Here is a 288,358-nt window from a genome sequence, read left to right on the forward strand (position 1 = left end):
ATCATGTGTTTGTTTCAAGTGATAAAAACAGGCTAAGTTCAATAAAAACAATATTCTGGGGCCTGGGTAGCTCAGCGAGTAAAGGAGTCACGAGTTCAAATCCAGGGTGTGCTGAGTGACTCCAGCCAGGTATCCTAACCAACCAAATTGGCCGGTTGCTAGGGAGGGTAGTGTCACATGGGGTAACTTCCTTGTGGTCTCTATAATGTTCTCGCTCTTGGTGGGGCACGTGGTGAGTTGTGCGTGGATGCAGCTGAGAATAGTGTAAAGCCTCCATACGTGCTATATCTCTGCGGTAACAGGCTAACAAGCCACGTGATAAAATGCGCAGATTGACAGTCTCAGACACGGAGGCAACTGAGATTCATCCTCCGCAACCTGGATTGAGGTGAGTCACTACCCACCACGAGGACTTGGAGCGCATTGGGAATTGGGCATTCCAAATTGGGAAGAAAGGGAGAAAAAAAATTTAATTAAAAAAAATTCTAATGCATCTTATATGACCTAGATGTCCCTCTCAAAATTCTCCTTAAAATTTTAGAAATGGAAAACATGTTGAATCATCAAGCATCTTTGTTCTGAGATCAGCCTATGAAGACTGTGACACATTGCCCTTGTCTTTATAAAGGGACCAGAATCTATAGTCCTGTATTAAAGAGGCAGGGAGAATTATTGAATGTAGCCTGATGCTCTTTCAACACCTCTGTCCTGGACTTCCTCTGCATTCCTGTGACTCGTGACCTTGAGAACATATTTAAATCAAGAAAGAGAAGAGAAGAGCCAGATTTGGTATGCTTTCAACCATAAGCCAGAGAGATAAATATCTCAAAACAACACTGAGCTTGGACAAGATTGCAAATATGACAGGTATTATCAAACCTGTCAGACCTTGAAAAGGAAGATGGGATTTTCTCTCTTTTAAACTAAAATGAAAGGAGGAAAGTTATTGATCTTAGGATAGCTTAAAAGTAGTACATAGGATTTAGTGCTGCAGAACTAATTAAATTAGTCTATAAATATATGAATGAATGAATGAATGAAAGAATAAGTGTATTGTGCCAGAGTAGGGTAAGACCGAAAGGTGTTAAATTGATTAATTGTATTGCTTAGAAATGAAAAAAAAAAAAAAATAAATAAATATGGCTGAATCAAATCCTCAAGCTGTTTAAAAGCTGGACATGTCCTAAAAGGATATGACCAGATAAAAAAAAATATTATACAATTAAATAAGCTTAAGAAAAAATGGAAGCAAAAAGTAACATAATTGTAATAATAATAATTATTATAATTATTATAATAGTAATAATAATAAACGATTAGGCTGTTCTTTTTTCTATTGCTTCTTTAAGTTATGTATTTGCTATTTCCTGTTTGTTTTACAGCAGTTTTAACATGACATGACAATTTGCTAAGCTCATGCCATCTGACAGATATTGCGCAGGGGAACTGCGTCAAGCGTTAATGGGGGTCGTTCTGTGTGCATCCCATAACTCTTCTGTAAGGAGAAGCAGTTTCATCATTTTCATTATGTAAATGAGAAACAGCCTACATAGCAAGCTTGTAGAAGCACAAAGAAATGCATATTTAACTGCATATGAAAAATGTTTGCCTTTCATTTAAATCTTTTTTTTTCCAAGACGAAACGATTCAACTTACACACGCACCATTTAAAAGGCACAGATAATGAGGCATTATGAATGAATGAATATCACATTTACATAGCACTTTTCTGACACACAGAGCACTTTACACAGTTAAGAGGGGACTCTCCTCAACCACCACCAGTGTGCAGCATCCATCTAGATGATGCAACTGCAGCCATAGTGCACCAGTACATTCACCGGCTGTTGGTGGAGATGACAGAGAGTTATACAGCCAATTAATGGAAGGGGTTAATAAGAGGACACGACTGATGAGGGTCAACGTTACACCCCTACTCTTTTTGAGAAGTGCCCTGGTATTATTATTGACCACAGAGAGTTAGAACCTCAATTAAACGTCTCATCCGAAAGACAAGTGCCTTTTTAGTGTCCCCGTCACTATACTGGGGCATTAGGACCCACTCAGACCACAGGGTGAGCACCCTCTGCTGGCTTCTCTAATACCTCTTATACAAGGTCTCCCGTTCAGTTACTGACCAGACTTAATCCTGCTTAGCTTCAGTGGCAACCTGTCTTGAGCTACAGGGTGAAATGGCTGCTGAACAATGTAATTATGTAACTCGTACACGGTGCTTCTATGGTGCCATGATTTTAAAAACCTACTATTTGTCTCAATGTGTCGGCGCAGTGGCCAGTGTGAAAACAAAGCACTGTAATGACTCGTTTGTAAGACAATTACAGAATTTCACTTAGGCCTATTAATAAATCACTAAAAACCACTCTTGTTGGTTTAAATTATTTAGTTCCACATTTACAGCATGCCAGTTTACATACTGAGGGCATTATACGGTTTACAGAGGGGACTGACACAGAGCGAAGTGGTCAAGGACAGTGTTCGACATCCTCAGAATGGTAAACACGTTATTAAATGACTTCAGCTCAGCGTTGAGGCGGCTGCTGAGCGCGCGAGTGAATGCGCGCGAGAGAGTGAACCGGTTTGATTGGATTAAGACGCAGAGCCCGCGTGGGAACTACACAGATTAGTTTAGACCGGGGAACTCCGCTCGCGCTGAGTTCTTAATTTTGTAGTGACATTGGACAGCATTTATCCGCACGCGCGCAAATTCTGAACGGCTATTCATTTTGTCAGCGCGCAGTGACGCCTCCTCCGTCATGTGGGGCGCAAACAGAGGGTCACACAGGAACGCGAGGAGGAGCCGCCGTGTTTACAATTAACGAATAATTTTTGGACGCGAGAAAAAACGAATTCTGGTCAGGCGCAACGTGCTTGGCTACTCTCGGAAAAGTTCCAGCAGCTGGAAAACATGTAGAAACGCTTCTCATATCTAACAGGGGCCACCGACTGAGTGTTAAACGCGACGGGAATCGTGTCTTTTGGGCAACAGAGACTGAACAAACACATCCATTTACACCTACCACCGAGGACATAACAGAAAGGCGACAGAAGAATATTTTTCGAGACGGATTAAATGTGCGGCCGAATCTCAAATTAAGGAAATATTGCCTGTATCAATTGATTAAAATGAAGCAGCGCTTCAAACGCATAAGGAATTTACTGTGACACCAGTTCATTTCACTTGTAAATGCTGCACTGACCAAACATTGGGGTGCATATCTTTTGTTTTTCATAGCAGAGGTCTGTCACCCCGGATCGGAGCATCCGGACAGCTGCATCTGGAGCAAAGGAGCGCTGTGCTGTTTGAAGGTTTCTACAGGGGGAAAAAGCACTGGAGCAATGAGTCGCATCCTTCATCCACAGGTACGACTACTAACTAACAATATAAAAGCGCATTGTGCTGAAGCTTCACAACATGTCATTCAATCAGCCAATCATATAAAAAATTAAAAAAAAAAAAAAAACACGTGCGATTAATTTACACAATAAATCCTTTTTCCTCCCTAGCCTAGTATTATTATCTCTTGTTTGTCTAACGGTAAATAAATAACATTTGAAAGCCGCTCAAACTTTTCTAAACTAGTCGCACCGATTTGTTTAATCGGAAGCTATGGAGCTCATTTATTCCTGTCACGAGAGAGCTGTCAGTTAATGTGCCGTTAATTAAATTGCGATCTGTCGATCACGTTTGCGCCTATAAAAACAGCACATTTTATTATCTAATTTATTATTATGTTTTCAGACAATTAGGTGCACGAAATAGGCATAGGACATACAATTGACAATGTGGGCTACTTTATAAAAGTATCCAGTATCTTAAATGTTGGCAACTGGATTTTTTTTAAGCACATTTATGTCGCTTTACGACACACGAGAACACTAAACAGGCTGTGGTGACATTTCATATTTTTATGTTGGAAAACTTTTTGGTTAAAATACCTATAATTAGAATAGCAGGTAATGCGGGGCGTTATTTGACACTGAGATTATGAGGGAAACTGTGGAGGTAATTAACCTTCGACGGGGGAGATCAATGCCAATGTGACTCAGCAGCGTGTGGGTGTGCTATTGAATTTTGCAGACGGTAAATAGAAGCAGGGACCGGACCCAGTCCCTTGCCATTCCCCAGATGAGCATAAAGACCTTTTTAAAGAATGTGAATTCCACTGCATCAAAAGCTATTTTAATAGATTGTAAATAATAGGAAATTACACCACTGAAAGGTAAAGAATAGAAAAAGCGATTTTGTTTCCTGGCACTGAAAGGATGCAGCAAGTTTGTCGATCTGGACATCAGCCGTGTTGGCACCATGTCGAAGTAATCTGGAGAAACCCTGACTGTCACAACATACTGTGCAAGTTTACAGATGCCATTATTGTGTGTTGGATTACTCACACACAAAAATTCCATGATTCATCACTGTAGACTAGAACTGTAGAGATAATTTTGCTCTAAAATGATTTGAGTGTCTATTGATTGTAACTGAGAAGTGAGTTAATGAAGATGTGGTACTGTGGTATTGTGGATTTACTTGTTTTTGAATATAGGTTTAGACGAAATGCCCCATCGCTGCCAAGGTTGCAGACACTAACGGAATCAAGAATCGAAACTGCTAATCTACTCCTATTTAACTCTTTCCCCTTGCCTTAGCACATCTAGCAGAAAGACAGATAACCGCAGGTTATTCAAATGATGTGACACCCGCATTTCATTCCTGATATTTCAATTCATTTTTTATTTATATTTATATTTAATTCTCTCATCATTTACTCACCATTATACTGTATCAAACTCATGTGAGTTTCTTTCTTCTGCAGAACTTAAACAAAGATATTTTGATAGATGTATGATGTGTTTATGTCCATACAATGTAAGTCAATAGGGTCCACACATTTCAAGCTCCAAAAAGAACATAAAGGGCAGCATTAAAGTTATCCATAGGACTTGCGTAGTTTAATCCATATGCTTGTCTTCTGAAGCAATAGGATTGGTTGACACACATGAATCTATGAAAATATCTTCATTTGTGTTCCACAGAAGAAAGAAAGTCATTAGAGATTGAGACTGCTTAAGGGTAAGTAAGTGATGACAAAATATAATTTTTGGGTAAACTATTCCTTTTATGAGCACAAAACAACTTATAATGCCATTTGGATAGGTTCATTTCAATGAAAATTGTGAACAATGTTGCTCTGTAGCTCAACCAATGGCTGTTTGTCTGACCAATGCAAGACAAAGAAATAAAACCAAAGGATTGGTAATTGTTTTTGTAATTCCATTTGGTGACACTAGTGGTGCAGAAAGTAGACATTTCACCTTTGAAGAGGGACTAACTTTTTGAGGCATCGGAAGATTGGCCGGAGTGTAGTGCAATCCTGTGATTGACAGGCTTACTGTGGTGATGACTGCCATAAATTTGAGGGCAGAATAAAACTGAGCCGTCTTTAAGGAAGAAAGATTGAAAACCTTATGAATGTGTTATAGATGTTATCCTGCCCTCTCCAGCCTTCAATTGACATTGTTATTGTCATTTCTTTCCCCTCCCACTTGCACTCTTGATGGCATGTTTCCATCACAAAGCCGCCAGCTGTTTACAAGTAATGTCTTTGCCCTTGATTTACACTTTGGTACTTTTGAAGGAAGCTCAGAAAGCATCCCATGTGTGATTGCTTGTGTGTTGATTTCACTGTATAAGATGTACGGCTCCTCATTGACAATACATTGGCCTGGTTAACTACAGAAAGCTTTCTAGTAAAATGAAAGTCAACCCAGTGCAGTTTAATAAGCATACAGCTCCAATTAGCTCATCTCAGACGTAAAAAGGTGTAGGGTTTTTATGCTGTCTGCAGACTCAAAGACTTCCAGCTAAATGTCTTAAAATTGGATGAACATAATTTCAGAGTTTGCATATGGGAGCTTGTCAGTTTCTTCCCAAATGTCAGAAAGAGATGAACTATAAATGTGTTTTTTTTTTTGTTGGGTGAGGGTTGGGGGTGGGGCTCTATGGCTTATTTATTTGCTGCCTTGATGCACTCTAACTGGGAGTTTAGCTATTTGGTTCCACTCTCGCAATGGTATTGAATTTCACACAAAGACACATCTTTTGAATTTCCTTTTTGACAACCTGGTCTCATAGAATGAACGTTTCTCTATTAAAATTGCAAACTGACTTGTATGTTTTACTGCAGTTTCCTGGTGAAATGAACACTAGAGGCTCTACAACAACTGTGTGGTTTAATCATTGTCACACAACTCATGAGTAAAATTGTTGATTTTGATCTTATAAAAACATATTTTTCACTCTATTACTCATCTCACGCTATGATATGATTTCAAAACACTTTTAGTTAATTGCATGATTTGACCCAACTATGTCATTAGCTTGCTTGGTAGCTCACCTGAGTGTTGGCTCGAGTCCAGCCAAAGACGCACAAAAGTGAAAGTGGCATAGAAGTGATACAAAATTACGTTGTTGCTTCAGTTAATATGTGTTTTGTTTTATTTCAAATGTGCATTTTAAAACACTATCAGCTAGGGTTAAGTGTTGGTTAAGGTTAACTTTCATTTATCTTTTCAGACACTACTGGTTAGGTTTAGGACAAAGTTTTAGGTTAGGGAGGTACGATCTAAAATTCACCTTAAAAAACCTCATCTGATTACAACCTCATTTCACTCAGTTTTTGCACCCCAACCACCCCACAGCAGCCAAACCTATAATGAATAACATTGCAATACTCACGTACATTTCATTACACCAGGATGCTTTTGCGTTAGAATTGAGGCTCAATCCTTGTTTCTTACAACAGGCATTTACAAATTTTTATATCCCAGAGGTCAATATTGCGTACATAATTTAGCATACTCCATGCACCACAGTGTCTTTGTGTGACTAATTGCCAGGGAAGATTATAAACACACATGAGGTTTCCCAGAACATAGTTTTTCTCAGTGAGCTGAAAAACATGTCAAACAATTAGTGTCGACTGATATGTCACAGAGGCTGATAAATCAGCTGATATTTGGTAAATGATTGGCATTGGCCTATACATTTTTCAGTTTGTCCGGTTAGTTTCACAAGCCTTGACAGTGCATATAATCACTTGCTTGAATGAGAATGAGCTGTCTGAGACATGCAAATGGCTAATCACAGTTTGTTTTTATGTGCTATTGTGCTATCACAATAATAGACCGGCATGCAACAAAAACTCCTTTAAACTGTACGGCTGAGCAGATGTGCATGTGCTCATAATGTGTAATGCATGCGCATTTCTTTCTCACCCTCTCTCTTTGTTCCATATAACTTTTAAATGTCTTGTCTAAAGATATCTTGTTTAAACAAATCCATTGAATATCTTCCAAATATTTAATTTACGAACCTAACAAAACTTGCACAAGTCCAGCAATTCTTTATGTGAAGCTTCCTGTGGAACCATCCGTGGTTGCTGGAATACTTTGTGCAATGTTATATTCTCCTTCCTTCTTACAAAAAAACAAAGAGAAAAAAAGAAGCTGCAATTTTATGTACATGTTATTTACTATCATATTAAATTGAACCCATACAGTATTTACATTTTTTTAAATAAAAAATATATTCTGGTCGACACTACAGACAACCTTTTAAGAACTTGGAATTAGACTTTCACATTGGGGAAAAGCTGCTCTTTACTCACAGCCAATTCAGGCAATGATTGTTTATTTATTTATTTGTATGCCAATACAATTTGATGCTAATTCAGTGTTAAAGTCCTGGTAGATATTTAGCAGTGTGATATCTATTTTGAGTGATCTTTAAAGGATTGCTCCTCCGCCACATCTCCTGGAAATGTAGCTCATAATAATAACACTAAGCCATTTGGAAGTTGGTTTGCTGAATGTCTCAAATCCCCACTGAAATTCTTCGACTTACGCTCTGAAAGTGACCTAGCTGCTGAGCATTGGGATCTGTAGCATTCCAGCTCATTGGCATCTAGGGACAGTTTTTTATTGCATGCAGGGGGTGAACTTGTGCTCCTCTCTCAATCAGATCTGGACAGTCTCAGGTAGTATACGTCTTGACTTTGTTATTTAAATCTTTCTTGGTTCTCTGCTCTCAATGTCATGGGAGAAATTCAGACCATGTGTGAAATTAATGTTATGAAAACTGATATTAGATGCAATCATTCAAATGACTTTCATTATTGTAAATGGCATTGGAAAACTTTGTCATTGTGTTATTACAGAAGAGCCTACAGTTTGTATAGTGCCTTTCTTCAGTGTAACAGTTTTAACATTGCATAATGGATGATTTCATTTTAGCTTCAAAACAGAACCCAAACGGCAAACGAAATGTTGTGTCATATGCTGTGTCACTTGTGGCTGTCATGGCTGGTTAGGAAAAACAAACAAACAGATGTGTGGAACATGAAAGAGATTTATGTCTTTTCCGTTTATCGCATCGTGCCAGGGTAGGACACAGTGTAAGAATAGATACCTGTCTCTGATTTATTTAAATTGCTTGCATGTAATTCACTGAATATGAATTGATTATGGGCATTTGAATCTGTGCAAAACATGTTTGACTGACTCGGTTGGTTTCAGGTTAACTGGTACTAAATTCTGTGGGAGATCACATTCGTATTTATAGGTATTTGTACATATGTATATGTTTGAAAAGATACTGAAGCATTATATGCATTATCAATGTATTGACAGTATCTAAAACATAAAGCCTTTACAATTTTAGCGATGCAAATCTTTACGAACCCTCTGAAAAAGGTTGAAACTGAAATGGTCAGAACCTTTGCAATTGTATCACCGCTGCTGACCGAATTTCACACTCAATTAAAAATCCAATAGCGGGACTCCAATAATGAACATGGATAAATTGCACATAAAAGACATTTGTAATATTACATTTATTTATACATTTAAAAGACTTTATTTCCAAGTTTCAGTATCTATTTAAACAAGCATAATTGTATGCGTGTCAGCAACAAACTTTATGCATGAATACAAAAAGATCACAATTAATTACTGAAGTTAATGAAGTATCTGCTAGTTCATTGGTGTACACCTTTTAAAATGACATAGTTGAAATGCATGAATGTTTTGGTGGACTGCCAGTGATTTGAAAATTTTCAAATGATGTATCATCTTATATTTAAAAATATGATTAGCTTCAAGTATTTATCACCACATCTGGTGGAATTTATAAATGACTAAGTTCTGGTATTAAACTATACATGGCACAAGCTGATAAGCCACATTCTCAGCAGAATACGGTTGTCATACTTGTTTTGAGTGCTTAATACAATTACATTCACACACAGGGCAGGATCAGCATGAGAGCTGCATTCACTGTCTGGGCCGCACCCACCTGAGACAGCTCTCAATAAGACAGACTGCCCTCACTGTGAGGGCATGAGTCTCAAGATGCTTCACGGGTCTCAAGATGCTGGGGGAAGGGAAGGACGTTGCCTCCCCTTCCCCTAGCGAGGGCGAGGAGCGTGCATGTGCAACTTACAAGGAGATGATTCACTTCTTTTCAAAGGCGGTCGAAGAGCTGGGTCTCAAGTGGTCTCCTCCAGAGGAACCTGAAAAATCTCACCTTGATGAAAGGATCTTACAGTCCAGACGCCATTATGCTACCACGTTCCGCCCCTTTCTTCCCGGAAGTTAATAACAAACGGACAAAATCCTGATGCGCTCCCTATTCAGCTCGCTCGCACAACGATTCCACTCTCCTCACTAAAGTGGACAACGGGGAAGACAAATGCAAAGTGCACTTATTACAGGGACAATCCCCCCCGGAGCAACCTGGAGTTAAGTGCCTTGCTCAAGGACACAATGGTGGTGGCTGTGGGGATCGAACCTGCGACCTTCTGATTAACAGTTATGTGCTTTAGCCAACTACGCCACCACCACTTCTAATTTTACAGGCTGAAATGGAATGTGTTGACTATGCTTTTCACACGGCAAAGAATTCGAACATTTCGTTAAGAGCGATTGGATGCAGGGCTCACTCCATCAATGCTCAAAGCTAATGTGGCAACTATATCTACGTAGCATGCACCTGAAGCCGGCACCTCTATAGGCAAACATGGTTTAATCAGAATTCCTGAAGGGGGGTGGAGTGGCTAAATTCCACTTGCCCTGCTACAGTTCTGACTTGTGATCTAACTTTGGTCCTAAAAGTGCTCACGGGGCCTCCCTTCGAGTCTCGGGACTATGTTGAATTGTGTGTGCATTCTCTTACTGCTGGCTTTAGCCTCAGTAAAATGGGTCGGTGATTTGCAAGCACTGCCAGTTAACAATTCAAGTCTTGAGTTTAGTCCGGGACTTTCACAAACCACTGTCAAACCCAGAAAAGGCTATGTGCCTAAGGTAACCATACCCTTCAGAGTACAGGTGGTTCACCTTAAAGACCCCCCTCCTTGCATTTGTTATGCCCTTTGCAAGTGCTACACACATCTTGAATGCACCCACCAATTCAGACTGTCTGACCAGCTCTTTGTATGCTATGCGTGGCCTTCTGCCTGGGGACGGAGGGGTCACTGCTGGCCACGAGAGCCGGAGGAACCGCTGCCATCTGCTGAAGAATGGGAGGAGCGGTTCCGTCCGCCAGGGGCCAGAGGACTCGCTGCCGTCTGCTGGGGAACTGAGGGATCACTGCCGGCTGTGAGAGCCTGTGGAACTGCTGCTGTCTACTGAAGAGGCGGAGGAGCGGTTGAGGACCGGGCGACAGCGCGTCCGGGAGTAATGTTCATTTCCCACGAGCACAGAGGTAAATCAGACAATGTCACATTTAGACAGCTACACTGCATTTTTTGTAGTTCAAGCACTTAATTGTTCAGATGTGGGGGTTGTATTTTGAATTTTTGGTTACAATGTTGTGAATTTTTGTGATGTCATGTATTACACATGCAATATGACATAATATGAATAGGTTAGGCTACATAGAATTTGTATATTAAAAAAAGCTAAAATGTGATTAAATCGTGAAAAAAATTAATCTAAAATATTATTTTTCACAAACTGTATAGCCTATACAGTTAAGTAAAGAAGTTTGCATAACCCTTTTCTTTTTATAAGTTTCCACTCCTCTTTCAGAATGTATACAAATAGACTATAAGAGATTATATTTTTTATGTAGTACTGCCCTTCAAAAGCTACATAACACAAAATGTACTCTTATTTACACAAATCATATTGTTCAAAAGTTTGCACCCCTTGGTTATTCTTATGTTGCCTTCTTGAGCATCAATAATTGTTTGCACTTATTGTAATAGTTGTGTATTAGTCCCTCAATTGTCAAATTCTGGATCTCATATATAGCCACTGTTGGGAAGAACTCAAATGTGCAGAAGATGCAGAGTAACCAAATAATTTTACTTTAGTTAGGTTTTTTTCTTAAGAAAAGTAAACATATTCACTGCTCAGGACAAAGCAGGGATTCATGAACATTATTATTAGGCAAAAAGTCATTGATCATCGAGAAAGCAACACACCATTTTAGAAACCAAGGGAATGTAAACTTCTAAACAGGATCGTGTGTAAATTCAGTTACTGTTTTGTCATGTGAAATATATGTGAGGATGTGTTATGTCAAATAGCTTCTTCGGGGCAGTACTAAATAAAAACAACCCCCCAAAAACAACAACAATCCAAAAAGCACATAAAGGCAGCACATACGACTCCAGTGGTCAAATCCATATCTTCTGAGCAGGGAGAAGAATTTCTAGCAAAAAATGACTTAAATAATTATCTGTTTCTCACTCACACCTATCATATCCCTTCAGAAGAAATTAATTTGACCACTGGAGGCATATAGATTACTTTTATGAAGCCTTTATTGTTGGCACCCAATCACCTGCATTGTATAGACCTAGAGAGCTGAAATATTATTCTAAAAATCTTAATTTGTGTTCTGCAGAAGAGAGAAAGTAATGTTTAGGTGAAATATCCCTTTAACACTTAATTGATTGAGTTGAAGTAGTTCTTTCATGGAAATGTGTGTAATTGTATGATCATGCAATGATCACACAATGATGTTTTTTTCTATTGCACAATATGGTGGAACTCCGCATAAACAAGATTCTGTAAGCTGACTCAGTGAGCATCACCTACAGTATGTTGTCCCATATCCTATATTAAATTAGTAAATTAACTCAATTAGTCTGTCAGTGGTTCCTCACAAGCAGCTGGTACCTTGCAGCTGTTATGCATATAAAGAGACAAAACCTCATTCATCCCCTGCAATTGATTTTCGTCTTCCATCCAGAATTTTCCACACTCACTTGTGTCCCAAAAGGCATTTTTATTCCTTCATATTGTTTGATCTGGCTGCAGCACTATAACAGAAAAAAAAAAAATCTTGTTTCCTTCTTTTCTTTTCTTTTCTTTTCTTTTTTCTTTTTTATACTCTGAGCAGATTAGACATGCAAATTAGTTTAGAGTTTGTCTTGAGAGGACTAAATTAGATCTCTTTTGAAAGCAAATTTGGCTTCTGATTTTGGGAATATATGTTTTGTTTGAAAATAATAAACAAGATCTGTTTAACTATGTCAAATCCAAGATTAGAAAAGGTACAATATTAAGAAAGTGTGTTCTGTTACCTCTATTCAGTTTTAAATTGAAAAGTTGACAGCTTTTTGACAAGACAACTAACACCACATTATGCACAATCTGCACAATCGTTCTGACCTCTACAAATACTGTATGAACCAGTGTTTATCATGCAAGAATGCTGGTAACATTAAAAGCACCATAAAAAAATATAATGTATTTTGTCCTCTTAAATAGCTTCAGTAGACACTATATGAACATCGGAAGTGGAGAGCATCACTTCAGAATCCTAAAATAAACAACAACAACAACAACAATTGTCCCAATGGAATATACAGTATGGCAACATCCTCTTTTCCAAGCATACTGTTGAGCTGTATGCTTATTTGTATGTGCATGTTTGCTGTGTACTTACTGTACATGTTTGTAACGGCAATAGAAAACATCTCCATAAACGGCCGCACACGTTGGCAAACTTAACCCACAGATGAACTCTCTCTCTCTTTCTCTCTCTCTCTCTGTCTCTCACTCTCTCACGGTAATACTGAATGAAGTGTGAAGGCAGACAAAGGGGCACTGCAACCAAGCATCTTTCATTAATTACCCAGCTATACTACTTGTGTGGAGCGCTGGCATAAAAGATATTGACTCTTTGCGCTAACACTGCAGCCACTGTCATTTCCATTTATCACAATTAACAACCCCGCAGCTCAAAGTAGAGCCAAGCAGCACAGCCTCAAGGTCAGGGGTACAGTCTACAGGAGAGAGCGTTATCTTTGTGGGTAGAAGTATGAAAATTAGCTTTAAAATTAAAGATTTAAATTTTTGTTATCACATTTTTTTTATGTCTTCAATGACTAGTGTTATTTGAAAGGGGTTATTGATGTTCAGGAGTGGGTTTGGCTCTTAGCAATAATGAATAATATAAGATAATTATTAATTATTAAAATCAATAGAACATTGACTAGAATCAGTTTTAGCTTTTCAATACTTTAAATAAACAATCATCAAAGATAACCATCAACTATCAAATTCAATAGAATATTAATTATTATCTAAGTCAGTGGAATATAATATAAAATCAGTGGAACATTGATTAGAATTAACACTAGCTTATTGATCCTTCAAATGAACAATCATCAAAGATAATTATAAATGATCAAAATCAATAGAATATTGTAACACTCAATGAGGGGAAAGGAGGAAGCTGGGACCGGGTTGACAGAGCACATAGACTTTTCAGCGTTCCACAATAAGACTTTTCAGCTGTACATTCAACATATGCACTGCTTTTCAGCACCCGCACTACTGACAGGCAGACCCACACAAACAGCTTCCTGTGTCTTTCTCTCCCATCTGCTTCTCCTTAAGTACTCCCGCCGCCCTGCGCTGGAACGCGAAACCGGTGTGGCACGCAGGTGAAAGTAATTTGCCACTTATCTTCCCAGGCTTGCTCTGCCCATATGCCACTCGGCTCCACCCTGCTTACCACAAATATTAAAAAGGATTAATATCGCAGGGGCACCACCCTGGAACCAGGGACTAATAACAGACAGTATAACAGTCTCATTATAGGATTATTCTCTTAGTAAGGTCGATGTCCAGATAACATTGACATTCAAAAGGCTTGAATTCCAGCACTGACATCAACTGCCACCCCTTGACACAGATGTATGCAAAACAAACCAAAACACTTCTCTTTAAAGTATAACAAATTTCATTGATGCAATAATATCAATTAATAATCAATACAATAAACTTCTGACTTCCAACTACAAACTAATCAGTAACATGAATAACAGTAAATAAGCCTATAATACATGAGAGGAAGGTGTGTGTAGGTGTGTGTTTGTGAATGGGTGTGTGTGTGTGTGTGTACATGTGTGTGAGTGATGCGCACAAAATGGTGGACGAGGCTCTCGTGTCGAGTACGTCACACAAGGTTTCCGGCCAGAGAATGTGGCAACAAATGTGGGCAAAGAGAAGCCGGTAAATGCCGTCTGCTCGTTTAACGCATGTCTCCCCTTGAACGATAACTTTGTGACAAAGCTGAGCTTTATCGCCAAGTTATCTACTAGCCAAATGTGTGTGCAGGTATGTATTTTGAGGGGTCGTGTGTGTGCGTTTAGTACGAGAGAGAGAGAACAGAGTGGTGGCACCGAAGCCGGTTTTGCGATTGTGGGAGAGAAAGCAGCTGTTAGTTTATCACTTTGGTGAACGGCTCGTAAACCGTCCCGCGGTCTTTGGATCTTTAATGGATAAACTCGGTGTGCCTGTCTCACCCGCTATGGCGGAAATACACAACAATCTGAACAATCAAAATCTCATTCATAGTAACAGTACGTTACAGTAATACCTTGAGTATTATTAGCAGCTATGAGCGGACGCGCTTGTCTGAAACTGTACAAGTAATAGCCTTGATACGCAAGAATAACACACTATAATTATCTATCTCTTCCCAGACGTAAACCTCTTACTTGGATCGCGCGAGGAAGCGGGTAGAATGTGTGTTCGTCCGACGTTTGACTCCGACTCGGTTCCTCGAAGCTCGGGTGGTGAAGGGAGGATGTTTCCTCATTCTGTCAGCGGGTGGTACGCTACTGATTATCGGTGGGCTGGTGGAGAAATCAGTGAAGTCAACTCGGTTAAAGAGGGAAGAGAAATCTTCTTTCATCACTTCTGCAGGCAAACAGGTGAAGATGCGGATTGTTCAGCGGACTCCTTTGGATCCGTTAGTGCGTTCGGAGGAACATGGAGAAATCTCGACTCATCCAGTGAGATAGAGATTATATGGCCATAGTTTTAAGTAGTACGTTACTTCCTTGTGCAGCGAGGCTACACCTGAGAACAGCAATGAGCTGTGTCTAGCCATGGCAGGTAATGTTGCTTGAAGAAACACCCAGAAGGATCTCAGAGGTTTTTCAACTCCCGATGACATCATGGTTGAGGGAGTGTTCTGTCATGCGCCTCATGCAATAGGAGTTGAAAGTTCGATCCTTCAGAATTTCACACATAGGTGTAAAGTGAGCAAGGCTTCATGGGATTTGTAATCTGTTTTGGACTCCCTTTGTTTGATTTTGGCGCGATTGTTGTAGTTTGGCTTTACGACTGTATGTAGGCCTGCCTTTGTCTTATATCAGAATACATTAGGCCTAACAATATCATATGTAAGTAAAAAAAATATTGATTTAGAATCTTTAAATGCTATAAAAACTGTTTCTTTACAACTCAAAAATTCCTCCGCAGCCCAAGATGACTGTCTATTGTAAGGACTGTAAAAGGCGTTGCACACTGGACGCGTTCTAAAATTCATAATAATTGTTTTCTATGAATGGACGCACACACTGCCGCCACCACTCGCCGTCTATTGGTGGTGCCCACCTACAACTCCGAAGGCAGCTCAAATTTCTGTCATGCCACATAGTGCAACTCGAATATTTTCTATTAAATTCAACCCAAATCATTATCAATGGACATATATTATTTACTCTAGCCTTGTTCATTCTTTAAGAAGGAAGAACCTTGCTAACTTTTTTGTGTACTATCTGCCACATGAACCTCATAGACGTGCCCTGTGTTTGATACCTGTGCCGTGTCCTAGACACGACGTGACATGGCGTGGAGCTACTTGTTTGATGTGTGAACTGTGATGTGCCTTAAGCTGCAAAAAAAAAGAAGAAAAAAAGACATTTCTGTTTCTAGAACAATTTACCACTGCCTTTTTTTAATGCTATCAACCACTCTTTTCCTTCCAAGTCATACACCACATTAAAAGTGTTGTGTGTTTCTGCATGCAGCTGTAGCACCCCCTGATGTCGTAGACATAGCCAGAGTTATTTCACCATTTTTAAGCAAAAACACACTCACACAAATACTAGAAAATACTACTGTATAACATAAATTACTGAGGTGGCTGGCATGACGAAAACATAAAGACAGGTATGTATCTAATGTAATAGAAACTTAACAAGGCAGTTTCGCATGGCACTGGACCTGACAACTGGTAGAATTGCATGCACCATTTGTGCTCGCATCGATGTTTCGTTGTGGTTAAAAACTTAAAATCATGAACTTCATTGAGTCAAGTCACCCACATCATGTCCCTCACAGTTTACTAAAAACAGCATATCGAAATAAAAACACAGACATTGTTTTTGTAATATTGGATATTAAGTATTTTTAGTTGTCATGCATATGCACATGTAGGCTTCTGCAGTCTCTTCCGGTCCATGCAGTGTTTTCAGCTTGAACTGGTCCAAAACAGCTTGATGAATTAACTGTAACTTTTTAAAAAGTTGAGAGAAAAAAATATTGCTAAAGCAGACAGCAGCTCTAAACAGATAAACAGCGCCTATTTATTATTGATAGCTGCTTACATTTTGTATGTTTTTTTTTTTACAGCTTTTTCCACCATTCACAACATTAAACCCTACACAATAAAATATGATGATATTTAGGGCAGCAAAATATTTTGTTTATAATTTAATTATAGACTATAAAATGTATAATTTGATGGCAGAGTTTGTATGAAGCAAAACTTCATGTTATGAGTTGAATTTAGTTGGTAATGATGTTTTTTTATTTAAAAATTTAATTTTTATTGTAAACCACTGGTTAACCTATGCACATATTTTTTAAGACTATACCTTTTGAAGGATAATTCTGTCCAATTCTCCCATGTTTTGCAGTTAAAGAAGAGCTCAGTGACATTTCTTTGGTATTTATTCTTTGGATTTCATAATGATTTCAGACCAACACGGCTGGTGCTGAAGCAAATATCAAATATTTTTTATCTTCTGCAGCAAGTGCTGCGAGATGCACATGAACACAGCAGGGTTTTAGTTGCATGAGCAGCATGCAGAACTGCCCTGCATTGTGCCGTTTCCCGCAACTTAATTAGAAAATCAAGTCCATGAGGACATGGCCATAATATTAGCAGTGGGCTTTTCCAGTGTTTTCGGATGTAGCATTTGCAGTCAGATCGTGAGATGTAACTTCTCAACGAGTGCTAATTACCACTGTGTTGACACATTATTTTCCCAAATCAGTCGGTAGAGTAAGAAATCTCTGTATAGACCATTATTTCTTTAGATAGAGGTAATTTTAAATTAAACTATACTAAATTGAACTGAAAATTGAAAATTAAGTAGGAATAAAACTAAATTACAATTCGAAACTATTGGATAATAATCCTGGTTGTTATGACAAACCCAGCTTTCACTTTCTTTAGTCTATGTTTGAGTGGAAAAAGCAACAGATAATTGAAAATGTCAAAAGAATGCAATAAGAATTGTGTTGAAGGACAATTTTGTCTTCATACACCTAAAGCATATGCTTTCATTCTGAAACCATTTTGAAGTTTGTTTAGCAGGATACTAAAATGTATACATGAAATGCGACAGATGTGTTTTTGTTACATTTATATTGACAATTTTTTTTTCTTAGTTGTGAAGGTAAAATAGGCTTATACTCTTGACGTTGAGTTTACAGTTACAATTTTAATTTAGATTCATGAACAAATTAATTCGGACTCGACTCGGACTCGGCCTGTTATGAGTCTATGTCTTGAGTCCAACTTGACAACTTTTGGACACAGACTCAATTGTTTAAAGACTTGAACTTGACTCGAACCCAACACTACTAGGTGTTAGGTTAGTTGAGTTTAGGAACAAGACCAAGTACATGTCATGTCAGCCAAAACCCCTTGCTCTAGTTGATCTGAAGGGAAAACTTATAATGTATAATAGAAGGCATAGAGCCATGTCTGTTTACGGCCTGTCATTGGGCTGTCTTGGAGTCAAAGTTAGAAAATGATCTGACACCAGTTTTGAGCAAAAACAAAATCAAGCTGATGTACAAGGCCTGTCTGTACTTTTAGTTGCTTGTCATTCTCAAACCAGCTGTCATGCTCGAGCAGTTCACACACTGAATTTGAAATTATTTTACACTACTGTCATAATTAGTCACCAATTGAATTTCCTTGTACTGTGTGCAGACACGCACACACAAACACAGATATGAACTATAACTCCATTCACTTTGCCAAATGCCAAACAGTTACTCATTCAGCTGCATCCCACATAAGCGTGAATGGTCCCAAGTCTTCAATCGCTTACGTTGTCGCGTTTGTGTCAATGCACTCTAGCTTAGATTCACAGTTCACACGCACACGCACATGCACACACACACACACACACACACACACACACACACACACACACACACACACACACACACACACACACACACACACACACACACACACACACACTGTGCATGAACTTCCATAGCACCCATGTCCTCTGAAAGTATTGCCTCCTGAGTAAACATGCACACACACATATACAAGCTCAGAGTTCTCACATTATTATGGGGTAAAATAAACTGTAGGGTAATAGAGGGCAGCCTGTGTAAATACTATTATAGCCATAAACAACAGGCGCCTTCATGCAGATGGAGGACAGCAGACACATCTTAAAGTTGAAGCATGTAATTTCTGTGGCACTAGTGTCATCATATTGAATTGAGACTGAAAAAAGAAAAAAAGACTGTTTTCAGACTGGTTTCCTGAATATTTCCACCCCATCTCCATTGGTTGGGCAAACAGATTGTCCCGCCCCAAACTCACAGTAATGGTTGCGAAATTATTGTTATTTTATTGAACATTTCAAAGTATTTTAGCATCGGAAAATTACACACATGATCTTTAAACAAGCAGACTAGATTCAAGCAAGTGCAAGAATAAAAGCACCAGTTCCTGGTTCATCAGCCAGTTTCCACCAGCTATGTTTCCCTTTTTAAATGATGGGAGCAGCTTTCAGTACAAGTCCAAGCCAAACACCTCCTACTGTCATCTAATTTTCCATGGCGTCCATGATGCCTAATGATTTGGCAACTCTGCAAGAGCATCACTGGTTGAGGGTGTCTTAACTGTGGCTTTGAGGGGGAGGATCATTTTCTCACTGCGTGACTGAGATTTGTGATTGGAGAGGAGCTATTATCTAGCCCTGACCACCTGTGAGCAGTGTTATTATCGTTAACTAAAATTAAATAAAAATGTTTTTCATTAAAACAGAAGTGTGTAATTTATGCACCGCTAGCATCACCTAAATAAATTGCAAAAATAATCACTGTTTTCAAACAGATTCTACATTCTTCCCCCATATTCTGTTGGTTGTACATACAGATAGTTCCACCCCAAATGGATGGTGTATATTGGTCGAGACAATGTTGCTGTGTCGGGCTAGATGGACAGCAGCAGGGCCGTCTCTAAGAATTTAAAACATAAGGGCTGAAGCCACAACATCAGGGGCTAAGGGTATCCAACCTGCACCCTCACATATTACCATTATTATAAGCTATGAATGTATAGAAATAGACATGCAAAAAAGTACACAAATTTTACAAAAGTACAAAAAAGCTATAAGTGCAGCATAGTTCTAGTGGGAAGACTAGCAGCTGTACATCATCGCATCTTTAGCTGGATAATTCCTAGCCAATCACATGTAAGCCATTGCTTTATATGTCTGCTCACAATATCAGATTGCTATTTTAGTGTGCTAACAGCAACCTCCACCACCCAACCACCACCAGTTGAGTCCCATCCTGCACGGGGGTAGGCTCCTCGCCCCTGCCTCTTATCTCTGGCAGGATATGATGGTTCCAAGTACAACTTCTTCGGACCGCCAGGAAGGGCTTACGCCAAAGAGAGACATTACTTTTCTGTTTTATATTCATCAAATCAATGTCATCTTAAATTTCACTCAAGTCTACGAGTCTTCCTGAGAGAACTATACATTTTATATTTTGCTTTCCACTTATGATGGGATTTTCTAGCATTCATTATTCAGTAATGAAAGCTAGAAACCACTATGTAATGAAAGTAATAAAAGCATCTGAAACCAATTCATTCTGAATTGAAATATTAAATTATATTTAATATTTGCAATTATAAACACTAATTTCTATAGGACTAGTTATAACATTCTGACTGTAGACCACATTTCGACCATACAAGTGAGAATATTTGTTTCCATCTCCAAAACATTGTTTTCAAGGAAAACATCAATAGAGCAGAATATACAGTGGATATAAAATGTCTACACACCCATGTTAAAACAGCAGGTTTCTGTGATGTAAAAAATTAAACAAAGATGAATCATATCAGAGTGTTTGCACCTTTAATATAAAAATGACAACATATGCAATGTCACTGAAAACCAAAGTGACACATTTCTGAAAATCAATCAATAAATAAACGTATATAACTTATATAATATAAAAAGTATCACCTAACTGCATAAGTGCGCACATCCCTGAACTAATACTTAGTTGAAGCACCCTTTTATTAAAGCACTCAGTCTGTATGGATAGGAGTCTATTAGCTTGACACGGGAATATTTTCCCACTCTTCTTTGCAAAAACTTTCCAGATCTGTCAAATCTCCTGTGTACAGCCCTCTTCCGGTCACCCCAGAGATTTTCTATAGGATTCAGGTCTGGGCTCGTGCTGGGATGTGTGCTTTGGATCATTGTAATGCTGAAAGGTGAATGATCTCTTAATTTTCAACTTTCTAGTCGACGCCAGAAGGTTCTGTGCCAAAATTGACTGGTACTTGGTGCTATTCATGATTCCCTCCACCTTCACTAAAGCCCCAGTTCCAGCTGAAGAAAGTCAGCCCTAAAGCATGATGCTGCCACCACCATGTTCATATTGTAACATTCACATCATATTCTGAACATATGATCATGCATTTGTTTTCGTATCTTGTATCACTTCTCATGTGTACTCTATTGTGAAACGTAATTTGGAGTCCAGGCAGAGTCGTCTGGGAGTTTTCAATAGTGAAATCTTTTGTAATGTGTTCACCCCTGTCGCCATGTAATTTGAAAACGCTACGACTTCCACGACAAGACAGACAGTTGAGTAATATGAACAGTACCACGATCCGACGTCTTCGTAAGTCGTGTAGTATGTATGAGGCATTACCTAAGAGAACACCCTCAAGATATTCCTTCAGGTAAGGCAAAATGTGATGCCCAGAGAGTTGCTGAAGACTCCAAGGGCCAGGGTGGAGCCTATGGCAGATAGGGCCAAGGCGGTGCTGGAGGCTCGGAGGATTAATGCAGAGCTTGGGTATCGGAAGACTGAGGTGGAGAAGGTGGGACTGAGGAACAAGGAGCCGTAGGGAAGGAGGTCCCTGGTGGAGCTGACGGATCAGAGGGGCATAAACTTGACTTGACCTGACATGGCTTGACAATGTTAACAAACACACACAATACCTGACAATGGACAATGGCAAACACGAGGCTTAAATACATGACATGGGAGAACAAGACAAACAAGTTAACCAATGAAAAGACAGAACTGATCACACGATAACTAGACAATAAACCAATAAAACAAGACACGTAAACATGGAGGGGAACAGGAATCACATGACCGGGGAACACATGACATGATACAGGAAAAAAAACTTTCAAAATAAAAGACATGAAAAACATGAATCAAAAAATGTACATGACACTGGGCAGTTCTGAACAAAAAAATATTCTAGGCAACACTAAAATCATTCAGGCTCAAGCCCTGAGCAGCACCCCTGGACAGCAGTGTTACTCTTTTAGGCGAAATCAACCTTCAGACCTTACTTATAGATGACTATGCTGGGTAATACAAAAATTATTATATACACCAGTTTTACATTAAATAAAAACATAGTTGGAAAAACTAAAACAAAACAAATGTATTTTCTTGAAAATATTCTCATATATTTTCCAATTTGAAAACTTTACAACCCACCTTCATTAAGCATAAACATAAGGATAAAAGTAGGCCTAAGAAATTTAACACAATAATAAAAATATTTAAATTATATCAGTAAATGCATGATATTGCATAGCTCTAAATATAACATTTAAATGACTGAAAAATTTATATTAAACTGAAAATAGAGAACAATTTAAAAAAAATGGGCCAGTGACAAAACCCTGGATTGCTTATTGAATGGTTGAGCCTGAGAAATATTTTTTTGTGCAAAAAGTGGACTTTAGGAATTTTCACTGGTTACTATCAGATTTTGCCACAGCTCAGAGGTGGTGGTGATTCCACATATCAGTTTAAGGGCTTTGCAACAAGATGGCCTATATTAAAATGTTCGTTCCTATTGCATTCTGCCTGCAAAAGCAAACAGCATGAGCACTCACACAAACCAGATGGATTCACAGCATGCTCTTCAAGCCTCGCAAGCCGCTGACTGTTTCTTTACAGCTCCCTCCCCTGTACCTTTCAGTTTTCAGGAGGGTGCAAGTATTTGAAGCGTTTGAGGGCCTGAGAGCTTATGTCTTGTTGTGAAGATACATAAGCCATTCATCACTGTCATCACAAATACTGGTTACTTTCTGTTCCTTCCCCAAGTACATTCATTTTGCTCAGTCTTAATGTATTGTTTGTGTCATGCTGAGAAAGGAAAAGGCAAAAAAATCCAGAATCTCAACGTTCACTCCACAGACCCAGGATGTTGAAAGTAAATTTTAATTGGAAATGCTCAGATGCGCGCTGTCAGCAGAGGCTTGTTCCAAATTCCTGCAAAAATATAAACAAACAAATCAAAGCTTTGTCAGTGAACACAAAGCGCTTCATTTTCACTTTAACAATCGGGAAATGGCTTACGTTCCTGGTCATAGCAGGTTCAAACACGCAGTGTTAATTACATGCAGTAACAGAGGAGAAGAACGCTTTATTTCTGTTGAGTAGTAAAATGATGAAACGAAATCTCAAAGGTTTTGCTTCATGAGAAAAAGGGGCTTGCAGGTTTCATCAAAGAGCATTAAAATAAAGTGTGAAATAAATTATGACAGAAATATTTTACTATTGCATAATATATGTAAGGAATTGCACTTATTCCACTTATACCATGGTTACCGGACCTTAATACAATGTTTGGGGTTTTATCTCAAGACATTTTTCTGGTTTTCCTCCCTAAAACGCTCTTGTGAGTGGAAATATTTCCTTCCGCCACAGATTCAGCGTTTTGCTGTGATACAGTTTGAAAACGTCACTTTAGAACTAGCAATGGAGGATTGCGAGGCTTGTGCTGCTTTACTGGAACACTTAGTTACAAGGTAGTGCATTTGTGTGTGCTTTTCTGTTGTATACCTTAACGTCTAGGTTACTGATGTAACCTTCGTTCCCTGATGGAGGGAATGAGACGTTATGTCGAAGTGCCACTAGGGGTCTCTCTTGAGCGCCTTTTGCATCTCTGATCTATGAGAAAAGGCCAATGAGAAATTGTCAGACAGAATTTGCATGTCCCGCCCCCGGACATATGGGTATAAAGGGAAGTAAATGCATCTGTTTCATTCAGGATTTTTCGGAGGAACTGACAATGAGGTTCGGCCGCAACAGTGGCTCGGTTCAGCTGTACATCTGTAACATAGACGTTCCCCATCTGTCGCTCACTTCGATGTTGTGTCGAAGAAGCGACTCTAGGGGTCCAATTTAAATCACACCATGCACTGAGCCGTGAACGTGTACTGCTGACACAGGAGCGGGCAGGTATTTTACGTGCCAAAGTGACCAGCGGTGTCAGGCTGCACATATCCTTCCCCAACGCCACATAATATTGTCAAAGCCTTCTGGTTCCTTACCCTACGACAGGGGGGAACAAGGCAAAGTGCCAAGCAACTCTATTTTTCTCGCATAGTGTCAAGGTGCCAGGGGCCATCTTAACACTATCATATGCATCGGGGAAGGCGATCTTTCCCAGTTTTCCTATTCTTTCAGGGGGGAAAGACCCTGCGGACACCACACCTGCCCAGACTGGGGGAGGTATAGAGTGGGCTTTTAGGTCACATATGGAGAATGGTGCGGTGGTAGATCCTACCTCATTGGGAGGGAGGAGTTGCTACAGACACGGTGACCAGGGGCCAGTGGGAACTGCCCAAGGGAGACACGGGTCCGCTCACAAGGGGACCATACCGTGGAAGATACACACAGGGGGTAAGTCCACGTAGGAGCACGACCTGTGGAGCACCTATTCCAGTACAGGATAGATTGAGTACCCGCATTGGATGTGGTCGGCGAATTCCTCCGCTGAATTCGTGGACCAGAGGGCTAGGAAGGAGTCTTCCAGGGAGCCGAGTTAGTGGGATCTCCTAAGATAAGAGCTCACGATTTTACCTCAGCAGAGGGAAAGGGCGCTAGGTGCAAGCGATCCACCCTGTCAGTTTGTCAGCGTGTTACCGAGTTCTACTGGCTCGGGCCTGATAAAACAACCGACTCAACCCTGAAATTGTAAAATCTCGCAAAGGTATTGGGTGTTGCCCAACCCACTGCTCTGCATATGTCTGCTAGGGAGGTGCCTCTGGCCAGTGCCCATGAGGATGCAACACTTCTTGTTGAGTGTGCTCGGACCTGCAAGGGGGAGGGGGCACGGCCTGGGTGTGCACACGGAGCCCCAACCCAATTTGGAGGCATCGGTAGTGACCAGGACGCATCAGGACACCTGCTGCAAGGGGACCCCTGTCTGCAGAAAGCAGAGGTCTGTCCAGGATTTAAACGTTTGGCGGCAGGCAGGGGTGATGCCGCCGAGGGTAGTGAGAGTGGCAAAGTTTGGTTCCGCCACCGAGGGTAGTGAGAGCAGATGAGCTAGAGGCCTTTTGATGGGTGGAGAAGGGTGTCGTCCACGAACTCGTCAGGTCATCATGCACTTCCGGGAAGAAACAGACTTATATTGTGGCTGTGAGCGGCGCACAGATCCGAGGAACCAATCATCCAGCCGCAAAGATGATAGGCAGGCTGGCTGTGAGGCGAGCCGCTGTTACCTGGAGTCCGGACGGAAGTCAACGGGCGTGTAGGAGGGCGTGTGGTTCGCAGGGACATTCCCGGCAAAACCAAGCTCACTGCCATCCCCAAATCGCCTCCATCGCCAGTCCTCAATCCCGTGGGAAGAAGGAGCAAAGCGGGAGGCAGCTGGAGTGGCGTTCCTTCTGAGGAAGGAAAGCCGCGACCTCGACGTTGCCATGGTCATGTTCTCACAGTGAGAACATGAGACATCCACAAACGCTGCCTCGGTGTGATCGCTGCCCAGACACACGAGATAGCGCCTGTGGTCGTCAGGAGCGGAAGGCACTCTACTGCATCCAGGAACTACACTGGGGCGGAAGGGCATCTTTATAAAGATTATATAATAATATAAAGATCAAGTCAAGTCAACCACTTGACTTGAGATGCGTCCTGAGAAGGACGTTCAACGCCAGCTGTATATTTGCTCTTTTTGAGGAAATATCTCTTTTAGAAAATTAAACTCTTGTAACTGCGCTGTCGAAGCGCCCAGGGGCAAAGCTGCACTGCCGTGCAGAGAAGGGAGAAAGCTGCTGATATGTGCTGTAAATCCAACAGCAATTGCACTCAGAGATGGGAGGAAACCGTGTGTGACTCGCAGCTCGCTGTATACACAACCAGTCGGCTCCGAAGAAAATTCTGAATGAAACAGATGCATTTACCTCCCTTTATACCCGTATGTCCGGGGTCGGGACATGCAAATTCTGTCTGATAATTTCTCATTGGCCTTTTCTCAAAGATCAGGGATGCAACAGGCACTCAAGAGAGACCCCTAGTGTCGCTTCTTCGACGCCGGACGTTGCGCAAGGTTAACCCTGAAAGCTTTTTGTATTCTGGGGGATACAAACATTTAAAAGGCTTGGGAGAAGAGCAATTTGTGAGTCGGTCAACTTTGTTTTTGAGTTCCGTCAAATACAGAGGAAATGCAACGTTTATATAAAAGTCTGACATAAGCTCACAATCTTTATCTAAATTTAAAAAGGCATAATTTTTTGAGAAGGCAGCTGACCTCGAGGCAAATGTGATTTGATAAAAATACTTAAATTGGCATAAATCACAATTTTTCTCAGCTGTAGTACCTGTACCAGTAAAAATTTAACAAATTAAACTAATATGCTAATGGACACACTGCTTCTTTGAAAAATTAAATTTAATGGCATTGGCATGTTATCCTCCAAGAATAGTACCAGTACCAGTACTTTGGGCACCTCTATTACAAGAATATATTTTCAGAAAAAGACAACAGGTAATAGACTATCTGTGCTTGAAACATTCCTCAATTATGTAATTAAGATCCTTTACTCAAATTTATGATTTGTCACCTTTGTTGAAAGTTAATAATGCAAAATGAAACCATAAAAATCATCCCAATTCATGCAGGAATACCACTGTGCCCTGCTCTTGGACTCATTTTAGTGGATAGTAGTGACTGAGTCTCCAAGCATCCTTCAGTAGTCCACCTGCTTTACAATGATAAATAGGCCTCAGAGACTAAGCCTGAGGCTGTCTACTGCTGAAGCTGCCAGAATGACTTGTGACAGTTGAAAGGACTTTCCTGTTGTGGCTGTATTTCACTGTAAATAGACCAACATGACAAAGAGAAAAGAGAAAGAATGAGCCAAAGGAGTAACAGAAAGCTACACTCATTCTAACATTATGTTAGGCTTGCAGTGGAGCTTCAAAAACAATACAATCTTATATTGTAAATAATAAGTTCAGCAAAAAAAAGAAAAAAAGGATTATGTAATAATTTACTGTACCTGTACCCTCATGACTGACAGCCTTAAATATCTAACCAATACTTGGGTGCTTTTACAAATTAAAGAATCATACTACACCACCTTGGATATGTTGCAACCAAGGAAAAATATAAGAGTAACCACAAACCATATAGAGCCACTTTAGGTTTGTTTTCTGAAAGAGAGACAGGGACTTCAGACCAAATACAAAATACAAATGTTATTTTCCACAATGAAATAAAAGTAACATTTTATTCACCCATAAATGGCAGTATAAAATAGTTTCAAATAATTTGCCAGTTACATACCAACATTTTCAAAATACTGTGACACAATAACACAAGGACAATAAAAGGAAGCAAACAGGGCCTTGTGGCTGACACTTAATCTCCAGTGCAGACACTTGTTCACACCACCTGTGTGGTCAAATATTCAGAAAGACACAAAGTGATTCAAACACATGCAGAAAGTTCAAAAGCAGATTCCTTATTCCCTCTAAATACTTGTCAAATTCACAGCATAATGGCTTTCTTCAGTGGAAACTGAAGCAATAAATGCAAATTGTACAACACTCTACATTAAGATATAAAAGGATAAATTGGCAAACTACAAAAAAGTAGAAGAAACCAAGGAAAGGAAAGGAAAAAAAAGAAAAAACCTCACAAAATAAATCAAATTAAACAGGTCATCAAAAAACAACACAAGTAAATAGTTGCATTAAACAAAAAAGCAAAAACAGAAGGTACAACCACTAGGGCAGAGAAGAGTCATTTTAAAGCTGTCAAAACTGATTGTGATGCAGTAAACTACTAGAGCTATCTGTTAAACAGCAATCAGACATAACAGTATATAAATCGCCAAATAGACCAACAGCACTGAGTGGTTGAAGACCGACAAGTGTGGTCGTCACGGTGCTCTTTTTTGCCCTGTGTGTAATTTATGGTCTTTGTGGTTTTGGGTCACATAACTCATTAATTAATGTCAACGTAATTAAATTAAACACAGTCTCACACTCCCCCTCTCACAATAATGTCGAAGTGGACTATAATACTGCTACCCATAGGTGACTTTCAATCAGGCAGCCTATCAATCAACATGTTGTTTTCTTTGGTTGCAGGGGTTAAAACTAAATTGCATGCTTGCACACATATGCATATTCACACTGTTTATTGTCGCCCACCACAAAACCTCTGCATACAAATTAAGCGTGCAACTAATCAAGTGCATACACTTTTTGACATTGCATCAGTAAACATCTTATCGCACACACACGCACACACACACACACACACACACACACACACACACGTCGGTGCAGCTATCATTATGGGGACTCTCCATAGACATAATGATTTGTATACTAAACGAACTATAGATTCTATCCCCTAAACTTAAACCTCACAAAAAACTTTCTGCATTTTTACATTTTCAATAAAACATTGTGTAGGATGTTTTTTTAATCAATTTGAATTATGGGGACACTACAAATGTCCTCATAAACCATATTTGTAGCATAATACCCTTGTAATTACCAGTTTGTAAGTAAACCACTTAAACCTCCCCCCGGACAAGTTCATTTAACGTAAACAAATTATGGAAACTTGCCCTACAAAAGTCATTTTCTCTGTGGTAAAATATTTGGGTTGATTCAACTTATCTTAGTTTTGTTATATTTGCTTTGACTCAAGTCACAATGAGTCTTTTTTTTAAATAACAAATATAATTACACTTTTTTTTTTAAACACTTTTGCATCTTATCTGCATACTTTATGCAAAGCATAGAACATTCCTTGCCTTTTAAGGCATTGGCTTATTGCTAAGCCAACACAGTAGTGATGAGGGAGGCACACAGACCTCAACACTTGACACACACACACCTCCGTAATGGTGACAATCAACTAACATCATTAAGTAAACAGATGAGCTCTGAACATCATCACACCACTATTAACTAACAGTGATGACAAAAAACAACAGCAGCACAGATTAAGTCTGCAAACAGCAAACAATAAGCCTGTAACACTGAAACCATAAAAAAATATATATATATTCATACGGCAATGCATGCTGGGATCTGGCAAATCAGCAACATTGTTCTATATTAAATAGTATGTTTAGACACATTTGTTAAGCTAGTTGGGACAACATTGAGGGTGATATTGTTTGTGTTTAGATTCAACATAATTTACATTTGTCAGAATCAAAGATTTTGCAATAAATGATGCAGAGTTAACTGACACAGATTTGGATTGATTCAACAAATGTTTTTCAGTTGATTTGGCAAATGCACTATTTAATTCAACTTAAAGGTGCAGTATGTAAGATTCATAAACCCTTGCTATTAATGATACCTGTGGCCTTTAAGTGAACTGCTGCCAGCTACCTGTTGCTCGTGCTCACACTCCACACACGATCGAGTGAGCATCGACCAAAACAATGACGTAACGTACAAAGAGACTGAATGTGATTCACCGGCATTATGCTGTCATTATGATTGTTTTACTACAAACTTTGAGAAAAACTAAAACTACTTATCAACTAACATAGCATACTGATACACATACAGCTACATACTACCGAACTATACCAGAGAGTTTACTGTTGCACTATTGTATGTATTGCATGTTATATGTTGTACTACGATCAAGAAACCAGAGTATTTGTTAAATTGATCCTGTATACCTGACTTTTAGTATAAATATCAAGAAAATTACAAATAAGGTAGCTTGCAATTCGTCAGCGTTAGCAGGCAAGATCAAGTTAGCTTAAATTACACAGATCAATCCTTATGGCACTATATTTCACATGCTTTGCAGTTATGTAAGCTTACCTGTCCAATAAGAAGAATGCCAATTCAGGGTCTGCTTTGATCCCCAAAACGAACGAAGGTCCCTCCAGGAATCAAATGCCCTGCCGATGTTCACTATAGTTCCCGCTTAGCCAGACTGTTTGTTGTCGCTGTTCAATAGCAGAAGAGAAGCACTGAGGCAAGTATCTCGTGAGCGTTCATTAACGTCACATCCTTTGGATTTTCCAAATCCAATCAGTCTACAGGATTTAATAGGCAACCTAGGAAATCCGGTATAGGCTCATTTTTTAAGTTGCTTTACAAGCCGTTCACACACTGGCAAATAAAAGCTGAATATTACATGAAAATTGTTGCATACTGCACCTGATTGAACCACCCAGTTAACTCATCCACTTAAGTTTATTGTACTTTATTTGGGTTAAAACAACAGCAGGGATACCAGTGTCCCCACTCAATGCTTTAGGACTGAGAGATTTAAATTAATAAATATATATTTTTTGTCTTTTGATGATATTCAATACTATCATAACTCATAATAATTCATATGAGATGACAAAATTATAATATATTGTATGACTTGTTGTATGAACAGCTACTCATTTTATTAACAGAATTTCAAACTGATACAATACAGGCATCAGTGAAAAAATTAGGTTTATGCAATTCAAATGACTTATGTAGATTATGTCAATAAGCTGTCATAAGCATCCATCGCATTGCTCTTGTGAGAAACCCCATTCTTTCTTCCATGGCACACAAAAGTTATTTTCCCCTTACAATCGTTGTTAGGTTTATGGTTTGGATAAGGGGTTAGACTTTATGGTTAGGTTTAGGATTGGTTTGGCAATTAAACTTAGGCAAAATCACAATCATTAAATACATATATATATAAATTAAAAATAAAACAACACTCATTTAAACATTGTTCCTTGGTTCATTTATTTTTCTCTATCAGAGTAAAAGTTGAAAGTTTTTGTACAAGCCAACTCATATGACTTGTTACAATTACTAAGACTTGTCATGAGTCTGGGTTGTCAGTAAATAGAGTATGTCAATATTTACGTCTTTGCTCTTAATTGGATTGAAATCTTTAGAAAATAGATTAGGAATCATAATTTCAAATTAACAGCCATTGTTGGAAAGTAGATTCAAATGTGTGCATAAATAATGAATACATAAAACTTAGATAAATAAATACATAAAACAATAAGAAAGATGTGATTTTTTTTTACACTATTTTCATTAGATAAAAAAGGAAGAATTATATTGAATTATTTTGATTTTTATGCACCGATATACAGTTTTAGTACGTAGTAATAAACAGCCATATTTACATAAAAATATATTTTTTATAAAACAAATGGTCAACAATCTGCCAAAAAGTGCATTAAAATCAATGCAATATTCATGAAACTGCGTAATTTCATTATGACTGAAAAATCATCACAAATTCATAGTAAATATTCAATATTGTCACAGTGACATGCTCACACACACAGACACACATGTTGGAATATGAGCCATCAACATACACTATTCTCAGTAATCAGACCAGTACAGACAGACAGGAGCATGGAGCAATTGAAGATGCTTTATCATCACTGTGGAAAAAAAAAAAAACACGGTGAAACCCCTCCCACGTCCACCTCCAAGATTGCCAACCCAAGATAGATGGGGAGAGTTGTTTTTTCTCCATAATTGTCTTCCCCATTAAATTTCCCCTTAAATTTTATTGAATTAACTAACTCATTTTTATTATTCTGACGTATACCAGTGGCACACAGGGGGATTGTTCAATAAACCTGTTTGAAACTGTCATCATTTTGCAATTCTAACAAAGTTGTGCAGAATTTTTCTCATTTTGTGTTGTACATGATGAAAGTGATGTGAGTAGACTGATTCAGTTCTGACTGATTTAGTGAGTGAGAGAGCTGTTAGAATGATTAAAACTAATACAGATGAAAGATGACACCATTAGTTCAGTGTCATTAGGTCAAAATGTATTTGTTTGTGCAAATATATACACTACCGTTCAAAAGTTTAGGGTCACTTACTCATTCTTTATTATTTTTTTCTTCTTCACATTTTAGAAAAACAGTAAATTCATCACAACTATGTACAAATAGAAATGGAAATATGGGAATTATGTTGTGACTAAAAAAAATCCAAAATAAAACAAACATATGTTATATTTTAGCATCTTTAAAGTAATCACCCTTTGCCTAGATTTTGCAGACATGCACTCTTGACATTTTCTCAACCAACTTCTAGAGGAATCACCCTGGGATGCTTTTTAAACAGTATTGAAAGAGTTCCCACCTATGTTGGGCACTTAGTGGCTACTTTTCTTTATTATTCAGTCCAAGTCATCAATTTCAAAAAAAAAATTTTTTTTAATACAATTTTAGTTTTGTAACATTATATTTTTGTCTAGAAAATGAAGTAGTGTGTATGTATATATATATATATATATATATATATATATATATATATATATATATATATATATATATATATATATATATATATATATATATAATAATGTTCAATAATTTTGCTCATCTACCCACAACAGGTGGGTGACATGTAAGACACACACTTTATTATATTTTTAAGAACAGGCTAAAGAAAAGCCATCAGTGCTCGATGATTTATATATATATATATATATATATATATATATATATATATATATATATATATATATATATATATATATATATTGTAAATTACGTTAATGAACATGCATGGTATTTTTATCGTGATACCTTACTATCTGAATTAACCGGTTAAAATGAATAACACTGCATATATGCTGTGAAAAAATGCAGTCAAGTTTTCACATTGATCTATCAAAAACTCCAGATGGGCTGAATAAAAATGTAAGACACACACTTTATTATATTTTTAAGAACAGACAAAAGAAAAGCCATCAGTACTTGTGTTTGATTCACTGTTTGTTCAGAGGTGTGCAAAGGGTCCCTGTCTCGTGAATCAAGCACATGTAAAGAGTTATCACCCCTTTTTCTCTGTTTCATTGAAAACTGTTTGGAAGAATAAGGTAGTCTATGACAATGCCTCACATGATCTTCGCTCATCTCGTGAGGTACTGTGACGAAGCAATTCACTCTTACACATTGTGAACGCAACTCTGCAGGTTCAGTAATATATACAGGTATCTTTGTATTAAAGAAACAAAGATGAAAATGATTAAATCATACAGTAATACAAGACACGTTCACCTTGAACCTAAAATTGAGTTCTATTTTCTTTTCTTTATTATTAATGCTTTATTAGCATTAACTGTATTAACCAACGCAATACAAACACATTTGATAAAAACACACATTTAGTAGCATTATTTTGGGAACACAAGGGAACATATTTGGCTTATTTATTATGATGATTATTAGAATTATCTTTACATTTATAATTGTCTTTAGTTCTTAATTTGCACCTGTTGCCGCTTACTGATTCTTGCGTGATGGCAAATGGAGCCATTGGAGACGGTAAATGTTTGTATTTGGGGATGTGGTTATATATAAGATTAATTTAACACTTCGTTATTTAATTGCTTTTTTCGTTTCGTTACAATTTGAATTTAGAAATGTCTTAAGTTTTTCGTGTTTCAATAAATTAATAAACTTTTTAAAGCAAAATCAATCAAGCAAAAATATTCACCTTATAATCGGATATCGTGATATTTTAAATGTGATTATCATTCAAATATTTTTTACATATCACCCAGCCCAAAAGTTTTCACAAACAATTGTAAAATGAAGTAATTTTATGGAGACCCGCACAAACATGTGTACTCAATTCCATATTGCAACATGTTACCTATTAATGTTTGCATATTTGTTTGTTATTGAGTAGTCTATGGGCAATATAAAATTTTATTTTATTCAAAAATGTTGTTTTTGAAAATAGTAAATTATTCGTTTGCGATAGGGCTCTTTCGAAAAAATGCATCAACCAAAAATTTTTTAATTGAATCAGTGAAAAAAGATTCCCAACCCCTGAAGTCTAAGGAGGTAATATGAAAAGAAAATGCCATCGAAACTTTTCTGAAGACAGTCAGTTCCCTTCAGAGATACATTGATATAAAATCATCATAAAGGTATTCATTCAAGGGCTTTAGTTAAAGTCTTCAGACGTCATTATCACTATGAGAGCACTTGGATTCTGTATATTTTATACTACTTGTCACATTTTAAATTAAGTGTTATGACTGCAAATCTGCCTGTTATGTTTTTATATTGCCAACAAATGGTCTTGGTATATTGTTGACTGTTGAGAAAGTTTAGAAAAGGCACACACACATTTAGAGGAAATGTCTGGTCTTTTCAAATTTGTCACACTATAAAATATGAGATTAATCGTGAATCATTTTAATTTACTGACAAACCTCAAACATTTGAACAGTTATTTTACATATGAATCTTTCTGGATAATGAAATAACGAAATTATTTACTTACCTTTCCTTGTGGTTTTTTAAAATTTGAGGTATTGGTGGTTGCATTGGATATTTTTATTCACATGGTCCAATTCGAAATCTTTATATCCAAAGGAGATTATTTTGGGAACTCGACAATCATCTGTCATTTTGGCACATTGTGAGTGCAGCGGTAACTGCGCAGATGCAGATCAGTGGTGCTGGCAGGCTTTAAACACATTTTATTACTATTTATAATAATAATAAAAAACATTCAAGTCATTGTCGAGTCATGCAGTTCAAGTCAAGTCAAGTCTTGAGTCACTGGTTCTCAAGTCAAAGTCAAGTCAAGTAAAATCTTCTTAATTTAGTCAAGCAAGTCACAAGTCCTTTTCGAACTTAAATTTGTGACTTAAGTCAGACTCCTCTGCTAGTCACACAATACGTATGTTTGTTGTTGTGTCCAACCAGTGTAAAAATGCAATAAGAAGACATGTTCTCTGTTTATTGGCTTTGTATTATTTAACTGCATAGTCTTTCTCTCTCATCACATTCAGTTCAGACTGCAAGGTCACAACTCAGCTAAAACTAAAGGTGAAAATGATTTGTTTCCAGGAGGCTGTACAATCAGGCCATGTCCAAACTAATATATTTGTTTAAAAACACATTAGCCACCATCAGATGCCATCAGTTCTGAGCACGATACGGAATGGTTACAGAAGCATTCACTTGAGCATGGTTCGACACGATTATAAACCATTCACAGCCCAAGATTCTTGGCATGGTTAGCTAACCATACTCAACCTTGCAGGTGGAATGGCTTTAGTATGTGTGCCATGTTTGCTAATATTTTGGTGAAGTTAATAAAAGGTTAAAAAAAAATAGGTTATGTTTAGTGTATCTTCATCATTTTATGATGATGTATTAACTAGTATTGTAGCCTGTTAATTGTTCTACATTTTATATATTTTTTCTCGGTTCTCTGTTTCAAACCCTATTCACCCCCCTCTCCCCCTCTCCCCTCTCCCTCTCTTTCTCTCTCGTTCCTTTTTTTTTTGGCATTGGCATCATGGCATCACAATACCAGGTGGTTGTGGTGTGGCCTGTTTCTTGGCACTAACAAGGTTATGAGAAAGTGAATGGGAGTGTGTTGGTTGAGCAGTCCACAAACACAGTGACATGATGCTAGACAGATGTCTTATCCATCAGACCCTTTAGTTTAAGACAGAGGGGGACCTGGAAACTGATCAAAACCAGGAAAAAAACTAATTCACATTTGAAAGAAATTTATGTAACGGCACCATGCTCAATTTATTTTGAGGTCATTTTCATGTTGTTGAGTTTTACTGCATAAATTGGGTAAGAGAAACTGATCATTCACCCATTGTTGCTTCCTAAAACTCCCTCAATTTATTCTGCAGAATGTTTTTGAAAGTGTTCGATTTTTTCTAAAGTGCCTTTTGATGTTAGGGCAAAGATTTAATGCAAAATTCTTCGGCGACATCTACATTAATCTGGATACATTTGAAAACTATGTTTTGTTTTCAATGTGTTCTCTGTCCACACTGCCGTTTTCAAGTGTTTTCCAAAAGTTGCTCATCCACATTGAAATGTATGAAAATGCTTAAATCCCCTTACTGCACATGCAAAAAAAAAAAACGCTGTTCAGTGTACGGTCTGAAAAGCAATTGTCCTCGTGTTCTGTCGCCGGAAACCACTTCCCGTGCAATGTAAATGATGTACAAAGTAACATTTATCTTTAACAATGCTATCAAAGTGTATATCAGGCACAACAGCGTCACTATAACATGGACCGCCATCTTGATTGTTTTGGTTGAATAGATCACATGACTGCTTCACATGACAACAAATAGATAATCGTTTTCTGATATATCAGTTTTCCCTGTTACACTACAACGTTAAAATGGCATTTTCAAATGTATTCACTTGGGAGAGCATTTTCAAAACTTGTTTGTGTGGAAGTGGCCTTTTTCTTGATGATAGTTTTTGAATTGCTTTCCTATATTAAAAAAAATAATCTAAAAATCCTTAAAACAAGATACATTCAATTTATCTTGTTTTAGTAGCAACACTGCATGAGATATTTTGTCTTTTTTCAGAGAACGTATTTTTAATACAAGCTTATTGTCTTACTGTACTGGCAGATTTTGTTTTTCACTTATTGACTTTTATAGTCAACTCAAGTGAAACAATCTGTGCTGAATAAGTAATCCAACATATTTAGACTGTTAAGGACATTGAGTAATCAAATACAATATTTTACAAATTACATTTTACAGCATGTATTTTGCAATCTGATGTGGAATACACTTGAAAATTAACCCTCCTAACCCCGGTTGTGTAGCTCCAATACTATTTTTCTGACTTGCTGTGGTTATTTTACTATTGCAAAGATTGGAAGCATTTCATTGAATGGCCAGTTAACTTTTTGAATACCCCAAATCTTTCAAATTAAACCAGACAGGGTTCAGATGCAACCTGTCAAAAAGTATTCTGGAAAAGCATGTAACTCACTGAGTGTGTAAATGCCACACATCTGAATTTAGAACAGATTTTTTTAAGAGGATTTGAGAGCTTGATACCACTGTGGTAGCAGACAGCATTAGTGACCTGAGCTCCATACTGTTATATTAAACCACAGAACATTTAATAAACCAACTTTATTGTACCTCTGTCACAGACTTAAATCCCCAAAGACTGAAACTGTCAGATGGAGCAGTAGGATCACAATAGCTTTACGCTTTCAACTTGCACCCTGGGATTTCTAGCCTTTGTATCCCAAGATCATTATTCCTTTGCTCGCCTACGATCTCTAGCACCTCTGGCTCAGCAGACCGTCCTAGAGTCTTTGCTGGAAGGATTCGCACAGTACACTGCTTTAGACAGCACATACCCTGGCTCCAGCCAATTAAGCCATTTGTCTCAGAGCTCATCCAAGAGCAAGCTAAGCCAGCAGACAGAGAAGAAGCATGTGGAACATATTGTTATGTGTGTGTATGTGTATCATGTTCTAGTGTTTTAAAGGCTATTGTTAGAGCAGGATTACACATTACCAACACTGCTGCCAGACTAGATCCCTCTTCTTAGTATAGTTTGAATTAAGTTCTTTGAAGTCATCTATCTAATTTCAGACAACTTCAAATGTTCTCATTTCCGTTATGAGAAAAGAATCTTAGTCGCAGAGAGGCAGAAGTTAGAATTAAATAAGGTTTTCTCAAATATCATTGTTCCCTTAAACATGAATACTTATAGTATATCGGTCAGGCAGATAGATCAGCCAATATTTGGCCATTTTGTGATTATCGGCATTGGTCAATTCTAGTGCCCTCTTGGTGGATTAACAGAAGTTTTAGCAATACCAACAGCCTATGTCAATGAATAATGCACAGTGACAACTGACCAAAGACTTGACGATTGTACCGACTGACTAGACTGACTAAACACAAAACAATCAAGCACTGCACATAACATGAGGGAAGCTAATGTAGGGAGAGGTAACGGTAGACAGGTGACTCGGCTGATGAGCTGATTGGAGTAATTGTGATTTCATGGCAACAGGGCTAGCATACAGCACGTGGCACCTGCAGACACAAGAGGAAGAGAAACAAACAGGGAAACAAGCAGACATGACAAACTAGCAGGATGCTGTGAGTGACGAGGCAGGCGAGGAATGAGGATCTAAATGCAGCTTTTAATGAAACAAAAGATAAACAAAGAACTCAGCATAAATTGAAACAACACACAGGGAAACAGGCACAGAAGATGACATAATTTGTGAAGACTGACAAAGAAACCAGGGGAAACAAAGAACAACTGGGCAACCAATCAGGGAACGAGAAACACCTGGGGAAACAATCAGGGTGAACTACAAAGGACTACAAAATTAACACAGGAATCAGGAACAGGGAACTAAACAAAAATTTCAACATGAAAGTCTAGACAAAAACAGGTAATACATGACAGAGCCCCTCCTTTAAGGATCGGATTCCAGACGCTTCACAAAAACAAAAAATTGTCCATGGGATGTGAGGGGAAGGGGGAAATAGGCAGTTCAGGGGGCACAAGGGGCAAGGGGAGCAGAAGAACAAGGCAAAGTCAGGGAGGCTTGAGACCAAGCTGGAGGGATGGATAGCAGGGGAGACGCTGCAGGCTCGGAGGACCATGCTGGAACCAGAGGTACAGAGGGCTGAGGTGGAGCTGGAGACCAAAGAGGCCAGAGCATATCAGGTGGAGATCCAGGAGACCAAGTAGACCAGAGCAGATCAGGCAGATGGCCAGTAGACCAAGGAGTCCAGAGCAAATCAGACGGGTGGCCAGGAGATCCAAGGAGACCAGAGCAGATCAGGTGGATGACCAGGAGAAGCCGCTGGAGGAGTTGTCTCTGGGGGAGTGGGCAGAGCCGCTGGAGGAGTCGTCTCTGGGGGAGCGGGCAGGGCCACTGGAGAAAGAGTCTCTGGAGGACTGGGAAATTACCTCCATGTTTGTGAACACTGGCAGAGACTCGGGAATGACCTCTGTGGTTGTGAACACAGGCAGAGACTCGGGAATGATCTAAGTGGTCGTGAACACTGGCAGAGACTCGGGAATGACCTAAGTGGTCATGAGCACTGGCAGTGACTGGGGAACGACCTCTGTGTTCGTGAGCACTGGCAGCGACTGAGGATTGACCTCCATCGTCGTGAGCACTGGCAGCAACTGGGGAACGACCTCCGTGGACGTGAGCACTGGCAGCGACTGGGGAACGACCTCTGTGGTTGTGAACACAGGCAGAGACTCGGGAATGATCTAAGTGGTCGTGAACACTGGCAGAGACTCGGGAATGACCTAAGTGGTCATGAGCACTGGCAGTGACTGGGGAACGACCTCTGTGTTCGTGAGCACTGGCAGCGACTGAGGATTGACCTCCGTCGTCGTGAGCACTGGCAGCAACTGGGGAACGACCTCCGTGGACGTGAGCACTGGCAGCGACTGGGGAACGACCTCCGTGGTCGTGAGCACTGGCAATGACTGGGGAACGGCCTCAGTGGTCCTGAGCACTGGCAGCGACTGGGGAACGACCTCCGTGGTTGTGAGCACTGGCAGCGACTGGGGAACGACCTCCGTGGTCGTGAGCACTGGCAATAGACTGGGGAACGGCCTCTGTGGTCCTGAGCATTGGCAATGACTGGGGAACAACCTCTGTGGTCGTGAGCACTGGCAGTGACTGGGTACCGACCTCCATGGTCATGAGCACTGGCAGCAACTGGGGAACGACCTCTGTGATATTGAGCACTTCTCCTCCTTTTCCGGACAGCTGGGAGTGTAGTCACATTGAGTGGATGAGGCCACAGGCATAGGTGCTGGCTCATAAGCCTTCATAATATATTTTGTTATTTTTGACTCAAAATATAGTATACACTCACCTAAAGGATTATTAGGAACACCTGTTTAATTTCTCATTAATGCAATTATCTAATCAACCAATCACATGGCAGTTGCTTCAATGCATTTAGGGGTGTGGTCCTGGTCAAGACAATCTCCTGAACTCCAAAGTGAATGTCAGAATGGGAAAGAAAGGTGATTTAAGCAATTTTGAGCGTGGCATGGTTGTTGGTGCCAGACGGGCCGGTCTGAGTATTTCACAATCTGCTCAGTTACTGGGATTTTCACGCACAACCATTTCTAGGGTTTACAAAGAATGGTGTGAAAAGGGAAAAACATCCAGTATGTGGCAGTCCTGTGGGCGAAAATGCCTTGTTGATGCTAGAGGTCAGAGGAGAATGGGCCGACTGATTCAAGCTGATAGAAGAGCAACTTTGCCTGAAATAACCACTCGTTACAACCGAGGTATGCAGCAAAGCATTTGTGAAGCCACAACACGCACAACCTTGAGGCGGATGGGCTACAACAGCAGAAGACCTCACCGGGTACCACTCATCTCTACTACAAATAGGAAAAAGAGGCTACAATTTGCATGAGCTCACCAAAATTGGACAGTTGAAGACAATGATGTTGCCTGGTCTGATGAGTCTCGATTTCTGTTGAGACATTCAGATGGTAGAGTCAGAATTTGGCATAAACAGAATGAGAACATGGATCCATCATGCCTTGTTACCACTGTGCAGGCTGGTGGTGGTGGTGTATTGGTGTGGGGGATGTTTTCTTGGCACACTTTAGGCCCCTTAGTGCCAATTGGGCATCGTTTAAATGCCACGGCCTACCTGAGCATTGTTTCTGACCATGTCCATCCCTTTATGGCCACCATGTACCCATCCTCTGATGGCTACATCCAGCAGGATAATGCACCATGTCACAAAGCTCGAATCATTTCAAATTGGTTTCTTGAACATGACAATGAGTTCACTGTCCTAAAACGGCCCCCACAGTCACCAGATCTCAACCCAATAGAGCATCTTTGGGATGTGGTGGAACGGGAGCTTCGTGCCCTGGATGTGCATCCCACAAATCTCCATCAACTGCAAGATGCTATCCTATCAATATGGGCCAACATTTCTAAAGAATGCTTTCAGCACCTTGTTGAATCATTGCCACTTAGAATTAAGGCAGTTCTGAAGGCGAAAGGGGGTCAAACACAGTATTAGTATGGTGTTCCTAATAATCCTTTAGGTGAGTGTATGTTTATACTTCTAACAAAGATTTGAAATTTTGGTTATTATGAGTATAGTGTCCTAGAAACTGGAGAGTTATAATCAATTTGCAAGACATTTAAACTCACAGTTGTCTTAAAGGACAATGTACAGTATTACTGTATAGTGTTCTTTGCCTCTAATAAATCCTCTGCTAAGCATCTGCTAAATTACACCTGTTGTTGTAGTACCTTTCATCCATTTGAATAGAAATGTTAGCAAATATCAAGCACACTGCCCTGATGACTGTTGCACACATGAATGAAGTATATTAGCTGCTACCATCTTGAATTCTGAATGGCTGAGATAAGAGAATAGTGAGCATTTCCCAGAAAGTCTCAGCTATATTACATACAACAGCACTTTATATGTGCTCCAATCAAACTGAGCTTTTAGTGTGCCAGATTCACTCAGTAAATGTTCAATAGCAGGAGCAGCTGCTAAAAGGTGTAAGTGATGAAAGATGAGGAAGAGATGGAGACATGGGCATAACTACAGGGATGGCAGTGTGGGCAGCCACCCTAGGGCCCAGGCTGAGAGGGCGCACTCAACAGTCGACCAAAAGGAACCATAAAAATGACCACAGACCTGACTGACGATGAAAAACTATGAGGCTCCCCAAGGTTGGGGCCCGATATCTTCTCTGCACTGGGCCCCATTAGATATAAGATACGCCATTGGATGGAGAAATAGAGAAACATATGGGTGAAACAGTACAAGAAGAACAGAGAGGTAGAAGTTGTTGAAAATGGTTTAGACAGAAAGTGATCCCAGAACATATTCCTTCCCTTAAATAACAAAATATACACCCAACTGGCATTTATTTTGATAAAAGATAGCATAAGCACACTTTTCAAGCAAAACACTTCACAAAAAGCAAGTTAAAAAGCATTAAAACCCTCAAACAATTGGCCACATTAACTTCCATTGTAGTTATTTTTAACCTTGATTTTTGCTTCTTTTTTTTTTTTTTAGAAAAGAGGAGACGAGCCAAAATAAATTGTTGTGGTAATCAACATTATGCCACAAATGATGTCATGTGAGCTTACTTGTATTGAACTTGGACTATTCCTTTAAATACTTTCATTTTGTCAGAATTATTGTAATAAGTCCGTTGTTAATGTGATGAACTACACCTGTGGTTACTCTGTTAGGACACCTGTGTGAACTTGAGAAGAACTTACTTCATACATCCTGTTGGTTAAAAGTAATGGCTTAGAAAGTTGAAGTTAGTTCTGGGAAAAGATCTAGAAACATTTGTTTGCAGATGCTACTTGTTTTGTTATCTAACGCAATGACATTTATACATTTTTAAGTTTGGCTTAAGTGCCCAAATACTTTTTGGGACCACTGTAACCAGTTAACATAAGGCTTATGTATCCTCTCTAGCTATAAGAAGGTTTAGAAGTTTGATTCTCTGCCCAAAATAGAACTGCCACAGAGAAACCTACTTGCTTGCAGGTGATGTTCCTTGGAATTTGATCTGCTCGAAACTTCTCAACAATTGCTTTCAAAAAACCAGCCTTACAAAGTTCTGGTAGAATAAGGATCAGTGTTAGGCATAAGAGTTTAAACAGCATTTCCTTTACATGCTATTTACAGGTCACAATGAATTAAACCATTAGGTGAGCTTGTGGTTAAATTTATTAAGATGTCATCTTTCATTTGTCACTGTCTCATTAATGGTTTATGTACTGTGCTGCATCATATGAGGAATGCTGTCACATCTTGTTCTGGCTTTAAGCATCCAACAGGGTGGACTAGGGGTGCTCAACATTGGAATACCCGGGTGCCGGAAAGCAGGATCCCTTTAGGCTAAAGGGCTGCTTTGTTTTATTAAAAAATATTTTAATTACTTTTTATATTATTGAGGCAGCAGACTATGCTATAAGCTAGTTAATACATCATGGACAGATGTAATTAACAATAAAATAAAACAATATTTATACTGTAAATATATAGCAATATTCTTGCAAAAGTGTGGTTCTTTAAAAAAAAAACTATGATACACTATTATAATAATCATAAATAGGCCTATATGCTTTTTGTTTGTTTGTTTTAATAGATCCACACTTTTAAAAGTAGGCCATTTATTGCAGCACATTGCACCACTGTAAAATATTACAACATACAATTAAAATGAACATTTTGAGAAATGTCAAAATTGTTTGCCATATATATAGAAAGAGGATTATCTGTTCTGTTGTCACTGTTAAAGATTGTCATGACACACCAGAGATACATTTGCTACCCCCAAAACAAGACATTTATATGCAAAACTAGTTCCAAAAGCACTTCAATGAGATATCATTATCTATTAGGCAAACCCTATTTATTTACTTTATTGTTATTTTTAGGTAAGGTAAATCTCTAATAATTAAGCATTTGGGAGAAGATGTCCGTTATTGCAGGATAAACCTTTCCTGTTATTACTATTTGCAATGAGGATATATGAGCTTGTTTGTCACCCTACACTGGTTGACTCGGGCTGTGGCAGTGACAAGCCGGTGTACAGAGACTCAACCCACGCATGTTTAAAGTTAGAGTGCATGCACTAACTGTTTTTATCAATGCTCACACAGACTGATGCTGTAGTCGTGTTATATTAAGTGGCTTATAATGGTAAATGATCTGCACTTATATAGCGTCTTTTTAACCTTAACGGTATTCAAAACACTTAACACTGTGACTCATTCACCCATTCACACACACATTCATACACCAATGGCAGCAGAGCTGCTATGCAAGGTGCTAGCCTGCCATTGGGAGCAACTTGGGGTTCAGTGTCTTGCCCAAGGACACTTCGGCATGAGGAGTTGTGTGGACCGTTGATTTTTTTTAATCAACCTTGCGATTAGTGGCCTACCCGCTCTACCAACAAAGCAATTGATTTGTTGTTTAATTCATTATTTGTTTTCATTTACCATTTATTTTCCTCTATAATGGTTTAGCAGTTTATTAATACTGAGAATTTCCATAAAAGCTCTAGAAAACTGACACCTCAAAATCCATACACATGCAATAATTTGTATGTGATGACAACATCATGTGGGCCACAAAAAGATGGTTTCGGCCGCAGGCCGTCAGTTGGGTACCATAGGGGTAGACCATCATGAAATATGTATGTAATCTGTATAATTTTAGATCTCTGAACCAAGAAAGTGGTTCAGAGATCTAGTGACCCTGACCCCAGGGAACGTCATGCCAGGGGCTCCCTGGTCTGAGAGAATGTGAAAGGGTGGAGGGCGGAGCCAGGTCGTGATTCAAAACACCCGGTCCGCTCCAAGAGGGATAAGGGCCGACTGCAGGTGATGGTGCGAGAGAGAGAGCGTTTATGGGCAGCTGACCATCGTGTGTGTGTGTTTGTCTTTTGGTTTAAGTTCCTTATTAAAATATTATTTATTTTGTCAAGCTGGTTCTCGCCGCCTCCTTTCCATTAATCACTTTACATATTTTTTTTTGTATAGTAGTCAGATGATTATAACAAAAAAAAAAAATATTATTATTTTATGATTTATGAAATTGAATTGTAATAGTTTGTAATGATTATTCCCCAGGTTAACACTTTAAATATGCATTTGCATGCATTCAGTAATTTGTTGCTTTTGCGATTTAGTTAAATTTTACAGTTAGGGCTGGGATAAACGATTCATCTAACGATTAATTTTTTCAGTTCGATCCGATTTCGATTCAATTAATCGACTTGTGACAACACACGGTAATACTGGTTTCATCGGGGTGGGAGTGTATAAAATGTTTAAAAAAAAACATTTGCCGGGAGTTTGATTGACTGCCGATCTGATCAATCAATCATAATACGCCATTTTTGTCCGACAAAGTAGTCAGGAGAGAGAAGATTAACCGTCGGTGGATTTGAATTTGAATAATGGATTGTAGGCTACCGTACTGATGTCTTTCCGCGGATAAAACAACAGTCCTTCTGATGTAGGCTACATTCATGTTTAGCCTATTTGATGCTATAAATTAACCAAGGAAAAGATGATCGGTTCACGAGCAGCTTTAACTGAGGCAATCTGTCACGGCACATTAAAGAGCCACAAATAGTAGGCCTATTTATGGTTTAATTTTCTTTGAATGACCAAATTTGAAAGTTGAGACTTTATTAAATGTTACCTGCTTCGTCTGTCTGTCCTGTCCTGTCTGTCAGCGCGTAGTCAGTGTCCTCTATGTATTTTTCACGACATTCATAGCTATAAGCGCATTAATAGCAGCTATAAGCGAAAACTTTAGGTGTCGACAACGTATTATAGCCTACTCCAACATCGAGTGCAAAGTGGGGAGTTGAAAAAAAACTTACGGTGCTCTGTCATCTGCAGCTGCTCCCGGGTGGCGCCTCTTAAGGTGCTGGTGCATTGCCGTGGTGCTAGAATGGAAGGCCATCTCCATTTTGCGAAGACGACATATCACGGAATTGTTTCCTTTTAAATTAAAGAATTCCCATACTTTAGAGGAATGAGTGCATGCCGCCTTGCACTTCTGATAGTTCTGTTTCTACTACTCGCCGGCGCCGCCATCTTTGTATTGGGTCCGACGAATCGACGCGCATATTTTGCGTCGACGTATTTTTTTGCGTCGACGCGTTGTCCCAGCCCTATTTACAATACATACTGAAATATATATTATTCATTTGCATTTTATTTATTGGCATTTATTTAATACTGTCTATTTTCAACAACAGTTTCACTGTAAATTTCTTGCATTCATATCAATTTCCTGAACATCAAAAGCCATGCTCATGGTAAACAATGGTGGGAAATCGTTGAACTTCACGACACGTGACCCTACAAGAGTGATTAATTGATAGGCTGTCTGTCACCTGCAAAAAACCAATCACGTTTTAGAGAAGAAAAAAAAAATCATCCACTGATTTTCAAAGGTGCTACATAGTAATGATTTTCTACTCGAGGACCTTGATATAAATGTAGTGGAGTGAAATTACAATATGTTTCTTTCAAATGTAGTGAAGTTAAAGAGCAACATGCAGGTTGAATTTATAACTGAATTAATACTTTATATTGTCTGCAGAGGTCTTTTAAAAACACATATGTAGAAATTACTAATGAAATCTCATTTGATGTAGAGATTTTGATGAAAATGTGCTAGGCTCTGGAATACGCCTTTCCCGCTATAGCAACGCGTCATATGACGTAGGGCGAGGCAAATAAAAGAGCTCGCGGTCAGCTCTCTCATTGTTGGGTGTTGATGTAGTTAGAGCACAGTGAGAGACAGCAAGTTTTAGATCGAGTTTTAGAGAAGCCATAATGGTAAATTTTTGTGTTTGTGCTGGTTGCACGAATTCCAGCCTGTCAGGACATCGTGTCCATCATTTTCCTTCTAGGAAAAACAAGGCTTTTCGGTCTTGGGTGCGTTTTGTGCAGGTGAAGAGAGCAGACTTCACTGCCGCGTCTGTTACCACACACTCGGTCGTTTGTGGCGCACATTTCACTTCGAAGAATTATCGACCTGGAGATTTGTTGGAGTCTCAGATGGGATTTCGAAGTAAGGACCACGTGAGGCTGATTACTGATGCTGTTCCCTCGGTGAACTCGATGGAATCAAGTCCACCGTCAAAGTTTACACCGGATTTTGGCACGGGCGGGACTGGAGGACCAAGTGCTAACGTTAGCAGACATTCTGTGCAACGAAAACGAGCACTTAGCAGAGGAAGTCTTACTTTTAATTATTTTAACTCTTAATTTGTGTAATTTCGTAATAATAATAATAGTATAATATTTTTATATAATATATTTTTTATAATATTAAATATTTAATATTTATTTAGTATAATAATACAGAGAGAGGGAGAGAGACTGAGCTTTTGGACAGGTTGTCGTAACGTAATTGTCTGCCTTCTGAAATGAATTTAGTAGTTTGCACAATGCTATAGCTATTGGCAGGAAGCTAGCCCAACTCTCCCGTTTCCCCCGCATTTCAATTCAAACTGTTCTCCCGCTGCCCTCCCGTCTGATTTTGTATCCCCGTAGGCTAACGTTATACTCTCCAGTAAATTGCAAGGTCCAAATGTATTAGGAGGCTCATAATTATAGGCCTGTGGGCCATCATAGGCATGTTCGTCCACACCGGAGAACTCTGTTTCTTCATTCACATCCATTGTAACCTGAGCTTGAGCTTGACCAGACTCCCTCGGCCATCGTCACTTCCGGTTAGTGCTTTATAGACGCGGAAGTTATTTTATCACAATTTATCTCAAAATATCGTTAATGGCTAAATATATATTACTCCAGTTCAGAAAATCTAGTTGTTTTATCATCAACATACACTATGCTATATAGGGGTGTCCAACCTGCATGTTGCTCTTTAAAGTCACAAGTTTCCAGAAAAAATTAAACTTAAGTAAAGATGTAGTACAGATATTCAAAAAGTGTACTTAAGTACAGTACTCAAGTAAATGTATTTCGTTACTGTACACCTCTGCGGACAGGGTGCTTAAGATTTGAAGTGTTTCCCGCCTGATCCGATATTTTTTAGCGACAAATTTTACAGACTGGGTAACCATCAACATTGATGTGCCTCATGGGCCTTTTACATAGCCAAGTAAACCAAGTCAGCGGACTTCAACCTCTGTGGTGGCAGAAATACATGTTCAGGCTTGGAACCATTCATGTCTGTATGATGCACTCTTGCTGCACTCGTGCTGCACTCGTGCTGCACTCGTGCTGCACTGCTGCGCTCCGCTCATGCTGGACTTCTGATGTGCTCGTGATGCGCTGTGCTCGTGACACCTGCATGCCACCTTTAAAACTGAGTGACAGTCAAAAGCAACATGAGGAAGGTGCAATTTAAAGATTTATTTTATTTGGCCAAGTTTATATGATGCTTTGTCAATTTTGCAGATTCTGTCTTAATGTTTTTTTTTGGGGGGGTGGGGGATCTCCCCATTTTTGGCATACCCTATTCCCAATGTGCTCTAAGTACTCGTGGTGGCTTAGTGGTGGAGGACGAATCTCAGTTGCCTCCGCGTCCGAGACAGTCAATCCGTGCATCTTATCTAGTGGCTTGTTGAGTGTGTTACCGCAGAACCGCAGATTTTTTTGTGTCTACTCTCCAAATCAATGCAAATATATAAACTTCTCAGTGTTTGGCATAGACATGTACACTTTTTTTTGTCTACTGGAACAACAAAACAAGAACCCAGTACATAGCTTCACAGGTTGATTCCATGAAAATTAAGCAACTGGCATAATTTTTGCAAAGTGTTATTATGTGGTTCATTACGCAAATCGCGGCAGTTCTGAGGTAAAATTCGCACTGTCTGATGCTAAAACAGAGTTACATTTTATTCCAAACAGATGAGGCAACATTGTCTTTGGAATCAACTAAACCCTCCTCCCTGCCCCAAATCTTATACCTAAACTAACCAATAGTGTTATAAAGGTAAATGTAAGATGAAAACACAATTGTTGACGCAACCATCATTTTATGGTGCTTTTATGAAACTTTCGTCTCATTTATCGACTCCCGTGCTCGTCTGGACTCGTGCCTCAGTCTTTCGTGTTTTTTTGTGAAGATTGTTGTTGTAGCTTCTTTAGCCTTCAATATAACCAGAAAACTGCTGTGATACATACAGCAAACCACATAAAAATTATTTTGTTAGAATGAAGGTATAGTAATGTGATTCTATGAGACCAGGTTGACAACAATACTGATTTAGAAAATGATTTTTTTTGTAGTGTACAGTCTTGGTATGTTGCCTTAAGTTGGGTAATCCTGTTCAGCACAAGGGTTATACAATGCTCTTGTAGTAGCTAAGTGTGATGAAGTGAGACTGTTCCATGTGACAGGAAAGTGTGCAGGCACAACCGTTCCCTGGACCAGCCAGTCTCCTTATGGAAAATAGAGCCACCGTGAAGTTTGTGAAAGTGACAGCAGATTGGGAGAGAAGAAAATATAGAATGACTGTTTGGGATGTTTCTGGAAGGATCTCAGGAAAAGGCAGCCAAAGGCTTTAAGCATATTACTGCTGAGAGAGCCAGCAACAGACCAGCGAGATGAGTGTTAGTCTGCTAGCTCATAAAACACACTAGAGGCTGTATTTCTTCCATTTCCCCCTCCTGCTAGCTTGAGTGTGTGGTGCAGACGGTCTTTAGAGCTGTCAGCACAGAACTCTGTAAACCTGTCCTCATGTGATGGAGGTCAGAGACCAAGAAACAGCAGAAGCAAGCTGTCTTCAGTTGTTCACCTCAGGCTACTGGGAACTTTCAGTCATTTTTTACCACTAGTAACATTTTCAGCGCTTAACTAAAGGACCTCACTCAGCTTGACACTCTTGCTTTCTGTTGGCATAATGTGTCTGTGTGGATTTTGTAAATCTTCATAGTTTCTTCATAGGATATGGTCTGGAAGGAATATCCGAAGTGATGGCTGGATACTCTGCAACCCTGAAAGATTAAGAGGTCATGTGACCTTGTGGAGTTGTGCATTTGCAAGCTATATGACTTGTACTGAAGGCTACAATAAACAGTGTTTATGGAAGTGTAGTGTGTTGATTCGGTAAAACACTTTTGTGCTTTGTTATTTTAAGACGATGACAGCGGGGGTGGAAGGAAAAAAAAAAAAAAAAGCTCTATAATTGTCAACCTGGTTTCATAGTGAAAACATCACTCTATATAAATTTTTGCAAAACTTGTTATACATTTCTCCAGGTCAATTCCTTGCAGTTTCCAGGTGAAATGAACACTAGAGGTGCTACAACAACTGTGTGTTTTATTCACTTTCATTCAAATCATGACTTTAATGGCTGATTATGACTTTATAAATACTTATTTTTCTCTCTGTTACTCAGACCCTGCAATTTTATGATTTTTATGATTTACTCATACACATCTTTCGAAAAATTCTTGTATTACAGACCCACCTACATATATACACTTATTCCAACATGATCAACTTGCGTGTTAGCTCACCCGATAGGACATTTAACTTAGAGTCTTAGGATCGCAGTCCAAGCCCAACCATGAACTCAAACTGATATGTGACACGACAGAGTCATAGAAGCGGCGCAAACTGAAGTGCTTGTTTCAGAAATTGTCCTTTTTAGGTTTAGGCATTGATAAGTTAAGGATGTCTTTTTTTAAAGTTGTATTTATATTTTAAAACACTATTGGTTATGTTTTGGCATTGATTAGGTAAGGATGTCTTATTTAAACATCTCATTTATAGATTAAAACACTATTGGTTTGGTTCAGGGAAAAGTTTTAGGTTATGGAGTTATGTTTTTTTTTCACCTTAAAAATGCACCTGAATACGACACCACCTTACTTGCTTTTGGCGCCCCCAGCTGGACATTTCACTGGAAACCTGCAGTCAAACGTTTTATATAGCATGTATATTTTGAATGGCAAATATGTTGTCATGTTCATGTAAATTTCATGAGACCAGGCTGATAACTGTTGTTCTATTCATCCCTATTTTTAATGGGGGCTCACGATTTTCAGAGCTTTGAGCCATTAAAGGGGTCATGAATTGGAAAATCAAACTTACCATGATATCTTGACATATAAGAGTTCACTGCACTATAAAAACATACTGTAAATTTCAGAACTGAAAAATTCTTTGTTAGTCCAAACAAAGGCTTTATTGAAACCAAGGTGCCAAAATGACTCGTTCTCATATTCCTTCTCACTAATATGTCATAGTGAGGTACATCAGCACATGCCAGCCTCTGCATAAACATATCAATGCCTACTTTATCCTTGACACTGCTTAGGCCTGCCCTTGTGGTTAGAGTAGAGCAGTGAGGTTATTTTTGGAGCAACAGGAGGTGTCACGATGGCCTCGAAGACGTCAAGACATTGTGCAGTGCCAGGTTGTGGGAAACTAGATTTCTTGTATTTGCTTCACAAGGATCCTAACATTAATAAAGAGTTGTTGACATTTATTTTTAATGAAGTCAAAGATCGCGTTGTAAGAATGTGTTTGTTTGCTTCGGATGTCATTTTTTTAACTATCAGAAGTTTTCATAACAACCCCACACATGCATTATGGCAGGGGGGTTAAGTTACACTTATTCCACATGCAAAGATGTTACCCAATCACAGCACTGGCCGTTTACACTGACGTCTTTAAGAAAAAGGCACATTACTGGATAGAAAATGACCAATTATTCCTAAATTATGACTGCTTTTAATGAAAATTATTATTTTTTAAATAAAATTGCACTCAGCAAGTTTAACCACTCACGTGTGATCAAGACTCCAGTCAATAAAGTAATTGAGGAGCACAGTTTACAGCTTGTTTTTGATGGTTAACCCACATTAAGAATAGAGCATATTCAACACAAAAACTTAGTTTGAAGTAAATTGAAATAAATATTTTTGTCAATTATATTAATTGAAATTGATCAAAATGAGTGTATCTAAGGAATTTATAGACTACTATGATTTTTGTCATAATCGTGCAGCCCAATACGCAACATAAAAAAATGCAACAATCGAACTGTGGATTGATGTTCAACACCTATCAGCTAAACCAGTGATCCCCGCCTGCTCACCGAGGGCATCCCCCTGTGGCTAAACAACAGGTAGCTCCGCCTCAACCCGGGCCCAACTCTCAGCCCCAGCGTCGAGCACCTTGCAGGCGGCGTACGCCCCGCCACCAGGATCCCTTCAAGGACCAGGAAAGCTCCGAAGCGCTCTTGAGACGGGCAACCCAGGCAGTCAGACGTTCACTCTGGAGCTGGTACCAAGACCACTCCGTCCCCCGGTGGAGGGCCGGGAGGAGAATCCTTGTTTCATTTGCCACACCGCCTTCGGGCTGCGGCACCCACATTATCAATAAAGAGCGATTTCCTCACTCCCTGGGTCATACAGCTGGTGCGCGCCATTCTCACGGCACCCCGGCCCCAAAACTCTACAGCCCCGGCTCCCCGGACGGGGGCGCGGAGGCAGGTAAGTGCTTTGAGTTATTTATCAGCACCCAAGCCTCGGGATGCTCTTCTGCCTCCCGACGCGCTATTACCTGCTCCCCCCCCACCGCGAAGCCCCGCCCGATACGTCAAAAGCGATTGTCCCGTTTGGACAGCGATTTCTCTTCTGTTTTCCTGAATGTAATGTTGAAATGAAAACCTTGTTCTCTTGGACATTATGTGCTTCAAGGCCAAGGTTGGTGAACTTAATGCATTGTCAGGCATTTACTACATTTGCTTTTCAAAATGTAGGGTTTCACATGAGGTCTTGACTCACGGCCAATTTAATGAATTACTACAATCATTTATTTTATGGTGGTGTCGTTAGAAAAAAAGTACATCCACGATGTATAGGAAAAGTGTGCTTACCAATTTCTGCATCCTGCATGACAATGAAAACTAGATGTATTTATCTTTTTTCTTTTTTTTTTAAGAAAATGTGAGTGATGCTTGCCTGTGCAGAAGTCGCAGCCACTATGCTAGGGTGTTGTGGGAGGTTGCCAGGGTGTTGCTTTGCAGTGTCTAAGGTGATCTGAGCGTTTTCTTAGCACATTGCTTCTAAGACGGTTCTAGAGTGTTCTTGGAGGTTGTTAGGGCATTGATAAGGTGCTTTGGATATAAGTCACAAAAGATTCCACCTCCAATTTTTTTTTAAATTATTTTCTAGCTGCTAGATTTGGCTTAGTTGCATCCTTCAGTGTAAATCTGTAAATTTGGTGTACATTTTCTACAGTTTTTTTTTTTTACCAGTGCAGGGCAATTTCATGAGTTCAGCACAAAGTTGAACACTTATGGTTAGGTTCTATTTTAATCTGTTTGATGACTAGGGTTGCCACCCGTCCTGGATTTTATGGACTCGTCCCAGATTTTGGCCATCTATCCTGGAAAAATAAAATTCCATTACGGACGCAAAATGTCCTGGAATTTCATTTTTCTCCAGGCGGTGGTAAAATGAATCTGATGAGCACTTTAGCACATGGCCATGAACATCGGGTAATGTTTCCTCTGCACTGCATGCTGCGCGGCCATGCTCAAGAGCTGCAAACTTAGATTTTATGCTCTGTATTCAAAAACAAGAGCAGCAGAAACTCAAATAAAATAATTGATATTCTGTTTGCCTGCAAATCTGGGAGTACACTATCTAGATGTTTGACTTACAGAGAACAAATGATGAGCTTTGACTCAGAAACACTGAATTCTAAATTTCTTAGAGACCATGAGTTCTAATAGAATATTCATATTAGTGATCGACAGAAAAGGGGTTCAATTGATCTATTCTTAAACTGGTAAATGTAAATTACAACATTTATAAAATGGTTACATTTGTTGGGTTAGTGTTTACTACAAAAGGGAAAAAAGGAAATGCATATTCATTGCTTTGTTTGAGCTATATGGCTATAATTTGTCTTAACATGAATATTGACAGTAATAAAAGTATATTATTATATATAAAAAATGTGTTTTGGATATGGCACTGCTTACTTTGCATTCCCTCTTTTTATGGAGTGGTGGTGGCGTAGTGGGCTAAAGCACTGAACTGGTAAGCAGAAGGTTGTTGAATCAATCCCCACAGCCACCACCATTGTGTCCTTGAGAAAGTCACTTAACTCCAGGTTGCTCCGGGGGGGATTGTCCCTGTAATAAGTGCACTGTAAGTCGCTTTGGATAAAAGCATCTGCCAAATGCGTAAATGTATTTATTATTTTTTTCCAGGAATTTTACAGAGCCGAGGTGGCAACTCTATTCTTGACATTGTAGGATGAATGTGTGTGTAATGTCTCCGTGTGTAGTGCAAGTGCAATCACACCTGCATCAAAAAAGCACTAGACAGATGTTGACCTCCTTTTACTCATTGCATGCTGTCTCTCTCAGTAAGTCCAGATGTATGCTTACCCAAGCTTTTGTTGTCTCATTTCCTAACTTTACACCTCCTTTGCAGGTGTTGACCATCTGGATTACACTAATCTCCAGGGCAACGGCTGACCTGACCTGCGACACTCTGCTCCTTCTCTCCACAAATCTTACAGGTAAGTCTCCATAACTGATCGGAAACTGGTTTGGCTTTGTGAGTTGTTAGGGTTTAGGGTTAGGTAGAGAGGGTTGGTCATAGATAACTTCTCCGGGTCAGCATAATGGTCTCTGGTGTTAATGGCCTCTCATTTGAGGTATTGAACAAAGTGTAATGGTGACAGGTGGGGTTTGTAGTTAAGCCGCATATCACCAGTACATCTGAAAACTGACTTCTGTTGACCTTGTAAACCTTCCTGAAAACCTTTGTAGCATGGTTGTGCGCATTTTAGAATTAAATTGCTGATGCCTTTAGAGTAGACTCCAATTAAATTCCTGTATTTTAATTCAGATGGCTGTGCCAAAGTTATGGGTTCAATTCCCAGGGAATACATGTACTAATAAAATACATGGTTTGAATGTACTAAAAGTCACTTTGGATCAAAGCATTTGCAAATTTTTAATTTGAATTAAGGTAGCAAATATCATGCAGAATCGCAATTAAAATTAATTGAAAATAAAAATATTCATATAGCTTTAAAATGATAAATGTAATTTTAAACTATATAAATAACTAACAAGAAAGAAAAAACAAATAAAAATTTTCCTGAACCAGTCCATTATACATGAAATGAAAGTGGTTATGCATTGCATTATGTAATGTTTTTATAGTCTGAACTCTAAACTTATGTTTCCATATAGCCAAAGGGGACAGGCCACAGCAACATTTATTGATGGGTAACCTCATGTTTTTTCATGGGCTACGTGACTTGTTCAGGAAAGGCAATATAAGGAGATGAAATATGTGACAACTGGATTCAGTTTGTTTTTTAGGCTTCTTTGAAAAAGCCCAAGACTCTGCCAGGGTTTATTTTGGTTGCAGTTGAAGCATAGAGATGAAATGAGCACTGATGCAGGAATGCTATACACAGTGGATGTGTTTGTGTTTAAGGCTTTGTCGCACCTTAGTAAGTGTGAACTGGTGTGAGACTCTCAGGAGATGAAGTAAGCAATTTTGTACAGACAGTTTTGCACCTGAATGTATTACGTTTACACAGTAATATGGTGCACAAATTGTTTATTTCTTGTGCTTCTTACATGGAAATGCTCTTTCAAATAGCCTGGGAGACACAGTTAGTTTCTCAATGATGCTTCCTTTGTGCATCAGCTTATGTTTCTCCTTCAATTCCTGTAAAATAATATTAATAAAAAAAATTAATCAGAAAATTGACAACATACAGCATGAGTATAGAGCTATAAAGATATTGTGAATGGCATAACCCTGATAATTCAGTCTTGGGAGAATTTGGTGAGAAAACAAGTTCATATTGAAATCTGATTGCAAGCAGAGGTTTAAGACCTCTTCTGAAACTCTAGAGGAGAGTTTTCCTCAGGGAAATATCTTAGAAGCAGAACACTTTAGCAAAAGTCTCCATTTGCTTTTTATTTAATCGCATTGCTGTTTTGGAGAAACAATTGAGAAATTAAAAAGATCTCATTTGTGATTTGTCTTTCCTGCATGCAGAAATCACTTGCAGGCCTATTTAGAAGGTCATACTGTAACTTTCCGGACTTCTGATAGCCGCAGGTACTTTGCTTAGAAATCAAACCAATCTTCAGATATTCATTACAGTCTTATCAGGTGAGACAAATCGTGTGTGAACTTTGGCAAGCTCTCAATCCTTTGAACTTTAAAGACTAAATCTCTCACATACCAGTACTACAAAGTTAGTGCTGTATATTTTCCTCTTGAACAGAGACACATACTAATCCATCCGGTAGACAGATTAATGCATCAAGTTCACATTATTGAACTTTATCTGCTGGGTTGGACTGTAACAGAATACATGAAATAGTGTTATGCATTCAGAATACAAAAATCTCTCATAATGAACACAAATATGGCAGATGTGAAAGAAAAAAATACTGTCAATCAAGTAAGAAACTTTTCTAAACAGTGATCAAGCACACGCTACACACTCGCTCTCTCTTCCTTTTAGATCAGTAGCAGCGTGTGACTGTAGTGTTGCCAGCCTTCACAACAAATTGAGCTAATTTGAAAACACAATCATGGGTTCAAATGAAAGAATCACGGGTTGTGCTTTTGGGTTACTTTAAAAATGGACCGCGGTCACCAAAAGGTCTGATGGTAGACACTAAAGAATGTAAATGCAACATTTCATTTAATTCATGTATAATGTTTCCCAGATTTAATACCTGGCAACCGCACCGGCACATATTAACAATCAGCGTGCTGTCAGCTGTGCAGCAGTATCAAAACAGACGTTATTTCCACATATATAACATACGCACATGATACATTGTTCTCTGCGATTGTTGCTGTGTCAATACATTTATGCAGCAGCTGCAGATGCGGCTTCTATGTAAAGGCAGAGTAAAAATCGGACAGCTCACGATAAGCATTTGGTGAGTCACGTCTACAACAGAAACTTGCAGAACCTTGGAGAAATTTCAGTTATTAACGATAGTAATAATATGAATAGGTAAAATATGGAAGAAAGTTCTGCAAACACTGAAAGAGGGAAAATTATTTGAAGTAGATATATAAATACCTCATGTAAATAACTACTGTAAAATGTGTGGCTTCTAGTAAAGTGTGACACATATTGTAACATACAGGCATATTGATATTATTTCTCACTTTTTAGAAAAATTCTCATACGAAATTATTCACAAAAAATATATATAAAACAACAATAAAAACAAAAACAAAGAATGAGTAAAAAAATCAAAAGAACCCAAAATAAAAGTGTTGGTAATAAAACAAAATTATATATATTATTTTTTTTAACTAGGCTTGCATGTATATTAAGAAATTATATATATATATATATATATATATATATATATATAATTTCTTAATATACAGGCAAGCCTAGTTAAAAAAATTATTAATACAATACATAGATGTCACATGACCTCACTACCTTATTGCATCCAGTTATCATCGCGAAAATAAGTGTTTTTATCTAATTTTGTGACAAAATGTATTATTCTTTGTCAGTTCAATCAAATAATGGCTTAAGAAAATGGTTAAAATGTTAAAATATTAAAATATGTTAGTTGACCAGAAACGTCATGGTTACTGTTGTAACCTCCTGTTGCAACTGTTGCAACTCGACGTTGTGTCGATTGTAGTGACACAAGGGGTCTCGTCTGAGAGCCTCGTGTACCTCTGAACTTGAACTTGATAAAAGGCCATTGTCAAGTTGGCAGACAGAATTTGCATGCCCCGCCCTGGACATACGGGTATAAAGGGAGGGGGCAAGCGAATACCAGACAGGTTCTCACTGAGGAGCGTTCTCCGGACACCTGAGGGACCTCTATGTACCCGTGAGAGCGGACGTACGAGGAGGTCTGTTCCAGGCAGTAAAAGGTACCCTCCACGAACTCGTCAGCTCGTCATGCACTTCCGGGAAGAAAGATACGTGTCTATGAGTGGCGCCCTGGCCCACAATGTTGCCATGGCTCACACTGAGAACATAAACCATTCATAAAACGCTGTCTGCGTGTGTTCGCAGCCCAGGCACATGAGACAGCTTTTATGACCCTCAGAAGTGGAAAGAAATCGACCGCATCCATATGTTGCTCTTTTACCAGAATCAAACTCTTTTAGGGAGAAAAAAAAAACACCACACCAATCTATTTTAAAGAAACTAGCTATTTAAATTCACTTAGATTAGATAAAAGTGTAGGTTTAGCCATTCAGATTAGATAATAATCACATATGACACTAATAAAAAATATGTATTCTAAAAGTATTCTGAATATGTTACTATTATTTCATGTATTCGGAATAGTGTACTGAATACATTTAAAAGGGAGTATTCAGTCCATAGTGAGATTGTTTAACCTGCAATAATTTGCAGTTGTTGTCAAATATGTTAAATTCACCTTATAAATGTGTTTCTTACGGTGGCCCAGTAGTGCACAACACAACGAAATTCAAAAAGCAAACATAAGTTCACAACACAACGGAAACAAGCCACAACACAACGAAAAAAGCCGCAACACAACGGAAACAAGCCACAACACAACGGAATAGCCACAACACAACGGAAATGATCCCGACCACTAGGGGGCAGCGTCGGCACTAAAAAGCCGATATTTCACACACACACACACACAGCAGCCAAACTCGGAGGAGAGGAGAGGAAAAACACATGTGAAAACAAAGCAAAAGCAGGGAAATGAGTCGGAAGCACAGCAGCATTTGGAACCACTTTAATGATGTGGACAATGTTAAAGCACAGTGTAGAATTTGCCCCAAAAAAATATCGCATAAAGCCGGTTCTACGCACAACCTACACCGGCATATGCGAACTTTGCACCCAACTGTGAAGCTAGCGGAGCTTCGAGAAACAGCTTTTTCTTTAATATGGCTTCTATTATGTTCAGATTGTATTTGTTTTGAATGTTGTTTCTATACATTAAAAAGTTCTAATGCAAATGCTTAATAGTATTATTTTTTCATAACAAATCAATGCATTTTTAAAGAAATTGTGAGACATTGCGAGTATGATTTCATTTAATAATTGAATTAGAATTGTTTTCACACCTATCATAGAGAAAACATTTTTTTTTAAAGAGCCGCTTGTGAGCCAAAAGAGCCGGCTCTTTTCAGTGAGCTGAGTCAAACGAGCCGACTCACGAAAAAGAGCCGGATTGCCCATCACTAATCCAGACCGCCAGCGATAACGCATGGGAGATTGAGAGCAATTTACCGTTTCCGGAGACCACCTGTCCCCCTAGTGGTCGGGAGCATTTCCGTTGTGTTGTGGCTATTCCGTTGTGTTGTGGCTATTTCGTTGTGTTGTGGCTTGTTTCCGTTGTGTTGCGGCTTTTTTGCGTTGTGTTGTGGCTTGTTTCCGTTGTGTTGTGAACTTCTGTTTGCTTTTTGAATTTCGTTGTGTTGTGCACTACTGGACCACCGTAGTTTCTTCATGTGGCATTAAAATGCCCATAAAATTGTGAGAAATTTCATCTTAAGTTTTCTGAAGATTCCAGGAGCAAACCAAACATTGTATTTAGTTTAATGATTGTCCATAAAACACATAATTAATCTGTACTGAACACCTGTAAAACCAGACCCTTACACTGGCTGCCACAGCCAAGTGATGATATAATTACAAGTCTTGAGGAATTCAACTGCTAATCTCAGCACAGCTCCAGCAACAAAGCTTCCTTGCAACAATTGCAAACTCACAAACTGATAAGCAAAAAGCCACAATCAATGTTGTATAATATCATTACCTAAAACATGCACCTGGAGAGCTATGCATTCATAAATGTTTTACTTTAAGATTCAATTAGCATTTTTTGAATGGCAATGAGGAAAGCAGGCCAGGAAAATGACTGTCTGGGGGTTGTACTGTAGTTCCCTGTGGGTTAAATTGGGAAGTGCTGAGTAATATCTTCAACCCATCTGTCACACTCCACTGACGCAACAGATTATGTAAAATGTAACTGCCTCTCATCGACACTCTTGTGAGAGAAGCTGGCATCCCAAACGACACTGAAATGGCCTTATGAAATCTGTACAGAGAGTGTCAGAGGGCCCAAAATCGTAAGTTCAACCTCACTCTCAAAGAAAATAGATTTTTTAAATTACGAAACACATTTAGGGACACATATGAGTGACAGAGCTGTCTTTGGAAATGCGTCCTGCATTTGAGAAAAAGCATAAAAAATTATGGCTGCAGGCAACAATTACTGGGCCAAGCACACCAACACTATAAAATATGATTGAAAGGAGCATTCTGGTGATAATTTGTTTTAAAAGCCTTAAGAAAAATTACTTATAACATGACACAATTGATTATTAGCCTACTTTTGACCCATAAATGGAGCAAGGTACAAGGTTCTATTGATGTGTTATATGTAAACAGTTTGACTGTATCCGAAAAACCCCAAAAATTTAAATGGCAATGTGGTTAATATTGGATAAAGGGCGAAATGTTGTTATGGACCATGTGCGACACGACAGGGTTAAGTGTTGCACACCATCTCCAGGATGCAAGCAGGGTCCGATTTGGGTTGGCAAGTGGGGTGGTAAAACTCATTTTTAAGGTGGCAGCTACCACCCCATGCCACCCTTCTGGTCCCGCACCTGCTCCAGGCATGTGCCAAGTTTCACAACTTTTTACCATACAGCTCTATAAGCTACCATAGACTCCCATTGCAGAGCAAACATTTGGCTAATGACATCAATAGGGCACTACCCACCTAAAAACAATACCAGAACAATGTTACCAGAAACCTGTCATCTCTCTAAGTTATGCTATGTTTTTGATTCCTTTTATCTCTGCCTTTAATGTTGTTTAGCAACAGTTTGTAAAACTATGGTTCTGTACCATCTAGTTCTTTAATTAGCTGTAAACACTTCACAGGAACAAGGACAAAATCTATGTCAGCTAACCCTTAGCATCAGCACTGGTATTTTGAAAAACAAAATGGGGAAAAAGAGAAAGCTTAAAAAGGTTAAGGTGAAATAAAGTCTAATCGAGTGTTTCTCGCAAACTGGATTCATCTGCTTTGTTTGTCTGTGGTAACCTTGGTGATATTAATTGAGAGTCTTGAAGAAGAGAAGTTTAAGAGTCATTTACGAGCTGACCTTTCATTATTGCCTGGTGTTTAACAAGGAGCTGTTTGTTTTTGTGTCAGAATGGGTTGAGAGCGCTGTCATTTATTGCTGGTCTACAGAGTATCATATGATAGGGATGCACCATTATAGATAATATTTGCTAATATAACTAATTTAGCAATCCATCCATCAACACACCAACCCACCCATGTTTTTTTCTGGACAGCTTTTCCACTCCACACATTTGTTAAATGCTGTAGTATTGAATGTCTGTGATTAGCACTTGCTTTGGCAGAGCATTAATCAGAGAAGTAGCTAGAGCTGCCCTCTTCGTGATTTGTCTGTGCTGTTGGACAAATTTGACTGACTTGACATGCCAAATAGACCCACAGGAAATGGCCCTTAACTACTGTAATACAAAAATGTATTGAATGTGTGCTAGATCAATTTGTGTTAGACTTGACTGGAAATTTCTCACAATTATTATTTTGTGCACTGGATACTCAAAATATGTTATTTTATTTTACTATTTTTATTTTACATGGGATTTCCCTTTTTTTCTTTTTTTTCTGGATCAAATAAAGATTGAATTTGCTTGATCAGTGTAGAACAATATACACCGATCTGCCACAATATAGAAACCACCTGCCTAATATCATGCAGGTCCCCCTTGTGCTGCCAAAAGTGATTACCGTTCATCAGGGAATACCGTTGCCATGAAGGGGTGTACGTGGTCTGTAACAATCTTTAGGTAGGTGGTACGTGTCAAAGTAACACCCACATGAATGCCAGGACGCAAGGTTTCCCAGCAGAACATTGCCCAGGTCATCACACTGCTTCGATGTTGTACACGCACCCACCCGTCCATATGATCTATAAGAAAACATGATTCATCAGACCAGGCCACCTTCTTCCTTTGCTCCATGGTCCAGTTCTGACACTCAACTGCCCATTGTAGGCACTTTCGGCGGTGGACAGGGCTCAGCATGGGCACTCTGACAGGTCCAGCTATGCAGCCCCATATGCAGCAAGTTGCGATGCACTGTGTGTTCGGACCCCTTTCATCATGGCCAGCATTACATTTTAAGCAATTTGTGCTACAGTAGTTCTTCCAGACGGTCTAGCCTTCACTCCCCAAGCACATCAATGAGCCTTGACCCTGTCACCGGTTCACCGGTTGTCTATCCTTGGACCACTTTTGGCAGATACTAACCACTGCATACTGGGAACACCCCACAAGATCTGCCGTTTTGGAGATGCTCTGACCCAGTCATCTAGCCATCACAATTTGGCCGCTCAAGATCCATACGCTTGCCCATTTTTCCTGCTTCCAACACATGAAATTCAAGAACTTACTGTTCACTTGACTGCCTAATAAATCCAGGTGCCATTGTAACGCAATAATCAATGTAATTCACTTCACCTGTCAGTGGTTTTAATGTTGTGGCCGATCAGTGTATTTAATCATTTAAAGAAAACATTTGGGCCAAGGCAATTCAATTTGTCAACAAGTATAAAAAAAAATATAAAAAAAAACTGAATTGGGGCAAGTGAGTTTATATATTTTTCAACAAAAAGCTAATATTTACTGACAGTTCAAATATACTGTATAGCATAATATTTCTTCACTGCATTAATGAAACATCAGTTTTGATAGCTTTCATTTTTTACATTTGAAAAGAAAAATTTCCACCTAGCAGGAAATTCAGACATAGTACATTTAAAATATGAAAAATCAACCAAAATGTGCTTTCAAAATTGGTCCAGAGAGGGCAAATCAGACTGACTGCTTTTAGAATGATGCCAGAGCTGTGCATTGACTTATAGTGACTCTTCACATTGCAGTTCTTCACTTTGGCAGTCTCTTTGCATGATGAACTCATTGGCTGAAAACAAGTTGCTTTCAGCAGCATAAACAAGTACTTGCCAGTTCATTCTATATATTACTGATGTTTTTTTTGTCTTTTTTTCCATCTTGGGGAATGACATGATGACACTGTAAAAGGCACCACACTGAGTGTAAAACTGAACGACTGATAATTATGATGCTTATCCACCACAAAGCTGGTTAGGCTGAAGAATCTGGCTATAGAGATTTACATGCAAATAGTAGTGCCCTTAAAATGACTTTTTTTCTAACATTAATACAACTCTGATTACAGTGTCATAACGAGTATGAAATATTAACACTAATTATGCTGATGGCTATCAAGTCTCCCGGATGCAATATTTTGTAAGATGATAAGATATCCGGAGTGGAGATTCTCAGATTTCATCTGAGGTCATGTTATTTTATTATGGTTGTTTACACAGGCATTATGAAAGGTAATTCTGATATCAAAACATAAGAATTCGAGCTTGTGTAAAGTTCAGGATACTTATAGGAAACCTGTGATTAGATGTAACATAGAGCTAACTCAATGTAATTAACACCAAAGTATCAAGTGCCCATTCAACAATTGACATGTAGTCATGGTAATGATGTACACGAGTTTGCAGTTGCTTGTGTTGCTCAAATTGATTTTTACCCGCAGTATGATGGCTTTGGGGGGTCCGCACAATATGTACAATAAATCATGCAACATGTAATAAAGCTCACACTATGTTATCATGAGAAAATATCTTTTAGTTGAGTTATGGCTTTGAGTCTGTGCTGTTTCAAAAGAAGAATGAGTCATTTCCAACTGTGCCCAATATCTCCCTACATTATAGGTCTAACAGAGAATTGTGTCTGCTTAAAGGAATAGTTCATTCAAAAATATAATTTCTGTCATTATTCATGTTATTTTTATCATTCCAAACCTAGATTACATTTTTCTTCAATGGAAAACAGAAGGTGAATTATTAAGAATACTCTGGACCCTTTTTTTCAGTATAATGAGAGTGAATGAGAACTGGAGCTATGAAGCTCCAAAAGGTAAAAAAGGCATCATAAAAGTAAACAAATCAGTTGATCCTGTTTGAAAACATGATTATTTCAAGAAACTGACTGATTTGGTTCTCGAATTCAGCTGACTGGTTAATTTATCTGACTGCTACGGTTAACAGATCATTAGAAGATTATCAGTGGATTAGCATGTGGCGGTCTTGTGCCACAGACCATGGAGGGGAGAACGTTGCGGCTGCTGTAACCTGCCCATGTCCTGGACCAATCCACTGGACACTCCCCATCATTCACAAAGCCCTGTCTAGCCACGAGGATGCTGTATTCTCTATTATTGTGGACACTGTCCCAAATTAACACTCTAATTCCCCTTTCTGGACATTTTCTGTTTATTATTATTTTAAATAAACACCCCTCTGCCATTAAAACACAGAGTGTGCCTCTCCTCGGGAAGCTGGCTTCTGTCTCCTTGTGTTCACACACTGGTGGACCCGATCCCTCGGCATGGTTTGGATGAGTTGCCGGGGAGTACTGTACGCATCACGGCTGGTGGGCACGGATGCCGGGCCACCACCACCCCAACACTCGGCGCAGCCCTTAGGTAGCAAGGCCATCTCAGAGGATGCCAACCCTCATGCCACTGAACATGAAGGGGAAAATGTTGTGGCCTCCGGACCCTGCCCTAGCCTTGGACCATTTCTTTGATTGTTGAAGTTTGGGTTGTTTGTGTGGACTTTTCAGATGGTCCCTTATCACATCCACCACAGTATTAGGACATTTTAGCACAGTAGGCAACATGATTTCACCATGATGCCATCTGACCAGGTTAAAATATGGGACAAATCGCATCCTGTATTGAATCAGTACTTTTCATCTTTAAATATTGATGATTAATGATCCCATATTTTGCTATGGGGAGGGTGGCAACCCAACAATATATGGTGAAATATGACGTAGATGTAATAAAACCATACTTATAAAACACAAATTCTTCCTTTAAGATATGAATAGTTAAGGATAAAAGACTCAAGTCATTTTTTAAATATTCATGAGTGCTTTTTGTCACAAGTCTGAAGTCATTTCATGTTGAGTCTGGAGTCGAGTCTGAAGTCTATTAAAACACAACCTGAGTGCGACTCGAGTCTGTGTATCTAACTCGAGTTCCCATCTCTGGCTAATGTTATGCTAACATGCTATACCATGCACCTGTTACCATCTGTATTTCGTAAAAAGAATCCATGTTCAATCATAAGATTTCAGATGTCTTTTCTAGTCTCTGAAAAATGTATATATCAGAGTCTTTGGAAATGTTTCACAAAATTGTTGGAAATCATCCTCAGTTTTGAAAAAAAAAACAAAAAAAAAAACGAACAGAATTGTGGCTTTAACTCTATTGTAGTTCTAGGCTTTATTAAGTCTGTTGTCATATATTTTTATATAAAAATAGTTTATGATAATAAATCTAAGCTGTTTTAACTGTTTTCCTTTATTTAATTTTGTAACACTTTAAAATAACTACATGGTATAAAGTATTTGTAAGGCATTACTTTTATTATTAATACCTAGTTGTTATGGTCAATTGATCATTTATAAATTAAAACATTTAAACCTTAATTCATGTATTTGTTACTGTTTTAGTAACACTTACTATTTAAGCAAATAATACTATTATATATAGGTCAAAATAAAGCATTGACTAATTGCTAACTAAAACTTTTGCGTGACCTAATCTTAAGTGAGAACTGTAGAAGCCTAATTAACATTTATTAATGATCCATCACTCTGAAAATGTGGCTGTGAAATAACCATCTCCACAGCATCTCATTCGCAAAGGCTCAAAACAGACACTAAACTTAAAGGGTTAGTTCACCCAAAAATTTTAATTATCCCATAATTTACTCACCCTCAATCCATCCTAGGTGTATATGACTTTCTTCTTTCAGCCGAACACCAAAAAATATCCTGGCTCTTCCACGCTTTATAATCGAAATGAATGGTACTTTAGCTCCAAAAAAGCGCATCCATCCATCAAAAAAGTAATCCATACAGCTCCAGGGGGTTAATAAAGGCCTTCTTTTTTTGTAAGAAAAATATCCATATTTATAACTTTATAAACTATCATCACTGGCTTCCTCTATCCTCTGCGTTTCCATGTTCGTCACTTCTCACCGGAGCCTACACTACGCCTACGTCATGTGCCAGAACTCGACTCTCTCATGAACGCGTCGACGGCCATTACCGGAAGCCATTTTGTGACAGGGTGGAGGGCGGGGCTGGGTCGTGATTAGACACACCCGGTCCCTTATCAGACTAATTAAGCCTCTGAGAGGGATAAAGGCCGACTGCGGAAGAAAGGTGCGACGAGAGAGAGATCGTTTACGGGCAGCTGACCTTCATGTGTGCTTGTGTCGTTTGGTTTATTTCTTCATTAAACTATTATTTATATTGTCAAGCCGGTTCTCGCCTCATCTTTTCCCTTATATTACCTTTACACAGTGATTATAGTATAGTTATATATAAAGTTATAAATATGGATATTTTTCTTACAAAAATTCATTGCTTCGCTTCATAAGGTCTTTATTAACCCCCTGGAGCTGTATGGATTGGTACCATTCATTCTGATTATAAAGCTTGGAAGAGCCAGGATATTTTTTTATATAACTCTGATTGTGTTTGGCTGAAAGAAGAAAGTCATATACAACTGGGATGGCTTGAGGGTGAGTAAATTATGGGAATTTTTTCATTTTTGGGTGAACTAACCCTTTAAAAAAAAAAAAAGCATGTTCCATCCTATTAAGTTTTATAAGCAGACTCGTTCTCATTATTGCCAATTAAAACAACTGTTTAATTCAGTTTCACCAGTGGATCAGCTATAAATATTTCAGTAAATGTAATCCGATTCCAGAAGGAAAGTCCAGAAATACCACTACAGTCTGTGCACGTGCTCTAGAAACAGCCAGCACGTCACCACTTGACAAGTCACATGACAGTAATGAAATGGTAAAAAATATTATAAATAAATAATAGGAAATAGCATGTAACATAATATTATTGACTTTAAATGATATTTTGCCAATTCAGTGCCTTTTGCAATTCATTAGTAAAAATGTCCTTACTATGCTGCTGAAGTGTACAAGCGACGTTGTCATGCCATACATGTTACTTTTTCAGTGCTGAGCTGGATGGAATAATAATAGTAGTTTGTGGTTTCTGAATAGGGCATTTTATGTAATAATTTTCCAGAGATTGCAGGGGCAGATGTGTATCTTATCACATAACTCATTGTACATGACATTCCGCGACACTCCTACTCTCCGCGATCTACGCACAATTTACCACGCGCCCCATTGAGTGCGAGAACCACTAATCGCAATCACGAGGAGTTTACATTAACATTTACATTTATGCATTTGGCAGATGCTTTTATCCAAAGCGACTTACAGTGCACTTATTACAGGGACAATCCCCCCAGAGCAACCTGGAGTTAAGTGCCTTGCTCAAGGACACAATGGTGGTGGCTGTGGGGATCAAACCTATAACCTTCTGATTACCAGTTAAGTGCTTTAGCCCACTACGCCACCACCACTCCGCCACCTACACTCCCTAGCAACTGGGCCGATTTGGTTGATTAGGAGACCTGGCTGGTTTCACTCAGCACACCCTGGATTCTAACTTGCGACTCTAGGGGTGGTAGAAAGCATCCATCAACAACTTTTATTACTTCAAAGAAAATGCAAATGTTTAAGTTTGCAGGGCATAAAAAAATAGGACCCGATTTTTTTCCTAATTCTGCTTTGTTTTCCCAAATTCTGCTTTCCATAAAATTTTATTCTGAATTCCCTGTTTAAAAGATTAATCGAAAATGTGACTGATCAAATTAATTAATAGAGTTCTCAAATGAAATTATTTGATCAAATAAAGTGTTTCAATAACATCACGGCTGAATCTAAAACAATAATTGTTTGTCAAATAACGTGAGCACAACAGAGAATCACTGTATAAATTTGAAACTTACAGTAAATTCAGTACAGTAGCACACTTTCTTGTGCAATTTGATTAAATATAATTCTTCCTGATATAATAATAGTAATAATAATATTTATTCTACTACTACTAATAATGTCATGTTATGTCTCACTTCTGTTCTTTCCCTCTACTCTGTCTCCCTCTGTTGGTCGTTCTATGTTACTTTCCCTCTCCTTTCCTCCGCTCCCAGCTGTTTCTCATCTTCCCTGAGTTCCTCATTAATCCACCTGTTCCCTCTTTCCTCTGATTAGCTCTCTATTTCTCTCATCGCTCTCACTACATTCTCTGTCGGATTCTCACTCTGTGTTACTATCTCTAGAAGCAACTACCGCCCTGTGTGTCTCTGTCCAGAGTCCTGTCCTGTTGGCATCCGCCGTCACTAAACTGTTCACCGGTAAAGGCCATTCCCTATCTCTGTGCCCAGTTACCTGACACCACGAGAGAGTGGTACTCTTCAGCTACCCATGGACTAACTACAGCTCGAAGGAAGCATTTGTTTTGCCATTTTGTTATCGCCCTCTCTGCGGGCTGCTTTTGATTGTATTCCTCTCAAGGAGAAGACTTTTTGTTGACGTTATTTTCTGAGCTTCATTAAAGATTCTGTTTTTATACATCACTTTTGGGTCCTCACTTACCTTCATAACAGAAGAATCCGACCAAGATGGACCCAGCGACTCCGGATCCTTTACGGACTGCCGTCAGGTTCCAGGGCGCGATGCTGGGCAGACACGAGATGGAGCTATCTGCTGCGCAACATGCCGTCTCAAACATGTTTGAGACCCTGGCTGCTCGAGTCGCCCACCTCACAGGTCAGGTACACCTTCTTCGCCTTGATTCATCGGTCGCCTCCAAGACTCCTGTGCCTACTGAACCCAGGATCAATAACCCGCTGTGCTATGCTGGTGAGCCCACAGAGTGCCGCGCATTTCTCACCCAGTGTGATGTAGTTTTTTCTCTCCAGCCCACTACTTATTCCCAGAGCAGAGCCCGCATCGCCTACGTAATATCTCTCCTTTCTGGACGGGCTCGAGAGTGGGGAACTACCATCTGGGAGGCGAAAGCTGTATGTACTAACTGTTATCAGGATTTCAAGGAGGAGATGATACGGGTTTTTGACCACTCTGTTTTTGGGGAGGAGGCATCCCGGGTCCTGTCGTCTTTGTGTCAGGGTAAGCGGTCCATTACCGACTACTCCATTGAGTTCCGTACTCTCGCAGCCTCCTGTGACTGGAATGAGCCGGCGCTGCTCGCACGTTTTTTGGATGGTCTCTGCACGGAGGTAAAGGAGGAGATTCTTTCCCGAGAGGTACCCTCCCGCATGGATGCTGTGATCGAGCTCGCCATTCACCTAGAGAGGCGTTTCGATTGCCGTCGCCGAGCTCGCGACCAGGAGGCTACATTTTCATTTGCACCCCTCTCCGCTGCACTACCACCCTCCTCCACCACCTTGGTTCCTGAGCCCATGCAACTGGGGGGCATTCACATTTCGGCTAAGGAGAAGGAGCGGAGGATCACCCACCGTCTCTGCCTCTACTGCGGTTCTGCCGCACACTTCGTGACCTCCTGCCCGGTAAAGGGCCAGTGCTCGCCAGTTAGAGAACAGCTACTTGTGAGCGCTACTACTCTGGCCTCTCCTTCGAGGTCTTGCACCACTCTTCCTGTCTATCTCCGCTGGACGGGCTCGGCTGCCACCTGCAGGGCGTTGGTTGACTCTGGCGCGGAGGGCTGCTTCATGGACGAAACCTGGGCTCGGGAACATGGTATCCCTCTCATGGACTTATGTCAGCCCACAGCCCCGTTTGCCCTGGATGGCAGTTCCCTTCCTAAGATTCAGCATGAGACGGTACCCCTTACCCTCACTGTCTCCGGTAATCACAGCGAGACCATTTCCTTTTTTTATTTTTCAGTCCCCTTTCGCCCCTATTGTTTTAGGCCATCCCTGGTTAGTTCAACATAATCCCTCTATTAATTGGGCTAAGAATACTGTCCTTTCGTGGAATGTCTCTTGTCATGTTAAATGTTTAATGTCTGCTGTTCCCCCTGTATCCTCTGTCTCTGTTTTTCAGGAGGAGCCTGGTGATTTGTCGGAGTACCGGAGGAATATCACGATCTGCGAACGGCGTTCTGTCGTTCCGGGCCACTTCCCCATCGTTCTTATGATTGTAGTATCGAACTTCGTCCAGGTACCACCACCCCGGGTAGACTTTACTCGCTGTCGGCTCCCGAACGCCAAGCTCTCGAGGATTATCTATCCGTAGCTCTCGAGGCCGGTACTATTGTCCCCTCCTCTTCTCCCGCCGGGGCAGGGTTTTTTTTGTGCAGAAGAAGGACGGTTCCTTACGTCCCTGCATTGATTATCGAGGCTTGAATGACATAACAGTTAAGAATCGTTGCCCGCTCCCTCTTATGTCATCAGCTTTTGAGATCCTGCATGGAGCCAAATTTTTCACCAAATTGGATCTGCGTAACGCTTACCATCTTGTGCGCATTAGGGAGGGGGACGAGTGGAAGACTGCGTTTAACACTCCGTTAGGGCATTTTGAATATCGGGTTCTCCCGGTCAGCCTCGTTAACGCCCTGCCGTTTTTCAGGCACTAATTAATGACGTCCTGAGAGACATGCTAAACATCTTTGTTTTCGTTTATCTTGACGACATCCTGATTTTCTCTCCGTCTCTCCAGATTCATGTCCAGCATGTGCGTCGCGTCCTCCAGCGCCTTTTAGAGAACCGTCTTCACGTTAAATCTGAGAAATGCACCTTTCATGCCGCCTCCGTTAATTTCCTCGGCTCTGTCATTTCTGCAGAGGGCATTAAGATGGATTCTGCTAAGGTCCAAGCCGTTTTAGACTGGCCCGTTCCTAAGTCGCGCGTCGAGCTGCAGCGCTTTCTCGGTTTCGCAAACTTTTATCGACGAACACAGCCCCGCAGGGCTGTGTTCTCAGCCCACTCCTGTATTCCCTGTACACACATGACTGTGTGGCAACACATAGCTCCAATGCCATCATTAAGTTTGCTGACGATACGACGGTGGTAGGTCTGATCACTGACAATGATGAAAGAGCCTACAGAGAGGAGGTGCACACTCTGACACGCTGGTGTCAGGAGCACAACCTCTCCCTCAACGTCAGTAAAACCAAGGAGCTTGTTGTGGACTTCAGGAAGAAAGACGGAGAACACAGCCCCATCACCATCAATGGAGCACCGGTGATTTGATTTGATTTGATTTTGATTTGATTCATTCGTAATTTCAGTCAGGTGACTGCCCCCCTGACTGCCCTTACGTCTGTCAAGTCATGCTTCAAATGGTCCGGTTCCGCCCAGGGGGCCTTTGATCTCCTCAAGACCCGCTTCACGTCCGCGCCCATCCTTGTTATGCCTGATTTTTCCAAACAGTTCGTGGTCGAGGTTGACGCATCAGAGGTGGGCGTGGGTGCCATCCTTTCCCAACGCGCGTACTTTTCGCATCGCTTGTCGCCGCCTGAACGTAACTGTGACGTGGGTAACCGCGAGCTGCTCGCCATCCGCCTAGCTCTAGGCGAGTGGCGACAGTGGTTGGAGGGGGCGACCGTTCCTTTTGTCGTCTGGACTGACCACCGGAACCTGGAATACATTCGCTCCGCCAAACGACTCAACGCGCGCCAGGCTCGTTGGGCTCTGTTTTTTGCCCGGTTCGATTTCGTTATTTCCTACCGCCCTGGTTCCAAGAACACTAAGCCCGATGCCCTGTCACGTCTCTATTCCCCCGAAGTCTCCACGGACCCCGTGGGGATTCTCCCTACGGCCCGTATTGTTGGGTCAACTGTCTGGGGAATAGAGAGGCAGGTTAAACGAGCGCTCACTCTCACTCCCTCGCTGCGCACCTGTCCTAGACACCTCCTCTTCGTTCCCGCCCCCACCCGCCTGGCCGTTCTTCAGTGGGCTCACTCGGCCAAATTGGCTGGTCACCCCGGCGTTCGGGGCATGCTCGCTTCCATTCGCCAGCGTTTTTGGTGGCCCACTCGGGAACGCGACACGCGTCGTTTCGTGGCGGCTTGTTCCGTCTGCGCGCAGACTAAATCCGGGAACTCCCCTCCGGCCGGACTTCTCAGACCACTTCCCATCCCCTCTCGACCGTGGTCACACGTCGCCTTAGATTTCATTACCGGACTCCCTGCGTCGGCGGGCAATACTGTCATTCTCACTGTCGTCGATCGATTTTCTAAAGCGGCCCATTTTATTCCCCTCACTAAGCTCCCTTCTGCCAGAGAGACGGCGCAAATAGTCATCGAGAATATTTTCAAGATTCATGGCCTCCCCTCTGATATTGTTTCGGATAGAGGTCCGCAATTTACGTCCCAGTTTTGGAAGGAGTTTTGTCGCTTAATTGGGTCTTCCGTCAGTCTCTCGTCCGGCTTCCACCCTCAATCTAACGGTCAAGCCGAACGGGCCAATCAGACTGTCGGCCGCATCTTGCGCAGCCTATCTTTCCGTAACCCCGCGTCCTGGTCCGAACACGTTCCCTGGGCTGAATACGCCCATAACTCGCTTCTGTCGTCTGCTACCGGCCTGTTTCCTTTTCAGAGCAGCCTCGGGTACCAACCTCCGCTGTTCTCATCCCAAATCGCTGACTCCAGCGTCCCGTCCGCTCAAGCTTTTGTCGAACCTGGAGGGGTGTTAGATCAGCTCTCTGCCGTTATAGGGAACAGACTGTGAGGGCGGCTAACAAGCGTAGAACTAAGAGCCCCAGATATTGTCGCGGCCAGAGGGTATGGCTTTCCACCCTTAACCTTCCCCTTAAATCTGTCTCGCGTAAGTTAACTCCACGCTTCATCGGTCCGTTCCGCATCTCGCAGGTTATTAGCCCCGCCGCGGTGCGACTTCTTCTCCCCCGCTATCTGCGCCGCGTCCACCCAGTTTTTCACGTCTCCTGTGTTAAGCCCGCTATTCGCGCTTCCACTCGTCCCCCCTCTCTTCCCGTTCATGTTGATGGCGCTCCTATCTATAGGGTCCGCAAGATTCTTGACATGCGCGCTCGGGGTCGTGGTCATCAGTTTCTGGTTGATTGGGAGGGTTACGGACCCGAGGAGAGAAGTTGGGTTCCCTCTCGGGACGTGTTGGACCGTTCACTTATCGATGATTTCCTCCGTCGCCGCCAGGTCTCCTCCTTGGAAGTGCCAGGAGGCGCTCATTGAGGGAGGGGTACTCTTCAGCTACCCGTGGACTAACTACAGCTCGAAGGAAGCATTTGTTTTGCCATTTTGTTATCGCCCTCTCTGCGGGCTGCTTTTGTTTGTATTCCTCTCAAGGAGAAGACTTTGTGTTGACGTTATTTTCTGAGCTTCATTAAAGACTCTGTTTTTATACATCGCTTTTGGGTCCTCACTTACCTTCATAACAAATAATTATTGTTATCATTATTCTTAAAATGAATATACATTTTTTACTATGAAGTAATAATATATTTTATGTCATAACAGCATGTGTCCATTTAAACCTAACTCTTATTTTGATGAATCACTGTTACAGTTTCTGTCTGTTTGATGGAAGTTTCACACTTCTGGATAAGCAGTTCGCTTCATGGTCGTTTGATTGTTACACTGTAAGAGGCTGCAATTTCATTAAATAAATAATCTAGAATGTGCTGCATGCTTCACATTTAATGAGCTTTTCGCATTCTGTAATCTAATACACAGATTACAGAAGTCAAAATGTGATGTTTTTAGTGTGTCAGCGCCTTCACACATCACTTTGAAGCATGCAACACAAGAGAACTGGATATTTCTTAAATGAAATTGCAGGCTGCTGTGGTTTAATAATACGACTAGGACACATGTACAACACATTTACAAGATCAACGGAAGATTTACTGACAATGCAGTACTCGCCCGAACGGGTGAAACTCTCTCAATGTTCCCAGGCCAGCTGTTCATACTTACTGTTAAACCATGTTAATAAATGTTTAAATAGGCATATGTAGTTCTCACTTTAGATTAGGCCACACAACATTCTTAGCCAGTCATTAGTATGTTCTTTTTTAAGACCTTTATTAAGCATTAATTTATTTAATAGTAAGTGTTCCTAAAACATTAATAAACATGTGAAGCAGAAATATGGATCTAAATCATTACATATTTAATATCTTTATTAACTATTAATTTATGCTTTCTGTATGTTCTCATAAACACTTCTTTACACTGGTTTGCATCAACTAAAATACATCAGTTAGGTATTATTAACAAGGTGTTTACTAAAGATAAAAATAATTATCAAAATGCCTATATATTAACTTATTAAACAATAATAAATAATTTGCTAAAGTGAATAGAAAGAAATAACATGCTATTTATATGTAGTTTATTAATGCATTAATAATGTAGGAACAATCATTTATAAATGATCAATTAACTATAAACTATTGCTTTACAAATACTTTATACAAAGGTATTGTACACAATAGAGAAACATCACTTTAAATGTTCATATTTTAACATGAATGTATTTAGGCTTTTCATCATATAAATAGTTTGCAAGTTTATTGTTATGCATTTTACAAACCCTATACATTTGTACATTTGACTTACACTACTTTAATTCATGAAGCATGTGCTCTGTGCTTTTTTGCAAAAAGAATATTTCCTTTATAAGTTATGTAAGGGAGCTCAAGTAAGAATTTTTGTACAAGCAAACTCAAAATAAATCACAGAAATGGCTAAACACTGTACTGTGAATAACTTGTTTATATATTCTCACAAATGCATGCACACACTCTCCCTTTCTCTCACACTGACAAATACATCTGCACACAAACATTTCTGTTTGTCCACACTGTGAACTGCGGGTGCCCTTGGCTTCGTTCCACCACTCGATTAAGTTTTTAGACCCTGCACTGATATCACATTTAGTTTAAACTCAGACAGCAAACTACACAGTAGGGGTTGCACGTCTTGTTTTTGGTTCTCAGCTCAGGACTGTGTTATGAGGATATGTATTCAATAACTCTTCACTAACTTAAATTACTCTTACATAACTCACACAAGTGAAGATTTTGAACCCCAAACTATAAACAGGGATTTTTGAGTAGATCACAGCCAAGAATGGATACTGTGTCCCGAGAGTGATTTTTACAAGGAGCTTGTATTAAGCACATCGAGATAAAATGTGGTTATCTCACACATCTCCTGAGAGTCATGATATTCTCATAATATCTGTAAACTAAATACAAACAAGGCTGTCAGGGTGAATTACATTTGAAGGAACAACAGTGGGCCTCATTGTGTAGCCAAATAAACAAACCTCATCTATTTGGTGGATCCTCATTTTTGAATTAACGTGTTTATTGCACAGTACTGAGAAAACATTGTTTTAAAGTTTATTCATTTCTTTAAAAAAAAACATGAAAGCGCAGCTGCTATTATCCATTATGAATGATTCAAACAGGCCTATACACTAGTTTATATTTGGGCTGGAGGATGGGCAGACACAGTGACATGCTAGCTTAGGATTTTATGTGTTTTGCTCCTATGGAGCCAGACAAACTCACCATCACTTTTGTAGGCAAGAAGATTAATAGATGTGTGCTTGTTTTATCTCATTGAACAGAAGTCAGGAGGGAGAATAGAGAAACAAATTCAACCATGATGTCATAGGCAAAAGGAGGCCTTGTCAACACAAATCTCTACAGCAGAGATTCAAATGTTTAATAAATGTAATTTGCGGACAAACAGATGAAAGTTGAAAGTTAAGTTGGATTTTTTGTTTCTTATTTTGCTGGTTTAAAATTACTTTAGATGTCTAAAATTATCGAAGAAAGGCTTTGCAAATCATATCATGTTTGTGCAACGTTTGCATGTTACAAGGCCTTGTAAACACCAGGTTTACTGCAGATGTACAACAGATCTGAAGACAAAAAATCAACAATGATAAATTGCCTTCAATGACATCAATCACATCTGTGCTAAAAAACCCCAGCTTAGAACAGCATACATTTCCATTAAATGTTATCACTTAAAACTGTTGCCTCAAAGTTGAAAGCACACAATTGTGTAGATTTAGAATGCCATTGCGTGCCATAGCATTAGGAATGCATGAAGTTAATTAGAAGGAGATTTCCTTATACTTTTGGTCATGTAGTGAATGCTGTTTTGAAGCTGTGCTGGTCTTTTCAACAGGGATTATATCTTTGCCTTTAATAAATACAGTACAAGCTTGAAGGAAATGATCAAACTCCAGACATCAGGTTGAAAGCACAGAGAACCCCCGTGTTCGTTTTGGTTTCTTTCAATACAATCATTCTTTGACCTGCTGATCTTAGATGATAGACATCAGAGAGGACATGGTCATGGGAGCTTATCAGTAATATTATTAAAAACAGCCCTGCAAGTTTTTGTCTTCCCTGTTTTATTTACATAGATAGTATCGATGGGCTTTGATCCGTTGTCGGCAAGAAACCTAAGGAAATATGTGCCGTAAATTAAATCTAAAGCCAGGTTCTGGATGGATGAATGCAGGAGTGAGGGTGGGAGTGTTTGTAAATGTGACACACTCCACAAGAACTGCCATCATCCACCAGTCATTGCACAAAATAAGGTGTTTTGTTGTATTAGACCCGAAATGTGCACAGCAGTAGGCATTACATTTATTTCTGCATAGAAGACATTGATTGATTAAGCTTAGCTTATTTTTATCAAAACTTTTTTTGCCACTATGAATTGTTTCTTTTTCTATCCCATCATCATTTGTACTACATGTAATACAACTACAAGTAAGCCTTACTTAGGGTAAAATCCCCATAAAGTGAAAACACTGTGGCTCTGTGGCAAAATATTGCTCTGTTTGTTTGTGCAAACCAACTATCCAGACATATCAACATGCACTCAAAAAGTTTTCCAATTGTTGTGTTCGGGAACTTTTTCGAAAACAAGTTTGAAAGCAAGAACTATTCTTTTTTTTTCCATTCCGTTTGGCAATTGTAGTTGCACTTAAGAACACTTAAAAATAATTATAATAGTAATAATTAAAATGAACTCAATTAATAAAAATGCACTTCAGAAAAGACGTACTTTAATAAATAAGTTGATTGTTTTTTTTGTTTTTGTCCTAGCTCGTACTTTGATCCTGTGGAATCTGACGTCCAGTCCCACGAACTCAACAGGTTAGTGTACATCTAAAGTCTTTACAATATCCATTTGTAAACATGGAAAATGCAAACAGAGACAACATATATTATTACTGCCAGTGATTTTGATATGTTTTAAATTGCAAGAAAATATTCAGTTTCCAATTGAAATAACAGATCCAATATTGAAGATTAGTCTTCACAATTCATTCTAAGTCTGCATATATGAATTACCTACAAGCCTGCTTTGACTGCACTGATTGGAGTGTTTTTGAAGCTGCAGCTACAGACCTGGACGAGCTCACAGATACGGTTACATCATACATCAGTTTCTGTGAGGACATGTGCATCCCTAATAGGACATTTTTATCATTCGACAATGATAAACCATGGTTTACAGGGAGACTCGGACAGCTTCATCATGCCAAAGAGGATGCTTACAGGGGTGGGGATAGAGTCTTGTATAATCAGGCCAGGAACACACTGAATAAGGAAATCAGAGTCACTAAAAGAAGCTACTCTGAGAAGCTGAAAAACAGCTAAAGACCCTGCATCAGTGTGGAATGGCCTGAAACAACTTACTAATTCCAGTACTCCTACCCCCAACCCTGTGGTGGACCAAGGATTGGCTGACAACCTGAATGTGTTTTACTGTAGATTTGAAAGGCCCAATCTCACTCCCCACACCCACTCTGACCTTCACTACACACAAACACCAACAGCTCCTGCAACCCCCTCCCTCCGCTACTCAACCTGCTCTCAAGATCTGTGAAGATGATGTGTTGCGCGGCTTTTGGAAGCAAAAGACGAGGAAGACTTCAGGCCCAGATGGCGTCTCACAAGCGTGCCACCAATCCTGTGCTAACCAACTGGCCCCTAACTTCACTCAGATCTTCAGTAGATCACTGTAGCAGCGTGAAGTCCCATGCTGCTTCAAATGCTAAATTATTATCCCTGTCCCTAAGAAACCAAAAATCATGGGACTTAATGACTACAGACCTGTCGCCCTGACGTCTTTATTCATGAAGTCATTTGAGAGACTGGTGTTGGCCCACCTGAAAGAAATCACTGGACCCTTTCTAGATCCCCTTCAATTTGCTTATCGAGCAAACAGGTCTTTGGATGATGCAGTCAACATGGGATTGCATCATGTCCTGCAACATCTGGACAGACCGGGGACATATGCAAGGATCCTTTATGTGGACTTCAGTTCGGCTTTCAACACCATCATCCCAGCTATTCTCCGGAATAAGTTAAACCAACTCCCTGTTCCCACGTCTATCTGTCAGTGGATTACCAGCTTTCGGATGGACAGGAAGCAGCTTGTGAGACAGGGGAAATTCACTTCCAGCACCTGTACAATCAGCACTGGTGTCCCCCAGTAATGTGTGATCTCCCCACTACTCATCTCCCTCTACACCAATGACTGCACCACCAGGGACCCCTCTGTCAAGCTCCTGAAGTTTGCAGATGACACCAATGTCATCGGCCTCATCCGAGATGACGATGAGTCTGCTTACAGACAGGAGGTTAAACGGCTGGCTCACTGGTGCAGTCAAAACAACCTGGAGCTGAACACGCTCAAAACGGTGGAGATGATTGTGGACTTTAGGAGGAACACCCCAACACTGACTCCCTTACCATTCTAAACAGCACTGTGGCAGCAATGGAGTCATTCAGGTTCCTGGGCACTACCATCTCACAGGACCTGAAGTGGGAGACACACATTGACTCCATTGTGAAAAAGGCCCATCAGAGGTTGTACTTCCTTCACCAGCTGAGGAAGTTCAACCTGCCACAAGCGCTGCTGATACAGTTCTACACAGCAGTCATTGAGTCTGTCCACTGCACTTCAATAACTGTCTGGTTTGGTGCAGCTACGAAATCAGACATCAGAAGACTACAAAGGACAGTTCGGACTGCTGAGAGGATTATTGAATTATTGTTGTGCACTGGAAGCTCCTGTCACCAAGACAAATTCCTTGTATGTGCAAGCATACATGGCAATAAAGCTGATTCTGATTCTGAATGATCCACAATGGTCACAACAGTCTTAACAAATGCTTTAGTATTTGCTTGCAATTAATTTTTAAAGACTGCACAGTCATCGCAACAGGAAAAACACAAAATCAGAAAATTATGATTCAGTTTCAAAGAAAACATTTCTGGAATGTGCAATGTTTACACCATTCTACAACCTCTCAGAACTAAAATCAGAGATGACAATGCCAAAAGCAAGTTTCTTCTACTGTGTGTACACGTGAATCACTTTATCATGGAATCGGTCATTTATTTTCCTTTAACAGACTGATCTCACACTGAAATCAGAGACAGTAGGCTGACTTTTCTTAGCTAAAATTGATCTGTGCTTACCGAAGCTCAGAACACTGCCCCCAGTGGCCAAAACGGTTAGTGTGACTTGGAGTATGTGCAAAAGCAAGTTGTATATACAGTAATACAATGAAGGTGACCATCAGTGGAGAAACCACCTCCAAATCACGCCTTCCTTATTCGAATGCGATTACTTACTAGTTTCAATGCATTATCTGAACCCAAGTCTCCCCACTGCTGACAGGGTAAACATGTCTGATAGGAAATGCTGCTTGTCAGTGATTTGACATAATGTGGCCGATCCTAGGGTACCAGAAGACCTCCCACATGATCATGTTGCCCTTAAAATGAAGACAAAATATGAAACCTCTTACTCCCCATGCACTCCATCAAACGATCAATCATATGATGGGAATTATTTGTCAGAAGTATCAACAATAAATGTCAAAACGTCTTGTTTTTTTATCTGTTCTATAAATAGTAAATATATCCATGGAAGTCATATTCAATTTGCAAAATACAAGACCAAGTTTGAATGTAAGTAAATTTAAGAAAGTGGACCAATCAAAGTATTATGATGACATTAGTGCATTTAAAATGCTCCCGGTATGAAAGGGTTGCTTAATTGATCTAAAAAACCCATGCACATTTCGTATCAGATGATTTATAAAAAGAAAAAAATAATATATATATATATATATATATATATATATATATATATATATATATATATATATATATATATATATCCTGCATGCAGTGGATTAAGAGATAAATGTGAAAGTCTCCAAGAAGGATTAAGGGTCCTTTAAAACGAATCGGTTACCTAATGTAACCTCGGTTCTCTCTAGATGAGGGAACGAGTATTGCGTAAGCTAGCTTACGATACGGGAAAGATTCATCTTTTCTGAGATATTGAAGCCAAAAAATTATCCTTAATTTTGTATCATTTGTCAACGCAGTGCAGCAACTGCAGACCTTGAGCGGGCTAGCTAGCGAGCTCATTGGTTGATCTGCGGCAACTGCTGCAGCCTATAGACGAACTTGAGCGAACTCACGTCCAATGAGAGGCGCCCACGCGCTTACTGCATCAAAGCCCGCCAAAATGGGCATGGCTAGAGTGCATATAAGCGTAGTTCGTAGGCTGGAACCCTGGTTTTCATTGAATGAAGCGAAAGTCGCCGTGGCGCTGAAAGCACGGCCGGCTACGCAATACTCGTTCCCTCATCTAGAGAGAACCGAGGTTACGTTAGGTAACCGATTCGTTCTCTTACGAGAGGTTCTCTCGTATTGCGTAAGCTAGCTTACGCTACAGGAACCCATTGTCAACGGCGTGCGCGCCAAGCATCCACTGCATGAGCCCCGGGGGTGGGGGGGACCCGGGGGAGCCCTTGTGAGTGGGGAAATAATATTTGGCCAGCAACAGTGCGGGCCAGTGTGTGTGTAATACATAAGCACATAGTGGGAAGGGAACGACAGAGCGGCGGTGCTGGTCTGTGTGGAATGAGTCCCATCAGTGCAGCTCACCAGGGGAGCTGTAGCGTATTAAACCGCTAGTAGTTTTGCCTGCAGGGCGGGCACTTCCAGATTGTAAAATCTGACAAAGGTGGAGGGGGAAGCCCAGCCCGCTGCCACACATATGTCGTGAATGGAAATCCCGCTGGACCATGCCCACGATGAGGCCATGCCTCTAGTGGAGTGAGCCCTAATGCCCAACGGACATGGCAGGTCTTTTGACGCATATGCGGCAGCAATAGCGTCCACTATCCATCTAGACAGTGTCTGTTTCGAGGCGGCGAGACCTTTGGTGCGCCCTCCGAACGAAACGAAATGCTGCTCAGAGCGTCTGAAAGAGGCGGAGCGCGCAGTATACAATCTCAGTGCTCTGACTGGGCAAAGGAGATTGGCGTCGCGTTCGCTATCAGATGCTGGCAGCGCCGATAGGGAAATGACCTGTGCTCTGAAAGGAGTACCGATCACCTTGGGAACATAGCCGTGTCTAGGCTTTAAAATGACCTTGGAGTCACTTGGTCCGAACTCAAGACACGCAGCTGACAGACAGCGCGTGAAGGTCTCCCACACGCTTGACTGATGACAGGGCAGTCAGAAAAACGGTTTTGAGTGAAAGGTATTTCAAATCCACGCATTGAAGCGGTTCAAAAGGGGGGGCTTTCATAGTTTCGAGAACTATAGAAAGATCCCAGATAGGAACCGATGGGGGGCGCGGGGGGTTCATCCTTCTAGCTCCCTTGAGGAAGCGGATGACCAGCTTGTTTTTTCCCAGTGACTGGCCGTGCAGGGGTTCAGCGAACGCCGCGACGGCCGCCACATACATTTTGAGCGTGGATGGGGATCTGCCCTTATCCAGCAGCTCTTGTAAAAACACGAGCAGCGACGACACCCCACATGTCCGTGGTCTCTGGGTCCAGGTCTCTGTCGGTGCACCATTTTGAAAACACAGATCATTTTGACGCAAAGAGTCTTCTCGTGGAAGGGGCTCTAGCGTGTATGATGGTGTTTATTACCCCTTCTGGCAGAGCGACGGGTAGTCGCTGATCACCCACGCGTGCAGCCCAGCCTCTGGGTGGGGATGCCAGATCGTGCCGCCAGCTTGAGAGAGGAGATCTGCTCTCACTGGGATGGGCCACGGCGCTGTCAGTGACAGCTGCGTAAGCTCCGGGAACCATGTCTGATTCTCCCAACGCTGGGCTATGAGGAGCACCGAGTGACGCTGTTTCCTGATCCTCTGCATTACCTGTGGCAATAGCGAGACGGGAGGGAAGGCGTAAGCGGGCGGTTGGGCCAGTCCTGGGCCAGCGCGTCCTCGCTTCGAGAAAAATATTGGGCAGTGAGAGTTCTCTTCTGACGCAAAGAGGTCTATCTCTGCTCTGCCGAATATGCGCCATAACTTCTGGACTGTTTGAGCGTGCAGGGACCATTCCCCTGGAGGAATATTGTCTCTGGACAGTCTGTCTGGGCCGTCGTTCAGGTGGCCTGGCATGTGTGTTGCCCTCAGCGAGCGCAGGTGGCACTGGGACCAACTCAGTATGCGTTTCGTCAGATGGAAGAGGTTCCTGGATCTGACACCGCCCTGACGGTTTAGGTAGGATACCACAGATCTGTTGTCCGAACGGACCAGGACGTGGTGACCCTGAATGACCGGGAGAAAGCGCACAAGCGCGTACTCAACCGCTATCATTTACAGACAATTTATGTGAAGGAGCTTTTCCTGAACTGACCATAGGCCAAAAACCGGAGAGCCCTCGCAGACCGCGCCCCAACCCGTGTTGGACGTGTCTGTCGAGATGACTTTTCGGCGAGATACAGCTCCCATCGTCACTCCCCGCTGATACCATTCGGCCACTGTCCAGGGCTGCAGAGCTGAAATACAGGTCTGAGTCACCTTGATCGGCTGGAGGCCTGTGGCCCAAGCCCGGCGAGACGTGCGGGTGTTTAGCCAATGCTGAAGCGGGCGCATGCGCAGTAAACCCAGCTGAAGTACTGCTGCGGCTGAGGCCATGTAACCTAGCACTCTCTGAAATTTTTTCAGAGGCGTGAGGCTGTTCATCTGAATGGACGCGGCTAGTCGCTGAACACGGCGTGCGCGCTGTGTAGATAAGCGAGCCGTCATTGCCACGGAGTCTAGTTCTATTACAAGGAAGGAAATTGCCTGACTGGGCTGTAGTGAGCTCTTGGTCCAATTGACTGCAAGACCCAAACTGTTCAGATGACTGAGGAGAACTGTCCTGTGAGACAGAAGCTCCGTATGTGACTGTGCCAAAATCAGTCAATCGTCCAAATAGTTCAGAATTCGCAAGCCCTGACTCCGCAGGGGTGCGAGCGCCGCATCCATAAACTTCGTGAAAGTACGGGGTGCTAAAGACAGGCCGAACGGAAGGACGGTGTATTGATAAACCTGGCCATCGAAGGAGAATCTCAAGAATGGCCTGTAACGGGGATTTATCTGAATCTGAAAGTAGGCATCTTTCAGATCGAGAGAGATAAACCAGTCCCCCTGGCGCGTATGCGCGAGGAGTTTCCTGATTGTAAGCATTTTGAACGGTCTTTTTGCAAACACCTTGTTCAAACCCTTGAGATCTAATATTGGTCTGAGGCCGCCGTCTTTCTTGGGACAAGAAAATAACGGCTGTAATACCCCGACTCGCTCAGCGAAGGCGGCACTTTCTCTATGGCCCTTTTGCACAGAAGGTTTGCTATTTCTGAACGAAGCATGCAGGCTGCTTCCGTGTTCACAATAGTTTCGAGCCGCGCTCTGAAGCAGGGAGGGCGGCGATTGAACTGTAGCAAATAGCCCTGTTTTATTGTGCTTAACACCCATTTGGATATCCCTGGGATAGCTTCCCACGCTTTGAAGCGTAACGCTAGAGGGTGAATGGCCAAATCGCCCTGATTGCTGCACACAGCGCTGAACAGAATGTGTGAGCCGCTTACTGTGCTTATGCATGACTGCTCGCAGACAGCAGGGACAGGCTGTTCTGTGAGTGACTTCCGATTGAGGTGAATGGGGAAAGAGTCACATCTGTTAAGTGATGCGCGAGCATAGTCACGGGCACGGGACTTACATACAGAGAAGTGTTTGCTGGCCGTGTGACAGAGCGGGCAGAGAATGGGCGCACGACGTATTCGTGGGCACGTTTATTGACTCTAACACTCGAGCGGGCTGTGTCCACTTTATGTGAGTGGGCTCTGATAGGAACACGGGAAGTGTAATGCTTGTGTGTAGAGGTGAACACTGGATTGTGGGCACATTTTCTACACATAAGGCTGGTCGTGTGACAGAGCTGCCAGAGAAGGGCGCGCGCACGGATTCGTGGGCGCGTTTATTGACTCTAACACTCGAGCGGGCTGTGTCCGCTTTATGTGAGTGGGCTCTGATAGGAACACTGGAAGTGTAATGCTTGTGTGTAGGGCTGAACACTGGATTGTGGGCACATTTTCTACACATAAGGCATGTTTGCTCTTTACAAGATTTATTTGGGTCGCCGTGAAAACGGCGTTTGAGTGCAGGCAAGCTGGCAGTATCACCGGCTTGTTGGCTGCTGAATCCACCACTGTAGTAGCCTGAGAGAGGGGACTGACAGGGGCGAAGCTTTGACGGTGGTCCGGCCGCGGCGGGATTGAGCCGTCATTTTTTCAACAAGGCTAGGAGGACTTCGGTTGCTCAGGTTTCAGCGCAACCTTAGACCGAGGCCCGCGGGGGGGCGGCGGTCTGCAGCGGCTGTCTGACTGCAATCGAGGGCGGCCCGCCCTGTCGACGCTGAGAAGTCTGACTTTGTTGAGCTGGGCGCTGTGAAGAGGCTCGAGCAGGAGGCTGGTCACGTGGGCGGCCTGCAGAGGAGCTAGCGCGACGCGGCAGGAAGAGGTTCATGGCTTGGGTGGCTTTCTGGACTTCTGAAAAGCGGTCAACAATGCCACTCACCGCGGAGCCGAAGAGACCGGTCGGAGAGAGCGGTGCGTTGAGGAACGTGGAGCGCTCTGCTTCTCCCATGTCGGCTAGCGTTAGCCACAGGTGTCTCTCGGTCACAGTCAGCGAGGCCATGCACTTTCCTAGAGCTTGGGCTGCAGCTTGGTGGCACGAAGGGCGAGGTCCGTCGTGCTTCTTAGATCTTTAACAGCCTCTGGGTGCCTGCCTTTCTCATCCCACTCCCGAAGAAGGTCCGCTTGGAGGATCTGTAAGACGGCCATGGAGTGCAGAGCAGATGCGGCTTGGCCAGCGGCGGAATAGGCGCAGCCAACATAGGCGGAAGTCGCTGTGCAGGCCTTAGACGGGAGCACTGGCTTAGACCGCCATCTCGCGGAGGGCGGGCAAAGGTGTGCTGCTACCGAATCCTCGACCGGGGGGATGGAGGAGTAGCCCTTCTCGGTGGCGCCGTCCACCGAAGCGAGAGGGGTGGCGACGTGGGAACAGATCCTGGCCGAGAAAGGCGTGTTCCATGACTTTGCAAGCTCAGTGTGGAGTTCCGGCAGGAAGGGAGCGGCCCGGGCCATGGGTGTTGCGCGGCGATGGCTCTGAAGAAAGCAGCCGTCAAGTCTGTTGGGAGCCTGCTCAGGGGCGGTGACCACTCGAGCCCGAGGCGGTCAACGGCCTGTGTGAGGAGGTGTGTTAGTTCCCCTTTGACTCCTGCGCGGGTCCTGCTGGATTCCTGGGCCGAGGAGGAGGCGTGGGAGCCTGACCACTCCTCGCTGTCCGAAGCCATGATGGAACAGCCCTTATCCTCCGCCTCGTCCTCCGAGATGGCCGCAGTGCGGCCGCTGGGCGGCAGCTGCGCATCCCGGGGGGGCGGGGAGGGTGAGAGCGATGCTTGAGGGAGAGGCTCCGGCGAGGCAGTCGCTTCTATCACCGGTTCTGGCAGCCTTTGGGAGCGGCGCTTTTTCCTGCGTGGCGGAACGGAAGGCGGCGCAGCGGCTTCGGTTCTGAGCGCTTCGAGTCGAGCCCGCAGGGTCGATCGACATCGGAAGCTACTCGCAGAGGTCGCATCCGCCTTCAGCGAGGGCGAGCTCTGCATGCCCCAGTCCCAGGCAGAGAGCGCAGATGATGTGGCGGTCTCCGGCGCTGAGAGGGGCGCGGCATGAAGCGCAAGTGGTGCGAGGCATCTTAAAAAAGACGCTCGTTACTCTTTTGTGAAGTTCATTAAGAACTAGCTTGCTCTAAAAAAGGATACGTCGCCGGATGGCGTAGCTCGCAGGATGGCTGAAGGAGGCGGAGACGGCCGGCTTCTTCGAGCGCTGTCCAAGCTTGCTAGATGCCCCTCGAACGGCGACGCGGCTTCCAGTTCAGAGATGCGAAGAGCTTCGCTGAAGAGATGAAAATCAGGGTTCCAGCCTACGAACTACGCTTATATGCACTCTATCCACGTCCATTTTGGCGGGCTTTGATGCAGTAAGCGTGCGGAGACCTCTCATTGGACGCGAGTTCGCCCAAGTTCGTCTATAGGCTGCAGCAGTTGCCGCAGAGCAACCAATGAGCTCGCTAGCTAGCCCGCTGAAGGTCTGCAGTTGCTGCACTGCGTTGACAAATGATACAAAATTAAGGATCATTTTTTGGCTTCAATATCTCAGAAAAGATTAATCTTTCCCGTAGCGTAAGCTAGCTTACGCAATATGAGAGAACCTCTCGTAAGAGAACTCTTTTTTTAACATTCGCCAGGATCCACAAATCCATCACGATTAAAAATAAATAAATAAATGAATGTGGAAAAACACAAAGTACTGGAAACGAGGCCAGTTTAGATGCAAGTGTGCCCTTCAGCTAGTACAAACATAGAGAAGAAAGCAAAAAAGATAAAGATGAATAAATAGATAGAAATCTTTAATTGGAGCCATCTCGAAGAAGCCCACTAGTCTTGCTATTTATGGTACAGCCATCACTGTTAATAGCTATAAGTGCTTAGTAGACATAAGTGCTTATGCCAGCTCTTCTAAATATGTTTTCTCTCTGGATTCTAAAGAGAAACTATTTATGAAAAAAAAGGTGAGATACCACCAGGGCATTTTCCCTGTGGTCCGACGCACTTTGGGGCCCATCAGGGGTGGATTTGTCATCGGAAGAGACGAGCGGCCCGGTGGGTCAGCCACAAAATGGACCGAATGAACCACGATATGCTAAAATGAGCCGCTGCGTTATGCAGAACGGACCACAAAACAGCACCGTGATATACAGAAAAGGACAGTGAACACCCCCCAACAACCCACCGCCCCCACCTCTCGCCAACTTTTGGTTCAACTTTTGGTTGGGCCAGTTGCGTTATAAAATCCTGGGCCGATTTCTCTTCCCAGTCCAGCCCTGGATACCACATAGAAAATAACCTGTGTTAAACAATCTACTCTCTAGTTAATATGAAACATTTGGAGCTGTCAGACTCCATTGAAAGCTGCAGGTATTGAGTAAATGTTCAGTCTCTCTACAAAAAGAGCACATGCTTATATGCATGCACACATGGAATCTATGCCTGCAGATTTCCTGCAGAAGTTCTACCTATCCCTCTCCTCTTGATTTTGTTTGGATCCGTTCTGCCATTCCAAAGATTTCCTCCAAAAATCAGTGCAGAAAATGTGTGCAAATTTAGAAGATGATGTGCCTGCTAAAACATTGTCCCTTGAAAGTATTTGGACACTTAGGTCATTCGTTAAAGTGTATGAACGTCTTTACATTAAATGAAAAAAAAAAAAAAAAAGAAACCAAGGGGCATTTATTTTATCAAAAGCACAATAAGAAGTTTGTTAGGTGATAAAATATTTAACAATAGAAAAAAGAAAGAAGAAAAAAATGACTGGACACTAGTTTTCAAATGTTAATGATACATTACCATAGTTATATGATGAACTTCACCTGTGTGAACTTGAGGAGAACTGACTTCATAAATTTAATAAAAATGAACTTGAGACCAATTGGTCTAAAGTAAATGGCTCAGAAAAGTGAAGTGATATTTTGCTAATTTAGCTATCAAATTCATATTATTAAGTAACACTTAAAAATATATGAATACTTTTTGGGGCTACTGTATATTATCAGATGCAAATGGGCACCCACCATGGGCTTTCTTACTTTGTACATAGCATTTCTTCTCTTCTATTGGCTTTTGTGCCACTTTTATTCACAGTAATTGTTTATAAACAGGACATTTCTAGAATTTAATATGCCAGCATGAGTGCCACATCTTAATATGTCAGAGCATGTGTGCAAACCACTATGCCACATTTTTTCAATATTTATTCACATTTACATATTAACACCAACTGCTTCTATCTCAAAGTCTTCTTCTTCTCTCTCTCTCTCTCTCTCTCTCTCTCTCTCTCTCTCTCTCTCTCTCTCTCTCTCTCTCTCTCTCTCTCTCTCTCTCTCTCTCTCTCTCAGGTCTGTTCTGTAACACTTCAATAGATGGTATTGGGACGTGCTGGCCAAGGAGTAGTGCTGGAGAAGTGGTGTCTCGTCCCTGTCCGGAGACCTTCCTGGGAGTCCGATACAACACCACCAGTAAGTGCAGAATATCTCACATTCAGAAGCACTTTCACACTTGTTCCATCTGGACTGCTTCATCTGTTCTTGTTTTGTGTTTTTGGCAGCACAAGCTGTTTATTTTGTTTGGTCTCTGTTTTAAAGAATATCTAGCTGCTCGTCTCTTATACTTGTGAGTCTCTTGTCAAGACGATGGTGTTGTAATTCAAACAATGGCAGGTCTTTCAGGATGTTCCTGTGCCTCTGAAATGTGGAAGTTACATCTTAGATTAATTTAAACCTGGCACTGATAGGAACAGCAGTTGTCAGTGTAAGTGAGCAGGCAGCTGAAAGCTAAAATGTATTTTATATTTTATTGTTCCTTTCTTATTTGTATTATTCCTTCCTTCATTATAATATTCCTTCCTTCTTTCCTCTTTATCTTCATTTTATTATGCCTTCCTTCCTTCCCTTTCATTATTCCTTCTTCCCTATTTACCTCCTTCCTTTTATTATTCCTCCCATCCTTCCTTTTTTCCTTTTTTATTATTCCTTCCTTCCTTCTTTTATCTCAACTTAAGGATTCTTTCCTTTCCTGGTTTCCTTCCCTCCTTTTTTATTCCTTCCTTCCTTTCTTCTTCAGCATAGTTCTGTTGAACTTGCTGATTCTGTGGCATCCATCTCACCAAAATTATAACATTGTTACGTAATTGCAACTCTCGTCCATCACCACTTGGTTTTACTTCCTTTCTTTCTTCGTTCCTTCTTTATACCTCTTTCCTGTAATAATCAAAATGCCTTCCTTCCTTTTTTTAGTTTTCTTCCTTCCTTTTTATACCTTCCTTCTTTCCTTCCTTCCCTTTATAACTTCTTCCTTCCTTTTTTACTCCTTCCCTCTCTAACTCTTTCCTTTTATTATCACATTCCTTCTCTCCTGTTTTTTCATGTCTTTATTTTATTATTACTTCCTGCTCTCCTACTTAACTCCTTCCTTTTATTATTCTGTCCTTCCTTCCTTGTTCCCTCTTTACATCTTTCCTTTTATGATTCCTTCCTTCCTTCCTTCTCTCCTGTTTTCCCTCCCTCCCTTTTTCCTTTTTTAATTCCTTCCTTCCTTAATTACTACATTCTTCCTTTTCTCATCCTACTTTCCTTTTTAGTATTCATTCCTTTTTATTATTCACTCATTATTTCCTCTTGAATTATTCCTTCATTCGTCCCTCTATCCTTTCTTTCTTTACTATTACTTCTTTCCTTCCCTCCCACTTTCATTCTTTGTGTTCATGGAAGTGATGTTTTAGATGAATATTATCCTGGCCCTGCTTGATTGGAACAGCAGTTGTCAGAGCAGCACAACTGAGCAGACAGCTGAGAGCTACATAACAAGGTTTTAAATTGATGTATGTGTGAGTTTGAAAGAGAGGGAGTGTGTGCATGTTTGCCAAAGTGATCGGTAATTTTTGGGCTACATAAACTGTATGTCAGTTTTTCAGCTGTGTTGCGTGGCACAGAGTTATGTTTTACCATTACTATCAAGCTCACTAATTGTTTTGCCAATGTAAGTGTACTGACCGTATCTGCATGGGTAGAAGTGTTAGCTAGTGATAGCAATTTACATTATCTGTGTGTGTGTACAAGCAGTAATGAGGGAGACACCGCTGTGACAAAATAGTTATCCCCAGGAGACCAAGTTCCAAATGCTTCTACTTCCTGTGGATGGAGGTGTTGCCTTTAGAAAGTGGAAATAATTTTCCGTCATATTCTCTTCTCTTCTCTTCTCTTCTCTTCTCTTCTCTTCTCTTCTCTTCTCTTCTCTTCTCTTCTCTTCTCTTCTCTTCTCTTCTCTTCTCCCTTCTTCAGCATAGTTCTGTTGGACTTGCTGATTCTGTGGCATTCATCTAATCAAAATGATGTTACATAATTGCAACTCTCATCCATCCCCAATTGGTTTAATGATATCAAACAGATCCTGTGGGGAGAGATTCACAAACATTTGCAGGTTTCTCAAGTCTGTTGTCCAAAATGGTGGGAAAGATTATTTAAAGCTTTACACATTAAACTTATACATTATCTCCAATACAACTACAGCATGAAAGCCGTGTTGCTCTGCTGTGCATAGATTAAAGCTTAATTTGGTCAAGTTGGTTCCACTTTCGCAGGGATGGACAACTCTTTGGCATGAAGTGCCGCATAAAAGGGTGGATAGATGGATGGATAGACAAAAATACAAACATATACTTTGCTACTGTCAGTAAGTGTTACAATACAGCTGTACATTTACAGTGTTCACAGCAAGAAAAGGAGAAAGAGGAAGTTAATTGTCAGATGCCATTTTAATGATATAAACTGCTTCTTGATAGCTGTCTCTTTGCAAATGGCAATTCTGCGGGGGAGATGTTTAAGATGACTGTTCTCACCGAACCAAGGCTCTCGCGGATCAAATGATGTCCATCAGTCATATTCCTATAAACACATGTGGCTCATTTAGGGAAAAGGTGAAAAATAGATGGGTGGCTAAAGAGGGGGAGGAATGAGAGAGACAGAATGCAAAGTCATTATTGAAGATGAAATGTAGAAGAGTATGGATAAGGGGCAAGAGAGAACCCATTTGAGTAATGGTTTGAATGCACTTATAAAATTAAACGTGTTCTATTAAAATACTATTAAATGTGTAATAAAGCATTACACAATGGACAAGGCACTCAGAACAGTCTTGAGCAATTTGACGGAAGGAGTAGTTAGTGCATAATGTATCCATGGACTTTTTATCAGCCATCACTCCAACAGCTTATCCTTGAGTAATCATGCTAAATTGCTAATTTGGTACTAGAAAATCACTTGCCATTGTATCAAACACAGTTGAAAACTATTTGGTTTGTTAAATGAAGCTTAACATTGTCTTTGTGTTTATTTTTGAGTTCCCACAAAATGCAATATACTGGCATGTCTTAAGGTCAATATTAGGTCAAAAATGGCAAAAAAGAAACAGCTTTCTCTAGAAACTCGTCAGTCAATCATTGTTTTGAGGAATGAGGGCTATAAAATGCTTGAAATTGCCAAAAAACATGTCCCTCCGTTCCCTGATGGAGGGACATGTGGCGGGAGCGTACGCTGCCTTGGCGATTTATGTATGCTACCACGGTGGTGCTGTCTGACCTGACTAGGACATGTTTGTCCCGAACTAACGGGAGGAACTTCCACAGGGCAAAGAAAACAGTCAGCAACTCTAGACAATTGATATGCCAGTGCAGCGGGGCCCCTCTCCAACGGCCCGCAGCTGCGTGCCCGTTGCATATGGCGTCCCAACCCAATCTGGAGCGGTCGGTCGTGACCAGGACGCGTCGGGACACCTGCTGCAAGGGTACTACTGCCCGTAGAAAACAGAGGTCTGTCCAGGGTTTGAATGTCTAGTGGCAGGCGGGCGTGATCATCACACGGTGTGTGCCGCGGTGCCATGCTCGTCTCGGGACTCGAGTCTGAAGCCAGTGCTGAAGCGGTCTCATAATCATCAACCCCAGTGGCGCAACCGTATGCCCCAGGAAACTCTGGAAGAGTTTTAGACCTTAGAACCCAAGAACGTCTATCAACCATTCAAAATCAAGCATTTAACAGACCTGTGGTATAGCTAATGTTAACAAATTAAACATTATTGTAAAGTGTTACCAATGGGTTTGACTGACAAAGGTATTCCAGAGCCCATATCAAGAAATCCGTTACAGATTCATGATGGTTTTTAAGACAGCGATCGGAGATAACTCGCATTCAGAAGTGATTTTTCCCTTGCCCTTTTACGCATCAAGATTTGACATGATTCCTTGAAACTTTTAACTATATTATGCACTTTATAGGGTGAAATGCCCAAAATCCTTCCAATTTGTCTTTAAAGAACATTCTTCTCAAAGTGCTGGATTATTTGCTGACACATCTGTTGGCAAGTTGGCACGCCTCGACCCATCCTTGCTCTTGAAGCACTAGGCTTTTTTTGGCAGCTCCACAATTGCCTCACCTGTTTAACAGCTCCTGTTTCACATCACCTTGTTATTTCAACTCATCAGATTGTTATTTAGATTGCTAAATTGCCACTGTATCAACTTTTTAGTTTGTATTCAAATTATTATTATTAAAAATCAATCCTTTGTTTTTATTAGCATTTCCAATACCCCAACTTTTCTCCAGTTAGGGTTTTATTTGTTGCTTTGGATAAACCCATAGTAAATATCTCTTTCATACACATAAAGAAAGACCATACATGTTGCTTTGCCCCACAGAAGCAACATATTACAGATCTTCAGGCTGTGTGCATTGCAAATCAGTACACTGCACACTGGTTGTGCTTTTAAATTGGGTTTTCTGTGCTGGTGTTGATTCTAAATGGAATTAATATTGTGAGGGCCGATATGAGATGGAGAAAGGTTGGAAGAAAACAGATTGCATGCACTGTAAAAAATAACAAAAAGTTGAGAAAAATTAAAATATATATATATATATACTGTATCAGGCAACCAGCTTCAGGTGTTTAAGTTTTCTCAACTCAATGGCAAATTAATTGTATCAATTTAAGTTTGTCTGTGCTTTCATTTAACTAAATAAATTAAGTCCAGAACAGTCAGAAACAACAGTAACTACTACATGTTCACCCAAGTTTACATGTTTAAGTTTGGTGCAAGATATTCTTTTAGCAGCTTTTAATTTCCACTACATTTAATGTGTCAGCCCCACCAAAATACTGTTTAGTTAGGCTGACTTCAATAACAGTGTGGGTATTCACTATTAAACTTTCGTAAAAGTCAAATCAACTTGAATACTGAAGAAACTTCACTAAAGCGATCACTAATCACCCTGATGGTGACTTTGAATAAAATGCAATTTTTTTACAGGAAGACATCATTAAAACAATAAAACCCAAAAACAAGAATCATCTACTGTATTCATTCTAAACAATAATAAGTTGCATGTACTCGTATGTTGCCATGCTTTGACCAAAGATACGTAAATTCAAGTGCAAGGGATTATGGGTATTACCTCCACACAAATTGCTTCTCCAATTGGCATGCTCATTGGTAGATGCAACAATATATATTTTACGAATCTTTTGACCCATGAATTTTCAGGACTTTAACATGACTACTGGAGAATATCCTGAAGAATCAAAATCACACATTTTAAATTGCCTAATAATTCCTGATTTTCCATATTTTTGCGAGCCCTGGCCTTAACTGACTTACTACATTAAACATGAAGTTTACACTGCACAGACAAGACACAGGAAGAGAAGGTACATTGACAGTGAGTTATTTGGCAAATTAAGCATTTTAAACCCAGCAACTGCATTTCACTACATTGACGGTAATCCACATCTAGTAATGTTGGTTGGTGAAAATGTGTATAAAGAATGTAATAACAGTCTCAGTAATGTGAGAAAAGACTGATAAAATTAACATAAATAAGATAGAAACAATGTTTATTAAAAACTTGGATGTGTCTGATCAACAATTAGTCAAATCTACACTTTTTAATTCTCATGCAAACATTAATATCCACACAAATCAAACAATAACGGTTGTTAGCTTAAGATTTTTAGGATGACTGGCGATGGAAGTAGGTTCTAATAATCTATTTGATTAAATATTAAGCTATTATTAGCTACATAGCATTATACATAATTTAATTTACTACGGTCCTTAATGTAATACTGTTCCATTGTGTCAAAGAAATCCAAAGCCTGCCCACTCTTGTTACTAAAACTACCCTTTGCTCAGCTGCTGGTTTATCATGATGAAAAAGCAAATCAATGTTAATTTAAAACATTTAAAGCTAACACTATAGCTATAGGTAAAATGGCTTCCAGGCTTTAATTCCATCAAATGACTCATAAATTCGGAACTAACCTAGATTTAATATTTTTTATACCACAAATTATTTTGCCAGAGATGGACCTCGTGTGTTCAAATTAATTGCAGAGATGGTTACACCAAATATGTTGGATGTAGAAAGGGAAGTCCCATTTTACAGTTAAAAGAGACAATCGAGATGTATTGCCTGTCGGTTAACTCGAGAATGCAATTTTGCATTTGCTGGAACCACCTTTTTTCCTTGATCTGAGCTTAAGAAGCACAATTGAATATACCACTGTTTTCAGATTTTATTGCTGATCTGAAATATGTAATTTGTTTATAATCTTGACTGTTTTGAAGATTTCTGTCTTTACCCATCCAAGTAGAAAGGAGTTGTATTTCTATGCTTTTTGTATCCATAGAAAATAGCTGCCTGGGACCATTCCCAAGATGGCCGCAGAGTGGACAGACTTGCCTTGAAAGTTACTTTGTTAATACTGAGCTCCAAAAATACAAAAGATATGGACAGGATAGAGCAAAACAGAAATGTGGGTAGTTAACATGTCTTTGCTAATTGTATTATGTCATAAAATAAGAACATAATAATAATAATAATATAAAAATAAAAGACCACATGGAATTTTTGTATTTTAAAAATTCATTTGTCACACTACAGGGCCATTTAAAAAGGCAATAAGATGTTTTCTTAATGTTTTCCTTACATTCCTATTAATTTTAACCTAAAATCTTGATGTTGATAAACAAATATGGGCATTTGCTAATTTACTTTGTCTGAATATAGCTGAAAATAGACAAGATATCATTTTTAAAGCTTGTTTATGAAGGGATAACATTTTACTCCAAAAAACATACTTAAAATAAGTGTGCAAAGTTGTGTGATTTTCTTAAATATATGTATATATAAATCTATCTTCCTGCTAAATTTGGTTTCAGCTCCTATCGTACACACCTGAGCAGGCTAATCAAGGTATTTAGGGTTCATTTGAAAATTACTGGCATGTGTTTAAGAACAGAACTGAAACTGAACTCAGCTGGAAAACAGGTTTTCAAGAACAGGTTTTAGCAGCCTTGGGATAGATAGCGCCACAACATTTAAACTGTAGTATAAAAATAGAATATTGTATAAAAAGCTTGTTTTAGAACATAAAGGCCCTTGAGGGAAATGTGGAGGGAAACACTTTACGACTTATAAGTTAGCACCTCAGGTCAAGTGTGTGAAAGTTAATTATACTCCAACTGTGGGAGGAGGCTTTTACATGACATGACATAACATAACTCATCATCCCTCCTCTCTTCTTGTCTTTCTGTCTTTCTATATCATTTTTACTATCCCCCTTCAGGCGTTGTCAATCTCTCTCTCTGACCTTGACAGCATTTTGCAAAGGCTGCAATTCAGTGGCGTTTTGGCGAGCTCTTATGACAGGTAGAGAAAGCGAGTTCAGTGGCAGCTGAGCAGGGTCTTTTTTTCATTATGCTAAGTGACATTCCCTCTCCATGGGTCACCAGCAGAGCATGTGGGAGAAACAGATCTGTGACAGTGTTGTGTATGTAGGCCCACGCATTTTTTTTTTTCATCATTCCTCCACTGTGTCACAGTGAGCTTTTTGAATGCTGCTGCTGGAGCCACACTATTCTGCCCTACAAAGCCAACATGTGAAAACTACTCCAACAATGAAAATTTTGGCATTTTCCAGCCAATTATGGATTATAAAATAGTGGAGTCAAACCTGTCTGTCACAGGACAGATAATAGCCTATAAAAGACCCTATTTAACTTAGTTTTGACACTGAGCATACTTGCGTGCATGATCTTACTAATTATGATTAATGAGCCAATGACATGTGAGGTCCTATAAAAGCCTTAAACAGTTTTCCTTGATTGGGGTATGGTCATAAATGGCTTAAGAATAAAACTGTTGGCACACATAGATTATCAATTATCCTGATTTTACCATGCATGTAAACACATTTACCTGCATTCATACAGACTTATCCAACGTGCACAAGCATTGCGAGCAGGTCTGAGAATAATTCAGAAAAAAATAAATATTTATGTCGCATGTAAACGCTGTTTAATTGCATTCATTTTTAAACAAACAAGTTTTTTGTAGATATTAGCTTATTAGTGTGCCTGTAGAGTAAATGTAAGCAGTATTTGTAGTTACTGTATATTGTCTTTTCAGTGCAGTACTGACCCCATTGTAGGTTCAGTCAATCAGCAATGGCCCATACATTTTCCTCAATTTTCTTTAACATTTTTTATGTTTTATATAAATTTTTTGTTTACCAAATACAAGCATTACTAGTCCCCAACATATTGTTGTGTTTTAGATGCTGGTTACCAACATAGATCTGATAAAATAATTGCGTTTTATATAACTTCATCCTGAACGCGTAAGGTTTCAGTTTTCAGTATCCGGTCTCCAGTTTGTTCACTCGCATCGGCGTATATTCTTAGCAGTTAATATAGTGTTTAGGCTATTACATTTGTAAAATCATGTGGCTATAATATGCCGATACTTCACAGCATTGAGATGATAATTTTTTTGTTGACAGTGCCTCAACTGACTTTATACAATCTGACATGAAGCGATGGTCCAAGGTTAATTAATGTTGTAATGTTATGACAGCAAACAACAGCACAACTTGAGCCTAAAACACATTTTTCTCCAAAAAACTTAAATGGTTGTTGTTATCTATCTGGATCGCTTTGCATTGTTCTTGAGACCACAAATAGAAAACAGGCACTTAGATCAGTGTTTCCCAACCACTGTGCCATGAAAGATTGTCAGGTGTGCCATGGAAAATTATCAGATTCCACAAAATAAATAAATGCATGAAAAAAATTATAATTTCAGGGATCCAAACTCCTCACCTTTTGGAGAAATTTGCCGGTTTGAAACCATAATCGGTCACTTTTGTGATTGTGAAGAGCAATGATTAATGTGCAGAAGTGAGTGATATTTATACACATTAAGGGTCTTTCACATGACTCGTGTCAGCGCTGCAGAATACATTGAATCTATGAAGTGACTTTACACCAAAGGGTTTTTCACACACACATTTTTGCTTCACCAATAATGTATTTGAGAGCAACAAGAAATATTTAAAAACTGTCCAAATTTGTGAAGAGACATTGAATGTCTCATAATTTCTTTTAATTAAATATTACCTTATCGTTTATGAATATTAGAGACCCAAGTTATTGAACTAAATGAGTCATTTTATTACTTTCTGCTATCAAAGCAACTGCAAGCTTTTTTCTCTCTTTCAAATACATGTTTTCAATGTTTATTGTGCGCACCTCACACTTTTTTACGCATATACTGATTTTTGATATGAAAAGTCGACCTACTTTTTCTGATTTCACTTTGAGATCAGGCTGCCCCTTGTTGGAAAAAGTAGCTTGTTACTGGAAAAGCTACAATATTTTTAAAAGATCTACTGTGACACTACTGAAATGTGTCGTTAAGTAAATAGTGTCAATACTTTTAGTTAGTTACTCCCCAACAATCGTCATCACACATCAACTGCTCACCAAATTTGTCTACACTCTTTCAAGAATGTCACAATAATTGCTTTCCTGCATTGTCCAGTACTCATCATCACTGAAATGGCCAAGCTGGCTGTGAAAGCAGGGACAATCTTCTATATGTCTTGTCACACCATTGGATCTGCTTCAGGCAATTGTATGGTTGATCAAACAGGCTGATGACTCACCGTGTAGCAGTTCCGCTTTGCCCTGTTTGGTGTGTGATCTCTGGAGCTGCCATTCACCTTCAGAAGCTCAATCAATATTGCCATTAGTAAAAAAAAAAAAAAAGTGAAGAAAAGAGGGAGCTTGTGAGAGGGTAATGGAAAGACTGTTTTCTTCCCAGCAGTAAGTGTTTACATCGAGATCACAAATCTTATTAGTTTTAAGGGAGTTTGTGTCAGTATCTGGCTTCAGTGTCAGGGCTCTCACTGGGCTCCCTAGCTAGTTCTACCAATGAAGTTTCAGTTTAGAACTATATTAAAGCTTTCGGATGGAACATTGTGAAGGGAACTTTTACTACTTTTCAGTTTTGTTTGTTTGTTTGTCTACTTCTTATGTTTATGTCTATGTTTGAATAAAAGTTCTTCCCAAGAGACAAGAGTTACAGGACTGACTCTAAAAAACAACAACAACAACAACAACACTGTTCTTAAAGAAAATACTGGTGTTCGTCTAACTTTATGATAAGAAAAGAACACAGAAAAGTGAAAACTGAGAGAAGTGGTGGGAGAGCCTTCCTCTAAATGGGTCTTATTCACTAACTATGTAAGAACATATGTGTGTAAAACGTGTGTGAATGTTTTCATTCAAATCATAAGATGAAGATAGAAAAAGATTCAGCTGAACACATGTTGTTGTTTATAAAAGTGTTTATTGTGTTACAACTGGTTGCGAGAATGGCACAATTGGCTTTATTCTAATATCTTCCATTTTAGAGAGCATAAGGATACTTAAGGATATTTGAATGTGAGAGCCTCTGAGTATGAACACTTTTACTAGTAGAAGTGACACACAATTACTGTATTACGTTCTTACAGTATACACAATTAACAGTGAATGAGAAGCAATGTTCTCCGGATCTCTGCACCTTCCAGTGATATTTCTGGCTGAAAAACAGAGAAAGACATTTTGCCTCGATAATTGTTTTTGTTTTGTTTTTCCCAGTGTATAGTGTGAATCCAACTGTATGGACAAAATAAAATGATAAAATAAATACTCTTGTCCTTTTAATGCTATTGATCTCTACTATCACAGTTCCATGATGGACAGGTCCAGTTGATATCACCCCCGTAATTGATTCTTGTTATGATGGGCGCTGATGACCAACCCATAGGGAAATCAGAGCTCTAATCAGTTTGTAGCATCGCATCGACTCGAATCTTTGACCTACTTACTAGCACACATTGCCAAAGTTGCAACAGTTGCCACAGTTTCCATGGAAACGAGTTAAGTATGAAATAGAAGATGCTGCGACAACTTTTTTTCTTTTCTTTTCTGAATGGTGTCACCCTAACAAGACTTTAATAAGTTTATTAGTGTGCGAGACTAGTCGACTAAACGGTTCTGATGCTGCTAGTCGACACTGGAATTACTAGTCGGTTAATATTTCCCCCATTAAACTATTCAACATTTTCACACATTTATGTTTGGCTTTATATTTTTACAGAGGCTGCACTTAAATTACTGTCATATTAATGTTACACATTTTAAATATAATTAAGAATACAAATATTATATATATATATATAAAAAAAACAGGAAATCTGGAGCAGATACAAAGATTAATTTCACCACAGGCTGTGTGTGCTTCTTCCCTCTCTCAATCGCGGTGCGCTCAGGAAAATGCCCTCTCACTAGATAAGCAAACTCAGCAAAGTAGCTATGAAATCACTTTGGTGGTGGCGTGGGAAGCGGATTTCTGAAACGTTGACTTGAAAATCGCTATGATTGACATTTGAGTCTTCTTAAAAGTCATATTAGATCACCGGCTATTGCACGACTGCACGTTGTGAAATGCGCAACTTTTCCGCACATTTCTTTCACTTGTAGATTTGGTGAATGCATGTCATGTCTATATTTAAATGTACAATGATCATAATGCAAGGCCAGTACATTGCAGATAAATGCCCCTTTTCAGCTGAATGCAGCATCAAATCTGTAAACGATCATCAAGGACTGATTTAATCATGTTACATCCTAAGGATATAAAGGAATGGGATTTCCCCTTTCCCATCCTAGCACTAAAAAAAAGCAGTTAAGCCAAGCCATTTTTATTTATATAGTGCTTTTCACAACACGCATCATTTCAAAGCAGCTTTACAGGAAATCATGCAATAAAACATAAATAATGAAACTGTAATATCTATAATGTCTTAAGAGTGATCATTGTGTAATTTGTTTAAATATGATTGTAAATGGTGTATAAAAATAATAATAATAATTGTATTTAGAACCCCTGTGAGCATGCCGTGTCAAAGAACACATAAAATGTTGGTTAATGGAGGAAAATAACCATTGGAAAATCCAGGCTCGCTGTGGGGACCAGTTCCCCTCTGGCTTAAAACATGCATATAATGTAAATATTAGTTATTTGTGTGCATTGCATGTCATGGTTATACATTTGTAAATTAAGCTTTTAGGTCCAGTGTTTAAAAAAAATATATTGTTTTTATGAACTAAGATTAATGACTAATGTCTTTGAAGTCCATCCTGAATTAACTGCAGAAGTTCACATAGATGCATTGTGCTTTGTGAGTCGGCTGTGTATTCCATTTAGACAAAGTCCATCAATAGACAAAGGTGATGCAGGCAAAGATCAATGAGGTGCATCGCAGTTCAACCTACAGGCCATTTCAGTGAGGTTTGGTGAGGTCCATCCTACGTCCATGGTTCAGGCAGTGGCATATGAAGTATCCGATGACTTACAGTTGGAGTTGTCATCAGTTCATCCTCTGGAGTCAAAAGACTAAAGTGATGTCTGGCTAGCACTGTGTGTGCAGTAAAATACACACAGTTGAAACAGCAGAAATCCTAAATATAGTAAATGTACTATATTTTCAACAGTTAAAATATAAAAAAATTAATAAGTGTTTAACACCAAAAAAGAAGGACTGGAATTAACCACAGTCAAATGGTAGTAGCAACCGTTATCTACTAAAACCAACTACACTCAACTAGTGCAGTACACCAGGTCTGAAACAGAACAAGGGAAAGAGCCAATGTAGAGATGTTCTTCTGGGATTTTATCCTGAAGATCTTTTCCAGACCAACCAATCCCAACAGAAGACTGATTTTCAGTCATAATTGCAGACACCTGATGTTGGACAGCATAAAATGTCATACATCCATTGATGCAATCAAATAATAGGACAGAAAGTAAAAACAAACAAATATGGTGCTTGCATTTAAATCTGTTGTATTTACAGTGCATGCATTTTGGGAGGCTGTATTTTAACATTTTATTTTTAAGTATTGAAATATTCAGTGCTTAAAAATAAAATGTTAAAATGCAGCCTCCCAAAATTTAGAAACATTTTGGAAATACAACAAAATTTGGAAACATTTCACAACTAATTTCATTATTGAAAATTCAGTAATATATTTTCACCTTCCAAAGTTAATTTCCAAAATATTCAGTTAATTTGTAAATACAATCTAGATTTTTCAGCAGGTAAAATTCTGCCTGTTCTATTTTGCTTAAAAAAATTTGTTTACTCAAATTCATTGGTTCAAATTCAGTTGCAAATCCAACCTTCCACATCCAGAAACTGCAGGACAATCCGCAGATTAACGCTGTACAATCTCAACCTGACACTATTCGTTCTCACCAGTAGGTGGTGCAATTAGTTCGGGTGTTGACTGCTGAAGACCAAAGCCGTAAGCCGTGTACTTTTTGAGTTTGTTTTTCAAAATTTTTTGTGTATAGAAAATAGATCAATTAACTTAGCAAAAAATAAATAAATAAATAAATCCTCTCACTTTCAACTGCTTTTATTTTCAACAAACTTAAATATTTGTATGAACATAAAAAGATTCAGCAACAAAGACATAAACTGAACAAATTTCACAGAAATGGAATAATGTGTCCCTGAACAAAGGAGGTACTTTTGTTACTGTCAAAAGTAACAGTCAGTATCTGGTGGGGCCACCAGCTGCATTAAGTACTTTAGAGCATCTCCTCCTCATGGACTGCACCAGATTTGCCAGTTCTTACTGTGAGATGTTACTCCACTCTTCCACCAAGACACTTGCAAGTACCCAGACATTTCTGGGGGGGAATGGCCCTTGCCTCACCATCCGATCCAACAGGTCCCAGATGTGCTCAATAAAATTGAGATCCGGGCTCTTTCGCTGGCCATGGAAGAACACTGACATTCCTGTCTTGCAGGAAATCATGCATAGAACGAGCAGTATGGCTGGTGGCATTGTCATGCTGGAGGGTCATGTCAGGATGAGCCTGCAGGAAGGATACCACATGAGGGAGGAGGATGACTTCCTGTAACGCACAGCTTTGAGATTGCCTGCAATGACAACAAGCTCAGTCCAAGGATGCCGTGACACACCGCCCCAGACCATGATGGACCCTCCACCTCCAAATTGATCCCGCTCCAGAGTACAGGCCTCGGTGTAATGCCTATTCCTTCAACGATAAGCGTCTGACTATCACCCTTGGTGAGACAAAACCACAATTTGTCAGTGAAGAGCACTTTTTGCCAGTTCGGTCTGGTAAATGATAACTTGCCTAAAAAGAAACAAAAGAAAAATACTCTTCCCTGTCTCCCTCTATGAATAAACAGGAGAAAACTTTTATTAAATAAATCTGCAACCGCCTCCCCACTAAATCTCCCAATATAATAAACAAATCTTCTAACAAAAGTTAACTAAATTAGAACATATAAATGAGATAATTAAGAATATTTTCATCAACAACTGACTAACACCAGCATAGAAGAAAAAGACATCATCTGGGGGCAGGAGAGACAAAACGCTCCTATGAAGGATAAATGCACAACTCTATACTTTCAGTTGCTCACAATGCAACGTCTCATGCAGTGCTCAACCAATGCTGCCAACAGACAACTCTCTTCTCGCCTTCTGCCTTCCTTTTTATGTGAGCCACAGTCCTCTTAGCGGCCAATCACAGCAGGCAGGACTCTGAGATGGTAACGGGAAACAGGTGCCAGTAATTAGTACCTGCTCAGAGGAAAGTGGGAGAGACAAAAGGAAAAACTGATGGATAGAACACATCCAAATAGTGACAATTTACACACCACAAACACAGATGTAAATAAATTCATACAGGGATGGAACAATGTAAAATAATGAGTGGCGTTATTTAAGATGATCATAAAAGTTTAAGTTGCAACTTGTTATCTGGAAACTCTGGCAACACAGCCTATATTATTTGTATTGTTGCAAACAAAATACACATTAATTTATTCCCACTTATTCTATGTAAGGTTGCAAAAGTATTGAAGCCTATCCCAGGAACATGCATTTTTTATCTAACATTAGAAAAGATGAAAATATAGACATTACAGCTTTTTCTTCTGTTAATGCATGATTTTCTGTAAAGCTGCTTTAAAACGATGTGTGTTGTGAAAGGCACCATACAAATAAAATGTACTGACTTGACTTGAAAATGATCTTTGACTTTTACAAATGAAGATAAGCAAATGTCTCTGCTAGTAATTAATCATATGTTAGCCTATAAGATTATTTGAATGTTTATGTTCATGTCTGTCAATAGATTTCTGTGTAGAAGTGTTATTTATTATTATTTACTTCAGCGCCAGACATTAATACGCATATATTGACATAGTTCAGGAAACGCAATAAATCAATAAATGTATAAATAAATCAAGGTTCAGTTTTCACCACGGTACATTGTTAGATCAACATTGATGTTCCAGAAAATCAAAATGGAATAATTGCATCTTACATATTAATTTAATAAACTGTGGTCACCATACTTCATTATGCCAATGTCTACCTACACAGCAATCGTAAATGCATTTTCTTATAAATATATAAAAAAAATATTTTTATAAACAAGTTGTGTACATTATATTCATTATATATTTTGTTTAATTACATTATCTTTCAACTACACTGTAAAACCCGATAAGTTGAGAATACTCAAAACTTTTGTTGTAACCGATTACCCAAGAATATTTAAGTACCTATAATAAATGTTTTAATTAAACTGTAATTTAAAAAAATAAATTTTCAGCAAATTTTTTTTTGGATGACAGAGTTAGTGGTGAGGCAACAGGAAATGACAGGGAATGGAATCAGGAAAGGACCTCACAGCTGGGATTTGAACTCGGGTCACCCATGATGCATTTGCAACAAATGTCATGAGCGCAGCCTGCTAGGCTACAGATTTACTCAAAAACAACTAAATAACTGGTTTTGATTGCTACACGATAATGTTTATAAATTAGTAGTGCTATTCGGGATTACCGTGTACTAATATGTGTGTGTGTGTTTCACGAACAACGTCATAACTCCCTGCTTAACCACCATATTACAATGCATCGTTGGAGAAATAAACTAGCTACTAGTCACGTCTGTTTCCCAAAATCGTAGTAACTATGTCTCGCATCCATTGTTCGAACCACGTTGGATCAACAACATAGAACTGTCGTTAATGACGTTACGCAGGGGGAAGAGTAATAACTTCAGGGAAGATTAAACTGTAATAGCTCGTTTACACGTACACCAGAAAGACGTTTAATGCGAGAAAGCTGCTGAAGACACAAGATTGGCTTGCACCATTTAATGAGACAAATGCATTGTGCTGCTCTGTTAGCGAGAAGTCTCATGCAGTATCAGACTTCGGAGTGCTCCCAATGCACTTGAGCACAAAGGCACATGCGCACTCTTCAAATGGGTATGTTCTATTTAGAAGAGATCATCCCTATGCCCTATTCCAATCAAAGTCTTTACCATCCACTGTGACTGCAGTGTAGGGTGGAAATATGTGGGGCTCCAAAATAACAGCAATTTGGAAGTCACTTTTTAAGCCAGCTATCTATTAAGCTATCTATTATGATTGTTCTCCCTCCCTTAGGAGACTGATTTGTCCCATTTGGGACACAGCCAAAACTGCCACTTGTGCAATAACATGGACACTGCCTTTTTTTTTAAATGCATGTAAACATGATTAGTCTTCACAGAATGAAACATATGGAATAAAATATATAAAAGTCTCAGCGAAGTCAAATCAAGTTTAAAAGACTCACATGACTTGTAGTGCAAACAGAATAATAGTTAGCATTTTATTTGATCACCTCTCAATTTCTCCTGCTCTTGTTTTTGTGTACAGCTCATTCAATTACGGATTGCGTCTCTTGAGCGTGGCTGCGTGATGCAGCGCAGAGGGAACATTACCTCCACCCAGAAGACGTGTCCGTAATTTTGCATAGACATCAGATGCAGTTTTTTGTTGCACCGCTGTCAATATGCTACACTTAGATTATCCAGGATAGAAACAAAGATTATCGCTCACATGTGAATGGGTTCAAATTTCGAATCACAAGTTTTTAATTGCAGATGTGGGAGCACTACGCAATGAGTCTTGTTTCCCAAAAGCATTGTAAGCCAGGTAACGTGAATATATGCGATGTGAATCATAAGGGACTCTCACGTAGCCTAAAGTTTTTGTCTAGAAACTCAACAAATGCACACAGAACAGGATATTAAAATGACAGATATCAGTATTGATCTACTCATAGACCTGTCTAAATATGAATAAATCATCTGGTTAGAGTTCAGTTTACAGTGTACTTGTCACGATTCCCTGTTGTCCTCACTGTGTTCTCTGTTTCTCTTGTCACGTCTCCATGCGGTCCGTCCCGTGTTTTCTGTTTCACCTAACACGCTCCCTGTCATTTCTTCCTTGTTGTCCGCCTGTGTTTCACTCTCTCTGTTAAAAACTACACTTACCTTCTTCCTCACTCCTCATCACCGCTGTCACAGCGTTATTGTCCGCACCTGTCGCTTGTTTTGTTATCACTGTGTCTGTCTACTTAAACCCCGTCGTTTCCTCTCTCCGTTGTCGATCGTTACCGTTTCATGTTTATGCCTATGTGTAACCTCTCGTGCTTTCTCCAGGTTTTCCCAGCCCGTCGTGGATGCCCTGTCGTCTCGTGTTCCGCTCTGTGTTAGTTTGTGTTGGTTTACTTTTCCCCTCGTGGACTTCTTATTTGCTCCAGTGTGTATTCCCTCGTGTTTGATCAGTTTCATTGTGTTTTCAGTTGCCTGTTTTTCCCATTGTGGACTTTGCTTTGTGTTTACCCTTTTATTTATTATATGTTAAATAAAAACCGCATTTGGATCCGCACCTCTTGTCTTCCCATTCTTCAAGTGTGACAGTACTTGTAGCCTTTCTGCCAATATGCAGCATGCAATTTGTTACTGCCTTGTAAAAAGACTGTATGCGAGCCAATTTTATCCAGTCATTGGGGGAAGAAAGAAGAGGAGGAGGATGAAGAGAGAGAGAGAGAGAGAGAGAGAGAAGGAATCTCTCATTGCACATCTACTCTACTCCTGTTAACCATATTAAAATTATTTATTAAGGCATATTTATGTATTAAACAGTGTGGTCACATTACTCACAATGTCTTAATCTGTTTAATAATAATTTATGTTATTCATAATAATAGCAATTGGGTAATAATGCATAAAATAGATATATAAATGGATGAATAGATCAAATAAAATGAGAGAGAGTAGAAAAATGTCAATGGCTGGGTTTCCCAATAACGTTGCATCTTAAGCTTTTACGATCATCTTAACTAATGCCCTAGAGAGAATATGTGATCACAAATAACCTACTACACATAGTGAAAAGGTCAGTGTCTAGTTAAACTCGCTCAGATAGATAATACAAATTCAATCGTTTAAAAGACACAAAATTACAAAATTCCCATACACACTTCTTACAACAAATAATGCATTTTAAAACACTTCCCCTTATCCAGACCCCACCACAGGGTCTGAAGGGAGAACATGACTGTGTCTATGCCATCCCATGGGAACTGGTCATTCTTTTTTATCAGCGCAGGCGCTCTCTCTCAGCCACGGCACCCAGATATTAGGACACACTTGCACTTAGTGTATAACATTTACATTTACGCATTTGGCAGATGCTTTTATCCAATCCCCCAGGAGCAACCTGGAGTTAAGTGCCTTGCTCAAGGCTGTGGGGATCGAACCAGTGACCTTCTGATTACCAGTTTACCAGTTATGTACTTTAGACCACTACACCACCACTCCATAACCGCTTGGAGAAATAGCACTACTGCCTCTGAAGGTCCAGGCATAGACAAATTCAGCCATTGCATACATCTCCCGATCTTACTATCTTTGTCATTTTGAGCGACCGAAAACATCCCCACCTTTTGTGAGCTATACGGCTAAGTTAATCACACATCATGGCTCTCTCCTCTTTTCAAATCCACACTTTCTTTTTATTCCTTTTCTGTCGACTTTCCAAATCCAATTCGGATACAGGTCAGTTCCCATCCACGCAAGGGGGAGGAGATTAGAGAAACACTGCATACAGAATTACCTGAGCTACCTAGAACTCACAAGTAAAAAAATAATAATTTCCTAGTATGACGAGAAATCCCCCAATTTTATTACAATATGTAGCTGCAACAAAAGCTGAGCAGCGGTGGATAACTTTTCTGTTGCAAGGCATTGATGAACTGATGATGTTGCGGGTTGACCAATCTTTCCAGACAAACCACGGCTGTTCTCTCGACCTGTAGCTTTGGTCTTCAGCATTCAACACCCGAACGCATTGCACCACCTACTGGTGAGAACGAATAGTGTCAGGTTGAGATTGTACATCGTTAATCTGCGGATTGTCCTGCAGTTTCTGGATGTGGAAGGTTGGATTTCCAACTGAATTTGAACCAATGAATTTGAGGACATGAATTTTGTTAAGCGAAATAGAACAGGCTGAATTTTACCTGTTGAAAAATCGAGATTGTATTTTCAAATGAACTGAATATTTTGGAAATGAAATTTGGAAGGTGAATATATACAATTGAATTTTGAATAAAGAAATTTGTTGTGAAATGTTTCCAAGTGAAATATTCAATGCTTAAAAATACAATTTTGTTAAAATTCAGCCTCGCAAAATGCATACACTGTAAACACAATGGATTTAATGCATTATGTTTTCCGATTAGAGCAATTCAATATGCTTTTATGCTTCAAAGACTTTAGTCATAATTTTAGCTCCATGAACAAATATGTCCAGGAATGTTTCACAAGTTGTTTGGAATCTAAAGTGAGTAAAATATTGTTTAGGATTCATGTTGTGTGCCCTGTTCTTTCAGTTTTATGTTACACTCATGTTTGGTCACTGTTTAATACACACTATGGTGGAATGAGAGGGATCTGTAAATTCTGTAAATCAATTCCATGTGATTCCAAGTTTTTAGCATATAGTTAAGGTTAAATATACACACTAGGGTCAAACCCACATGTGATATGAGCTCACATATTGATTGCAGCCTTATTAATATTTCTGTGGTGTTTTTGGTCATATTGCATACTTTGGATGACCTAATAGATGGAATGCAGTGCCAGATCATCCAGCAAATGTTCAGAATAAACATTACATAATTTAAACTAATTTTGTGCCTAATTAAAGAAATTTAATTGGTGGATCGGTCAATAACCAAACATCAAACAAAAAAAGTTGCACACCTCATTATTTTGTGTACGTGTCTGTTTGTTTTCCAGATAATGTGTACAGAGAATGTCTTGCCAATGGTACCTGGGCAAAGAAGGGCAACTACTCCCAATGTCAAGAAATCCTTAACGAGGAGGTATGTGGTTCCATTCAGACTAGTTCATTGTTCAAAAGACACTTTATTACAGTTACAGGTAGCATAGTTATTTTAAATAAAATAATGGTTGTACAGTAAATTTGAATGACTGTTTATTTATACTGTATATGCACTGTCCACATTGAAAATCGTCATGGTTACTGTTGTAACCTCCGTTCCCCGATGGAAGGAACGAGATGTTGTGTCGAATGAAGTGACACAAGGGGTCTTCCTGGGACGCCAAACATACCTCTGAACCTTAGAAAAGGCCAATGTCAAGTTGGCAGACAGAATTTGCATGCCCCGCCCCCGGACATATGGGTATAAAGGGAAGAGGGGCAGTGAGTGCCAGTCAGGATTTTGCACTGAGGGGCCGAAAATAAGGTACAGCCGTTTACAGTGGTAAGTCTAGTGCTGTGGCAGGAGGGACACAACGTCTCGTTCCTTCCCTCGGGGAACGGAGGTTACAACAGTAACCTGTCACTCACTCGACGTTGTGTCAAATGAAGTGACACAAGGGATCCCATCTAAAAACGCCACGCACTGAGCGTGTTACGTGAACCAGAGGCACGTAGCCTGCCGTCTTCAGGGAGAGGACCTTGAGCTCAACTGAATCTAGCGGCTCGAAGGGGGGTCTCTGAAGGCCCAAGAGGACAACAGAGAGATCCCAGTGGGGAACAGGCTAGGCCGGGGGGGGTTCAGTCTCTGGGCGCCTTTCAGGAACCTGATAATCAAGTCGTGCTTACCTAGGGACTTGCCATCTACTGTGTCGTGGTGGGCTGCGATAGCTGCTACGTACACCTTCAAGGTGGAGGGGGACAGCCTCCCCTCCAGCCTTTCCTGCAGGAATGAAAGCACTGACCGAACTGCACACCTCTGCGGGTCTTCGGCTCGAGAAGAATACCAATTCGCGAACAAGCGCCACTTTAGGGCATAAAGTTGCCTGGTGGATGGAGCTCTGGCTTGGTTGATCATGTCTACGACTGCAGGTGATAGACACACTTGATCTTCCACATCCCGTCCAGGGGCCAGACGTGGATGTTCCACGTGCCCATTGCACACGGCTCCCCAACCCTGTCATGAGGTGTCTGTGGTCACCACGACATGTCTGGACACCTGCTGCAAGGGGACTCGGGTCCGCAGAAAGCAGAGGTCTGTCCAAGGGTTGAAAGTCTGACGGCAAGAAGGGATGATTCTCACACGGTATGTGCTGTGGCGCCATGCCCATCTCGGGACTCGAGTCTGTAGCCAGTGCTGAAGCGGTCTCATATGCATTATCCCAAATGGCGTGGCTGAGGATGCCATATGCCCCAGGAGCATCTGGAATTGTTTTAGAGGAAACGCAGTGCCGGGCTCGAAGTGAGCGAGGCCCCTGAGCACTGACTGAGCGCGCTCGTAGGCGAGACGCGCTGTCATTGAGACTGAGTCCAATTCCATTCCGAGAAAGGAGATGCTCTGAACGAGCTTGCTGAACGGGACGAGCTTGCTCTTTTCCCAGTTGACCTGAAGCCCTAGACAGCTGTGATGCTTGAGCACCTGGTCCCTGTGTGCGCACAGTAACTCTCGAGAGTGAGCCAGGATGAGCCAGTCGTCGAGGTAATTGAGTATGCGGATTCCCACTTCCCTTAGCGGGGCAAGAGCTGCCTCTGCGATCTTCGTGAAGAGTCGAGGGGACAGGCCTAAGGGGAGGACCTTGTACTGATACGCCTGGCCGTTCGAACGCAAACCGTATGAAGGGTCGGTGTCGTGGCAGAATGGAGACGTGGAAGTATGCGTCCATCAGGTTTACTGCCGCCAACCAATCTAGCTGTCGAACGCAGGTAAGAATCTGTTTCTGCGTGAGCATTTTGAACAGGAGTCTGTGTAAATTCGCAGGATCAAGATTGGTCATAACCCGCTTTTTTTTTGGGTATGATGAAGTAAGGGCTGTAGAAACCCTTCTCCATCTCAGCTGGAGGGTCGGGCTCTATCCCATCCTTGAGGAGCAGGGTCTTGATCTCTGCTCGTGAGGCGCTGGCTTTCTCGCCGCACACGGAAGTGGAGCGAACACCGCTGAAACGAGGTGGGAGTTGGGCGAACTGAATCGCGTAGCCGAGTCGGATGGTCCTGTGCAGCCAGTGCAACAGATTGGAAAGTGAAAGCCTCGCATCCAAACTCTGCGTGAGGGACACTAACGGGACGATCGCTTTTGACATACCAGGCGGGGCTTCGCGGCGTTTGTCTCAAAGCACTTACCTTGCTCCGTGCACCCAGCAGGGGGTGGGTTAAAGACTGAGGAAGAGGTCCTAGAGAGGCGTCTTTGGAACTCGTCATCGCTGGCCTGCCAGGGCTGAGCAGTCCTGGGGCCGGAGGCAAGGGAACTGCGTCCGGGGAGCCAGGACTGTAGAGTTTTGGGGCCGGGGTGGCGTGAGAACGGCGCGCTCCGGCTGAATGACCCATAGGATGACCCCTATGACCCTCCGAAGAAAAATTCTGACTGGCACTCGCTTCCCCGCTTCCCTTTATACCCATATGTCCGGGGTGGGGCATGCAAATTCTGTCTGCCTACTTGACATTGGCCTTTTCTCAGGTTCAGAGGTACATTTGGCATCCCAGGAAGACCCGTTGTGTCACTTCATTCGACACATCGTCGAGTGAGTGACAGAAGAGGAACTGAAATTTAAATTCCCTTTATAAATCTGGATATAAACAAAATATTTGAAGATTTTGAAACATATAAAACCAAGAAATGTTATGTAAAAATTATCAAGAAATATTTAAGATTCTCATTTGTGAAATGTAATCAAATATGTGATGTTGACCATGGAAAAAAAACAACAACAAAAAACTGTTCAGTAACATCACAAAATGCTTTTTTGAACTTTCTCAAATCATCTCTAGTTCATGCAGTCTAGGAAGTTAAAGGGCAACAAGGAAATCATGAAATTATTTCAATTCAACTTTACTCTCAAATTCTTATGCTGACAATATAATTTGTAATGGAAACTTTTGTTGAAAATAATGCAAAATTACAGGATTTTCAATAGTGGAGTCAGAATTTTGAACCCTACTATATATACTAATGTTTATACATGTATATAATGCAGACATCTTCTTTGCTCTCTGGATCAGGTTTTTTCACATTGTTACTAGTTTATAAGTGCTAGTTTAAAAAGATTGAATGTTGATGTGGTATTACAATGACCCTTGATGTACTTGAATCTAACGTCTGTCTTAAAGGTTTTATTAAATAAGTGATATGTTTCAGTAATGCTATATTTTAGTTCTTTACTCTGTAAGCTTGCTGTGAAATCTTCAAAGACCCACGATAGACCTCATGCGTTCTTGTTGAGGTGTCAATTTGAATCAAGACTGCCATTTGACCATATTTATGGAGTGATTTCAAGCAATACAACTCCAAGTAAATTCTTCTGATTAAATTTTTTTTTTGGTGTTTGTTCCAATGATAAAAGAAATTCAATGGGTTTGGAACAACATGAAGGTGAATAAATGGTGACGGATTTTTCAATGTGTGTGAACTATCACTTTTTACATATTTTTGTGACTTTTTACATATTTTTGAAACCATATGTTTTCATCAAAACATTATAGAGGCCAAGTAAAAGACCATCCTCCTACTAAACCTTTTAAATCTTAATTTATTGTATTACTTGTCTTATTGTATAACATGTCTTACAACAAACCAGCTGTAATCTATTCACAGGCAAAACTCAGTTTGAAACAAATGTGTGTCTGTTGAACAGACATTGATGCTACACGTCTCCAAGATTCATTAGCTGTCCTTTGGATGTAATGGAAGTAACATGGGGGGATTAATAATGCATGGACTTTTATCTTCCCTCAAAGGAAGCAATTTAACAAGACATTCTAAGCCACAGTTCACAAAGAGCTGGTAAAAAGAGAAATCACTCATCCAATCAGCGGGATGGAGGAGTAAGGTAGCTGGCAAAATTCTGAGATGTATTTTTAGACAGCAGGGAGGGCTTCCACCACAGCAAGTGGCTTACTGGAGCATGTTATTACCAATAAATACTCTTATTGAGTTGCCGATAAAGTTTTTTCTCATTACTGAGAAAACTGTTGGAATTCATGTTTTACCAATAGAGAAGAGACTTTTAATGATGCCCTGTTTCTTTTCTTTTTTCTCTTTTTTTTGTACACTTGATCTGTCAGAGCCGTGACCTTGTGGTTAGCCCACATGCTGCAGACATGATAAATATTGCTTTGAAAAAGCTGGTTCGAATCATGTTCTGTTGCCATTCTGCTGCTCTGTGCCTTGAAAAGCCTATAGGTGTCACGAACCCCGCTCCCTCGCTCCGCCCCCTTGAGCTCGTACGCTCTTTTTCCTCCCTCGGGTTTCCACGCCCATTTTTCTCGTTTGAGATTGCACACTCGTTTTGCTATTACGAGCTCTCATGCTCATTAGCAGGTCTCCCTCCTCGCTCGCTTCCCGCTCCCAATCCCCAGAACATTATGACCACCTGCACTCGCGTCATCTGCACTCCTGCACATTAGTTTCACCTGCACTCGTCTCATCACCTTTCATTGTTTACACCTGCACTCGTCACTATAAATACCACAGCACTTCCGTTTCACGGGTGTTGGTTATTGTATTTAGATTCCCGTGTCTTTGCCCCCCGCTAGTCTTGTCTAGTTTTGACCCCCCTTTGATTCGTTACCCCTTAGCTTGCCAGCTCTCTTGTTCCCCTAGCTCCCCTGTTTAGTCCTTCCCGCTACTCATTCTGATTACCCCGGCTTTGACCCTACGCTTTCCTCGACCTCTCTCTTTGGATTTGCCCCCTTGTTTATACTTTGATTCCCCGGCTCTCGACCCTACGCTTACCTCGACCATTCTCCCTCTGGATTTTCACCACTGTACCTTCGTCTGCTCTTTAAAAATAAAAGCAGTTTTGATTTACATTGTGACTGTCTCGTCTTGTGTGTGTGTGAGCGGGTTACAAAATAACCAACCTCACCGTAGACAGTCACAATGCCCCGCGCTAAGGATTCGCGCAGCTCACTAGAGCGGAGAAGCACGTCACATTCGGCGCGAGGAGCTACAGTGTGGAGAGATGACCACGCGCTCACGGCCCAGGGGCAGCAGGTATGCGCTATTTCTGATTTGTTTCACCCTATTTCACCTGTGTCTGCCCCTGAGCCCGTTTATGCCTCCAGTGCATTTCTGAGCGCCGTGCACTCTCCACCCCCGGAGAGGTTTTATGGCTCTTCGGACGCTGACCAAGGGTTTTTTTATGCGAGGCAGCGGTTGTGTAACTCATAACCCTGCCCTCGACATTATGGAGCCAGCGGCCCTACTCGTGGGGTTGCGTCAGGGGAGTCAACCCTTGGAGGTTTATGTTGTGGATTTTTGTGCCCTGGCCAACCAGGTGAATTTTAATGAGGTGGCTCTGAAAACCATTTTTCAACATGGACTGAATGAGCCAGCCTCATCATTCATGCCTGGTGGTCGCTGCTCCCTTAACCTGGCTCAGTTTATTGACCTCGCCCTACTGTACGCTGGTTCCTCGTTTACTGTAGGGGAGGCAGACACTGAACCAGCGTTCCCTACCACGGCCCCCGTCTTGAAGCCAGACACGACCCCAGTCCCGAGGCCTGTCACAGCCCCAGCCTCGAAGCCTGGCACGGCCAGCGAGTCAACGCCCATGCCTGCCACGGCCAACGAGCCAGCGCCCACGGCCCACGAGCCAGCGCCATGCCGCCACGCCACGAGCCAGCGCCGTGCCGCCACGACCAACGAGCCAGCGCCCATGCCCGCCACGGCCAACGAGCCAGCGCCCATGCCCGCCACGGTCAGCGAGCCAGCGCCTGTAGCCTCGACCGCCCCAGAGCCAGCGCCTGTAGCCTCGACCGTCCCCATGGCCACGTCCCCTGTTGGCCGAAGACGTAAGAGAAGGAAGAGGGCCCCTTCTCCCCAGTCTCGTCTTGTGCTCAAGACCGCAGAGGTTCCCTCAGAGTCTTCCACGGCTCTGCCGGGTTCTGCTCCACCCCCAGAGTCTTCCACGGCTCTGCCAGCCTCTGCTCGCCCCTCAGAGCCCTCGCGGCCTCCGCCTCTCGAGTCTCCCAAGGCTCCTCCTCCCAAGCCTCCCAGGGCTCCTCAAGCCTCCCAGGGCTCTTCCTCTCGAGCCTCCCAGAGCGCCGCCTCTCAGGGCTTCTCCCCTCGAGTCTTTCATGGCTCCACCCCTCAAGCCTCCCAGGGCTTCTCCTCACGAGTCTTTCATGGCTCCACCCCTCAAGCCTCTCACGGCTTCGCCTCACGAGTCTTTCATGGCTCCACCCCTCAAGCCTCTCACGGCTTCGCCTCTCGAGTCTCTCAGGGCTCCTCCCCCTCCTTCCAAGCCTCTCAGGGCTTCTCCTCTAGAGTCTTTCATGGCTCCTCCTCCCCTCGAGCCTCTCAGGGCTCCTCCTCCCCTCGAGCCTCTCAGGGCTCCGTCCCTCGAGTCTTTCATGGCTCCACCCCTCAAGCCTCTCACGGCTTCGCCTCTCGAGTCTCTCAGGGCTCCTCCCCTCTCAAGCCTCTCAGGGCTTCCCCTCTCGAGTCTCTAAGGGCTTCTCCTCTCGAGTCTTTCAGGGCTCCACCTCCTTCCAAGCCTCTCAGGGCTTCGTCTTTCGAGTCTTTCATGGCTCCCCCCTCAAGCCTCTCGAGCCTTCCAGGTCCCCACCTCTAGAGCCTCTCGAGTCTTCCACGACCTTTTTCCCCGAGCCTCTCACGGCTCTACTCCCAGAGACTCCCGAGCCTCCTACGGCTCTGCCTCTCGAGCCTCCTACGGCTCCGCCTCTCGAGCCTCCTACGGCTCCGCCTCCCGGGCCTCCTACGGCTCCCCCTCCAGAGCCTCCCACGGCTCCACCTCCCGAGCCTCTCACGGCTCTGCTCCCAAAGACTCCAGAGCTTTCTACGGCTCCGCCTCTCGGGCCTCCTACGGCTCCCCCTCCAGAGCCTCCCACGGCTCCACCTCCCGAGCCTCTCACGGCTCTGATCCCAAAGACTCCAGAGCTTTCTAGAGCTCCGCCCCTCGAGCCTGCTACGGCTCTACCCCCCGAGACTACAGAGCCTGCCAGGTTGTCGCCTCAGGGACCTCCCACGGCGCCACCTCCCTTGGCTCCACCTCCAGAGCCTTCCAGGCCTACTTCGCTAGAGCCTCCCACGGCGCCACCGTCATCGGCTCCACCTCCTGAGCCTTCCAGGCCTTCGCCCCTAAAGCCTCCTTCGGCTCCACCTCCAGAGCCTTCCAGGCCTACCTCGCTAGAGCCGCCCACGGCGCCACCATCATTGGCTCCGTCTCCTGAGCCTTCCAGGCCTTTGCCCCTAAAGCCTCCTTCGGCTCCACCTCCAGAGCCTTCCAGGCCTCCGCCTCTAGAGCCTCCTGCGGCACCACCTCCCTCTGCCCTGTCTCTTGGGCTCCCCATGGCGCCGCCTCCTCAGCCTCTCAGTACCCCGCCTGCCGAGTCTCTCACAGCTCCGTCTTCCAAGGCTCCGTCTCACAAGTCCTCCACGGCTCCGCCTTTCACGGCTCTTCCCTGGCCCCCTGACCCTGTCCGGTGGCCCCCTGACACTCTCCCTGTCCTGTGGCCTCTTCCCTGGCCTCCTGACCCTGTTCCTGTCCGGTGGTCACCTTCCAGACCCCCGGACCCAGTCCCTGTCCTCCAGTCGCCTTCCAGACCCTCTGACCCAGTCTCTGCCCTATGGCTGCCCCCTAGAGCTCCCGACCACCCGCCTGTCCACTATGTTCCCCCTGACCTTACCTTGAACTGCCCCATGGACTGTCTCATTTCCCTCTGTGCCCCTTGGACTGCCCTCAATTTTTGTTTGTGTGTTTTGTGGGTTGTCTGTTCAGGGTTTTTTTTGTTTGTTGGGTTCGTCCAGCACCACTTCCCAGAGGTCGCGCTCCTCGCAACCGAGCGCGGCCGTCAGGAGCCATCCGTTTCAGAGGGAGGAGTACTGTCACGAACCCCGCTCCGCCCCCTTGAGCTTGTACGCTCTTTTTCCTCCCTCGGGCTTCCACGCCCGTTTTGCTCGTTTGAGATTGCACACTCGTTTTGCTATTACGAGCTCCCATGCTCATTAGCAGGTCTCCCTCCTCGCTCGCTTCCTGCTCCCAATCCCCAGAACATTATGACCACCTGCACTCGCGTCATCTGCACTCCTGCACATTAGTTTCACCTGCACTCGTCTCATCACCTTTCATTGTTTACACCTGCACTCGTCACTATAAATACCACAGCACTTCCGTTTCACGGGTGTTGGTTATTGTATTTAGATTCCCGTGTCTTTGCCCCCCGCTAGTCTCGTCTAGTTTTGACCCCCCTTTGATTCGTTACCCCTTAGCTTGCCAGCTCTCTTGTTCCCCTAGCTCCCCTGTTTAGTCCTTCCCGCTACTCATTCTGATTACCCCGGCTTTGACCCTACGCTTTCCTCAACATCTCTCTTTGGATTTGCCCCCTTGTTTATACTTTGATTCCCCGGCTCTCGATCCTACGCTTACCTCGACCATTCTCCCTCTGGATTTTCCCCACTGTACCTTCGTCTGCTCTTTAAAAATAAAAGCAGTTTTGATTTACATTGTGACTGTCTCGTCTTGTGTGTGTGTGTGAGCAGGTTACAATAGGCTATTTAATGACACAAGGCTATTTAATGGCTGAGAACAGATATTTAATATATTATGAGGATTCTGGTGAGTTACCTTAGCTATTTTTGACAATTTAAAAACCAAATAGACATATAAACAATAGAATGGACAAATTGGGGTATTTTTTTATTCCTAGCCAAATTTGCTGCCTTATTTGGACAGATGAGAATGACGGATAAAAGTGATGGAGATAGGTATCGTGACTCTCTATGGTTTATGGTTTACTGTCAATAAAATAGCTTTTTTTCTCTCTGATTGTATTTGATTGTATACTCTGAAGATGTGGACCAATCGCAGTAAAAAGGTGTTTAGCAGCCGATGAAATGTTTTCCTGAAAGTTCGCCCTGGCGAGCTGTTACTAACCACTGAAAAAAATACTCAAATACACCTTGTTTTTGGACACATTTTGTCCTATCTGTCCTATATTTGGACTTGCTGCTGTGGGGAAAATATAAAGGGGAGCAAATCTGCATTGCAGAACATTTTAAACATGCCTGGTAAAATAATAACATAAATGTTTTCCCTGCCATTCTCAATCAAGTTATATTTTAGTATATAAATTAAAATGAATATTACAAATATTTAAATGTTTTTTTCTTTGAAAGGGTTCACCTAAAATGATAATTCTGACATAATTTACTCTCATGTTGTTCCAAACCCATGACTTGGTTATCTGTAATGCAATGAAAGTGAATGGTGACTGAGGCTAATATTCTGCTTTGTATCTCATGTTATGTTCCAACTTTTCCAGAGAGCATATCCTAGGCAATTCACAAGACTCCTCACTTTAACATGAGGTGAAATGTCAAGCATATTAGACATTATACATTTGGGTGCAATGAGTGACAAAATTAATATTAATTAATTAATTAATTAATTATTATAATTTTTTTTAGATATTAAAAACATTCTCCTTTCAAGCTTAATATGCAGAGAACGACAAGTAAGCAATTCGTAGGAATCTAATTTATTTACTTCTAATTAATTCAGTTTCATTAAACCAACATAATTTTGTTGGATTAGGTCAAACCAATTTACTATAGTTGGTTTAACTCAACTTTATTAGGTTTATCAAACTTATTTTTATGTTGGTCTAATGTATTGTAGTACTTTACTATGGTTTATTTAATTAATTGTATAATTAATATATTTTTTAATCATAAGTATATGCTAGGTGAGCAAGTTTAAAGACAGTGAAACTGTCAGTTTGATAGCAACTTCTTACAGAGCTAAGCAGCATTCAAATCAAACATCTCTTGAAAGTGCAAGTCCTCACTGTCTTCACCACACTGGTAACCCTTCAAACGCCAGCCAAACAAACACTACTTAAAAAAAAAATCCATGTAGACCTTACTCAAATATATTAAGTTAACTTAAATTTTACACATTTAATTGAATTTAACATAATTCATTCAAGTTCAGACAAAATGTTCTAGAATTGTGTTGCTTTAATTAATTTGAATTAAGTAGAGTTAACAACCTGTAAAAATATTTTTTTGAGTGGAGGATGATTCCCACCAAAAGTGTAAAGACAATGAAATTGTCTTTGAAAAATGAAAACATTGCTCTATTTTTCTGAGCATCCTGACCAGCCTGACAGAGCAGCATTGGCTCAACCAATCTGGGGAGGGTCTCTCTGTTATTCTGACCAAATTATATATATATATATATATATATATATATATATATATATATATATATATATATATATATATATATATATATATATATATATATAAATAATAAATATTCAGATAATTAAAATGCATTACATTCTTGTGGCAGATGAGTTAATTATTGATAAGACAATACAAAACGCGGCTTTAGAATACAATGTATTATTTACTACCATATTATTGATCATAAGTCAATCATTGGCACACAGTTCACAGCAATCCATCTCACAAGTGAATTTGTCAATCAGATTGAGATTTATTATGAGGGCTTGTTTAAGGACCCGTCCATTTAAACCCGCGTCAGACATTTTTTTATTTTTTATTATGCTTACAAACTTTTACATCTAAAGCCAAGAGGTATATTAAAACAAACAACAACAAAAAGGAAAATAAATAAAAAACAGTTTAATAAAAATATCAAATTGTTTACATATTTCAATACACTTTACAGCTTTCTTGTTACTCAGATTGGAAATTGTTCTTAGGTATTGCTGAACCTCTGAATTAAACATTAAAACTAATGTTTTATTACCACCATACTTACATTTACATTTATGCATTTGGCAGACACTTTTATCCAAAGCGACTTACAGTGCACTTATTACAGGGACAATCCCCCCCGGAGCAACCTGGAGTTAAGTGCCTTGCTCAAGGACACAATGGTGGTGGCTGTGGGGATCGAACCAGCGACCTTCTGATTATCAGACTACCAGTTATGTGCTTAGACCACTTCACCACCACTACTCCTTACTTACATTTATGAATACTAAACTTTGCTAACAAAAGCAGAACATAAATCAAATAATATTCCTTATGAAGAGACATGTCATAGCTAAAAAAAAAAAAACTAATAAAACATTTTAAAAACAAAGTTGAAAGCTGGGAATAATATGATCTCTAACAATCTTGCAGAAATCAGACCAAACACAAGTCGAGTTGGGACAAAATAAATGAAAAAATGTTTCCGCCTGCAGACCACAAAATGTACAGAATATATCGACATCACAATTAAATCTCTCTACAAGAAAATAATTAGTGAGGTAGTACTTATAAATAAGTTTGAAGGGAATTTCTTTGATTTTATTCATGATTAAATATTTATGGGTAACTTCCAAATTTTGGAAGTCCAGCCACACCCTGCGTCAGACATGCTTGTGTAGCGTCTCGGGTGCGTTGCATCATAAACATTAAATGTTTAGGTCACTGTTTCAAGTTAAATATAGGTTAATACTCAATCCTTAAACACATCTTGAGATCCCTTAGTTTGCATTTGCGCTCCTTCAAGTGTTTTGAACGCAAGAACATAACGCATGTCTGTGTTGTTCTGCCTACTGAAGTGTTTTCTTCACTGTATAAACTGTGCGTTGCTCATACAGCTGAAATTTCACTTACTGCCCTCTGGAGTAAACATGTGGTACTACAAGCTTGTATTTCTCAGGACTCTTCCTTATTATGGTTTGGGGGAAGTGCGATTAATTGCGTAAATTTTTTTAAAGCGTTATTTTTTATCAAATTAGTCACACTGAATTAAGGCTTTAAATCGACAGCCCTAGTTTTAATAAATAGGCTTGTACACATATTTAGGTTTGTTAGTAAAGTCACAGCACTTATTTGGTAGTAATGTAGACGTAAATTGCAGCATGATGTCTTTGTGTATGTCACTTATTTTAAATTGAGAGAGCATTAAAATAAATGATGTAATGTTCAATAACAAACACTGGTTAAACCAGAAATAATGAATGTCCCATAGCACTTTTACACTCTGATCATGTTAAACTGTTTACTGTTGGAAGAAAAACAGAAGAAGAAAAAGAAGAAGAAGAAGAAGAAGAAGAAGACAAAAATCCTCCAGATTGATTTTATTTTTAATTAAAAACAACTGCAAATATTCTCTAATAGCATTATGCAATACTCAAATCAGTCTGCTAGACAACTTGCACAAGGTGGTGCTGGGACATATTACAGATCCTAGGTAGTCTAAACTCCCCGCTTACCTACAGAATCACACACACACACGTGCGTATGCCAGGCAGACATGCGTTAGTTGCCCGCTATCCATGCCATCTGTTTCCTGCGGGATTGTTGATTTAATAATTAATACGTTTGCTCACATAGGAGAACATGTGGTAGCTCTGTGATGCTCACAGCTTAGGCAAATGTGGAAATGGAGCCGGCAGGGGAGACTGCACTTGGGTGGGTTTGGCCCTGAGGGACATTCACGTCCAGGAAGGGCTGAATAAGTCGACAATCATTGCGCTCCAGGCTGAAAAGATCAGACTGAGAGACCATGCAGTGTAGCAGCCATTATGAGATTTGAGCAAATTGAACTGGATTTCAGAAAGATTTTTATAACGATGTCCCTGATATCTATTTGAGATGTATACTTCTGGCAGTAGTTGCTGCGAGTCTGCTGTGTTATACACTACTAATCGAATTTTGGAAACACTTGTTGGAGCAGTGGCCTTGTGATCAGAAATGCTCTGACATATTGAGCTTTAGTGCTATTGGGAGTGAGCAAGTGCTAAAAACACTTTAAGCAGTCGATACATATCCAGCTGCACAGCCATTCATCTCCACAGTTACAGAGTAAGCATCTCCTCATCGTCTCCTTCTCTGTGTCACTGTGTGTCATTATCCCTGTTTTATGAACCCGCAACAACCAAGAACATTACAAGACAGCATTCCATTACAAGAATGCTAAAGTCGACTGGAACATTTTGTGTTTACCGTCGAAAGTGTTGTCTATACTTTGAAATGGCACACGTACATCACAGCTAACGTTTAATCTTCACGTGCTGTTCAGGAGCTGCTCTAAATGGTATCTTTATGCTGTAAATTGTACAGTGAACCATTTGGTTTGGTGCATTATGAAATGCATTTATTTAAAGACAGGGCCCAAACAATTCAGTCAAATTGATATTTATAAATTTATTTATTTATAAAATTAAATAGATTTAATATTCAAGCACTTTGGCATTTTTTGCTATTTTTTGGCCCCTTAATAAATATCCTGTAAGATTGTTTCAATTCTGTCCTTGAACATAAAATAATAAAAACAAAAAAAATATTAAATGGGCTACAAAAGAAACATTAATTGAACACTGAACATAAATTATCTTATAACCGGTTACCATTCAGAAAGGAAGCTGCGGAACACTGGAACAGAAACGAAAAGTAATTTTTATGCTCAGAACTAACCTGATGGACAGTGCCAGAAGAGAGAGCAAATAATTATAGAATTTAGATTTTTGTGTGAACTACTCCTTTAACAGTATAATTTGTTGTTCTTCTATTTTTAAAGTATCAAAAATACAGAAGATAATATCCAAAACTTATGAGCATTCTAGCGTAACAAAACTCTCTTGCACATGACTTTCTAAATGTAAATACAAGAGACAATGCCTATATCTTCTTTAGAAAACAAAAAAATTGAAAGCTGAGCTTGGGAGAGTCTAGGGACTAGCTTCTATGGCCAATACAAAGGCAGCAGATGAACCTGAAAGTGAAGCTTCAACAACCAATCTCAATCACAGGAGAGCACAAAGAAGTCCACTGTCCCAAAGAACCAGAGCAGAGTCCAAGAACAAGTTAATGAAGGCAGTGACCAGTTCATGCCCTTCTTTTAGCCTGGCATGAATAAGATGCCCTTGATCCAATTGCACAATGAAATAATTCCCTTCAGATGTTTAGTCAGGCACATAATTTTGACATTTATCCCACTATGTTTTTTCTAGCAACAGTAGATCATTTGTAAAAGGATGGCAAACTACATTTTTTTTTTTTTCTCAAGCAATTGTCATATTTCCCATTTTAAATTCAAATTTGCATTGATTTGTGCAGACATAGCTGTTCTTTTTATCTGATAAAAAGCAGAGCGAATTAGTCTGTGTTCTATTAGTCTGAGATATTGAAGCCAAAAAATTATCCTTAATTTTGTATCCATTGTCAACGCAGTGCAGCAACTGCATACCTTGAGCGGGCTAGCTAGCAAGCTCATTGGTTGCTCTGCGGCAACTGCTGCAGCCTATAGACGAACTTGAGTGAACTTGCGTCCAATGACAGGCGCCCGCGCCGTCACTGTATCAAAGCCCGCCAGAATGGGCGTGGCTAGAGTGCATATAAGCGTAAGTTCGTAGGCTGGAACCCCGATTTTCATCTATTCAGCGAAGCTCTTCGCATCTCTGAACTGCAGAAGCCGCGTCGCCGTTCGAGGGGCGTCTTCGCCACCTTCAGCCATCCTGCGAGCTATGCCATCCGGCGACGTATCCTTTTTAGAGCAAGCAAGTTCCTCAGCGAACTTCACAAAAAGAGCAACGAGCGTCTTTTTTAAGATGCCTTGCACCACCTGCGCCTCATGCCGCGCCCCTCTCAGCGCCGGAGACCGCCACCTCATCTGCGCTCTTTGCCTGGGACTGGAACATGCAGAGCTCGCCCGCGCTGACGGCGGGTGCAACCTCTGCGAGGAGCTTCCGATGTCGACCCTGCGGGCTCGACTCGAAGCATTCAAAACCGAAGCCGCCGCGCCGCCTTTCGTTTCGCTGCGCAGAAAGAAGCGCCGCTCCCAAAGGCTGCCGGAACCGGTGTTAGAAGCGACTACCTCGCCGGAGCCTCTCCCTCGAGCCTCGCTTTCACCCTCCCTGCCCCCCCGGGATGCGCAGTTGCTGCCGAGCGGCCGCACTGTTGCCATCTCGGATGACGAGGCGGAGGATAAGGGCTGCTGTTCCATCATGGCTTCGGACAGCGAGGAGTGGTCAGGCTCCCAAGCCTCCTCCTCAGCCCAGGAATCCAGCAGGACCCACGCCGGAGTCGAGGAAGAACTAACGCGCCTCCTAACACAGGCCGTCGACCGCCTCGGGCTCGAGTGGTCACCGCCCTCTGAGCAGGCTCCCAATAGACTCGACGGTTGCTTTCTTCAGAGCCGTCGCCGCGCGGCGCCCGCGGCCCGGGACGCTCCCTTCCTGCCGGAACTCCACGCCGAGCTCTCTAAATCGTGGAACGCGCCTCTCTCGGCCAGGAACCGATCCCATGTCTCCACCTCCCTTGCTTCGGTGGACGGCGCCACCGAGAGGGTCTACTCTTCCATCCCCCCGGTTGAGGATTCGGTAGCAGCACACCTTTGCCCGCCCTCCGCGAGATGGCGGTCTAAGCCAGTGCTCCCGTCTAAGGCCTGCAGAACTACTTCCGCCTGTGTTGGGCGCGCCTATGCCGCCGCCGGCCAAGCCGCATCTGCTCTGCATTCCATGGCCGTTTTACAGATCCTCCAAGCGGACCTTCTTCGAGAGTGGGATGAGAAAGGCAGGCACCCAGAGGCTGTTTCAGATCTAAGGAGCTGACGGATCTCGCCCTCAGCGCCACCAAAGCTGCAGCTCAAGCCCTAGGGAAGTGCATGGCCGCGCTGACTGTGACCGAGAGACACCTATGGCTAACGCTAGCCGACATGGGAGAAGCTGAACGCTCCACGTTCCTCAACGCACCGCTGTCTCCGTCCGGTCTCTTCGGTTCCGCGGTGAGTGGCATTGTTGACCGTTTCTCGGAAGTCCAGAAAGCCACCCAAGCCATGAATCTCTTCCTGCCTCGTCGCGCTAGCTCCTCTGCAGGCCGCCCACGTGACCAGCCTCCTGCACGAGCCTCTTCACAGCGCCCAGCTCAGCAAAGCCAGACTTCTCAGTGTCGACAGGGCGGCCGCCCTAGAACACGCTCAGACAGCCGCCGCAGACCGCCGCCCCCCCGCGGGCCTCGGCCTAAGATTGCGCTGAAACCTGAGCAACCGAAGTCCTCCTAGCTTTGTTAAGGAAACGACGGCTCAGTCCCGCCGCGGCCGGTCCACCGTCAAAGCTTCGCCCCCTGTCAGTCCCCTTCTCTCAGGCTACTGCAGTGGTGGATTCAGCAGCCAACAAGCCGGTGATACTGCCCGCTTGCCTGCACTCAAATGCCGTTTTCACGGCGACCCAAAGAAATCTTGTGAAAAGCAAACATGCCTTATGTGTAGATCCAGTGTTCACCCCTACACACAAGCATTACACTTCCCGTGTCCCTATCAGAGCCCACTCACATAAAGCAGACACAGCCAGCTCGAGTGTTAGAGTCAATAAACGTGCTCACGAATCCGTGCGCGCGCCCCTTCTCTGCCCGCTCTGTCACACGGCCAGCAAACACCTCTCTGTATGTAAGTCCCATGCCCGTGACTATGCTCGCGCATCACTTCACAGATGTGACTCTTTCCCCATTCACCTCAATCGGGAAGTCACTCACAGAACAGCCTGTCCCTGCTGTCTGCGAGCAGTCATGCATAAGCACAGTAAGCGCGCTCACACATTCTATTCAGCTCGCTGTGTGCGGCAATCAGGGCGACTTGGCCATTCACCCTCTAGCGTTACGCTTCAAAGCGTGGAAATCTATCCCAGGGATATCCAAATGGGTGTTAAGCACAATAAACAGGGCTATTTGCTACAGTTCGATCGCCGCCCTCCCCGCTTCAGAGCGCGGCTCGAAACTACTGTGAACACGGAAGCAGCCTGCATGCTTCGTTCAGAAATAGCAAACCTTCTGTGCAAAGGGCCATAGAGAGAGTGCCACCTTCTCTGAGCGAAGTTGGGGTTTTACAGCCGTTATTTTCTTGTCCCCAAGAAAGACGGCGGCCTCAGACCAATATTAGATCTCAGGGTTTTGAACAAGGTGCTCGCAAAAAGACCGTTCAAAATGCTTACAATCAGGAAACTCCTCGCGCATGTGCACCAGGGGACTGGTTTATTTCTCTCGATCTGAAAGATGCCTACTTTCAGATTCAGATAAATCCCGTTACAGGCCATTCTTGAGATTCAGCCGACGGCCAGGTTTATCAATACACCGTCCTTCCGTACGGCCTTTCTTTAGCACCCGTACTTTCACGAAGTGCATGGATGCGGCGCTCGCACCCCTCGCGGAGTCAGGGCTTGCGAATTCTGAACTATTTGGACGATTGGCTGATTTTGGCACAGTCACACACGGAGCTTCTGTCTCACAGGACAGTTCTCCTCAGTCATCTGAACAGTTTGGGTCTTGCAGTCAATTGGACCAAGAGCTCACTACAGCCCAGTCAGGCAATTTCCTTCCTTGGAATAGAACTAGACTCCATGGCGATGACGGCTCGCTTATCTACACAGCGCGCGCCGTGTTCAGCGACTAGCCGCGTCCTTTCAGATGAACAGCCTCACGCCTCTGAAAACATTTCAGAGAATGCTAGGTTACATGGCCTCAGCCGCAGCAGTACTTCAGCTGGGTTTACTGTGCATGCGCCCGCTTCAGCATTGGCTAAACACCCGCGCGTCTAGCCGGGCTTGGGCCACGGGCCGCCAGCTGATCAGAGTGACTCAGACCTGTATCTCAGCTCTGCAGCCCTGGGCAGTGGCCGAATGGTATCAGCGGGGAGTAACGATGGGAGCTATATCTCACCGAAAAGTCATCTCGACAGACGCGTCCAACGCGGGTTGGGGCGCGGTCTGCGAGGGCTCTCTGGTTTTTGGCCTATGGTCAGTTCAGGAAAAGCTCCTTCACATAAATTGTCTGGAAATGATAGCGGTCGAGTACGCGCTCGTGCGCTTCCTCCCGGTCATTCAGGGTCACCACGTCCTGGTCCGTTCGGACAACAGATCTGTGGTATCCTATCTAAACCGTCAGGGCGGTGTCAGATCCAGGAACCTCTTCCATCTGACAAAACGCATACTGAGTTGGACCCAGTGCCACCTGCGCTTGCTGAGGGCGACGCACGTGCCAGGCCACCTGAACGACGGCCCAGACAGACCCCAGGGGAATGGTCCCTGCAAGCTCAAACAGTCCAGAAGTTATGGAGCATATTCGGCAGAGCAGAGATAGACCTCTTTGCGTCAGAAGTGAACTCTCACTGCCCAGCTCGAAAAAACGAGCTGGTCATCCGCTTCCTCAGGGGAGCTAGAAGGATGAACCCCCGCGCCCCCATCGGTTCCTATCTGGGTTCTTTCCGTAGTTCTCGAAGCTATGAAAGCCCCCCCCCTTTCGAAGCGCTTCAATCCGTGGATTTGAAATACCTTTCAGTCAAAACCGTTTTCCTAACTGCTCTGTCATCAGTTAAACGTGTGGGAGACCTTCACGCGCTGTCTGTCAGCGCTGCGTGTCTTGAGTTTGGACCAAGTGACTCCAAGGTCATTTTAAATCCTAGACACGGCTATGTCCCCAAGGTGATCGGTACTCCTTTCAGAGCACAAATAATTTCCCTATCGGTGCTGCCAGCATCCGATAGCGAATGCGACGCCAATCTCCTTTGCCCAGTCAGAGCACTGAGATTGTATACTGCGCGCTCCACCTCTTTCAGAAGCTCTGAGCAGCTTTTCGTTTCGTTCGGAGGGCGCACCAATGGTTTCGCCGCCTCGAAACAGACACTGTCTAGATGGATAGTGGACGCTATTGCTGCCGCGTACGCGTCAAAAGACCTACCATGCCCGTTAGGCATTAGGGCTCACTCCACTAGAGGCATGGCCTCCTCGTGGGCATGGTCCAGCGGGATTTCCATTCACGACATATGTGTGGCAGCGGGCTGGGCTTCCCCCTCCACTTTTGTCAGATTTTACAATCTAGAAGTGCCCGCCCTGCAGGCAAAACTACTAGCGGTTTAATACGCTACAGCTCCCCTGGTGAGCTGCACTGACGGGACACATTCCACACAGACCGGCACCGCCGCTCTGTCTGTCCCTTCCCACTATGTGCTTATGTATTACACACACACTGGCCCGCACTCTTGCCGGCCAAATATTATTCCCCCACTCACAAGGGCTCCCCCGGGTCCCCCCCACCCCCGGGCTCATGCAGTGGATGCTTGGCGCGCACGGCGTTGACAATGGGTTCCTGTAGCGTAAGCTAGCTTACGCAATACGAGAGAACCTCTCATAAGAGAAAGAATCGGTTACTTAACGTAACCTCGGTTCTCTCTAGAAGAGGGAACGAGTATTGCGTAGCCGGCCGTGCTCGCGCCACGAGCGATTTTCGCTTCATTCAATGAAAACCAGGGTTCCAGCCTACGAACTTACGCTTATATGCACTCTAGCCACGCCCATTCTGGCGGGCTTTGATACAGTGACGGTGCGGGCGCCTGTCATTGGACGCAAGTTCACTCAAGTTCGTCTATAGGCTGTAGCAGTTGCCGCAGAGCAACCAATGAGCTCGCTAGCTATCCTGCTCAAGGTATGCAGTTGCTGCACTGCGTTGACAATGGATACAAAATTAAGGATAATTTTTTGGCTTCAATATCTCAGAAAAGATGAATCTTTCCCATAGCGTAAGCTAGCTTACGCAATACTCGTTCCCTCTTCTAGAGAGAACCGAGGTTACGTTAAGTAACCGATTCGTTTTTTTCTTGTAGCTCATTTGTAGTTTTTTCTTGTAGCAGTGAGGGAGATGATGGGACGACACAGGATTTGGTGATGGTTAACCTCAATTAGCAATTGCCCTTAAACCAACTTGTTATGAGATGCAAACATGTTTAATATTGGTGGAGTGGTGCATGAGATTTGTTTCCTCTGGGCCCAGTTGGTTGCAGTGCATCCGGAAAGTGTTCACAGCACTGCACGTTTTCCACATTTTGTTATGTTACAGCCTTATTCCAAAATGAAAAAAAAAAAAAAGAAAATCACATGTACATAAGTATTCACAGCCTTTGCCATGACACTCAAAATTGAGCTCAGGTGCATCCTGTTTCCACTGATCATCCTTGAGATGTTTCTACAACTTGATTGGAGTCCACCTGTGGTATAGTTGATTGGACATGATTTGGAAAGGCACACATCTGTCTATATAAGGTCCCACAGTTAACAGTGCATGTCAGAGCACAAACCAAGCCATGAAGTCCAAGGAATTGTCTGTAGGATTGTATCGAGGCACAGATCTGGGGAAGGGTACAGAACAATTTTTGCAGCATTGAAGGTCCCAATGAGCACAGTGACCTCCATCATCCATAAATGGAAGAAGTTTGGAACCACCAGCGATCGGGGGAGAAGGGCCTTAGTCAGGGAGGTGACCAAGTACCTGATGGTCACTCTGACAGAGCTCCAGCGTTTCTCTTTGGAGAGAGGAGAACCTTCCAGAAGAACAACCATCTCTGTAGCGCTCCACCAATCAGGCCTGTATGGTAGAGTGGCCAGACGGAAGCCACTCCTCAGTAAAAGGCACATGACAGCCCACCTGGAGTTTGCCAAAAGGATTCTCAGACCAAGAGAAACAAAATTATCTGGTCTAATGATACAAAGATTGAACTCTTTGGCCTGAATGGCAAGCGTAATGTCTGGAGGAAACCAGATCAATGCCAATGGCAATGGCCAATACCATCCCTACAGTGAAGCATGGTGGTAGTAGCATCATGCTGTGGGGATATTTTTTAGTGGCAGGAACTGGGAGACTAGTCAGGATCGAGGGAAAGATGAATGCAGCAATGTACAGAGACATCCTTGATGAAAACTTGCTCCAGAGCGCTCTGGACCTCAGACTGGGGTGAAGGTTTATCTTACAACAGGACAACGACGCTAAGCACACAGCCAAGATAAAAAAAGGAGTGGATACAGCAAATTTTAAAAAAATTTGCAAAGATTTCAAGCAAACTTCTTTCACGTTGTCATTATGGGGTATTTTTTTGTCGAATTTTGATTTAATCAATTTTGGAATAAGGCAGTATCATAACAACATGTGGAAAAAGTGAAGCGCTGTGAATACTTTCCGGATGCACTGTACCTGCTGTGTGAGATAGTTTGAGTTGGAACAAAATATTCAAAATAGTGTGCAAGAGGTATCCTATATGGTGATATGGTGGTTGCAAAAATGTTATGGACTTGAAAGACGCACTTCAATGATTTATAGAGTAATGTATTTTATTCTGTTAGACAACATATTATCAAATCATGTGATATCTGCAAATAAATTATGATAGACATCAGAAATTACAGTTGAAATCAGAAGTTTACATACACTTAGGCTGAAGTCATTATAACACATTTTTTAACCACTCCACATATTTCATATTAGCAAGTAATTTAATCTACTTTGTGCATGATATGTGACATTTTTCCAACAATTGTTTACAGACAGATTGTTTAACTTTTAATTGACAATATCAAAATTCTAGTCCAAAATTTACATACACTAAGTTAACTGTGCCTTTAAGTAGCTTGGAAAGTTCCAGAAAATTATGTCAAGCCTAAATTAGCTTCTGATTGGCTAATTGGACTCAATTGGAGGTGTACCTGTGGATGTAATTTAAGGCCTACCTTCAAATTCAGTGCCTCTTTGCTTGACATCATGGTGAAAAAAAATTGTTGACCTCCACAACTTCATCCATGGGAGCAATTTCCAAATGCCTGAAGGTACCACGTTCATCTTTACAAACAAAAATATGCAAGTATAAACACCATGGAACCACGTTGCCATCATACCGCTCAGAAAGAAGACACATCTCCTAGAGATGAATGTTGTTTGGTGTGAAAAGTGCAAATCAATCTCAGAACAACAGCAAAGGACCTTATAAAGATGCTGGAGGAAACAGGTAGACGAGTATCTATATCCACAATAAAACAAGTCCTATATCGACATATCCTGAAAGGCTGCTCAGCAAGAAAGAATCCACTACTCCAAAACTGCCATAAAAAAGCCAGAATACAGTTTCCAAGTGCACATGGGGACAAATATCGTACTTTTTGGAGAAATGTCTTCTGGTCTGATAATACAAAATTGAACTGTTTGGCCATAATGGCCATCGATATGTTTGAAGGAGAAAAGCTGCGGCTTGCAAGCAGAAGAACACCATCCCCACCATAAAGCATGAAGGTGTCAGCATTATGTTGTGGGGGTGTTTTGCTGTAGGAGGGACTGGTACACTTCACAAAATATTTGGCATTATGAGGAAGGAAAATTATGTGGATATACTGAAGCAATATCTCAAGACATCAGCCAGGGAGTTAAAGCTTGTTGCAGATGGGTCTTCCAAATGGACAGTAACCTCAAGCATACCTCCAAAGTTGTGGAAAAATGGCAAAAGTCCTGACCTCAGTATGATAGAAAATATTTGGGCAGAACTGAAAAAGCATGTGTGAGCAAGGAGGCCTACAAAAATGACTCAGTTACACCAGTTCTGTCTGGAGGAATGGGGCAAAATTCCAGCAAATTTTTGAGAGAAGCTTGTGGAAGGCTGTTTTTTACCCAAGTTAAACAATTTAAAGGCAATGCTACCAAATACTAACAAAGTGTATATAAACTTTGGTATAAGTAATTAAAGCTGAAATATAACATTCTCTCAACTATTATTATGACATTTCAAATTCTTATAATAAAGTAGTAATCCTAACTGACCTAAGACAGGGAATGTCAGGAATTGTGAAAAACTGAGTTTAAATGTATTTGGCTAAGGTGTATGTAAACTTTGGACTTCAACTGTAATGTATGAATTTCATACATTACGTGTGGCTTAAGTAAATACTTTTTGAGGTACTGTATATGTGCTTTTTAAGCTTATCTTGACGTACTGTAACACATGCAGCTAAATGTATACTTAATAGTCAATGTTTTACTGGAAATGTCTTCAACCTAATAGTTACCTCAAAAAATGTTTCGCAGTTATAAATGGGCACTAATAATGTTTATAAACTTAAAACTTTATGCTGTGTAGTCATTTGACATCTTTTCAGGAACCATGCTTTCCATGCTTAAATAATTTTGCATGCTGGCTAGGTGCTAAGATTGCATTGCTAAACCCTTGTGCTCTCTCAACACAAAAAAGCACTCTATAATGTCCTTTTACAGGAAAGTGTAAAAAGAGGGCATTGACATTGATTTATTAGATTTAGATTTATGCATTTGGCAGACGCTTTTATCCAAAGCGACTTACAGTGCAATTATTACAGGGACAATCCCCCCGGAGCAACCTGGAGTTAAGTGCCTTGCTCAAGGACACAATGGTGGTGGCTGGGTTAGAACCTGTGACCTTCTGATTAACAGCCCTGTGCTTTAGCCACTACGCCACCACCACCACTACATTGCCAATGCATCTGCATTTGCTTACATGCTCCTTAAGTGCCCGTAAGAGATAGGGTACTATTGCAAGAACGTAGTCAGCTCCATCTCAGTTAGCATCCACAGAGAATGACACAAACTTTAGGTAAAATTTTATGTATTTAGTAAAGTACAAACTTTGATATGGGGCACCGTGACTCCCTTCAAAACACCCACAAGAGACCTTGCATTGTACAAACTCAAAATGACAGCAAAATTCTAAATGCAAAACCAAGTATTCCTACAGGCCAATTGGATTAGGCTGTGGGGAGTGAATCTGTCTGACTTTAGAAGACTGATAGTCTAGCCAGGAGTCAGCAGGATCCTGAGGGAGAACATTTTGTTGTGAATTAGTGAGCTTGCCGTGGATGGATTGGTGGAGTGAGCCGTTAAAATAGGGCAACCCTGATAACAATACAGGGATCAGTAGAGGCTGCTTTGAAGAGCCCTCCTCTCAGGATTAAGTTAAAAGAAGTGGCATCAGAGAGAGCGTGAGGGAGAGAGAGAGAATGTGTGTGAACCCCTACTAATGCCCAATTCAGAGAAAAGGTGGAGGGTTTATAGAGTCCTTTAGTCTGACTTCAAACAGTTGAACGTAAGAGTTTAAAGGAGAAGTTTGCCATTTCTGTACCACTGGCAACATCAAACGGGCCTGCAACATGCTTGTCTGAGTGGCCCATCTGGGTCAGACATACCCATACCTGCCAACATTCCTGATTTTACTGGGTTTCTCCCATTTTTCCACCCTGCCTCCCGCTGTATTCCCAATTTACAATTTCTCCTGGTAAACTCACAATTTTCCGCATCCACACTTTGCTCATGAGAATGTATTAGACCTCCAGGTAGGGTTGCCACCTGTCCCGTAAAATACGGGATCATCCAGTATTTATATTTGAAATGATGCATCCCTATCAAAATCAATACGGGAAGCTATTTGTATCGAAGGCTGGCCAGATGGTGTCATGGCGAAATGGCTCCAGATAGTTAATTTAACATGTTATATAATATACAAGTTGTATATTTTTTTGTATGGTTTGTAAGGGGTCTGAACCATGCTAATACTATGAAGGGTGTGGTAAGGGACAGTCTAAAAAGTCTCCACGTGTTGAATCTGGGGATTTTTTTTTCAATATAAATGTTTCAATATAAATGTTCAATTTGATTTACAAAATTACACAGATCCAACAATATATGCATAGTATCACTGAGTCATAAAGACAAGAATTACAGCTGAAGGGAAAGAATAAATACTAAAAAATAAAGTAAAGAAAAATAATAAAGAATACATATAAACCAACACATAAGGTTTATACATAAGATAATGAAGATAAATAATCAAAGATAAAAAAAAAATTCTATTTTTCATAAGTCATGGGTCTGAAAAGTTATCAGCATTTAAGAAAGGATTAACTGCATTTAAAAGTACATTTTATTTTAATAACTCAAAAAAGCATTTATTTCTAAAACTGTGAAGGGTGTGGTAAGGGACCATATGAATACATTGTCAATTTCTTGTATTTTTCATCTTCAGTGTAATATTACTGACCAGTACTGCCCATCCTTATACACATATTACAAAGTCTGCTTAGTACAACTACACCCTACGGGTGCACCATCTCACTCTAGGGGGGCACCAGTAACTCCATCGACTGCCCTTCCTTGCACATACAAACCACTAAAATCTCACTATTTTTCACAATCCGATGTTGGCAGGTATGGCCATAACCTTGGCTTAGCCAATGGCATGAGTTTAGGGAAAGATCTGTTTGCCAACCAGTTGATGACAAGAGGAGTGTTTGGAACTTGTTTTAAAGCTAAAATGTGTAATTTCTCCCATCAGAAGCTTTGGAAAAATTATGTGTAATAAGTTCTGAAGCTGTGGGAAGGAGGAAGTGGGAATCAGGTATGTTGAAAACTCAGATCTTTATTAAATGCTTAACACAGTCAAAGAGTGGCTTTTCAGCTTCAAACAAACACGTTACACTGCTGTGCATCTCTCTCTCTCCTTATCTCTGGCATGGTCTCTCCCCAGGTCTTACTGCAATCAGAAATAGGTGTTAGACATCATAGTGCTCAGGTGTGCACCTTTACCACTTTCTCTCTCTCCAGACGAACACTGAACCACACTCCTGCTGCTACATTGTGATTTTATTTTTTCAAACAGGTTTCCCGAACCCTCGACCCATCAGTCATAATTTCAATACATTAAATACTTATGGAAAGTTGACATATCTTATGGTGTGACATGCTTAACTAAACTATCTAAAACTATAATTCTTTTATAATTATTCTGCATGCAGCTTTTATTACCTCAGGCCCTATTTTAAGAGTGTTAGCACAAAGCACAGCACTGTGCCATAAGTCATAAGTGTAAAGTCTTGGCGCAAGTGGGCTTGATCAAGAGCAGTTTCATTCTGAGGTACTTTACCAGTTATTGTAGCATCTGTGTGCTGTTATATAGTCCATTTCCTGTCTAGCACCAGTGATAAAAACAAAAACAGCACATTCATGAGAAATCAGATGTGGAAATAGACTGTATGCAATGAATTAGTATAACAGAAATATGGACACGCTCTTACAGGGACCACTAATATGTTATGCAAAAAATATATATATATCCAAAATCCATCTTGAAATATTACCTCATCTCAACTAATTACATACCAGGCGGTGTGTGAAAAAAATAGCCACCAGAGCCATGGGCTGCTCTCACTGCTACCATCAGGCAGGCGGTATCGCAGCATCAGGACCGGCACCGGCCGACTTCAAGACAGCTTCTTCCCCCAAGCAATCAGACTTTTGAACTCTTGATCTCTCACGATCAATATACATCAGCACTGCACTTTATTAATCTTATTATCTCACATTGGACTGTCATAAATTATATTCTCACTTAACAACATCCGACAGCCTGAATGTCAATACAGCACAATACTGTATATATATATATATATATATATATATATATATATATATTTTATATATACTATTTATATTGTGTGTATGTGTATTCTATATTGTGTGTATTGTATACTGTACATTGTATATCAATACTTGTATATTGTGTTATGTGTAATTATGTGTATATTATATATGTAAATTGTGTTGTTTAAATCTGATGCCAAATTGATATATGTCTCATCACTTTCATGACTGTTATGTTGCTCGGAAATGCACCCAATACTTTCACCCACTGTTGCACTTTTGTATATGGTTGAGTGACAATAAAGTGATTTGATTTGATCTCTAAAGCAACATGAACATCCGATCTTGCCATTTATGATTGATTTGCCATCAGAAGGGTTTCTTCTGGGTTAAATTGTGCTAGCTGGCTTGTTCACTCAGGCCCAGTGAGCTTTGCAGGCACTGGATTCCAGAACTGCTTTCCCTCCCCCTGCTTGGCCATTCTTGTCCTCTGGTCTCATGGTCCACTGGGTCTGCAGTGACCAGTGGGTATTTGCTATACAGGCCTGTCTTGTGAGTACCGCAGGACATCAGTGACAGATTTTTACACCAGTAGGACACAGTTAGGGACAAGAGTGTCCTACTGGTGTAGAGTGATGGACTGCTGGACCCATGATAAAAAAGCACATAATGCCTAAAGTGTATGCTCACACACATACACAAACTTACCTACGTGTTACATGATAAACGTATGCTTCCTGGAATGTGAACGTGTAATTTGGCCTGTTACCCAAGTGAGCCCATTAACATTAAATTCATATTAGGTATATAAATATGTTTAATGCTACAAGACTTTTCAACTTCATATTAACCAGAAATATTCCATGTAAACTACCCATACCTATTTTGCAAGCAGCCACTTTTTCAGATCCAGTGCATCGTCCAAGTTTATTTTGACAGCATGAATATCTTTTCTGATGGTATCCATCCACTGTTTCTTTGGTCGACCTCTTGGTCGCTAGCCAGCCAGGTCTAGTCTTATCACTGTGTTCACCACAGTGACTTCGGAACTTCTGACTACATGTCCATACCACTGCTGTCACTTCATCCAGGCCGCAATTACACGATGGCAGGCATCGTGGAATGATTTTCCATCCGCTCAGACACACAAACCGAGATATTTGAAGGTGGTAACTTTATTGAGGTCTTGACCACGAACTGTGATCAATCCATCCACTTGGTCTCTGCACTCAAGATATTCTGTCTTTGCATTGCTTAGGTGAAGTCCGAAACTGGCCAGGCATTCGTCCCAGATCTGCACCTTCTGTTCAAGTTCCAGCCGAGTTTCATCTGCCAGCGTAACATCATCGGCATAGAGTCCCCAGATGCAGAGTTTGGATGTTGCTCGGCACTATATCCATGCATAGGTTGAAAAGTAGTGGCAATAGGGCTGATCTCTGATGGATGCCACCTTGATGTCAGATGGCAGCAATGTCCCAACCGCAGCTTGAACCACACTTGTTGCTCCTTGGTAGAATAGCTGGACCCATTGGACGTAGGATTCAGATACACTGTGCGAGCAGAGGGAGTGCTAGATTAGATCATGTGGGATGAGGTGCACAGTTTTTTCTTCTCGCAGTGTTTCTCTATCAGCAACCGTGCTGTGTGGATAGTGTCTGTTGTGCCACATCCCCTCACAAATCCGCATTGATTTGTCGATATTGTGATGATTGCGCAGAGTCTGCTGTCCAGTACACACTCGAAGATCTTCATGGTATGGAATAGTAGCCAGATCAGTCAATAATTGAAGCAGTCGGTGACATCGCCTTTGTTATTCCAAATCGGTATGGTGAAGCTGGTCAATTAAGCTGGCAGGACTTCGCCGGCATCCACGGTCTTATTAAACAACATCGTAAGGATCACCGCTCCTCACATTCCCATGAGATTACACACTTCCGCTGGGAGGTCATCTGGCCTAGTTGCCTTGCCCACCGTGAAATCGGCAGCTGATATTGGCTGGAAAGGTCCAGTGATAGCTGTTGCATTGTGTATTGGCGGATGTGGGCACTTCTCGTTGCACACATGGGCAAAGTAGTCTTTCCATCATCAGAGGATGTCAGGTGGGATCTTCAGGAGACAACCATTCTCGTCCTTGATGTGCTTGACATGTCCTGCCTATAAATTTCATTAGCCCCCTCAGGGATGTCCAGTTAGTCGTATAAGTCTTGGAGATAGGCGGCTTTAGCCACTTCGCATCTGATTTGAGGACGCGATACCGCTGCAGGTTCTCTCTTCTCGATTTCTTCCATGTCTTGAAAGTGGCCTTATTCTCTTTGACGGTGCACTGGACATCTTCATTCCAGCACCAGACTTACTTGTTGATGAAGCAGACATTAGACTTTGTTGTTTCGAGGATGTCTCTGGCGCAGGCAGTGACATGTGCGCCGATTAATTCCTTCACACCCACTGGCGACGCAGCACCTTCTTCCAGCTGCCTGAGTGCTTCCACCATTCTGGCTCGATGTTTGGCCAGTTTTAACCATTTAATCTGTTCTCACCCTACTGTTGGCTGCTTCTTATGCAGCTGAACTTGTAGGCGCATGTCGAGCACAAGTATCCGGTGTTGTGGAGCTATATTGTCCAATGAAATTACTTTGACTTTGGTGGCCAGCTTCAAGTCTCGCTGCCGAAGGAGCCAAAGGTCAATAGAGAATGGCCAGACTGTTTTGAACTGACAAAGTCTACAGTAACTCAGATAACCGCTCTGTACATTTGTGGTGAGAAGAATAGCATTTCAATCTGTGTCACGTGGCCACCTCTGCTGTACGTGACCAGATGCGACAGCTGCTTCTTGAAGAAGATGTTAGTGATTGCCTGGTCATGTGCTTCGACACTCAAGAACTCACTCGCCTTCCTCAATTTGATTTCTGCAACCATGCCTGCCATGTATCCATTCGAACCCATCCCGGGTGTTCCCGACTTGTCCGTTTAGGTTGCCGCCTATCAGGAGCAACTCTTCGTCACCATTGGCCTGAAGATGGCCTTCAAAGCTGTTCCAGAAGTCATCTTTCTGCAGCCAGACTAGGGTGCATAGCATGACAGGACATATTGGACATTACTCTCTGTATAGATTGAAATAGATAGACTATTTGATGTTCGCTCCATTGCCTTTTTGTTTGTTTGTTTGTTTGTTTGTTTGTATACTTTATTGTCCTTTTTCAGGAAATTTGTCTTGGACTCAAAGCTGCATTAATACACAACATACATACAACAAATGGACTCAAGGCTGCATAATATATACATATAACAAAATCCACACACAACTATAGACCTATATTACTGCATCTTGCTATTTAACATATAGCAATATAAATTGATAGAGGAATAAAGGATTTTTTATAACGGTTACTCTTACACAGTGGGACTCTATACCGTCTCCCTGATGGCAGCAACTCATACATTGGAAATAAAACATGGCTGGTATCACCTACTATTGTCTGTGCATTTTTTTAAAACCAACGATTCATAAATCGATTGAAGTGATGAGTATTCCCTTATACCCATAACCTTCATTGCAATTCTCACAAGACGTGCAAGCTGTGATTTTAATTGAACCAAAAGATTGCCATACCAATTTGCATGCCATAATTTAAAAGGCTTCCTAAAACTGCATAATAAAATAACTGCATAATTTTTGGTCATTTTGGCTAACTGCCACGGTGACACTGTTTCTTTTTGTCGATTTACCATAATAAACCAACTTGAAGCCTTCTCCGATGTCTCTTGACTTGGCCACTTTCCATTTAGTCTCTTGTACACAGGCGATGTCAACTCGGTGGTGTTTCAATGCGTTGGCTAATTCTCTGCTCCAGCCAGTCATCGTTCCAATGTTGATGGAGCCCAATCGTAATCAGTGGACTCATTTCTTAAGCCTGCCTCATCCATGAGCGTGTTGGCCTTGTCAGCTTTTTGCATTCCTCGGGCAAGGGCTGTGCACGTCACCTTTGGGGACACCCTAGCTGATCGTTCCATGTTGTGAGCTGCTTGCATTGAGATGTGACTTAGATTACCACAGACTGGCTCCTCGCTCCATCTGACATCAAGGATCCTTCACCACGTAGAGGACTTTGCCAGCCATAGGACTTTATATGCAGAATATGATCCTATATATCAGTACAGCTTTGTGTTATTAATTTAAAGAAGTAAATTGATCCTGCATAGAAGTGTGTCTATGCAAAATTTGTATTCAGTTCCTGCAAAATTGAATCGCAGAATATATTTTTCAGTGGTCTTGACCCTGCCAGAATTTTCTCCCAAAACAATCTTTTATTTTCATCTTATGGAAATAAGTGAGGAGAATGTATTTCTATTGTATGGAAATACTGTATGGAATGGCTTAACTATAATATAATTATCTTAACAGTTAAAATGTATATATTACCTTTTTTTAAGGTTAAAAATACGCTTGTCCCAGCCTAAAAAAGGCTATTGTATAATTACTTTTTACTTGTGCTTGTAAGTCTCTTGCATATTTGGAAGCTGTAGCCTTTGAAAGTATACTCGTTTGACCGTGAGCGCTAACATATGTGCTTTGTGATACTTTGAAACAGTCAGCTCAAGACATACATACATACATGCATTGTGGGGATTGGGGGGGTGTAAACCTTGTTGCTCTCCAGCACTATCAAAACATTGCTCTGTTTGTTTGAGCATCTAAACCAACCTGGCTCAGCAACATTGGATTAACCAATCATGTGAGTTTAGGGTGGGACTATTTGTTTGGCCGACCAATAACAGACAGTAAGAGTGTTCAGGAAACAGTTGTAAAAAAAAAAAAAAAAACATACTTTTTTTCAGTTGTGTTTGGTGGTGCACATATGAAAGGCAGTCAGATGTGACTGTGAGTTTTGAAAAAACTTTTGAGTTCAAAAAGCAGAGTTCTAAAAAAACACTAATTCCCAGAATTTTTCTATAATGACCCGAAAGGCTTTTAGGAGTTATTTCAGGTTGGGATTTCTTTTTTTTATATCTACTGGTCATCAGTCTCTCATCTTCTTAATGTGTTTCTGTGTGTGTCTCTTGTGATCTTTCAGAAAAAGAGCAAGCTGCATTACCACATCGCAGTCATCATAAACTACTTGGGACACTGTATTTCTCTGGGAGCCCTGCTGGTTGCCTTTATCCTCTTTATGAGACTCAGGTGGGTGAGTGCCTCTGCTGTGAGGAGTTCTGAAGAACTGAGTGAGTGGGATTGAATGACACATGCATTTGTCACACCATTGGACATATGAGAGAGAATTATGTTTAGGCTGCAGTAAGATGAATAAATAACTGAGGGTCCTCGTGATTGTTAAGGATTTAGCTTCTATTCACATACCTCAAAGGAAAGTTAGGTTGCTTCATAATGTTTTGTAATGTTGAATTAATTTTGTATTTATTTATTTTATTTGACTGGATCTATTAAGTTATTCAAAAATAATTAATTAAAACACATTAAAAATGCAATTCACACAAAACAATTACTTGAACACACCTCTTTTATGATGAACACGTTTTCCATTACGTTAACATGTTTTTTTCATATATATGTAAAAAACATCATGTGGTGTAACTGTCCTGGGACAGTAAAACAGTCCCATTTTAAGATGAAATTCTTGAAAAAATAAATATTGCCTCGAGTAATGCATAATGATTATTATTTCTTTAAAATAAGTTATTTTAAAAAATATATATTATTAATATTTGAAAAATCTTTTGTCCACCAAATCAAAGTCATGTGGTGTAACCAACATATACACCGATCAGCCACAAAATTAAAACCACCTTGGTACCAACAATCATGCTATGGTACAAATCACTGAACATTTTTCCCCATTCTGTGGTTGATTTGAGCATTAACTGAAGCTCCTGACCCATATCTGCATGATTTTATGCACTGCACTGCTGAGACACGATTGACTGATTAGATAATTGCATGGATGATTGTTGATGCAAGATGGGCTGGTTTGAGTATATCTGTAACCTGATCTCCTGGGCTTTTCACGCACAACAGTCTATAGAATTTACTCAGAATGGTGCCAAAAACGAAAAACATCCAGTGAGCAAAAGTTCTGCAGACAGAGACACCTTGTTGATGAGAGAGGTCAACAGAGAATGGCCAGACTGGTTTGAACTGACAAAGTCTACAGTAACTCAGATAACCGCTCTGTATATTTGTGGTGAGAAGAATAGTGTTTCAGAATGCTATTCTGAGATGCAGGTTGGAGGGGGACCTACACAATATTTGGCAGGTGGTTTTAATGTTGTGGCTGATTGGTTGCCATTTTGTTGTAATGTGAACAGAAAAAGAAAAACAATTATTAAAAACATAAAACTGGGGGGGCTTGAATAGCTCAGCAAGAATTGATGCTAACTACCACCCCTGGAGTCGCAATAATGTGGTTCTCTCTCTCGGTGGGGCACATGGTGAGTTGTGCATGGATGCAGTGGAGTGTGAATAGTGTGAAGCCTTCACACTTGCTACGTCTCTGCAGTAACATGCTCAACAAGCCAAGTGATAAGATGTAGATTAACGGTCTCAGATGCGGAGACAACTGAGGTTCATCCTCCGCCACACGGATTGAGTCATTACGCCACCAGAAGGACCTAGAGTGCATTGGGAATTGGGGAGAAAAGGGAAGAACATTTTTTAAAACAGGACCCCTTTGACCCTCATGTGTGTTTTTACATTTTTAAAACAAATCTCTGATTAAAATGATTAAAAATTAATATTGAACTGTCACAATTGTTTAGGTCTTATTACATAATTTATTATTAATAAGACCCATATTACTGTGAGAAAGATAGTCCATCCATCCATCCATCCATCGTCAACCGCTTATCCTGTGTACAGGGTCGCAGGGGGCTGGAGCCTATCCCAGCTAACATTGGGCGAAAGGCGGGGGACACCCTGGACAGGTCGCCAGTCCATCGCAGGAGAAAGATAGTGCCTTAGATAATTTAAAATAAAAGTTTTCAGAATCAAATAACTGACATTGTACAAAATCCAAAACATTGTCATAATAAAAATATTATCTAGAATATTGCTTTCATAGAATACAATAATCGTGATTAAACGCATGATTTCCGACCATTCTTTAAAAAGAATGAAACAGAAATAATGTAAATAATTATGTAATTTTGCCCTAAACATTACATATGATAATTAGCTAATTTTGGTTTCTTGGCAAATCTGAGCACAGTTTGAGACAACGTTGAGATCGCTGTCTAAATTTCTAAAGGTGACATGGAAGAATACTGGAGTTTCAGGAGAAAAATCTAAGAAGCAGATGTCAGCAAAAATCTCCTTTTGTTTTTCATTGTTCACCATTACAATAAAAATGTACTCACCCTTATATCGTCTCAAACCCATATGACATTTTTTCTTTCCTGCAGCACATCAGATGATGTTAGACCGAATGTTAATCTCAGTCACCCTTCACTTTCACTGCAGCCTTATTTATTTATTTATTTATTTTCATACAATGTAAGTAAATGACTATGGCATTTTGCCAAACCACCTCCTTTTGAGTTCCATGGTATAAAGAAAGTCATATTGGTTTAGAACATTAGAGGGTTATTATGGGACAGAAAAGACACAACATGTACCTAGAATGACAATATGAATTAAAATATCTATTACTTCACTGTGCAAAAATTAACCAAAATATCCAGATTCCCCACAAATGGTCCCTTTTCTGGACAGCTCTACCCACATGTCCAATATCCTTTGCGTCAATCAACGTTAAATCAGTTTAACTGTGTGCGACTTGTGCCCAGCCCCTAACACAAATATGGGCTGTCTTCCTGTCACATCTCATCAGTACATCAATTGATTTTCGAGCTGCTGACAGGAACTATACATCAGGTGGCCCGGCTGAATGGGAGGGAACAAAGAATTATATATATATTTAGTTATCACAGGCAACACCTTGGTGATGAGCCCTCCTTGAGCTCAAGATTCTGGGGTCCAAGGACAACCTTTCCAGGTTATTTCTCACTTAACACTGCACCTGAGAAATCGATATGGCATAGGTCATCAGACTGCTCCGCGACAATGAGATTTTAAAGTAATGGTGTAGAAATGAAGACACCTCACTTGAAGAGAATGTCACTCCAAACCTGAATGGCTTCCTCTGTTCCATGGAATAGAAGATGGAAATCTTCTGGCTTTTAGCCATGTAATGAAACTGAATAGTGACTCCTCGCTGTCATGCTTAAAAAAAGAATTTAAAAACACCAATGTAGAAATGTCGATATGACTTGTGCTCAGAATGGCTTGAATGGCGCCCTGGGCAAAAAACGCTTCAGCACGCACACAAAGTGACTGCCCATGTCACCCATGTGTAAATCCACCACTGCTTGTGCTCTAAATTCCAAGTCTTCTGAAGCCTAATAATACATTATTCACACATCTTTTTGCCAGATAATGAAATCAAATAGATTCCAGTCTGTTGAGCTCCAAAAAGGACAAAAAAACACTGTAAAACCTCAACCGAAACAGTTGATGTGACTCGTGTACTGTATTCCAAGTCTTTTAGAGCCATAGAACCTTGGTAAGAACAGGACAAATATAAACGATTATTCACACGTTTTCACCATATAATAAAAGTCAATAGTGATTTAGCGCGTCTATATAGCAGAAGTCCCATGGCGCCATGCAAGGTTTGGTCATGTGAGCTGCGAGCTCTGCGCACTTTGCTATTTTTAATACTTTTTTGTGTCATAAACCGGTGAGATTCGATACACCCTGTTCCATAACTGTTCTTTGAAGACAATATGTCAAAGAATTCAAAATCCTTGGGCTCTGGAGACATTAAAAGACACTTACAGGCTCAAGCCCTTGAGCAGCAGGCCACAAGCCAGGACTCAATTTGGCTAGTGAGGTGAAAGAGATTCAGCGTCAACTGTCAGAAATGTCGACAATGCTGACGAAGGTCATTGCTGACTTGGAGGATCTTGCTGTAATACGTCAATCTATCACTGCCATGGAGATGAAATTAACTGAGTTGGTTACAAGAGTGGCGGATGTTCAGAAACGGATCGATTATCTGGAGACATCAGAGAGGGAATTAGCTGCTAATCCACTAGTGACCAAAGTGGACTTGGAATGCATTTGAGAAAAGTTGGAAGACCTTGAGAATCGTAACCGGTGAAACAATGTCAGAATTGTTGGAATTCCTGAGTGAGCAGGAATTCCAACAGAAATGGTGAAATTTCTGGATGGGCTCTTTCCAAGTCTGCTCAACATAACAGGCCATGAGCTGGAAATTGAGCGAGTTTACAGGATTCTGGCTTGGTGATCCGCCGAGGGAGACAGGCCCGATCAATTCTGGCCAAATTTTTGAGATCATCTGATAAAGATCTGTGTGTGTTACCCAAGGTGAGGAGAAAAGGAAGGCTTTCTTGGAAGAAAAGACTATCCCAGACTTTGCGAATTCGACAAGAGAGAAACGTGATCGATTCAAGTAATGCAAAAAACTGTTACATTAACAGAAGGTCGCTTTTGCACTGATGTTCCCAGCCAAATAGAGAATAGGTGCTAAAGGTGGCCACAAAGTATTAGCATGTCCCCAACAAACATTGTCCTTCATAAATTCAATGGAATGAGTAAGTCATTGTGTGATTCTCACATTACAGCCGAGTGGGCCTGACTCACTGAACTTTGCCACTTCATAGTTTCTTTTTGTGGTGGTTCTGCATAGCGACTGGAGTTTATTTTGTGTAGTAACACTCCTTCAGGACAGTGTTGTGGATGAATCTGCATGTTCTTTGTGCTTATGACTCCTATTGGCAGGAGTTTTTTTTGTGGAATATTTTTTGCAGGACATTGGAGTGATTAGGTCATCTGCTGCACTCATGTAACGACTCACTGAACATTTGTTTGACTGCCTGAGGCAACTGAACAGCTTTTTTTGTGTGTTTATGTGTGCTGGTTCCACTAGTGGCTGAAGCTAGTTTTGTGGAGACACCTTTGTGGATGAAACTACACATTATTTTTATTTATTCTGCCTATTGACTGTAGTTTGTTTTATACATTTTCTTCTGTTATGTAATTATGTCTCACAAAATATTTATAGAAACACCGGACTTGAGAAATCCGATGGCAAAGTTGTTGCGTGGGCTCTCGTAGGCGTACGTGGACTGTTTGAGTTTAGAGGGATGGATGCCGGTTGGCGTTGTTGTGCACACATTTTTCTTTATTCTCTTTGTTTGGTTCTGGGGGAAGTTCAGGGTTTGGTTGTTGCACTAACGTTGTAATGTCGTCTTTAGTATTTAGTTTTTGACACAATTAATTTTTTCTAATATGTCAAAATGTCAAATGTTAAAATTAGTGGATTGTCTCTATCCAAGTGGAATATGAATGGGTTTGGACACCCCATAACAGAAAGAAGGTAAAATGAAAGAAAAATGATATAGTGTTTCTTCAAGAAATGCTTCTGTCCCTGCAGTAAGCTAAAAAGTTTAGGAATAGACATGTTTTCTTTAGTACTGGCTCAAGTAAGAGCAGGGGAGTCATTACACTGATAGGTAAACATCTACAATTCAAATGTCTCAAACAGAGTAAAGATAAATTAGGGTGAGTCATTATAGTTTTTGCAGAAATTCAGTGGCAAAGGTTGAGTTTGGCTACTATTTATGAACCTAACACTAATGATCAGGGCTTTTTATAGATCTTGAAGGGATGTTGCAAGCCGCTGGCTCCAATCTTGATACAATACTGGGAGGAGACTTTAACCTATTGATGAACTCAGTCCTTGATCATAGTGAACTAAATGTGTGTAAGCCCCCTAGAGCAACATTGACGCTTCACAGGATGTATAAAAATCTTGGTCTTATAGATATTTGGAGACTTTTGAACCCATCTGGGTGTAGGGATTATTTTCATGAGTCTATAAGATTTATTCCAGAATAAAAAATGTTTGTTTGTTTTTGATATCCAAGTCCCTCATTTCACCTTTTGTTGACTGCTCAGTTGTAAACATCTTAGTCTCAGATCACGCCCTGGTGAGTTTAGAGGTGTTGCCAAATATGGAGAAAAAGAAATCATATAATTGGCACTTTAATGTATCCCTTTTGCAAAATCATGATTTCCAACAAATGTTAAAGGCTGAATCAATGTTTATATGGAGACCAATTGGTCCTCAGTATCCTCTGTGGGTGAGGCTTGGGAGGTACTTAAGGTGGTTTCTAGGGTTCGGATGCCTCATTCATTAAAAAATCCAAAGTACGAGAACTCGTGGATTTGAAAGGTAATATTAAAAGTGCCGAGGCAGAGCTGAAGGGCCGAATGTCGTCTGATGACCTCAGAAATAAACATATAATACTATTTTGTCCTCGAAGGTGAAGTTTTGGCTATTCAGTTTATTCAGGTCATACTTTGAGTCATAGGAAAAAGCAGGGAAAACCGTTTTCCTCCGCCAAAAGCCAAAAGCTGCGAGATATATAAAGCAGAGAGTGTCTTTTTCTACCATTCCCTCAGTGAAATCTGCTGGTGCTGAACTTTTTTACCTCTGCCATTGATATTGATATTAATAACGCTTTTAAAGAATCTTGATCTCTATAGTTCCACATCTTCGTCTATGTTGAAGATATTAGAAACCTACAGGGCTGAGGGGCCAGATTGCTCTGCCGCTGAGTTTTTAGATCTTATGATACAAAATTGGTTCCACTTTTTTATCATTACCAGCATCCAACAGCCATGACGCAAGCCCGGATCAGTCTGATTCTTAAAAAGGACAAAGATCCTAGCGAGTGTAAGAGTTACCATCCAATTTCCCTGATCCAGCTAGATGTTAAAATATTGTCAAACATTTTGGCTAATCGATTAAGTTATGACATCTCTTATACAAATAGATGAGGTGGGGGGTTTTTCGGGGCTGTAGCTCTTCTGATAGCATTAAGTGTTTCATCAATATCATGTGGTCAGTGGCGAATGATCAGACTCAGGTTGCTGCCATCTCACTTGATGCCGAAAAGGCATTTGGTATGGTAAAATGGGATTATCTTTTTAAGATTTTGGAAATGTAAGTGTTTGGGAGTATGTTTATTGGATGGAATAAGTTACTTTATAGACACCCGGTAGCAGCGGTACAAAAAAATGTATTCATTTCAGATTATTTTACTCTCTATAGGGCATCCAGCAGGGTTGCCCTCATTCCCCATTATTGTTCTGTCTTGACCTGGAACCATTAGCAGCTGCGATAAGAAAGGAGGATTATTTTTCAGGGGTGATGGCGGGAGGTGTGGTGCATGAGCTTCTGTTTTATGCAGGTTGTGTTTTATTATTTGTCTCTGACCCTTCTATATGTATGCCATGCCTCCACAGAATTATTAATTCCTCTTCTAAATTCTCGGGATACAGAGTTAATTGGTCTAAATCCGAAGCGGACAGCGTACTGCCCGATAACAGCTTTTCAGTGGCCCAAACAGGGCATTAAGTATTTGGGTATTTTATTCCCAGAAAATGTGTGTGATTAGTTAGTTAATTTTGACCCTTTAAAAAAAGGGTTTTGGAGCGATGTGGGCTATATTACATTTATCGATGATTGAGAAGGTTAATGTTATTAAAATTAATTGTATTCCCAAATTAATCTACCTGCTACAGTCTTTTCCTATAGATATCCCCACTCTCTTATTTCAAGAAATTTGATAGCATAGCGAAGTCCTTCATTTGGAATGGGACACATCTCAGATTACATTTCAGTAAACTGCATAGGCCGATTGACAATGGTGGACTAGGTCTACACAAGATTTAGTTTTATTATTATGTGTTCGGTCTCAGACATTTGGCTCATTGGTCGCTTCCACCTGAGTGAGCCCCTACCTGGTTTTGTATTGAACAGGAAGTTCTTGCCCCTATTTCACCATTGCAAAGCCTTTCTATCAAACTAACCGGATAAGTTAAATTATACCCCGTTATCTTGCATTTGCAATCGGTATGGACAAAAGTGTCCAGAGTATTTCATTCGGACATTTATTGAAATGTTGCCTCAAGTTTATGGCTGAACCCCATATTATGTACTAATAAGTCCCCTTTATGCTGGTCAGAGTGGATTGTGAGGGGGGTTACTACAATTGGTGACCTATATGAGAGCGGAGTGTTTAGATCCTTTGAAAATTTGGTTTTGGTTTGAATGTTGAGCTCCAAAAAGGACACAAAAATATAGATACATATAAAAATAAATAAAACAATAAAACCACATTAAAAGTGTTCACATGTGCCTATGTTCCCAGCAACACTTACCACTTCAGTGTTTTGAATTTCGGTATGCACCGACCGATTTTAGATAAAGAAAATTCTACTTATGTTTCGATTTCACTTTGAGATCAGTCTATTATGTAAATACTGACTCAAACAAAATTTGCAAACAACAGTAAAAGTAGTTGATGTGACTCATGCACTATATTCCAAGTCTTCTGAAGCTGTACGGTGACTTTGTGTAATGAACAGACCCAAATTTCAGTCGTTTTTCTTTCTAAAATAAAATCCTTGATCAACAATATACAGCATCGTGCACATAGCAAATATGGATACTACATCAACAGCAACAAAACGTATTGTTCTTGCATCATGATATTTGGTCAGAGAATGACTGAGTTTCCTTTTGTGTTCTATAAAGACAGAAAGCCATATGGTTTTGGGAAAGGATGAGGAAATATTGATAGAATTTTCATTTTTGAGTCAAATATTCCTTTTATTAGTCTGGATCAATACTCAAACTGGATTTCAAGAAAAAGGTTGTCACATATTCCAGGATTCTCATATACTCTTTTGTGTTTGGGCTGCAGATTGAGGGAACTAAGCAGATTAAACATACATCTTTTATACTAGATTATCCCAAATTTAATCTGTTTTTTGATTAATCCGGAGAAGATATTCTGTCATCTGACACTGGATTTCCAATCACACCAGGAGTCAGTTGACATTTTTTGTTGGACATAGCCTTTCACAACGGTGTGCCCTGCTGATTAACCTCTGTCTTTCTAGCTAATCTTCCAAAGTCAGTTTGTCATGGACAGATTGAGGCTAGGTAAAATAAACCAAACTATTTTAGGGAAAACAGTGCTTGTAAAGTTGCAGTTAGGCTGGAGCTGTTCCTCTTGCAGGGAAACAGTGTAATTAAATAAATGATGAACAGATGTTCGGTGCACACAGCTAGAGCTCTTGCACTCAGGTCCTCATCTGTGCCATATCTCTGTTTTCCCACAGGGGCAGAAGGACAGGAGTATTAAATTGGCTTTTTAATGTTTCAGGGGGCTTTATTTCCTGGATAAGGGTTCCAGGATTTGGAAGTGCTGCTGGGACACCCTCCATGGGCATCAGAGCTCTCACATATGGCGTATGTTAGATATGAATGAGACCTCTTTTCAGTATTTATATAACATTGTCCAACAACTGAACAGAAAAATGTTCTGCGAAAATATACTGAGCTAATATAAATTAAGAACTCAGAACTAGGGTTAAGCGATGTATCGAATATTCACTATATTTGCAATGGGTTGTTGCTCAACTGGTAGACCATGGTGCAACGTCTTAGGTTTGATTCCCAGAGAACACACAAACTGAAAAATAAATGTATACATTGAATGCACTGTAAATCGCTTTGGATAAAAGCATCGGCCAAATGCATAAATGTAAATGTGATTTTGCTGGTGATATTAAATTATCAGTTTGATACAAGATAAGCTCAGTCGACATCATTTGGACCATATTGTTGGACTTTGTTCTTATCTCTCCTTACAATGAAAGTGAATGGGGCCAAACTGTAACTGTAAAAATATAAAATATAAAATTATAAGCTTCACATTTCTGCCTTTAACCCTCCAAATATTGGCCCCAATCACTTCCACACTTAAGTGCCTCATTGTCCCTCGATTTTTATGATGAGTGACGAGTCGTGGTAATCGACATTATGCAACATATGCTGTCGATTATCTTAACTTGTATTGAACCTGAAACACTCCAGATAAATCCAATCCAGATAATATCATCAAAAAGTTGAAAAATTCACTCACAAACACTTTAGTAGGAATAGTCCTAATTAAGTGTCAGACGTTGTCATCTGAGTTGCTCTTCTGCTTACTACAATTGTACAGAGGGGTTATCTGAGTTACCATAGCCTTTCTGTCAGCTTGAACCAGTCTGGCCAATCTCTGTTGACCTCTCTCATCAACAAGGCATTACCATTCACAAAACCTTCTTTTACTGGATGTTTTTGGTTTTTGGCACCATTCTGAGTAAACTCTAGAGAAAGTAAATTCTATAAACTGTTGTGCATGAAAATCCCAGGAGATCAGCAGTTACAAAATACACTAACCAGCCCATCTGGCAACAACAATCATGACACGGTCGAAAATAATTAGATCAAATTTCTTTCCTCGATTCTGATGGTTGATGTAATAATTAGCTGAAGCTCCTGACCCGTATCTGGATTTTATGCACTGCCTTGCTGCCTCACAATTTGGCTGATTAGATAATAGCATGTATAAGTAGGCGTACAGGTGTTCATAACAAAGTGCTAGGTGTGTGTATCTATATAATATATTTTAGCTGTATCACCCAGTGCATTGTACTAGAGCAGAAGATATTGTAAGACTTGCATTGTTGTTCACCAGATTATATAACATCATCCCATCTATATGTTCAGAGGCAAATACGTACAGTAGCAAGTCAGAGTGAATGAACTGTTAATTCTCATTCAAATTAAAGAACGGAATATCCCCTAGTGTGATTTTAGCCTTTGTTGGTATTGTCCATACCAGTACACACTTCTTCATTCATTCACAGAATGAGTGGTGTTGGGTAAAAAGCAGGTGCTCATTGGCTTGTACAGGCATCAAAGTGTGAAAGAATAACAAAACAGTAATGGGCAGCACCATTGAAGGGCTCAATCGTAAAAGCTCACGTCAAAATAACAGTGGCTTTTATCGTTATGTAGCGCCTTTCATCCTGTTTGAATGTTCTTGACAAATGGCTGGGACTACCTGTCCTGTGCAACACGAGCCTTTTTGAAGACAGCATGGCAGTACATACCATGCCATTTCTCTGCCTGTTGAATAACAATGAATGCCTTAAAATAAACAAAGTTTTCAAAATCTGTGCTTTATCATTCAAGACTAGCATTTGTCTATAAAAAAGCACTGTTTTAAGTTGCTGTTAGAGAGAGTCCTGTGAAAGCAGTGCATATATTTTTCTTTAAAATGTTCATAGTAATGTGGCTTTGATTAAGTGTGTTTATATAAAGTGAGTCATGCTTCATGCTTTCAAACAATCAGAGCATTTGAAAACACAAATCAAATCAAAGGTGCAAATTGTGCTTTTTGCATTCCTCTATCTGCATTTGTGCATGCTTCCCTCTAAATTACTAAATTGTCCATTAGATCACCCTAGGCAAAAACAAACATATTAATAAAAATAAAAAAATCACACATTATGTATATTGCTCCATTAGGGATTTACAAATTTTTTTTGTTTTTTTTAAACTACTCCAAATGTTGGAAAGTGGTTGGGGATCCCCTCGATCATTTGCGTTTGTTTTCGCCTCCCGTGGTCAGTTTTATCTTTACCTTTTCATCGGCCATTGCAGGCCCCCATAAATTCTGGCCCTAGGGTGTCTGCCCACACTGCTCTCCCTGTAGTTACCCCACTGTTAGGAAGATTGTTAGCCTCAGTCACCATTCACATTTGTAACTTTTACAATGAAAGAACTCCATACAATGAAAGATAATGGTGACTGATTCTGTCAGTCCCTAACTCTGCCTAACATCTCCTTTTGTGCTCCACAGAAAAAGAAAAATATAAAAAAAGTTGGTTTGTAAAGTAAATGAGGATGCAATTTTTGGGTGAACTATTCTGCTAAGTTTATTCTGTAACTTTAAGCAGTATTAGATGAGGAGGACCTCTGCTCTTCTATTTCCGTCCTTGTTTACGCAATGAGGGTCAGCAGGGTGATCGTCTCCGCAGACCTCGGAGCACATGGTCACTGTATGAGGCAGTGGCTTTCCGCCAGAACCCCCACTATACCGCATGAGTGGACAGACAGGTTGCTCATGCTGGGCCCCAGCACGGGATGTTACCAGTACATCTGCACATCATTTGGGCTCAAGGACACTCTAGGAGGCTCATTCCTCTGGTGCCACAGGCACTGCACAACGCAGCCATGGCTTGTTAACGCCGGTCTCCCGCAGAGAGAGAGACTGAACTGCCTTCAGCATACTTCTTTTGCTCCCTGCAGTTTATGATTTTTGTTGCCATGTTTATGGCTTAAAATTGCAACTCTCTGTGCTTTTGCCAGTGACCCCTTTCATCATTAGCATTAAGAATCAGATTTCGGAGGCCAAATCTGTGTGAACAGTCCGAGCGAGCGATTATTTATGAAAGGACACCTCTTAAGCGGAAAGAGCCTTTGGCTGTGGATCAATAGTCAGTGAGTGATGAGGGGGAGGACTTGAATAGACAGCTGTGATAATGCACTCCTATTAGCGTAGGCAATGGGACTGCTAATAGCCAAAACATATGCAGTGTAGTGCAGGCACTGGAAAACTGCGGGGCCCATGCAATGATTTAGAAATAGGCGTGAGAAAGGAAGAGCCTATAAAAAACAAAAGCATTTGACGAGTGAGGAGGATTGATTTTTGCATAATGTATAATCTCCTTCACTAGTCCTGTCAATGTTAATTTAGCACAATTGTAAAAAATGCAATAAAAATTATCATCATAATTAAATCATACCAACTGACCCATATGTAAATTCGTAATAAGGAATTGTCCTGCCATCGGAGCAAATTAAGATTGAAATATCACCTAATTATGCCTCGGTAAACTACCTGATAGCAGCATCACCTAATGACTAGGGAGCTGTTCACACGTTCTTGCATTCAAAAACAGCGCAGAGTGCAACATAATGGAACAGAACGCAAATCCCCAGAAGTGTTTTTCATAGTTGAACTACTTGTACTTAGCACAACGTCTTTAAAATTCAGTGCTCATGGTGCAAGACAACAGCAAAACAACTAAATGTGATGTGAGATGTTTAACTGAAAGGTACAGTATAGACCAACAATAAAAAAAATAGCACAGATGGAATGGAAGGATGCATTTATTGTGATATTGTGATATCTGATATGTAATGATTGGACCATCATTTGCCAACCTGGATATGGCTGTTCTGACATCAGAAACACAGGGCTCTGTGAACTATTTATTTCTGTCCTGCCAACAGCATCAACACTACAGACAGTTGGCAAGCACCTTAGATGTCCAGTAAAGTCTAAACTGTTTTATCCTTTAAAGCAGTTTTGCTGTCATTTGACCAATGGGGCAAAACAGGCTATGAATATAGCAAATGATCCTTAATCTGATCCATTAAATGTAAGGATTACGGCTGGGCTGTAATATGGTATATAATGTGCAAAGAGATTTTACCATACTTTTTTTACCGCCGTAGTTATATTTACCCAGCTATTAATGGACATGACTACATTATTAACACATGAATGTGACAATGAAACATGGAAAAATCTGAAAATACTAAGTCAAGACAAGGAAGAACTTGTTTTTCAAGGTATATTCTGAGTTTAGTACAGGTTAAGCTCAATCAACAGCATTGTTGCATAATGTTCACTATCACAAAAAAATATTTTGAATTCTTTAAAAAAAGTAAACATTTGGGTTACAGTGAGACACTTACAATGGAAGTGAATAGGGCCAATCCATAAATGTAATCCATAAACAGGCATTACTACATGGTTATTAAAATGGAAAACATTCTTTCTCTGAACTTGAAAGTAACAATACCATTGCTGTAATATAAAAGGTCTCATCTAATACTATTATACAAGATTTCATGGTACACCCTGTATGAATTAACATTATCTTTATTAAGATGCAGGTTAGGTCGGATTGCAGTTCAAGATTAGCTGTTGTAGACATACAGTAGAAATGAAATTGCATTCATTATCATGCAGCATGAATAGTGATCTCGCTGTATTAATAGTTTGTTTCCTCAGAGCTTCAGTAGGCACACTACCAGGTTTCCAATGGGGAGAACGTATGGCCACTTGTCACCAGCACTGCCAGCCTGTCACCACCAAGGGTGGCCCCCTGGCCCCCACACTCAGCTGCCAAAGCGAGCACTTTAACCCGATGTGTGATATGAGTGTGGATTGAACAGTTAATGATAAGCGATTTGCCGACCTCCCACTTGCTAGAATGGCATGTAATTATAATGGACATAAATTATGGTCTTTATGATTCTGCTGTTCTTAAAACACCTAATTATTCTAATTATTATTATTATTCCCTCAAATCTGATAAAAATGTATGAAAAATTTATTGTTCATACTTTGTCCTTTAACATACTAAAATTAAAATGTCTTGTGTGAAATGTGTGCGTGCGCGCGTGTATGTGTGTGTGTGTGTGTGTGTGTGTGTGTGTGTGTGTGTGTGTGTGTGTGTGTGTGTGTGTGTGTGTGTGTCTGTCATAATAACCTTGGTAGCTTAAGACGTGGATTTTTTTTCTAGTATTTAAAATACTAGCAAACTTTTGCAAGGTCAAATCCCTGACCCCGTCATGTCAAAAATAGTGCTCTGAATAACTGCTTGGGTAGTAATTGGAGAAGGCTTGTGCTCCTGGCCAGTGATCCAAGTCCTAACATACTTAGCCCCATGAGTTAAATTGAGGTAAATTGTGCAGTGGCCAACTAAAAAAACTAAAACAAAAGTCACTCATATCACACATAGATTAAAAGTGCTCGCTTTGCCTACCATCAACATGGCATCTGAAGGTGGTGGCAAGGGGGCCCCTCTTGGTGCTGACAGGCTGGCAGTGCTGGTGAAAAGTGACCATACATAAAAATTAAAGGGATAGTTCAACTAAAAATAAACATTATGCTATGCGCAGCACTAAGCGCAATGACTGTGCACTACGTCTTATCTAAACTTCGTGAGAGCGCTTCTGCTAAGAGCGATTTTCATGCTAGCACAAATGGCCGTGGGTGGAAGTGTTTGCGCTATCTGTGGGTATGTGCGCACAAACTGTGGGTGTATTGTATGTTAATGAAGTTGCACAAAGCACAATTTGCTACTCTCCTGAGAATTAGATAATTGTACTAAGATGTTTGAGAACCACATCTAATCTGATCACAACGTCTAAAGTGATTTCTTGCATTTGCAGTTTGGGGATTCCACCAGCAGATGATATCAAAGAGCTATCTATCACTTTTAATACTTGCCATGATTTATGCTTCATTAGATTAATATGATTAATAATTAATAATTATATTTTTATTATTAAAATAAAATAATATATTAATGCTTTTATTGCTGACACTGCCGATGGAAATATAATTAATCCAAATTGTCAGGTAATCATTTGCTAACACTTTAAAAGCTCAGCGGCAACAGGTACAAAGTTGAAAATATGTTACATTTCAGCAGAGCGTCAACAGACCCCCCACAGAAGAACAAGCTGTGCAGCAAGCAAGAATTGGCACGCTTATGTGATAAAATGCTGCCTTGCAAAAGATGTGAATAACTTAACTTTTTTACAAGTCCAATGCAGTGTTTGTTTTATCAAGGATGAGAACCAATAGTCCCAGAGAGACATCGTCTTTTGTGTTCCACAGATCAACTTTAGTCACTGTCACTGATTTTTAAGTGTTATGCACAACTATCATGGGAAAAGAAATGGGGCTTAACTTTGTTTATTAGTTCATGTTAGTGTTGGGGAGAAACTAGTTTATTTAGCGAAATTAATAGCTTAAAAGTTTAGTTCACTCAAAAATGAAACTTCTCTCATCATTTACTCACCCTCATGCCATTCTAGATGTGTATAACTTCCTTTCATCTGCTGAACACAAAATAAAACATTTTAGAATAATATTTCAGCTCTGTAGGTCCATAAAATGCAAGTGAATGGGTGCCAAAATTTTGAATCTCCAAAATCCACATAAGGGCAGCGTAAAAGTACTTAAAACGACCAAACCCAGGAACCAATCATCAAGCCGCTGGCACTCAGGGGAGGGTTCCAGTCCAACATGATACTTGCGGCGGCCTGGGCAAGCATGGCGGTCAGCTCTGCATCAACCTCATACTGGGCAGGCAGACCCGAAGGTGGCTGCATCCTGCTCGCATGCGGGCTGGTCTCATTTTGGAACCGGACGTGAGCAAACGAGCATGCTGGGGAACAGGAGGTCTGCTGGGAATTATCCGTCAAAACCACGCCCAATGAACTCCCCAAATCGCCTCCAGCGCCAGCCGGTCTGGCCTCATACCCGCGGGTAGATGCCGCAGCGAGGGGGGCAGCTAGCCGCTTTCCCACTTTGGAAGAAGGAAAGCCGCAACCGCAATGTTGCCATGGTCATATTCTCGCAATGAGAACATGAACCATCCACAAAAGCTACCTCAGAGTGATAGCTGCACAGACACGCGAGGCAGCGCCCGTGGCCTTCGGAGGTGGAGAGATAACGACCACATCCAGAAATCACCAAAGACGGAAAGGCATCTTTTTAAAGACGCGTCTTTAACGTAGACCGTGAACGTAGACCTCCTTGATGGTTTATGTAAGAGACTACTGATGTGTTGTCCACCCGCACCAGGACATGGCAGCCTCTCAGACACACACACACACACACACACACACACACACCGTTGTGTTTCCATGTTTTATGGGGACTTTCCATAGACATAATGGTTTTTATACTGTACAAACTTTATATTCTATCCCCTAAACCTAACCCTACCCCTAAACCTAACCCTCACAGAAAACTTTCTGCATTTTTACATTTTCAAAAAACATAATTTTGTATGATTTATAAGCTGTTTTCCTCATGGGGACCGACAAAATGTCCCCACAAGGTCAAAAATTTTGGGTTTTACTATCCTTATGGGGACATTTGGTCCCCACAAAGTGATAAATACACGCTCACACACACACACACATCCTCTTTAGATAGGAAATGATTCCTGGCTAAAGAGTGAAACAACTATTTCAGGTAGCTCTGTTTCTTTTTCCTAATCTTTTGTCCTGAATCTCATCATCTCATCTTGTTTGAGCTCATTGATCTAGAAGGAACTGCAGCCTTTATCTAATGTAACATTGAATTTCCCTCATAGACCTGGGATGGATTTACCTCTGCTTGGTATTTATGTAATAATGAATAATTTAGGTCTTTCACACAGATGCACATGTTAATTGATTTGTATGTGCAATCTCACACATATACATGACTGCACAGACATTCATGACTGATGAAATGGACAGGATTGGTTTTGCAGTGTGGCCTTTCCCTGCTTTGCTCACTGGGAGTTGGTGGATGGTTTGGGGCAAGGGGAAGAGGGGGGTTTGGTGACAGACCCGGAGTTTCTTGGTGGATGGGAAACAGGGTCGGTCACAGCACACTCCACTAGAGCTACAGTGGGCTCTATCTATGTACACATTCAGTAGAGGAGGTCATTGAGAGGGAAGAATCACTTGCTAAAAATGTCATTGAGCTTTAGGGAGTTAGTATGAATGAAGTGTGCACACACAAACACCAGTGGTGTAGTGCTATGAAAAAAAAGGAGGAGGAGGACAATCCGGCTTTGGAACTTTTGAAAAATAAAATATACTATATTATATTATATAACTATATTCATGTTTCATAATTACAGGGACATGCTAAAGATTGTATTTGTCATACTGGTCAAGTTAGATAAAAAAAACAATTCAGATGTCCATCCAGTTAAATGGGCAGAGTCAGGGTGGACATTCAGTGGCCACTTCAAGTCAAGAACATGTTATTTGTATAGCGCTTTTCACAACAGTTTCAAAGCAGCTTTATAGGAAATCATGCATTAAAAAAAAGAATTTGCCGTAATGCTGAATTTGTTCCTTTAAAGCCGTTTAAAGCTAATTTCTAATAATCAGGGAGCGCTGTTGTATGTAAACACTGGCTGACGCTGATTCACTTCACATCACCGAACTGGCTCATTACACACAAAAATTATCTTTTGCCACCACCTGCTGGCTAACATATGAAATGTACAAAAAAAAGAAAAAATACATGTAAAAAGAGACACATACATTAGCTATTAACACATATGCACTGCTCTTACACTTTAGTTTAGAATGGCACGAACACAAGCGGAGGGATACACACAGTGAAGTGTCCAAGTTCTGATGGTGTGAGATCATCAGTGCTCATAGAAAGTCTCTCATCCAATCAGATTCAAGGACCGGAACTAACTTATATATAAATATATAGATAACCACATCATTGTTCAGGATGTGCCATATGAAGTATCCAATGTCTTACAGTTGGAGTTACATTTACATTTATGCATTTGGCAGACGCTTTTATCCAAAGCGACTTACAGTGCACTTATTACAGGGACAATCCCCCCGGAGCAACCTGGAGTTAAGTGTCTTGCTCAAGGACACAATGGTGGTGGCCGTGGGGTTAGAACCTGTGACCTTCTGATTAACAGCCCTGTGCTTTAGCCACTACGCCACCACCACTAGGTTGGCATCACATGAGTTGGCACCACCACATGAGTTGGCATCAGTTCATCCTCTGAAGTCAAAAACTGAAGTGATGTCTGGCTAGCACTGGCTGTAGTTTGTCATCATCTCTCAGCGACACATATCAGTGGCGTCTGACACCAAGCAGAAACAGAGCCGGATCTGGCAGGCTCTGGTAACCTCAGGATATGAATTCCGAGGTTGAGACATGGAAACAAATAGAATAATATTAGCGCAGATGCCATTAAATTTTATGCAGAATTATAGATCATGATGGATGTTTCTGGTTCCGGCAGACCTAACTAAAGTAGCCTAATTGTGAGTTAATGGATAAATTAGGTGTATGCCTGGCTAAATAGATGAGTCTTTAGTCTAGACTCATCTAGAGCCAGAACCAAAGTGCGTGTGTTGTTTGCTGTTCTACCTGCAACTGAAAGAGTATCTACCGGCTTCTCTTTCTCACTGACCTCCACTATCTTTTGGATGCGTGTCTCTAGCTCATTAAACTTCTCCGTCAGCCTGACTAATTCCTTACATTTATCACATGTGAATCCCTCACTGCTGACAGAAGAAGCTATTGTAAACATGTGGCATGTAATGCAGGAAGAAATAACATGAGCAGATAGCATGACTTACCGCAACTGTTTGTTGTTGTTGTTGTTGTTGTTATGGTTGTTCTTGATTGGCGAGTATTTGAGATTGATGTGGTTCCTAATCAGCGAATGTTTGAGATTGATGGAATAATCCATGTAAAACACAGTGGAGAAAACGAATGCACGCAGTCGAGACGCAAGTTGTTGACAAGAGGAAAAAAGAAAAAACAAGGGAAACGGGTGCACGCAATATAATACACACAGATGAAATAGTAGAAAAGTGGAAAAAAAACGAAGCATGCGTTAAAAAGCTTTAAAACGTCATACGTCCAATGTCTGTTTCTTTGCCTAATCTAACCGTTTATTTTTGTTTTTCTGTTTCAATAGTGGCTTTTTCTTAGCAGTTCTTCAGAGTCTTCTCTTTACTGTTGTACATGAAACTGGTGTTGAGCGGGTAGAATTCAATGAAGCTGTCAGCTGAGGACATGTGAGGCATCTATTTCTCAAACTAGAGACTCTGATGTACTTATCCTCTTGTTTAGTTGTACATCTGGCCTTCCACATCTCTTTCTGTCCTTGTTAGAGTCAGTTGTCCTTTGTCTTTGAAGACTGTAGTGAACACCTTTGTATGAAATCTTCAGTTGTTTGGCAATTTCAAGCATTATATAGCCTTCATTCCTCAAAACAATGATTGACTGACGAGTTTTTGGAGAAAACTGTTTCTTTTTTGCCATTTACAACATGATATACAACATAAGACATCCCAGTCTATTGCATACTGTGACAACTCTAAAACAAACACAAAGACAATGTTAACCTTCATTTAACCAACCTAAAACCTTTCAAATGTGTTTAATTTAATGGCAAGTGATTTTCTAGTACCAAATTAGCAATTTAGCATGATAACTCAAGGCAAAGATGTTGGATGGCTGCTGGAAATAGGGCCTGTCTAGATTTTATCAAAAATTTATTTTTTGTGCTGTTTTTTACATCAGTAATGTATTGACTATACTTTTTGATCAGTTGAATGCCACTTTGGTGAATTAAAATACCAATTTCCTTCCGTTTATTCAAAACTTTTGGCTGCAAGTGTGTGTGTGTGTGTGTGTGTGTGTGTGTGTGTGTATGTATATATATATATATATATATATATATATATATATATATATATATATATATATATATATATAAAATCTTAATTAGTTCTCTGAAATGTAAACCTGTTTACTTCGCTGATGCTTTATGCTTGTTGTTTTATGGGCAAACTGTAAACTGCAGGGAGTAAAATTAATGCGAAAATGCAGAGTGAGAGTCAATCTATTGGTCGTGTGGGTTGTGTGGATCATATATGCGCAGAGTCTCTAGCAATACAAGTTAACAGGACTTAATTAACAGGGCTGAACTTGTGAAAAATGAAAGGCATGCATATTGCTTGCACACAAATACATGCCAACATAGTGTATTTACACCGAAAGTTTGATTAAGTGTGTGTGTGTGTGCGTGCATTTGTGTGTGTGTGTGTGTGTGTGTGTCCAGGTATTCCCTATGTTGGTCCCCATGAGGAAAACAGCTTATAAATCATACTAAATTATGTTTTTTGAAAATGTAAAAATGCAGAAATTTTTTGTGAGGGTTAGGTTTAGGGGTAGGGTTAGGGTTAGTGTGTAGAATATAAAATTTGTACAGTATAAAAATATTGTGTCTATGGAGAGTCATCATAAAACATGAAAAACCAACGCGTGCATGGGTGTGTGCGTGCATGTGTGTGTGTGTGTGTGTGTGTGTGTGTGTGTGTGTGTGTGTGTGTGTGTGTATAGCAGTTTTTGTGCACATCTGTGTGTTTGTGAGAGTACCATCCATAACTAATGAGAAACTAATGTCAGATGCAGCTGCTCAGTGTGTTGCGTGAATGAGGTCAGGGAACTGCATAAGCATCAGACACTCTGCTAAACGCCCAGAGCCTGTGTTTCTATACAAGGACAACACTAGCCTCACAGCTGTCCTTCTTCCAAATAAAAGTCATCTTTTCTGGCTCTCTCTGTTTGTCTGTATTCATCCATCACACTAGAAACTGTGGCTTAACAAAGCTCTCATCAATTAATTGGGCAAGGGAATTAATGCAAATGTAGATTTGTGCAGCTCCAAAAATGCTAAATGCAGTGTTTTTTTTAAAGATCTATGGGTGGATTTTGAACAACAAGTGTAACTTGTTTATCATTGGTTTACTTATTATAATATTAAAGGAATAGTTCACCCAAAAAAAAAAATTATATGATTATTTACACACTTCCAGCAGCAGTTTAAAGTGACCACAGACTGTCAAACTTCAAAAAGGATAATAGGGCATTATGAGAATGCATTCTTGTGCTAAAAAAAAAATCTTGACGTAAACCAATGCATAGAACAGAATACTTTAGTATTAAGTTCATATTAAATTAACATGATGTATAAATAACCTGCTAAAACATTTTTTACGTAGAAAAACAATTGAAAATCAGCCCTGATGGGTGCAAAAAGGCCCCTAAAAGCTCCATACTAATCAATGCGCTATATAATTAAAGTCTTCTGAATGCATACAATAGCTTTGTGTTAAGAACAGACCAAAATGTAGGCCTTTATTTACTTATAAACTTCACCTCCACTGCATCTTTCAATTAAATTTGGTGCATATTGTATGTCAGTAACATCAAACCTCATTGGTTGCAGAGTGTCTCTTAACCAGTCATCATGAATGACAGCTTCAGTCACTTCGACTTAACTGTATGGAAAAATTACAATGAAAGTGAATAGTGACTGAGATACAGTAACATTCTCCCGTATATGTCCTTTTATATTCCACAGAAGAATGAAAGTCACATGGGTTTGAAACATGAGGGTGTGTAAATAATGACAAAGTTTCATTTTTGGGTGAACTATTTTTTAAATAATTGGATGGGATAAATAAGGTACGAAATGAGGCTTGAATGATTGCAAGCTTATTTGGCGCTTAGTGAGATAACCTTTAATACACAATTATCAAGCACCATTCACAAATAGCAGTGAGTAGCTTGAGTTTAGACGTCAAGTCTCATCTCCATTTCATCCTCCTCTATCTCAGACTTCATTACCATTCAGAAGACGCTGCACCCTCCCATCTGTCACCAGAAAAATTACATAATTATTTTCACAATCCATCCATCCTCCAAATGTCAGATAGCTTTCTTCCCACTTTGTTTATCGAAGATAGTTTTGATAGACGGGAGTTTATTTATAACCTCTCAAATGAAACTTCATCTCATATCGTGATCTTGCTGTATGTCTGCAAGAAACTGTCAAGCCATTCAAAATAATTAGCTCAGGTAGAACCTCCAGCTGAGAAATCCTTTTTTGTCTCATATGTTGGAGTTTCTGATTTGGGTAAAAAATGGAGACTCCAGATCTGTGAAAGAAAAGTATTGCACAGCACATTCACGGATACTTTTTATCTTGACATCTAATGGAGCTGCTCTCTGATGCCGCTTTCAAGACATGTCATCTCTTTGATATGCTACCATTAGAGCTGAAGTATATCTGTGTTTGTTAAAGAGATGCCCTATGAGCAGGCCCACATGCAATCTACACCCTCAGAAATCTGGAAAATTTGAAAACTCGTCATGACAAAGTTCTATAAACACTGATTATAAAAAGTACAAAAATACACTGATTATTTACTCACTTTTTTTGTTCCGAATATAATCTTTAAAAAATGTGAATATTAAGTTAATCATTTTGAAAGTTAATTGTTGTTAAAGATTACAAAATTCAATTTAATGGAAATTGGTTATGATATTGAAATGCACAAAATTTTGAAAATGTGTTTTGTTTAAATGTTGCAGAAAATGTGTTCTTATATTCCAGTTAGCTAAATTCCAAGTTTTCTGAAGCCATACTTTGTGTCAGGAACAGGATGTGCTTTAAAGGAATATTTCACCTAAAATATTGCTCCAAACCCTGTATGATTTTGATTCTGTGGAACACAAATATTTTTATGAAGTCTTCAACGAGATTAATTGCCAACACAGAAAAATATGAACAACATTAAAAGTAACCTATGTGTCTCATGCATTATATTCCAGGTCTTCTGAACCGATATAATCACTTTGTGCAATGAACAGAATGCAATTTAAGTTGTTCTGTTCACTCTCAAATTAAATCAAATTCTTAATAACTAATAATAATATGTAAAATAATAATAAAATTTACAGTAATAAAGTGGTTAAATCATAATAAGGTCGGCTACGTTGATGATATTAAACCTCATTGGTTCTCATTGTGCAGTATGAAAGAAAACCATAGGGGTTTGTAGTGACATTTTTGGGTGAATTAATCCTTTAAGTAATTGATAATATTTCCCAGATCTACAGCTCTCAAATCTCATTCTCCATTACCTCATTGTCCATTTTATTTTTTTATCATTTTTTAATTTTTTTTTTAAATAGTGTGTGCGTTCAGTTGCAGATTTTAGCTTTTTGGCAGAGGGGAAGATTATCAGTGAACAACAACATACATTTCTGTATGTTCCTCACATAAAGCATATTTTATGACTTTAGATGTCTTTAAATTGAGCATTTAGAAATGACTTTTATGAAATAATAAGTGGTTAGAACTTCCAGTAACGCAATTTGTTATTTCTGAATCCATTCCGCAGAATGCACAGATTTCCTCCCAAAATCAAAGCAGAAAATTCCATCTGAGCTTGCCTTTAAAGTGTTAGTTCACCCCAAAATAAAAATGTTCTCATTATTTACTCACCCTCATGAGATTCCTGGTGTGTACTGCTTTCTTTCTTCACCAGAACACATTTGAAGAAATTTTGAAAAATATCTCAGCTCAGTAGGTCCTTAAAATGCAAGTGAATGGAGATTTCTCTTTTGAAGCTCCAAAAAGAACAGACTGTCAGCATAAACACCATCCATATGACTCCAGCGGTTAAATGAATGTCTTCTAAAATGATATGATCACTTTTGGTGTGGAAAAAAAATTAGCAATATTTATGTCACATGCACATGCTGCTCTTGACCGGAAGCAATGATTTTGAGTAAAAAGTACTTCAATATTTATCTTTTTCTCATCAAAAGCAATCGTTCTTTGAATGTGTCTAATCCATTTTAAATTTACAGTTCGAACTAATTCTTTAACATTACAATTTTACTTTTACGTTTGTTTTTATCTCAAGTAGTACATAAAGCAGGGGTGCGAAACGTCCGGCCTCCGGGCCGTATGCGGGCCGCGAGACGGTTTGATCCGGCCCCCGAATCAATTCATGAATACAAAAAAATATATATATCAATTTTATTAATATTTTATTTTCCTGCGCTGAAGTAAAATTAAATGAAATAAGATAGTAGTGTCAGGTTTCCTGTATGCTGTCTAGGTCACAGTCAGTGTGAAAGCAACAGGTACGTAGCGGTTAGGTGTCATATCGCAGGTGTGATATGCATCATGGCGACTTTCAGGAAAAGAAAAGTAGATGAAGCATTGCATTGCCCTGACATAAAGCATTGTGAAGCTGTTTTTTACATGGACGCCATATGTTTTGGTTTACAAATGAGATGAAGTACCTTTCATTGGTAAATGTACATTTATCAGTACGAGCGAGATAACTTGCTTATTTTTTACTCTAATCTGTGAAGAAAGTTTTATCAGGGTTAACAATTTTGTGATATTAGATATGTGAATGTGCATGGAGTTGGCGTATTATCGCATGCAGCAGATATTCTTGTTGTTCAATGAAGCTCCTCTTTGCCATTTCAAAGAAAATCGTTGAGAACAAAACCTTGAAAGTGACACATTTATGATTCCTTGAGGTCAATTAAAATAAAAAAAAAAACATGTTTTCTTCTTTGTCCCTCTATTTTACATTCTTTTCCATGTTTCAAGGTACTCTCTATAACTGCACTATATGGATGCATAGAGAATGGTAGCCTATTTTCCATATAAAAAGGTCTTATGGGATAATTATGGAGATGGCTGCACCATTCCCTTATATCTCTGGAGTGAGGATGAAGTATCTACTTATATTTTTCCAAGGCTTGCAAGGCAGCACTGTATTGATGTTCCCTAAGCTTTCTGATTAGGGCTTTGTTAAAACACCAAACAATAAGTGTTAAACTTCTACAATTATCAGCCTGAACCACTTAACATATACATTCCATTCAAACTATGTTATGTAGAAAATGTATCAAGTCTTTGCTGTGCGCTCTGTTTTTGTTATGTCAACTAATGCTTGCATTATACTTATTAATTTAAAATAGATGTCTGAAAATCTCCTATTGACTTTTATCAATAGAATTTTCAGCATTCAAAATGAAATTGTCAGCATTAATTAATTTAGATTGGCCTTCTTTCTTGTGCTTTTTTGCATGCTGAATGGTGATCGGTCTACTTGCATCTATTAAACAATATAGGTACATTTAGAATGCAAAGATGGTATCGCTTTGTGTGTTACATCTCCTGTACAGCCAATTAAAAATAAGGCACATGTGTCATGACAACGGCAAAGCCACTCTAGTTCAGCATTTAATTTACACAGAACAGAATCCTAAAGCCATACCTACGAATTGAATCAGAAGAACAACTTATACCAGCACCATGTATAAGACTAGATTTTCATGCCCTGAAGGCAATGACAGTGCCTGCGTTATTAATTTGTACCTTGCTAGCACTGTCATTGCCTTCAGGGCATGAAAATCTAGTCTTATACATGGTGCTGGTATAAGTTGTTCTTCTGATCTGGGATCAGTTTAGCTGCATATCGCATAAATCGCATATTTGGCTGTGGCGGTTCTGGCTTACTTGGTGCCCTAAGCGAGATCTGACGTGGCGCACCCCTTAATATCTACAACAACAACATGAGGAACAAATCATTATTTAAGTCCTTTTTATACTCTAAATCTCCATTTTCACATCTGAAAGTCACATTTGATGCCTGTTTAGTTTCACTTTCACATCTGAAAGTGTAAGAGGAAATTTAGAGTAAAAAGGGACTTAAATATTGATCTATTTCTCACCCGCACATATCATATCACTCTGAAGACATAGATTTAACCACTGGAGTCTTATGGATTACTTTTATGCTGCTTTTATGTGTGCTTTTTGGAGCTTCAAAGTTCTGGCCAACATTCACTTGCATTTGATGGGCCTGGAGAGCTTAAATATTAATCTAAAAATATTAATTTAAATTCGGCAAAGAAAGAAAGCCGTTTCTGGAATGGCATGAGGGTAAATGATGAGAGTATTTTAATTTTTACCCCTTTACATAAAAATAACTAGACAATGAATATAGAAATTCAGTAACTATGTGTGTGTGTGTGTGTGTGTGTGTGTGTGTGTGTGTGTGTGTGTGTGTGTGTGTGTGTGTGTGTGTGTGTGTGTGTGTCTGTGTAGTCTTAGGCACTTAAGATGCTTCACAAAAACATTTGTGTTAAGATGGTAAATAATATTTTCAGCTTTAGTGTGTCAATAGGAATCATACATTTTAGACTCCCAAGCATTTATTTTTCAAATAGAATAGAATAGAAGAACAGGTACCCTGTTGTGCCTCCCCAGAGAGTATTGAATGCCTATATCGCCTATGCCAGGATCCGCTACTGGTCTTTGGTTAGTTGTAAATACCTGCTTCAGCCTAAAGCTGATATCAAAGCTAAGTTGACCTTGGAGTAACACTAGTGATTTATGCTGTTACGTAAGAGAAAGACCACAATTCATTTTCAATGCATAATTTGTTCCATGCAATGAAAATGAATGATGACTGAGCCTAACATTCTGCCTAACATCTCATAACTTTGTGTTGCACGGAAGAATGAAAGTCATACGAGATGGAAAAACATGACGGTGTGTGAATGAAACTGGATTTTGGATTTTGGATGAAAGTCCGAAGGGAGGAGTAGCCAGTGATTACATTTTTAGGCAAATTTGTTGTTGAAAATAGAAGCATTCAAAGAAGTGCATCTTGAGGCAATTCTAACATCCCAACACATGCAGCATATTCTACATTATATATTCTTTAGCCTTTCTGACTGTGTTTATTGATAAGTACACTGTAGTAGACTTGGCTGTGATTTCCATTAGTGCAATGTTCTCTTTATGGCACAAATCAGTGTGAACGTTAGGTTCACTCAAAGTGCTTTGAGTTTGCGCTCAGCTTCTTGACCTACTCCACACTGACAATCTCCTGACTGCCAGTTTAGTGTGTTGCTTATAAGAGCAGATTCTTTACTGTCTTAAAATTATTTGAAACCTGTTTTAAATGTAAGAGTGCAGTCTTTCAAGAAGCATTCTGATCTTAATGTTTATTTAGTTTTTTGTAGGCACTGGTCTGAAGGATATTTCTGGAGTATAAAACACACAAAGAAAGATCCTATAAGGGGTACTTCACCCAAAAAATCATGTAACATAAAAAGGAGATTTTAGGCAAAATGGTAGCCTCAGGCACCATTCACTTTTATTGCATTTTTTCTTTCCATACAATGAAAGTGGCAAAAGATAACATTCTGCCTAAAATCTCCTTTTGTGTTGCATGGAGAAACAAATTCAACATTAGGGTGAATAAATGATGACATAATTTTCATTTTATTTTGAACTTTCCTTTTTAACATCATGTTTGATAATGTGTAATGGTTACCCTGTCTTGTCTCACTGTTGCCCTTTGTTTGTAATTTTGTCACTTTTGTTATTCCTTAGTTTTCACTTTTGTCACCCTTGTACCTCCATAGTCTTGTTTTCCCTCGTGTTCACTGTTTTCACCTGCCCTTGTTAATTTGCCTTTGGTTTCTGTTAATCACCTTGTCACCTAGTTTGTGTTCTGTTTGTTCATTGGCCCCTTTTCCCATGTTTTTGTATTTATATCCTGGTTTTTGGTTTAGTCCTTGTCTGTCGTTGAATGCTGTTGTACGTAGTTTGTGCTTGCTCCCATGCCTGTGTTCCAGTTCCTGTGTTTTGTTTTCATTTGCCCATCGTGGTAGTTTTGTTTATTCCGTTCCCGTGTTCCAGTTCCTGTGTTTTCGTGTTTTGTTTTCATTTGCCCATCGTGGTAGTTTTGTTTATTCATGCCTGTTTGTTTCCTTTAATCAATAAACCCGCATTTGGATCCTCATCCCTTGTCTGACTCCGACCTCATTCGTTACAGAAACAAAACACAGGAACGGGAACACAGGCATGGAATAAACAAAACTACCACGATGGGCAAATGAAAACAAAACATGAAAACACAGGAACTGGAACACAGGCATGGGAGCAAGCACAAACTACGTACAACAGCATTCAACGACAGACAAGGACTAAACCAAAAACCAGGATATAAATACAAAAACATGGGAAAAGGGGCCAATGAACAAACAGAACACAAACTAGGTGACAAGGTGATTAACAGAAACCAAAGGCAAATTAACAAGGGCAGGTGAAAACAGTGAACATGAGGGAAAACAAGACTATGGAGGTACAAGGGTGACAAAAGTGAAAACTACGGAATAACAAATGTGACAAAATTACAAACAAAGGGCAACAGTGAGACAAGACAGGGTAACCGTTACATAATGGAAATGGCCAAAACAAAGGCATGTTGATGGAAAAACAGCATATAAAAACAGTCACTGTGATGAAAGTCAATTCTACAGCAAATTGTTTTAGAAGTCATGTTCAGCTAGGCTGTAAAACTCAATGTGTTTATATTAAGTGAGTGCTGGATATAAAATATGGATTACTTTAGGATGCAACCGCATTACACAGTCGGTGTGCCATTTGAAGTTAAACATAATGTGGTCTGATGGGAATGCACACAGAGGAAAGTCAACAACACTATGGAACTACAGCCAATAAAACAACATGAAATCTGTTGTTTAATGGTGCTGTGAATAAACAAACACAAAATAAACTCAGGAGGGACCAAGAATGAGTTGCATCTCCTAACATTGGCTTAATTACATGCATTGTTTGCAGTGCTTTAGCACCTGATTCACTAAAGGAATTATGCAAATCAGGTAACAGCACAAACATGGCCAGAAATGTTGTGCTGAGTGCAATTTGCACAGGGCAATTCCTGATCTTGCAGAGTTTCAGTTTTGAGTTCTAGGTTGTGAAGGAAACAGCAGACTAACGTGATCTTGTATACTTTATACTGTACAAAATCAAGATCAACACAACACATGGATATACACCTGATTCTAAAGCTTTTCTCCATTACTTGTTTAAGGAATGTTCTCTTCAATACAAGTTAAGCTCAATCAACAGCATTCTCTGAGCAGCTCTTTGTCTGCTTTGGCGGACAGCAGAAAGGGAACACTGTCTCTAAACAGAAGCTTTCCCACTGGATCGTGTACGCCATCGTGCTGGCATACCAGGCCCAGGCCGTGCCCGCCCCTTTGGGAATACGAGCACACTCTATGAGGAGTCTGGCATCCTTGTGGGCACTGGCCAATGGCACCTCTCTAGCAGACATATGCAGGGCAGGGGGCTGGGCAGCACCCAATACCTTTGCAAGATTTTGTGGTCTCCGAGTTGAGCCGGTTTTGTTCCGTGCATTGTCAGGCACGAACAGGTAAGTTTACGGGACAGCTGGCCAGGTATACAGCTTGCGTACAGCGCCTTTCCCCTCCGTGAGGTTAAGACGTGCACTTCTTCTTCGGAATTCTCAGCCGGATCCAATATGTGTGCTAATATGTCTAGTCTGCCAAATGCATAAATGTATCCTGCACCTGCATCAGCAGTCCACTTAACAGAGTCGAGTGAGTGACTAAAGGGACACATTTCAGTTACTGTCGTAACCTCCGTTCCCTGATGGAGGGAACAAGATGTTGTGTCCCTCTTACCACAATGCTGTACTATCAGCTGTAATGTCCGGGACCCTGTCTCGGCTCCTCAGCACAAAACCTGAATGAGTGGTTGTGAGCCAGCTCCTTTTATACCTGTTTGTCCGGGTGAGAGGCATGAAAAATGCCACTCACCAATTCTCATTGGCCTTTTCTCGAAGATCAGAGGTGTTTGGAGCTCCCAAGAGTGACCCACATCGACAACATTTTGCACTCTTGAAGGGCATTGCAAGAAGGGGAAGCCACTTGTTCCAAATGAAAGAAAGAAAACTATCATTTTTAGTTATTTATTTTTTTCACGAAGAGCCCTTTAACAAGACTTTCATGCTCCCTTCAGTGCCCACATCAAGAGATCTGTCCTTCGAAGTAAGTTGGGCATAGGGATGATCACTTTCAGCTGGTATTCATTATGTGTTATCATGATTTTAGTGTGATAAAATTGCTTACTAACCTCTTCTGTGTAAACTTAAATCCAATATTACAACTTTGTTGTCATGATGGTGTAAACCCTGTAAACCAGGGAACAATGATTTCAACAGATTTACAGCTCAAAAAATGCATGATTTTTAACAGTAAAATTATAAAAAAGAAAAATTAAGACAAAGAAAAAATGTGTTTGAGTCAAATAACTTTTTGTGGTAATCATCATAACGTTAAAAAAGCCATCAAATGAGCTTAACCTATTTTACATATTCACATTCACACTATTTTAATGCATTTAAAATAATCCCTTTAAAATGATCCACTAACACAGTCTTATAAGAATTGCACATCTTGGTAATTTTTTGTTGGCATTTCAGTTTCCCTGAAATGAATATGTATTTAAGAGGCATGCCTCCAAATGAGCAGTAAAAAGGGCAGTGTCAATGCAAATTATTTAAATTGATCACGCAATGTGATTTGTCAAGCCTGAAAGTCATTCAAATTTATACAAATGAAAGACAGGTATTAATCTGATTTGCACTGTGTATCATGCTGTCATTCCGTGACTTTAAAAATGCAGAATACATAGAAAATGTATTTATGACACAAATTAATGTTATATTAAATAATGTTTTCATTAGAAAAAATGTTTATTTGTTTATGTTAGAACTCAAAATCATAACTGATAACATAGGCCTTCTGAAATTCAGATTCAATTTTAAAATACACCAGTGGTGCCACCAGTGGCAAAAAGTTTCCATCTACCTGTATTTAATCTATTTAATAAAAAAAGAAATTCTTTGTGAATGATGAATTGAAGCATTTTTGTCCTCTGCTTCTTAATCATTCTGATACATTTCAAGAGAAGAGTGTAATACACAGGTATTCTCAACAACTGCTCTACACTTGCTAAATATCGACTAAATATTGAATTAAAAAACAAATGGTATCTTTTGAGAGCTGTAAGCATGCATTTGGTGCAATTATCCCATGCAAAAGTCTCCTTTTGGAGGGTGTGTCTAAAATATTTGCACGTGTATTTATTTGTGCAGTTTTTCTTAGTAAATTACCCGCAACACGCCACGAAAGACGTGCACACGCAATTTCATGGATTCCATAAGCAAATTGGTACCTGTTATTTGGGAGTTTAGTAAATTGGGACTGGTTACTGGATTGTGGGTGGTTGGAGAAAAAGATGCATTTTGTATTGATATTTCACTTGCAAAAGTGGAGAAACACAAAGACACTGTGAAAATCAACAAACGAAAGAAAATCTTGTTTCTTTCTTTCCATATTTTTCCTCCTCCATCTTACATTCCCCCTCCATTCTCAGGAGTATTCGGTGTCTGAGAAATATCATCCACTGGAACCTGATTACAGCATTTATCCTGCGGAATGCCACCTGGTTCGTAGTGCAGCTCACCATGAATCCAGAGGTGCATGAGAGCAATGTGGTGAGTAAATAATCACAAATACAAATACACACACTTGTGAGAATATCCTCTCCTCCTGTCATTACTTTCCTGTCAAAATACACAAACGGTGTGCACATAATCCTATTTTCTTTCTCACAAAACACACACCCCCTGTCTTTTATGCCTTAACCATCCATTGTTCTCTTTCAGTATTTCCTCATTTTGTTCGCACACATGCAGAGAAGCAGGTTTCTATCTCCCTTATTAATTGCGCTGAAAAACTGTCTCTAAAACCTAGGGCTACATTTCTGCAGTCTCATAACAGGTGGAAGCCTGACTAGTGAGATTGCATGGCATAGTCAAATCTAGATGTGTGTGTCAGAGCTAGGCCTGTGAGTCTCCAGCTACTGTGCCTCCTAGAAAATTAATTACCCTCCAGATTTCTGTGCTTCCTTAATCAACTCATCTGAGCTAAGCAATTAATTAATCTAACACCATGTCAATACTAGTCCCAAAGGAGTCTTTCCAAACATGCTCCAACTGCTTTCTTCAAGCACTTGATAATCAATTGAAATTCAGCCTCGTATTGGAATTTATGATGCACATGGCTTTTCAGAAGGTATCAGAATCCGATAGCACCAAGTTTGTCCTTGATACTTATCTTTTGCTGTTGCCAAAGCATAATTTATACCTATTCTTTATCAGTCTTTTCAGCAAGACCGGCTTAATTGGCTCTCCATGCTTAGATTATGTACAGTGGTGCATTAATTCCACCTCTGAGCTGGATCTCCCCTAAAGAGGGTGATTGTAAAAAGAGAACCAAAAAGTTAAAGGGATTTAATGGTGGAAGTAGTTTTTAAACATTCCTTCTGGTCTTTGTGTAGACAGCAGTGGCATAATTCTCCTAATTTCCATTCTAAGAGAGATCTGAAATCCTTTCGGATGTTTAATCCACATGTTCCGTTTTGGGTGAGAGACCTCAAGGCCCTTTTAACTGCTCAAAAACATACTTAACATTGAAGTATCAGGTTCATATGTCATGGCTTTTACTAATTTTTTGAAAACTGGTTATAAAAAATAAATAAATAAAAACATGTCTTGAAAATGTACAGCTTAAAGGTACATTCTTTGGGCTATCAGATACCCCAAGAAAGAACACAAATAAATGTAATGAATTTTCACTTGCTTAGATAAACTCATGACATTTGTTTATTTTTATTTATTTTATAGTATTTTTCTGCCATGTGATTTTGCTTAGGTCAAATTTACCCTAAACAGAAATAGATATGTCTGAAAGTGCATATCTAATTTGTTTTAAAATAGAGGGAAATGGCCTCAGTACTATCTGACCACTGGGTTTTGAGTAGGTCAGAGGATTATTAAAGGAATATGCCAGGTTCAGTACAAGTTAAACTCATTCAACAAAAAAAAAAAAAAAACGATTGAGCTTAACTTGTATTGAGCCCAGAATATTCCTTTAAAAGAATTTAAATGAAAATAAGAAGTTATTTTTGAAATGGCTGTTATTATTTTTAAACGTATCTGAGACTCCAAACATAAAAACAATAATATGTCAATAAAAAGTAAATCTCAACACAACATGAGGCTCAAAAAACAAAAATATGGATATAAAATGTTAGTGGCAACTGGTGGCTTGCCAGGTTTATAAAATAAATTACATTGGGCCATTTTAGAGATAACAGGGACTGGAGGTTGTTTAACATTGAGGGAATTAAATTGTGTAAATACAGTGTCATAGATGTAGTCTATGTGGCTCAGGTGGTAGAGCGGGTCGGCCGCTAATCACAGGGCTGATGGTTCCCAGCCCACATGACTCCACATGCCGAAGTGTCCTTGGGCAAGACACTGAACCCCAAGTTGCTCCCAATGGCAGGCTAGCACCTTGCATTAACACTAATGGTGTTATGAGTGTGAGTGTGAATGTGTGTGTGAATGGGACACAGTGTAAAGCACTTTGGTAACCTCTAAGGCAGGGGTTTTCAAATTGGGTGAAAGTGAGCCTCCCCCTAGAGCTCTTGAAGACAGCTGTGACAGCTATTTACAGTGCTGTTTTGTCACAGAATCAAATGCGTAAAAATCACTTTCATATAGGCCTACATTAAGCAAAAAAAAAATAAAAAGATAAGAAAAAAATTTGATTGCCGATTTTGCCTCTTCATTTACTTCACCCCTACATCAGTGGGAACAATGACTTTTTGATACGCACAGGTGATTGATGCGGGGCTGCACGGTAGAAAGTAATAAACGTAAAGCATCCTCCACCTGCTGCCTTGGACGGTATTTGCTTTTAAGCAGGTTCAAAGTGGAAACCCGCACTCACATAAGTAAGTGGGGGTAAAGGGGATGAGGACATTCGTAGCCTTTTCGAGAGAGGTGGGGAAACATAGTCCTATACGTAAAGCAACGCGATATAATGCTTCAGTCGCCTTGATATTAACGGAGCTAAAAGTCTGGATTACTCTCTTTTATGTTTGCAAATCTTTCAGCTTTCTGTCAAAAAATTCCAGTGGCTTGGCCACCAGACTAGAGCTTGGCCTCAATGTGACGCTGGAGCTTACAGGGTCTCATACAATCATTTGCTAGCACCTCTTTGCAAATAACACACTGAGGCAGCGGCGCATAATTCGGTCCACGAAAAATCCCAACTTTAAATATTCGTGATCATACTTCCTCCATTTTTTGCTCAGCCCAGAATCTGCCTCCTCTCCTGTAGACTTTTATTTTGTAGGCACTACAAAGCGATCCATTTTGCAACATGCATATGCATAACATGCACTTTAACATGCAAGCTAGCAGGACAGATGTGTACAGACGTGAACTGTTATGATTTATTTTCCCCGCGCTGCCTCACAAATTGAAAACCTCTGCTCTAAAATTAATAAAATGTTGCTATAAAATTGCAGTGTTATATATAAGTGTTTTTATTATGTGGGATGCATTCAGTCAAAGCAAACAATCTCCTTATGGCAATGTTTTACAGTGGAAAGTAGCACATTTATTGGGTACAAATGCCACGTTGACAAGAATTTATACAGTTAATGAAAGATATTGTTCAGTAAACAACTGCAAAATTAGTAATAATGATTACAAAGAAGCTTACAATCTCTGCAAGGTCTTAAATTCCTTTCACACCATGGGGCTTATTATGAAAAAAGTGTGAAGTGAAATGAAGTGAAAATCTTCAGAAGTACTGAAAGCTGGAGGGCTTTATGACTGGAGAACCTTTTAATTTTTATCCTATCTCAATTAATGCCTGTCAAAAATGTGTCTTCTATAGTTTCTCACACCCATGAGGCTAAAATAATTAGAAAATAATTTTTCTTTTCTTGCAGTTTCTGAGAGTGGGGTAAAAGTGTGTCATCCCCTTTTTTACAGAGAAACCACAGGTCTGAAACTTTATAATCTTTCAGTGACACTTGTACCTCCACTCCAGTCATAACTCAAAGCTGTAATCTTCAGTCTGGAGCCGAGAGTGACAGATTTTTATCTTCTCAAGAGACAGGCCCTAATGTTGAAATATTGCCAACACAAAGGAGCAGAGGCTGGGATTGAACTGGATTAAACAGTGCCGTTTCACACTCATAGAGTTTGGTGTACACATGTGTCTCATGCAAATGTCAGCAGCAGATCTGCCTTCTTCCCCTGCTGATCAGCAGAACTGATCATACGTCTCTGATAAACATCTCTCCTGTTTTTTATTATTCCTTTATGCCTCTTTTTTAACATGTTCCTGATTGTTGCTAACTCACATTCAGGTTCCCCTGGTTCTTATATACTGTAGGCTATGTACTGTTATTATCATTATTTCAACATTTTTAGTGATAAACTGTGAAAGCAATTGATATTCAATATTTAAAGGATATTTCATCCAAAAATGAAAATTCTCATCATTTACTTACCCGTATGCCATCACAGATGTGTATGACACAAACAAAGGTTTTCAGAAGAATGTCCATAAAATGCATGTGAATTGTGACAAGGATTTTGAAGCTCCAAAAATCACAAAAAGGTGGCATAAAAGTAGTTCATATGGCTCCAGTGGTTAAATCCATGTCTTCAGAAGATATATGATAGGTGTGGGTAAGAAACAATTTTTTACTATAAATCTCCACTTTTCACTGTCAGAAGGTGTAAGTGGAGATTTATAGTTACAAAGGACTTGAATATTGATCTTTTGATGTTCATTTGGTCACCATTCATTTCACTGTATGTACCTATAGAGCTGATATAGTTTTCAAAAAATCTTTCTTTGTGTTCTGCAGAAGAAAGAAAGACACACATCTTAGATGGCATAAGGGTGAGTAAATGATGAGAGAATTTTCATTTTTAGGTGAACTATGCCTTTAATTAACTATGACATTTACTTGCATTAAGACAAAGAAAAATAAAATCCTTAAAAGGGGAAGCAATCTATATTGAACCTTTTGCCATGGTTTCAAAAGATTCATTTAATTTAATGGAAACACTCTCCATTAACACACACACTGAAAAAGTATAATGTAAGAAAGCTGAAGCTGAATTTTCAAATGAAAACGGGTTAATGTGGATGTCATCTATAACTCACTGGCATGCGTCATACTTTCATCTAAATCTGCTCCATCCCAGGGCCTCATTTCAGACCCCATATCCCACTCTTCCCATCTGTAATGTCCCCTCCCTTGGAAAAGCCAGGTTTTATCTCCTGCTTGGTTTTTGAACTCGTCTTCAGTCATAAAGACTTGCCTATTCACACACACAAACAAACCAAAGCTTTCATTTCCTAAAGCTGTTAAATAAAAGCGGTTTAAAAAACGGCAAATGCTAACAAGAAGTGGCATGGCGATTTCCTCAGGCACCATTGAGGATGTTTCTAAACATCTGACTGGATTTCTCTTTCTCTCATCTCTCTTAGATCTGGTGCAGGCTGGTCACAGCAGCGTATAATTATTTCCATGTGACAAACTTCTTCTGGATGTTTGGAGAGGGCTGCTATCTGCACACAGCCATAGTGCTGACCTACTCCACAGACAAACTGAGGAAGTGGATGTTCATCTGTATAGGCTGGTGTAAGTATCCCATTATGCGCTAATATCAGTGAAGTTACAAAGCAGTTTTGTCATTAATATTGAAATAACCAACGTACAGTGTAATAAGCGAACTAATACAATTGATTCCTTAAAGGGACACGATACAATCATTATTTTTTCACCCTCATGTTGTTCCAAAACCATATGGATGTCTTTACTCTGTGGGACACAAATGCAGAATGTTTGGCACTTACAGCCACTGTCACCATTGACTTTCACTACATATTTCTTCCATACAATGAAAGTGAATGGTGACTGAGGCTGTCCGTCCCTAACATTTTGCTGAATCTCCTTTTGTGTTGATGCAACGCAAGGGTGAATTAATCACAAAAGAATTAAAAACATTTGGTCAGGATCCCTTTAAGGAGTTATTGATACTTTGCTTATGCATTAAAAATATTTTTGTTGGTGTAACCTAATCTAGTCAAACAGTCATAAAAAACTATAAATAATTTTTATGTAGATCTTGCCACATGAAACAATTTTAGTCATCAAACATTTTATTGTTAGGCATGCATAGTCATATGAAATTACATGTGATTAATGTTCAATGGATAATCTTGATGTAATACTTATATAAAACTGGATATTAATGGGTGAGATTTGATTTTATCCATTGGGCATTTATTGGGTTGTGAAAAGTGTTCAATACCAAAATGGAGCCAGGTTGTTAGAGGGGATGTTGTGAAAAGAATTGTAATGTCATTTGGAAAGGAAAGTCATTTAAGGGGTACATTTATGAAAGATTAGAAAGACAACCATTTTCTTTAACTGGAATAATATGCATAGATTAATTGTGCATGATAAGAACAATAACATGAGCAATAAAAAGTAAAAAAGTTCGATTTTTATTTCATGTTGACTTTAAAATTACTTTAAAAACATCAAAGATTAAAGTACTGTCAATTACTGACTTGAAAAGACACATTACTCTAATGAGGACTACAATTGGAACAGCTTTTCTTCTGAACTATGGGCAAATTGTCTGTGAATAAACAAGCCTAGAATTGTCCTTGTTAAAAATAAATGGGACATTGCAAATGAGTCTTTGCCAAGGATTTATCTCATTGCTTTTTAATGAAATCAGTTATACAGTTTGTATAATGCCTTTGATTTTCAAATTAATGAGAGTGGGTGGACATTTGCTCTGTTTTTTTGTTTTTTTTTTTGCTTTTCACAGGTATTCCATTCCCCATTATTGTTGCATGGGCCATTGGCAAACTATATTATGACAACGAAAAGTGAGTTTCCTTTTGTTGTTGTTGTTGTTGTCATTGTTGTGGTGTTCATTTTTACCTCTGTATTATTCCTGCTTTTCACTCACACACACACACACACACACACACACACACACACACACACACACACACACACACACACACAAAACAAACTCCATCACCTCATTCACTATAAACACAATTAAGGGTTAGATTAACTCCAATTATCTGTGTCATCTACCCTTTCTTCTGGACATTAAACAATCGATCCATGATAAAGGCAGATTTAATTCTCCCTTAAATACCCAAAATGTCACTTACACTATTTTATCTGCTATATACAGTAATGTAGATCATTGGTTCTCTACTGGTGGGTCGTGTTTTGATATCACAAACAGCAGCGAAAACAGTGCTAAATGCAAATTATAATATCCAATTTACCATTTAATCATGTATAGATAAGAGGAGAGAACGCTTCCCATATCTTCTGTTGTTGATGCTAAAGGCTGTATGTTCAATCAGACTCTACAATATTGTGCCACAAATTCATGTTGTAGAAGCAAGCCAAATAATGCAGATGGTAAAATGGAAGGTCGCATGACTTACCCTCATCCTAGAAAACAAAATGAACAAAATTACAGCAAGGTATAATAAATTACAGCCCAGGCTACATTATATACATGTTGCATTTTGTGACAGTGATCAGTCGCTACTATACGTTCAATCTAAAATCTGGTGCCTGAAGCAAAACCAGTTGAGAAGCACTGCCGTATACGCCTCACAACAATATTTTTAGACAAACACACTTGAAAACACGAGAATGTGTCTTTTTTAGCCTGTTTTACCTGGATGATTCTGTGCATATTTTTGGTTGAGCTCCACAAGTGACACCATTTTGCCATTCAAACATATTCCCCAAACTCCATCTCGCTCCAATCCTGTAAAACTAACACACTCAGCCGAGGCAGGTTTGATTACACAGTCTATCCAACTGTATCTGCTGAATTAACAAATCAGGTGCATATCAGCCCAAGGGACTACATATTTCCCTCTTCTTTGCTTTGTTGCTTTTATTCTTTTGAAAAGCTTGTTTATTTTATTTATTATTATTATTTTATTTTTCTCCCCCAGTGGATCTGCTTTAATCACTTTGCTGGATTTGCTTGTTTAATCACTGGGCTAGAATAATATATTATTCTCCCCAAATTCCATTATAGCATTGTTACATGGACACAGTCACACTGAAGAAAAGTGGTCAAAATATTAATAATATACCTAAGTCAAATCGCAAGGATCTTACACATTTCCTGCAGCTCAAATGGTAGAGCATGGTGCTTGCAATGCTGAGGTCATTGGTTTGATTCCCAGAAAACACACAAACTCAAATGTTTACCTTGAATACGTTGTAAGTCACTTTCAGGGGTGTAAAGTAAAAATTACAAATACTCACGTTACTGTAATTAAGTAGTTTTCTCCAGGAATTGTACTCTTTAAGCAGTTTTTTAAAATACTTTTACTTTTAATTGAGTTCATTTTAAGTGCTGTAACTGTACTTTTAACAGCTATTTTCCCACTGTCTTTGTTCCCTATTTCCCTGTCCTGATTTTATTTTTATCTATCATCATGATTGGCTAGAGATAGTCTCGTGACTCCCGTCAAATCAAATCACACTTAAAAAACTTGAATGGCAGCTGTAGATCAGTGCCAACTGTTATGGATGTGGAAGATGCCTTAAACACAGTTGAACACCTGAACATCAGGGCCGCAACTGAAAGGGCTTTTTGCCGTTAAAAAGGCCAATTGCTTGACTGTGTCATGTGAGTTTAACTTGCTCAAGCCAGATATCAGCATTAATCCTGCCTCTAATTTTGAGAAACATATCGAGGTAAATTTAATATTTCTGCTTACTAGATTCTGTCTATAATGTAGCCTGAAATAAAGCTATCTATCACTGAGATTATTGGGCTGCTGTGAGAAATGAATGCAATGATATCAATAGGGCTGTGCGATAAAACAATCATGATGTTTATCTGAAAAAAAAACTCAAATGTGTCCTCAATATCGATAAAGTTTTGAGTAAAAAGGCTGTCATAAAAAGGCTATTAGTCAAACTATATTAACAAGGAAATGAGAAAACCACTCACTACTTTTGGCTGAATAACTAGAGTAGCTTTAAAAGTATGAATGTAATAGAATAAAACAGTGACATTTTTAATGTAACTACTTCATACATTATGATATTGAAAATAACTTTTTCATCTTTTAATTTCTGTAATCATGTCACCGTATTTTAAAAGTTGTCAATCACAAACACCTATAAAATACCTATATTTTTTATTCTTTCTGGCAAATAGCCATAAAAGGGAATGTAAATTACGGTATGTGTGCTACAGTTTTAAATTGCAGCATCAAGTATTTATTATAAAGGGGCATTGCTTTCGCAAGTCAGTACTCTTTTACTCTTACTTGAGTAGTTTTTAGAACAGATAGTTTTAGTCTACTCAAACTACATTTTTGAAGAAGTAGCAGTACTTTTACTTTTACTAGAGTATTTTCTTTTTCAGTACTCTTTCCACCCCTGGTCACTTTGAATTAATGGATTCATTCAATTATACACATGGCTGAAAAAATAAATTTTGGCTTCTTGATCACTGTAAGGAATCTGAATTTCTGTGCAGGTGCTGGTTTGGGAAGCGGGCTGGCATTTATACTGACTATATTTACCAGGGTCCCATGATCTTGGTGCTACTGGTGAGTCAGCAAGGTTTGATTCATTTCAGCTTGCAGTTGTATCTACATGAAGATTTGGTGTGTGTGGGCAATTGATCAAGATTTATTTATTTGTTTGTTTTTCTTTCTTCATCACATGAGAAGTTTAATGTGTCTCCCAAGATTTCAAAATGATACCTGGAATAATAGCATGAGACATTTAGTGCTTTATTATTGCTCTCTCTCTCTCTCTCTCTCTCTCTCTCTCTCTCTCTCTCTCTCTCTCTCTCTCTCTCTCTCTCTCTCTCTCTCTCTCTCTCTCTCTCTGTCTCACACACCCTCTCTCTCTCTCTCTTTCTCTCTCTCTCTCTATCTCTAGATTAACTTCATTTTTCTCTTCAACATTGTGAGGATCCTAATGACTAAACTGAGAGCTTCTACCACTTCAGAAACTATTCAGTACAGGTGAGCAATACGTCCTCTGAGCACTAAAAGTAGGTTTTCCAGTGGAAATGGAATAATAAAAAATTCTAGAACATAGTAATACACTGCAGCAGTATTAGGACACTCTACCACATCATACAATTTATGTATTCATTTGTATGTAAGTGTTATTGACTAGCTAAATTCTTAACCTTAAAATTCATTCATATACATTCCTAACAACTTTCCTTTCACTTTTCCATACATACTTCTTCAGGCACACTTTTGACATAATTATCAATTTACTTTGATTTTGGATGCACTAACCCCAATTCTGAATACCGATTTTAATGGTTAGGATGTGGATTGGGATGCAACCAGGTACTAAGCATTTTGTAAAGATGAGGCACATTTTACAAAATAGACTATTCAGTACAGTCAGATATATAAAGATGGAACAGAATGAGCAAATTGAGAAGCTAATTTTGAAGCGTTTGTATTTGTATTGGACGTTGTAGTGTCCAGCTGTGAATATGTGTGCAACACATCAATAAAATTGACTAGAATGTATAGCCTCTGTTGGTGACTTCATCAGAATGCGGCAGTACCAGGGCTATAAGTAAAAGTGCCACAGGTGTATTGTCAGGTCTTTTGTCTGAAGAGCAGTCCTGGGACATCCTCAGTGCGGCAATGAAGCGCAGCATCTCGTTCCGCTTTTTCAGAGAACGAGGGTTACAGCAAAGTAACCCAAGATGTTCCCTTATCAAAAACTGCACTTAATGCTGCGCTTGATTCAGCGCTTTAGGAGCGAGAATATCCATGCCACCGCACTGTAGGTGTCTGGACCCCTTACAGTTGTGTAGTGTGTGCTCACAAGAGCGATGTGATGTTGACTCAAGGATCACAAACATGCTGTAGAGGGACACCCCCAGCCAGAGCTTTAGAAGAAGCGACCCCCCTGGTAGAATGAGTCCTGATGCCTGCTGGCAAAGCTTAGCATCCCTCACCCAATGTGACATTGTCTGTTTTGTGGCGGCCGCCCCCAGTTACGGCCCCCATGGCAGACGAATAGTTGCCCTGAATTACGCCACTGGCTAGTGCAGTGGACGTAGGCCTGAAGAGCAAGGATTGGACATAGTCTGTGAAATTTCTCCTGATACATTGTTATAAACGGCGGAGGACAGAAGGCTTCAAGAGGGATGTATGGTCGAAAAAAGGAAACTTAGGCAGGTAGTCAGGATGAGAATGCAGTATTGCTTTAGATAAGTGTAACACAGGTGTTTTCTGCCCTTGTTCACTTCTCGCGGCTCCGCACTGTGTTCGCGTTGTCGCGAGACTCTGTGATAGTATCGCGAGACTTGACACACAGTTGCGTCATTTTCCTTTAAATATGGCCGCGCGCTGTTGTTTGGTGTGTGTGTGTGGGAGCCGGTGTGTTGAGCTGCTGCAGGTAGGCGTTTAGCCCTGTAAACCTTTTATTCATTAGACTGCCGGTTTAACTGTTATACCCGCCAACTTTTTAGATGCCTCTACCATTTCATTGACTGCTGTTTGAGTGACTTAATGATACGGGAACTGGTGAGTGTCTTTGTTTGTATTATATGGCGCTGATAGTGTATTGTATATGGATTTGTTAGCCGGTGCTGGCGCTGGCTGTTTTTGTTTGAACTGTAATGAATCTGACTATACACTGTGCTTATTTATATGAACAATGCATTAATTAATCGTAATCTTAATGTTGATGTTGAATTATGAAGTTGTCATCCACTTTGATTCTGAGATGTATTTTGAAGCTATTATTGATAATATTGTCTATTTATGAGAGTACTCTTGCTGAATGTTAAATTATTTATATTGCTATATGCAGTATTTAAATTGAATCATGTACATGATGAAGTGAATGAACTGAGATCGATTATGATAATATGATGACTTTATGGTATTTTGATTATGGTGATATAGTTGTGATGCTTAGAACCAGTGTTAATTATTAATTGGTCCTGTTTTGTACAGGCCAGGTTCTGTATATGGATGGCGAGCCACTAGACCCAAAACTGATGCTTTGGAGTGCATGCATCTGCCGGTGTGGTAGGAGGCGCTGCAGCTGCTTCGTTAGATACACCTGCACACACCTTTAGACATATTCACACCTGCACACATTCATGTTTATTTCATGGACTATTCCATCATGGACTCATTGGACTTTGCCTGTTAAGAGTTGTGTGTCGTGAACTGCTGCGGCTTCAAGCACTGATTATCGAATGAATTCTGACATTGTTGTATGTTCATCAATAACTTTGAACTGAATATTATCTATGTGCACGTGTAAATATTGTAAATGTTTGTTGTCTTATCTGTCTAATACAATTCACAATTGCACTGCAGCCTTGAGTCTGTGTTCATTGAACTTCACCTCTTCCTCCTTGAGCTGAACTAAGATCTTCTGATACTGGTCCATTATTTTTACATACAATTGCAGTAATTATATATGCTACATAATTGTGGCGAGCCAGCCAGGAGGAATTGGTGAGTTTAATGTACATTTGAGGTATTGACTTGGGTTTATTGCAGTTCAGTAACAATAATGGATGTGTTTTTGAAACGTGGTATCAAATTACCAAATGCTGTGCTGTTGGAGGGCATAACAGAACCAGAAAGTGATGAAGTCATTGAGTTTCTAAGCCAATATGGTTCAGTCAATGAGATTGAGAAAATTTCTGAGACTGAATCTGAGTATGATGGTGTGCTTGTTGTTGAATTTACTAGTGGTGCAGCTTTGGAAGCGCTACGTCCCATTTTACCATACACATGGGTCTCGGCTAAAAAGACACATAGATGTTGCATTTTGGAGCTATCTTCTGTTTGTACAGATCACATTGCTAAGGCTAAAACTATGTTGTATTTGTCTGATTTACAGAATTTAGCCAAATTAACTGGGGTGGATTACACTGAAGTGCTTAAAACAATGATGTCTCAGATTGGACTTTCGGTCTCCGAGCTCATGTGGAAGATCCACCAAGTACTGAGTTGCCCACGCTGCCAAAGCCATCAGTGAAGCCATTAACTTGGTTTCCACCAGTCATTCCTGTTTCCCTTGTGGACACTGCTGCTTTCAGGTCAGTCGCTGAGCCCCGCATTGATCCTTCTGATCCTATGCAGCCGGGGATGAGACATTCAACTGCCAGCATTGACGTCCATACACCTTAGGTTCAGCGCTACATAGTAGAGCACATTGTAAAAAATGAGGAGAGTGCAGTACATCACCAGAGGATCAGGGTTTTCTCAGGTCGACTTCCCAGACCTACTCATGAGTCTGACTATGACACCTGGCGGTCAGGAGTAGAACTGCTGTTGAAGGATCCATCTGTATCCGACCTCCATCGCTCCAGGAGGATAGTGGAGAGCCTCCTTCCTCCAGCAGCAGATATGGTCAAGCAATTGAGTTCCAGCACACTGCCTATAGTGTATCTAGACACTCTTGACTCTGCATATGCTACTGTGCAAGATGGGGATGAACTGTTTGCTAGATTCATGGACACATTTCAGGATGCTGGTGAGAAACCATCTGCCTACCTCCAACGGCTCCAGGTTGCCCTGAATTCTGCCATGAAAAGGGGAGGAGTCATAGAGTCTGAAGTAGATCGGCATTTGTTGAACCAGTTCTGTCGTGGATGCTGGGACAATTCTTTGATTGCTGAGCTCCAGCTAAAACAAAAGAAGACTTGTCCACCCACTTTTGCTGAGCTGTTGCTCCTCTTGCGCACTGAAGAGGACCGAGAGGCAGCAAAAGCACATCGAATGAAGCAATATCTGGGTTCTACACGGCAGAAAGTTACATCTCATGCCCAGTTTGCACGTGTTAATCCTGAAGATGGGGCCACCGTTACCGCTTTGGTTAACATCACCCAGCAACTGACTCAACAACTAGCTGATGTCCAGCGACAGTTAGCTATGCTAACGACCAGCCAGTCAAAGACCAGTGCTATCCCCAAGACTTCCACCTACAGTAAGCCACATGCCAGGGCCACCAATCAGCAGCTTTGTCGATCCACACCTACTCAGGCCAAACCTGGTTATTGTTTTCAGTGTGGTGAGGATGGCCACATCCGTCCCCAGTGTGAGAATGAACCCAATTCTTCCCTGGTTGCTCGTAAAAGGAAACAGTTCACTAGCAACCAACAAAACCCTTCCAACTCCGTCCATTTAAACTGAGTCTGGTTCCTGTTGTGGGACAGACAGGGGCCAGAAGGGATCAAATCCGTCCCAGGGAAAGAAAGAAGACTGTCAAGTGTGCAGAAGTGTCACAGCCCCAGATAAAGAATGCAAACATACAGATTCCAAAGGGCCTGGTGGGCTCAAAAAGTTCTGCAGTCATCCAGATTGCTGGACAGGACTATCATTGCCTTTTGGATACTGGCTCGCAGGTCACCACGATTCCAGTCTCTTTTTACAACCAGAGTCTTAGCAATCACCCTGTGAAGTCACTTTACAACTTACTCCAAGTGGAGGGTGCTGCTGGTCAATCAGTGCCATACCTGGGGTATGTAGAGATGACAATAGGCTTTCACAAAGAGTTCTTGGGAGAAGAATTTGATGTACTGACTCTTGCCTTGGTTGTACCTGATGGCCATCCTGAGGGTTCTTCATTTGTGCTTGTCGGCATGAATACTCTGGAGCCTTTATATGAGCGATACACTAGCAGTGACATCTCTAATTTTCAACCTACGGCCCAAGGGTACTGTGCAGTCCTAAAGCTCCTACAACTGAAGCACCAACAAAGCCAGGTGGGTCAAGCAGGCACCGTGAATTTGTTGAGCGAGATACCAGTCATGATTCCTTCTGGTCAGACCATTGTTCTAGAAGGCTCGGCCAGAGTAGACAGTCCAACTACAGTTCAATGGGCTGTGATTGAACACCCCATATCACCTCTTCCAGGTGGGCTATGCGTCCAGAGATGTCTCATCACACTTCCAATTCATGCTCCCTATAAGGTTCCTGTTCTCATTATGAACAAGTCTGAACAACATGTTCTCATTCCACCAATGACAGTAATTGCTGATATTGGCACATCACCTACCATCCTGGCCCAGCACACCGTAAATGCTTCTCCAGTCCAAGGAGGTTCCCACAGAAGTACTTTGGAGTTAAATTTTGGAGAATCACCTATCCCATCTGAATGGAAGGAGCGAGTAACTTCCAAGCTCAACCAAATGCCTGAAGTGTTTTCTTACCACGACCTTGATTTCGGCTGTACGAACCAAGTAAAACACCATATCAAGCTCCACGATGAAACCTCTTTCAAGCTTCGAGCTAGGCCTATCCATCCCCGCGATATTGAAGCTGTTCGAAGCCATTTGCGGGATCTGCTTGAAGCTGACATCATCCGGGAGTCAGAGTCACCATTTGCTTCTCCAATTGTGGTGGTTCGGAAGCGGAATGGCGATGTTAGGTTGTGCATTGATTATCGTAAATTAAATTTACAAACAGTGAAAGACGCCTATGCCCTGCCGAACCTTGAAGAGTCGTTTTCAGCATTAACGGGTTCCAGATGGTTCACGGTTCTGGATCTAAAGTCTGGATATTATCAGATTCAAATTAGTGAAGCCGATAAGGCTAAAACCGCATTTGTCACACCGCTGGATTTCTGGGAATGGAATCGGATGCCGCAAGGCGTTACGAATGCTCCAAGTACATTCCAGAGACTTATGGAGAAGTGTATGGGGGATTTAAATCTCAAGGAAGCTCTTGTATTCTTAGATGACATCATTATCTTCTCTGACACATTAGAGGAACATGAGAAGCGTTTACTCAAAGTACTTACCCGTCTGAAGGAATTCGGCTTAAAGCTGTCCCCTGAAAAATGCAAATTTTTCCAGTCCAGTGTACGTTACCTTGGGCATGTCGTGTCCGAGAAGGGCGTTGAAACGGATCCTGAAAAAATATCCGCCCTCAAATCCTGGCCAGTCCCCCGAAATCTTAAAGAGCTACGGTCCTTCTTAGGGTTTGCAGGATACTATCGGAGGTTCATCAAGGATTATGCCACCATAGTAAAACCTCTCAATGGCCTTACTAGAGGCTATGCACCCATCTGTCGGTCTATCAAAGATAAAAGTCCTGCTGGAAAGTTCCTGGACCCGAAGCAGTTCTTTGGGGAGAGATGGACGTCTGACTGTCAAGCTGCTTTTGACACAGTAATTTCTAAGCTAACCTCTGCTCCTGTTCTTGGGTTCGCCAATCCGAAGTTGCCCTACATCCTTCACACAGATGCCAGCATAATCGGATTGGGAGCTGTTCTATACCAAGAACAGGATGATCAACTCCGGGTTATCGCCTATGCCAGCCGAGGCTTATCGCAGAGTGAATCTCGATATCCGGCACACAAACTTGAGTTTCTGGCCTTAAAATGGAGTGTCACAGAGAAATTCCATGATTATCTCTATGGTGCTGACTTCATGGTTATTACGGACAACAATCCTCTTACATACGTGTTGACCTCAGCAAAATTGGATGCCACAAGCCACCGGTGGCTAGCTGCATTGTCAACGTATTCTTTTAAGATGCAGTACCGCGCTGGCAAACACAACTTTGATGCTGATGCTCTGTCCAGACGTTACCATGGAGAAGTGCCAAATAAGGCTACAAGCTGTGAAGAATGGGAACTTGTGAATCGCCTAGCGGGGCAACTGTGTGACCCCGGTGAAGCTGTAGAAATCTCCCCCGACATTGTGGTTGCTATTTGTCAGAGCAGTCTTGTCAGATCATGCTGTCCTGCTGACTACACTCAGCTTGATGTGACCTTAGTGGAGTCTCTTTCTGTCCATACTAATATTATTCCTGACTGTTTTGCCGAGGAAGAGTCACATGGCCTTCCTGTTATTTCCCCTCTGACACACGCTGACCTGAAAGAGGAGCAGCATGCCGACCCAGCAATTCGAGAAATCATCTACCAGCTTGAGACAGGAGAAAAGGTTTCTTCCACTGTGCGAGAGGAACTTCCTGAGCTCCCATTGTTGTTACGGGAGTGGAATCGGTTGGAGCTGGAAGATGGAGTTTTATACCAGAGAAGACAGGACGAAGATAAACTTGTCCTTCAGCTTGTTCTGCCCCCAGTGTTGCGTTCTACCATCCTGAAGAGTCTCCACAGTGATATGGGGCACATGGGCATAGAGCGAACCCTGGACTTGGTGCGGCAGCGGTTCTTCTGGCCAAAAATGGCCGCTAATGTTGAGAACTTCATCAAAACCTGTGGTCGGTGTATAAGACGTAAGGCTCTTCCTGAAAGGGCAGCTCCTTTAGTAAATATTCAAACCAGTCGTCCTTTGGAACTAGTATGTATGGATTTTCTAACCCTTGAGCCGGACAGCAGCAACACCAAGAACATCTTGGTACTTACTGATCACTTCACCAAATTTGCAGTCGCTATTCCAACTGCGAACCAGAAGGCCAAAACTGTGGCAAAGTGTCTGTGGAACGACTTCATGGTTTGCTATGGCATTCCAGAACGCTTACATTCTGACCAAGGGCCAGACTTTGAGTCTAAGCTGATTAAAGAGCTCTGCGATGTAGCCGGCATCAAGAAAACTTGGACCACGCCATACCATCCCAGGGGCAACCCTGTCGAGCGCTTTAACCAGACGCTGTTAAACATGCTGGGAACTCTCGAGAGTAAGCAGAAAGCTAAGTGGAGGGAATACGTTAAACCTCTTGTTAATGCGTATAATTTCACACGGAATGAAGTAACGGGGTTCACACCTTATGAACTCCTGTTTGGTCGATCGCCACGGCTCCCGGTTGACTTAGCTTTCGGGTTGCCAGTCCGTGATTCTCCATCTCCCTCGCACTCCCAGTATGTGAGGGATTTGAGATCACGTCTCGAGGAGAGCTACAAGCTTACATGTCAGAATGCTCAGAAGTCAGCTAAAAGGAACAAAAGTCGGTTCGATCAGCGTGTAAAACCTGCAAGCTTGGATGTTGGTGACCGAGTACTGGTTCAGAATGTCAGAATCCGAGGGAAACACAAGCTCGAAGACAAATGGGAACAAGAGGTGTATGTGGTTGTGAAACGTGCCGGGGATCTTCCAGTTTACATTGTGAGACCAGAGACCGGGGGGGACCTAATCGCACACTCCATCGTGATCTGCTCTTACCCTGTGGTTTCCTATCGGCTTCTGCTACGGAGGATTTTCCAGAAGATTTTCCTGTTCAAAAACCCCATACTCGCAGCCAGAGTTGCAACTGCACTGACCAGGTTGATATTTTTGAGGATGAGGATACAGAGGATGCTGAACTTACCATCCTTGGGAGTTTTCCTCAGTTCCCAATGAAGTTCAGTGTGGAAAGAGCGAATGGATGTGAACATGAACCAACGACCGGTGACGTTGTGAGGTCGACATTGCCAACAGCCCCAAGTGACGCTGATTCTGTTCCATCTTTTCCACAAAGCCCTGCATTAAGACCTTCAATTGCAACCTCATTTGAAGGCCACTTACCTGAAGTTGAAGAGTCCTGGCCAATCACTGGTGAAGATTCATCCATGTCCAGATGCGAGGTAGAAACTCCTGTGGAAGAGACTGAAGTGGAAGAACCTGGAAATCCTCTACTTGAACCGATAACCGAACATGTTACAGGAGAGCTGGAGCTACCTGTGGGAGGAGAATTGGAATTTCCTGTGGAAGAAATAACTGTCAATGTGCCTGAAGCTGAAGTGCTTCTGGAACCTGAGGTTGAAGCTCGTGAGCCGGTTCAATCTGAGTCATCTGTGGGTCCTATTGTTCATAGTTCTGTTACTGTCCCCAGTGATATATTGGGATCTGATGTAGTACCCAGACGTTCAGGGCGGCAGCGTCAACCCCTTCAATGCCTTCAATATGCAGTATTGGGCAACCCATTCATTTCAGTCGTTCAAACTCTTTTTCATAGCTTGTCTAATGTTTATACAGAGGCCCTTAGTTAAACCGTTGCAGCAGACTCTGTTCCTAAATTGTAATACTTCTGCAGTTCCTATGCAACGGGGACGTGCATGATTTGAGGGGGGAGGGTGTAACACAGGTGTTTTCCGCCCTTGTTCACTTCTCGCGGCTCCGCACTGTGTTCGCGTTGTCGCGAGACTCTGTGATAGTATCGCGAGACTTGACACACAGTTGCGTAATTTTCCTTTAAATATGGCCGCGCGCTGTTGTTTGGTGTGTGTGTGTGGGAGCCGGTGTGTTGAGCTGCTGCAGGTAGGCGTTTAGCCCTGTAAACCTTTTATTCATTAGACTGCCGGTTTAACTGTTATACCCGCCAACTTTTTAGATGCCTCTACCATTTCATTGACTGCTGTTTGAGTGACTTAATGATACGGGAAATGGTGAGTGTCTTTGTTTGTATTATATGGCGCTGATAGTGTATTGTATATGGATTTGTTAGCCGGTGCTGGCGCTGGCTGTATTTGTTTGAACTGTAATGAATCTGACTATATACTGTGCTTATTTATATGAACAATGCATTAATTAATCGTAATCTTAATGTTGATGTTGAATTATGAAGTTGTCATCCACTTTGATTCTGAGATGTATTTTGAAGCTATTATTGATAATATTGTCTATTTATGAGAGTACTCTTGCTGATTGTTAAATTATTTATATTGCTATATGCAGTATTTAAATTGAATCATGTACATGATGAAGTGAATGAACTGAGATTGATTATGATAATATGATGACTTTATGGTATTATGATTATGGTGATATAGTTGTGATGCTTAGAACCAGTGTTAATTATTAATTGGTCCTGTTTTGTACAGGCCAGGTTCTGTATATGGATGGCGAGCCACTAGGCCAAAACTGATGCTTTGGAGTGCATGCATCTGCCGATGTGGTAGGAGGCGCTGCAGCTGCTTCGTTAGATACACCTGCACACACCTTTAGACATATTCACACCTGCACACATTCATGTTTATTTCATGGACTATTCCATCATGGACTCATTGGACTTTGCCTGTTAAGAGTTGTGTGTCGTGAACTGCTGCGGCTTCAAGCACTGATTATCGAATGAATTCTGACATTGTTGTATGTTCATCAATAACTTTGAACTGAATATTATCTATGTGCACGTGTAAATATTGTAAATGTTTATTGTCTTATCTGTCTAATACAATTCACAATTGCACTGCAGCCTTGAGTCTGTGTTCATTGAACTTCACCTCTTCCTCCTTGAGCTGAACTAAGATCTTCTGATACTGGTCCATTATTTTTACATACAATTGCAGCAATTATATATGCTACATAAGGGAACAGCATTTACCAATCACATGGCACATCCAACACATTTGTATGCCCAAATGAAACAATATCATTTGTAGTATTTCAGTATGCGGATGTAGAGAATATTCGCTAAGGCAAAATAGCAGAATTTCCTAAGGTCAAGGATTGACCATATTTCCATTGCTTATTTAGAGTCTGATACAACAAGAAATAAGGGTGTTCATACTTGGCAGGTTTGGTTCGATTAAAACTAACTCTGGTATGATTGCTCGGTTTGTGCCTGTGAACGCTGCCACCCGAACCTTGGTGCGCACCAAACAAGCAGAAGTACCTGAATAGTGGGTCTCAGTCCACTTCCAAATGAACTCTGGGGCGGTTTGATTGATATATGACCATAGCATGGACCAAAGACTAAACAGACCAATAAACAGGTAGTAATTTGCCTAATACTGACCTCAAGCATACCTGGTTCTTCTCATCATAGGTGCTATGTACCCATTATAGTTCTGTACAGACGTTGGAACCGCCATCAGCCATCCTTGCTGCATATCTTCATATGTGTGTGCAATGGAGGAATTCCATGTAGAATATGAGGAATAATCATGTAGGGTTCCTGTAGCTCAGATGGTGCTATCAACACCAAGGTCATGGGTTTGAATCTCAGGGAAAATGCAGTTTACAATTTTAATATTGTGATTTTCTATCGGCATGATTTGTTAATTGAATGTTTTGTTTGATTCATTTTCGTCTTTTTGCCTCTGGTCAAAACAGAAAAGCAGTGAAAGCCACTCTGGTTCTTCTGCCTCTGCTGGGCATTACCTACATGCTTTTTTTCGTCAACCCTGGCGAAGATGAGATCTCACAGATTGTCTTCATCTACTTCAACTCTTTCCTAGAGTCCTTTCAGGTGAGACAACCCACTTTTTTCCAACTTTTGTAGATGTGATCAACAAGTATAAAAAAATAAATACAGCAATGAATTTTTTTATGTTACTTTCTCCTTAAAAGCTTAATATATGAACACAGCTGTATGCCATTTACTAAATAACAAAAAGTAAGCCATTTTTAGGCTAATTTACTCAAATTGTAAACAATGTGTCTGTTTTTTTTTGAGTGGTCCATGCCTGACACAGCTTTACCAATGGCACGAGTTTAGAGTGGGACTGGGAATATTTGGGGGAAAAAATTTGCATTCCTTTTGGTGGCACTAATGAAATTACACACTTCAGTTTTAAATAAAATAAAATAAAATTCAAGTTTGCAAAGTTTAAAAATACTGACACTCTAAATGTGCATAAAAATTTTTGTGGAAACTCTACAGTACAAATTTCAGAGAAAATAACTTTTGATTTCAAATTTTCAAATAATTATGTATTGTCTGATTTAACCATAGATGGACTTATCAGTGTATTTGGTCAAAATAACCACCCATTTATACACACCCTGACCCGGCCATCTAACCAACCACTTCTTTGATAAAGTTTTGTTTGTTATCCTAGGCAGATTTTGGTTTTGTGTCATAAAATATGCACTTTTTTCATCTCTGAATCTAGCATTACAAATGCTAATACAGAAAAGAAATCAAAACAAAATTAAAGCTAGTCATTTATTAAAAACCACAAAAAAAATAAAATGGAATAAAACCTATTTAGGAACAACTAAAACTAAATTAAAATTGAAAATCAAATTACACAACAAAGGAAAAAAGCTATGAAATACAAAAAGGTACGTTTACAAAAGTAAAGATTGTTGTACTTACAGTAAGTATTTTTATTTATTTATTTTTATTTGTGTTATTTTTTTACAAACTGATCAGCCAATGCATATAACTAAATATGTTGTTAAGGTTTAGTTTCCTATTAAGCTTCACCCACATATTTGGAAATCCTTGTTCCATTTCCTAGTCGTCAATTTCTCACAGCAATCCAAAGTCAGCCGTGTCTTCCAAAGCACACAAGGTCAACTCTATCCCCTGATTTGCACCATTTGTTTCCTGGCGTGACCCGAGGGGTCTCACTCATGTTCAAGCCTTGTTTTCCACAAATTCATCTGTCTCCCACAGCTGTCCCACTCCCCATGGGAATGACGGACTTATCTATGGGGAAACTGAATGTTAGTGTACTCACGTTAGGCAAACATGTTTTAGTGTTTTGGTCTGGAGACAGTCCTATTCAAACCTTTAAGGACTCCATGAAATCAAGATTGGAGTTTTGTGGCTTTTAGCTTTTAGTTTTGGAATCTACAGCTAGTGTACTCCTAAAAGTTGACAAAAAAATTGCTTTTTTTAATTAAAGTAAACCAAATTATTAGTCTTTTTTTCTGGGAAAACAGACTAAAAATATTGATAACTCATGCTGCACTTAATTTTGTCCAATGAAATGCTCTCTAGAATGAGATTGTCTCATCCCTTAACTAAACTTGAATGTAACTAAAGATTATTTGCTTTTTTTTTTTTTTTTTAACTAAAGGAATGAGCCCATGCCCAAACGTCTTGTTTCCTGTTTCAGAAAATACACACAGGACAGAAAATTGTGTTTGTCAAGCAATTTCATGGGGTCTTTAAAAATATTCATCTCAGATAAGCTTATGCATTTTACACAATAATGAGTGATACTAAAAGTGGAGAAGCCTTGTATTGGTTGTCTCCTTTATAAAATCAAATACATATTAATCTTGACTGTGTTTGTGATAGGCTATGTCTTTCATGTGTTTTTTTTTTATTTATTTATTTGTCCAAGTGGAATGGTATCAGCGATGATGTAATTCACACAGACTTTCCACTTCCTTCTTGAAGGTCATTCAAAAATAAGATGTTAACATTCAGCGTTAGCTTTTTTGCTAACTCATGTTGTTAATGTGATCCTGATACAAGCAGCATTTAAATTGATAGAGAATTGATTAATTTCTGATTGACAGTCGACAATTTCAGCAGAGCTAAAATTATTCATGTGATATGTTTAATGTGGCATGAGTCCATGATATCACTCTAGAAAAGGAACTTTGCATTGTTAATGCTACAAATGAAGGGATTGGTAGTATAGTTAAGCATAGTTTGAATATTATTGATCAATTAAAAACTAATTTGAACCTGTTTACCTTTTTTAATGCACATTCCTTATTGCACCCAATTCATCAGTGCGCATTATTCCAAGTAAACAAAAAAATTATCTTCAGAATATTTTATTAAAATATAATGTAATAAATTGTTCCACTTTTGAATTGACATCCCTTTGTGTTTGATGTCACAAATCCCTCTTACTTTTCAACCCCTTCTTTTCTGTGTTGTAACATCAATTTTTCTTGGTCCAGTCAATGCCCGATGGATAGATTCATATTTATTATCCTGTTTCACTCTGAAAATGTCAGATTACGGAAGTAAAATTTGTTGTAAAAGTTGTTTCACATTGACTCTAAGTACGTAACTGCTAAAATCGAAACTTGACCGTTTTTTTGGAAAAGCAGGTTTTTGGTATTTACATTTTTTTCTTATCAAGCGATGCTTGAACTTTCTTTTGTTCTCTTTGCAGGGCTTCTTTGTGTCGGTCTTCTACTGCTTTTTGAACAGTGAGGTAAGAAATCACTTTTTTTCCCCTCTCTTGCTTCTGTTTTTGCCCTCAGCACTAATATACCCTCTTTTTGACTCTTGAAAGCATATAGTGCTAAAAATCCTTTCTAAGTGATGGGTCTGTACTTTGAACTGCAACACATACAGTCTGAATATTTTGGGCAATTCAGATTTCTTCAGCCATAGCTGCCCTATCAGACTTGCCCAAAATAGAATCACATTGAGATCCCCATCTCTTAACTCTCAGTTCACCCAAAACCAGCCTTTTGGCCATCAATATCTATAAAAACAGACTTCGCTCATAAAATATTCATTCCTGAAAGGGCTAAATCTGGCTTGTATTACATGCCCTTTGAAAAGGGCAGTAAACCTTTGTGAATTCCAGTCATAGTATTCCTCTTTAGTGTCAAGCCCAGATCGCAAATTCAAACCCATCTCACACATCAAGTTGATCTCCCAAGAAAACGAATACTTACAGGTGCCGTGGATCTTGGATCAGATTGGACTATTTTGTTTGTCATTTAGTAACGAACAAGTCCAAGGGAAGCAGAAAAGTGTGGTGCATCGTCTAAGGTCACTCTGAATCACAGATGTAGATATCAGAATTCACAAGCAAAGCAGTGTATGCAGTATTGTTTAAAGTCGAGCGATAACATTGATCTGTTCTCGGTACATATGAAAGAGACCCTGCTCTTTGAGTTGCAAGTCAATCCAAAAAATACCAACGCCATCGCTGCTATGATACTTCAAAAGGTGCCCTTGGCTCCAACTTGGCTCCACAAAGTATGCTCAGAACTAAAAAGCCATGCTACCAAATTACAGCTGCTATAACAAACCATTGGCACAAGTTATTCAAAGTCAAAAGGACAACAGAGAAATGGTCTGGCTTGGAAGCAAAATAGTACAATGGAGTTGTGAGAGAAAATGAGAGATTTTTATTCAACCTGTTGTTTCTTTTTTCACCATGAATATCACCGTTTGCTGAGATTGCTCACTGGTTGAAACTATTTATTTAGCTTTGTGTGAGGAACAAAATTCAAGTTTAAGTCCTGCATCCTAGCTCTCAAATCTCATTCACATTGCATCATACAATCATACATTGTGGGGCATCTCACATGCAAGAACCACTAAAGGTTGAGCTCAGCTTTCATTATTTAATAACTGTTTTTGAGCCAAAATTTAATCATATTTGGGAGATACGGCGGAGGGGAACATTATCAGGAAATAACATCTAAAATATCAATCTGTTTGTTACACAAAGCTATTATATGACTTGGAATATAACGCACAATATGTTACTTTATTGGATATTGACAGCCCCTGGTCACAAAATGCTTTTATTGTATGGAGAATAGCAGCTCTGACTTTGTTCAAAATATATTATTATGAGTTTTATGGGAGGAAGAATGTCATCCTGGTTTGTAACAATATGAGGATGAGTAAATGATGAAAGAATGTTCATTTTGGGTGAACTTTTCCTTTTAATTGTGACATAAAGCTTACATCTTTATAAAATATATAAAGGGATATAGAGATTCTATAAAGTTATAAACATGTAAATGGTTTTGACCCAACATTTAGTTGATTATCTTGTATAAATTAATTCTACATAATTAAATGAAATTCTAAAAACAGAGAACTACTGTGGCAGCTCCAGTATAGTCTCACACATACACAGCCTCAGTTATAATTGTATACTTCATAGGAAGTCACAGTTAGCCCTTTTTGTGCTTGTGTGAGCTCAGAGAGAAATTAATGTCAGGGATTATATTCAGCAAAAGCTCTCAAAGCTGTATTTTTAAATTATTTTTGTCAGCAATCACTGACCCAAGGGGTTTTAAACTTTTAAGGAAATACAGAGAAATAGTCTTAAATGCTTTAAAGCTTCAAAATTGCATTGGTTGTCAGATGTTTGTATGAAATACTAGATTGATTTTTCATCACTTGACATCAGTTTGACCTCCTGTGCTTATCCTCTGAATCCTTCCCAATCAACACACAGCACAGAGGTTAATTACATGCAGCACCAGAGTTTTTGATCTACTGTGTAGTTTAACCTTTGACCCTCTCGGAAATGGGCTAGTAATTTATGGTGTGCATGGGTCGTCGTGCTCTGGTATAGGGGCCAAGACCACTTGCTCTTCTAATATTGTAATCTAGCCATTGTTAAATAAATAGTGACAAATGCATAAGTACTGACTTTAGATCAGTTCAGTGTAACCCTATGGCTATGTTCACACCACAGTTAAATGTGGCCCAAATTCATTGGATGATACGATTTTAGCTACTTTCATATGTGGAACTAAATCAGACATGTATCAGATTTTTTCCAATGTGATAGTCGGTTGGATTTAATGAGAATTATTTTATTTCCTTTATTTACCTTGCATATAGACCTGTTATGGTTTTAAATGTTTAATTGCAAGTCTTAACAAACTCAATTCCATTTTAAGGAATAAAATATAATGTTGGCTTCAAGAGTTGAGTTGAGTACATACATGTAAACTCAACTCTTGAAGCCAACATTAGACAGGTAGATTTATGTAACAGTGCTCTTTAGTTTCTGTATAATTTCTATACTTCTCAAACTGTATGAAAACACAAATTCACGCAAGTGAATGCAAATCTGAAATAATTCTGAATAACAACTCCTGACATATATGTAATTTAGATTTTCCTGTTGTTTCCGGTTTTTAAATTCCACCATACATCTGCAAATGCCTCATAAATACTACATTTGCCTTAATTCAAGAAGTCTGGGCCTGGGTAGCTCAGCTAGTATTGATGCTGACTACCACCCCTGAAGTCGTAAGTTTGAATCCAGAGCGTGCTGATTGACTCCAGCCAGGTCTCCTAAGCAACCAAATTGGCCCGGTTGCTAGGGAGGTTAGAATCACATGGGGAACCTCCTTGTGGTCTCGATTAGGGGTTCTCGCTCTCAACGAGCCATGTGATAAGATGCACAGATCGACTGTCTCAGAAGCGGAGACAATTGAAACTTGTCTTCCACCACCCAGATTGAGGCGAGTAACTGCGCAACCACGAGGACTTACTAAGTAGTGGGAATTGGGCATTGTAAATTGTTGAAAAATAGTTGAAACTGTGCTTCCCATGTAGTCTTAAATAAATTGGCACTGATCTAATGCTGTTAGATATGTTAGATTCTTATTGGACAGCATCTTAAAATTATTTTAGTACTTGATGCAGTTGGTATACACCTGATACAATAATGATCTGTTCAATATTTCATCCTCTTTCACTTGTGAGTCATGGTGACTCAGATTATGAAGTAAACAGACAGAGCTAGTTATTTAAACATTTATCTACTTCAGTGGCTTGTGGAGTGTTTACTAGTTAAAATTCCAGCACAGACGCGCTTGTTTACACAAGCTTTGGTGACTCGGAATCAAAAACGCCATCTGGCGAGAGAGAGCAACAGGAGTGGAAGCTGTAGGTTATTAACATTGCATTTGAGCAACGGCAGATTTTTCTCTGTCAACTTCTCTGAAGACCCGTCCTCCTATAAAGTCTATTGAATGAGGTGGAGACAGAGAGATTGTTTAAATGTTTACTCTGAAATCTATCTTATTGATTTGCGAAAAGTGAGGCATTATAAAGAGCTCAGACTGTTCTTTTGAAGAGCCGCCACATTGATTAAACAAAACGCCCCCTCTGAATTACTGTCTAAAGCTCTCTTGATACTTCAATTAACCACTGAAGGGACTAGTAACCTCCTATGTACAGTATTTTAACTGTGTTTGGCATTTTAGTTGTCAGACAATTGTAAAAACTGCAACTTCTGACGGCATAGCTTACAGAAATGCCATAGATTTGGTTGTTAGGAAGAGGGCTCCCTGGTTGCTATGGTACCAAACTGAGTATGCAAACGATGTACTGTTTCATTGGTGACATATATCACATTGGTGAAATTAAAATGTTGATTTTGCTGAGGGCGGATCTTTACTGTCGGCCTTTGACCGGTCCTATAAATCCAGATTTATACTAGCTCCATCTACTGTCCATGTCTGTAGATTTCCTTCTCCATCTATGTGTTATATGCTGTACAGTGGGGCCCAGAATTCTGAGACCACAATGAAAATCTGGGACTTTTTTATTTAAACCTTGAAAGCAACATCAAGTTTTTAGGATTCTTTAAAATGTAGAACTAAAAGTTTTGATGTAAAATGAAGAGGAAATATTTAAGATTTGGCACTATTTCTAAGTGTCATTGACTATGAGCTCAGGACAGATATTCTTACATCCATTGAAGCATACAATATGCTATTTGGAACATTCTTAATTCTCATGCTGGGTAACATGGTCATCAGGTTTTGCACAAAATGCCACCTCATGGTACATTCTCCATGAGTTTTTTCTCTGGCCTCCTGTAATTAATACCTCTTTTCTGTGACACACATACAAGCACTCACACATTTACTCACACAGATATGCAGGTTCACACATATTTATTTTATATATATATATATATATATATATATATATATATATATATATATATATATATATATATATATATATATATATAAAACACTACGGCCCCAAACGCATTCCTAAACCTAACCAATTATCAACAATATAAAACATGTAACATACAGGTCAATTTAGTTGCAATAATTTGAATTACATTACACTATTATATAGGTTTTAATCACTGAAAATCTTAGCCTTAGCCAGGAGCTCCTCCAATCACATCTCATTCAAAAGAAACATCTGAACTAGAGCTTGTCGCAATCGGTCACGAGACACACGGGAGCAATGGCATCTGACATATCTGCTGTCAAGCCTGTGTCGTAATGCTTTCGAGGTGGCAATTATTTAATGTGTTAGAATGAGTCGAGAGCAAGATGTTAAACGGTGGATGTGGGGGGACCGTGATCAGTCAATAAAAATTAAACTTGGGTCAGTTCTTCACAAAAAGCAATCGGAAGACATGGAATACAACCGAATTTGGTGACTTCAGCAGAGCAGGATGTTTACAGAAAACAACTTTAACCACTGCAAACTTGTTGCTGATTGAACATTAACCACTGTAATTAAATGTTGCTCAATTCAAACTAAATTAAAATCGTACCCCAACATATCACGATGACAAAATTGTTCCCCAAAATATAATTTCACAATGATAAAACTCTGATGCTCTTCGTGTCAGTCTACTGCACCAATGGTATCTTGTTGAAAGCAATGCCCTTGCTGGATACATTGGAAACTGATGCTAGATGGTGCCTTTGGTGTACACATATTGATGAGTGCTTGCACAAGCAGCAGTATCTGATGCCTCAGGAGTGTGTGTTCCAGGTAATACTTGCAACTTGTTTCTATGAATCAGAATTTGGATGTATTTATTAAACGTGAATAGGATGAGCACATTGAGCTGTGTCTGAAGAACAAAAGGATTGTAGGATATTTGACAAGGTTAATTTTAATGCCAACTCTCGGACAGTTAGCATGACAGGTGACATTTGACAGAAAATATATGCTGCTCTTTGTTGGCATGTTTTGGGCATTGTGAAGTAGAGCGGCAAAAACAATTAATGTCCAACAACTTTAAACATCTAGGTTACTGTTGTATCCTCCGTTCCCTAATGGAGGAAACGAGACATTGTGTTGAGTGAGGCGACACTAGGGGACGTCAGCATTCACCTCATATCTTTCTTTGTCCGTAGGTTCGCTCAGCTGTTCGTAAACGGTGGCATCGCTGGCAGGATAAGCACTCCATTCGAGCACGAGTGGCACGGGCCATGTCCATTCCCACATCTCCAACACGGGTCAGTTTCCACAGCATCAAGCAGTCGTCTGCCATCTGACATCAATAGAAGTGAAGTTTCCGACTCCATCCCTGTTTCTTCTGCTCCCCCTCTAACCATCCTCAGCTAACCCTTCCTTCTGCGAAATCCCAGGGATAACAGCTATGGGCCAAACAGGGTATTATCCTCAGCTGAAACACAGATGCGTGGAGATGCACACAGGCAATGAGGTCTACCTGCTGAAAACAAGGAAAACTGTTTTGCTGGAAGAAATGGCAGAATCAGATTAAAGCATCAGTAGTCTCAGACAGTGACGGGAGACTGGAAGGGAAGATGAAGCTAGCACCGAAAAAAAAACTTGCAGGCAAGGTGTATTTTGTTCAGTGGTCAAACCTATTTTTCAGTTGATCTCCTCCTAGTCGGCTCTCCTATCTGTAGTCTACTCTGGTTGGAGACTTCTATGTTATTCCAACTTGATTCTGGAACAATCTGATTTGGATAAAATGGAATATTAAGGAATATATTCAATTTAGCTTTTAGGAATTTTACAAGAAAATGAGATGAAGAGGGGAAAAATTGTGTTTTCCAATTAGACCAATTGAAAACCTGACAAATTATTTCCCAACAAACTGCATATACCTCATTTGTTGGGAAACTTTTTCTGTGAACACTCATTGTTATTGATTCCTTTGACTGGATACTTAAATATTATGGAAATTTCTCTAGTTTGTTCAGTTTGTGACCCTGTAAATATAATTTTCTTACTTGTCACTTGCTGCTTTACAGTGTCAACGTCATTGCAACTAGTAATAGATCCCCATGATTATCATAAGTCTCTCAGTATACTCAGTACGAGCAAACTCGTTGAACTTTAAATTACATGTGCATCTATTGCTGCATATACAGTGCGATGCTAGTAGGAAAAATTGTAAACCTGATCTCATCGTGTATACATAAGACATCTAACTATTTAATTTAAAAAAAGATGAAATATGTGTGTTAATGCTGTCCCACAATTCCTAAAGACTCCTGTGCCTGGTAAGGTAGAAGACAAACAGGCACGTTCTGATTTCAAACACAAAAAAGGGTTTTTATCACAGAACAAATAAATAGTTTGATTTTATCTCACATTAGGAATCTCAGCCAAGCAGACAATGGAATAAATCAAATTATCCACTTTAGCTTCCCATTCTATGCAGTTTTATTCTATAAATTCCCTGACTGCGAAGCAGGCTAACGAAATAATAGCAGTACTAGAGGCTTGGGCAGTTGGATCCTGGAGCCAAAGAGACTCCTGGTCTTATAAAATCGCGTTACTATACTTACATTTTTGCTAAATGATTTTTACGTGGCTCATTGTATGTACCGCAAAAGTTTCCTGATTAAACGAACACTAGAGGTGCTACAACAATAGTGAATTTTATTCCCTTAACACAAATTATCAGTAATTTGTCAGTTCACAAACTGGTCCTCGCACTATAGGACATCAAACCACTTTTACTGTAGCCCATGACTTTAAAGCATTATATGTATGTTTCATTATATAACCAGCTTCATTTGCAAACTTATTTGAGTGTCACCGGTCCTACCTGCGCCGGGCAGTGATTCCTGGCATGGGAGTCAAAGGCACTAGCAACGAGGCTACAAAAACCATGGCCTCTAGTCTTGGTCACTAGTTCTACATTTGGTCACTAGTGCATCTCTTAAAGGGATGGTTCACCACAAAATAAAATTTATCCCATGATTTACTCACCATCATGCCATCCCAGATGTGTATGACTTTCTTTCTTTTGCAGAACACAAATTAAGATAATTAGAAGAATATTTCAGCTCTGTAGGTCCTCACAATGCAAGTGAATGGGTGCCAAAATATTGATCTGTTTCTAACCCACACCTCTCAAATCACTTCAGAAAATATGTATTTAACCACCAAAATCCTCTGAAGTACTTTTATTTTTCCCATGTGAGGATTTTGGAGCATCAAAATTTTGGCACCCATTTACTTGCATTGTATGGGCCTTCATAGCTGATATATTCTTCTAAAATATTTGTTTGTGTTCTGCAGAAGAAAGAAAGTCATACACATCTGGGATGGCATGAGGGTAAGTAAATAATGAGAGAATACAATTTTGGGGTGAACTAACCATTTAAGGCTAGGAGAGTGAGGTTTACACACTGCACAGCTTCATGTACCAGCTGGCTACTGTTACACTCACCCCCCTAATCCTAACTCCCATCCAGTTCATGGCACCAGTGTCACCCCAAGCAGGATTTGAATCGGTGATCCCTGGCATGGAAGCCAGACATTCTAGCGAGTAGCTAGAAAAGCTATGGCCTCTAGCCTTGCTCGCTAGTGTGTCACTTTAAGGGATAGTTAACCCAAAATTAGCATTTTCTCATCATTAATGCACCCTCATTCCATCCCAAATGTAATTGACTTTCTTTCTCTGCAGAAACCAAAAAAAAGTTTCTAGAAGAATATCCCCACTCTGTAGGTCCATAAAATGCAAGTGAATGGGTGCCAAAATTGTGAAGCACCAAAATGCAGAAAGACAGCATAAAAGTAATCCATAATATTCTAGTGGTTAAATCCAGATCTTCTGAAGCGATATGATAGGTGTGGGTGAGAAACAAAACAATATTTAAGTCAGTTTTTACCATAAATTCTCCACCCTGCCCAGTGATATGCACAAATAATGCAAATATCCAAAAACAAAAGAAAATGAATATTAAAGTGAAAGTGGAAAGTTATAGTAAAAAACAAAAGGACTTAAATATCTGTTTTAAGAAAAGAAAAGAGAATTATCATTTTGGGGTGAACTATCCCTTTAAGGCCAGGAGAGCGATGTTTACACACTGAACAGCTATCACGTACCAGCTGGCTACTGTTACACCTCACTTCCACTTAGGTCACTGCACCAATGCCACCGGTCCTACTCGACCTGCCCCAAGCTTGATTCGATCCGACGATCCCTGGCATGGAAGTCCGAAATACTAGCAACAAAGCCATGGCCTCTTGCCTGATCGCTAGTACATCTCTTGAGGCCAGGAGAGTGAAGTTTACACAATGCACAGTTATCACGTACCAGCTGGCAACTTTACATGAGCACAATCAAATTGTGTTGTAGATCAACTGATGGAGCATTGCACATAGAATCATCACAAAATTATGTGGATGCTTCAGCAGTGGCATTTTTCTTGTGACATTTGCTTTTTATGACACTATCAGTTTTGGTTAAGGGTTTAGGGTAGGGAAGTGCATTTTATTAACTCAAAAACCTTTAAAACCTAATTTGCTTGAGAGACAATTTTACTCTCTTTTAGCTTCACGCAGTGGACATTTCACCCCCGATCTGCCGGAATACGTGTAACGAACCATGTAATATAATTTTGCAAAAATGTCACGCTATTTTCATGAGACCAGGCTGGACTCATTCTAATCACACAAGACTGGAAGTTGTGTAGGAATTTTTTAATTTTTTTGCCATTGCATTTATATTTCCCCTGCGCAACAGCCTTAAAAAGCGCAATGTGTGTGAAGTAAGTTACATTTTGACATTTGCATTGCCATTGATGTTGAGGCTTTGGGCAGGATCAAAAGGCTCAGTCAATACATCAATAGCCTGTAGGTCCTGCATTTTAAGCTTATCATTCATGCCCTTTTTATTCTCTCTTTATCACATTGCCGATCAATCCTAAAAAAAAATTTTTTCTCCCAATTGTAAAGCCTGACCAAAGAATACAAAATTAAACAAAAATGGCAAAAATAGAAACTTGGGATGTCTATCTTCATAAAGAAAGAAAAAGCGCCAAAAAAGGATAGTCAAATTAGTCCATATGATTTTTATTCTAATCTTCTCAAGCTTTAAGACAGCTTTCAAAACACATTTAAATCTGGCGTGTTGGCCACACACACTAGATTTAATTGTCTTAATAGGAGCATAAGTCATGAGTTTCATACAAACCCTTTCATACATATCTTGTGTTTATTTTTCCAGATCGGTTAAATTGTACAAATTACGAGTTGCAAACCAGTTTGGAAGTCATTATGTTGTTTGTGGACCAATTTTTTTTCATGCTTTTCTAGACAACTGTTTGTGTTGATCTAGGACCAGTTTTAACCAATGAGAATCTGATCCTAAGAAAAACCCTGCTTCTAAATGGACATAGAGTCAAAACAGATGCATTGCTCATGTAGAGTATTTTAACATCCATCTATGTGTTAAGTCTTGCTAAGCCTGCACCACCAATGACCGTGTCCTGTGACTGCTCAATGCTGTCTCATACAGTAAAGCTGATATGGCTTTTGTGCAACATACATCCAATCAATCACATCTGATAGGGATGGAAAGAACTGACTCAGGATCTTCAGCAATAACATTGTACTCTTTTGACCTTTGCAATGCACATATCCTGGAATCATTTGTAAATTCTTCGACATTCTACCATTTAAATATTCAGCCATGCTCATTGTATAAACATCTAGTATACACACCATTTGTATGGGTTAGCCATCTAGTTATGTACAGTGCACATAAGGTGAGGTGACTAGTGACGTTGGGTTTGCTATTGACCATATAGCAGTGTTTTTTCTATACCTGAAAAACCGAGGACCATGCCCATGTTACAGCTATAAACAGCAAGACAAGGTTAATTTTAGTGTTGTTATTAAGTATCAGACTAAAGGTGCATTCACAATAAACATGTGTTTGCATGAACTGTTTATATTAGGTGATGCCTGATCACTATCTGCACTCCCATTAGTAGTTGCCATATTACGTCACTGCACATTTGAACTCTGATCACTTTTGCATTGTCATTGGTTTGCTGTCGCTCAAAATGCCAGAAATCATCCATTCTCATTGAAAATTGAAAACTTCTTATCTATTTTTTTGCCACAAATTTCTGTCAGTGTGAACACTGTGTCCTTTCCTGCAGCAAGCATTGTGCCTGGCCATACTGAATGCAAAACGTGTGCGTGGTGTGACATAATCACAGTTAATCAGATAATATTTGGTGTTTAATGTACAGATATGAGAAGCAGGATTTTGGACCAATGAGATTAAAAAATGGACGGAGTTACACAGCATGGCACAGCAGAAATAAATGCCAAACGATCAATAAAATGTCTTGTTTTTGTTCTATGGGTTCTGTGAGCTTGAAGAGGGGTTGACAACTAGTGTCTTGTCTCTTGTGATCTGTTCATTGACTTTAGCTTATAAAATAGATTTATGAATGTGATCAGCAAAGTTCCCTGTCAAAAAGCTACACTTTGATGCAGCGCTGATTTAGCGATTTGGGAACAACTTTAGGTGTGACCAGCTGTGAATATGTGTGCAACACGTCAATGAAATTGACCAGAATTTATAGCCTCTGCTGGTGACATCATTGGATGCAACTGTAGCAGGGCTATAAATAGATGCGTCACAGGTGCATCGTCAGATCTTTTGTCTTCAGATCACTTTGTGTGTTGTGCTTCATGAGCCTGTCAGAAACTATCTACTTTCCTCTGTTAGGAGTTAGATTTTGTTAGGCAGTGTAGAGAAGAAAAAAATGACTGAAAGACAGAGCAAGCGGTGTGTTTTCCCTTGTTTACACACTATGGCTGAGAGGGACACACACCAGTTTTGTTTTGTATGTTTGGGGGAAGAGCATGCTGCTCTTGCATTGGGGTGGGGCAGGTGCAAGCATTGCAATCTGTTCTCAGTCAAAATGCTTTGCACTAGTCTTGCTTACTTCCGAGAGTCAGCGCCCAAACTTCCATCGTGGGGCTCTCGTATGTATCTGGCTGAGGAGCGAGAAATGGGTCTGTCCCTATCGCTCGCTCTCTCCCCAGATCCAGCTGGTCCTTCCTGTGATCCTGAAGTGTGCTCCGGCACCTCTTCGGTTCATGAGGGGGACCATGAATCTCTTGAGTCTGCGGACATCGAGTTACCCACCTCCGAGCATTCCGGGCATGATAATAAATCTACAGGCTCTGTCTGTCTTGCCAACCTACTTAGATCTCAGGGTTTACATGGCCGCTCTATCGGCTTGCCATGCCTTGATTGACGGGGTGCCGTTGGGGAGACATCCTCTGCTCGCTCGCTTCATTCGTGGAGCCATGCGACTGAGACCTTCTGCTAGGACCAGGATCCCTTCATGGGACTTAGCAATAGTCCTTGAGGGTCTGGTTGAGATCCCCTTCGAAACTCTAGAATCAGCGTCTGATAAACTTATGACTCCCAAGATGTTTTTTCTTATGGAAATTACTTCTCTAAAAAGAATTGGGGATCTACAGGCTCTGATTTCATCCCAGGAATGAGCAATTTTGCACCCTCATCCTGACTACCTGCCTAAGGTTCCTTTTTTGACTGTTCATCCGGTCACTCTCGAAGCCTTCTGCTCCCTGCCGTTTACAACGCCAGAGCAAGAAAGTCTTCACGGACTTTGTCCAGTCTGTAACCTTCAGACTTATGTCCACCGCACTAGCCAGTGGCGTAAGTCAGGGCAACTATTTGACTATGTTGCATTGGGTGAGGGACGCTATTGCCCTGGCCTACGAGGCGCGCGGTCAAGCTTCGCCAGTAGGTATCAGGGCTCACTCTACCAGAGGGGTCACCTCCTCTAAAGCCTTAGCTAGAGGTGTCCCTCTGCAGCATGTTTGTGATGTGGCAGGCTGGTCCTCTCCACACACATTCATAAGATTTTATAGTTTGGATGTTCATGCCACTCCAGGGTCTTATGTTCTTGAGTCAACCTCACAAGCTCATGTCTGAGACCTCTTGCGCTCTTGTGAGCACAACTACACAACCGTAAGGGGTCCAGACATCCACAGTGCGGCGGCATGGGTATTCTCGTTCCCAAAGCGCTAAATCAGCGCAGCATCAAAGTGTAGCTTTTTGACAGGGAATGTCTTGGGTTACTTAACTGTAACCCCTGTTCCCTGATAAAAGCGGAATGAGATGCTTCATTGCCGCAATGGGATGCCCCAGGACTGCTCTTCAGACAAAATACCTGACAATGCACCAGTGACGCATCTAATTATAGCCCTGCTACAGGTGCATCCAATGATGTCACCAGCAGAGGCTATAAATTCTGGTCAATTTCATTGACATATTCACAGCTAAAGTTGTTCTCAAAGTGCTAAATTAGCGCAGCATCTCATTACGCTTTTATCAGGGAACAGGGGTTACAGTTAAGGAACCCGAGACAATCTGGGTAGCAGTGTTGCAATGTCAGATTATTATAAGCAACTTTGCAAGTCTCTTATAAATATGGGCAGTCGCAGGTTGCAGATTTTTGTGATTGCTTTCTGAGTACAGTCATGCATTTTGGCTCGCCAGTGCTTTAATAGCACACAAAAATATGACTAACCACTACTAGCATTTGACCATTCAACCCACACTCTACATAACGCCTTTCCCAGCCTGTCCCCTACCTCAATGGCATGTAAAATAACATTACCAGATAAATGACTTGGTGACATAAGTCACTAAGATGCTTGTTTTTCTAGTGTGATCAGGCAACCCTGATGGGTTGAGAAAGATTATCTTCCCATCAACACTCTGGACACAGGACAGCAATCTTACCATTTTTTCAAAGCTTCATAGTAAAACTGACCCACTTTTAAAATCCCAACATTTTATTGGCAATTTAAATTGATCAGTTTTTATCAGGAGTTATTAAAGTTTCAGAGCTGCACACATTTACTTTGCTTTTACTCTGTCTGTGGTTAAATGGCTTTGAAATTGCTAGTCAAAAATATCCCCAATTGCAGAGACATTGACATCACATAAAACAAGAAACAGAATCCTCCCATTGAGTCACTGGCACTCCAATTAAAATAGCATGCAAGATTCTCTTGCGGCAAAATATGCTCACTGACGAAAACGTACAAAGAGAGAATCTACACAAATCACCCGAGAGCTAAGAATAGCTTGATGCTGAATAGCAAAACTGTAGTATGCATAGAGGGTAGGATGGACAGTGACAGAAAGGAGAGAAGCTTAGTTTACTATTTATGTGAAATAGATCTGCTAGTGCCTGGCAAATCTTGTCACTGATGTATCTGATTTAGCATTGTAGGCCCGAATACTGCACAGCACAGCTCAGACATACTCCATCAGCCTTTTCCCCTCTAATTATAGCACTTTAATAGTAAACAGGTCAAACATTCACTTAGTATACAAAACTGAGTGGTGCGACTGGTGAACATGGCCTTCAAGAGAGACATACAGCTCTGGAAAATATTAAGATACCACTGCAAAATTATCAGTTTCTATGGATTTACTATTTGTAGGTATGTGTTTAAGTAAAATGAACATTTTTGTTTTATTCTATAAAGTACTGACAAAATTTCACCCAAATTCCAAATAAAAATATTGTCATTAAGAGCATCTATTTGCAGAAAATGACAACTGGTCAAATTAACAAAAAATGTGCAGTGTTTAATGAATAATTATTGAATAAAACACCAAGGGAATAAAACCTTGAATAATGCAAAGAAAACAAGTTCATATTCATTTTTAAACAACACACAATACTAATGTTTTAGCTTAGGAAGAGTTCACAAATCAATATTTGGTTGAATGACCCTGATTTTTAATCACAGCTTTCATTCATCTTGGCATCCACTCTACCAGTCTTTCACATTGCTGTTGGGTGACTTTATGCCACTCCTGGCACAAACATTCAAGCAGCTCGGCTTTGTTTGATGGCTTGTGGCCATCCATCTTCCTCTTGACCATATTCCAGAGGTTTTCAATGGGTTAATGTCTGAAGCACCTCCAGATCATCACCGATCCTCCACCAAATTTAACAGTGGGTGCGAGACACTGTGGCTTGAAGGCTTCTCCAGGTCTCCGTCTAACCATTAGACGACCAGGTGGAGGATCTGTGATGATCTGGGTGTGCTTCAGCAAGGCTGGAATAGGGTAGATTCATCTTTGTGAAGGACGCATGAATCAAGCCACGTACAAGGTTATCCTGGAAGAAAACTTGCCTTGTGTTCAATGTGACAATGTTCCCCAACATTTTTTTTTTTCAGCAAGACAATGCTCCATGCCACACAGCCAGGTCAATCAAGGTGTGGATGGAGGACCACCGGATCAAGACCCTGTCATGGCCAGCCCAATCTCCAGACCTGATCACCACTGAAAACCTCTGGATTGTGATCCAGAGGAAGATGGATGCACACAAGTTATCAAACAAAGCAAAGCTGCTTGAATTTTTGCACCAGGAGTGGCATAAAACAGCAATGTGAAAAACTGGTAGAGAACATGCCATGACGCATGAAAACTGTGATTGAAAATCTGGGTTATTCCACCAAATATTGATTTCAGTTAAAAAATAAGTATTGTGTTGTTTAAAAATGAAAATTAACTTGTTATCTTTGCATTATTCGAGGTCTGAAATCACTGCAGAAAATGACAACTAGTCAAAATAACAAAAAGATTTTGGGAGAAATGTTGTCAGTACTTTATAGAATAAAACAAACATTTTCATTTTACCCAAACACATACCTATAAATGGTAAATCCAAAGAAACTGATACTTTTGCAGTGGTCTCTTAATTATTTCCAGAGCTGTATGTACAGTCTATACAAGATACAGTATATTATCCTCCTAAATGGCTAGATTTGACATATAAAGTTAGGTATTAGTCTGAAGCATTTTCTAGTATTAGTACATATTAGTGCTTGCTGTGTCTAACAGTACCTAAACTTTTCTTGTGCTACATATTAACATAATCCAGTTTTATGTATACTATTTAGTAATCATTAATATTGTCAGTTCTGAAAAGTAGCCAATTTTATAGATTCAGTGGTATTCGAAGCATATTCACTAATATCATTCTCAGAAATGAAGATCAGAATTTTCATCAAGGTCTTCTTTTAATATGTTATGTTTATTCAACATCTACGCTATCTAGGTTTAAGTATTCCATTTATATGATGATATCCCGTAGAGGGGATATGTGGCACTTTGAATGTGATTAAATGGTCAACATCTGGCTCAACTAATGGCGTGAGTTTTAGGCCAGTGGCAAATGGGTGGAGTGTTTTGGAAACCTGTTCAGAAACATTCATTATGCTGCTAGTGGCACAGAAAGTACACACTTAAGCTTTAAACCTCAGTGCATACGATAAAACTGATTGGTGATTTGAGATTTTGTTCCCTTTGGCTTTTGTTTGGAATGTGGGTCATGTGACCACTAGACAATAGCCTTAAACAATTATCATTTCAAAGCAAAGAACTGTTCCCCATAGCCTCAAACAAATGCAGTATTCCAAAGCAAGGCATAAAAAGAGCTAAAGAGAAGGTCTCTCCTCATGACTTATGATTTAATCTTTCCAAATAACTCGGATATCTTCTAATTCTCAAAGATAAAGATGTTTAGACTCACCATTCTTAGGAAGGTCAATGTCTGTATCAGAATTGTTGGCTGCTATCCTGCAGACAGAATTTTTATTTTTTTGTTTACGTTGGGTTTAAAGGAATGGTTTGTCCCAAAATAACAGATCTTTCACTTTACTCGCCCTCATGTTGTTCCAAGCCCATATGACTATCTTTCTTCAGTGGAACAGAAAAGGTGAATTTCTGAAGAATATTCAGCCAACCCTTTTCCATGTAATGAAAGTAAATGAGGACTGGGTCTGGCAAGCTCCATAATTACAAAAAGGTACCATAAAAGTATCCTAAAAGTGGTCCATTTAACTTGTGCGCTATCTTCCATGTCTTCTAAAGTCTTATGATAGCTTTGTGTGAGGAACAGAATGAAATTTAATAATTTAAGTGATGACAGAATTTAAATTTTGAGTGAACTAGCCCCTTTAACTCATCAGTTGATTTCCTATCTCTGTGAGAAGCAACACTACTGCCTGTGTTTGTTTCTATTTCTTTAATTTATTGCGCTCTTATGAAGAAGTTCTTCCAAAGTTGTGAACTGTACAGTGGGTCGGAACAAGTACAAGCAGCATAGCTGTATTTGTGAATATGATGTCAATAAGTGATCTTTTTCGGGTATTTCTGTTGTGTTTAGTCGCAGATGTGAAAGTGTTAAAAGAAAAATCTATTTATTTATTCCTATATGGCACAGAAAAAATATATATTTATCCCAGTATTTAAATAGAGGTCAGAGAACACGAGCTCAGATGAGACTCAAATCAATATATCCATAACATTAATGTCCACAATGTGTGAATACAAAGTAATCTTGTATGTCCTGTTTTCTGTGGTTCTGTGAGACAATCTTGCCATCTTTTCTGTAATTTTCTGCAGTGCTTAAAGAACACATTATTTATTACTTCGCTCATTGTTTCTCTGTTTGTTTTATGACCGAGTTTGATATTTGAGAGAATTAAGGAACTGTACAGAAATGTATATTAAATCAACTACATAAAGAGTAAAGTCATATGTTGAAGGCTTACAACTGTGCTGAACAAGATGTGCATTAAATTGTTTTTCTTTTCTAATTCTTCTTGTGGTGTGTTTACATTCACAGGTGTATTTAAAATGAAAATTCTGTCATCATTTATTCACCATCATGTTGAACTAAACCCATATTACTTTTTTCTTCTGTGGAACACAAAAGGAGCTGTTAGGCAGAATGTTAACCTCAGTCATCATTCATATTCAAAATAGAAAAAATGACAATTTAGCCTCATAAAATGATCGTTACTATAACTACATATTTGCAAACTGAATTTTACGTGGAAAATTTAATTTGGGTTAGGAAGGTATGTTTTACTCATTAAAACTTCCATCTAATGTTCACTTTAAAACCTTGTTGTTTTACGACAACATTTCACTTGCTCTTGGCGCCCCCCAATTGTCATTTATCTGAGAAACTCAGCCTGGTCTCATGAAATTTATGTGAGCATGGCAAAGTTTTTGCAAAACTGAAATTACATGCTTCATTTCACGTTTGGCTGCAGTTTCCAAAGTGAAATGTCCAGCGGGTGGCGCCAAAACCGAGCAAAAAAAGATCAGACAAGGTTTTTAAGGTGAAGTTTAGATGGAGGTTTTAATAAGTAAAACATACCTCCCTAACCTAAAACTTTACCCTAAACCTAACCAATACTATCCAAAAAGATCAAATAGAGTTTAACAAAACAGACATCCTTAACTAACACCTAACTCGAAGCAATAGTGTTTTAAAATGCAAATTCGAAATGGAAAAAAACATTGCCAATTCTATGCCACTTTCACTTTCGTGAGCCTTTGGCTGGACTCGAAACGCAGCCATCAAGTCCAAAGTCCAAAGCTTTATCAGCTGAGCTACCAAGCAAGCTAATGACAGAGGAATATGTGTGTATATTTAGCTCGGTCTGTAATGCGTGTTAAAATTGATCGGTTTTCAAAATTTGCGTTAATGTAAGAGTGTTTTGGGGGTGTGTAAAAGAGTGAAAAATAAGTTAGTAAAATGAAGCCATAATCAGCCATTGTACTCATGATTTGTGTGGTAATGAATAAAACACAAAGTTGTCGTTGCGCCTCTAGTGTTCATTTTACCAGGAAACTGCAGCGATACATAGAAAGTTACATGTAAAGGTCAGTTTGCAAAAATTTATACAGTAACATTCACTCTATGAGACCAGTTTGGGGAAACAGCAGCTAAACATGAAATAAGGCACGTAATGTAGTTCTACAAAAATGGTTCATGAGACCAGGCTGAAAAAAGAAGCAATGAAAGTGAATGGTCAATGAGGCTGTAAATCTGTTTTTCTTCTTTTATGTTAAATGGATGAAGTAAGTAATAACAGGAGAGTAAATGGTGATAGAAATGTCATTTTTGGGTGAAGTATCACTTCACCCAAATGCCATTTGTAAGGGCAATTTTAGTTACATTTTATACTATAAACAATTGTTTGTGTCTAATTGCCACTTGATGACTATTGTAAAATCTGGGTTGTAGAGCAAAACTCATTGAAAACCATTGCTGTAGTTACATAATGCAATTTCAAAGGTATTAAGTTCCTTGAATCAATTGCCATTGAGTCATGTTTGTTGTTGTTCTAGAGGCTTCTACAAAAATGGACTAATCTATTTATAACATAGTAACATATATGCTTAGTAACATATAAGCTATTTGTAATTCAATGCTGATATATAATACTATATATTCTTTAGGACATAATTCCTTTATAGCTCCAAAATTATATGGAATCTGAGACTGCCAGAACAATGTAGGAAAGATGATCCATCAAACATATTAAAGGTATTTTGTTCCTTTTTTCAGATAAAAAAACAACAACAACAACTATTTTCATCTAGTATGGTTCAGTTGTCTTGAAAAGCTCAAAACAGCAATTCTTCACCAAAAGTGTTGTTATCTAGCCTATGATCAAATTCCCTAGGTATTTTTAATTATAATGAAAAGCTCTCTATTACCTTGACACCCCTTTCCTGTAGCCTTTCGCTCTCCTCGGTTTTCATGCTTTTCCACTGACGTAAAACAGATCAGTTCAATTCTGATTCATTCGCACCTTGACTTGCGTACCTAAGAGCTGAGACCATGCATATACCACCTAAAATGAATCCAGCACGAACACTCGTAAGGCCCATCTTGTGAAGGCCCATATTGCTAACACATCACTGACAGCACATTTACACTTGAGCCAAACATATGGAAAGAAATTATGGCTGGGGAACAGGTGTCAAAAGCATTTTTGTTTCAAATGCAGCAATGTTTATGGTATTTTTTGAAGGTACCAACACCCAATAAACTTAAGTGAGACAAACAAAGGTGTGTTGAAGTGATTTGTATGTGGAAAATAACAGGCTCTGAGGAACGCCTGGCCTTGGGAAATCCCTAAACGTTTACCAGTCTTGTGTAATATCCATCAAATGGCTGAGTGTTGTAATATTTCAGGGACAGGAGAGATACTTATAAAAATTATTTACAATGTGTTACCTGTTTATTTTGGATCAAACACAGGGTACACAGGGTATGGGCTGCACATTTAATACTTGACATAGAACAGCATTTCTTAAATCAAAGAAAAGAGGGAATAGCAATAAAAAAAAATTAATGTGTCATAGATGGCTGGTTGCCTTTTGAAATTAAACAAATGCTCTGAGACAGGATGCATTAGTATAAACTGCATTTTAAATAATAAATTGTTATTACAGGTACGATCGTGCTTTTGAAACCAATCCTTGTCAGAGCAATTACAATAATGGGGCTTGAATCTGTTAGAAGTCATCAACATATTAAATTATTAAATGATGCTCCCAAATGGATGCATAAAAAATATTCAGCTGTTTGCCTATACTTAATACATCTACAAACCTTTCTTTATAATGACCAATGTACTTAGTTAACTTCCATTCATGGTAATTTTGCAACAGTATATTTTAGATGCAACTGGATCCATTGATATTTATCTCTTACATGACATTCATACTTTTAATTCTGTCTTGAGTGTCTGTAATAATCTTTCAATAAAGCAAATCCTATAAAATGCTCTCTATCTGTCTTGTCTAAAAGCGATTGAATAAGATTTCACAAAAAAGATCCATGTTTTCGGCTAAAGACATCTGCGCAGCTCCATCTACCTTTCATAAGAGGTCTCTCTTTGACATTTGTTCAGGATCATTGGAATTCTTTATTTCTGAGGATATTTCACTCCGATCTGTTTAAATTCCCACACAGGCCAAGAGAGGGATCAGAGCAGAGGGCCACCATTACTATGACCTCAATAAGTCTTGAAAGATCATAGAATAAATTCAATTTGAACATCAAGAGATCTCCCAATTCACCCAAAAGCCACACAAAAAATGAAGAAATCTAAAAAATAATTTTTACAAAAATGGCCACAGAGTGAGAAGAACATTTGATACTGGGGATAAAACCCATGACTTGTGGGTTCAATTGTGGTTCAATTCATTAATAGTCACCAAAGCTGCAGCAGCCTCAAAAAAAAATTCTTGAACCAAAGAACTCAAGTTTCCATCCAGACCTTCATGAGCATATGCTCCCTGACAAAAAGGACTCATGTGCAATCAAGATTGTGAAGTCTTGCTCCAGATGATGGCTGTGCAGTCTGTCGGTCTGTTGCGTCAGATGTGCCAGGCTCAGGCTTTTAGGGTGACATCTGCGGTAGATGATGCTGTGTAATCAACTTCTCACTTTCAAAGAGCTTCACGTTCACTTGTTTTATACCTCCTTTTGTGGAAAAGGTTGTAATGGCAGTTAAAGGCATACTCCAAAACCCAGTGCTGCCTCACTGTGTGTACAGCCTATTTAGGAAACTGCCTTCTATGGAAGCCTCCTAAATTAAGTGGAACCTAGAAAGTGACTGATTGGCGCTGTAGTGGCTAAAGCACAGGGCTGTTAATCAGAAGGTCGCTGGTTTGAACCCCACAGCCACCACCCTTGTGTCCTTGAGCAAGGCACTTAACTCCAGGTTGTTCTGGGGGGATTGTCCCTGTAATATTTGCACTGTAAGTCACTTTGGATAAAAGTGTCTGCCAAATGCATAAATGTAAATATAAATTATTTGGAACCCTCTACTCTACTGCTGAAACAAATAGTGCACCTTGCGCGAAGCATGTGGGAAACTTGATACAAAAAGGATTTTTAAAGTTTGTTTGCCATTGATATGCACTGAAAAAAATGAATCGTTGAGCAAACTTAAAAAATCAAGGCAACAAAAAACAACAACAGCATAATTAAAGTCAGCAAAACAGCAAAAATAAGCCACTCACTAACTAACTCTAACAGCATAATTTATTAATGTTGCAATTCATGCTGGGAACTGGAAGATTAGCAGCATTGTTTAATATAAAATTGTTTGTTCAGACAACTCTGTTAGGTTAGTTGGGACAAAAACATTTTTGGTTTTGTTTTTTATATACAATGTGTTACGCTAACAATGCAATACTCTCATAAGCAAAATAGACAAAGCACACAAACAGTGGATAAAATAGTTTTTACAATTATATTAAACTAGTTTTATCAATACTTTTGCAGTGTTGAATAAATTACACAGTAAGTCTATTTGTTATCAACGTTTCTCTAATTTATGTTATTGAACTGTTTAACCTGAACTGTTATCCTAACTGATAATTCAGCAGATGTTTTGATATTAATCTGAGCATTTATAGAACAAATATTATCAATCTAACTTAAACAGGACCAACAATAACTTCCTTTCCTGTATTTTAGATGCCTTTTGTGAATAAGTCAATTAATTGGATATTTATGGGGGATTGCATTCTAGATTATATTCTAAAATATTCACTATAGAGAATATGACATTGAGTTACAGCACTGTGATTTAACCCTCACAATATTACAAGACTTCACATAGATCTGTCAAATACGTGCTTAGGGTAAAGGCATATTTACTGCTTATTGGTACCTATTAAACATGAACAAACTGAAACGCAAATAATAGCATGTTTCATATAAATTCACTTAATAGCACAAGATAATGTCAGTTTTGGGAGACCACGGCACGCAGTTGTGGCACATTTATATGCTCTAATGCAGCAGAAATGCATTTAACAGTCTCTCGTTCCCTGCTTGATGTCAGAAACAGCGTCATCACTTTACCCAAGGGCACATTGCCCTCTAAGACAGCCAGAAAAGAGGATGCTCACTTCATCATAATTCATCTTTGTCAGCTGTAAAAAGCTGGCACCAATTAGAAAGTCTAATTTTCAATAAACAAATTCATGCACCCCACTGCAGTGTATTATAATGCACAGTCACTGCTCTGTGCTCTAGTTTTATTACTACAAAGATAAATTGCTAAACAAATGAAAACAAAAATAAATATGATTTGAACGTTGTGTTGTGGCATACGAATAGCACCACTGTGCACCATTCAGAACTGAATATAGAGGGTCTGTTTCAAAACCTAGAGAGAATCCTTCGGAGGCAGCATTTTAATACATCATAGGTGCGCTCCTGACGAAAACTTTGTTCCAAAATCTTAATTATGCTGCCCTCTAAGATATCTTGTTTTGGCCAAATTCTAAGGTAGCATAGTTTGTATCCTTTACTGGGTAGGCAATACCAGAATGCATTGTGGTGAGCTTGGCGGAAAAATAAATCCAAGATGTGTCCCGTTAGCGGAGCTGCCACCTATATAGAGTTCCAAATTGGTCTCTTATGAAGCATCCTTTCAGGTTGGGTGCTGCCATAGAATATCCTATGTAGGCAGGAGACAGCAAGGCAGCACACTAAGTGTTGGAACAGACCCAGAATGCCTTTTAAATTCCAATTCAGTTCCAGAATTTGAATGAATTCTGAACTGAGGTGGCAAAGGATGCAGAATTGTAATTCCAATTTGAATTTAAGGAAGTAAGATTAACATGTACTTAACATGGGAAGTTAATTAATTAAATAAAGCAGCCTAATCTCATAAAAATTACATGACTGTGGCAAAATTTGTGCTCTACGAAATTATGTGCCTTAATACACATTTTGCGGCAATTTCCCAGTGAAATGTCTAGCAGGGGGACGGCAAATGATAGTGAAATAGTGTCGTAATCAGACTAGGTTTTTGAGGTAAATGTCAGATGGAGGTTTTAATGAGTAATCCGAATCCAAAGTCCAAAACTCTATAATCACGTTGGAATCAGTGTTTAATGTAGGATCTGTAATACACGGGTAATGACGCCTTAGAGTTAAAGTGTATCAGTATCATAACATAGCAGTGTGTGAGTAATATTGTGAAAAAGAAATGTTTATAAAGTTATAATCTGTTGTAGTCATGATTTGTGTGAAAGTGAATAAAAGTACAGTTGTTGTAGCACCTTGTGTCAATTTCACCAAGAAACTGCGACGAAACTTAGAACGTGTCACATAAATGTCAGTTTGCAAAAATGTTGTTTGGCTATATTAACATTCATTCTGTTAAACTAGGTTGAAATAAACGTATTTACATATTTTAGATATAAATCTATCGTTTTGTTATGTGTGCTAACGTTTTGAAAGTATTCAACTTTCTCTTTCTGTCATTCCCATTTGTATTCCAATTCAACATTCAACTCAATCTTACATTTTTTACTTCATCGAACTATGACAAACAGGGAGCCTTAGAGCTTAAAATTTAAGTTCTTAACCAACATTTTCTGGGTCAACTTTACCTTTATGAGGGTCACCTTTACCTGAGCTATTCTGGTCTCTTCTGTACTAAAGTAAGAGAAATCTTCAGAACTGCACCTCCACTCCAATATTTTAACTTTTACTCAGAAGAGGACAAGATTTCTGTTTCCATTCTGTGACATTGGTTATAAACTGTAGGTCCACTGAAAAGCCCTACACCTCCCCTGGTCTTTGGAGCTTCAACTGACATTTGGTTAGGTTGAGCATCCTTAATACTGACCTAATGTGTCTATAATAAAGAACAGAGCATCTGACTGCTGTCTTTATCTGCCTAGTCACCGATAAGTCATTATTGTGTCCTGTGCTACTTGTAATGTATAGTGAGTGGACACATTTCACCATTGAAACAGGACCATACTGTTATTACTATGATATAACAGTGCTAGGTATTAATAATTAATAGGTATTATTAATTAAATGTAGCCCATTCAAACTTGCACTTAGCCCAGTTATTTGGCTAAGTGCAAGTTCTCCCCTATCTCCAATACATCCTAGCTTTTAATTTTATAGCAATGCCACACACGTGCACTGTGCTAAAGACATCAGCTCCAGACCTCTTTCTGCTCAAAGCAATGTGCAGATAAGGTTAAGTGCTCAGGGTGCAGGCCTTGCTCTTGCTCTTATCTGCCCGGCCACCCCAAACACCCAGGTTGTGTTTTAGAAGGCACACAGCTTCATAGATTAAAGTGCTGTTGTTGGTCGATAGCTACAGATGGAGATTGTCAGATAATCCTGTGAGCCGTTGAGACAGGAGCTGGCTCACAAGAAGTCAGGTCTGGTTTGGAAGGAGAAGAAAAGGGAATGGCAGTTTTACACCTTTTTGGAATTTACATAAAGCATGCAGTTTAATTAATTTCTACACTACTGCCATTTCAGATCCAAATGAATCCCTCTGGATTATAAATATATTGTATGATCTGGATGAATGTCTCCTGGATTTACATTCCACATGCATTCACTCTAATATTCCCAGTGATAAAATTTATCAAAAAGTGCTTGAACAGATTGCCCAAAAATATTGTGCGTGTGTGTGTGTGTGTGTGTGTGTGTGGGATTGAAAAATTGTGGGATGTAACTTTTTAGCTATCAACTTTGTCAAACGTGACAGACTTCAGTAGAATCGAGCCAGTTAATGTTCATCTGTTTTAAATAAAATTTAGAATCAAATTAAAGTTGTTTTAAATTTTTAATGAACAGCTGTTACATTACATAATATAAGTCTGTCAGCTGTGAACAGTGAGAGTTTTGATGTAAAAACATTGTCAGTACAGAGGTGCTTACATTATTTTCAATGTCCGTTTAGTCTAAGTAAATTACATTAGGATAAATTGGATTTAACTCTGCCTCCCAGAGAAAACCCATCATACATTAAATCAAGTTCATATTTATATTACATCACTTAACATGTTTAATCGTAAAGGGACAGATCACCCAAACATGATATTTCCCTCTTCATTTATTCACCCTTATGCCGTCTCAAACTCATTTGACTTTATTTCTTTTGTGGGAACACAAAGACATTTTGATGGCGACATGATGTGAATACATCCATACAATGCAAGTCATGGAGTCCAACACTTCCGAGCTAAAATAAAAAGGAAGTAAATGTGTTGTGTACATGTATACAGTAGTCACATCATATCTACATCAAAATATCTTTGTTTGTGCTATGCATAAGAAGGCAATAGATTCATTAGATGGCATAAGGGTGAGGAAATAATGAGAGAATAATCATTTTTGGGTGAACTATTCCTTTAAAGATGCTTTAAGCAATCAAAGCCATTTTACTAACTTTCACCAAATGTAATCACTGAAACAGACCACCTCAATTCCTTCAATCACATATGTACTCTCTTCAAAACCCCACCATCCAAAGACTTGTCAGTCAACCCAGTCATGTTAAAGTCAGAGAGCATTTGTTGATAAGCAATTTTTTTTGTGATTTAATGGTAATGAAGCATAGATATGTAAAACCAAAATGTTTTAAGCAAAGCAAAACTTCAGATGTTGAATTATTACTCCCAAGTGACATGGTTTCTGGCTTTGTTCAATTGATTTTGTAACCATAAAATTAGCTTAATTTATCGATATTCCTAAGTAGAGCTGAAATGTATGTCTCTGGACTGAAGAGTAATGCTAAGACAGCATGTGCATACAATCATACCTTGCGATGCATGCCATCAAACTTGCGAGCCCTATACAGAGGGCATTGGGCTAATGGCCTCAGTCAATGCTTCAATTGCAATGGCATGCAAAAGGGCCAATAAGGGGTAACCTTAATTTGTACCCTGTTGAATTTGGAAACAGTCCATTAGTTGAAATGGTTGCCAAGGAACTGTAAAATAGTTCATTGACTAATCCAGTTTTCATAAAAAATGTATCTTTAACACGCAATACCTTTAATAATACTCTGTTAGGAATGAGGCAGCGAGGAGAGAGAATCTAAATGCAGGCTTCTTTATTATTAACAAAATACAAAACAAACACAAAGGAAAAACCCTCGATGGGGAAACAAACATAAACTAAGAACTCGGGCAGGGAAACACAGATCAGGCTTGACAACATTCAACGAACGACAAGGAGTGAACAAAAAGCAGGGCTTAAATAACCAGGGAGTGGTGACTGAATTAGACACAGGTGAGAACAATGAACAAAATGGCAGTGGTGATGGCAGGTGGATTATGGGAAGTGTAGTACATTTAACAATGACAAGTGAAACCCAGGGCAGACAACAAGGGAATCGTGACAATACCATTGAACAGTGAGTATTTTAACATTCAAAAATGTTCCCCATTCACTTCCATTGTAACTGCCTCAATGGAACCATGATTTTAGTTTTTAGTTTTTTATTAATAAAAAGCTTAATTAGTGAGATGATGAAATAGACCATGCCAAGTAATATTAATAAAACCAGCTGCAAACAAAGCACGCTACTGTGCATTTTGTAGAAGGCAAAGTTTGCATAACAAGCCCATGGGGAATTTGAATTCTTATTCTAAATGCTAAAATTCCTCCCAGATTTGATCAAATTCTTTTGACTATCTTGCTTAATCTAAGTGCCACTTGATATCTGCCAAGACAAATAATGACATAATGCAAGAGTTACAGAGAGAACATTTAAGCTGACGGCACTTTCCATCATTGTTCAAATTGTCCTTTCAGTTTAGTTTAGTTTTTATTAGATTTCACTTTTTGTATTTTATTATTTTCAGTTTAATTTTTCAGTATTTGATTTTTATTTTAGTTAGTATTTAAGGGCTACATTTAAATATAATTTAAATATGCGTGACGCACTCAATAACTATTTTAGCCTATTTTTAATATTGACATATTTCGATTTCATAACAATATTCCATCAAATTAAATAGCTTTTTTTTTTTTTTTTTTATTTTACATTCACATTTATGCATTTGGCAGATGCTTTTATCCAAAGCGACTTACAGTGCACTTATTACAGGGACAATCCCCCAGAGCAACCTGGAGTTAAGTGCCTTGCTCAAGGACACAATGGTGGTGGCTGTGGGGATCGAACCACCAACCTTCTGATTACCAGTTATGTGCTTTAGCCCACTACACCACCACCTACCAATTTTCATTGTAGTGCTAAATTTCTCATGGCTGACTATTGTTATCACTATCTAATAATTAGTCATTTGTTTTGGAGCCAAATCTATTTAGATTTGTTTGATTTTCCATTTATATAAGTTTTAATTAAAGGTAACAAAAATGTTTTTATTTAGTTTCCATTAAAAATAATAATATTGATAACGACAACACTGACTTGTTTTAATCTGGTGTATTGCTCAGATACACTCATTTATTTCATTCACAACCTCTGAGCACTACAACCCAAGCTATGCAGTCTCCAATACTTGGACATTAAGTCATAGACTTTATACTAATGTGCTTTGATGTGTTTGTTAATATATGTCTTCCTGCAGCGGTACAAGTCTTATCTTGTTTTCTTTAAAGTTCTTGAGCCTTGCCATCTTGTCTTAGAGGAAGCCATTAACCGTTTACTAATAGCTGAACATTCCAGCATCCAGCTTAAGACTCTTGTCCGTTCGAATTATTTTTTGTATCATTTAGTTACTCCTGTGACCGTGTGAGAATTAATCAATGCAAGGGTCAGATCTGATCAGCTGAAGTAGCCAATGTTAAAGTGCTACACTACACATAGTGCCATTACACCCACAAAACTAATTTCCATAAAATGATCTCTTTTTTTTTTTTGGGTATAAAACTCTAATGTCAATAAAAGTAAAAACATTTTAGATGGTAGGACATATATGTCAGAGCTTAAAAGTATTAAAACATTAACAAGATCTCCCTGCATTGCTGTCCTATGTCTGATTTTTATTTCACGCAACTGTGTATCTCTATATCAGCAAACTTTCTAAATTGAAATATGCTTTCTAATTTCAACGAAAATGTCCATATTAATTGTGGCGAGCAAATTCTCCTTTCTCCTCTCTCTCTCTCTCTCTCTCTCTCTCGCTCTCTCTCTCTCTCTCTTTCTCAGTCCTCTCTACCCATGTCTTTCCCCTAGAGCTGTTCCTGTTTCCCTGAGGCAGGCAAAACCATCTGGTGCAGCCCGAAGTGCTCCTCGGGCGATGGGGGTATGTGGCGAGCGGGGTGGGGTCATGCGACGATGATGCGGAGCGAGGCCGGTATGGATACCTGGGGTAAATTATCTTTCCCAGTGGTTGATTACTGCGGTGTTTGCGGGCGAGAGATAAAGCCGCAAGCAAAGCTGCGACAGACACAGAGAGAGAGAAATACTTTTTTTAGGTTACAAACTGGTAAATATAAGGGTATTATGTTATAAATGTAGTTTATGAGGACATTTCTAGTGTCCCCATAATACAAGTTGATTAAAAAACATACTAAATTATGTTTTATTGAAAATGTAAACATTTTTGTGAGGATTAGTGTAAAGGGATCAATAGAAAGGAGGAGGCAAGAACCGGCTTGATGATAAATAATAGTTTAATGATAAAATTAAAAGACAACATAAACACACACATGACGGACATGTCCGTTAACGATCTCTCTCTCCTGCACGATCCTCTGCAGTCGACCTTTATACCTCAGAGGCTTGATTAGCCTAATACGGGACCGGGTGTGTAGGATCACGACCCGGTCCTGCCCTCATAAGGATAGTAAAACCCGAAATGTTTGACCTTGTGGGGACATTTTGTCGGTCCCCATGAGGAAAACAGCTTATAAATCATACTAAATTATGTTTTTTGAAAATGTAAAAATGCATAAAGTTTTCTGTGAGGTTTAGGTTTAGGGGTAGGGTTAGGTTTAGGGGATAGAATATAAAGTTTGTACAGTATAAAAACCATTATGTCTATGGAAAGTCCCCATAAAACATGGAAACACTACGTGTGTGTGTGTGTGTGTGTGTGTGTGTGTGTGTGTGTGTGTGTGTGTGTGTGTGTGTTAAAAAGTGTTAAAATAAATAAGTTTTGTGTTGTTGCTGTATTCATACTATGTAAAAAACATGAGCCTGAACCTGAAAGTTCTTCTCTATCAAATAATGTTTTTCTCTCACAGGAAGCAGTCCTGTGAGAGAACAGTACTTGTTATCCCCAAAACGATTAAATGACTCATTGAGAGCAAAGTGAAATAGTGGACCTGAGAACAGTTTGTCCATTTTTCATGTACAGTGCACATCCCCCAAACAAGTGGACTTTTACCCCACTGAGTAAATGTGATGGTTATTCCAAGACTCTTCTAAGAAATGTGGTGGGAAATATCCAAATTTTGGCTAATATCTATGGAATAGAGGTGAATGTATGTCTGATGACAAAAATAATTTTCCCTACAATTGTTATATAAATATTCATGTTATAATTCTTGTGAGGCTCTCAGGCTAGAATTGTTAGTAAGGGCATCTGTTAGGTGTTCAAACTGGCTTACTGACTTTCCTGACTTACTGTGTTTTTTTTTCTCCCTCTACACCTTGAAATGCAGCCACTAAAATCTTAGACTGTCAAATATTATCACTCTAGTCAGGTTTTTAAGGGCTTGTGTTATGTGGTTTACTCAAATCACTGAGATCAAAAGGATTAAGACTGTACAGAGAATGTTGGTTAAGTGCTGTCCAGAAGGGTACTTGAGATCCATATTTTTCTTTGATGGTTTGGCTCGCTGTTTTTGGCCTCTTCAACGTTTTTATATACACAGAGTGGAGGAGAGTGGAGACAGGAAATTTTGAGAAGATAATGGGGGTTCAATGGTCATTTCAACAAGGCTCAGAACGTGGACACAAGCAATGCAATATGACATGCAATGCAATGAAATGCAATATTATTAGTTATAATTTTGACAAAAACAGCTGTTTTAAGTCCACAAAAAAAATATATGTGTGCTGATTGCAAGATGCCAAAATACGGGACAAATCTCCCTCTCTCTCTCTCTCTCTCTCCCTCACTAGCACGCAAATGTACACACACAGAGAGAGGCAACGTATATACTACAAAAACATTGATAAAATGACTTCCTGTGTGAATGCGCCATTGCGCTTATGTCACTGATGCATCGACTCAGGAAGCGATTATTTAAATTAATAAAGTTTTAAAAATCTATTTATTTATTACACAAACCTATTGATTTGCTTCAGAAGACATTAACTGATTTACTGGAGACATATGGACGAGGCGTAGAAAGAGACGGCGGGCTAGTTGCGGCATTCAATGAGAGTGCATGCCACCTTGCCAGTTGAAGTACGCAACCATCGCTTTTCCATTTGGACCAACACGTGCTTGCCCTGGATCAATGGCAAAAGCCTCCGCAGGGCGAGAAATACTGTCAGCAACTCCAGGCAGTTGATGTGCCAACGCAGTCGTTGCTCTGTCCAGGGACTGGCGGCTGCATGCCCGTTGCACACGGTAGCGCCCAGCACGTGAGGCAGCGATCATGGCCATGGGAATTGGAGAGGTAATGATCGTAACCTGGAAATATACACAAACGGAAAGCCGTCTTTCAAAAGATGCTCTCCGTTAGTGCCACTCTTTTAGAAGGAAAATATACTCTTTTAGAGGAAGAATATATTATTTTAGGCTGCTGAAATGCCCAGGGCATTCTCTGAAATCAACCGGTGCAAGAGGGGAGAAGCCGCTGTCATGCGCCGTAAATCTAACAGCTTTGTAGAGGTGAATGAATCAGCGGAGGAATTCAGCTCGCTGAAACACAACCGCTCGGCTCCAAAGAAAAAATCTGAATGAGTGGTTGCATTCCAGCTCCTTTTATACCCGTATGTCCAGGGGAGTGGCATGAAAATTCCACTTGCCAAATCCCAATGAGCTTTTCTCAAAGATTTGTAGCTCCCAAGAGCGACCCCTAGTGTCACTACATTGACACAACATTGAGTGAGTGACAGAAGGGGAACAATTTATTCTGTTTTAAATCCAGCTAAAAAAAAAACAATTCTGGACACAACCCAAGAGAACTGTGAAACATCTTTACTCACAAAATTGAGCAGAATAAATGTGCGCTTGTACTTTCACAATTTGATTAACCACTTATTCCTTCCCTGTCCAGCTCCCTGACTCGCTTTGAACCAATTACATCAGAACAGTTAGCAGATGTAGTCTCCAAGATGAAGTGCTCCAGTTACAAGCTGGATATTCTTTCTCAATGCCTTCTTAAAGACGTTTTCATGACTATCAGTTCCAGTTTGACAGCTATAACTAACAGCTCTGATATAGCAGTTATAAGTTAGAGTTATTAACAATAGAGTTGTCCAAGTAGCTTTAAACATGCAATTCTACATCCTTTGTTAAAAACACTTTTTTTTTTTTTTATCTGGCAATACAACAACAATTACAGACCAATCTCAAAACTGCCTTATATATTCAAGATTTTGGAGAGAGATTATTCACAGCTCTACTCCTATCTAAATACATTTAACATTTTAGATACATTTCAGTCCAGTTTCAGACCCTTGCACAGCACTGAATCTGCATTGTTGATGTACCTGTTGATGGTCACTAATTATATTTTTCTCACCATGGATTCAGGTTCACCTTTCATCTTTGTTTTATTAGATCTCAGTGCCACATTCAACACTATCGACCATAATATTCTCCTCAATCATCGAGAAAGTATGGTTGACATCCAGGGTATGGCCCTCCAGTTGTTTTCCTCCTATCTAAAAGTAAGGACGTTCTCTGTAAATGGAGGTCATTTTTCTTCAATATCGGCTCAATTACAGTGTTGTGTCCCTCAATGGTCGATTTGAGGACCCTTGTTATTTTCACTGTATATGCTTCCTCTGAGCTCTATTTTTCAGAAGTACAGCATATCTTATCACTGTTATGCTGGTGATTCCCAATTTCACTTCCCAGTGAATGTAGACAAGAATTGATGATCAGAGAATGCCCAAAATTGCTTAAAAGATATTAAACATTGGCTGGAAAACAATTTCTTACAATTAAATGAAAGCAAAACCACATTTCTGATTTTAGGTTCCTCCAGGTCCTCCTTACCTGGCCTGGTTGCCCAGTTAGGTTCTCTGTCATCGAATGTACAAAATTATGTGAGGAGTCTTGGAGTGATTTTAGACTCCTTGTTACTTTTCAATAAGCAGATCAGTGCTGTTGTCAAGGGTAGCTTTTTCCACCTGAGATATATTGCTAAAATTAAACATTTTCTTTCCCATAAAGACTTGGAAATTGTGATCCACTCACTTATTACTTCAAGGTTAAATTATTGCCCCTCATTGTACATTGGTCTGCCCAAAACTGCGTTATCCCACCTACAGCTAGTTCAAAACGTGGCAGCTAGGATTTTAACAGGGTTGAGAAAGAGGGCTCATATTTTCCCGGTTTTAGCATCTCTACACTAGCTTCCAGTGAAATTCAGGGTCAGTTTTAAAATTCTGATTTTTGTTTACAAGGCACTATCTGGTCTCGCGCCCTAATATAACAGTGAACTTCTACACCCTTACTCCCCCACCAGAGCGCTCAGGTCTTCTGATCAACTTTTATAAAGGGTTCCTCGTTGTCGCTATAGATCTAAGGGTGACTGTGCCTTTTCTGTGATAGGTCCTAATCTCTGGAACAATCTCCCTTTCATTGTGAGGTCAGCTTCATCATTAGCCATTTTTAAATGGAAAAATAAATACTTTCAATGTTTTTATTTATTTTGTTATGTTTTATATTTAAATTTAATTAAATCTGTTTTATATCACTCTGTCATTTTGTTTGTTTGATATTTAAAGCACTTTGGTCAACTTCCTTTTTTTTTAAAATGTGCTCTATAAATAAAGTTTGATTTGACCTGACTTGTGGACAAACTGAGCTGAAATCTGCTTATAAAAATCTTCACTTCAGTTCTGCTGAAGAAGGAAAGTTTAACACTTCTGGGATGGTTTAAAGGTAAGTAATTCATGAGAGGATTTAAATTTTTGGGTGAACAAACCCTTTATTATTTAATGTTGAAAGACTCGTTTTTGAGTCATTATTTCTCTTTGTCGAGTCAAGTCTGAAGTCATTTCAGGTTGAGTCTGGAGTCGAGTCTTTAGTCTATTAAAATTCGACTAACTCCACTTCCCATCTCTGGCACATGCATTAACTGCTAGATACAAGACACAATTTGGGGTTCCTCAGATTGCCACAACCTGTGGAGAACCTCTAGCCACACTTTGTAAATAGGTAGTTATCTGCGGATCTCACATAATGTAACCCATAATTTCCAAGTGCAAGAATTCTATAGACTGTCAATGACTCCTTCATTTACCCCCTGATGAGGCTCTTTTCATTTTTCCAGTGTGGGTTGCAGCTCTAATCTTTTGTAGGCCTATACCTTTTTTGAGCATCTACCAAAAGAATATCTCATATGAAAATAGAATAAGTGTAACTTATTTTAGTAAACTTGAGAATCAATTCTTGTTTCATGAGGCAAAGCATTTTGGTTGGTAGGTCAAGCAGTTCCAAAGTTCGCCTGGTAAATCTGTTACTGATGGCTGGATGAGGGTTGGATGGGACTTTGTCCAGAGTGGGAGACGTGCCAGCAGTTTCAATGACAAACACAAGGCTATTTGTTGGTCTCTCGTACACATGAGAATCTTCCACCAATGGTGAGTCCTCAGGGTAAGGACTCAACATGAGCACAAGTAGAACTGACAAAGGCAGTTACTTTAGTTGCCTTAGTTTCAGGTGTTATGAGATCAGCGGATATGTCTGGTGACAACATAATCTCACAATGATTCAGACAGGGTGGAAACATTTGACTGGAGGCACTTCAAGACTGTGAGATTGGTTGACAAGAAAATCCATAATACATTCAAAATATTTTACCTTTACCCTAGGCATTGCTATTTTGGTCGTGGTATGGCTCCAGTGTTATGATTACATATATCACATCAGAGAATTATATGAGGCATGTTTTGTCTGTGAAATACATAGTTGAGACTAGTTTAAATCATAATATTGTACAGTCAGTCAGTCTTTATCGCCCATCGTCTTTCCCAAATATAGTATTATGTTATATTAGTGTGTTACTGAACGATAATAAACTGCAAAAAAAGTCATAAAGATGAAGAAAGTGCAAACAATCACAAAACATTTTTCACCCTGTTTACAACTATATTTAACGCTGAGCATTTGCGATCTGATCATCTGAAATGCTTCATATTACCAGCTGTAAACAGGGTCTAAAATTACTGCAGTCAGATCTAGGGAATGCTATATAATGACTTTTGGTGGAAGTCACTCCCACAATCGTTTCTCTAGTAAGAACCCCAGGAAAAAGTTGGATAGAGAAAGGTATATTAGAAATTCGTATTATTTAAACTTTGAGCATTAATATTTAAGCAATAAGGCACAAGAGGATGTGCGATACTCTGCTTGTTTTTATGCCTAACAACACCCTTCAGCAGTAACTATATTCACAATATGGCACAACCTTGAGTGCCTTATTGCTTTTATATATTGGTCACCACATAATAAAAATATTAAGGACACAAGTTCTTTAAAATGTTAGTATGTCGCCAGTGGGTGGTAAAGAAACAACATACAGGGATGAGAAGTAACAGAATACATGTAACGGGATTACGTATTTAAAATACAAAGTACAAGTGACTGTGTTCCACTACAATTACAATTTAAATAACTGTTAATTAGAATGCAGTTACATTTAAAAGTATTTTAATTACTGAATAGATTACTTTGTGTTTTATTGTCATTTGTTTCATTTAATATTTAGTCCTTTCACATTTATACATTTAAATGATGCGATCCAAAGTGCATTTATTCAGCGGTGAAACACTTATGATGTTACATTCATATGAGCAGACAGAGAAGTATGTTTGAAGTAAGTTTGGAGCAGAAGAAATAGAAATAAACCTTGTGTAAATTGTCAGCATTATGCTAAGCTAAAATGCTATTTCAAGCCATTTTACATGCACGTTATCAGGCATGATCATATTTTTTTATCAAGAAAATTCACGTTGGATCATAATTTCATTTTTCTAGTAAAACCGTTGATTTAAGGGCAAAAATCATATTCTTGGTAATAATTTTTTAATTGTTTTCCTGTTAAAATATCAGTTTTATTTATCTTGTTTTCGAAACAACACTGCATAATGTATTTATGTTTTCAAATACATATCAGAGAATGTATTTTTAACATGTGTGTTTTGTCTTACTGTACTGGCAGAGTTTTTATAGTCAAAACAAGTGAAAAAATCTACCAGTGCTGAAGAAGTAATCCAAAGTATTTAGAATAAATTACTGACCAAATTACATTTTACGGCATGTATTCTGTAATCTGTAGTGGAATACATTTCTAAAGTAACCCCCCAACCCTGACAACACATGATACAAAAAATAACTTTTGTGTTTTTATTTCTGACAATGAGAAATAAAATCTGATCGATGGGGCCATATTGAAAAGAGGAATAAAAAACGATTAAAAATCTCTGTATATATATAAACTGTGATTTTGTACTTATTTGATTAATGAAAAATGTTATAAGAATCCAGGAGTTTTCTGACAATTTGTAAATGTGACTCAAAAAGAACGAAGTCCCAAAATTATTCAGTGAATTTCAGCACAATGAAACTACCATGAAAATGAAATACAAAAAAATACACAAAAAAAAAAACGATATGGAAATTAAATACAATAGAGGCTAATGTCAAAAGAAAACTCAAACAGGGCATTAGCCTACCAATATGCTTCAGCATACATCACCTTAATACATGTTTATATCATTCACTGCATTTTATACATTTAAGTACTTGCTAAAATCACTCACAGTATTTTACTTATTTTTAACCAGGCTTTAAGGACATGTATTGCAGTTTAAAAAATATAATTATCATTACACATGCTCTCTTATTTGGAAACAGTCTGGTCTATAAATCATTAAATAAGATATGATTAATACTAAATTTACCTACCCAGTATTCACATGTGCAGAGAACATGGTCAAATTTCACATATGCAATCCATATGCATCCTTCAAATATTATCCATAACAAACAGTCAATTTTAACATACAACTCTTCTGAACCATGTTTAACACATGTTCAGAAGCATTTTGTGTAAAATTTTAAAATTTACCCAAAGAATTCTCAAGTGATGAAGAAATCTGGGAGCTCTCTTGCACAACGTCTCTTCTCACGTCTCTAACACGAGAGAGTGTTGAAAAAGCAGATGTTGCAAAAGTTAAAGGGGTCACATCTAATTTATGACTAGAGTTAAATTACATAAAATGTATCCAACTGGCTACAAGTAAAATCATTAAATGCCATCCTTCCCCCATAAAAAATATAGTCCCAGGCATTAAATAGTAAACAGAACGTTGCTAGGAAATACAAATAACTGTCAGCTACCTGTATGAGTGCTCGGAGTGATACAAATAAAAGTTCCATGAAGAGGTCAGAGCTGTGCTTTATCATGAATAAGACACAGCTGTTGACCAATCAGCATCCAAGACCGAAACTATCCGTTTTATAATGTGTATTCGAGAACTACATTTTGATGAGAAATTATAATGTGCATTTTGCACAAAATAAAACAAATAAATAAATAAATAAATAAAAAACATTTTATGTCATATTTTGTATTTTGTATTTACCATGCACAGATGACATGATGAGGACCAACTTGATGATCCACAGCTCTGGAATGACCTAAGCCAAGAGGAGCAGCAATCTCTTGATGCTGCTATGGCAAGAAAACAGCGTATTCAGTGTTTCAGCCACACTCTTCAGCTGGTAGTGGGGTACAGCTTGAAAGAAAAAATTTGATGTCACTTTCTCTCTCAAAATTATTCAAAATCAGCTCATTGCTTCACACAAGAACAACATTAAAATACGTTTTTCAGTCTAAATTTGTGGAAAGGGGCATTCCAGCTGCTGTTAACACAAGGTGGAACTTGTGAGACAGGTACAGACAGTCATTGAATGTGATCATCCAAAGGCAGGTTGTGTCTTGGAAAAGTCTGGACATAAGGAGCTGTTGTTCACATCAAGGGGATCAGTTGAAGGAGTTGGTGGACATCCAAAATCCATTTGCAAAGGCAACAGATTTGACTTAGGGGGAGAGAATGGTCACTATCAGCTCTGTTGTTTCCTCTGTTCTTGCTCTGAATCACCACTTGGAGAAGCCAAAGTCTTTGGTCTGTTTGCTAAGCAGCCTAAGTCTGCAGGGATCCCTGGAATTCTTTGGGATCTTTGTCAGAGTAAAAATGGCAAGCACAAAAGATGGAACTACTGTACCCTTTTCAAACCAAGTCTACCTCAAAGCAGCTGTCTTGGATCCAGCTTCTTCACTGCAGTGGGTGGAGCACCAAGCAATAGTTGCTTGTTTGTTTCTGCTGTGCTTATCCTTTGCCAGAATTGCTCCTTGTTTTGAGGATAAATAGACAGAAGGTTAACAGGCTGAACAAGAGAAGGGGCTGTTGAGGAAGGACATTGGGACCACTCCTGCACAACAGCTAAGTCACTGCCTTGACATATCTGAAGGACAGAATGCCCTCTTGTACTGGGCTATGAATGTTAGGTATACCTTGTCTTGTCCCACTGTTGCCCTTTGTTTGTCATTTTTGTCACTTTTGTAGTTCCTTAGTTTTCACTTTTGTCACCCTTGTAGCTCCATAGTTCCCTTGTTAGCTTTCGTGTTCTCTGTTCATTGTTTTCACCTGCCCTCGTTAGTTTGCCATTGGTTTCTGTTTATTGCCCTGTTATCTTGTTTGAGTTCTGTTTGTTCATTGGCCCCCATTTTCCCATGTCCATGTATTTTAACCCAGTTGTTTTCACTCCCCTCTGTCAATCATTGAATGTTGTTAAGCCTGGTATGTGTTCCCTGCCCGAGTTCTCAGTTTTGTTTCATTGTGTTTAAGTTTCCTGTTTTCCCATTGTGGGTTTTTCCTTTGTGTTTATTTGTTTGTTTGTTTAATAAAGTTAAGCTGCATTTAGATCCACTCTCCTCGTCTGCCTTCGCTGCCTCCATTCATAACAATGAACATGAAGACTCTTCCAGCACTACTCTGAGTGGCCATCAAGGTCTTGGCAGTACCTGCCTCAAGTGCTCTGGTGGAGCATGTTTTTAGCCATGGAGGCATCATACTACGGCCGCATCATACACAAATGACTGACAGACTTTTGGCCAATTTGATCTTTTGCAAGTGCAATGCATCATAGGGCCCTCAAACATTCACTCCTTCATTCACATTGATTCTCTCTCTCTCTCTCTCTAAGTCTAAAGTATGGTAGAAGCAGCATTTCTATATGACTGTCTGGGTTATTCTGCATCCATGATTCCTCTCTACCTTTCGCGCGCACACACACACACACACACACACTTGTGTAGTATGGTAGCAGTTATTATTTTCGGCATCTATGTTTCCTCTCTCACATGTTTTACTTAAACAGTTTCCTTGTGGTACCAATATAATAATTGTTATAAGTCTTAAATATAACAACACTCACTGACACATTCTCTCTAACACACTCATGCAAAGTGTGTAGGATTTCCTTTTATACTCAGTTACCAATAAAATAAAATAAATGTCACTGCTTGTCCTTATAGGTGTTTATCACACTTTCAAGAACATCCCCAGGCAGACTAATTTAACTGAGGTAGATGAGTGCCCTTAGTGAAAATAGTCTATACCTCATCTTGCATGAAAATGAACTGAAGGGATGAACATATTTTAAAAGCATTCATGATATAAATTTGTATGTATTTACTATAGTAATTAATACTCTGACACTATATTTTGGCTGTTATGGCCCAGCTCAAAAGCCACAACAAATAGAGGAAACCACACTCAAGGGAATACCAAAAAATAATATTTATTAACAAAAGTATAGATTAACTTAACAAATAATAAATCATTAGAGAAGAGTCAACAAATGAAACTGGCAAAACATAATGCCAGTTATTCAAACAAACGGAACACAACAAAAACAAAAAGGAACGCCATGCTGGGGACACGCAACAGAACAAACAGTCCAGCCCGCGACAATCAAGAAGGGGCGGGTTTTATGCCATCTAGAGACAGTGGCCAGCTGACTCCGATCTGCGTGATGGCCTCAGCTCCACTCCACCAGGAAGTTCACCCTACAAACACAAAAACACACCCAAACATCCTGACAGAAACAAGAAACCCATGGGCTGTCACACCCCCCCCCATAAAGACAGGGTCCCCACTGGAACCCTGGCCAACAACCACTATAAATGCATAACATTTTTTAACTGGACAGGTCTTAAATTATTTCTCAAAGTTATACTTACACAACTATCGATACACTCAATATAAAGTCTTTTGAACAGTACTTGCTCAGCCATTCTCCATCCTGTAGCCTCAACTCATCCCTGCAACTGGTACCTGGAAGCGATTTAAGAGTGAGCTAGAGACACCAGAATGAAGAATTATAGAACAATCACTGACATGGGGCTCTGGACAAAGCATCCGCAACAATGTTATCTCTACCCTTTACATGACGTATATCCAAGTTGTATGACTGAAGAAATAACGACCACCTAATAAGTCTCTGATTTGGGCAGCGCAACGAGTTCAAAAATGTCAATGGATTGTGATCTGTATAAATGATCACTGGGCCTGAACCAACATACACCTCGAAGTGTTGTAAAGACAAAATCAAAGCCAACGCTTCTTTTTCAATTACCGAATAATTTAACTGATGTTTGTTGAATTTTTTCGAATAAAAACCCACAGGTCGGTCAATACCAAACTCATCTTGCTGTAACAACACCCCACCTGCCCCCACATGACTAGCATCCACCTGAAGTTTAAATGGTCTGTCCATTAAAGGAGCAGCCAAAACAGGAGCACTGCACAAAATTGCCTTCACATTCTCAAAAGCTGTCTGGCAGACAGGAGACCAGATGTATTTTACCTTACCCTTCAAGAGATCCGTCAATGGTGCTACTACAGTTGAAAAATTCCTACAGAAACCTCTGTAGTAACCCACCAAACCCAGAAATCTCATAAGATCTCTTTTCGTAGCTGGAGGAGGATAACACTCAACTGCCTGTACTTTCGCCTGCAATAGACGCACTGTACCCTGCCCAACCTGCCGACCCAGGTATGTCACTGTCGCTCGTGCAAACTCACACTTTGCTAAGTTTATCGTGAGGCGTGCCTCAGCCAAACGTTTAAACAGTGCTTTCACACGCTGCACATGAGAAGACCAAGTATCAGAATAAATAACCACATCATCCAAGTACACTGCACAGCCTTGTAAATTTCCAACAACTTTATTCATCAACCGTTGAAAAGTTGCAGGTGAATTCGCAACCCAAAAGGCATAACTGAATAAGAATATAGCCCAGTTGGCGTGATAAAGGCTGCGATCTCTCGTGCTCTTTGAGACAGAGGGACCTGCCAATAACCTTTCAACAGGTCAAATTTGCTGATGAATTTCGCAGCACCAACTTGGTCAATACAGTCGTCTATTCGGTGGCAGAGGATAAGAATCCGGCTTAGTGACACTGTTGACCTTCCTAAAATCAGAACAAAACCGAGGGGTATTATCTGATTTCGAACCAGTAAGCAAGGTGACGCTCAACTTGATGATGACGGTTCAGCAATACCATTTTTCAACATATAATCAACTTCAGCATCTAAAACTTTACGCTTTTCCGGGCTCACTCGATAAAAACGCTGTTTAATCGGCTTTACATCTCTCACCACTTCAATATCATGCTCCAAAACATGTGTACGAGATGGCACATCTCCAAACAGACTGGAATACTCCTGTATAACCTCTATTAATTCTGTACGCTGAAGCTCTGACAAGTGAGACAATACATGGTTTAACTCTAAAAGTACCTTAGAGTTTTTAAGCCGACCAGTTAACAATGCAGAGTCATGACTTGGTAAATCATCCTCACACACAGTTCCACTACCAGACATAAGTGTGTTACAAACACACACTGGATGAACATCATCTACCGGTGGACTCAGTTCCTGAGATACCCGGACATGATATGCTTTCAACAAGTTGACATGACAAAGTTGATGGTTCTTCCTACGTTCTGGAGTGGCAATCAGATAGTTTAGCTCTGACAATTTCTTCACTACTGTGTACGGGCCTAAAAACTTTGCTTGCAATGGTGAACCAACAATAGGTAATAATGCCAAAACCTGGTCACCCTCACAAAAGCTACGCTGTTCTGCTCTCACGGTCATAAAGACGTTTCATCTTCTCCTGTGCCGAAGTCAGCTTTTCCCTAGCTAACTCCGTAGCACAGTAAAGTCGATGTCTAAAACCATTAACATAATCAATCAAATTTTGAGGTGGCTGAGACTCTTTCCAATCATTTTGCAGAGCAGCTAAAGGTCCCCGCACAGTATGTCCAAAAACCAAATCGTTTGGACTGAAACGTGTACTTTCCTGCACAACCTCTCTTGCTGCCAGCAACAACCATGGTAATCCATCCTCCCAATCAGCATCCATCTGCACACAGTATGCCCTCATCATTGATTTTAAAGTCTGATGGAACCGTTCCAGCGCTCCTTGGCTTTGTGCATGGTAGGCAGAAGACTGGTTGTGCTGCACATGCAACAGTTCCAATACCTGTGCAAACAAATGAGAGGAGAAATTCGACCCTTGGTCACTCTGAATGGTTTTAGGTATGCCGAATATGGATATAAACTGACCCAGAGCCTGTACAACTGCTTTTGCTGTTAGCGTACGTAATGGATATGCTGCAGGATATTTGGTACTACTGCACATAACAGTTAACAAATACATCGCACCTGACCTTGAACGAGGGAGAGGACCAACACAATCAACAATCAGGTGCTCAAATGGCTGGCTTACCACAGGGATCGGATACAGGGGAGCAACTTTAATTCCCTGATTTGGCTTGCCAGTTAACTGACAAGTGTGGCACGCTTTGATGTAACTTCGCCACACTCTTCTTAACCCGTGGCCAAAAAAATACCTGAGAACACGATCATACGTTTTCCCAACCCCCATGTGCCCCGACTCATCATGAGCAACCCGCAAAACCAAATCCACGAAATTTGGAGGGCACAACAATCTGATACACAGGATCTCCAACAAAACCCTCACAATGTGGTAGCCACTTCCAAACCAGTACCTCATTTTGTAAGAAGTAACCATGTGCACGATTTTTCACCTCATCCACCTCTAGAACAGACTGGAACAGCTCCCCAGCGTTACGTCAGCTCTTTGCTCACGCGCCAATTAGCTATGGGAGATAGACAAAGGAGTGTTAGACAAAGTAATTTCAAACAACTCGGATTCCTCACCCTCTGTGTTTTCCACCTCTACCAAATCTGCAATGTCAGTGGCTGAACACTTCAGGAAATTGCTTTTCATTCTCATCAGGGTCGTTACTACCCAGCGGTACTGAAACCACCACTGGATGTACTGGGCTGCTTCCCCAAACACGTGCACCTGCCACATCATTTCCCAAAATCACGGTGACACCGTCTATAGGCAAAGCCGGACGCACACCCATTTTAACTTCTCCCTCAAACAACTCTGAATAGAGCACAAGTTTATGTACAGGAACATGAAAAATAGACATACCCATGCCCAAAACAGGTACAAAAGATCTAGTATCCGTTTCCTCAGAAAACGGCAAAACAGACCCTAGGACAAATGAATCAAATGCTCCTGTGTCCCTTAAAATAGTCACTGGCACTCTCTCGTTATTTCCAACCAAAGACACATGTCCTTTTGAAATAAACGGCAAGTATGAGTCTAAATCAGGCTTTGACGACACAGCTGGTAATTCGACACTCAATTTATCTAGGAGCACATTATAACCTGGCCGCGCAAGCCACCGGTTTTACATGATTCATATCTTGCCTATTCCGCGACTTAAACGCCACGCATTCTCTCTTCCAATGACCATATTTATGACAGAAATGACACTCAGAGTCACGGAGCCCATGATCAACTCTCTGTTCGCGAGGAAAACCTCCACCTGACCGCTTAGAAAAAACATCCCCCAGCAGGCATAACGTCTCTCCCAGCCACAGGACGCGTAAGGACATCCACATCACCCCTACCCTTGTGGGTCAAAAATAATCATCCGCAAGGGCAGCAGCCTCCCTGCTGTCCTTACCTTTTGTTCACTTATGTACATGGCAATTCGTTCTGGAACTGAATTTTTAAACTGTTCAAGTACCATCAAATTACACAAGTCATCAAAATCTTTCACTCCTGAAGCTGAACACCATCGACTAAAGTGAGTTACCAAATCACGGGCAAACTCAAGATATGGCTTATCTCCCTTTTTCCAACTCCTAAAACGCTGACGGTACGCTTCAGGGACCAATTCATACGCTTTTAGTACAGCTGCTTTAACCTTGGCATAATCACCGCTGTCTTCCGAAGACAATGATGAAAAAACCTCCTGAGCACGCCCAGTTAACACACATTGTAGCAAAACTATACGGTCTGAATCAATCCAATCTCTCGCGTCTGCAACACGCTCAAATAAAATGAAGAATAAATCAACGTCCTTCTCACTAAATTTAGGCACCAAGCGCAAACTATTCAAAATATCACGTGAACTATCGTTGCCTCGAGCCAACTCTTCATTCCTTGAGAAGTCACTTAATTTACCTTCTTTAATTAACCTCAATCTTTCACTTTCTAAATCTAGCTTTGCCCTTTCTGTTTTCTGCCTCATTTCTTCTAGTGCTAAAGCTTTATCAACTTCTGCTCAGCTGTCGCATCTTTTCCAACTCTAAATCCCTCTCCTTCTCTAACTTCATACGCTAAAATCAACATTTCTTTTTGCTGTTCGAAATTTAAAGCTACACCAGGAGATACATTCTGAGCAAACTCATCCAAAGCCAACTCACTAGGACTATGTGCTTTTTGTACATGCGTTAAAACATCCATGTCATACAAATGTGCCCGTATAATAGATCTAACATTTTCTTTTAACCTGATTTTATAATGATCAGCTATCTTTAACAACTGATCCCTAGTACACTGATCCAAAAATTCCTCCGAGGGAACAGCAATAAAATCATCAATACCTGCCATGATTAACACCTGAACAATACAGCAATCAGTCCCCGGTAAACAAAAAAAAAAAACGTATAGTATTGACCTAACTAAAGCGCAACAAAAACCAAAGTAACCTCATAAACTGAGCGTCCCCTCTAAACTACCTATCCCAATCTACATAACTCACTCAACCCTAGTCTTCAGGGGTTACTTACGGCGGTATTTATGCACTAAAACCCAGAAGTTTGGTTAGCGACCAGCAAGCTGGCAACTTCGCCACAACAACGGACGTGCTCCCGAGACAACCGCTCCAACCACTTTCACCCCGCACTACATTCAAATGCACACGAATCCTAAAGAGGAAAACGCGCTATACCTACAGGGGAACTAGCTCAATTTACACATTTGCGCAAAAAAACAAAGGTCAACACTTACCTTCCTTGTCCCGGGGCTATTCTGCAGACAGAAAAAAACTTGCACCAACGATTCCATCACCTGGTTAATTCCCTTACACGGGTTTCCAAAACAAAATTCCAGACTAGAAGTCACCAACTGGGAAAAAACCACATTTATTGCGTCCTCTTCCCATAGTCAGACATCCAGCCAAGGCACTAATTTACAAAAACGCGCTCCTACTCACCGTTTTAACGGCCCAAAGAAACTCCGGAAAAAAAAAACGTACATAAATTACACCCTGTTAACAGCATAATTTCCAAGTTGGACGAGCCCCCAATTTGTTATGGCCCAGCTCAAAAGCCACAACAAATAGAGGAAACCACACTCAAGGGAATACCAAAAATAATATTTATTAACAAAAGTATAGATTAACTTAACAAATAATAAATCATTAGAGAAGAGTCAACAAATGAAACTGGCAAAACATAATGCCAGTTATTCAAACAAACGGAACACAACAAAAACAAAAAGGAACGCCATGCTGGGGACACGCAACAGAACAAACAGTCCAGCCCGCGACAATCAAGAAGGGGCGGGTTTTATGCCATCTAGAGACAGTGGCCAGCTGACTCCGATCTGCGTGATGGCCTCAGCTCCACTCCACCAGGAAGTTCACCCTACAAACACAAAAACACACCCAAACATCCTGACAGAAACAAGAAACCCATGGGCCGTCACATGGCAAAGAGCACTAATGACTTGTTTAATACTTGAAGCTTAAAGTTGAGGACTTGTGAATTGACTTGGATTTGCCTGTCTTGACTTAGGACTTGAGTTGATACTTGAATGCAAAGGCTTGAGACTTACTTGTGACTTGGAAAACAATGACTTGTTCCCACCTCTGATTTTCAAAATAATATCAAGCAGAATTGTCCAATATTTTAGTGGATTACCTGTATTAACCTGAGCTGCAGATGTCTGTGCTTCTCATAAGTGTCCGTGCATGTTGATTTCAGACACACTGAAGAAGATGGGTGTACTGTACTTTTAAGGATACTGCCCCAGTGATGAGCTGTTGTAAATTTTTTCTAACAGTGTAATCTTTAATGGCAGTCTGAATATCTGTTCTCTTTTGATCTGTGTGGTCTGCATTCAGTAGGTGGCCGGGTAATTTCCCTGCCAATGTTATTACACTTGTCAATCAAAGAGAGCTGCTGGCTATCTGAGCAACGACTTGCATCATGATGTCTTGAAAAGTCAGTATTTGAAGTTGGTAAAAATTGGCATGTGGATCCACAAAGCCACTGAGGTGACAGTCACAAAGCCCTTTCTGTCCATTTCTCAGGCCGATGTTTTTATGGACAAAACTGCCAAGTTCAGCTCTTAACAGTATCTGAAAATGTCCATGAACACAGATTTCTGACACTGCAATCATGCTTCATGCTTAAGGTACTGATACAGTACCTTACCTGCCACATAACATTTTGCACAGATGTGTGGCTACATTATCCGGCCATTTAACAGACTAAGTTAATGATTCGGTTAATATTACCTTAGCTCAGATAGAATTTACTGTCAGTCAGTGGGTGATTGGATGGCTGGAAGGAAAAAAGTGCAGTGTGCTTACATTTTTATTTATTTATTTATTTATTTAAACAGGAATAAATTACAATTTACTTAATGCATGTTCTTTATGATCGGCACAATTAATTGGTGATATAAAAAAAAAAAAAAATCCTTGTCTTGGTAATCTTTTATTACATTTTACAATAAATGCCCTGACTCTGCAACAACATTCCTGTTTGGTTGAGGTCACAAATCCCTTTTAGTTTTTAACCCCTCCTTTCCTACCATTCTGGTATCTAACACCCACTTTCATGAGCCAATCAATTCCTGACAGATAAAATCTAGTTCTATCCTAGATTTTTCTCATAATTTCTCTTATCCTGTTTTACTCAAAAATGCATCAGATTACAAAATAAAATGGATTTCATGTTTACTTTGATATACAGAAATTAACCCCACACACATTTTAAACATACAAGATACTCTATTGCACTAACATAAGTATCTGCTTCCAAAATAAGTATAAATGTTACCACAGATGCATTGACCTCCAGATTGCTGTTATTTCACAAACTTTAGAAGGCTACTTCCTGTTGATTTCTTGCAGTAAAATGTAATGAGTTATCTCTTTTGCTTTTAAATAAATGTGAACATTTTCTGATGATGCATTTACACTCTCAACCAATTCCAATTCAACTGTCCAACCAATTTTTTTCCAATTTCGACCAAGTGGATCTGTTTGCTGCTTAACTGATAGCATGACACAAACCACTCAGACTGATCTGACAGTGATATCAGAAACAGTAAGTTGACTTTTCTTTAGCTAAATAGGTCTCTTTTCACTTAAATTCAAAACACTCCCTGCATTGGCCAAAGCAGTGAGTGTTGTTTGGTGTGTGGGCATGTTTGAGCTTAATTTTTCAGGTTTAATGTCCACAGAATGTGCCAAAAATGAGTTTGAAAGCAAGTTGTATTCAGCTATACAGGATGAAATACAGTGAAGAGGAATGCATATTTCTCTTCTCCCCAAACCTAAACCTAACCATTAGTGGAGTAAAAATATAATGTTACAGGAAAAAATGCAACATCTGAATCTTCCTTGTCACTGAATATACAAATGCAATTACTTCCATGTTAAAATATGGGATGCTTCCAGTCATACCACAAGGAATATAAACAGACTTGAGCTGATATAAAAAGGTCTGATGAGACATGGCGCTAGTCAATAATTCGGCATAATGTGACTGATACTAGGGAACTGGAACTTTCCTAAACAACATGCAGAGTTCCCGTGTGATCACATTAAACCAGTTCTGACCATATTTTTGACTGATATCTGGAAATAAAGTTACACAAGTGTCCTGGGGAAATTATGTGGTGTGGAAAATAAAGAAGCCTTTATTTTTTGCATATATTCAGTGAAATGTATTTGTTTTCACATATCCCAGATAAGCTGGGTTCAGAGTGCAGGGTCAACCATGATATGGCACCCCTGGAGCAGATAGGGTCAAGGGCCTTGCTCAAGGGTCCAACAGTGGCATCTTGGCAGTGCTGGGTCTTGAACCCCCAACCTTCTGGTCAGTAACCCAGAGCCTCAACCACTGAGCCAGGAAAGCCACTTTTTGGTGTCCATGTAATCATAGTCAATGTAAGGCCACATCCACACTAATACATTTAGTGTAATTTAGCTTTACAATAATTTCATAATGTTAACGCCGGTGTGTATATGTTACGGTGGTCTTCTTTATTATGCCGAAAAACATTTATCATCTATTCAGTATGGCCTATTTGTCAAGGGCGAGTCTAGCCCCTTTTTAGAGGTGCTTCAGCACCCCTAAGAAGGAGCTCAGCACCCCTGAAACTTGGAGTAAGAAATGTTGTTATTCTAAAATTTTGTTAGTCTTTGACAAGGTTAAATAATGTCCAAAACATACTCCGTAGTTTGTGGTTTAAAACTTATGTGTTAAGGATGAAAATGAAAACACCCCCGCTTAGCAAATGGTATCATCCTCTTCTCTTCTTCTACTTCTCCTCTGTACCTGCATCGCTCAGCACGACCGTCATCCAGCGCGAAACACACGCAGAGGGAGAACCCGTTATGTAGTGCTGTGAATCAACTAAGTTGCTCCAAAGCTGTGTCTCACACTTCTTTCCTTTTACCTAGAGTTGTTCCGATTCCGAAACCATATCGGTGAGTACTGGAGTCAGTATCCTAAATCACCATGGTACACCTATAATAAGTGTTTATTTTCAGACTATTTTAGTCCAGCGGGTCGCCGCCACTGTGGAGCAGCACAGGACCTGGGTGACTCGTCCATAGTCATAAACGGAGAGAAGTAGCGCCGGTTACAATGTTCTTCCGCAAGACGCATGCAGTTCTGTTTATTAACTGCTAGAGAGTGAAACAAAAACAGCAGCGTGACAAATAAACTGCGTACCTGTGTAGTGTGTACATGTGTCTCTGTTGTTAAAGTTTATCGTTAATTTGATACTCATTTTAACAATCGGGAGTCATGTAAACATGACATCACGTGCGTCTTTTCTGGTCAGTCATCATGGAAACATGAAGCCCTGGCGTTTGGACCAGAGTAAAACAAACATATCACTATACCACCAGTATGTGTGAAAAAACTCACTGTGGCTTTTTAAATGAATTGTTATTCATTCCTAGATTTATATCTGTTATTTTTCAGTTGTGGCTGACTATCAGACTATAAAAGAAAGTTTAATGTTTTTCTTTTGCTGTATTTATTCATTCCTCACACACAGAGGATTTAACCTGAACCAGACTTAACTCCTGAACTCCTAGCATTACTCTCTCTCTCTCTCTCTCTCTCTCTCTCTCTCTCTCTCTCTCTCTCTCTCTCTCTCTCTCTCTCTCTCTCTCTCTCTCTCTCTCTCTCTCTCTCTCTCTCTCTGTGCATGTGTGTGTGGCCTGCCAGTGAGCAATGGACATACGACAGTTCTTTAAAAGAAAAAAGACAGATTCAGGTGAGAGACTAGGGAGAGTCCATAATGACCTCTGTCTTGTTTTTTGTTTTTTTTTGTTCTTCTGAAAAGTGTTAAGCTAAAGTAACAGATAATGCAAACCAGCTATCTGTTGTTGTATCAAATTACTTATCTAGGCAATGGTCCCCTGCTTTTATTTATTTCAAACTCTCAATGGAGAATACAGCTTCTCTTGTTGTAACGGTTACCCTGTCTTGTTTCACTGTTCCCTCTTGTTTACCATTTTCGTCACTTTTTGCATTCCTTAGTTTTCACTTTTGTCCCTTATGTAACTCCATAGTCTCTTTGTTAGCGTTCGTGTTTTCCGTCATTGCTTTCACCTGTCCCTCGTTAACTTGCCACTTGCCTCTGTTTCTTCCCTCGTTATCTTGTTTGGTGTTCTGTTTGTTCATTGGCCCCTTAGTTCTATGTTCATGTATATATATCCTGGTTTTTGGTTTAGTCCCGGTCTTTCGTTGATGGTATGTGACGTTTCATGTCCGTGCCTATGTTACTCCGTGTCTTTCATGTTCGCTCGAGGTTACCCTGTTCCCTGTCTGTTCTGGCCGAGGTTACCCTGCTGTCTGTCGTTTCAGGTTTACCCTGCCCACTGTGGATGTTCTCTGCCCAGTCACTCCTGCACCCCTCCTGTGTTAAATCCAGTATTTCTAGTTTGTGTTTTTCCCATCGTGGATCTTTTCATTTGTTCCTGAGTTTGTTTACTTTGTGTTATCACGAATAAACTGCGTCTGGATCCTAAACCCCTGTCTGCCTTCTCCTGCTTCCCGCAGTCATTACACTTGTGAAAGGAATTTGTGATTTAAAAACGTTTCTAAGCCCAATAATAATAATAAAGACATTTAAAATGGCACGCCTCTGTGTGCCTTTTGATCATATCCTTAGAATCTGTAAATGGTCTCCATAACATTTTTGTGACATGACAAACTGACCTCAACTCTCCTGCCTACAATATATTTGTGTATGATTGTCAGTGCCAAGGGAAAAAGAGGGAGATGGAGAAAGGGAAAGGGAGATGCAGGAAGAACCAGGTGAGGAAACAACAACAATAAATTGACATATAGTGAATAGTGGCAAGCAAAACAGTAACTACTCATACTCCTATACTAACTTATTGGCATTAAGTAGCCTATATTACATTTACTTTTTGTAACATTATTTTACCCCACATTTTTTCATAATAAAGGAGGAGGAAAACAACAGGGAGAGTCCATAAGGGATGAGAGGGAATTGACTAGTGAAAGAAATGAAGAGACAGAGGGAGTGCAACATAGAGCCCACCAAGCCAAAGCAGCAGAGACAGAAGAGAGCTGTTCAGACGTAGGGGATAAGGACACTGGTCCTAAACAGTTAAAGCTGTCTCAATACCCTCATACTCAGTTTGGCACACAAAAAAGAGCCTTTCAAGAACCATTTTTTGTAAATAATTTACAGAAGATGAATTACATTTTGTTGTCCATGTACCTGTTACTTTGTTCAATGATAATAAAGTTGAATCTAATCTAACCAATCTGATGACTGTTGATACAAAGGAAGGCACATGGAGATAACGGTCAGGAAAAGCAGCTGAGTGAAGAAGGTTTTGTGTTTGTTACGGGGGGCTGTCTGTGTGAACTCTCACAATTAAGCTGGTGCTCTGAAAAGGTCTAAAAAAAAGAAAAAAAATCTGGATTTTGGAGTTAGTTGAACCAATGTTAAAATGATAAAGTTATTTTTCAATAGACATATTTTTTATTTTTGTGTGAAAAGAGGGTGGGTGGTGGCAGTGGGGCTCATTGGGTGCTCAGCACCCCTAAAGCTCTGACCCTAGAATCGCCCCTGCTATTTGTTCATAGTGGATCAGAAAGTGTGAAAGGGTGTGATGAGTCTAAGAGGTGTTGGCAAAGGTTGTTTGAAAACATACTTCATTTTTGTAATTCCGTTTGGTGCCACTAATAGCCCAGAACTTACACACTTCACCTTTAAATGGATTAGTGTGGACGTGGACTAAGTCTAAGACTTTTTGCTGGATTTAATTTACCGTCAGACGAAAACCATAAGTGTGATGCATTTTATTAAACCTCTTATACATGTGAAATTAGACCACACAATGCGTCATGTCATGACACATTAAAATGTGGTAAAGTGACTTTTAAAGCATGATTGTGCTTTATAAATGTTCTCTCTTCTTGCTTTTTCTTTCTTGCTTGCTATTGCATAAATATTGCCATTTTTCAGCATTCTATAATAATATTTGAAGCCGTTGCCTAGAGAAACTCATTTCTCTGAGAGACCAACACCTTCTACCCATAACCCCTCATCCAGATGGCACCCTCTTGACACACGATTCAGCCCACCTATTGTATCTGAATGACAGCTTTGCTTTGTAAAGGGCACAAGTCAGGGCCTAGATCACGACAATAACTTAAGAGAGAAAAGAACGAATATGCAAAAAATGATAGGGGATGAAAAGTGATGTTGTTTAGATTTTTCTCTTGTTGAGTCAATGGCTAAAGAGGGACAATATTCTATAATGGTACAATAACATGGGAAAAAATTCCAGAAAACCAAACCAAAAAAAACAAAAAAATCGGTTACTGATAAAGAGGCCCCGAAAATCCCCTCTAAGGCATAATTTTAAACATCAAAGCCAGTAAAATATTTGGATTATCTGTGTAAGCCAGAATATATTAATGTTACTTTGCCTTTGTTTAGCCTGGCTACAGGATCAAACCTTTTTTCTTCATTTAGAAACCATAGGCATGCCACAAGTGTGTCTGTACAAGCTAATAGCTGCAACAAACTAACCACTAGAAAGCAGCAACATAGTTTGCTGGCAAAGCGGAAAGTTTTGCAGTATCACAGCTGTAGAATTTTCCATAATTATCACTGTTTATAATGTACAGTAGTTCTTCTCATTCAATATATTTTCAGGATGGTACAAGGTACTTATTTAAAGCTTTATATTAAAATCAGACCAAGACATGCTTTCAAACATTTTGTTATTATTCATTGCTTTAAATTGAGGTTATTTATAATGAGTTATTTACAAGTGTTCGTAGGTGAGATGAGCATTATGTTGTGTGAATATATTTCAATGCCTTTTGTTAATTTGGCCAGCAAATAAAGTATTTGCTCAAGTACACCTGAAGGTGTGCTTCATTTGCAGAAAATCTAAAACATTTATTCATTATCTTCCTTTTTGCTCAGAAACCTTGAAAAATCTCAGATAATTTGATGTGCAACAAAGGAATAATTGAACATCTTTAAAACTGTTTATTACTAGCCTATATTATACTTAAGCATTACTGTAGCATAATGCATATATAACTTAGTTGTATTAAATTAATCACATGATTTCAAACGAGACCCCCTCAGACCTCCTTAATTAGCACAGTGTTAAACAGTTATGTGCCTGTCATTTGCTTCAGTCTGCACATTCAATAAATATCATGCTTTCTGCCTCATTCAATGAATGTAATACACCCGAGATCAGCTGTTCTAACCACATGATGAGAAATGAAAGTAAAATATATGCAGTGGTTAATTTGTTTACATACAGCATTCATGGTGCTAATGCTAACACATGCTTTCTAACCCCATAGTATGCATCTGTTACCCTCTTTTATTGCATTTTATGAAAATAAAATGTAACATTTTTGATGTAAAAATAGTTCATGTATCATCATTTTTACATAATTTTTTAGCCCCACAGCTTTCAGCCCTGCAAAGCTCTCACAGTGGATGGTAAAGTTTTAGAAGGTAATAGGGCATAGGGATGATCACTTTAGAAAGAAACACACATGTTTTGTTTTTGTTGCTCTTCTTCTTCTCTGCTTTGTGTTGCATTCAAATTGTGGGTTAAATACACATCGTGCAGCACCTCTCTTTTTTGGAGCATGCACATAACCCTGAGGCCAATTCTTAGGATGGACTTAGGATGGAACTCACTGAAGCTTACTGAAATTACCTGCTGGTTGAATTTGCGATGCACTTCACTAATCTTGGCCCTGCGATGGACTGGCGATCTGTCCAGGGTGTCCCCCGCCTTTCGCCCAATGTTAGCTGGGATAGGCTCCAGCCCCCCGCGACCCTGTACACAGGATAAGCGGTTGACGATGGATGGATGGACTTCACTAATCTTTGCCTGCATCACCTTGGTCTGTTGATGGAATACAACAGGGGTACACAATAGTCAGACTCCGGACCGGATCCGGACCAAAGGACACTTCAATTTGGAATGAGATCTAAATCTTTCTGCTAGTTATCTGACACATGGCTAAGTGATTGTGTAAGCATACACGTATGTGCATGCAGAGCGGGAATAGTGCATTCTACACTCTCTAGAGTGGGAATAAAGCACGTATAGTGCAATACTCTCCTGCTCTCCATGTATTGCCTCTCTCCCCACTATAGACATGAGGTGCCGCATATAGCCTGATTTACTGTACGTAGTTTCAGGCATGGTAATTTTAACAATAGAAGCGGGGACCCCGGTACAGATACTTCCATCTTTTGCTTAAACACACAGTAGAAAACAAAAATGAAGCATAGTGAAACTATCTTCATCTGTCTGAAATGTGAATCAGATGGTTCAGCGAAGCCAGGTCTGGGAACAGTTCAAAGGATTTAAAAACAATAAATAGCAACTTAAACTGTGCTGGAGAAGAATGGAGAGGCACCAGCTACAGTAGCAGGGGGAGAAGCTTGTGGATGCGTGTGCGCCTTGGCTACGCAGTGGGCATATCCACGAATAGTGTGTTCGTAGGCATGTGTGTGCATCATGGGAGTCAGTGAAAAGTAGTGAGGTGCAGTGCACAGCAGACTGGAAGGCGATCACACTCCCAACATGCGAACAACCAAACAGATACACAAGACAGGACCAACTAGGAAGAGAGAGTGAGGTAAGTTACTTCACACTAAACAACAATCTAGCAAAGATACTGACAACACAAAGGTATTAAATAGGGAGTCAATTTCGTCCTGGATGTCGTCAGAAAGCCCATGCAAAAACCGGTCCCACATTGCATGATTGTTCCACACAAGAAGCAGCCAAGTTGAGGAACTCGATTGCATAATCTGTGACTCGCCGATCTCCCTGAGACAGTCCAGATAAGACCCTCGCCACCTCCCGACCTTGAGCCAAGTGATCGAAAACAGAGCTTCATGGAGAAGGCGTGAAATGAAGTGGGCCAGGGATGTCTGTTGTCCCACATGGCAGTCCCCCATTCACTGGCCCTTCCGGTGAGGAGAGTGATTAAAAAGCACCTTCATTGTCTCCGATAGGAAAGCAAAGGGCTGTAACGTGAACAACAAGGAACATTGTGAAAGGAATGTGCTACAGGATCCTACCTCACCTGAAAACGGGGTTGGAGGAGGACTATGAGCCTCTGAGTCCCTAGAAACAAAGGGAACTGCCAGAGCCCGTGAGGGCGCCTCCTGAATGAGACCAGCATTCAAAGGAATTATTAATAATAAATAACAACTTAAACTGTGCTGGTGAAGAATGGAGAATCTGGCACCGGCAGCAATAGCAGTGGGAGAAGCTCATGGATGTGTGCACGCCATGTCCGTGCAGTGGGCAGATCGGTGAGGACTCCATGAATAGTGTGTTCATAGGTAAGTGTGTGCATCGTGGTATTCAGGAGCAGATTCTGGTTGACTGGACCGCCCTGGTCTCCTGGTCCGCCAGGTCTCCGAGTCCTCTTCCAGATCTGCCCTATTTACCTGGGCCATCATGATCTCCAGTGATCTGTGGTCCCCCGTAGTCTCCAGCACCCTCTGGTCCCCTGTGGTCTCCAGCACAGTCTGGTTCCCCAAGCCCCACGCCCTACACCCAGCTCACTATTGAACTCGTATTCTGCTTTTGTTTATTGTTGGGCATTGGGAGCCGACAGTAGAGGGGGGTTATGTCACATGTGTGTTTTGTTTACGTTTTGGAGTCGAGTCTTTTAATTTGAAGTTTAGTTCACTTCCTTGTTCCTGTTTCTTGTCATGTGTCTAGTCATGTGATTTTTCCTTGACTTGTCATGTGACCCTCATTTTTGATGTGTCCTGTCATGAATGGTCTTTAGTTTATTATTCTTGTCTTGTCATTGGTTCCTGATTTATTGTCTTGTTATCTTGTTTATTAGTTATGTTTATTCACTGGATGTTGTGTTATCTTGTTACCCATTTCTGTAGGCAAGTGTGTGAATTGTGGTAGTCAGGAGCAGATTCGGGAGGAATCCTCCATTGAAGCATAGTGAGGTGCAGAGAACCAGCTCAGCCATGTGTCGGGAAAGAATTTTGAAGAAATTTCTTGTTTTCTTTATTTTCAAGCCAACATAATATGTGCAAATGGCCTAATTTTGTGAACGGCACAAATTAACCACCCATGTCAAAAGATTATATATGCACTAATTCTGATATTGCAAATCACTGTGTACTGCAGATTGTTAAGTGATAAGAAATATGCTAAATCAAATTTTTTTGAAGGCTGTTCCTTTAAGACTCCAAAAAAGACGGAAGAAAACGAAGCTCTATTTAGTTCTGCCCCCACTAGATTTCTAAGAAGCTATTTGTGAAATCGATTAAACCTTTACAAGCAGACCCGTCTCCATCTGCTCTCCTTTCAGTTGGCTGCATTCTTCACTGACACTCTGTTTCTGTTATTTTCTCACTTGGTATCCTTGTTCCGATTGGGTAGGAAAACATCAGTGATAAGTTACTAGTTCAATTGAGCTAGGGGTTCTGAACAAATTCACTAATGAAAATTAGCAGAGGATCTGGCAGGGTGTTAAAAAGATTAGAGGCAGAGGACAGAATGCTATAAGTTCAGCATGTTGTTCTCCACCTTCTTATTGAGAGTTTGAGACTGAACCAACAAACACAAAGAAAGCCGGGAGTGACCTTCATAGAGACTTTAAAGACGTTGTGAAATAGTTTGATAGTTTACTTTCCTGTGTTGAAGTACATGAAGTTTGGGAGGGACATATTGAAGCATTTATATACAGTATATAGAGAGAGAGAGAGAGAGAGAGAGATAGAGAGAGATAGATAGATAGATAGACAGACAGACAGACAGACAGACAGATAGATAGATAGATAGATAGATAGATGCTCAAATCTGCTACAAGTTCATTTTGTCAATGTTTAGGGGTATGTTAGCATATAGATAGCTTCAGCGCCAATAGTTCTGGACTACAGGCCACAAAACAAAACTTATTTTATATCAATTCAGTTCTGAATTGTTTTTCAGTTTCAGTTGAAATCCATATAGTTGATTGGTGGTGCAAATAATTATCACTGTCAGTAAATATTAGCTATTTACATCATATTTGCATATTTGCATCATGGTGATATTAAAACGTTTAACATAAAACAAGCCTCAACATTATCTGTCTGCCTTCACACATGGCTGTGAAATCTAGCCTGGGATTTGGAAAGCCTCCTTTGCTTTCTTCTCTGACATATGAATTAATCTCCTCCAGCACATGTTTAAAAGGTCATCCTCCAGCAGATCATTGCTAGATAATGATGACTGCTTCACTTCCCTCCATGCTGTTATACTCTGCCATATCTCTCTAACAGATCCACAAAACCACTGCCTTTGTGGAGAACATAGCAGCAGCTCAGAATGAGTGTAACACGAGAGGCTTTTGGGTGCTGCTGGTTAAAGGTTAATGAACATTTGAACTATTTTTATAGTGCACACTTCCTTTCGTTGATGAAGTAGTAAATCCATAGGGGTGACACAAAGCTTATAGTGAGGTTTGGCTCACACTGCAGACCTGTAAAACCAAAGTCAATTTAAGGCCTATTCACACAAAGTCAAGTACTTTTGGTGTGAAATACATCCATGTGATTACCTTGGTCTCTAAAGGAGTCATCACATTTATTTTATTTTTATCGAAAACATTTGCTACAAGGAAATACAAAAGTTGAATATTACTTTATTTATCATAAATGGTGAATGTGAGTTTACTGCACTATATATTGTCAGTCTTATATTACCTTTTAGGTTGTAAAATGAATGGAGCAGGTTCCAGACTCTCCAACATGTATGGTACACCATCCAGGCTTTGAAGCAAACGGTTTGAATCCATACACCTTGCAAAACTTCCATAACATTTACCGAGCTGACTATGGAACTTTGAGGTGCAGAACTGCCATTACTTTTTGCTTAAATGTTCTTTATTTGTAACACAAAAAAAAAATCTATACACTTCTGCACATATTCACATGTAATAAACATGTTTGATCTACAAAAGTAATGGTGTCCAATCCTCTCGTTACAGGCGGTATGGTTATGTCAGCTTTGTCAGCTGGTGCTGGGGTTATTTTGGTCAGAATGTCAGGGTTGTCATCCTGTCCTGTGTAGTTCGCCGGATCCGCCAGCAGTTTCCTGATCCGGCTGGACTGTTTGTTGGCTTTCGACCACCCCAGGACTAAAGCCAGATACATGGTCGGCAATCACTTATTTCAAACTCTGATAACAGAAATGGGGGAATAATGATTTTCTGTAGCTCTTCCACAAATGGCTTGGGGTCCTCAAACACCTTGTTGAGTACGAGCCTCATCAGGTCATTTACATTTAACCCCTCCTTCTCCATGTGGTAACTACCACCTACCTCATTGCTCTGTGCATGGGTACACAGAATTGCAAAGATTTAAATACATAGAATAATAAATAGAATAATTTTTAAACATGTAATGTTTGTCTATGTATAACATACATGAAGCTGAAGATCGAGCTGAAGATCAAGAATTGTGTTGCTGTCCAAGTGCATCAAAGTCTAGCTTCCTTACTTTGCAGAGTGTCCAATGGCAAACAGAACCAAGATCGGGAATTCAATGGGAATTCACAAAACACTTTCAATGTGTGAAATGTCCATGCCTACATTTACCACAGGTGTTAAATTGTGTAGGGGTAGTGTATTTACTTAAAGGAATACAATAGTTCAACCAAAAATGAAAATTGGCATAGTTTACTAACCCTCATGCTGTTCCAATCTTTATAATTTTCTGTCTCCTGTGAGAGAAAATCTCTGTTTTGTCATCTTTGACCTGCACTCCATACAGACGGTTCTGCTGGGCAACAACCCTTTACTCACCTCTAAAAGGGAGACATTTGTATTATCGGCTACTGACATAAACAGAGTCATTTCCACCAGTACTTTCTTAAAGGAATCAAAGCATGCACCTGTGTCCCCTGTCCCTGTTTCCACCTGCGTCTTTTCACAGAGGGGGGAAACTGCCTTTTTAATGACGGACTATGACTTCTGCCATATAGGTCAAGGCTACTGCAGATATTCACTGCTGTAGAAATAGAAAAAGAGTTGTTTCATAATAGATTAATCATATAGTGATAGTTAATGTTTTTTTTTTTTTTTTTTGAAGATACCAATCACACTGTGCTCTGCATGCTTATTTATATTCATAAGGTGAACAATAACGTGATTAACAGAAAGTGGAACTTCAAGCTTCCAGCTCTATTGTCCTGCCAAAAAACAATTTTCTTGTGTCAGCAGCCTGACAGCTTAGTTGTATGAAACAATAATTAACCTACTGCTGCAAGATCAGGTTGTAATATATGCCGAAGCAGAGCTTAGAGTGTGGAATTTTTTTCGAGATTTGTTCACCTTGACCATCCGTGGCTTTAATTAAAAATACAGACCAAGAGGTTTGGCCGGAATGCTACATAATGAGCTTTGGTCTTAAATGTACTAAAAAAAAAATATCTCAGAAGGCTGTTTGGTTTGTTATTAGGCAGACTCTGTCCCTTGTGTTTATTTCCTTAGCAAATGTTTTAAAACTATTTTTATTATAAGTAAATTATGGTCATTATGGTAATGTCATTAAACCTCACATAGTAAAAGTTTGCCATAATCACTAATGCATTTCAGGTATTCTGATAATCTAATATATAAAAGCTGAATATTTACTTACATGAGGAAAGCATTACATTTTTAAATCTATGTATCTTCTAGTGTCATAAAATACAATTTTATTTAGGGCAATATTCAACTTCAAGTTTTGTTATTCAAGTAAAAGGTATTGTCACTAAGTCAAGTGTTGCTTGTGTAACCCTTGACATTTATATCCTGTTTCAATAGAGGCTAGGCAGGGAACTGGCATTAAGATATCTAGATGAACTGAACGCTATCTCCGGAAGTGGTAGAGCAGGATTCCTGCTTGCTCTTCAGAATGAACTTCAGAGCATTCAGCTTCATTCGGATGATTCCCAAGCTGCTGAAGCAGATCCACATACAACTGTTCGCAGCCCAAGTCTTCGTGACCCAGGAAGAACTAACCCTGCTGAGTTAAGTCAAGCTCAAACTAGGATTCCAAACCTTTCCCCCTTGCATGCTCCTCCAAGTCCACTGCATGTTGATGAAAGTATGCTTAACCCCCCTCAGATTCAAAGGGTTGTTGTGGAGCACGTCATCCGTAATGAGTCTGCGCATTCACCTTTGAGGCAGAGCCGTATCCGCACATTCTCCGGCCGGACCCCCAAGCCAAATGGGGAAGTTGACTATGAGACGTGGCGTACTCAAGTTGATCTCCTACTTTCTGACCCCTCTTCGCCGGATTCTCAAAAAGTAAGGATGATCTTAGAGAGCCTGCTCAGCCCAGCAGCGGACATTGTCAAGCCCTTAGGTGTTAATTCTTCACCTAGCTCTTACCTTAACCAGATTGAATCAGCCTTTGGTGTAGTAGAAGATGGAGAGCAGCTCTTTGCCACTTTTCTTAACCTAAATCAAAATGCGGGAGAAAAGTCTTCAGCATATCTGCAAAGACTGCATACTCTTCTTACCAGAGCAATATCCAGAGGGGGAGCCAGTGCTGCAGATTCCCGTAAGCATCTGCTCTGCCAGTTCTGTCGAGGGTTCTGGGACCAGGCCATGATAATAGGACTTCAGCTTGAACATCGTAAAGACAATCCACCAACCTTTCCTGAACTCCTGCTCTCTGTGAGAACAGAGGAAGACAAAAAGGCAGCAAAGCTAGATCGAATGAAGAAACATCTTGGCAGCACGAAAGCAGCTGCTCATGCTCACTCAGTGTATTGTATACCTGTTAACGTAGAACCTTCGCCTGAGCCAACTAATAAATGCCTACAGGATGAAACCCAGAAGCTTAAAGGAGAGATAGCTGCACTGAAAAAACAAGTTCCATACTTGTCGATGAAAGGTGAAACTAGAGACTATGAGATAAAAAGTGGAAAAAATGCTAAAGGAAGTGCAATTACCAGTGACTGCCTTGTGTCCAGCTCCAATGTGACATCTGGCTCTACAACTATGCCAAAGCCCTGGTTCTGTTTCAAGTGTTTGGAAGAAGAATTCACAGCTGAGGGAGAGACGCGAGGAGTACCGGAAATTGCATGGGACATCACAGTTTTCTTTAAACCTCTAACAGCTCCTGTTGCGGGACACTCAGGAGCTGCCAGCACTCATATTCGTCCCACAATGATGGTTCATGATACAGTCCATGGTGCGAGAGAAACCCAAACAAACATCAGGGTTAAGGATGAATTCTTGCCGCAAGGTCTTATTGGCAAACGTTGTGTTTCATCTGTCCTTGTTGAAGGCACTCGGTGTGATTCTCTCTTAGACACAGGGTCACAAGTTACGACTGTTTCGGAGGCGTTTTATTTGACAAATCTTTCTTCAGTTCCCATTCAGCCAATTCATGCGTTGTTTGAGGTTGAGGGTGCCGGCGGACAGAATGTTCCATACCTTGGTTACATCCAAGCCATCATAACCTTCCCTTGTACTGTCACAGGCGCAGAGCAGGAGCTTCCTTCTCTCCTACTTGTTGTCCCAGATTGTCACTTCAACAGTAAGTTCCCACTGTTGATTGGGACAAATGTTCTCGACTGCTTGTATCAGCAGGGGGTAGAAACAAAAGGGGCCAAGTTCTTCCAAAAACCCGGTGGCAGTAGTGATTATGCGTTGCTTTTTCAACATGTTGCTCCCTTGCCGGGTGGTCTTCTGCTTGAGTGTGCTGTGGTTAGTGCCCCACACAAGGCTCGTTCAAAGATTCCTGTCATAATAAAAAACATAACTGACCAGGATATTAGCCTTCATCCCAAGCGTGTGTTCGCTGAGATGGCAGCTGCTTATGTTCTGCCTCTGAAGACTGAGCTTTTGTCTTGTTCTGCTCAGGCGTCCTGTGGGAAGCTGGTGTTCGAACTTGATAACTCACCCATTCCTGAAGAATGGAAAAAACGCATCTCCGATAAACTCAATTCAATGTCAGAGGTCTTTGCTGTTGATGACTTGTCATATGGTCATGCCACTGCAGTGAAACACCACATCAGACTACAGGATGAGACACCTTTTAAGGAACGACCTAGGCCAATTCATCCCAGTGACCGGAAGCTGTTAAGCAACATCTCAGGGAGCTTCTAGATGCTGGAATAATCAGAGAGTCAGAGGGCCCCTTCGCATCACCAATCGTTTTGGTTCGCAAGAAGAATGGCCAGATCAGACTTTGTGTCGATTACAGGAAGCTTAATGTGCACACTATAAAAGATGCGTATGCACTTCCCAACATAGAGAAAGCTTTCTCTGCACTCAGTGGGGCTAAATGGTTCTCTGTCATGGACCTTAAATCAGGATATTACCAAGTTAAAGTAGCCGAAGAAGATAAACACAAAACCGCTTTTGTTTGTCCTCTGGGCTTCTTTGAATTTAATCGCATGCCTCAAGGTGTCACAAATGCACCTAGCACTTTCCAGAGGCTTATGGAGAAGTGTGTAGGAGACTTGCATTTGAATGAAGTACTCGTATTTCTGGATGATCTCATTGTCTTTTCTAAAACACTTGAGGAACATGAAGCCAGGCTGATGAAAGTGTTGACTCGTCTGAAGGAGTGTGGACTGACGTTATCTCCTGAGAAATGGCACTTTTTCAAATCATCTGTAAAGTATCTGGGACATGTGATGGATGCTGATGGGGTTCACACCGATCCCGAAAAGATTTCCGCTCTGAAAGATTGGCCTCGTCCTTCAACCAGGCGAGAGCTAAAATGTTTTCTGGGCTTTGCTGGGTATTATCGGCGCTTTGTCAAGGGGTACTCTGAAATAGCAAAGCCATTAAACAGTCTGACTGCAGGATATAGTCCTCCAAGGAAAAAGGGGAAGGTTTACAAGAGAGAGAAATCGAGCACTCCTGTGGATACCAATGCCCACATTGATGACGAGTGGACAGCCGAGTGTGAGAATGCATTTATGACCCTGATTGAGAAATTGACATCTGCCCCAATTCTCGCTTTCGCAAACCCAGAACTTCCCTATGTCTTGCATACAGATGCCTGTGGGGAGGGCCTCGGCACAGCCTTATATCAAGAGCAGGAGGGCAAGCTCCGCGTGATCGCATATGCCAGTAGGGGTCTTTCAAAAAGTGAGAGAAACTATCCTACCCACAAATTAGAATATTTGGCCTTGAAATGGGCCGTCTGTGAGAAATTCAGTGATTATCTCTATGGCACTGAATTTACTGTTCTCACAGACAATAACCCACTGACATATGTGCTGACCACGGCAAAACTCGATGCAGCAGGACATCGCTGGCTTGCGGCGTTGTCTACTTACAGGTTCAATATAAAATACCGAGCTGGATCCGTCAATAAGGATGCTGATGGATTGTCCAGAAGACCGCAAAATCCACCAGAGGAAGATGATGCGTTCCTTGAAGAAGAGAGGGCTATTGGAGACTTGAAACGGCGATTATGCAAGGAAACTGAGGTGATCTCCCCCGAATTACTCTCTGCGATGTGTGAACGTCATTCGTTTGTCTTGTCAAGTGACGTGTCCAAGGCATCAGAGTCTGTTGTTCTTGCAGAGTCCTTGGCTTTGGATGCTTCATCTGTTCCTGAAGGTTTCACCACCACAGGGTACGAGACTATTCCTGGAATGACCCGTGACGATTGGTACCAGGCTCAGGGGAGGATTCAACTCTGAGAAGGATAATCTCTTTCATGGATCAAGGTCAGAAACCCAACTTCCAACAAACCAAGTTCGAGCCCCTCGAGGTAAAACTGCTCCTCGTGGAATGGAAACGGCTTGAGTTACTGAGATGGAGTGCTATATCGAAGTGGACAACCCACGGGGCTGCTTTGTACCAGCTGGTTCAGCCTCAAAAGTGCAGAGAGAGAGCATTGAATGGTGTTCATGATGAAGTGGGCCATCTTGGCTATGAGCGTGCAGTTGACCTAGCTCGTGCTAGATTCTTTTGGCCGAAGATGGCAAGGGATGTTGAGAACCGATGTTACACCTGTGAGAGATGTTTCAGGAGGAAAGCGTGCCCTCAGAAAGCAGCTCCCATGGAATCCATACAGACAACTTATCCCCTTGAGCTAGTATGTATGGATTATTTGTCTCTTGAGCCTGACAGTCATGACACTAGAAAAATACTGGTCATGACCGACCACTTTACCAAATTTGCTGTGGCGGTACCGACAAAAGACCAGAAAGCTAAGACCATTGCAAAGGCGTTCTGGGAGAATTTCATTGTCCATTATAGCTTTCCAAGTCGCCTCCTCAGTGATCAAGGAAAGGATTTCGAATCTCACACCATCCGAGAGTTGTGTGCCCTTATTGGAGCTGACAAGATTAGGACTACGCCTTATCACCCACGGGGGAACCCTGTGGAGAGGTTCAATAGAACTCTTCTCAGTATGCTTGGAACCCTTGATGAGAAAGGTAAATCTCACTGGAGAGACTTTGTAAAGCCCCTTGTGCATGCGTACAACTGTACCCGGAATGACACCACAGGGTATTCACCTTATGAATTAATGTTTGGGCGGCAAGCAAAGCTACCAATTGACCTTGTTTTTGGCATCAGTTCTTCAAGTGGAACACACAAAACCCACTCGGAGTATGTAAAGAAACTACGAGAGCGTCTCCAAGAAAGCTATGGATTAGCTATTGAAAGTTCTCGCAAAATGAATGCAAAGAACAAAGCAAGGTTTGATTTAAAGGTCAGAGCAGCTGAACTGATTCCTGGTGACCGGGTCCTCATGAGAAACTTGAGTTTGAGGGGGAAGCACAAACTTGCTGACTGATGGGAAAGGACTGTCCACACTGTAGTCAAGAGGATTTCAGATGGTCCAGTATACATGGTTAAGCCAGAAAAGAGTGATGGTCCAAATCGTACCCTTCACAGGGATCTCTTGTTGCCTTGCGGGTTTTTGCCTGTGAGCCCAGAAGAGCAGGTGCCTGGAACAAAACACACAGCTAACAGGAAACGTGGGATGAGAACAAGAGTAAATACAGACTTGCAGGAAAGTGACTATATTGAGGAGCTGTCCAGTGATGAGGAAGGAAGTTGCATTCAAATAACCACTCCTGAAATAGTCACAAGGAGTCCCTACATTATACGAGTAGATGATGGGCCACTCACCTCACATGATAATTCTGGGAAGACGTGGAACCCATTGAACCCTCACGCAGCTGAGTTCTCTCCATGTATTTCAACTATTCCCAGATCAGAGTCTGTACAGCCTGTGATTGAACCCCCACAAGAAGATTCAGAAGCTGTTACTGGGGGCACACCGGTCACTCTGGTTTCAGAGGCTATTGAGATTGAGCATTCCCCTGGTCATATTGTCATTGAAATCCCAGAGGAGATTTTACCAGAGGCAGGGTTAGAATCCCAAGATTTGTCACACAATTCAGTTGAGGCTGAATCTGTACCTCTCAGACGTTCAGGTCGGGAGAGACGCCCACCAAAGACACTAGAATATGAGGAATTAGGAAAGCCTATAATTCTTGCCCTAATGACATTTTTTGATTCCTTGGGAGGTATTCTCTTTGCCAGTCTTCCTGTTAATACGCACGCAGGGACTCATGCGATTTAGAAGGGGAGAGTGTAACCCTTGACGTTTCAATAGCTAGCTGCATTTCTTTAAAACTTGTTACTGCCCCTTTAAGAGATAGGTTAGTTCTTGCAAGGAGTGAGTGCACAGCAATAGCGCGCAGAGTGAATGTGCACGGAGCATGGAGAAAAACGCATAGCGTGTGAGTAATTTTGACTTGCTGACTAAAATGAGCATTTATAGTGTGACTTGAATAGCTGATTTATTGTTTCATATATCAGCCAGGAAGTTGAATTGAATCACTGTGGAAGAGAAGTCGATGAATACATATTGCTTTCTGTGACTGTTTCTGAGACATTCTGGTGAGTGTATTCTGCTTGTAACTAAATATTGTGTTATCATTTGAGCAAAACCAGTCAGAATGTATTCATGTCGAGGAAAAAATTTGTTAAATTGTTTGTGTAGTGTGTTTTGAAGCCATTAAAAGGGCAGCTAAGTACAGCACCTCAATGCTAGCTTTGCTAGTCACGGAGAGCACGAGGTGTACGATGCCCATGTATATTGTTTTTCACATGTTGAGTGAAATGGTTAAACACATAAAATGTAACTGTAATTTGATTTATGTTAATGTGTATTGGTAGTTCTCAATTGTCAGTAAGATGATTCAAAGCTGGGTTGTTTCATCATTTTTTTATAAGAGAAGGAAAGATATGACAGTAAGAAAAATACATGTGATCTCTCTTATAAGGAATGGTTTAAGTGTTCTGATGTTATTGATGTAATCAATTCGAAATATATATTTGTACAGACTGGTTTTTCCCTTGGACTGGTTGTTGGTGATACACTTGGGACCCGGATCATTTGAGTGGATTCATCCGAACAAATCCTTTTCATCATCTCATCCCAAACTATCAACTCTTCAGCTCTTCTTTCCTTCGTCCTTGATTTACTGAATATTTTGCTTGGGGAAGTGGTAGGACTGAGACATTTTGTTTTTTCTTCAGCTCTACACACGTTACATGGGACTGAGACGTTTTTTTGTTTTTTGCCCCAAGAAAAGAAAACTGAACTTTCCACATTTTGATTTTTTTGGGTTACAATTATATTGTATTAAATTCTGTTAACAAGCTCAATTAATTATTGGAAATTGAGTGTCATTTGAGGTTATTGCTTTGGCGTTTTGAAGCGCCAGAACAGAGAGCATTTTAGTTGCCTCACAATATAGATTTTCTGGTTGACCGAATTCCTGTGTGTGGCATTACTTTATTTGTTTTTTCCCTTTTTATGAGATTTTGATTATTCAATTAGTTCTGAGTATTTAGCTTAAAAAGAAAATTTCCCAAAGCTTCTTGACCGAACTTAGACAATTGATATTTAGAGTTTGATAACAAAACCCTGAGTCGAGGGTTACACTTGGACTGATTACTTTGGGAGCATTTGTAGGGAGGTGGGTGCCATTTTGTTTAATATATGTGTTCTCCTGTTTCTGGGTAGAGAAGGGAGTTAAGGTAAATTTATGTTGTTTATTTCAATTTTCTTTTCTATGTAAGTTAGTTGACTCCCCCAGCAGAAATTGTGAACTTTTCCCTAACTCCACTGCAAACCTATCTCAATTCTAACAGACACAGGCCCTGCCCAATCGTTTATTCTTAAGAATACCATGCCCCTTCCAAATTTTTCAGCTTCCTGCGGGGAAAGATGCATTCCTTGAAGAAACACAATATTATATTTCTTACGTTAAGAAAATAAATAACCTTCCTTCTTTTAATGGGGTGCCTCAACCCATTCACATTCCACGTGGAGAGAGACAATCCACTCATATTAACATTTGACATTTTGACATACTGTAATAGAAAAAATAGATTGTGTGTCAAAAACAAGATTATAAAGACCACATTCCAACATTAGTGCAATAATCAAACCCCCAACATCCCCCTGAACCAAAAAAAAACTGAAAAAAGAAAAACGTGCGCATTAACCCTGCATACGACAACGCCAACCGGCGTTCATCCTTCTAAACTGAAACAGTCCATGTACGCAACGAGAGCCCCTGCAACAACTTTGTCATCATATTGCTCAAGTCCGCTGCTTCTATAAACATTTTGTGAGACAGAATTACATACCAGAAGAAAATCTATAAATCAAACTCCCAAAATTGTGTTCCTCCCCAAAACTAGCTCCAGCCTCTAGTGGAACCAACACACACACACACACACACAAAAATAAAATAAAAAATATAAAAATAAATAGTAATAATAAATAATAAAAACAGTTTAGTTTCCCTTGAGCAGTCAAACGAATGTTCCGTGTGCCGTCTGTTCCATAAGTGCAGCAGATGACCTAATCCTTCCAATGTCCTGCAAAAAAATATTCCACAAAACAAACTCCATCCTATAGGAGGCATAAGCACAAAGAACGAGCAGATTAATCCGCAACAATCCTGAAGAAGTTTTACTCCACTAAACAAACTCCAGCAGCTAGGCTGAACCAGCACAACCTGTTAAGTGAATGTTCAGTGGGTCAAGCTCACATGGGAGCAAAGTGAGCACCACACAATGGCTTACTCATTCCAATTACTTTATGAAGGACAATGCTTGCTGGGGACATGTAAATACTTTGTGGCCATCCTTAGTCTCTATTCTTAGAAGAGTTTCTTGCATTCCTTGAATCGATCACGTTTCTCTCTCTTTTCTATTTTTTTTTCTTTGTCGAATTTGCAAAATCTGGGGAACAAGAAAATGTTGTGGTTCTTCCAAGAAAGCCCTCTTTTACTCCTCGCCTCACGTAACAAAAGATCTTTATCGGATGATCTCAGAAATTTGTCCAGAATTGATTGGGCCTGTCTCCCTCAGCGGATCTCCGAGCCGGGACTCTGTGAGCTTGCTCTGTTTCCAGCTTATGGCCTGTTATGTCGAGCAGACTAGCAAAGTTTTACCTCACATGGTGCCACGCGAATCCCATACGGTGTTCTTAAACTCTGACCTGGTCTCTGGGCCAGTGAAGTTGGGTGTGCGATCAAAACTGCCAGTGGAGGGAGTGAGTCTCATCCTATAAAATGATCTAGCAGGTGTCAGAGTATTTTCTAACCCAACTTTTGCTGAATCTCAAGTATGTGAGGCGGGCATGCCCAGGTGTTTCCCCTCTGCATTCCACCGGGAATGTGTGCAGATATACCCTCCCAAGCGTGCAAGTATGAAGATGTGATTGACCTATCTGATTCTTTTCTCACTTCCACAGGTCCCGCTGTTGAGCTCGGTCTATCTGTTAACAGCAGTGTTGTGGAAGCTGACTTGGTTCTACCGTTAAAGGAGACCCATCTCTAAAAGTTAGCAGAGAGCAGCTTTGTGCTGCACAAAAGTCTGATCCCTCCTTAGTTCACTATGTTGAGGCAGCTGTGTAAACTGGATTGTATTTATAATGTAAATGTTTGCTGTTTTTGGGATAATGGTTTTCTGATGCTTAAGAGGTGTCTCAAGCCATTAAAGTCAATTCAAGTCATTCTTATTTGTATAGCGCCTTTCAGTACACACAAAAGTGCTGAACAGTAAAATAAAATACATACAACATGCAACATAAAACAGTGTACACTTAAAACATCACATCCAGCCATCTTAATGAAAGGCCAAAGAAAGAAAATAAATCTTTAAACGAGCTTTAAAAGTATCTATCGTCGAGGAGGCTCTAATTTCAATTGACAAACCATTCAACAGCCTTGGACCTGTGAAAGAAAAAGCTTGATCACCTTTAAGCTTCAAGCACGACCGTGGAATGGTAAGAAGTGCTTTGTTCTCTGATCTTAACAATCTAGTTGACTGATAAGGAACAATTATATCACAAACATAAGCTGTAGCTAGACCATTGTAAAATGGCAGGCAAAACTGCCAAAAATATATAGATTTGCCTCTTGAAGGTCTCTGCGTTGTTCTGTCTTTTCTGAGCACTGAAGTAAAGCAATTATTGTTAATAATTTGCACTTTACAAATTCATCCCGATATTAATTTTATCTGACTCCAATTTTATATTAATCTGACTCCAATTTTAAATTGACCTCTAATTTAGATTAAAGCTCTAAATACTTTCTGATCATTCTTTTATTTTAATCATTTACGTTATTGTTTACTCTGAATCCTCTTCTATTAATTTACCTTTTGATCAGTTTCTAATGAGATTCAAACTGATAGTCTTTAAGTGGCTTCCTCCTACATTAAAGCTTCAGTTATGATATAAAATATTCTTAAAATGGGATTCTCCTGCTCGGTTCCTCCAGAGCGGTTTCTCCTATTTTAAAGACCCAGTATTGGTATAAATGATTTCAGAAGAATACAGAATAAATCAAAAAGTAACAATTTATTTGCCAGGTAGGATTTAAAACACAAGTTAAAGAACATACCTGGCAGTTGAGAAAACTACATGTAATTGAAAAGCATGGGAAATCTGAATGCAGATTCCAATTATTACAGTTAAACACATTGAGGTGTGGGATCATCTGGCTACAGAGAACCTTGAGCTCTGGGCCAGATTTCCTTAAATATCCAGAGAGAATACACATTGTGTACCAAATGGTATTATCCTTACATTTGAATCTCTCACTGCTGATGGAAGAAGCTATAGAAAACACATGGCATACAATGCAGGAAGAAATAACATGAGCGGATGCCATGATTTACCGCTATTGTTTGTTATTGTTGTTATGGTTGTTCTTGAGTGGCGAGGGTTTGAGATTGATGTGGTTCCTAATCAGCAGATATCCGAGATTTATGCAATAATCAGTGTAAAACACAATGGATGTCGAGAATCGAGATGTAGACAAGCAGGGGGAAAAAAGAGAGAAAAGGGTGTGTGCTGTAAGATACACATAGTTGAAACAGAAGAAAATTAGAAAAACTCAAAGCACTCTGTAAAATGGCACAGGATTAAATTATGAACGTATAAGAATAAGCCATGCTAAGCAGGATAGCAAGCTACAAACACTCGTGCAGCATGTCGTCAGAAACCGGAACAGGAACCTTAAAAAAAAGAGGCTAGGTTGAGCCCAACTTATCAAACTACTGGTTACTACCTACTGGTTACTGTCTGCCTGTTCTTAAACTCATCCATGATCATGTTACCTTTCCGGTCATCTCGGCATTGACAAAACATTCCAGCATGTAGCTAAGTATTTCTATTGACTTGGCTTAACAGCAGCTGTCTCAAAGTACTGTCATTCATGCCATGCATCTCATATTGCAGGTAAACCAGATCAAGTCATTCAACCAGCCCCCATTGCAACCCATTCCAGTTTGAATGACTAATTTTGGATTGTGTTGGTCTATTTTCTAAATCGAAATCTGGTCACCAATATATTCTTATGTTTATGTGTGCCGCCACACGTTTCCCAGAGGCAATACCGCCATTGTTAAGGAGCTTATTCAATTTTGCTCTGTATTTGGCTTACCAAATGTGATCCAAACGGATCAGGGTACAAATTTTACCTCAAAATTGTTCACGCAGGTATTAAAAGGAATATCTATAACTCACCAGATGTCTAGCACCTATCATCCCCAATCTCAAGGAGCTTTGGAGCAGTTCTATCAGACACTTAAGTCAATGCTGCATACTTATTGTGTGGAAACCGGTAAAGACTGGGCCGACAGCCTTCCTTTGCTCCTATTTGCGATCAGATAAACTTTTCAGGAGTCTTTGGGTGTCAGCCCTGCTGAACTATTATTTGGTCATACTGTTAGGGGCCTGCTGAAACTATAATATAATAAGCTTCTTACTGTACACTCAGCACTCACTCCTGTGTTAGAATATGTGAACTCTTTCAATGAACATCTGCATCATGTTTGTGAGGTAGCGAATGCAAACCTGGCAACCTCGCAAGCTGTGATGAAAACCCAGTTTGGTTCTGTGTTAGTTCTGCTCTCAGTGCCCAGTTCTGCCGTTCAGTGTAAAATTTACAGGACTGCATGATGTTGAAAAGAAACTGAGTGACACAAATGATGTAATTCTCACCCCTGATCATAAGAAGAAATCATGTATCTGTCATGTTAATCATTTCCAATTGTTGTGTACACTGACCACAACCCGCTTCACTTTCTCTCCCGTATGTGTAACACGAACCAACACTTAATGCGCTGATCTCTCATAATTCAAGAGTTCAATCTGGACATTCTGTCCAGAGCCCTCAGTGCTAAAGATTGACAGGTGCTTATCGTAATGATTAATCTTTTGTTGTAACTACAAACATTATTGTTTATGTCTTTTTAATGGGGAGGTGTTGCGTCATAAGACGTATTCAATGTGGTGTAACATATCTGAAATTTTATCTGTTTTTTTTCTATATTTTGGGGTGGGAATGTCTAGTTTTGCATGTCTGCTTTTCCCCTGGTTTTCTCCTCTCTGTCGTTCTCCCTCTCACTCTAATCACAACCAGGTGAGAGCACTAATGAAGAGTTCTCCTGATTGGTCTGACTGTGAGCTGCTGGAGGAGAAAAGCGCTGGAAAGTTTCATTCCATGTCTCCCCTCTCCTGGCACAGATGTGATGTTTTATACTATTGAGAGTTTGTTGTATATCAATTGAGATTGCATTCATGCCTAATGAGTGAGCTATTGTTAAAAGTTGTTAAAAGGTATTGTCCTAAGTCGAGTGTTCCTGATTTACTTTGGGTGTATTTGTAGGGCGGTGGGTGGCATGGTAACACTTTACAATAAGGTTCCATTTGTTAACATCAGTTAACAACATTAGTTAACATGAACTAACAATGAACAATACTTATTAAGCATTTCTACATCTTAGTTAATGTTCATTTCAACATATACAATACTAATACATTTTAAAAATGTAAAAGTTGAATTTGTTAACATTAGTTAATGCACCATGAACTAACATGAATTATCAATGACATTAAATAACTAATATTAACTAAGATTAATAAATGCTGTAATAAATGCATTGTTAATTGTTAGTTCATAGTACCTAATACAATAACAACATTTATATTGTTTATTTCAATTTCCTTTTCTAGGTAAGTTAGTGTACTCCCCCTTCAGGAATTTGTGAACTCTTGTTTGTTACTTTTGCCTTTGCCCACTACTGAAGTCTTTCGATTCCTTTCGGTTTTCATCAAATAAATAACTTGACATATTTGTGAGTGCTAGGACAGCAGAGGGGAACCACAACCATCTTGTTACGGTTTTCCCAACCTAGACTGGGACTAATCATAGAAGTATAAAAACCATTTAATGCACAGGTTGTCCCAGTCAGTTTTAATCACCGCTCTATTTTAATGCAACCACTCTGCTGTCCTCTGTAATGAGACATTGCGAGAGTTATATGACTCAGTTTAAATGGCCTTCGGATGTGAATTTTGGGTCTGTTCCAAAACCTAGTGAGCTTTCTCCGGAGGCAACATTTTAAGATATCATAGGTGCATTCCTGATGCCAAGGCTGTTCCAAAAGGTAGGTATCTTAATTATGCTGCCTCTTAAGATATCTTGTTTTGGCCAAATTTTAAGGTAGCATGGTATGTATCCTTCACAGGCGATCCCAAAATGCACCGTGATGAGCTTGGCAGAAAAATATGTGTTAAAATCTTTATATCCAAGATAGTGGACGCAGCGAGAAAAATTTTGCTTATTAATATTCTTAACCCATTCAAAACTGAAAAGTATCACAAATAACACTTTAAAGGGTTAGTTCACCCAAAAAAGAAAAGTATCCCATAATTTACTCACCCTAAAGCCATCCTAGTTGTACATGATTTTCTTCTTTCAGCCAAACACAATCAGGGATATATTACAAAATGTCCTGGCTCTTGGAACCCTGGATTTTGAAGCCTAAAAAAGCACATCCATCCATCAAAAAAGTAATCCATACAGCTCCAGGGGGTTAATAAAGGCCTTCTGAAGTGAAATGATGCATTTTTGAAAAAACATATCCATATTTATAACTTTATAAACTATAATCACTGGCTTCTGGTAATGGCCATCTGCACTTTGCGTCGGGTGGTTCTTCGTCTCCACGTTGCTCATTAAAATCGTATAGCGGACACCTAGCCATGTATTATCCATTACGTATAATAAGTGAACCACCGTACTACTTCCTCTTAATTCAATTACTTGTATTGTTGCACACAATGTAATTCAGCATTAACATGAGAACCTTTGAGAGAGAAATACAGAAGTTGCTTTGAAATTGCACTGCATAGCATTGTAACTATCCATTGATTTTGAGAATAGTGTCATATTCTTCCTCCATAACTTAAGCAAACTTGTCAATTAGACATCACCCTTAAAGTATGTTTAAGTTTCCATTTGCTACAAGACTTCTGCAGATCCCAATTCTGTCTTTTGCCTTTCAGTGAATCACTTATCACCAGGTTGCTCAAGGGGAAGACAGCAATTAATGCACTGCAAGAGACTGAAAATATATCATATGCTAAATGACAAGTAACTAGCTTCCAATGTTTGCGAGTCATGACAAACATAATTCTCTGGGTGGATGATTAAATATTAGAGATCTGCGAGTTAAAGAGGATCTTTGTTAAAATAATTTCTCATATATCAGCTTAATATTCATAGACAACTACAAATAAGCCATTTATTTGATGTCCCTGAAGTGTGAACATTGTGGCATTATCAAAACATTGCTCTAATTCTCATTCCAACCAGCCAGACACAGCGACGTTGGCTCAACCAATGTGTGAATCTGTTTGCCTAACCAGACAGACAGAGAAAGTGCAATTCCAACATTTTTTTCAACATATATTAAATACTGACCTAAGCAGCAATCTGTTCAGTCATCTGTTAAAAGCAATATGTAACATTAACACACTTACAACTCATTCCCTATTTCCACTGATTACAAAGGTTGAATCGCAGATCCAGGCAAGTTTATGGTTAATTAAGGCTGGCGTATGTTAAATGTGACTGCTGTGAAATCCAGAGAAGGAGGGGCGATGTGGGATGCCAGGCACTGAGCCCGTCAAGGACGATTATTGGGTGCTGGAAGAGATGCAGTCCTTTCCAATTAAGCAGAACTGCTGTTGACAGGGGTGAGATACTTACGGAGAAAATAAGACCCATGAAGACAGCAGTGAGATATGGAGGGTGAAACAGAGATGCCGAACATTTTGAAAAAAGGGGTTTACATGACAAAATAAGGCCCAATATGGAGATCCCAGATTGACATCTCAGATTTAATTAGCATCTGTATCAACAACTGATGGGGGGTATGTTACCATAGTCAGGCATTAAACTGACTGACCTGCCATGAAATCAGCTTGTTGTTTATATTTGTGTCTCTAATTTGCTTCTTAGTGACAGTTTTCTCTGAGTCACAGGCACAGACTTGCTTTGCTTTTGAGTGCAATTTTTGTTTTGAAAACCCACATGTCCATGTCCATTGATACAATGATGCACCGTAAACAACAAGGTGATGATGTCATAGAGTAATAATCTATCTATCTAGCTAGAACTTGCCATGAATGGGTAATCTATAGGGAGGCACCGAAATTTCGACCACTGGAAATTTTCGGCCGAAAATTGATTTGTTTTGTTTTGGCCGAAAGAGAAAAAAGGCAGAAAATATGAGCCGATATATAAGCCTCCCCACCCCTCAGTGCTCAGGTTACTCTCGATCCATCTAATCATAATCTCGGTGCTGCCAAGCAAAGGTCGATGTCAGCGGTGTGGAAATACTATATAATACTAATAAGCAGTACCGCGGCAACCTATACGCATAATACGCAGTCTGTGCAGGGCACCAACTCCCTAGGAGGGGACCATCTTTAGAAGGGCACCAGAAAGTCCACTGGGTGCCCTTCCTCACATGTTATACGTTATTCAAGGACCCGAAAGCAGTTGCAGAATACAGACGATATTCCACGCTCATATCACGCGAGCATGACAATCCTCTTGACTACTGGAGCATGAACAAATATTGCTTTCCATTGCTTGCGCTGATTGCACGCAGGTATTTTATCTGCCCCGAGAAGAGAAACCTGACACTTTTACTCAAATAGAAAGCAGTCCAATATGCTATGTGCTATGCTATAAATTTGTTTAGCCCTGCAAAACTTTGTTCTTCACTTGAGGCTACATCTGTTGTTTACAGTAGATTTTGGTTTTAGTTCTATTAATGCTGTTTTGCACAATAATTGTATATTAAAGTGGAAATATGTTTACATAAACAGAATAGAGCCCCTCTGCCATTCTGTGTTTTGCCTGTTGTTTTCATTAAATCACTGTGTAGCATATTTCAACTTTTTGAATTTGCAAGATGCTATACTAGAGCTGCTAAGTTCATTACTTGACTGCTGTTTTGCATATCATTAGAGTTTTCTAGAACATTACATTTATTGGATAATTGGTAATAAAAAAAAATCTGTTAAATTTGATTGTTAAATATATAAAGAATAATATATTTAATATTGTTTTAATATATTTTCTGTCCAATTTTGGTGTTACTTTCAATAATAGTGTGATCATTTTATTGATTTGTAGTTTTTCAATTCAAATTCATTAAAAAAGTATAATATTAATACAAAACTATTTTAAAATAGGTATTGAAAAAAAAGTCATTTTCGATTTTCGTCCAAGTGCATCCTGAATTTTCGGTTTCGGCCCAGAATTTTCATTTCGGTGCATCACTCACTAGTAATCTAACAATTTAATCTGCCAATAGAGATTTTTTAATTGTTTGTAAGTTTACTGAAAAATCACAACAACTCTTATGTCATTCCAAATGTGCATGCCTTCTGGAGAACACAAACAAAGATTTTTAGAAAGAACTAAAAATGAAATTTTTTGAAATTGTTAACATAAAATATACGTTAACATTTTTTTATATATTTTAAAAGACCATACATAGTTTTACGGTAAAATGTTGTAAAAGTTTTATATGTATGTCAAAAGTTTTTTTTTTTTTTTTTTTTGTATAATCAATGGTTAAAATTAATATTATGTTTAACAAGAGTACATGGTAAATTGTTCAAATTACTGTTAAAATAAATAATTATAGATTAGGCGTTCCAAAAATTTCCCATTACATTTCATTATGTTTTATGGGAATCGCTGTTTCTTTTTAATATGAGCTATGTACTTTAGGTTGTTCTGCGTTATATTTGATGTAGTTTTATGACATTATTTTAATTTCACATGTGTTACCCTGATAGTATTTAGTGTTTGTGTGAGTGACACTGAGCACTGTCTCTACATGTTTATTGGTCATTGCTCCTGGAAGAGCAATGACCAATTGTTTCATGTCATCATGAGCTCTTCTGTAATTACTGCGGTGATTAACAATACATCATAAAGAGAAGCTGATTTTTACAGTTTCAGAAGGTTCATATATTAAGTTTAGCATTTAATAATATAAACGACAGTAGGCCTACTGCACTATAAAAAAAAGAATTTTTATGACACTCTAAAATGTACAGGTTGTTCTGTAAAGACTATTTACATTTTACAGTATGTACATAATAATTCTAGCAGTTCTAACAGCTGCCAGTTTTACAGTGTACCAGGAAAAACTGTCCCGAACCTGGACAAAAACCTGTAGGTTTGTCGGTACCTTCAGACTCGGATCGGGTTGAAGAACTTACACATGAGGAATAACCAAATACTGATTACAGTTGGTGTGCACATCTCTATTAGGGCTGATTAAACCATCAAAATAGCGATATGATCATATGTGATTATTTAACTGTTATTAAAGACAGATAAACATGGTCTGTGTGTGCTTCAGAATGAACCGGCGATGCCCTAATCTGTGCATGCAGGGGGACCTGTGTTTTTAGCGCAGTTCACCTGCATTGTGAAGTACTGCAGGTTCAGCATTCATGCAATTCCAAACATTAGTAACCGCTATGAAGTTATTATACAAATATACAAACATGGAACAGTAAATGAGAGTTTGGCATCGGTTCACAAAATGCGACACCCGTAAAGGTGCGTACTCACTGCCAGCGACATCGCGCGCGACAGCGACTCAATACCATTCATTTTCAATGCGAGCACAGCGACTTCTGGCGACACAAGCTGTCGCGACCATTGGCGTGTCCAGCGACGCGACAAAGTTGAGAAAAGTTCAACTTTGGAGCGACTAACGGAAGCGACAGCCAATAGGAGAGAAGACGGGAGAGCTCACGTGATCCTTTCTCTCTCTCTCAGCTCCTGCAGTAACGGAAAGATGGATGAAAGGCTAATTCTTGCTGTTAGAAATTTTCCAGTGCTCTATATGTCTCTTCCCACGTACAAGGAAATTTTTAAGAAAAATACTGCGTGGAAAGGTGTATCTGAGATCGTGGGGATTTTATGGACCCAGACAGACCGGCATTTGCATTTTCGCCGCAGATAAACAGCCGCTATGGCAAACAGCACGCCTTGTTTCTCATTCATCTTTGATATAAAGCATTTTATGTACTGATTCCATTTATATTTAGTCTTTTCCATCCAAAATGTTTGTTTTTAGTGGCAAGAAAAGAGATTCGCTGTCAACAGCAATGGTGTGGCATCCGTGAATGTCATTTATAAACGTTACTAGGCAACCAGTAGTGGGAACACCCACTAGCGACTTCACCGCCAGCCACTGGCGACCTGCAGCGATAAAGTCGCTGGCAGTGTGTACGCACCTTGACTGTCAAACAAATGTTGCTTTTACCCTTTCATAATAAAAGCTCCTGGTAAAGGTGAAATAAACATGGCTGCACTTGCAATGTCAAAATAAAAACCCCTGTTAATGGTGAAGTAAATAAGACAGAAATATATTAATTTAAGTTTAATAAATCCTATCCTGAAAATAATAATTCAGTATTATAATAATAAACTTGACTGGGTTCCACAGTAATAATTTACTACTATGCAATATCTGGTTTCCAAAAAACAATTGAAGTAGTTTTTGCACACCTTGTTCATTAACAAAGAAAAATGTGTTTTGACGTGTGTGTTTTTTATGTTTGTGTGTGTGCATTTTTGAAGCTCTCAAAGGTTGTTAGCTTGACTAAACCAGTCCAGCATGTTTTACGCTAATTTTAAATGCACTGTCCTGACCACTTGCACGACAGTTGATGTGTAAATTACATTTGTCACAGCATCTAGGTCCACAGTGTCTTCTGTTTGTTTACATCTATACTCCTGCAAAGAAAAGCATTATGAATAGAGCTGAGGCTCAAATCAGTGGCTGGTTTCTCTTTTTAAAAGACTCTTGTTTAGGGTTTCCAAACTGTCATAATGCAGTCTGCTTAAAGCTCAAGCATCAACTTTTAGCCATAATTCCATGGATTTCTGCAAAAGTGTTGGCAGACATCTAAAAGCAGATTAGCTCCCAGGTGTACTCTCTGAGTGGACCAAACATGAATTGTGTCGACCAGAGGCAAAAGTAGATCGAAACGGGTTCCAGAGGCTTTTAGACAGGGGAACAGTGTTTAATTGTTGTTGGGACATCACCAGTGGTGATAAGGAGGAACTCATGAACAACCCTTTTCCATTAAGGACACAGCTTGTGAAGCTGGCGCCCAATATAGACCCATTCCACGCCTTTCCACTAAGGACAAGGTGGCTATGAGTAGGAAAAATGGCTTTGCACTTGCCCTTTAAACCATCTAGTCTCAAACCAGGAACCTCTAAAGTGTAAGAGTAGCTGGGGGGAATAATATTGTAATCAGGTCACATTTTCAAAACAAAAACAACTGAGTCTAGAGCAAACTTGGTCAAACTTGTCAGTGCTAAGGACACATTCTGATTGAATTTGACCAGTCCTGCTCAATTGACATTAAATGTTAGTATCAAAAACATGCAGATTTGTGTTGATATTGTTTTATTTTAAATATTGTAGCTGTTTCATTTGAAGTCACCATTATTGTGATTCATGTTCCCATTGGTGAATCTGATGTACCCCAATGCGTATACCAATTATATTCTTTTCGATCCGATACCAAGTACTTTTGGGCCAGTATCGCCGATTTTGATACCAATACCAATACCTCTAATAAATTGAATTTTTATGCATTCTTTGGATAAAATTAATAACTTAAATTATTACTTTTTAATTATTTTATATATTTATAGGCCTAAACAGAACATTATTAGGCTGCTTTGTTTACCATTTAAAAATTAGTCAGTATAAGCCACATAGAAAACCACAAAATTTACCATCAATATTGTTATATGTTTAGTATTACTAAAACCAAGTTACAATATGTGTACTACAGTAATGCTGTAGTAAAACCTTGGTTACTGCCAAAAATAAAATAAAATAAAAAAACATGGTTATTACAATATTACTACAGTAAATCCATGGGTAGTTTTCATGAGGGAATAATTATTAACAAGGATCACAGATTATCAATGTTTTAACAACTCTGAATTTAAATAAGACAGTAAAAATGGTCTCACAAGTCCATTATAATACATGTTATGTCTAGGCTTCTCATTACATATTGTGAATAACTCCAGACACTGTTTTTCTGTAATTACCATAGGAAAGCACTGCTCCCTCTTTGAACAAGCGCTATGATTGAAAGGCTGAGCGCTGTCTGTGTCTGCTGGTTTATTTCAGTATTTCTCTGCATCAAGATGAGCGGAAGAAAAAATAGTTCTGGTGCCATGCAACAATTCGCTTATATAATTATATATTCCACTTCGAAGCTTATGAGATGCATTCATATTCATGTAATCTAAACAATAAGATCACTAGTATGAAAAAAAAAACCTTCTGAATTGATATTTTTAAGTGAGGATTGATATTCTTGATACCACATCAGTATCAGAACTATCGATACTGTATCGACCCCCCACAACCCCCCAAGTTCCTTTTACAGACACTATTTTGCATTTTATTAGATGTCTTTTTTTTTTTTTTTTTTTAATAGTAACCACAAAACTCACCACAGTTTTACTACAGTAACTATAGTTCAACTATGATATTTGTGTTCAAACGTTAACCACACAATTTACCATGGTTTTACTGCAGAAACCAGAAATTTTAATCGGAAGACCATAGTAATAGTATACGAAAACCATATAATCTTTCTGCCTTTTACTAGAGTTTTACTATAGTGATATCATGGTAAATTAGTGGTACAAGTTCCATGGTTATTAAAACCATGGTTTTCACACACACAAAAAGTGTACAACTGTAATAACTTCCCCCCAAACATATGATTTTTATTACTACAGCAGTGATTTTCCTGTTATTACTGTTGTTTTACTGCAAATATCATGGTTAATGTCTACTGAAGGAAACTCATGGTAAATTAATTGGTTCCTGTTTTAGATCTACGGTACTACAAATACTGTTGCTGAACTGTGGTTACTGTAGTAAAACCATTGTGAAGTTTGTGGTTACTTGGGATTTACTACATATACCATTATTCAACTGTGGTTACATGGTTAATAAGGACTGATAAAGCCTTTGCGAGGATACCAAAAATTATTTTGAGGGAGTGCAAACCGAATTGCACTAAAGATTATTTTTAAGTGTCAGATTATGTTTTGTTAGCGTTTTTCACCACAGTGAAATCACCATTACCATATTAAGAAATGGCATAATTCCAATGAACTTCCTCAAATCTGAGAGTATTAAACTTGTCAGGGCTTACAGAGCACAGTGATATCTCACTGGTCCAAAATCCTACTCCACACATCTCTATTTTAAACATCAAATACATTTTAAGTGAGATTTCAACGTTTCACAAAGCATTTTATTTCAGTGTGGAAAGAAAAATGACTTAACGCTAAAAATGTGTTCAAAAATTCTGTGAAAAATACTCGCATGATAAGTCACATGATGAATTCCTCCTGAATGTTTATACAGTACTTCCCCTTATCAAATGTGAAGAAGGATGGAAGAATATTGTGCCTCTGCTGAGCACTTCAACATTGAAATTTGGGTCAATTCTGTTTCTTTCATGGTCCTGTCACTGTCAGTCTGGGTTTTGGTCTGACAGGACCGTGGCATTATCCGCCCATGTCTGTCTTTGTGCGAGTGTTCGGTCTCTTATTCTGTGCCATGCACTCTTCTGTCTGTTGTGTTTCATGTCTGGATTGTAAATAATTTATGTCGGCCTTTGTGTCTGACTTTCTTTGTCCACAGATGCACTTACGCTCGCTTTGTGCCATGCACCCGGGTCACAGGTGGTCTTCGTGTTTGTGCTGAGGTTTGTGTTTGGCCAAGCTCTCACACAAGTGTCTTCTCTAATCCTTTTTGTCGATTGGCAAGCGTGTATACAGCCTCATTGGTTTGGTGATGTGCGCTCATGCCAATCGGATGTTTTGCCTTCTTGTGAGAACACGTCTGTATCACCGCGTGCTTCTCTGTTTTACCTCACACCCCGCCTCCTTGTTTGCTCATTATTGTTTCATTAGTAACACCTGCCCTATATTAACCCACTTGATTTCTCACCCTATTTAGTCTTCTCATGGTGCTGTGCAGTGCCAGTTCATCTTGTGGTCTTGTCGGTCCTGTTTGTGTCTCCCTGTGTTCTTGTCGGTCCCCTATGGGTTACTTTTTGTTTTCCCCCTCATGGGAGTTTGAGTTTGTAAATAAAGTATTTTTGTTTTTTGACTGCGTTTGGATCCTCATCTCTTCATAAACGTGAGTTCCCCTTCTGTCGCTCTCTCCACGTTGTGTCAGAGAAGCGACACTAGGGGTCTCCCTTGAGCGTCGATATTCACCTCTGGACTATGAAAAAAGGCCAATGAGAGTTGGCAACCAGTATTTGCATGTCCCGCCCCCGGACATACGGGTATTTAAGCGGCGCAAATACGGGAGTTCATTCAGAAAATTTCTTCGGAGCCGATGGTCGTGCATGAACTCTGCTGCGAGTTACACACCAAGTTCCTGGTTAATCCTCTGACGTTCTGCATGCTGTTGGATCTGACGGCGCATAACCTTCGTGCACGGCTGTGCATTCTTGCCCCTGGGCGCTTCGACAGCGCAGACAACTCGAAAGAGTTATTCTAAAAGAGTAATTTCGCTCTAAAGAGCAAAACACAGTGGCGTTGAAAGTCCTTCTCAGGACGCGTCTTTTTAAAGACGATATTTCCACCCCTGTGTAGTTTCTGGATGTGGTTGATGTCTCCCCACCTCTGACGGTCATAAAAACTGCCTTGCATTCCTGGGTTGCGATCACACGCAGGCAGCGTTTTTATGAATGCGAGAACATAGCCATGACAGCATTGCGGTCGTAGGCTTTCTCTTGTAGTGAGAGAAAGCCGCTTCAGCCGCCCCCCGCGCCTCGCCTCCTTCCCACGGGATTGAGGCAGGCGCCGCGGGCGATGGAGAACGATCTGGGGAGAATAACGGGACGCTTTCGCCGGGTAAATCCCCCCGAAAACCTCCCGCCTCCCCGGCACGCTTGCCTGCTTCCCTCGAGCTCGGGATTAGTGCGGTCCGCTTAATGGCCTACCGTCCGGTCCCTCGAGCTCCCCAGCATTGGATGATGACATCACCGCTGCATCGGAGAGCGTAACAGTGGCGTCGGATGCGGATAACTCGCCTGGGCCGCCACCTTCGGGTCTCCGCCCAGTCTGAGCCTGACGCAAGAAGGTCCGCTATGCTTCCCCGGGCTTAATTGGTTCCGCGGGCATGTGCGCCGCTCACAGCCGCGCCCCTCCCTGGATTCCTTCCCGGACGTGCATGACGAGCTGAGCAAGCCCAGCTTCCTCGCTCCTCCGCTCTCGCTACCCTCGGTGGTAGAACGGTCCCAGACCGCTCCCCCCTGCACGCCATGGCCCCCTCCTGCAAGTCCACCGGGCCAGGGCACTTCAAAATCTGCACTTGGGTAGACCTGTTCTTGACGTGCTGCAGGAACTGCACTCGAACAGGCGATGGCCACTCCGTGGTCCAGAAACGCAATCATAGACAGGCAGTACGGGAGGCAGACAAAGCACGCTTTCTCAAACGCCCCCGTCTCCCAGCTCCGTCCATTCGGCGACACCACTTGACGACTTCGCCCAGCAGTCCTCAGTGGTGAAGAAACAGACGAAGGCTATTTTCAAGCAAAAAAAGCATCCTGCCCTGCCGCAAACCTGCCGCCAGGGGCCATGCCCTGTCTGCTCGCCGAGGGCGTCCTCCTGCGGCTTTCAAGAAAGAAATAAAGTGGTGCTCCGCCTCAACTAACAAGTGAGTGGGCCCAGCTCTCAGCCCCAGCATTGAGCCCCCAGCAGAAGTTGGACGCCCATCGTCTCACGGACCCCCTTGAGGACCCAGAAGGCTCCCAGGTGCTCCTGAGATGACAGACCCAGAGACCGAGACGTTAGCTCCGGAGCTGGTAAGACCACTCCGTTCCCCGGTGGAGGGCCGGGAGGAGAATTTTTTGTTAAATTCGTTACACTCTATAGAGCTATTTCCTTGTTGTCTCTGGGGTCACCTGGCCCGCAAATGCCGTTCTCACGGCACTCTGCTTTCAGGCCTCAACAGTCCCGGCTCCATGGACGCGGTGTCCCCGCCTTCAGCCTCACGACTGTTCCCCGGCCGGCCGGTTCAGACGAGTCCAGAGGACGCCAGCATCAGACCTCCTCCTCAGTCACGAACCCGCCCCCTGCCGGGTGCGCGGAGCAAGGTAAGTGCTTTGAGTTTATTCTCAGCACCGGAGCCTCGGGACGCCACATTGCCTCCCGACGCCACGTTACCTGTTCTGCACCGCTGCGAAGCCCCGCCGGGTACATCCAAAAAACTCGTCCCCTTGGTGCCCCTAGCACGGAGCTTAGAGGTGTAGCTTTCACTGCCCAACCCGTCACGCTGGCTGCACCGGACCATTCGACTCGGTTACGCAATTCAGTTTGCCAGGTCTCCGCCCCCCTTCATGGGCGTACATTTTTCCACAGTACACGGCCAACATGCCCATTTCCTGCGCGAAGAAATCGCCTCCCTTCTATTAAAGGACGCGATAGAGCCTGTCCCTCCAACCGAAACGAAGAAGGGTGTCTACAGCCCTTACTTTGTTGTACCCAAGAAAGGCGGCGGCTTACGACCGATCTTGGACCTGCGAGTTTTCAATCGGACCTTGTCCAAACTCCCGTTCAAAATGCTCACCCAGAAACAAATTCTATCTGGCATCCGGCATCTAGATTGGTTCGCAGCGGTAGACCTGAAGGACGCGTACTTCCATGTCTCAATTTGCCCTCGACATCGACCCTTCCTACGGTTCGCGTTCGACGGCCAGGCGTATCAGTACAAAGTCCTCCCCTTCGGCCTGTCTCTGTCCCCTCGCGTCTTCACGAAAGTTGCAGAGGCAGCTCTTGCCCCGCTCCGAGTAGCCGGCATACGCATACTCAATTACCTCGACGACTGGCTCATACTGGCTCACTCTCGAGAGTTACTATGCGCACACAGAGACCAGGTGCTCAGGCACCTCAGCCTTTTGGGGCTTCAGGACAACTGGGAAAAGAGCAAGCTCTCCCCGGTCCAGAGCATCTCTTTTCTCGGTCTGGAGTTAGACTCAATCTCAATGACAGCACGTCTCTCCAACGAGCGTGCTCAGTCAGTGCTGAAATGCCTCGCTTCCTTCAAGCCAGGTGCCGTGGTCCCGCTAAAACGTTTCCAACAGCTCCTGGGGCATATGGCATCCTCCGCGGCGGCCGCGCCGCTGGGGTTGATGCATATGAGACCACTTCAGCACTGGCTCCGGACTCGAGTCCCGAGACGAGCATGGCGCCGCGGCAAGCACAACGTAAAAGTTACTTCTGCCTGCCGCTAATCCTTCAAACCCTGGACAGACCTCTGCTTTCTAAGGGCAGGTGTACCCTTGCAGCAGGTGTCCCGACGCGTTCTGGTCACAACCGATGCTTCCAAATTGGGTTGGGGCGCCATGTGCAACTGGCGCGCAGCCGCAGGCCGGTGGAACCGAGGCCCGCTGCGCTGGCACATCAACTGCCTAGAGCTGCTGGCTGTTTTTCTGGCCCTGCAGAAGTTTCTCCCGTTAACTCGGAACAAACACGTCCTAGTCAGGACAGACAGCACCACGGTCGTAGACTACATAAACCGCCAAGGTGGAGTACGCTCCCCCCACATGTCACAGCTCGCCCGTCGTCTCCTCCTTTGGAGTCAGCAGCGACTGGAGTCACTGCGCGCCACTCACATCCCCGGCAACCTCAATGTGATAGCGGACGCGCTGTCAAGACAAAGCTTGCCTGGCGGGGAGTGGAGGCTCCACCCCCAGTCGGTCCAGCTGATTTGGGACCAGTTCGGCAAGGCTCAGGTAGACCTGTTTGCCTCCCAAGAAACCTCCCACTGCCCGCTCTGGTATGCCCGGACAGAGGCTCCCCTCGGGGCAGATGCGCTGACACACAGCTGGCCCGCGGGGCTGCGCAAGTACGCATTTCCCCCAGTGAGCCTTCTTGCAGGTGCTATGCAAGGTCAGGGAGGACGAGGAGCAAGTCATTCTGGTAGCCCCCTATTGACCTACCCGGACTTGGTTTTCGGACCTCACGCTCCTCACGACAGCCCTTCCCTGGCGAATTCCCCTGAGGAAGGACCTTCTTTCTCAGGGACGGGGCACGCTCTGGCACCCGCACCCAGACCTCTGGAACCTCCACGTCTGGCCCCTGGACGGGATGCGGAAGATCTAGCCGGTCTACCATCTACCATCGTAGATACAATCAGCCAAGCCAGAGCCCCCTCTACCAGGCATCTTTACGCCCTAAAGTGCCGTCTGTTCGCGGACTGGTGTTCTTCCCGAGCCGAAGACCCGCAGAAGTGCGCAGTTAGGTCAGTGCTCGTGTTTCTTCAGGAGAGGCTGGAGAGGAGGCTGTCCCCCTCCACCCTGAAGGTGTATGTCGCTGCTATCGCGGCCCACCATGACACGGTAGACGGAAAGTCTCTTGGTAAGCACGACTTAATCGTCAGGTTCCTAAAAGGTGCCCGGAGGATAGCTCCCTCCCGGCCTAACCTGTTCCCCTCCTGGGATCTCTCGGTCGTCCTTACGGGACTCCAGAGACCCCCCTTCAAGCCGCTTGACTCAGCTGGACTCAGGGCCCTCTCTCTCAAGACCGCCCTGCTGATCGCGCTCGCTTCCATCAAGAGGGTCGGGGACCTGCATGCGTTCTCTGTTAGCGACGCTTGCCTGGAGTTCGGTCCGGCAGACACTTTCGTGAACCTAAGACTGCGACCGGGCTATGTGCCCAAGGTTCCTACCACACCCTTCAGGGATCAGGTAGTGAACCTGCAAGCACTGCCCCGGGAGGAGGCAGATCCAGCCCTTTCACTGCTGTGTCCAGTACGTGCCTTACGTATCTACCTGGACCGCACACAGAGCACTAGACACTCTGAGCAGCTCTTCGTCTGCTTTGGGGGACAGCAGAAAGGGAATGCTGTCTCCAAGCAGAGACTCGCCCACTGGGTTGTCGACGCCATTTCCCTGGCTTATCACACCCAGGCCGTGCCCCCCCCCTTTTGCGGGTCCGAGCCCACTCCACCAGGAGTGTTACGTCCTCATGGGCACTGGCTAGGGGCACTGCCCTAGCAGACATTTGTAGAGCAGCAGGCTGGGCAACACCTAACACTTTCGCGAGATTCTACAGTCTCCGAGTTGGGTCAGTATCGTCCCGTGTTGTCTCAGGTACCGAGCCCGTAGAATCACGATCTGACCGGGTGAATTGCTTGCACCTAGCGCCCTTCCCCCTAACCAGGACTCCCCCTGTGTGTAACGCCACGGTTCTGTCCCCTCTGGCGAGTGGACTCCCGTGCATCCCTTAGGCAGTCACGGCTGCCTCGGTTGCCGTGCTGTATGTTCCCCCCTCTATAGGCTGGATCCACCACCGCACCGACGTTTCCACATAGGCCCTAAGTCAGGCCTCTGATGGTTTTGCCACTTAAACTTGCCTCCCCTCTCGGGTAGGCGTGGCCTCCGCAGGGTCTTCTCCGCCCTGAATAAGGGCTAAGACCCCCTTCCCTCAATGCGTGTAAGGGCCCCGGCCTAAGTTGCTCTATGCGAGAAACATAGAGAGAAAAGAGGCCCGGCCAGGCTTGGCCCGTTCCCAGGTTGGCAGCCAGCACCTTGTTCCCCCTTCCGGGGTGACAATAAGGAATCCTGATGGCTTAAATGGGGCATTTGGGAAGGGTACGTGCAGCCTGATACAGTTGGTCGTCCTGCACGTAAGAATACCTGCTCGCTCCTGTATCAGCAGTTCACGTACATGGCTCAGCGCGTGGCGCTTTTATAAGTGGACCCCTAGTGTCGCTTCTCTGACACAACGTGGAGAGAGCGACAGAAGGGGAACGTCTAGGTTACGTATGTAACCTCCGTTCCCCGATGGAGGGAACGAGACGTTGTGTCTCCCCTGCCACATCGCTGAGCTGAGCCACTGTTGTGGCCGGACCATTTCCGGCTCCTCAGAAAAATCCTGAATGAACTCTCGTATTTGCACCGCTTAAATACCCGTATGTCCGGGGGCGGGACATGCAAATACTGGTTGCCAACTCTCATTGGCCTTTTTTCATAGTCCAGAGGTGAATATCGGCGCTCAAGAGAGACCTCTAGTGTCGCTTCTCTGACACAACATCTCGTTCCCTCCATCGGGGAACGGAGGTTACATACGTATCCTAGACGTTTCAATGCACCCAATTTGAAAGATGAATTCAATTAATTTAATAAGGAATTATAATTAGAGCTCTAATCAAAACTGAAATATTATAATGATTTCAGTAAATCTGAAAAAATAAAATAGCCACTAAGACCCATGTGAAGTAAGATAAGGTTACTGCTCCTGCTGTAGAACCTACTTCTATATCAGGTCCAGCTTTCATTATAAACGGCTTACTCCATATGCCCTTGAACTGACATGAAACCTATTTTAAAAGCAAGAGCATTTTTAGTTCAGGCCAGAAGGGCAATATATAACCATGTGTTTAAGATTATACCACTTTCACCTCTAAATTTGATACAAATTCACACCATTCCTGGACCCACTGATCTATTTTTCCGCCAACTGGGTCAATGTGAGGCTTTCTTTATGTTTCACCCAAACAGAATAATGTACATGAAAGGTCTTTGCACTAAATGTATGATCTTCTTCTGCACTGTTTTGACACAATATGCAAAATGGGGTGCTTTCCATGGAAGGGGAGAGGTACAGTATATGTGTCACTGGGTTCTGGATAGGCCAATGCATTGCTCTTTTTTAAAAATTGAGGATACCATGAGGATTCTTTCACTTCTACCCAAATTTAAAAAAAACACATGAAATCCGAACACAAATACCTGTATCCTACTTATTCACAGAGGACATGAACAGAACAAAAAAGACAGTTCCACATCCTTCACTAACAGCACATAACCTTTATTATAACTTAAGCACAATGATGAAATACCACTGAATGTGTATGCAATGCAAACAAGCATATCCTGATCATTCCTATCCAACTTGATCTCTTTAGTATTCACAGATATACAGAACATATGTAGAATGTGGTTCTCTCATCCTTGTTATAATTTAAAATCTATTTATATTTCATACTTGTTTAGGTTTTATAAATTAGTTCTATTATTTAGAAATTATTTTACTTTTATTAATCCAGTCTGTATGTCATTAATGCATAAAAATGCCATTAAAATGTCTTTATCTGACAACTTTTCTTTCGAGTCACTAATAAATTAAGGTCCCGCTATGGCATTGTATTACCTGCAGTGGTATCCTCATAAACGTTCCAAGAATTTTTGTTCTGACCAGACATCAGCTCATTCATAAAGATTTGTATGTCTTGAAAGCTGTACAAATGTAAAGGTGTTACATTGTCGATACAGTGAATACATTCATATTGTATGTTTAGTGTCTCCAAACATTAAAAAAAATAACGCATAAACATCACATATATATATATATATATATATATATATATATATATATATATATATATATATATATATATACGGATGCTATTTAGATCACCCTGTCACTGTACAGACTGACTGTGCGATTCATGGAATTACCACTCTGCTTAGTTTGGAATTAATTGTTTTAGGCCAAAAGTCACTATGCACAAAGAGCACTCTTTACTCAAAGGCAAATATAATTAGCCTGCAGTTCTGGATCATGCCTCATTTTATAAATTGGAGGGTAGAGTTATCCTGGCTTTTACAGTCTAAAATATAAGCACAATCTTATAAACATTCATTCTCCATGCATGGCTAAATGATCCAATTTCCCACAAAGTTTTTCTACTCTTTATGTTGCAGATTATAAACCGACCAAGCATGTCCAATGATCACTTATTTTTAAGAGGTTCTGGATGCTCATCATGAGCATTGCACTGCTGCTAATGTTTGCCAGTATTTCTGTGGCGAAGGAGGCCAAGATTTGCATCTACCACCATATTCATTTGTTGACTTTTTATTTGTTCGCCAATAATATGCATTGATCCATGATGCAAATTGAATTGAACTAAATTGTGAGATGCCACTTGCATATAGTAATATTTTCCAATATTTGTTTAGAGGGAGCTCCTTTTGTATTCATAAGAAAGAAGGTAATTAAAGTTTGTAACAACATGTGGATTAGTAAATGGTGACAGAATTGTATGCTTTGGTGAACTATTCCTTTAAAACACCAATATAAAGACTGTTTTCAAAAGAATCAAAAGTACTTTGTGGAACTTAAAATTGTTCTCCAGTTACATCATCAGGCTTTAAAACCTTTTTTGGTTGTAACTGCAACCTTTATAAAGAGCGTACCAGGCATGCACTTCTAGGAACTGCAAACAGCTAAACAGTTGGCTCTGTGCATCACAGAAGGAATTCATGAGAGGATCTTTTAAGTCATGGTTTTTCAACCAGCTTCTGGAACCACTAAAACAGATATTTCTTTCCTTGGAAGCTTTGCCCACAAGTGTCAGCAAATACCGCTGTGCCAGAGCACAATACTACATCTTTTTTTGATGGCAGTCCCAGATATAACTGGGGAAAATAAAAAACAGAACACTGCTCTCTGAGGATTCAGAATACTGTTGGTTCTTCATACAATGTTAAATATGGAAAAGATTTCTTCAGATAAATGAGAAATAAATAATGTGATTTAATTGACAGCAGGAAATATTGCTACTTTCTTCCATGTTCATGTACTGACAGCAAGCAATATAAACTCAGCAAAAAAAAGAAATGTCCTCTCACTTTCAACTGCTTTTATTTTCAGCAAACTTAACATGTGTAAATATTTGTATGAACATAAAAGATTCAGCAACTAAGACATAAACTGAACAAGTTTCACAGACATGTGACTAACAGAAATGGAATAATGTGTCCCTGAACAAAGTAAAAAGTAACAGTCAGTATCTGGTGGGGCCACCAGCTGCATTATGTACTGCTGTGCATCTCCTCCTCATGGACTGCACCAGATTTGCCAGTTCTTGCTGTGAGATGTGACCCCACTCTTCCACCAAGGCACTTGCAATTTCCTGGGCATTTCGGGGGGCGAATGGCCCCAGCTCTCACCCGCCGATTAAAAATGTGTTTGTCTTCAATGTGATTCACACACTTCATGTTCACTTTTCCTGCTTGATGTGCAAACTGATGTAGTGACAGAAGTGCAGTGTGGGTGTGTAGGTAGATGATACTTAGATTGTCGTAACATACTCAAATCCAGCATTCGAGCAAGTGAGAGAGCTGTAATTGTGTTAATGATGTAAATGCTCAGTGCAGTACAAATCTCTTGGCAAAATAGAATTGTAAAACATAACTGAAACATTTTCACATATTAAACAGCAAATTCTTTTGGAACTTTTTTAGATAAATAGGGTGCAATGGAGATAGTCTCCCCAAGGTAAAACACTCCTTTGATTTTATTTTCTCCCAAAACACTAAATAGCAACAAAATCTACCGCAGAACTTTCATTAACACCTATTTGTCACTATATACTGCAAAATATTCCTGATCCATGAGGATGTCTAAAGGTTGATTTTGTGGCAGTTTGATCTAATATTTAATAATTTCTAAATATTAAAAATTTGTGTAGCTAATTGATATCCTGGAAATGATCACATTTATTTTTGTGACAAAATGCTTATTTGTAATTTTTAGTATGTAGCTATGTGGAGAAATTACATTTCATTTAACCCTAGTTATAAATAGGACATTGCCCATTTAAGACCAGAGTTTTGGGACACCTGCTTTCTTGTGTCAGAGACGTGATAAGATATATTGTGCAAGAGAGCTACCGTTTTATTCATAGTTTGAGAGTTTTTTGGATAAATATCACATTTTACATAAAATGCTGATGAATTATAATAAATATGTGTTCACAAGAGTCGTATGTTAAAATTGAGTGTTTGTTATTGAAGGATGCATATGAATTGCATGTGTGGAGTTTGCCCACGTTCTGTGCATGTATGTAAGGATTGGGTATATAAATTTAGTATTAATCATATTTCAGTTATTACTTTAATGATTTGTAGCCCAGAGTGTTTTCCATTTTAGTGAATAAGTTTAATACGTGTTATATGTGAAATGTGTAATGAGAATTCTATTGTTTTAAACTGCAATACATGTCCATAAATCCTGGTTAAAAATTTGTAAAATACTGTGAGTGATTTAAGCATGTGTTAAATGCATAAAATGCTGTGAGTGATTTAAGCATGTATTAAATGTATACAATTATGCGAATGAAATGGGCATGTATTGGGGTGACATGCTAAAGCATGTGGGTAGGCTAAAGTCCTGTTTGTGCTTCTTTTGACATTATCCTCCACTATTTTTATTGTTCCTTATTTCATTTTAGTATTTCAGTCCCATTTTCCATGTTACTAAATATATTTACATATATATATATATATATATATATATATATATATATATATATATATATATATATTAGGGCTGTCGATTTAACGCGTTAATTCAGAGCGATTCATTTTATAAAAAATAAACGCAATTAATCGCATGTCCCCAATAAGGAAGATTCCTGAGAAATGCAAGCTTGTAGTACCACCTGTTTACTCCAGAGGGCAGTAAGTGAAACTTCAGCTGTATGAAAACGTGCAGTTTATACAGTGAAGAAAACAACCTTCAGCTGCAACAACAGACATACGTTCTTGCATTCAAAACACTTGATGGAGCACAAATCCGAACTAAGTGATCACAAGATGTGTTTAAAGATTGAGTATTCAAATATATTTAACTTGACACAGCGACCTAAAAATGTTATGTTTATGATGCGACGCACCCGAGACGCTACACAAGCATGTCTGATGCAGGTGTAGATTGACGGGTTCTTAAACAAGCCCTCATAATAAATCTCCAACTGATTGACAAATTCACTTGTGAAATGGATTGCTTTGAACTGTATGCCAATGTTTGACTTATGATCAATAATATGGTAGTAAATAATACTGTCACGAATGGTGTGGAAGCTGGACAAGACAGACGAGAGGTGCGGATCCAAAAGCGGTTTTATTAAATAATAGAGGAACACAAAACACTGGAACAAATTAAAGGTCCACGATGGGAAAATGAAATAAACACACGAACACGAAACATCCACGAACGATCAAACAAGGGAACAAGAGCAGGCATAAAACATTGGAAACATGGAACATCAAATACAATGACCGACAAGGGAATGGAGTAACAAACAGGGTTTAAATACACAAGGACACAATAAAGACTAAACGAGACACAGGTGAGAACAATGAAGAGTGCAGGCAGTAGGGAGGCCGGGAATTGTGGGAATTGTTTTCTACACAGACAGTGAGACTCAGGGTGGACAACAGGGAAAACGTGACATGGAACAGGATCGGTGACAGGTGAAACGGAAAACACGGAGCAGACCACACGGAAACATGACATAAACGTGATGGGTGAAACAGAGAACATAGGGCAGACAACACAGGAACGTTACAAATACATTGTATTCTAAAGCCGCTTTTTGTATTGTCTTATCAATGATTAACTCTTCTGCTACAAGAATGCATTTTAATTATCTGAATATTTTATATATATATAAATATTTAACAATTATATATTTTATATATATAATTGTTAAATATTTAAAGACAACTATGTATAATTTTTTCATCATTATATATTGAATTATTGTTATATGAGGGGCTTTCTCACCAAATATTTGTATATGCAATTAATCGCGATTAATTAATCCATGTAATTAATTTGATTAAAATTTGTAATCAATTGACAGCCCTAATATATATATATATATATATATATATATATATATATATATATATATAGATATAGATATAGATATATATATATATATATATATATATATATATATATATATATATATATATATATATATATATATACAGCCACATCGACCAGTGTTTTTTTATAAAACATTTTTAATTGTTAACAGCCATCAGAATATAAGCCCAACAATATATTTTTGTATCCTGTGTTGTTTCTTTACAACCACCAGCTACAATTTTGGTACCAGAAGTGGGGTATCTGACTGTTGGGAGCCAATAGGTAAATATTTTTTTATTTTTGAAATATGGTGGAGGTGAAGATAGGTGCAAGTGGGACACAGAGGCTGTCTTCCTTGGTCCAGTTTTCCAGTGAACAGGCGTTGGCCAGAGGTGACATGGCAAGGTGAAGAGACTGCTTGATGAGAGAGAGAGAGAGCACCTGATTTCCACTGATACCTTTCCAGTGACTGTCTACAAGAGAACATAGAAGTATTATACAGACATTTGGCAACATATCAATTTGCCTCAGAAGAAAGAAACAAAAGAAGTGAACTTTCACTGTTTTTTGTTTTTTTTTTACATTAGTTGAACTGAGATAATTTGGACATTTTGAAATGTCACAATCTGATGATGATAGTCTAGTATTACAAAACACTTATGATAAACATGGTGCAGGTAGTATTATGCATGATGTTCAGGGAC

The 288,358-nt window shown here is 40.2% G+C and overlaps 1 protein-coding gene across 1 annotated transcript; it reads left to right on the forward strand.

The window, feature by feature from the left end:
* The first annotated feature begins 3,178 nt into the window (after positions 1–3,178).
* LOC127647742 (corticotropin-releasing factor receptor 1-like) lies at positions 3,179–200,252 on the forward strand. The gene is made up of 14 exons (XM_052132185.1): positions 3,179–3,381; positions 53,917–54,004; positions 76,579–76,629; positions 87,800–87,919; positions 108,034–108,119; positions 139,479–139,585; positions 171,101–171,221; positions 176,095–176,248; positions 177,450–177,510; positions 180,165–180,237; positions 180,575–180,660; positions 191,634–191,769; positions 194,390–194,431; positions 200,112–200,252. The coding sequence occupies exons 1-14, from the start codon at positions 3,358–3,360 to the stop codon at positions 200,250–200,252; spliced, it is 1,290 nt and encodes a 429-aa protein (XP_051988145.1). The 5' UTR covers positions 3,179–3,357.
* Positions 200,253–288,358: the final 88,106 nt, after the last annotated feature.

This window comes from Xyrauchen texanus, chromosome 8 (assembly GCF_025860055.1).
Source record: "Xyrauchen texanus isolate HMW12.3.18 chromosome 8, RBS_HiC_50CHRs, whole genome shotgun sequence".
Lineage (NCBI taxonomy): Eukaryota > Metazoa > Chordata > Actinopteri > Cypriniformes > Catostomidae > Xyrauchen > Xyrauchen texanus.

Coding starts and splice junctions, on each gene's coding strand:
- LOC127647742 (XM_052132185.1), top strand. CDS start 3,358: ATGAGTCGCATCCTTCATCCACAG. Junction 176,249..177,449: donor GTTCATCTGTATAGGCTGGT/GTAAGTATCCCA, acceptor TGCTTTTCACAG/GTATTCCATTCCCCATTATT. Junction 180,238..180,574: donor CCATGATCTTGGTGCTACTG/GTGAGTCAGCAA, acceptor CTCTATCTCTAG/ATTAACTTCATTTTTCTCTT.